This window comes from Lepisosteus platostomus, chromosome 11 (assembly GCF_059453375.1).
Source record: "Lepisosteus platostomus isolate fLepPlt1 chromosome 11, fLepPlt1.hap1, whole genome shotgun sequence".
NCBI lineage: Eukaryota > Metazoa > Chordata > Actinopteri > Semionotiformes > Lepisosteidae > Lepisosteus > Lepisosteus platostomus.
Window position 1 is genome coordinate 20,764,956 of NC_142621.1, and position 251,390 is coordinate 21,016,345.

Below are 251,390 nucleotides of genomic sequence, written 5' to 3' on the forward strand. Positions count from 1 at the left end.
CTGGACACTTGTTAGTGACCACATGGGCTCAGAAATGGCATAATTCCAATGCAGTGGAAAGCAAGGACCTGATATCTTGCAAGGGATAATGGGACTGAATATGTATGGATGAATTTCAGGTAAGGTTTAAGATTGTTTTCAATTTAATTATGATGAACTAAGCAGGTGGTTTGTTAAATTAAATAATTTAAATATCTTTTGGGTCCAAAATCTGATACCTTTCAGCACTCAGAAGACCAGAGGTATGGTAATTAGGTTATTTTTTCTATCAGGTGTCTCAAAATTTTAGAAGTAGGTTACCTAAGGCTAACTGAATCGGATCTCAGATTTCAGTTCCTGGGGCTCTATAACTGTAAAGTTGTGGAGTTTGTATGTTCTCCCAGTGTTTGTATGGGGTTTCGCCACACTCCAAAGATATGGCCAAAGGTTAATTTGCTTCTGTAAAAAACTTCCCTGGTGTGCCCTCCAATGTCCCCTCTAATGAACTGGCATCCCATCCTGGGTATATCTCACCTTGTGCCCATTGGTTAACAGGATAGGTTCTGCTTCTCCCTGCAACCTTGTAAAAAATAGTGGATTAGACATTTTATGGATGAAAGCCAATTCCAGTCACCAAACAAAGCTGAGAATCTTTAACAGATAAACTATGGAAATAGACTCTGGTTCCATCTTCCTACAGTACTAGTTTAGGTACTGCATGCAGATCCCTGAAAATTTGGAAAATGGAAAATGGAAAAGTTTATTTTGTCTGCTTGTAGTACAATCTCACCAGGACAAGCACATTGAAAACAAGTGGATAGAAGTTGTATATCTTTATTTTCACTGAAAGTCTTTGATATTTCCTTTTTCTTTCCATTTGAAAAGAGTGGAAAAAATCAGAAGTTTTGAAATACCTGATGGACAATGATAGTACTTTAAAATGCACCTAAAATATCCCATTCAGTTTACATATGGACACATCTGCTGTTATAAACTCTTGCAAAGACTTTTTTCTTTCTGTAATACCACCAGTGGTGCAAATAGTTTTATACTATAGAATGTGAGCAGCTTAGCTCTAAACAACTCACAACTAAAACCCTTTGATTCTGTAGAAAGGCTTTGCATGTTTGTCTTCAGTATTTATTTGAGATTACAGGAAATAGTATCGTGTATCATGAACAAGACATTCCCTTGTGTATAATCTACTGGTGGGTGGAAAATTACATAAACTTCTAAAGTGTTTTCTATTGCAGCCATATCACCCTGCAACTCACAACTGGCAACCCACTGAAACTAAGCAGGTGTGAGCCTGGTCAGTACCTGGATGAGAGACCTCCTGGGAAAAACTAAGGTTGCTGCTGGAAGAGGTGTTAGTGGGACCAGCAGGGGGCGCTCACCCTGCGGTCCATGTGGGTCCTAATGCCCCAGTATAGTGATGGGGACACTATACTGTAAACAGGCGCTGTCCTTCGGATGAGATGTAAAACTGAGGTCCTGACTCTCTGTGGTCATTAAAAAATCCCAGGGCGCTTCTCGAAAAGAGTAGGGGTGTAACCCCGGTGTCCTGGCCAAATTTCCAATTGGCCTTTACCAATCATGGCCTCCTAATAATCCCCCTCTATGAATTGGCTACATTACTCTGCTCTCCTCCCCACTGATAGCTGATGTGTGGTGAGCGTTCTGGCGCACTATGGCTGCTGTCGCATCATCCAGGTGGATGCTGCACATTGGTGGTGGTGGAGGGGAGTCCCCATTACCTGTAAAGCGCTTTGAGTGGAGTGTCCAGAAAAGCGCTATATAAGTGTAAGCAATTATTATTATTATTATAATTATTTCTTTATTGCTAGATTTATTTTGGATTTTACCACTAGGTGGCAGTAGGTTTCCTTAATTCAGTGGTACTGGTGGTGAGGACTGTAAGGCATTTTTTATTTGGTTTTCTTCAGTTTACAGAACTCTTCATTGAATTGTTTGGGTTTTTTTCTGTACTCAGGACTCGATCTCTCAAAAAATCTTTCTTTGTATGTGTGATTTGTACAGAATGTATTTCAGTTTACTAGCAAGCTAGCTGCTAATCTATAGTTTTGTCACCAATTCCTATCAATCCTGAATTCAGACATAGGAGGGAGTGAGGCTGTCAAACAGTTTCAGGACAAATTCGGAGTGGTGCCTGGGCCCGCAGGATTTATACTGATTTCTAACCTGGTTCTCCTGATTATGAACTAATGTGGTTTTAAAAAAACAAGGAAACAGTTGAGGTGAGGCCAAAATAATGAAGGAATAGAAACAACGAGATATGGGAATACCCAGAACCAGGACTGGGAAGCTGCCTTAAATGATGGGCACTCCACACAGCATACCAGTTTGTGTTTTTATTGGGAATTCTTGTATGTAATGGTGGAACTGAGAAACTTGATGTATTCATATTATTGGTAATTATAATTTGCCTGTTCAGGTAGTTCTCTATTCAGAGTAGTATGGAGCTGAGGTTTGCACTCATGCTCAATAACTGTGAAGTTGTGGGTTAAAATTACTGACAGCTACTTTGCAGCATTTTTCCCTGTGTTGCAGGCCATCAAAGATTTGTTATATTCTGCTTCATGGAGGCTGCTTCTGTGCAGAGAGGGAACGATTGTAAGGCCAGTGTTTGAGCTTTAAAGACAAACGATTTACATAATTGGGAACCACTACATGTGCTGGCATTTTCTAAACAAATGTGCTGAAATTAAATAGAAACCTAGTGGACAAGGTGAAGGAAACATAAAAACTGAACTATGTTTCTATGTTAATTGTCTCTCCCATGTCTCTGCAGCCTACTCCAGCCTAATTACAAACCATCCTCACCAGCTTGTTACTGGAGCTCCCAGACATGTATTAGGCCAATAGTATTGAGACTACATGAACAGGTACATTGTCCATTATTCTTATTTCATTCTTCTACATTAACATTAACTACATGATTAGAGAATTAGCTGGGATGGCAGAAAAGAGAACTTCAGGAGCGGCAGATAAATGTGAAGAGATATGAATAAAACAATACCAGTATTTGTTCGCACTACAGAAATTAAATATATATCCTACAGGAAAGTATTTTTAATTACAACATGCTCTCACTGATTAAGAGGTGTCCAGCCATGAAGTGCTATTGGTTATCATGCAGAAAATTGGACAAGGATTAATAACAAGGAATAAATATTACTGAACTCTGCTTACTTAACAGCTAGCACTGTGTGAAAATCCTTTGAATTTTTGTATATTGTAAATATATATATTAATAATAAGCATAATTTAAAATCACAGACACCTCTTCTGATGTTATTGAACACTTCTTCATCTTACAAAAGTGACAGTGAAGGGGCACTAGGAAATCAAATTGCTTACAATATAGGTTAAAAACAATGACTCCTGTAGCAGTAAAGCTAAAAGTGAACCAAAGGCCTTGTTGCGATTTAGCAATTAAGCAGCAGCTCAGCACTAAACCACAGCCAGTGCAGCTCAGATCAATCTTTTCCAAGACATTAAGCTAGGCGAGTAAAGGACTGTATCACAGTTGCGTTAAAACCCAGATACTGTAGTTTGCCTAAGATGCCCAAGACAGATTATAGGGATACGTCAAAAGTAAAACAACGTCAGCTCATGTTGTTGTTTTGAAGTTTTATTAACATCTAAATAACAAAACAATATTGTGTGCAAATAAGATGTCAGACACAGAACAGAACTACTCGTTTTGGCAAGTTAAGCTGCAACGATGTGGCACATGTCTGAGAAGATATGTTACAGGTAAGATGAAGGCTTAATAATGTACAAAACATGGGTTTCAAACCAATCAGCATGAACCGCAAGGGAAATTCTAGCACTTTCAGTCATTATTAAAGAGATGCTCTGACAGTAGTGCTTAAAGTGGAATAACGATAAATTAACATTGCAATTATTGCTACAACAATAAACATTTATCCCAAAGGAAGGATAAATAATAGCAGGTTTCAGTACAAAATACATTCTTGGTGATAAGAGTAGGACATTGTCATGGAGCTAGAACTGTATGAAAATGCTAAACAAATGGAATCCCTTGAATTCTTGTATAGTGTAAATATATTTATTAATATTAATAATGATACCCATAATAAAACTAAAATCACACTGCAAAAACACATTTTAGAAAATACTGAAATTGCTAAATGTTGCTGCCTTAAGAACTCTCGTACAACAAGTGCTGCTCCATGTGTTTTTGAACAAAGGAAAACATTCTTGGTTTTAAACTCTTTTAACTTAAGGAGAAATGATAAGGGTGAATTAATACTGATTAATCCAATACTTAAAGGAGACATAAGTGCTTCCCTGTCAAAACTAATGTCAGGAAACGTTTGGCCCTGGCAGCCCTTGGTCCTGTGAAACAGGTTCCTCAGTTCAAGTATGACGTACAGGATTGTAATTCCAGTTTCGCCCTCTGTGGCTGATTGCTCTCACGCCTCTAGTGTGAAGACTGATGTGCGGAGCGTACATTCCCCAGTTAGCCAAGAAGGACGGAGCTCCTAGGAGGAGGAGTTTACATTCCCGGAGGACACAGCAGTCTCGGGGCAGTACTCGGCCTCCTCCTTGTTGGGGTGGGAGGAGTTGTCCGACTTGCTGCGGCCACCCATGATGGACTGCCTGAGCTTGCTGCTGGCCGGCCCTCCACTGACCTCGCAAGGGAGCATCTTGAGGAAGGCGCGGCGCATCTCGTTGCTGGTGAGGGTGTAGATGAGGGGGTTCATGGCCGAATTGAGCACGGCCAGTGCCAGGAACCACTCCGCCTTATACAAGATAGCGCACTTCCGGATCTTACAGGCCACATCCAGCAGTAGGAGAATGAAGAGGGGGGCCCAGCAAGCGATGAAGCAGCTAAGCACGATGATGACCGTCTTGAGCAGCGCCAAGGACTTCTCCGAGCTCTTGCTCCCCCTACTGTTTGGGTACTTCCGGAACACGAGCTTGCGGCTGCGCGTCCGTACCAGGGAGTAAATCCGAGCGTAGAGGATGACAATGGCCATGAGGATGACGCTGAAGACCGTGGTGCAGAACAGGATGTAGGTCTTGTGGTAGAGGGGAAGCACTGTAGAGCAGCTGTTCATACTTTCAATGCAGTTCCAGCCCATGATGGGCAGCCCCCCCAGGATGGCCGAGATGACCCAGCAGGTGCTGATGAGCAGAAACACCCGGCAGGTGTTGCCCCCATTGTGCAGTTTCATTTTCAGCATGGTGAGATGCCTCTCAATGGCGATGGCCAGCAAACTGAACACTGAAGCAGCCAGGGCCACGAACATGCTGCCCTCGCGGAAGAACCACTGCGTGGAGCTCAGTTTGTAGGTGTTAGCTCCAGACAGCAGGATGTTGCAGGTGTACACCACTCCTGCCAGCAGGTCCGACAAGGCCAAATTGCCAATGAAATAATACATGGGCTTGTGGAATTTTTTCGTCCTCCATATTGTGAGCAGAACCAAAATGTTTTCCAGAATAATGAAGCAGCACACGATAATAAAGACCACAGAGTCGGCTTTAAGTCCCGAGTCTTGTTCTGCCTTCCGAAATTTCCCAGTGAAATTGTAGTGCCTCTCTATTAAATTAGAATACATGGACCCGTAGGCATTCCTGTTGTTGCCGGCAGTGGTCAGCTCCATTGTTGGAGGAGTGAGTCATTCACGCTGCAATGCACAACTAAGTCCATAGGAGGAGCCAAACCCGTTTTTTTTTGTTCGTGTGTCCGGGCGGTGCTGCTCTCAGCTGAGAAGAAACTCTTTCTGGTAGAAGAATGTGCACCACACAGACACGGCACCCATCGTTTAGAGGCTGCAAGAGACAAGCACCGACGTTACATGATGATAAGACAAAAACTTTCATAGACGTTCCCTCAGGGGTTTGTGTCACATACTTAATTTTTGTTTTCATTTTATTATGAAAAGGTCCACTAATAATTTAAATGTATTTGCCCTAGCAATAGACATGCAACATATGTAAAGCTTTTAGGTAAATCTTACAACAATTCTAATTAGAAAAATTAATGGCTCATATTCAAATCTAAACAGCAGCCTATAGGTTTCAGATACCTCCCTTGATAGATAACTTCTCGTTTAGTTCATGTTCATAATATTTAGCCGTTAACTGAAATCTACAAATTCATATTCTTCAACACTATACATTGAAAAATAAAAATGGATGTTTAAATGTTTACTTTCATTAGTTATTAGTTATTATTGTATTTAAAAGATATAGGGAAAAAACTTCCCATCGAAGAACTGGTGCTGGCAGGAGAGGGGATTAAAACATTCTAACCGCTGTTTGAGAACTTCACGATAATATCAAAGTTTAAAAATGTTCTTTCACAAATAAATATATACTTGCCATACAAACTGATAACTTTATACTGCGACATTTATTTTTTATGAACTTAATAGCAGCGCATTGGTTTACAGGCTCATGCGACGCGCTGAGCTCACCCCGGCTCTACACTGACACTTGTCAAGGGGGCAGCGAGATCTCCCAAAACAGATAGAGATGCTTAATATGAAGAAGTGATTCTGATAGAGTGAGTTATGTGCGACTATAAAAGACATCATGAATTTAATCATGAATTTACAAACGGAATAAAGCAACACCACTAGTTGCAGGAATTTCTCAGCAGTGATCCTGCACGAAGTTAGTTAAATAGTTTTTACACGCGCAAAAATTTTAACTTTAAAATTAAAATGTTACCGCATCTGGTAAAATGAAGAGAGAGCCTTCTCTGTCTAATAAATCCCACCAGTTCCCAGTGAAACGCAATTTATTGCACTTTAAAGAAATTTCAAAGTGTTGGTTCAAATTGGAACTGCGAAAGGAAATGCGTAAAAAAAACCCCAAAACATTCCTAAATCACCCTTTCGACAAATAAATTTAACAATTTCATAAGTTCCGAACTGCGTTTGAAGTACACCAGATACTCCAAAAAGCATCTGTTATTCGTGCTAAACTCGTTTTCTTCGAAAATTATGCGATTCAATGTCTCTAATGTACCAATTTTATTCGTGTACTTACCTTGCAGGTATGTGCCCTTGTGTCTTGGTCATATGTATCCCTCGAGTAACGGTATATTCCGATTCAGGACACTATTACATGGCCACACACCAAGAGACTGTTCCCTCGACTGGAGGCGTCACTGTGCAAACTCTAAGAAGTTAAGTCCAGTTGATTGAAGCTCCGCCTTCCTCCAGTTGAGAGTACAGGGGCCCGAGACTTCACCACACCGTGTAGAACTCCGGCTAATGTCCGAGATCGCAGTGTAGGTGACAATATTTATTTTCTATTTTTATTCGATGTTATGTTGTTTAGTTTTAAAAATGTACAAAAAGGGAATTCTGGCAAATATTGACAATGTCAGATGAAACAGTGGTCAGAATAATAAATCCAACTGGAAGCACTTAGCTGCATGCTCATAATTTGCCATTTGATCTACGAAACACTGCATTAAAAAAAGTACAAATTAAAACACAACCCAGAAATGCCTTTTAAGTAAAATTTAATGACAGCATAATACATGGAAAAGCACTTCAGCATGAATGGACCAAGCAGGAAACCAAGACTTGCATCTGAAACAAGTTTATCCAGAGATGTAAGTGCAAAACGTATTTTGTTAGACTATACAGATTGGCAAATGATAAACTAATATTCTTTTGAACTAATAAAATAAAGAGGGAGAACATGCTGTGGGGCCAAAGTTCAACTGGGAGGCAGGAGGGCTGCTGTTTCTGAAGTGCATTAAGCTTGTTCCTCGTTCTGCCTGTAATAGAGTGATGAGGGCTTGCTGGAAAGCTGCACATTTGGGTGCCATTTCAGTTTTAATTTACAAATTAGTGGCTGGCAAAGGAAATGGTAACGGAACAGTTTGAGGGCGTCTTCATGTCTGTGACAGTGCCCATTCAGGGGCACTGATGAAGATGTGAGAGACAGGAGCACGAGAGGTCTGCTGGGGCTGTGGACCCCAGACCGCAAACCCTGCAAAGCAGGACAAGGCTGCAGCCAAGCACTGCCATTCCAAGATGGCAGAGGCCTTCTTAACCAGCAGTTTCAGATGCTCCATCCAAACCTTTAACCCCTACCACCTGAGCTTGCTGTTTTAACCTCAGTTTAATTTCAACATTATGTGTAGAACTAGGTTCCCTTAATGCATGAAATCAGACACAAAAGCTGAGGTGAGCTGTCTGAACCCCGACAACAAAGAACACGTATACACACAATGGGGCTCCTCAAAACCGTCCACCCTCATCTGCTCATTAATCACAAGGGTGCTGCGGTATCTCAAGGTCTAGCGGTTATTTACCCAGTTGATGCCCCGGGGGGGGGAAGAGTTCAATATGTCGTGCTTTCCAGTGCGAGGGAAATGGGTGACTTCCATTATTCCAGTTCCTTGGGCACCTCATCACTCAAATGGCAAAACACGTCAGCCATGTCCATAAAAAAATCCATTAATATACAAATCTGGAATGGAATCCTCCACAAAATACTCCTTTCTTTTTTTTGGTCACCTCATGAGAACTGAGGATGTCCAGGTTCCCCTGTGTAGCAGCTTTATCCTTTCCAAAATGGGCAGCTGAGATGAACCATCTTCCTGTTAACATCCAGCCCTCTGATCAAATTCATATCTTCTTCTGGGAGTGAGAACCCAAATACCTGGCCAGAGGGGAAACAGGAGTTTGGAGAAATGATTAACTGCCAGTGATATCCAAAACACTAGAGTTTAATGTGAATATCAAAGGACTGCAGCTAAATAAATTTATACTGATTACCTTCAGAAAAAAGTTTCAGGTTTATTTTAAAAGTATTTTCTAGGGACACTGGCAGAATGTCACTGATATACTTTGCTCAAGAAATTGATAGAAAATAAAATGACTGTCAGTGTGTTAGATAATCAGCAGTACTAGAATCTGGAGAGCACAAGGCCAAGCCTATAGCCAAGACACGGACAAGTGTAATATTTCTTTATCTTATTTTTAGTGTCTTAACAAATGCTCCACTTCCCATTTAATTGTGTGGCAGCAAATAAAAGAAGGAGTTTTTGGGAAAATAACTTTTTGAGAGAGAGGAGGCCTTTTAAGTGGTTCATGATCATGGGATGATTTCTGTTACTGGGTTCTGCTGTATAAAGTATTGGAATGAAGTGAAGACAGCTGACAGGCTGACCACAGAAATTGGGGCTGTGCAGAGTGCTGTCAGACTGCAGAGAGCACACTGTTATTTACTGAGTCTCCAGAACTCCTGTGGTCTCTGTCAGGCATGGCTGTGGCTAGGGTCAGCTCTCCCTGTTACAGCAAGTTAGCCAGACCAGCTAAAACACATAAAAGACCTGGCCCTCCATTTCAAAAGAGCTTCAGAGCACATACCACCAGCTTTTACAACCCTTTAGATGTAGTATAAAATTACACAGATTACAGTGAGAAGAGCACTCTTAAATTTATCCATTCCTCCTCATATACTCAGTATACAAACCAGATTCTGTATCTGTGTTTCATTTAGCAGTATAAACATGTAAAACTCATTTATGAGCCACAGGGAACAGCTGACAAAATGTAGAAGAAATTATGTATTTTTGCTCATGTTGAGCAACTGGTGTAAGGGACATATCAGACTGATATGTCATCCTCAAGAAAAACAACAACAACTGAATAGTCGTACATGTCTGATATGAAAAACAGCTATATTTGTTAAACTGCAAATAATGTTTTTTTGCACTTTAAGATATTCTATGTTTTTGTTTAAAATTAAACATCACCAGTTATTTTGTTACATACCCCTGATTTGAAATAGCTAATTGTGTGATTTTTACACCTTGTCTTACAGCGAAAATCCCTTAACAGCACACAGGGGAAAATGAGGACGTGCAGATAGACTACACGCACCCGTCCACCTTCCTGCCAATTGTCTTTTACCATCTCAAAGGCAGCACTGCCTCATGGTGGAGACTTGGCACTGATTGAAAGAGAGGTGTTTCCTTAATTGCCAGGTCCACATGTCTATAAGCACCTCGGAGGCCATTTTGTCATCAAGTTGACCCGACCCTCAGTTGTCCTACCTGAGGAATCCTGGTCACCTAGCAACACAATCCAGGCTTGAACCTATGATCATTGAGCTCAGCTTCCACTCGAGCGACAGCCATTACTGGTTGAGCTGCTTGGGAGGCCCCTATTTTGCTTTTTTTGTATGAATTTTTCCTTGTAGTAAAAAAATAATGAATGAATGGGTGGACAAATGGTCTTGGATCAGCCTGCTATTGCTGAAGGTTTTATTTTCCATTCAAATGCAGACTAATATTGTTCAAGTCACACTGTAGACACTAAGCAACTCACACTGGGCCATATGCATTTGTAAAAATAGACATTTTGATTACAGATCCTATTGGTTGTAAAGGCAAGATCTCACAGGCACCCTGATGGCTAAGTGCTCCCCTGCTACAAGCTTGCTGAGGTGATTTACAGAAGGAATTTACAGTGATTTACAGTGAAGAACAAAAGGAGAAATTGTACATGGATTTTCCATACTTCATTCTCCCTGTGATCATACATCTCTTGAGTTTGTGCCTTAGACCAGAGCAGGGCTTTGCAGAAATGAAAATCTCTAAAGAAAAGGTGAGAATGGCAGACTGCCTCTGCATTTCCCCTCCACACACAATAGGGTGTGTCAGTGGTCTCTTTCACTTGGCTCCTAGTGTCTGCCTGCCTGGATCTACAAATCCAGCAATGCAGACAGCTGTTTCCGTTCTCTGTGTTTCCTCAGCCCCCAACAGCAAGAAACGAGACAGGAAAAAATTAGAAATTAGATGATATGATGTAGAGAGCTCCTTAGATCCTTAACAGCAGACTTTGTTTTCTGAAAATAAACATGCATATAGAGGGCAAAGAGTTTCTTCTTTGAAGGTAAGTAGGCTTATACCAGCGCCGACCTAAAAAAATCTACTCTCACTACCGCACTTGGAACCCACTCCGCTTCCCCCTGGATCCTCGAGACTGGCCAGATCAGCACTATTAAACAACCGCTCCATGAACAATAAGTCTCTTCTCATATGTGACTTTATTACAGAAAAAACTTGACTTTCCATGCTTAACCAAAAGCTGGCACAGACAAATGGTCCATAACATTTATATATTGGTAAGATTATCTAAAATGTAATGTATTTTTACTTTAACTGTGAACAGTAACTTCATAGTTCAGGTATCAATGTTTTATTTCTAGTTTTGCCATCAATATCTGTATGAGGACTGGGAATATAAATCCATTGAAACTGATGAATGGTCTTTATCAATATAATTTTCTCAAAAGACACTTGACCTTTTATAATTTTAAAATATATAAGATCTCTTATTTGTTAAATAAACAAATGCAATGTGTATTTCAAGTCAGGAAGCATTAAAAAAGAAGCAAAAAGTGCCTTTTTTCTTAACTGTTTCTGTAATTAGAACTCTGAACTCTGAAACGTTGTTCTTGTTTTAGACAGTTGCTCTCCTAAGGCTTCAGTGCAAGTCCACACACCCCCAGGACCTGCCCAGCTGTGAACCAGCTGTGATCGCTGAGATTCTCAGGCTTAGGTCCAGCTGCTTGCGCTCTGGTAACAGAGGATCTGTGATAGGGAACTCAGTCTCACTCACCACGTGCTCTCACTGGACCACAAACCACACAGGTTACACCTCTATGGTGAGATTATTTAACACAGTGCCTCATTCCCTCTCTGTTCATCCTTTTCCACATCACGAATGCAGTACAGCACACAGCACTTGCATATAAAATAAAATATTAAAAAAAATAAAATATAAAATTATAACATCTACAAGACTGTGGTTGTCTCCCATCCATTTTTTTCTCTGGATTTCTGCATTGCTATAACGTACAGAACTGGTGGAGTTATGGAATACATTGAAATTTTCATAAAGTAGAAGCTCGAAACAGGTGCTTTGAGACTGAAATTAGGAAAACAGGAAGCATTTATTTACACAAAGAGTTGCAGGTGCCTGCAACAAACATCACAAGTATGCTGCTGAAATCAGATCTCAGGAATCCTATGATACATCAACTGGAACAATCTAGAATCCATTATCCAATGGAGCCAAGCCTGAGGGCAACAAAGATGGTACCACAATGGGGAATTCAGGGCTGAATTCCTAAAAAGATTGTTAAGAGATTTTTCAGTAATTGTGAGTATAAACCTCAGGTTATTCCAGACAATCCAGGGCCCACAGGGTATTGAAACATGTTATTAAAATACAGTATATTTATATTAAGTGTTAGAATTCATTGTTCGAAGAAGGTGACCTGGATGCTAACATGCACAGAATGTGACAATTCAGGAAAATTCTGGAAAAGAGGGCAAAAGTGTGATTAATACACTGCTCAAATCGCTGTCTAGCATGGAGCATGTTTGAATGATAGCCACCCTGCAATATTATATTTGTCTCAGCCATCATGAGTGAACAAGCCAGTGCTGCTTTATCAATGAAATACAGAAATGCACCAATAAATAAGACTGGAATGGGGCATAATTCTCATATTGGCCATCAGCCTGCCAGTATAGTATACAATATACTCTCATCATTCTCGCCTTAAACCCCAGTAGGAGAAATCTGTCTTAGTCTCTAAATATTACACTACTAGATAATGAAGCAGTTGCAGTAAAGCAGTTTTAGGGTTTGGACAATAAAGCATTGTCGGATCTCCTGTCCCTGTGGGGCACAGGGTCCTTTTTCCATCTCACCTGTCTGTGCACTGTATTAGACTCTCAGGATATTTTGGCAGTGCTGTGCATTTTTAAGAGCTGTAGTTACTGTAAATACAGGGTATCTTTCAATTGCCAAACAAGTCAAAAGTGAGAGAACAAATTACTAAGGTCCAATTAAGGGGAAGCTGAGATAGAGTAACTGGAGGGTCAGATGGTGTGAATAAATGTTCACCGGGTACTATATGAAAATCCTGACCACAGGCCAGAAACACAGACAGGTGGCACTCAGGATAAATTAAAATCACAAAAAAATGCTTCAGAAAAAGGAGGCATTTTCATGTGAAGATAAAACACTTTCCCACACAAAGAGACCTATAGGCCTTTACAGTCAGTGCTGCTGTGGGGATGTGGTGAGTACCTCTGTCTGTAACAGCCTCTGCTCATGGACAAGAAGGAAACCCACATCCTGAACACTGCTTGTTCAGACCCATGTGCAGAATTAGGATCACAACCTGAATACCGCTGAGTTTCATCATCCTGATGGAAACGTAAATTCTTGGAGTGGGACTTGGCAGAATCACTTGGAGAATTCATCAGTCGGCTACAGAGCAGCTGCTGGAGAAGCTTGGTACTAGTAGAACAAGGTATGCTCCATGGGAGCTGTGTCCTTCCTCCCTTCAAAATGCAAGCTCTGCTGAACCTTCTTTCGATTCACAGATTAGAACACGGCCATCTATACAGTATATGTGCTCCTGTAATTTTTCTGGGATCATTGTGCTCATTCAGCTGGGATGTAGACTGGGATATACATTAGGAAAACAAAAATGATTTTAATTAAATATAGAATCATGTAAATGTAAATGTTCCAATTGTGCAAGTCCTACAACAAGAAGAGCATGAGACAGAACAGGCAGAGAACAGGTGGAGGGCACTCATGTTTGGAGTTGAGAAACTATTGAGAAGTTCAAAGCCCAGGCCCAGAAATGGCTAAAGACACAGTACAATTCGAAACAGATGTGATCAGAAGTCAAGACAAACTGAGAGCCAGTCTGGGAACAAATGTTTCAAGGACAAATGAGGACTGGTATGATTGAAACAGTGTGAAAGAGATTAATACTAAAACAGAAGAAATCCAGCACAGCCTGGAATTATAAACAGTAGATGTGCCATGGAAAGCAATAAAGAAATGCATTATTAAGTCCATGCTGATGAAGTTCATGCAATGAAAGAAAAAATTACAAATGAACAAAACAACTTTGCAGTAAAAATTCAGAAGATTGGACATTTTTTATTTTATTTAATAAAGTGGACCTTTTTAATTCCTTCTTTTTTCTAATAAAAGGTTTCATCAATCATTAGGTCACAAGACAACAGTCAAAAGAGGAGTTGAAATACAAAAATTGTAATTACATTTTCTGAGAAAATGACAATAACCCTGTTGAATAACCCTGACTTTTCTGGTTTACAGAGTCCAACTAGGAAATAACCCCTCACCCCCTCCAAAAGAAATTCCAGATCTTTGGATACAGGAATTCCTGAGAGATAGCAGAGTGAAGTGAAGACATCCTGTTGGGAATCTCCACGTCTCTCCAGACAGTGTTCAGACAGTTCCGAAGAACAACAACAGCACTTTAACCTTTTTTTCCCCAGTAGACAGAATGCAACCATATCTCAAGACTCAGCTTGATGAAAAGTGGATGTTCAGTACCGTGTGGTGAAGCTGTTACATAACCAGCTCACCAGCTACCAGAGTTCTGGTTCTAGAACGTAAATATATTTTCTTGATTATGAGTACTGCATGGGTGACACAGTGGTGCAGTGCTTAGCATTGCTGCCTTGCAGTACAGGGGCCCTGGGTTCAATTCCTGGGGTGGAGTTTGTATTTTCCTGTATTTACATGCATTTCCTCTGGGTACTTCATTTGCCGCCCACAGTACAAATATGTACCTAGTAGGTTAATTAACTGGCTGCTGGAAACTGGCCTGGTCTGAGTGCACCCTGCAATGGACTGGTGTCCTGTCCAGGGTGTATCCCACCTTCTTCCTGCACAGTGTAGTGTAGTATATGGGAGCCACACAGGTTGGCAGCATTATTACAATTATCATTATTTATAATAATTTATAAAGACCATCAGTTGGTCTAATGGTGATTGAATCTGCAGTGGTCATTTTCTACTGGTAAACCCATTACATGTGACATAGATGCTCACAATTTTGGGTCATATAAAAGTCTCTCTTGCTTATACTCCAGTGTAACGCCACAGAAAGTGTAGAGGCCTGTAATAACACTTAAACACTTAAACACTTAAACTTAAAAGGAAATAACTATAATGCCAGTAAAGGCGGCTCTACAACTCTGTGTCCAAAAAGCACTGTATTGCTGCTTGATTTCACACAGGGCTGCTGGGTCCAGATAAGGTGGAGTGCAGACCAAGATGGGTTCCTCTGTGATCTGCTATTCTAATTTCATACCGTACCGCAAACGACCTGCGTGAGCTAATCTCAAACTAAATAGAGGAGGGACCTGCATCATCCATCACAGACGTGCAGCATCTGTCTGGGTGACTCATGACTGCTATTAAGTACAGCTGAACGGGGAGAACGTACTTCACTTCAGCTGAATTAAGGGGGAGCTTTCAGGAGGCCAGAATGCACAAGTTCAGAGTGGAATTTAGCCAGGACACCAGTGTTAACACCTCTACTTGTACAAACAGTCCCATGGGATCTATATCCTGGGGCATTGGTTTGGAAATTCTAGGTCAGAGTGAAGAGAGTGCTAACTACTGTTCCACCATGAGCTCTTATAACTGGAACCTGGTTTTGCTTGGTGGTCTCAATCTTGCTTATCTTCTGCAAACGGACTAGATAAGACAGAAGGGTGGGAACTGTGCTGCTACAGCATGTCTTTCTATAATGTCCAAAAACATGTTTCATAGATATAATCTGATTATCCTTGTGTGCCCAGAGGATGTCCCTCTAGATCTCCAATGCATTGTTGGGGCAGGTTTCCCAGTTTAATTTAAATTAAACTTTTTAAATTGCTAACTGATTGAGTTAACTATTGTTGCTAATTCACATTTCAGGAAAGCAAATCACTAATTAAAGCACTTTTCTTAGTAATTATTAGCAAATGTGTTTTTTTTTATTCAATGCATTGAATAAAGTCTTCAACGGAAACATGGGCGTTCTGTTCTTTTCAGGAAAATGTGAGTTTTTACATTGCACTATGTGAGAAATTTCTCTATTTTCATGTTTTAACTAATTCTCAAATACACATCAAATAAGGTTTACGTTTGCAGATGTTTGTACTTCTGCTCACATGTCTGCCGTGTCAGGCCAGGCATATGTTCAGCCATTTCTCAAACTATGTTTAGTCTATGCTACAGTACATCCCCAACCTTCATACAATTGCTCAGAATAGAGGTATCTCAGGCAATGTTTCTCTTGGCCTTCTATTATTGGTTCAGCACTTGACACAACATGTACTCACCATTTATGGTGGCTTTAACATGATGAAAGGAAAGAAAACTACTAACTGGAAAACTATTTCATACTGAAAATGATAGAAATTTCAGCAAGTAAAGATAGCTGATTATTTGTGTACCAGAAAACATTTGTGCTAAAACAAATCACTTCAAACAGTAAATCCCCAAATACATTTATTCAAGACTTAAGACTTGAGAAGGGTCTCTAAATCAGCACAAATGACAAAAAAAAGAGCATTTGTTTATTTTTTGTTGGATAGAAAACCATTGTAAAAACACTGGATAAGCAAAGTGTAAATGCAAAAACTAAATTAATCATATAAAACGTGATGGAAACTACTTGCATGTTGCTTTTTTGCATGTCTGCACAGATAACAGGAATTCATGGTATATTCTGCATTATAATAGCAAACAGGTCACATATACTGTATACGGGCTAGTAATGGGCTAGTAACTCCCAGCTGTCTGTAAGGTGTTTCTGTATGTGTGTCCTACAATGGACTCTCTGCTTCTAGATGGCCACAGTCCCAACCAGGAATAAGTGGCTTTCTGATATCGCATGGATGGAGTATGCTGAATATTTAAACAAACATATTCTGAACAATGTTTTTAAGATTAGGCAAACTCATTAGATGAAACTGTGGTTCTTATTATCTTATTATGTGGAATTATTACAAGCTTCAGCAGATGATGTCCCCAGCTTCTCCTCATGGACTTCATGTTCCCACTGACATATCCTCATCTATCCGGACTTGTAAAACATGCATATTGAGTAAAAAAACAATTGTCTAGATTTCAAAATAGGTGGATAGGTGATGATGAACACTACAATGATTTCAGGCTTTTTGCTTTTGAAATACCAAATAAAGATAAACAAAAAGTAATGAAGATATAGACCTACATTACACAACGTATGTCGGATCCCAGCTCATATGCCTCCCATCATGCAATGCGTTTAGAATTCTCAGGTCACTGTCCTGAAGGCTGAAATCCAGCACCTGTGAGGCGGCACAAGCACATTCTGAGTCTCCCATGGAGCACAGCTAGCGTCAGCTCAGGACAAAGGGAACTCTAGTAGCTCCCTTAGGGAAAGTTTGCACTGGTAGATTTGACTTTGATTTTGCTTTTACTGAGCTTTACTACACTTGATAACAATAATACTATGATTTACAATTCTTATTATGGTGGTACATTGGAATTGTAAGACAATTCAGTGGATTTTATTCAATTAATTCTGTTCACGGATGACTCTGATGTAAAACTACTATTTCATGCTAAGGGCACAAAATTGCCAAGAATAAAAGTTTGCCTTGGTTTGTGTTGAAACCAGCAATGCCCTGGTGCCTCAGATATGGGATATTTCTTCCAGAGGGAAGAGGCAGCATAGAGCACCTCAGGAGCATCTTCCGCCCACTGGTTTAATACAGAAGCATGCTGAAGACACAGTGCAACTTCAAATCACCACTCAAAACTAAGCAAGCACATTTGTGCAATTGGGGAGAACATAGAATCACTCCAGGATTTTAATAGCATTTAAAATATATTTTTTAAGGAAATGAAGGAGAGTTATGACTGAGGTAAGCACAAGACCACTGTCAAGTCTGCAGTGAGAGGCCAGTCCAGAAGAACACTACAATATTTACCCCCTATACTGTAAACCGATATTATATGGAAACTGAGCATGAGGACCTGAGGGTTCCTAGGGCTTTGTCGTTCCGACTGTAGCTAGATTGTACCATGTACACTGTTATCCATCTATTATTGCAAGCTGCTTGTTTCTGGCAAGTCTCATGGCGGCCGAGAACCCTACTGGTAGGGTGGGACAAAAGGCCGGACCACATGTAGTCCATTACATGGGGTGTACACACACATACGCACAGGAACACCGATTAACCCAGCTGGTGTGTCTTCAGAAGGTAGGAAGAAGCTGGATCACCTGGAGAAAATCCATAGGTACTTGAGGCGACCATGCAAACTCCACACACAAAGTACCTGTTAGAGAATCAAACTTTGTTGTGTGTGCTGTAAGGCAGCAAGGCTTACCAACATGTCACTGTGCCACCCAGTACTGACAGCATTATTCTGGTTATATATCTTACCACAAACTGACATAGCTTACTTGACAGTTCTCCAAGATCCTTTTCTCTTTGGTTGACTTGGGAATTGTGACCACTCCATTCTGAAAAAAGAACGTGAGGAAAGAATGACAAACCAAATAGGGAAAACTCAGAAACGCTTTGAGAACTCACAGACACTGCCCCACAGTAATCAGCATACAGTCCATGAGCAGAAAAGGGGTTTAGGTTTATTATAGCCTCACAGAAAGGACAAGAGAGCTTTACTGATGCCAGTGGGGAATTTGCAATAGGTCTTGCTCAGAAAGTTGTTTATTAGTAGTTTCAAAGAAGGAGGAACTCCTCACAGTAGAGTGTGTATTTGCTATTGGTTCGTTCTAAAGAAAATATTTTCCTAATTTGAGTTAATGGAAACTATCCACTTTGTGATATTAAAAATTAATATGGTTTCGTCCCTGAAAACATTAATCAGGGTCTTACAACTGGTACCACTGGATATGTTAAATTTACATTGTTGTCTTTCGATAAACAGCTACATGAGATCTTCAGTTCTAACTGCCAAATGGACTTAATGGTCTCCTTTTAGAATACATTTTACATCTTGTCAGACATTGTAAAACACTTCCTATAACCTAACACACTTTGTAGAAGCTCCTTTTAATGTGGGAAGTGGCTGCTGCAGTTATTGAATGAAGTTATTCACACATAGTGTTATGGATGACTTAATAATTTTAGTCCTAAAAGTCTTAGCACTTACAGTACTAAGTACTGTAACACTTGAAAAACTTGTTACAGTACTAAGTCAACTTTTTCAAGACAGTATGACAAGACAGTAAGACAGCCCAGAGAAAAATGGGCTTCTGATTTGTTTAATTGTGAAAGCCAAAGATGTAAAACTAGCAAGAGACAATATAGTCAGGATTAGAACTGAAATAATTCTTTTTCATTTTTACAAGTACTTAGAGTACCAGAGTACGATGGGAACAGATTTTATCATGCTAAGTAACTGGAAGGCAGTGGCTTAGTATTGTTTCTTGCTAAATACTGTTTTCTTTAACTTTTACAATGACTCTCAGAATGTAGAGAGCTCTACAGAAAAAAAAACTTGGGGGGGGGGGGGTGGAGATGCAAACGGAAGAAAGGAGAAAATATTAATACAGGAATTCATAGGCTGTTAAGCTGGAAAAGAACAAGCTGCTTTGCCCATTGCATTCTCGGTCAGTGTCACAAGTTGAAATGCTTCAGATCACCACACACTCTATATGGCCCTCAGCGTTTTCATTCCTCAAGGAGCAGTATCGATATTTCTGACTAAAAGGTTGAGAGGTTCACACAGGGAACTGGCATGCGTTCAAAAAATAAGTTGCACAAAAGTTCCCTCACAGATGCTCTCTTATCATCACAGAGAGAGTTCCAGGAATGGCTCCCTACTCTCTCTCTTGTTCCCCCATTCCCTCTCGTTGTTGTGTTTTAAGTACAACACAACAAACAGAAATACAAAACAGGAAGGTTGCAAGAAAGTAAAGCAACCTAATGAGACCTGAAGATGACCAAAAGCCTTGCAAATGTGTGGGTACTGCCTTTACTGAACGCTGCAGTAATCAAAACTTCCAAAGTGCTATGAAGATGGACTCTAGCCATTAGGAAGTACTCTAAATGGGAAGAAAAATCAGCAATACGTTATTTTTATATTCATGGTACACAAACTGTTTTTTTTGCTGACAAGTTCTTTTGGTCAAGCCCCGAGGCTTTTCGGGTACAAACCACTTCAGGGGGCATTCAAACTGTTTACTTGTTTACTTGTACATTGTCTACTGTTTGTTTGTATATTGTCTTGATGCACTGTCTGCACTTTGTGTTTTTACACTTGTTTTAACAACTGAGAGACTTTCTGTAAGTAAGAATTCCATTGTATGAGTACATGTACCGGTTACATATGGCAATAAAGTTCAAGTTCAAGAAAGCAGGTTTGAGTCCCAGCAGGCTGTAGCGTGCTTTGACCTCAGCCTCCTCTTGTTACGATCCCTGCCTCTCGGCAACGGAGGAGGCAGAAGTAGGTGTAGCCCCTATCCATCAGTTCACCTATCAGTTTTCCCATTCACACCCCTGTCTCATCCTACTTAAACACCTGTCCTTCCCTACCTCGTTGCTCAGTATTGGTTTTCCCTTTCGAGCTTCCTGGTTGCGCTTCATCTACTCTGTGTTTGTCTTGGATTTCGGTTTGCGGTTTTTCCCTTTTGACTTCGGCTTTTCGGATCTCGGCTTGGATTGGTACTTTCGCTCTATTTTGGATCACTGGCTACCTCTGGATTCTCGGATTGCTCTACGGACTACGACTTCGGATCACGCTTCGGCTTCGGTACTCGTTCCCTTTCGGATATCTTGCTTCCCCTGGACTCTCGGCTCGTTCCTACGACTACGGTTTGCTTTCGGACTACGACTTGGCTTTGTTCGCTCCTGCAAGTGGGTTCACTCACTGGTTCGGTCCCTATTACCGAACCCATAACACCTCTGACCTGTATGCTCCAGCGGATGCAGATCTGGGAGGGGGTGCGGCCATGCTTGTTTGCCAGCTGGATGATGGTGGGATGTGTGAGAGCATCTCCTTTGGCCAGAGGACAGTAGCCCTCGAACACAATGCCCTGCTGCCGACAGTAGTCCACAAGCTCCTGCGGCCGCTGGAAGGGGTGGTACTCCGCCTGCCAAGGAATGAGGAACTATTCACTGCACCTGGATGATACAGGCGGGAGGCAAAAAGAGTCGCCAGAAGACAGGACTATGGAGCAGAAGGCCCCGAGTCTAAATCTAATAACAAGGAAGTAGGAGCTCATTTAGGACATTGTCAACAGGTTACAGAAAAGGGACACCGCTGCCCTGGAACAGGTTCATAGAATAGTGAGCAGATGTCCTGGACTCAAATGGATACCACACACAGAGGAACTGATTTTCTTTAGAACTGACCCACAGCAACTGAAATCCTGGAAAGTTAGTGAACTTTCAAATTATTGATTGTGTGAGTTATCTTACCTTAATAATCTATGCATGTGATCAATGAGAAAAAGAAATGCCTTGAAATGCATGACTCAACATTTAGGAGTTGAGTCCAGTTTACTTTCACACAGAAATGTTCTAATTTTTTCTTACAGTCTGACCCAGCCTGGCTCCTCCTCGGAGGGACAGTCCTGTTAGTGTATCAGTCATGCTGACAGCTCCCAGAACACTGCAGCCCTGAAACAACACTCTCTCTTCTCTTGGCGGAAGAGAAGGGAAAAAGAGCCCCAGCAGAGAAGCCTATCCTCTTGAAAGCCACTGGATGTGAAAAGCCTGGCTTCTCTCTGGTCACCAAGGCACAGGCTGAAATATGTGAAGTCCTGAATAGGGGGTTCAATAATGGGGGAAAAAGTTCTTTGTTAGAGCACACACCCCTCCCACATTTGAATCCGTTTCTTCTTTTCTTGGCCTTCAGATCCTTTCTGCTCCACAGGAAACTTACATGGAATGTCACTTTTCTTTTTGCATCTTACAGGGATGGAGCAAGACACCAAGATGGGTAATTGAGGCACCATGAGAGTTTGCTCCAGTCTTTCTATAGATGGAACAGGACAGAGCACAGCCCATTTACAGACATGCCCCAGTCACACACTCAGGAGTTAAACAGAAGAGAAAGGCAGGCAATTGACCCAGGACAATGGCAGGGGCAGGACTCTGTAGCACTGAGGCCTACTGTAGTTCACTGAAACCACTTCAATTACTATGCTGATTCAAGCACTTATTGGAAAATCTTAGGTGAATCGTTGCAGAGGCAACTTTTCTACTTCCCCCAAAATGTATGGGGGAAAAAAAGAGAAAATACTTTTTAGTGTTTCTTTAAATTAATATAATAAATCAAATGGGAAATCTGGGCACATCAGCAGCAAATTCCTTACATCATAAACCAGGCGTGTCATAAATGTCAACTTTCTGTCTGAGCCAAAGGAGAGCAGAACAAAGTGAAAATCATGTCCTGCATCCTAACCATGTCCCAAACATTGGCCTTCCTCTTGCTCTTCAATCTGTCAAACTGTGGCTAGTAATGCTTTCACTCATTTAAGAAGCCCAATAAAAATTGTCTGGTGAACTATTTTTTACAACCCTCATTCTGAGTTGGAAATCTGGTAAGCAAGTAAAGTATTCAGAGAAAAATCTAGTTAATTAAATTGTGACGTAGGCTATGGAGTCACAGTCTACCACACTTTGAAAATAAATATTCATAGATGATATGTATTGAAATTCCAATATTTTAAATTCCAGGAGGTTAAACATTTCTAGTTAAAGGGAGGAATTAGATATGCAGCCATCTGCTGTAGCTGATAAGCACTGATGCCGACCCATCATAAGACCAGTTTCAGCCCACGACACATGAGCAGAAACTCGTTCTCATTCGCAAGCAGCACTGGCTACTGATACAAACCTTTACCTGGTCTTAATGATAAGGGATGAGGAAAATATTGACATCATCAGAAATAAAGCTATGACAAAAAGAAGTCAAGGAATTCAAACTTAATAATAAACAGCATTACTTTCACATCATAAACCACAGCAGTTATGTACTGCTTTTAATTTTCCCACTTTAAAATGATAAATAATTTTAAAGGGCATAATAATAATTTTCAGACAAGCTGCACTTTCCTGCCTACAGGAAGTTAACTGGTCATTTTTGTGACACCTCTCCTCGCATTCAAAAGGCAACAGCCTGACTTTGTGCTTTCAAAGTTAATTTGGAAAATGATTATCTGTTTTCCACTGTGACATAACCTGTCATATCCTGTTTGCTGATTTCCTGCAATAGTGGTCCCAAATAGTGGTGCAGCGAGGTCTTAGCGGTGATGCAGGGGTGGAGCACCCACTACAGGTAGGGTGTGATTATGTGTGCAATGTGACAGGAAGTGGGTTCACACAGCAGCTGCATCCAGAGCTGTAACCTCAGGATTTCTGAAATTCTAACAGCTATAACAGTCGGGACCAAGGTTGGCATCAAAACCCAAATGTGTTTCAAGCATGTCCTTTGCACTTCCCACATTAAATTTAGATTACTGGAACTTCAGCAGAAAATACAAGCTGGCGACGAGTCTATGTGATGTGGCCTGATCTCTGCCCTCACCTTCCCCAATTCCAATGGAATACAATAGAAATCTAATTGTGCAGCCATTCCCTATGGCTCTCTCTTCTGTTGTGTGTTGATGTGGTTTCAATGATGAATCATGGGAAAAACAAAATGTCACTCTGAAGAGCTCCATCCCCAGAGACATAAAAGCCTTGGTTTCATGCTAAGCTTTTGTTTTGGCATTGAAATTCATACTAGACCTAGTAAAAAGGCATCTGTTTCCCCTGTTTCTTATTTAATTAATTGTAGTTTTTTCTTTTTTGCGGTTATTTAATTTAAGCTGTCCCATTACAGACTTGTATATTTCATTTTTGGCTGGGTAGGTGTGGATGGGGGAGCAATGATTATATCTCAAGAAACACTTTGTGTCCAGGATACAGGGTGACAGCTGCTAGTATCTAGCAGCAATTATGGATTGTGCCAGGTACATCTATGCAATCTGCAGTGCCTGCCAGCAGACATCTGTCAAAACAGAACAATTACTTTACTTTAATGGAACAACCACCTCATTTCTGACCACCTGCACACAGGCGAAGATGGAAAGATGTCCTCATTCAACTCAACAAGGGCAAAGCAACAGAAAAAGCAAAACAATACAACCTAATTTACAGAAAGAGCTATTTAACCTTACTCAACAAAAGGCAACGTGAAGGCTTCATAACATGAGCCTGTTTAGAAAGCTGTGTCCTGTTTTGGTTACCTCCTTATGAAAAGGACTGGAGAGAGACCAAAGGAATTACCCCTGAATAGCCCCTGAACTGAATGCAGATGAAATACAAGGAGTTTACCAGACATGAGCCTCCTCAGACTGTGACAGGGAAGCTCAGGGAAGACTGGGCTGATGTGTTCAATACATTGGAAGTGACTGATGCTGTCAGGTTCAAACCACGCAGCTCATTCAGCACAAAGGCCAGGGAACCCAGATTGAGGTGAAGGACTGACCCATTCAGGACAATCAATTTGAAAAAATAAATGTTCTAATGTTAATCGTTTTTAATTCTTTTCTTAAAATAATTCTATGCGCATCAGCCAAGGGAGAGATTATCATGTTCTGGGCCTGTGAACATTCTGGGCTGTCATTTGCCAGGAATATTCCACTACTACCTGAATATGAAGACATAATTATTTTAATAACATAGAATAACAGACCTTGCTTGAATTTTAAAAATTCTTACATTGTTCCCATGAGCAGAATTGAAATTTATTTTTAACTTTTTACCTAAATGATTGGAGAAACAAAAGATTTTTTTAAAAAATGTTTTACAAATAATAAAACCAATTGCTGCTGCTGTATCATGTTATTCAGAGATCCAGTATGTGGGGTCAGGCTGTTTAACACTACTGTATTTTTGTACAGTAGTACACACGGCACTTGTGAAGTCAGTAAAATGGAAAATTGTTTTTTCTCTTTCACCTTCAGCTTAATGCAATAAACCTCTGTGAGTCTACAAACAAATATTATATAAAGATCAAATAGATGCTAAAAAACAGTAAAGGCAACAGTTGGAACTACCCTGGAGAGGAACCAGGAGAAAATGTCTGAGCAAAATAATGCTAAAATGATTTCTACACACATACCAGATCCCCCCTCCCGCTATTCAATTAGTGTTATCAAAGATAAACAGCTTTCATGTCTCACTTTAATTTGTTTTTTATTTAAATGAAATCAGCATATCATCAGTGATGTGCAAATTGAATGAACTGCTCTCCATTTAAGCTTGGCCCTTTGCTAGGAAACACGCTTTCGTTTCCCAGATGTACACCTCTAGAGTTTCCTCCTCTCACTGGCCTTTGTTCGCAGGATTTCTGGGACACCTTGGCAAATTCACACTATAGTCTTACAGTCCTCAAAAGCCAGTCCTTGTGTGACTGCACAGAGATGAACTTGGGCTCATTATTCACTAAACCTGTATTCTTATTAATTTATTTGCTTGGTTCTAAAAGAAACCAAATGAAATGCCTTGCTTAAAAACTAAAAAAATAGCTGTATCCCACCTAAGAACCTTTGAACTCAGCATTCCTGTTATGAATCCAGAGCCCCTAATCACTAATCATCAATTTGGAAACAGAACAATCGGTTAAAAGAAGATCACATTGCTACAGACAATATTCATCTATCACTTCCCACTGCATTGAGCTCACACTGGATTTTTCCAAAGGCAAGAAAACAATGACGTTCTAGACTGTCACTGGACTCAGGAGGCTAATTTACCAGCCCCTTTAGACAATTCAAATGTTTTTTTTTTGTATTATTTTGTAATTTGTTTCTCTTGTACAAAAAATAACATGGCATAAAACCATGTGAGTGTGTGCAGCATATATGAACATTGTGTTCTAATATTTGCTTAAAACTAACACTTTAGGTTATAAACATGGGCTTGTTACATGATGTAGGGACTTTGTTGAAAAACACTTATTTCAGTGTAAATGAGACTAATTATTCACCCGGTTTAGATGGAAATAAGGAATCCAGTGGGAGTGAGATTCCTTTTGAGGAAAAGAGTAAATAGGATGGGCTCTATGTGTAATAGGACACTCCAGAGGATTAGTAAGCTTGTGTATATTAGCAGCCAGGAGACCAGGAGAAAAAGAGCAAAAAAAGTCCTCTGGGTTCCTGTGCTTTAATCACCATTGAGCCCCTGAACGTGTGTGGGTACAGCTTGGATGATGTGTGGCATGTAGGGCTTAGAGACCGGTGACCAGGCATATGCTTTTCTAGGCTTTATGAGAGAAATATGACAGACTCCTATCAAGACAGCATCTGCAACCTAGTGCAAAGCATATGACACACTTGTATAGCTTGTATCACATCCAACAATGGCCTTAAAACCTAATAGCTGCACAGTGGCCTGTTACTTTCTAAAATATCAGAGTGCCTGCTAACAAACAGATTTGGTCTTTTTCCTGATGATTTCTGTGAATTATCAGCAGATTTAGGGCAGCATGGTGATGCTGTGATTAGAATTTCTGCCTCACAGGCCCTGTGATCAATTCCTGGGGTGCTATCTGTGTGGAGTTTGTATGTTAATTAATTAATTGCTTACACTTATATTATGTTCTCCCTGTGTTTCTTCCACAGTCCAAAGACATGCTGGTAGGTTCATTGGCTATTACTAAAATTGGCCCTAGGTGTGATAGTGCGCATGTCACTGTTTTTTCCTGTGCTTCTGCCCTGTGATTGGCTGGCATCCTATCCAGGGTGTATTCAGCCTTGTGTCCATTGCTTGCCTGGATAGACTCCCCCGCAACCCTGTACTGAATAAAGCAGTTAGAAAGTAGATGGATGGACGCTGCAGTGCCTTGTAGAAGTATTATCACACTTCCATTGATGTTCCGGTCTGTCAAATTACAAATAAACATTTTTTAAAATACATATTTTTAATCGAAACCATACTGTTCAAACTGAATTTTTTTATGGATTAGAGATGTTAAATGTCAGAAATAACTGGATAAAAGGCAAAAACAAAAATATGTTCAGTACATAAGCATTTACCCCCTTTGCTATGGCAGACCTAAATTGGTCCAGATGCACACAATTACTTTGACAAGTAATGACAAGATGCTTGGTCTGTAAGATCCCTTATTCACGTGGTGAATCTCAACCATGAAGACTAAGGAGTTTTCAAAACAACATGGGAATAATGTTGTAGAAAGGCACATAATGAGAAGAAGGGTATAAAAATATCTCTTTGATATTAAGGACTCAGGGAAGTCCTTAAGAAATTACATACAGTCAATTCTGGTGGTGGCAGAATTGTTTTATAGGGCCTGCTTCTCATCAGCAGGGATTGGGAAGCTTGTCAAAATTGAGGAGAAAAAATGAAGCAAAGGACAGGCAAATACTAGCGGAAAACCAAGCCCTAAAACTGGGATGAAAATTCACCTTTCAGCAGGACAATGACCCAAAGCACAAGGTCAAAGCTACACTGGAGCAGATTTTGAATAAGAAAGTGAATGTCCTCGAATGGCCTAGTCAAAGTCCTGACTTGAATCCTATTGAGAATCTGTGGAAAGACTTGAAAATGGCTGTCCTTAAGTGATCCCCAATCAATTTGAGAGAGCTTGAGCAAATATGCCAAGGGAAATGGATAGATCAGCAGCAGACTGTTGTGAAAAGTTGGTAGAGACTAAATCAAAAACACTCACTGCTGTAACTGCTTCCAAGCTTTGACCTCACCTGTCTGAATGCTTATACAGTACAATCAACATATTTCAGTTTTCCCTCTTTAGTTTTTCCTGACATTTACTGTAACTTATCATACCTTAAGCAATCTTCAGCTAGAGCATTCAGGTTTTCAATAAAAATACTAAGTGTGAGTAATTTTACAAAATGGGACACCATAGTGAAGAACCTGAGCACTTTTTCAAATGACTGCATACAATCAAGAAGTTTTTCTTTACATTTGTTCTGAAAGCCACATAAATGGTCATCCTTTTCCGATATGCTTGGTCTGCAGAGGCTAGTGGAAGAGAGGACAACAGAGAGAGTGGGAGAGAGTGAGACTGAGACCAACCAGGAGGGAATTCTCCCTTATCCTTACATTATCCTCTCTCCTCAATGATAAGCAGATCTTCCACAGTACGCGCACTCATGTGATACTAAGCCTTCAGATGGATGTGTTTGTCTTTAGAGTTTTAAGAGGCTGAACTTTCTCTTCAGTTAGAACAAATTCCAGGGAAGATATGCCCCCAGGTTCACCTTTCTAAAAAAAAAATTGATTTCAACCATCTTATCAAAGGCAGCCAGTGCACCGGGAAGAGATAATTAACCCCTTCTGTTGCAGTCTTCCTTCTGTTCAGAGAAAAATCCCGATACGCGTCTTTCAGTTCTGTCCCTTTAAAATTGAGCTCTGAACTAAGAATGCAGATTTCTTGTTTCCAAAATGAAGTGGAATGCCCCTTAAAACTATATAGAAAAATACAGTGTGATTATGACATTAAGATGCTAAGATTATTAACCAATTTTTCTTAAATGCTTTAGTCCATTAAGTTGAAAATTAGCAGTTGAAAATGGATGGAAGAGAGGAGAACAATATTGAAATGAAAAGGATTAAATATGTGACAACAAACTAAGCAAAAAAAAAATCTACACTGATTTTAAACGGTGACAATTATTAATGTTTTGTTTTTCAAGAGCTGATCAGAAAGTCAAAAGATCAAAGCAAGGAGAACCTGGAAAACAAATTGGGATCATTGGCACACAAGCTGTCTGAAGATCCATTGGTTTTGGTTTTGTTTTTCCCAAACAACAAATTCAGGAATTACCATCAAAACACACAGATCTGAATCAAAAATAAAACTAAGCAGTTCTAGGGGGATTTCATTTGTTTGAGGAGATAACGGGAACAGAAGGAAATGCCAGCTCTCTGGTTGTCTTGGGGGATTTGGAGGAAGAAGGAGGGGAGAGTCAGTTAGTGGCTGGCAGCGGACTCAGCTTTACCGGCGTTGTGACCTGTGAACCTGTGCTGAGTCTGTGGGCTCTGGGGAGTGCAGGACACACAGCAGCGGAGCTTGTGGGGCTCAGAGAGCGGGGAGGGGCGCTGGAGTGAAAGTGCTCAGCCAAGTGTGCTGCAGTTAACGGGCAGCGCCACAGCCCTCTCCACAGCCCATTAATGATTTCAGATGGGACTCCTGGCAGCCTCACAGGGCTCTTTGTGTTCAGAGTGCTATTATCTGCTCCCACTGCACATGAAAATGTTTGATTTCAAACACAAAAGCAAAGAACTAGTCCTTCCTATTAATATGCAGCAGGGGTGGTCTTTGTCTGGACGAGTAAAAAAATAATAAAGGACATCTTGGGGTGGGGGTGGGGTGTGTGTGTGGAGATTAAAACACTTGGCTATAGTTTTCCTTCTGGTTTGTTTTTTAATTAACACAGCTATCTATTCACTAATCTGATTTTAAACATTAAAGTGATAAAGTTTCAGGCATCTGATTATCTTTTGATTCTTCTTTTTAATGACAATAATAAAAGAGGGGAAAAAACATAATAATGTTCTGATAGGCAGCAGGGTTCAGGGGTTTGAACTAATAACTGGAAGGTTGTGGGTTGAAATCCACGATAAGACACTGCAGTTGTAACCTTGAGCAAGATACTTCTCCTGAATACTGTAGCTCCAGCAAACACCTAGCTTTATAAATGGATGAGAACGTAAGTCGCTATGGATAAAAGTGTCAGCAAAATAAATAAGTAATTATATTAGACCTACAGAACAAGCAGCTCTCTTGTTTTGTGCAGAACCCCATTTTGCTGCACTGTAATTATATTGCCACTAGACTAATACCTGCAACAGTAGGTTTGGAGTTAACTGGCCACCATTTTTTGTACAGAATCAGATTGTGTTACAGATATATTTTACCAAGAACATGAGGTGCAGGTACAGGAAGTATCGTTGCGAGTATGAAGCAGTCTTGAGCATTCATGAAATCTGACAAGCTTCAATTCACTTGGTGCACAAGGCAAAGACAATTTAGGTGAGAAGAAAATGGTCGCCATTTGGTCATTTTAGTGAAAATAGGAAGAACTATACTCAGTATTGTGTAATACCCTGTGATGATTATATATTTTTATATGCAGATACATTCACCCAATTTGTCTCTTCTGCTAACTGTTTGATTATTTCAATGCTCTAACAGGATATAAAATTAATAAGCCAAAGTTTGCATTACCATTAAACCAATGTGAAGAAAGTAAACGCACTAATACAGAGCAGGCATACCTCTGTCTATATGACTGGTCACCTATTTCAGATAACTTGGTACTGAGATTCACTCTTCTTCCCATTGTGGTAAACAATTTTAATAACATTTTAAAACAGGAAGTCACTGACTTGAACAGATAAACACATTTCCCTTATTCTCTTCAAGCTTGCGTCTCCACTATGAAAATCAATGTGCTTCCTTGCTTGAATAGTTTCATTTCTAAAATTCCTCCTTCCTTCCCCTCAGGCTAACAGTCTAGATTGCATCCTAGAATCTCACAATTCATATGGAAAGGAAAGTGAAAGTGTGTTAAACTATCCAACCTACAGCATAGAACAGCGGTAGAATGCGGGAGGCCTGACTTTGACAACTTTTCAATTTTAATTCTACTGCTCAGTTTAGAATCCATTATTTGACACTCCTGTATCTTGACATCCATTTGTCAAAAGTCTGGTTTCTCCAGAAAGACTTCAATTTGATTTATACTGTACCAGGGTGTCCAGTCTTAAATATTACACAGATAGGTTCTTGCATCATTATTACAAAGTTTGTTTAGATATGGAATCAATTCACAAAAAAACAAAAGATATGGCATTATGGCATTTAAACGTTTTCCATAATCAGAAAGTCCTTGCAGAAAATTACCCTTTCTCTTTTCCAAACAGGAGTGACAAAGGAACTTGCATTCTAACAAATATTTTAAATGAAAATAGTCATTGCTCATTCCTGGACTTGCTCTTCTTTCTTAACTTACTTCTCCGTTCTCTATTCTGCTATACGAGTCTTCCCCATGGGCGAGGTTGTCTACACGTTTAACGTCTATTTGACCTCAGACGTAAAACAAAGGGATTGGCTTTTTCGATTTATGCCTTTTTTTCATGTAAGCAATTAGCAGTGGTTTCTTTCCAGACTAGCAACCTGTTTGTTGCAGATGAGACCAATTCCTGGGTTAATTTTTGGGACAGCATACATTCTGTTTCCAAAAATCCTAACTGTTGAATAATCAACTTAAATGTTCTTCACCTTATCTGATCCTTCATAGACGGTATCATATAAAGCTTGTTCCTAGCCCCTGGACTCACTGCATTGATGTAATTTGGTAGCCTCTGCATTCCCTTTTCTGGCATCTCTGGATTCTTGTGTGTTATTATTATTTACAGGGATCTTTCTGCAGACAGAATCCATGGTGCTATTGGTGAGACAGTGGAGACCTGGGGTGGTACTGCTGCAGTCAGAGCCCTGTTGCACAGGGGGTCTATTATAGCTGTCAGACTGTATTTCAGGGGTACCCAGAAAGAAATTTGGTGGGAATCAGAACTAAAGGGGATGAGAGTGGGGTGTATTTTATTTTAGGTTTAGAAAAACTAGAACTTTGTTTAGAAAAAGGTTTCTACAGCCTGTAGTAATCGTACAATTTTCTGACACGGCACTTCCTCTGCTGTCCCTGGGAAGCCAAGAAGGAAAGAGAGATATGAAGCTAAAGACTGTGAGTCAGCCGGACATTGCACACTCTGACTGCAGGGCCCCATAGGTCACACAGGAAAGCATTAGCCAGGAATGCTGCTCTCTTCCTCTTTAGTCATTCAGCTTTCACAGGGCCTGTTGAACCTGGGAATCCAGTAACTGACAAGTCACATCCATCCATTACCTCACAGGCTATTTCAGGACTCAGTTATCAATTTAGGGCAGGGAAGGCCTTTTGATTGGCCACAGGGGTGAGTGTTGGACATTATCAGCTGAAAAGCTCTGAGGTGAGAGTGGCATGCCATTATTTGGCCTACAAGACAGTGACAAAACATGACTACTAATCGGAATGGAAGAGATAACAGAGGTATTTCTGTAATCTGGAGTGGGAAACGCACCCCCAGCAGTGCTGATAAAATATTCCTGCAACATGTGTGATAGTACACATCAAATGCAGTTCCATTAATGAAGACAAATCCGAGTGCCTACTTTGCCAAGGAATAACAAAATCTACAAGTCTGGAAATCGTTAGTATGTAATTCAGCTGTCTGAAGGGTCAAAGATCTGCAAACATGGTCCCTGTTTGTAAAGAGCAAGCTCATTTAGAACAGACAAAACAGCTCAATAACTGTCCACCACATTTCCTCTGCACTGTCAGGGGTGTTGAGGTTTCATGCTAGGTCCAGTATTTAGGAGCTCTGTGAAGCAAGTTAAAAAATTTACCAGACACTATTGCTATGTATACCTGGACTAATAAATATACTACATATAACTGCTGGATGTAAGACATAACCCTTACTATTGGTGCATTTAAATCACTGCTGGAAAACTTCATGTTGAAGTGTTGCAACACTTCCTGTGTTGCAAATCCCCCAACAGATTCAGTGTTTTTCGAAAAGTAATCAAACCAAGTTGCGGTTAGGACTACAGTACTTTATTTTATTTCAAAAATATGTTTTGGAATATAATGACTAAACAAGAAATAAGATTAAGAAAAAACAACAAAATTGTGAACTTGAAATCACAACAATAACAATTTATTATTATTATTATTATTATTATTATTATTATTATTATTATTATTATTATTTATTTGACTATTTTTAAACTGTTACTGAATTCAAGATTCAAGAGCCCTTCATACAGGCTTCTCTGTCTGGGATGTCTGCTACATATAGCTACAGTGCCTGCGCTTTTTTCAGTGGTGATTTCCTTCTTGCCATTCTGTCCTACATTCTTTGCAGTTCTTGCTGATATTTAAGATCTTTCACATGTGTAAGATTTCCATTTGAACTTACAAATAGTCAAAAATAAAATATAACACATGCATTCAAATGTGTATGTTTCAATGGAAAGGACTTTTTTAGAAAGGCAATGAAAGAATGGAAGTGTAGAGACACTAGGAAACAGACTGCAGGATATTTTTTATTTAAATTGCAACACAAACAATACCTTCTCTGGGAAGTAAAGGAAAAAAAGCACAAATGATCACAACTTATGTTTCTCGGATGCAACACATTTCATAAAATTGTTCTCTAATTGCACAACTATGGCTTGCCGGGATAGGTTCTGGCTCCCCTGTGACCCTGTATTGGATAAACCGGTTAGAAAGTGGATGAATCGATGTACAACTATGGTTCAATAACATGACCAGCATAGCACCACCTACCATTTACAGTGTTGTGTAAAAGCAACTGTGTGATGATGGCTGGGTCAAAATCACAAGGAGTGCAACACTTTTCAAAGACTCCCATCTTACACAAGTACACTGATAGGCTGAAGAAACTGTAGCTTTTAAGTCTTGTATGGAACATTCTGAGGGGACCTGATACAACTATTCAAAATCCTCAAAGGCACTGAAAGGCACTCAGATTTCTTCAGAATAAACAATGGTACATTTATCCACATGGAAACTACATTGAAGTGCAGGTTAAAACCCATAACATGAGGCACTTCTTTACTTAAAGGGTTGCGGGAGTGTGGAACAATCTGGCTTCCTTCAACAAAAAAAGGTTGGATGAGATCCCTGGATCAATAAGCTACTAAGTTCCAAATGAGCAAGATGGGTCCAATGGCCTCCTCTTATTGGTAACTTTTCTTCTTAAGCACTGTTGGGGTCTGGCCCCCCTGGAAGGAGCGGTCCAACATCTCTTGGATGCCATTCAGGCATCTGACCCACAACAGGAAATGCATCGCAAGGTTAACCATGTTTGGTTCGGCAGGTTCCATCTCAGTGGTAACTGCTTGGGCTGGCAGTCCAACAGAGCCAGTTTTTCTACCCATAGTGGTGGCTGAGAATCCCTCATGGAGTACCACAGGGAGTAATGGGTGGACGTCTGGCCCACACCCTGTTATCACAACCTCTTAAACAAAAGTACAGCCCGGCAGGGATCTCGGGTCCAGCCAGCAAGCGAGTGTGTGCCAACAGGAGATATACACAGTCAGAGGCTGTATCCTGTGTGGAACATGGACCTGGCATAAGACGCCAGTCTACAGCGGTCAGGCATGGAAGATCCCCTGTGGTAGCATCTGGACAGCTACCACCATGAGGTCCAGTAGTTTAGAGAAGGGTTGAACAAGCATGTGCTTGGAAACTGTAAAGCACAACCTCTAGGGATTCATGTCAGGGGGCAGAGATGCCAAAATGATAAAAGAAAATCACAGAAAAGATCAATCTTGGATCAGTTTACAATGAGGCCTAAGGTGCCCAGGAGCTGCAATACCTACTGCACATTCTCCTCTATCCAACAGCCAGCATATTCCATCAACCAAGCTTCAAGATTGCTTGGTATGTTACAGATAAAGAAAGGACTGGAGATACACTATGTGTTATTCTTTGGGACAAGAAGTACCAGTAATAAAAATATTCTTGTCAGTCCTTGGCTGCACGGGGTGGCTTGCCCTAATTACAATCCAGAATCAGAGAAATTAAGTCTTATAGGATGAAGGTAACCCAGCAGACTGTTGCAGCAATGCTCCACGCGGTTGAGGAGGAGTGGTGTGGGCTTTGCATCTGTGTGACGCAGTTAAGGAGCATGACCTCTGCAGCCAGAGGCACAAGTGGATCTGCGAAAATGCCAGGGGGTCTACTGGCACTGTAATGTTTAGAAGGCATTTGTATGACAGTGGAGTGCGTGGGACCAGTGGTGGGTCTTGCCTCTCTTCCATGTGGTTTTGTCATTGAAGACTCTCAAGTTTAGGTCCGTGGGGAGTTTCTGGGTGTCCAGAGGCCAGGGAAGCCAAAGAGAAAGTAAAGTAAAGCTGCAGCAGATGAAGAGAGTAAGAAAGTAAAGCGAAGAAAACGAAACTTCCAGGACAACATTTTTCAAACAGCTCTGACAGTGCTCTCTGCAGCTGAAACAGTTCCTGGCAGGTGTGCTTTCCATCTTCACACTTGCCAGGTCCACAGGTCTCACACACTGAAGCTCACCTGGCTCAGACTGCAGGGGTTCGGAAGAGGTGCCTGGGCTGCACCCCAGGCTGTATCATCCCCGAGGGATTTTTTTTTCTATCAAATTATACTTTATTTCCAAAAGCAACAGCTCACAATAGAAACATGCTCACAATCAGTAAACATTCTAGCCAGGTACTGTATGAACTTCACATGCAATAAAAACGTTCCGAACGGGGGTGATTGTCCATTATCAATCCAGCAAGTGGATGATGGGGCCGGATTTGCACAATTAAAGAGTCTCTCCAAGCCCTACTACTTGCTTTTGTTCACTAGTCCCTGAACAGGGCCCAGTCCTTTCCAGAGCTGTCTTGCTGTGGAGAAAACCCAATTGGCAACATCGCGTCCCCTGAGGGAATAATGATTCCAACTGATTCTAGCAAAGAAAATGAGGGTCTGGCAGGACATTTTCATTTCATTTCATTAATACTGGGCTCCACCCTGCAAACTGCGCAGAACCCAACTGGAGCATGAATTGGGTTAAATAATCCTTGAAACCCAGCATAATTTTAGGAGGCTGAACACAGAAGGTTTTTCTTTTATTCATGGCAACTGACATTTTAAAAGTTTAGCATCACCATTTTTCTTGTCTCATCTAGGAGCTCCGAACTGCTTGACGGTGGGAATGAGAAAGTGTGGGTTGACCCCCTACCAAAAATGCCTCCTTCAAACATGTCATCTTTGGAGACATCACAGACACCACAATCTCATACTGGAGGTTCAGCAGTGATTAGAGGAGAGGCATGCCTCTCACCAACAGAACTGCATGCCTATAAGCTCTTGGGAGGCAGCAGTGGGAACTGTGCTGCTGAGAATCCTAACCTAACCTCAGCACTGCCACTAGGGAAATTCCAGTCACCAATGACACAGACCCAAGTGCAACTTGACTTTTTAAATGATTAATTCAAGGCATTTATATAGTGGTTTTAATCCCAAAGAATCCCAAAGCACTTTAGATCTTAACAATAGGGTGCTAACCCTGGTTTCCAGGCTAAATTACACTCCGGCTATGTATAGTCTAATACAGAATAAATGCAGGTGGGGCCTGTACTTAAGTGGGAGATATGATGGGTTCGTTTCCTTATAATTTAGGATCTTTTGAGATAAAAAGCACTATATAAATGCAAGCAAATATAATGACTTAAGAGATGTGGTTGAGGAAGAAAACCAAACTATTGAAAAATGATCAGTGACAATCAAACGGAGACCTGTTCATTAAAATTAATTCATTAAAACAGAGATCAACATTAAAATTCACATTAGTAGAAAATGGTCTCAATGACATGTACAGTAGCTAGTTGGAAATCATTTATGTGAAAAGTAAACAACACAAACAGGATGAAGTAAATGTTTCTGAACAGCTCCAAAAATGTCCAGAGAACCCTCTGACACTCTTGGACTCCCCATGATATACTGTAGATCATTCAATAGTTGTCCCTCTGACTGTAACACTTTCCAAAAAGTCCATAAGGCACTTTCCATAAGGCCAAAGAAATAGACTTGAAAAGTAATGGTATTTCTTTGCTATTGTTAGGAGAAGTTATTTCAGTTCTCTTGGAAGAGGAAGGTCAGGAATTACCATAACCATGGCTAGCAGCATTATTACTATTATTATTGATTTATTAGGCTGACACTTTCAAGCCAAAGTCTTAAGCGTTAGTGTAATTTAGAGACGAAACACACCTGATTAACATGAGGGACGATGCTGCAATCTTCCTTTAGCTCTTCCAGGTGCTGGATAAGGAAATTGCTCACCCCAATGGCACGGCACACTCCTGTCACAGAGAGGCAAACAGAAGCAGAGCGAAATAATAAGAAAAAAAGTGTCTGCTCGTGCAGGACAAGACAAAGTCAGAAATCCTAGTAGAAGCGAAAGGTACTGTAGCTTTCCCTTCTACAAGGGCAGGGCTCAGACAGCTTTATCTCTATGGGGTCCTTTTTTGGGGGAATGTCCTGGAATATAGTACACAAGGAATACCCAGGAGTTTGCAGCTTCAGCCAAATTCTGGGAACAGGTCCTTCCAGTATAAAGTAAACAACACCAAAGACTGCGTCACTTATAGTGATGACTGCCAAGATTTCACCAGGCTGGATCACGGTCCAGGGTGTGTGAGCAATGAGCTGCAAGGACACTCTGTTCCCAGTCGGGCCATGACAATCCAGAACCCAGGCTGCTATCAGCAGAGGAAATCTGAAGGACAATTGAACTAAACAGGGGCGTTACAGTGAACACTATAATTAGCTGCCTTGTTAATGGTAAGCACAGTTGCTAAGAAATCCATTAGAGTATATATAAAACACATCATGAGTTCTGTTGACGAACTCACACAAACATGCAATATAACTGAGGCTTACTGTTTTTTTCCAATTTTTTATTCCTTTTTTGGCCTTTACAAACTCACAATACAAGAGGATGGGGCTAGCGACAGAGATGGGTGAGGCAGGAAAAAGTCAGTTTAGAGGGGTCAGTCTGCAGCCCAGAGGTCAACACGGAGGAATGGAAAATGTTCTTCAGAAGTGCACTTGATGTCATCCAGTCTTTCCTGTTATTTCCCATCTTACGTCTTATGTAACCTCTTAGACGTGGTCCCTCTTATCCCTTGAAGAATGAGCCAGCATTATTTGTTGATTTTGGCTTAGACAATGACGTGAAATGCTGACTAACAGTCCATCGAAAGCAGAGTTCTAAAACACTTCTGAGAGTGAATTAGGAGGTTGTAATCATGCAGTTGAGAGCCTCAACGAATCATGCTGTTATTCAGTGAGGCCCTGTTTCATACACTCTAATATACTGTAAGGCGCTAAACAAGCACCCTTCATCGGCAATCGCAAAACGGCAATCGCAAAACGATTGCTGTTTCTGTGTTACCATTATTAAAACATAGATTCCAGTTGTGTGCGGTGCACTTTGAGTGCTCTCCTTCTGCCGCAGGCTCAAACCCCCTCCCAACGACCAGCCAACGTGTCGTTCACACACAGCACGTATGCACACGTGTCCACACACACACTATCATCAGGCTATTTACTTACTTCGCAAAACGATCTGTTGGTGGTTTGTCTTGCTAAAATACAAATGATTTCCCTATCTAATAGTCATTGGTCAACCCTGCTGAACAAGACTTAATTTATCACTGAATGATAACCTTGAAAAAAACTTTGCAATCAAACTTGCCACAATATTGTCCATATCTATACCACCAAAAGTCATTTTTACTATTGAAAGAGAGGGAATATTGGCAGGATGGACTCGTCGGACTAACCCATAGAATGAGCTTGAGCCTGATTTTGATGTAAACACGTACACGACCTTCTCCACATCATGGAGCAGATGCCTTATGCTTACTTCAAAATCTGACTGGACAATTTTATTGTCATCTGGTTAATACAGTTACATTGAGAGACCCTTCTGGAAAACTGAAGAAGGTGCACAGAGCCACAGATAGCTAGCTTCTCTGTGACAGTGTTTAGAGACAACACATTGAGGCAACGCACACTTGCTAACAGACTGTAAATCCTTTTGACAGGAACACAAATGATATCAGTTTAATGTTTGTTTCAATGGCTGTATAGCATGTTAGTATCTATCAGGCCAAGACTTCACAAATCTATGTCATTAACAAGAGATAATTCACATATTGAGATTGTCAAAAAAGATTGAGATTGTCAAAAAGATTTTAAAAATTGACTGCCACTTGACAGATCAATAGAAAACACAATGTTGGCATTTCTCATTGGTTCTAAATAGGACAGCTTTAAGTACAGAGTAATAAGAAATAAGTGACCTTGCCTTTGTGGCAGTTAACCTACTTTGCCACTGCATCTTATACAGACAGACTATTGATTCAGAAATGAAGAGCTTCCTTAAAGTGTCAATTAGAAAGAAGAAGGGTGAGTCCTTCCATTATAAAGCACTGTATTCATCATCATACTTTTTCTGCCAGCATACTTAAATGCATACTGTTACAAATAGGGGGTTATGAAAATGGTGAAAATAAGGATTTTATTTGATAAGGTTTTTATGGAGGATTCATAACCCCCAACTTGTAAGTGCTTTTCTGCAATATACCCGAGCGGTTTGTATAATTAGAGGCACGTGAATCCTTTGTTCTCTGGCACAGCTTTGGTGAGAGGAGTAATAATCCAGGCACACGTGGTTAAACAAATATTTATTACAATGACAAGACACAAACTACACCACAAAACATACAACACACAAGCTATTCTATGTTCAGTATTTACAAACAAGGCATTTCAAAGGTCTAACATTCTGGTCACCCTGACTGCTACTAAGCATTACATTTTTCACTAAATAAGCCAAATAAGAGATAAGCTGCCTTCTAACTAAATACAATGCAACCTGCACTTTAATCTCTCTCTCTGCACCCCAGATGACACAAAATAAATGGGAGGCTATAACCCTATAACTATAAAAATGCACCCTATATGGGAAGGAAGTTTCTTACTGTGGTATTTTTTTACCCTAGGAAACCCAAGTTCCCTAAAAAAACAGAATAGCAGGCTCTCAAGGAAGCAAGGTTCAAATACTTAGCTCCAGTGAGGTTTGGCTTGGATGATCATGAAGTAGAAGCTCTCGCCTGGTGCAAAACGTCAAATGCTAACTCCTCCGGACTCCTCTTTCTTCTCCTTTTTCCCCGTTTCCTCTCTTCCTCTGTGCTCATAATGAGATCTTATATTGTGTGTTCTGTATTCCTCTTTGACAATCATAAACCCCCTACGTACTGTACCTAGGTATAATAAGATAAACCTTACAATTGTTTCTGCTCAAGAGACCTCCCAGACATCAGCAAAAATCCTCTGCTTTGAAGCTAGAAGTGTTTGCTCTGCCAAGTGTCAAGATCTAAAATCTAAGAGACACTTCTCAGTCACCTAAAGCTGTAACAATATCATTACATAACATTGAACAAAATCTTTGACTTGATAACACAAGACAAGAATAAGGGTTTCTAATAAAGGTGAAGAAAAGCAAAAATAGGAATTTCCCAATATTAGGAGTTTTCCCCTCGAATTGATTATTATCTATTCATTAATCTATTTATTAATTATTATCTAATATCAAACACTGCGTAAATTACGATTTTTGTCATTGCTGACTGATTGAACTACATAAAAAGATTTCAAGTGTGTGGACTTTCAATTTCCAACAATTTCCAAACCACCATCCACAGCTCATTGTTACACTCCGTCACATACAGAAATCTATAGGAATAAGAAAGGAATAATCTGCACTCGGTAAACTTTTGTAATTATGACCTAAAACATTTGTATTATTATACTTCAAATTATGTGAGCAGTGCAGTGTGATTGTGTGTATATTAGGTAACAGCTAGTGCTGTTTTGCTGACTTCGAAGACAGGATGTCAGTTTGGAGCGATGACAGTTGTAGTATTACAGAGATTTCTTTTTCTTGGGCCCTCTACGGAAGCATTGGGAACTACTTCTAGAGACAAGTAAGTCCAACTTCTATGACATAATATTTTGAAATAATTATAAATAAACCACAGGAAATCTAAATTTAATCTATATTGACATAAGATCCTAGGGGATAGTTAACATGGTTTTAGTAAGATAAGATCAATTTATTGGCCATATATAATTTCTTGTATTAGGAATTTGTCTTTTCGCATACCCCAACTTGCTCTCCATGAGACACACAGACTGTAATGAATGCTGTGTCCATGAGGTAGAGGAAGGACCCTATGCATTGTTCCGAGAGTTTCAGGAGATCAGGAAAAAGGATGAAAGGGAGAGATCGATAGCTTCTTATCGAAATCGCTGGGCTGAAGTTGGAGTCAAGGGTCGAAGGTAGAATATCCAAGACTAGAGTTTCAATCAGAAAGAGAATATCTCAATAGAAAATGGGGAGGTAGGAGCTCCAAGGGTAGAGGCTAATATTGAATGCAGACCTGAGGGTAATGAAAGTTTAAATATTCCAGGAAGTGGAGGCTTTGGTTATTAGTGTGGTTGGATAATTGATCAGTGTGCTGGCACTTGCTGGAATTACCCATAGCTGTGGTCTGTTTAGTGAGAGGTCGTTTACAGGATAGAATACAGTTGCTGGTGGACGTGACACAGACAGGCTTGGGGTCAGAGCACAGGGTCAGCCATACTCTGCTTTCCTCCCCACTGATAACTGATGTGTGGTGAGCGTTCTGGCGCACTATGGCTGCCGCCGCATCACCCAGGTGGGTGCTGCACATTGGTGGTGGTGGAGGGGAGTTCACATTACCTGTAAAGCGCTTTGAGTGGAGTGTCCAGAAAAGCGCTATATAAGTGTAAGCAATTATTATTATTATTATTATTATTATTATTATTATTATTATTATTATTATTTATACGGTGCCCCTGGAGCAGTTGGGGTTAAGGGCCTTGCCCAGGGGCCCAACGGAGTAGGATTCCTCTGCCGGCCACAGGATACAAACCGGCAACCTTCCAGGCACAGGCGCAGATCCTTAGCCACAGAGCCACCACACCTCCCCTAAAGTAAAAGGCAGGCCTTGCTGAACAAACATGTTAGAGTTCATTGAACTGTGTGTAATGGACATACACAGAAAAAGCAATATGGTACAGTATATTGAGATTTTTAAAAGGCTTTTGAAATTGTAAGCTTAACCCTCATTAAAGCTTAATTCTTATATTGCAGTCAATAGTTGTTCAAAATAATGTGTGTACTTGATCTGAGAACAGGATAATGGATAGGAAACCAAGAGTACATATGCTCAAAATGAGGTGATGGAATTAGAGGAGTACCACAGGGATCTATACTAGGACCACTGCTCTTCCTGATTTATATCAGTGATCTAGATTCCAACAGAATTAGTAAACTAGTTACATTTGCAAATAATGCCAAACATGATTAACGAACATTGTAGAACCAGCAAATGACAAAATACTTGATCAATAAAATATGAGAAATACTGAACTAGAAGAAGCTGCTTGAAAACATGTTTATGTTGAAAAGGTGGGAAAACAATAAAAGGCAGACAGAATGTTAGGGTAACGTATATACTTAAAAGTGTAGATTATAAATTGAGGGCTGTTACGTTAAAATTTTAATTGCGATAATAAGACCTAATTTAGAATACTGTGTACAGGTTTTTTTTTACTTTTTACTACATCCCTACATTGTCTAGTTTATGTAAATCAGGGTTACAGAATTCAAAACCTAGAGGGTCCAGAGTCTTTTGGGTTTTGCTTGATCCAAGCTCTCTGTTACACAGTTAGACTAGTTTTACAATTAACTGCATAACTGTAATATTTCTAACCTGACTCCAGTGCTGCAAGGCAATAATGTTAACAACTAAGCCACTGGGAGTCCTTGAATTTGAAAATAATTATGTTAATAGTTAAATAAACTAAATAGAATAATGTAATAAATCAACATAAAAATATGCCATATTACTCTGCAATTCACAACTGGCAATCCAGTGATGCTAAGCATGTGTGAGCCTCATCAGGACCTGAACTGAAGACCAATCTGGAAGACGTATTAGTGAATCCAGTAGGGGGCGGTCACCCAGCAGCCTGTATGGGTCTAAATGCCCAGATACAGTGATGGGGACACTATACTGTAAAAAGGCGCCGTGTTTTAGATGAGACATAGAACCTGATCCAGAGGTCCTGACTCTCTGTGGTCATTAAACACTCCAGGGTGTTTCTTGAAAAGAGTAGGGGTGTTACCCTGGCATCCTGGCCTAATTTCCCATTGACCTTTACCAATCATGGCCTCCTAATAATCCCCATCTATGAATTGGCTTCATCACTCTGTTCTCCTTCCCACTGAGAGCTGGTGTGTGGTGAGTGTACTGTGTGCACTATGGCTGTCGTTGCATACTCCAGGTGGATGCTGCACATTGGTGGTGGTGAAGGGAGGCCCCATTACCTGTAAAGGCTTTGAGTGGAGTGTCCAGAAAAGTACTATATAGGTGTAAGGAATGATTATTGTAAAAAATGCTTAAGTATTTTTTATAAATTGCTTCTTCAAACTCAGTGTTTCCCATCTTACACCAATAATTAATGTTTCTGCTACTGTAATGTAATACTTTCCTCATGTCCACATTAAATATAATCTGCCAGGAGGTTGCTCAGTCTTGAATTACATATTCTGGAAATTCATTTGGAGCTTGAATTATTTTAGTGTATTTGTTAATCCTCTTTTTTTGGTATCATCTGTGAACTTGACTAGTTGACCAGAATCTGGATTACTTATATAAAAAAGAAGAGCTGTGGTCCTAGTACATGAGGTCATATCTAGTGAGGTCATACTGGTGTGTTGTAAAGCTTGAGCATAACTTCCGTGGTTTTAAATGCTACACTTTTTGCTTTGGACCTGAGTATTCTGTTTGGTTGTTTATTGCTTCCTGTCATTGTCTTGATGGAGACACATAAAAATCTACAAAAACACCCAGATCTCCATCGTGCAGCTGCAGCTTAGAATGCCCCCATGCTTGTAGTGTATGTTATAATTATTGTTGCAGTTCACTGTGGACTTCAATGTTAAATTTAATTTGCAACCTTTCTACCCAAGTCATGATTTAAAGATTTTTTGTAAAGAAACAAAGACTTTGCTGTTTGTTGCTTTGTTTGACACTTCCCCTATTTTTGTTTAACCCAAACAATTACCCAGTTTGCTAACTATATACATTAATTGATACCCCACCTAAAATAGAACACACCAGCACTTACTGTATAGCTTCCCAATTAAAAGATGTGCATATATTACTTCAGATTCCTATGGTTTTTAACTTCAAAGTTTAATGAGGGAGCTCAAGAGCTTTCTGGAAATCTAAATATAGTGTTGTCTTCTGTCCTTATGGCTTGTTTGAAAATTCTAGCAAATCAGTTAAACACATTGGTTATTAAAACACAATTGTTTCACAAGTTTACCTCTAGTTATGATTTCAATACATTGATTTACCAGTACCAGAAGTAAAAAAAATGGTCTATAGTTTCCTGGTCCAAATTTGTCACTCCTTTTGTTTGTTAATACTGCTGGAGTTAGTTTTATAACATGAAAAAAAACAGAGTGAAATATTCTCTGTTGACATAAATACAATATTCATTTCTGTCTTGGCAATTCTGATGTGTTCCATCAGGTAAGCCTGTTGCTATGTATAGTCACATTCCATTTCTATTTCTGTATCACCTTGGGCTATTTCACTTTGTTAGAGTGCTCTCTTGCATTTATGTTTTTCTTGATATCTCAATTTAATCATTCATGCCATATTTTCCTAAACATTGAGTTAACTGATTTAGAGATTAATTCATTTTGAGCATTTTTCATAATGCTTTTAAAGAATGACCATCCTTCTTCTATTGACACTTTAACCATCTGTTCCCATTTCACTTTAAGTTCTGCCTCATTCCTTAATAGTCTTCTTTTGATTATAAATTCTAATATTTAATATTTTGGGTAAGTAAATGTTAAGTAGTTCTATAACATGTATTTCCTTAATTATATCCTGGCCTGTTTTTAAAAGATTAGACCAATAAGAGCATCTTCCATACCTGTTACACTTACAAACTGGATTAAGAAGCAATTGTTAATTATTTACACAGATACAACATCTCCTTTATTACTTACGTTCCCAATTTCAAAAGTAACCTGAAACCATGTCTGCATTAAGTTGTGATGTAGTAAGAGGTGCCTCTGTTTGTAAGACAATATCTTGGCTCAAATCTTAGGTCTAAAGGAGGGATCTTGAGCTAAAATGGTTATGTGGTAGTAGGAAAGTGCAGAATTAGTCAGAACTCTGATGAGTCTAGAGTACTAAGAGGTAATGCAATTCCACAAGAGAAAAGAGCATTAAGGACAGGCTCTCCATGAAATTAGCCACACCTCTACACAATGAGGAGGCTTATAAAATGAGGTGGGAAGAAAGAGATTCAGTCTGTATACAGGCTATGTTACAAAGAGCCATAAAGTTACATCTTTTAGCTCCTGCATCAAACTAGTCCAGTTCATGAGCAGTTTCACTCCTCTCCTCTGGATTCTTCCAGAATATTTAATGCTTTCTCCACTCACTGACCCTTCTGTGAGTGGATATAAAACTTTCCCTGACAGGTGGGAGCCATCTGATCACACCACCCCAAATGGAAGTTCACTGAGACTGCCAGATTCACTAATAAAATACCTTCAACGAGAGGTCAGCACAACTTCCTCTATTGCACGCAAGTACGTCATGAAATCAGCAATCCACATCATACTGTTAACATTCAAATCTCTGGAATGTAGAAGAGTAAAAGCCAACCGTTTATGGGTCCGGAAGAGATGGCATAAGACAGCTAAAAACAGCAACACTCTGGAAACAATAAGTGTTCCCATTTATTACCAATTTGAGAGAAATAATTCAATAGAAAAATACAGCTTCTAAACCTCTTCTGTCTCGTGAAGAAGAGAAAGAATGAAACTGATTTTGAGTTGAGTCCCGTAACAGAGATGTCTCAACAAGTGGGAAGTCTGGTTTTTTTTATCAGAAACAGATGGCAGCAACTGGCTCTCAAACAGAGCCAAAAAAAACAAAACAAAACAAGATAATGCTCTTCCACCTTCAAAGATGACTTAGATAATAAAAAGATGCATGTTATTTTCCCTTCGTTTTTTTTGGGGTGGGGTGGGGGTTTACCTACTAAAAATGTAGCGGAAATGTGAGCTATGAGTTATGAGATCAGTGTACTGATTTAGAACAAAACAAGCACCAGATATTTTTGTGAATAAGAATGTGAATAAGGATTTAGCAGCTCATGATGCCTCGTTTCCAGGAGGCTTGTACAAGAGTTCCACAAAGCCCAGTCCTGCAGGTTCCCATCTCGCCAGCTCTTCTCACAGCTGTCTCATTATACACCGTCATAATACACAAAAACCAGCACAGATATCTTATTCTTCTGCTACAACATTCTGGAAATATTTTGAAAAAAAACCCAATAAGGAGAATGTTGAACATTTTTGAAGATTAAAGAGGGATGTTACACTTTGCAGTTCATGTCCATGCGTGAAAGGCAGTGGACTCTACTCTCACTGTGCCAGTTTATTGAAACACCTCACAGATATGAATTTACAGAATAGTTTTCTAATTCAAACTGAAACCACAGCTCGACATTTCTTGGAAGAGTGTGTGAGGTCATGGTCCTCTTGGGAATGGAATTCCTCCCCACTCAGTTATTTACCACAGAGAACATTGAGATGCAGGCAGTAAACTTTGCCTTACACTGAAGCTAAATATCAGCGCCCCCTAATCGTGTAACGATGACATGCATCGCAAGTGTTTAGGACTTTCATCAGATTTAAGTATGCGGCTACTAAAGTACTAATTACCATAAAATTAACATAAGAGGAGAATTACTTATTTGCTTGCTTTGACAGTTTTGCCTGACTCGTGGTGACAGCAGCTCAACAGGGTCTGCCCTGTACATCACACCTATGGGTGCGATGACAACTGGGTGCCCTCTCCTCACTCTGCTCTCCTTTTGAAAAGCTTGTCCATAGTGGAGGGGGGACTGGACTGTCAAATCCTTTACCCAGAATTCTTCATATCTCTGAACTGGTTTCAATGCCTGCCTACTTAAGATGTTTACAGAAAGGACATGCAAAAATTGCTTTCTCCTCATTTTTCCTCATTATGTATGATTAAGGTCTTCCTTTCTCTGTCTTATTGACACAGTAAAAGCTTTTTGTATCTTTCTTAAACACAAGTTAAAGGTTGAAACTAAGCCATCGCCTGACATTCTAATGGACTGCTAGAGGCTGCTCTGCCTTCCCCATATCTTCCCATCTTTGTCTGCTGAAATTTCAGTCCTCAGTTTAGAGTTCTGCTACGTAAACGTGTCACCAGTACTGACTTGACCTGACCCATGTCTTCTGGAAGTTGTTTCTGATTTTGGCAGTGTGGCATTAAAGAGACATTTCACAGCATCCAGCTATTACACAATTATCTCGTGATCTCATTCACTGCACTGAACTGCAGTGTGGTATAGTTGATATTGGATTTTTGTTATGCATTAAATTTCCCCTTGAAATCTTTGCTACATCTGAAGTGTTTGCCGCTCCCTTTTTATGTCTAATATCTATAAGTTTATAGACTGGGCCACAGCATATAATTTAGTTGTCATTAAAGCAAATCAGAAAGAGCAATAAACCTAAAACAGATCCATGTGGTACCCCACTGCCTCAATCAATCACACTTCTCCTTTATTCTATATAATCACTTTGATGTACATTCATATTTCTTTCAATTTGATTGATCTTTTATGCGGAACATTAACAAAGACTTTCCAGAATTCTCAATATACCAGTACTTTACATAATTACTACCATTGCTATCCTTGCTACTGATGTCCAACAAAATCTAGCAGGTTTGTTAATAAGAACTACCCTTTTATATACATTTTAGAGGCATTAGGAATAAAAATCTGTATTAAGAGCCAGTTTAAATATCCTGATTAAGACTTCATTCAAAACAACTTTCACTTCTTCAATGTAGTATTGGAAAATGCCTTCTTGTCCAACCAGTTTGATTTTCGAGGACGCCTACTGTATTTCCTGTGATATTTCTGCCTCTGTTAAGATTATCCCACCCTGACCAGTTCCCTTCCTCAGTCTGGGACAAGGTGTGCTCTCAGTAAAATTCTGGAAAGGTGTTCTCCTCCTTGTTTCAGAGCTCCCCCTATGGGCCAGGTTGTTACCCACCACTACTAGTGTCACTCTGCTACTCTGGCTTCCTTGTCATCAAGCAAAACCACAACAAATGTGGTTTTGTATCCACAAAAAATGTGTGTGTCCAGAATGTGTAAAGAAATCCTGTGAAGGTTGCGGGTTTTTGCCTTGCTCTCTAATCAAGATTTGTAATTACAATTCTCAAGATTTACTTCTTTATTTCCAGACAATTTATCCAAGCAAACCTCTTGACCCTTTTAGGTTATATTTACAAAAAGTATGAAAAATTAAAAACGTTGGCCACCTGCATAAGGTAATGGATAATAGATATACTGTATGGCTATGTTGTGTCTTTTGTGACTTGTTAAAGACATCTTTGTAATCAGGAAAACAGTAAGTAGCCTATTTTGTGAAATTCTGAAATGAAACCAAGAGTGTATCACTATGAACAAAAGAATGGTTGTAAACCAATAGAAACCATGCACATCAGCTTGCCTGTTTGTTTGAAAGCAACTTAATACCAAAACCTGGTACCCACTGATAAAGACAAGTCAACTTTTTTAGCTAACCAACACATTTGGTGTTGGTTAGGAATTTCTTGTGGTGCTCTCAAAATAACTGAGATACAAAAAGACAGAAATGGAAAAGAGAACGAAGCACACACACAACATTAACAAATTGCAATACAATGCCACATAAACATGGATAGAAATCCACCCTACATAGAATACTACCCTAGTTGTCCGGAATAATATAAAGTCCTAGTGCAGAAGTACCAACACATTTTTATAAAACTGTTGAGTTAAAACAATGAACAGTCTCAGGATAGGTACTCTGCTGGAACCACTCTGTTCTAGAGTCTATCCCATCTAAGCTGAATGGGAGTGGTCATTGACAATCTTCAGTTTTCCAATTTAAAAGTGTTGTGTACATGAAACCAACAGATGGTTATTTTAGAAACTGTGTGGACCACTCTATTCTGCCGTTTTCTCTCTTGAAGTGCTAAGTTTCTAGACCATAATAAAAAAAGAGTTAACACAATCTTAGTTGTTGCCCTGTAAATATGGACTTTGCCTTCCTGAGTTGCAGAAGTTTATGAGCTTTCTGAGGAAATAGTCTTTTTCACTATCTGGTGTACATCGGCCTCTCATTTCACAGAAGAGGAGACTGTGAAATCCAAGAAACTTCCAGGTATCTTACAGGTATCTTCCCTCTCCATTATGTGACTGTGATGCATTCCAACCTCAGAGCCACACATTGTAGTCCTGAGCCTGCATATCATTCACTTTGGAAGTGCGTGTTTTGGTGATCTGTTACTGCTGGCTTGCTGAACCCCTACGGGTTCCTTAGATGTACAGGTGGATCCCTTTCAAGGAAGCATACTCAGTACCAAAAACCAGTCCTTCACAGAGGTATTAGTTCCCAATTAGGCAAATCATCTAATAAATTCACCAATTAAGCACACGTAAAGGTTTGATTCACGACTTAATCAGCACTCTGATATTTGTTGAGCTCTGTGTCCATCCCTTCCACTCAGATCCCTGCCGAAGCACTGATTAAGCCATCAGTCCTCTTGTCTCCTCGAAACCCCAAGCAGCCTTTCTGTCTGAAGACCCGGGCAGCCCTGCAGCTGTCAGCCCACTTGCTTGATCCTCCGGGCAGCCCTGTATCTGACAACCAGCCTACCTGAACATCTTAAACAGCCTTTTTGTTCCTGCACCTGTTTTCCTGGGTTAACCTCAACAAAACCCAAAGCTCTACGCTGAGATTTTGACAAGCAATTCTGCCTGCAGCTCGGCACTTTTGGCATAATTAAAATCTACTATAGAGCTCATTCAATTTGTCTAGGAGCTCTGGGTCATCATGAAGAGCTACTTCCTTACCCTTATAGTCTGTTATCTGCCATAGGCCCTGTAAACGACCTTGATCATGAAAAGCCATTTTAAAGTCAATATGACAAGCTGCAGGTAACCAGTGTTAGGAATGTAGAAATGGTATAATATGTTGAGGATGTGTGGTATAAGACAGTAGTGTCTTTCTACCTTTTAGGGGGGATTCTAATTTAGAGGCATTCAGTCATAATCCCACTGATGGCAGATTCACATCATTGACTCCTTAGCCAAGCACAGACACCAAATGTCTGTACCAGTGGCTCTCTTGCAGTTTTGAACAAGAAGAAGCTTCTGAAGCTTCTTTTAGCTGCAGGAAGCCAAACAAAAAGGGAAATACAAAAATTGAGCTGTGACATTATACAATATGTATCAACATATCTATAGCACTGAAGTCAAGCACAGGATGGCAGAAAAAATCAAATGGCTCAAGATAGCTGTGTTTGACAGAGGAAAAAAATAAGTCATTATACAGAATGTGTTTGGATTTAGTTATTTGTAGCAGTTTTAGTGATTGTTTCTCCAGAAAATATGCATTTAAAGTGCAGTGTTCTCAGCAGCTTAAAGATGGTTTGGTTTTCCAAAAACAAAAATGTTTTAAATATTTAGATGGCAGTTTCTAAAAACTTGCAAGGTAACAACGTTTCCAAGTCAATTAAGAATTTTCCAATATTCAAGCCAGTCACTGAGTAGGACTCAGTGACTGTTTTTTGTTAAAAAAACAGTATATTTTCAGAAATTCCAGATACACAAACAGCAGCAAAAGTGCCTTTAAACAAGGAAATGTTTACATGGAAGTCTTTCCAAAACAAAAGAATATTTGGCAGCTTAGGTGGTAGTTGTTGAGGTAGCAACATCAGTGTAACGGTCAGAGGTGTGCAGAGGCCTTTTGGTGGTCAGTGGCTCAAAAGGGGAGAAGGGGCACTTTTCGGGACAGGATTTGTTAGAGTATCCTGGACACAAATTAGTGTTCGCTTGTATTTCTGTGTTTTTTTTTTAATTTACAGGAAGTTTGGATGTGACTTCAGAGGCATTATAATATTCACTACTTTGGCAAAAAAATGGTTGTCCATAATTGCTCATTATGTTTGATTAACAGACAAGATATATTTCTGTCCCTATCTCTTCCTTTTTCTGTCTGTCTCTACTTATTCCTTTAGTAATTCCTTTTCTCATCTTTCTGTTTCCATCTCTTTAATTTTGCCCACTTATAAAGCAATATATCTCTATTATTATTATGTACTGGATATCTCTTGAAACTGCTTAATTTACACTACTAAATGTTGAAACTATTACTAGCAGCAGATGATCATTTACCTGTTCGTCTGCAGCTAGTTGTGACCCAGTTATGAAGCGATAAACTTCATTTACCTGCCTCTCTAAATTCTCTCTCTCTTTTTTTCTTCTTTTTTCTGAAGGTGTGCTCTAACATATGCATGTTAACTATTTATATCAAATACAAAAAGACTGGCTTGACTACTCAGTTAAATACATTTTCTTAAGGAAATCTCAAATCTAGCTAGCTAAGTAGCCATGCAGACAATAACGTGGTGAGTTTGACGGTTTGCAGACTTAGAATAGATGAATGAAAATAGTCTTTCTTAAATACAAAGTTCTCAATACGACACCCTTGGTGTGTTACTTTTGTACAGTCCTTTTGAAAAATCTGTGTATCTTCTCACTGTTCAAAAATGTTTAACACGACCTCCACAGGTGTAGTAGCCTACATTGCTTATCGCTGCTTTTTACAATGAACAGGAGTCAGGAACTTGTGCTTGGATTAGATCAATTAGGTCCAAGATTTTTTTTTTCCTAACGGGAGATACTAAATACAGTTTACAAATACTAAATACTAAATTCTGTACTAAATACAGAACCGGAATCATCAAGTGGCGAAAAAAAAATGAAATTGGTTGGACTTTTGGCCAATGAGGGCAAAGGGGCAGGGGCTTGAGACACTGTAGCCACCCCGCTCTGCACATCCCTGGTAAGGATTATAGGTCACTGACAACAAAAGAATATTACAAAAACCTGACCTAGCAGGAAAATAACTACTGAAAACAAAAAGCATTCTAAGCTGTTTCAAAATCCAATAAAGGGACAACAATGGAGTGACTGCAAACTTACATAAAATCAGGACGAAACATCAAGAAACGCACATGAAAGAGCCAGATTGTGAGTCTGTTTTCTGGGACATTCTGCTTCAATAACTCTTCCCAGACAAAATAGAAGGATGGATTAGATAGCGCTGTTATTTTGATGGTACATCATTTGATCAGTTAAGTTAAACAACAGCAGACTTCTAAAAATTGTACTTTGTGCCTCGAAGATTCTCTTTTCTCACAGCGGTTTAAAATAATAAAATACCATCATTTTCTTTTCTAAATTCTACAGAAGCAGTGGCATGTGCATAGAAACTAAACACAGTTGGTTGGCTAATACAACAGAGTTCTCCAGCACACTATCCAGCCAGAGACTTGGTAGCAATACATTGTGATCACGACAAGTGAGAGTAAAATTTGCTATACATTAAAATCTTATGGGAATAACATATATTTATTTTTAAAGAAAGTGCCTTTTGTAGCTATCCATTTTCATATGTGGAGAAGATAGTTGATGGAAGGCAGCTTCATGTTGCGATCTCTACTGTTCGCATGGAATGCTAATTGAAATCCCTGAAACGGAGGCCATCTGATCCTGTGGTAATAATAAACAAAACAGCGACGCATAATCACCTGGATTTCTAGAGGCTGTTTACTCATGAGTAGAACTGGCAAGCAGTGTTTTCTAAAAAGTATTCACCTAACCTGCACGACCGCAAATACCATTGTATTAAGAACAGAGGTTATAATGCATTGATATGATTTTTCCCCTTTGATCCACACAACATATGCAACATTTAAATGGACAAAATATTTAAGTGTAAACATTTTTTAAGAAAAATGAAAAATTGAAACATCTTGTTTATTCGAGAATTCACCCTCCTGAGTCAGTACCTTGTCGAAGCATTTTTTACAGCAATTACAGATTCTTATCTGTCTTATATGTCTGTATTTAGAACTTGTTTGGTTTGACATTGTAGAGTAATTTGTGTACACTAGTGACAAAAAATTCCATACAAAGAATATACTGTATGTATTTCTATTTGAGTTTGTAACATAAGGAATTGTGAAAAAAAACTCAGCCTTCTTGGACCCGAAGAAGGGTCCACAGCCGAAACGTTGTGTTTCTTTTCTTCTCTTTTCAGCATGGAATAAACCTTTACTTGTTCCTTTGCAGCCCATATGCAGGCAGACACAGCTACATACATGAACTAAATAAGGAAGAGGTGCAGCTATTGCTTGATTTTGAATTGAGCTAGCACACTTGACGAGTTTCTCAGTGGAGCTCAGGCTGCTCAGGCTGCCCTGCTATCAGAGTCGGACTTGTGTACCTTTGTCGTGCAACTCCTCCAGTGCCCTCCACGTCTCTGCCCGCACCTCCCTGTTGGATCTCCCAGGAGACATGCAGTCAGGCCAGTGCATCAAGTATAGGTCTGGAAGAGAATTTACACATTATTACACATCTATACCTTCTCTCCCTGATTTTTTGCATCCCATTTGGAATTTACACTAACCGGTATGATGGCATTATGCTCTGCTGTTCTTTTCAGACTTGAGCAGACCCTTTTTATAGACTAGTATTTTTCAGCTGGATGCCCCAATAGTTTTCTTCCTCTTGTAAGAAGGAAGTAAATTCAGTCAAAATAGAGATAACTGTTGGAACCCCCATAAAGCTGTGGGGAGTGAGCTGCGGCCCTCAGTTACTTGACCAGTACCTGCAAGACAACTGGTCCAGTAACAGTTTAAAAAGCAGGAAGCAGAGGCTTCCTGGACTGGTTTTGAATTTGCTGTTTTGAGACAGAAGACAGATCTTCTGTGTGCAAACTACCCAGAGGGAATAGAAAGCTACTGTCCAAGCAACTGTGTTCCTGAGGAACTGTGAAATGAGAAATCTCTGAAATCAGAGTTCTGAAGTCTGACTCAGTGAGAGTTGTTTGAGGAGGTGATAAGAACCATAGCTGCTTGGCAATATTGATAGAGGGCCTTGCTGAAGTCTAGTTAGCAGCTCATAAGGAGTTTATCTTTTATTTTCGTTATGGTGGGGTTATATTTCTACGCACTTTTAACAAACCACACTGGTTTATAACTTACCGCCGTGTTGGCGCATCTGTCTTCCTAGTTTATAGATCCTGTTACGACTTACTGAACCCTGGTTTGTCACACTCTGTACTGTACATTTCCTGGGAGCCAGTCTATCAATCAACGGACCTCTTTTTCAAAGAGTTTCACAAGGCCCCATGTTATAGTAGGGTCTATGGTAAAAAGGTGAATAACACAAAGAACCTCTGCATTCCCTCTTCTGCCATCCCTGGATCTTATTCTACCTTATTCTTATCTATAGGGATCTTTCCGCTGCTGGGAGTCACAGTGCTGGTGGGAAGACAGTGGAGACTTGGCGTGTTGCTGCTGACAATGTCAGCTTGCACAGGGGTTCTCTTGTAGCTGTCTGACTGTATTCTAGGGGTCCTTAGGGAGAAAGGTAAAGGGGATTAAAGGGGGTGGGAGAAGGGGTTTTGCATTGGAGGGTGTTGCATTATATTTTCTTGCGTTTGAGGAAAAGTCCCTAATGAATCAAAAGCAACACATGAAGGTACAATATCACACACATGCACAGGTAGTTCATGATTTACACGGCACGTGTTCCCAAACTATGTGAAATGTGAGTTGTGAATCCCAAGACTCATCTGGACTGAACAACTATCTACAGTCATTTCACTACCTTCAGCCTATTAATTGCCATTTATTTTAAAGCATCATGAGTAACATTACATTTTTAATACTTACTTAGGTTTTTAGCTGATTATTAATTTTAGACTGCTTTTTAAAATTATTTTATTGAAGGTTTAAAGTTTTGTTTTTATACATGACTTTAAATTAACAATACTGTAGTTCCTTGCTTTCTTCATCGACTGTGTTTTTTATTCCGAGATTTGCCCAGACTCATCCAGCTGAGCCTGTTAGTTACTGTGTTGGCTGTGCCTCGGTGCCTGCTCCCACCATGCAAAGCCTGCGCAAGCCGTTTTTATTGACTTACTTTATTACTTTATTCTAATGTGCAGAACAGCAGTGGAGGTTAGGACTGACCTGGAAGGAGGTGCTGTTGGATCCTGGATAACATGCTGCAGTTGTGCTCGTGAGTCCTTCAAGTACTTCGCTCACATTACTCCAGTAAATAGTGAATATTGTCAGTATAAATGAGAATGTGTTGTCAGTTAACTCATCTGGTTAAATAAAGGACAAAAATATTTTGTCATCTGTTACTTAGCATTTCCTTTTTTGGCATTTGGTATTATTATTACATCAGTACATAGTGTCCTATTATAAATTAGGACTAAAACTCCTCAACTCTGTTTTTTTTTGGTCTACACATCCTTGGGCACAAAATGTATAGGTTTATTACAGCTGTTTCAGATTATTTCAATTACTTTAAGCAGTTCTGATAGAGGTCCCAGGAGGGAGGGATCTGGCTTGTAGCACATTAGAGGTTAATTTGCCTTCACAGCTATTTATTGAAGAAAGACGTTTTTAAAATAAAAAACACTTCCTTCTGGGGCAGAACTCTGCACAGTAAAATTCCTGGGATTGGGCTGAGCCAAGCACAACATGCAAGAGGAGAGCAGTGTGCTCCCCAGACCTGTCCTTCTGCACCAGATAGCAGGTCTCACCTGCAAGTGACTGACTACATTTCTTGACTAACATCACAGGTGTTCATGGCGGCACATCAAGTACATGTTCTTGACAATGTTGAGAAGCAATAAAAAAGTAAACATGATGTTAGGATGTATAATATTGTTAAAAGCACGGAATGTTATGTTTACATTGAACAATGTACTACTATGGCCTTATATGGAATGCTGTGCTCAATTTCTGTCCCTGTGATTTATAAAAACATCCCCGTGCATATTCCAAGAGCTATCACAGATCCCCGAGGGCAGGACCTGACTGTCTATAGTACCCTGGGAAAAATGCTTCAAGCAGCAACAGCAAGGGAGCTGCACTACACACAGGCAACAGGACACACATGAGAAAAACAGGAACACACATGTGACACAATGCTCTGCTGTAAAAAGGCACTTCTGGTAGCCACAGCTGGAGTCATGCCAAAGCAGACTCCCATCACTGCTCTATGCAGGCTGTACATGCACCAGTCATCTCCACGGCAGGAGAGCAGCCTGCCAGGTTATCTGCACCCAACAGCTGGCCCCTCTCTTTCCTGTAAAGACTAGCCGCAGTCCTGGCGACCTTTAGTGCTCTGATTTATGCCTTAAAAAGAAGACATTGTTTACGTAGCGCAGGAATTGATTGACACAAGAGCAATAATGGGACCTTTTTTTGTTTTTAAGCTCCATTGTGAGCTGGAATTTTATTTTTTCAACATGTTCCTTATCTCATGAAAAAATCACATCTCAGAACAATGACAAAGGCCCGCACAGCTGAAAGTGACTCCCATAAAGACCGGAAGCTTTACTACACATGCTCCTTCAGCACACACGGTTGTGGTTTCACAAAAAAACTCTCCAGTTTTGCACTGACAGAGTCCTGGAAAAAAGATTGTTTTCACAATGACACCCAGCCTTTTGTGAGAATGTCTGCTGCCGAATTTATCCTTGTTCCTAACCTCTCATCCTGGCCTTTGAGACATTGTTACATCTAATTTACAGTGACTTCATGTTTTTTTTTAAGTTAATATTGCACTTGCTTGTAACGTGAATATTATCAGACCAGCATTTTCTGAATCTTCTAAAAGGCTCCTGTAATTATAGCTACAGATGCTGTGAGACAAACATAACAGAGTTAATACAACTTAATTCTGTAGCAAAGGCTACATTATAGACAGGATTTCACTTGTTGTTAATCTGATTACTCCATCTTTTAGATTCTCAGATTTCAAATCTGCAATTTTTACTTTTTCCTCATTTATTCCATTTATTTAAGGCTTAAAATGAGCCACATACACTTGGTGGATTCTGTTTTTTTGCCTCAATTTTTAATTTTGCCATGAAGCAAATCGCAGAACTGAAACCTCATAGTGGTGAGGCAGGAGGCCTACAAGTAGACACATTAGCAGTCCACATTACATCTTCTGGACTACAAGCACCTCATTGCTGGAATTGTAGTAATAATAGTAATGATCTTGCATCGTACATAAGAAAGAGAAACAACGGTGTCATGCAGTAGCAAATGAAAAGGAAGCAGCAATCAGCATAAATGTGCTGAACACATGTATTGATGGAAGAGAAAACTAGAAAATTTGAGGAATGAAGAGCAGGCAGTGATGGACATTTTCCAGTATCAAAGTGCGTTCTTTCAGAGCAGTTCACAGTGAGACTCAGCACACTTCTTTTCCTTAAAGAACAACTACAGGATATAACTTAATAGTGAGGTTTTGTTCCCCTTCCTCCCAAGAAATGTGTTCAGGGCACAAGACATTTCAAGCAAAACTAATCAGAGCCCTGCTGCAAGAAAAGTGACAGGTGTTTGCCACTTCCTTGCTTTGTTGTGAGGGGCAGGAGGTGGCCAGCTTGACGGAGTCTGACGCCAGACAGACTATCTCCCTCTGTATAACAATATGTTAGAATTAATGCCAAACAAGGGCTCAATCACCAAGCCCTTTAAGACATTTTTCAGCTTCAGGTATGCAACACCCTGAAGCCCGGTCAGCTTTATGAAGTTCATCAAGGTTGCATCTGAAAGGGAGACATCCAAGAGGAATCAGGATGCTGCTAGAAGTAATAATTACACAACAGGAGGGGTCGCTCTCCCTTCTAGAGCGACACATGACGCAATCATGCACTCAAAAGACAAGCCTTGTTTCACATGAGGAGAAGCATGACAGTCCTGCACTCTGTGGGTGTGTCTTCCAGGGCATTTTTCAACTGCAATGGCAGCGCTGTTAATGGCACATTTGAAACTGGACATTAAACTGGCCTGTTGGAGTTGCCTCTTCCTTATTAAACTTCCTTATAAAACCCTCAGTGAAAGGTGCTGGGATCCTGGACTGCAATCACAGGAGCTGCATGTAGTGGACATCAATGGCTAAAGACACAATCTGAGCAGGAGATGACAGAGATGAGAGAGAATGTGTACTTACCTAGGTACTCCACCCCCAGCCTCCTGCAGGAGTCCAGGCAGGCTTGCTTGGCAGTCTGGTAGCCGTAGTCACCGGGCCACAGTTTGGTGGTGAGCCAGAGGTCCTCTCGCTGCACCCCACTCTCCTGGATCGCCTCTGCCAGCTGGGACTCACAGCCGTACCGCTTTGCCGTGTCGATGTGGCGAATCCCACATTCCTGCAGTGCGTACACCACAGCTCTGTGTGAATAGCCGCCGTGATGCGATGTTCCTAAAGGACACAAAGCGTACCCCCCAAGCAAACAAAAAATAGGATCAGATCTTCAAGAATGCTGTAACACTGTAATTGGGAGATTATAAGCGTCTGCAACATAACCTGTTCATTCTTTAGCTTTTTTACTGGTAATAAGTTAAAAACTGGTGAAATTCTCTAAGTCAGCTTAGATAAAAGCATCTGTCAAACACAACGGCAATATTCTATGGACATTATCACTGGAAAGTAAAACAAGTGGATTTAATGAGCAGCATAACAATGCCTCAGAGACAGAGAACTGCCTGCTGTTCACCAAGGACACTGCTTGAACATTTACGCACCCAGCAGAAATTTGTAGAGAAAAAGCAGTGGGTCTGGTTGACCTGCTGTTTTAATTAATGCAGCAGATAACATCGCAAATGTTGTGTTCTGCTCCCATTACTGCAGTGCAAAGTAGAAATGATTTGAGGTTTCTATCCCAAAGTACAGATGACCAATAGAGTAGGTAGAAGGCTGGGTGGCACTCATGGGACCAGTGATTCATGGTAATAGTAAAGCAACATGGACACTGACTAGCATTCTTAGACAGGAATGCTCTTCAGTGCAAATTCAGGCCAGATCTGGGCAGGCCTTGGTGGACAAAGCCAATAGTGGGGTCAGTGCTGACTTCCTTCTCAAAGCTTAAGAATGTGAAGACTTAGAAGCAAATGGAAATCCACTGGGTTGTGTTTCAAATTTTACACCAAACCCTGGACACTGCACAACTAATGGATGATTCCTGTGGCCTGTCCTCTCCTTTCTCATTCCTTCAATGATGACAAACTACTGCTGTAGGTTCTCTAGACTGTAACTGTTTCATGCATTTTTTCTGCTTGTGAAAGTCACCATGGTGTGATTAAAGTCATGTTTCCAGCCCAGGACTCATTCCTGGCCTAGACTTAGCCTTAACCTTAACTGACCGCAAAAAGAGTGCTTCAGTTGGCAGTTTAAGTACATATCTGTTCTTCTGCCTTCAGGATCTACCGGCTTTTGAATATTGTGTAAGAAACGTTATTTTCTTTTTTCTCCATTTAGAATCATCAGTTATTTTTTGTTGATCAACTTGTTTATAAGCTACTCATATTTTAACATGTCACAGGCAGCCCTCCAAACCTGAAAGCATGCAAGAGGCCACAAGGGGGGCTGTGTTGCCGAGAGATCCCCACCTCGAGATCGCAGAGCTCGGACAAGTGTCTTTAATGGGTTTGTTAAAAACAACTCAAAAACAAGTCTGTTATCAGCAATACTCCTCCAACTTGCTGATTGTCATTCTTTACTGCAGGAAATATCACATCAAAGAGCACACAGCTCTGCTGTTTAATACAAAAACAAGAAGAAGCACACCTATTTTTATTATGTAGGCAGAACCTTGCCTCTATTTACACGAAGCCGTGTTTACTGATTCACACAGTGCTGCTCGTAGCAACCATTCCTCAACAGTTCTTGAGAATTAATCTCTTTCTTTCATTCCTACTAAGGAGAGAATGGGAGACAACTATAGCTTTTCCTGTCTCTGCCTATGGAGAATCCAGGTTCGATATTTCAAAACAATTATGAAAGAAACAAAGTGGGAGAAGAGGTCAGTGAGAGGAGATCTTTCCAGTGTAGCGCTCACCAGACCTCACAAGCTTAACTGGACCAATTCAAGTTCTCTTCAAAGCTCTTCATGGATGCTCAAATTAAAAACAAATCACAGCTGCAGAAATAGCATATAATCCCACATTTTCAGAAATGCCTGTTTACAAACTTTACAGAGATATGTTCAAGTACTAAAATATAATATGTATAATCCTGGGACTCTGTTCTATATTATTTCAGTTGATAATTTTCATGTAAATAAGTGTCCCCTGGAGATGAGCAGCCACTAAATGCAGAAACAGAAAATGAGAAAAAAACACATTACCAAAAACGTTCTACCCAATATAGAATTTATTTTGCAGCCAGCCTCAACTTCCCAATGCTTGGTTGTTTATGCAACACATTATATAACAGCAAAGGGATTCTCAGAGTAAGCCTCTAACTTCTAATGAGCACTCAGAGGCACCAAAGAAAGGGAGGCCCTCAGTTCTTCTCCTGCTTCTGTGGTTACATAGACATCTCCAATTACAGCATGAAAGGAATTCATTCAGCACTCATGGACGTGAATACATGGGCTTTGCATACCTAATGAATTTTACTATGAATACAGAGAAGAAAAGAAAGGGAAAGTCACACTGTTCTGCATGTCTGCTGAGGAGTAGCCTCTGTAGCGTGTTGCTAAAAGAGGAAAACCATTTGCATGGTGTATGCTTTTCTTCTGATCTTTAGTAAACAGGTTACATAAATCACAAAGCTTTCAGAACAGAGGAGGGTGCTCGGCTATTTTTGATTTTTGAATATGAGAAATTTAACCACATCAGGATTCCCCCTGAAACAGGGCAACTGTTCCTCTATAGTTAGTTCCTCATGTTCACAGCCCCTTCTGCTCTCTGTCCTCAAGTTCCATTGGGGCCTTTGGTTATGGTCTCCATTTTGAAGCCTCCCTCAGATTTTATATTTGCTGCTAATTGATCTGAGGAGCCCTTCTAGCTATTTCTGAAAAGATACCGGAGTATCAGCTTCAACAAAGTGGATAGGTAGTTTCTTTTTATGCAGTACAAAAAAGGTTTCAGTCATTTTAATCTATCCTCACATGACAGACATGTAACTGGTATCATTATATACCATCAGTGTAACTATATATAATACAAATCTAATGCAATTTATAATCCAAATCATGCTAAGAAAGATTTTACATTATTTTATTTGTACGCTAACATTGACAGGTACTATACAGATTGCATCCCTCACAGCTAGGACATAAACTCTTTCATGGCATTGTTGCAGTCCCTCTGAACACCAAAATCCCTTGATGTCTCTTTCAAAACCAGCACCTGATTGTTTAAAGTCCCAAAAAGGACAGGGAAAAGCAAGAGGTATGACCCTCCCCAAGAAAGTATATAAGAAATATAACGTTTTTTAAAAACAGTGAAATTTTGGATTATGTAACACTGTATGTTTTAAAAATCTAAATCTTCTTCATCACCCAGGGTCTTCACATAGGACAGTCACTTCATGCCCAGGCTGGGAATGAAAGCCATTATGAACTGCTGGTGTTAATTCTAATGAACTCTCTACTCTGCTGGTCATTCTGGCACTACATTCATCAGAATCTGACAAAAGTGTTACTGAAAACTGTCAAGTATGGAGAGCGACAATGAATGGAAGGGATAATACCACTGTATATATGGAAACAGCCTTAAGAAAAAGCTAACTGAAACATCAGCATCTTCATGCACTAAACAGTATACAGTATATGGTACAGTATGTATGGGACAAGGACTACACTAATATCATATCAATAGCTAAGTTTTATCTGGATCTGCTTATTTGCAAAAAGCAAATGTTTAATATGAAAAATGTATACTTAACTTAACAGGAACAAGCTCACAATTTTAGCTCTTATGCAAATTTTGAAAATGCGTATGACCACTCATTTTTTGGGAAAATTCAGTTTTATGCATAAATATGAAGAAATTCAGCATCTGTGCACAAAAATCAAATACATGATCCAAAATCACTTTTAGACTTTTTGTTATATTTATATCTCTGGATACGATTAAAAATTCCAAAGGAGCAAGACTTCACTGACATGTACCAGTACAGAAACCTCTATTTTCTTCAAATGAGCTGAACGTCGATGCAGCCCTTGCTGGGAAATGACAGTAAAACACTGCTGAATTTTGAAACAGGAGATGGAGGCACAGATGGTGAAAAGGGGCTTTAAAGAGACTGGGTGAAAATGAAAGCAATGAGCTTATGCCAGAGAGAAGAGAACTCTCCTGAAGTGGTCAAAGGGGTAGCAATACGTTCAGTTTTGGCATATTTTTCTTTTATGTTAGTAGGCAAATCATCTGTCTATTTTGGACCCAGTTAGACATTATTTCAACAATGGAAACATTCAACATCAATTAGAAACACTATCAGTGATCATAGTGTTGTGCTCTCTCCTTTTTCCTCTTGCTATCATTTATTATACTCAAATGATACCTCATAGGTGATGTTTGAGACCTTGATCAGATTTAACAATTAAAAAGTTATGAATTGTTTCCATGCTGTATATACTTTATACTTTATATATATACAGTATGTTTCATCCAGAAGGAATAGGTGCAGGAAACTATTCACTTACAAACAACACTTCTCTTTTTTTCACTAAAGGGCAACCCTTGCTGAATGACACACAACTGTCAATCTGATCCCATAGGTCGTGAGAAATTAATTCACCTCAACCGAGGGGGTTCTAGGGAGGCCCAGAGTAGAATTTGGCCAAGACACCATGGCTAGCACCCCTGGTCTTGTGAGCATGGCCATGGTATCTGTTATGACCTCAAGAAAATCAATCAAAGCACCTCTTACAACACATCATTTCCTGTCACCATATTTGGGTAGTCCCAAGTGAAATGCAGTAGCTACAGTTCAACACTCCTTCAGCAGCAACATGATTTTGCCTCTGATGTCCTTTATCAAAACACTGACAGCCCCAGTCATGCTGAACACCTGAGATGTGGCGAGATCCTACTTCAAGAGGGTGTAGCTGCTGACTGCACTGGGGCTCTCCATGGAAAAACATTAATGAGTTTCTCATTTCCTAATACCCATTAATGTTATCGTGTTCTCCACTATTTTAAGATCAGGAATTTCTTTGACTCTGGAGAACTATTAAATAGTGAGAAAAAAACATTTCCAGAGCAGTCTGCTTCGCAACAGTAACCAATAAGGAGTAACCGTGGGAGAAAACTGTCTGGAGAAGGAAAATATCAATTTAATTCATCAGATGGATAAAGATAACAGGATCCTTCCCAGTAGCTTTCATTTTAGTTACTCTTCCCAAATGAGCCGATTGGAATGATACTGTTTATATACCTGACTCTAATTGGAAGTCTCAAATGCACTTCATCAAGGGCCCCTCTCCAAGGTGCTCAACAGGACAAGTCAGTAACTCTCCCCAAGAGTCTGCTGAAGTATAATTACTGGGGGGCTGATCCACTCAGGCCTCTGCTGAGGATGTGAGTGGTTTCATGTTCTGAGGCAGTTGAGACCTACAGAGCCTAAGCCACCAATCTCCAGGAGTTCCAGGAGGTTCCAAAATCATAAATGGAGATGAAGTCAAGGAAGGAATAAGCACAGAACTCAGTAGACCAGCTCACGCCCTCCTCTGCAAAAACACCATGTTCTTCAGCCAAAAGCAAAAACGAGAGATTGCCGTCTGTAAAGTTCAGATGCAGAAGTTTGCATGAGGCAGCATTTATAGTGAAATCATTTATAAGGAAGCATGTGAAGGAAGCAAGAAAGCACCACATCATGACAGGAAGCCCAAAGGCAGTTAACATGTGAAAGCAAATGCATTGCCTTCTACACTCATTGGAACCATTTTCCTCTTCTCATGGTGAAGACAAAAGCATACACAACCCAAACTCAAATTATCTTTTTCACTCAAACTGGCCAGGAAAGCACCAGTGGCTCCCCCAGCACAGCTGTAATTATTATGGCTTAGGGTGATGTCCAGACACGAGGGGTACATGCAGCAATGACTCCTACAGAGCATCAGGAATGCTGATTAGGCAGGCTAAAAAGATTTTAAGAATGGTAACAATTTCAACTTAACTAATTTAATGAAAATTAAATTTCATTAATAAATAATGTTTGGATTAGTAACTGCATAGGCAGTAAACTGGGCATCTTCCAAGACTGTATATGAGCTACTCACGAGGGCAGAGGTTTAGCTGTGAAATTAAAACAAATATTAAGCCTTTCTATCTCATGATGAAATCTTTGCTAACATAACTAGTGTTCAGAGAGAGAAGACAATTTGCTGAACTATTTTTAAACTGTCTACATTCTGCAAGGAGTTTCAGAAATGTTTTGTGAGCATCTTGTGAGGCAAAAAATTAGCTTCTACAGTGGTGTGAAAAAGTGTTTGCCCCCTTCCTGATTTCTTATTTTTTTGCATGTTTGTCACACTGAAATGTTTCAGATCATCAAACAAATTGAAATATTAGACAAAGATAACACAAGTAAACACAAAATGCAGTTTTTACATCATGGTTTTTATTATTAAGGGAAAAAAAATCCAAACCTACATGGTCCTGTGTGAAAAAGTGATTGTATATCGTATACTGTTTATCGATAGGTGAAATAAGATTATCCAAACCTCCTCTATTTATTTTCATGAACAGAACACAATGGGGGCGAGCAAGCAAATTCTAGACTATTGTATTCTAGACTAAGCTTTCAGTCCTGTTTTGATAGCTGTTCAGTTTACCTCTGTAAAATTACATGCACTTTTCATGTTAGGCTCTCTCTCCCCCAGCAGCACATCCAATCCACTCCAGAGCTGTAATTTAATACACACAGCACATTTAAAGTTCTACTGATGCTGTAAACCATCCATTTCTGCAGCACAGTTGATTGGAAAACCTGTAGGATTAGTAATCCTGGTATACAGTATGTTGCTTCTCTCTTCTGCTCATTAAAGACCCCTGTACCCAGGCCCCTCCAGTGATAAAAAAAAACAATCAACAATTATCTTTGATATACAATGGAAAGCAATGGGAACAAGGCAGGGTACACCTGGATGGGATGCCAGACCATTACAGTGCAGGCAGACACAAACTTACACACTCACACCAGAGGCTGTGTTCTTAGAAGCCAATTAGCCTACCAGTATGTCTTTGGACTGTGGGAGGAAACCAGAGCACCTGGAGGAAACCTATACAGACACAGGGAGAACATACAAACACAGACAACACCCCAGGTCTGGAATTGCACCCAAGGCCCCAGCACTGCAAGGCAGCAATTTTAACCTCTGCACCACTGTGCTGCCCTCACAGAGGTAAGTGTATGGTGGAAGCAGAAATATTTTTATTAAACCACCTCAAACAGGCACATTTGCAGTGTCATTAGGGATGAAATCAAAGGATGAAAGCCTAGCAACGTCAACTCTTCTAAACTCGAACAGAAAATTTAAGAGTTGTGTAAAACTGTTTAAACAGTTGTTTATGTGTAAAAGACATGCGTTTTATTATTTTATTCTTATAAGTGACACCATTTGCAATTTCATAATTCGAAATTAAAGTGGGGTGTTGAACAAAAAAACCCCAAAAATGTACACTTTTGTACAACTGCACAAACAGAAACGTTATAGGAAAAATACTCCTGTTCTGGAATCCTTCCTGAGATGAGCAAACAGATTCATTCCAGGGCTTAAGGAAATGTACTGCCTTGATAGTGTTCTCACTTCAAGATGAAAAAGGTTCAGTCCTTCCAGCCTAAGTGCAGACCTGACCAAGTATTTAAAATCCTCATCGGGAACAACAAAGACGACCCAGCAGACTTCTTCAGTGAGCAGTGAAACATGAACCAGAAGCCACAAGTGGAAACTATGTGGAAATGCATTTTAAATCCAGAACAGGAGGCACTTCTTTACAAAACAAGGTTGTGGGAGTATGGAACAAGCTATCCAGGCATGTTGTTCAAGTTGATACCCTAGCTCAAGAAACAGCTGGAAGAGAGTGTTAGATCTATTAGCTCCTAACTCCCAAATGGGCTAGACGGGCCAAATGGCTTCTTCTCCTTCCTTATGTTTTTAGTACACTCCAGTACAGTGGACTGAACATCACTAGCAAAAAGAATACAGACGCCAGGTGGAGTATACGCTCCAAAGCAGCAGTAGCACACAGGATCTTCTTGCACTTTCTGTATAACTTCTGCAATTATTGAACGCTGAACCCTGGTGCAGTAAAGCATCGAATTGAAATGTCATTAAACAGGAAGGCAGAGCCATGCCGCTTTGCAAAGAGACTATTACATGAAGTTTCACCTTGACCACAAATAAGTTATAATTAGATGGTGCATAAGAAATGCTATAAACCAAAACAAAGTTTCAGAATTAGAGATAAAATCAACCAATTAAAACACAAGGCATGCTAGACTCCCCGCTAGTGTGTGGACCAGAAAGTCGATTTAGAATCACATATTACACAAAAGAAAACTGAGAGAACGAAAGCCAAAGTTACATTCCATGCAGACAAAATATATCTTACAAAGTTTTAAATCAATAGTGAACATACTGAACCGCACATTTTGATAGAGCTGTCTTCTCAGGAATCACAGCGGGAAAGAATTGTGAACGACAGTGTGGGTGTACTGGTTAGAAAGCTTCCTACCAGACTGATTTGTTTTCTAGGAGTTTGTGAGACAGGGCAGAACTTGATGCGCAAAAATAAACCAGTACAATTACCAGATGGGCCAAATGACCTCATTTCTAACCTCTCCAACGCCCCTACCCTCAGCTACACGCCTCTGACGGACTGGGAAAGACACACCAGAAGTGCTATTATTATTTTTGGCTAACCAGCTAATATTTTAATTCTCCTAAGCAAGCATCCAAAAAGTTCTGTCATGTCACTAGTATGTAGTACATTTCTCTGATTCATTTCACAATTTTTCTCCAGCTTGCCATTGGTATAGTTTATACTGTATATGGTATAAAACAGGTTCACAAACCTGTAACAGAAAAAATGGAATTAGTATGCAATAAGCTTCTGGATTCTGTGCAGTATAAAGAGCGGCAGTGAGTGGTATTTGGAACGTGTAACTGTAAGGCTGTGGGTTCAAATCCCAGGTGAGACACTGCAGAAATAACTGAATGAATAAATGAATGAAAGAATGCTTGAGCTCTGGGTGTAACTCTGGACCTGAGCTGCTATGTGCGCAGATTTTGTATGTTCTCCAAGTGTTTGCGTGGGTTTGTTCCAGATGCTCCAGTTTTCTCCCACAGTCCAAAAATATACTGGTAGGTTAATTGGCTTCTAGGAACACAGGCCCTGGTGTGAGTTTGTGGGTTTGTGTCTGCCTGCACTGTGATGGACTGGCACCCCATCCAGGGTGTACCCTGCCTTGTTGCTTTCCCGGATAGGCTCCAGCTCCCCCCCAGCCCTGTACTGGGAAAAACGGTTAGAAAATGGGTGGCTGGATAAATAAATGTAAATATTTCTAGAATCTTTTTTTCTTATTCTGATTCCATAATGTCATAAAACATCTCACATAACTTTGGAAAATTTTAAAGAATATAATTCTTCCTTTTTACAGTTCTGCTGAGCTTGTTAATTACTGTAAGAAATGCATGTTTGGAAGAGCAATGGTTTAGATTAAATTCTGATTCTTACTCAACGTTGAGTTCAGTAATAAAAGCCAGTATTCAAGTGCTAATGATACTCCAGGACCACTTTCCTCAGCTTACGGCTTGACTAGGCTCAAAATGAGTGAAAGGGTGGCCCTTTTTACAAGATCTATATTTATAGACATATGATTTCCCTTCTGTATACCTCAGCAAAAACATCATTCCTTTCAATAAAAAAAAGTGTGCAACAATATGCTTCAGCAGGCTCAATTTTCAGTCCTGAGGACAGGGCCCCCCGTTGTCCAGATGTGACTTCATAGGGGACAACTCTCCCCTCCAGACTGCAATTCATTAGACCTAAGGACTGCCCCACTGATTTGTTTTAAAACTCCAGCACTGCTACTCACTTAGATAACAGCTAACAGCACTTAGCCTCGGTAACTGAGGTCCTATTTGTCGTCACTTGAGAAAATGTGTGCTGTTAAACCTTACTCCTGGAACAAGAGTAATACCTAAAATTTTATACTTAACTGAGCAGTCTGAATAAAGAACCTTGTAGATTCACTTTGTTGTGTTTCAGGAACTATTTGACAACCTACAACATCTTTCTCAGCTCTTGCAGACTGACTGAGGAATTTGTAGTCTTTAATGTCCGCTAATTTCACTTTTTCACAACTGAATTTTGACTTGGTTCTTCTTTGGTTTGTATTGCTTTGAAAAAGGGAATAAATATAAATTACTGGTCCAGTGGTTTCATTTTTGTATTTAAAATGTTCCAGGTTTTCAGGAAATTATTTTTCTAGTTATTTGTATATCTCCCCGAGTTACCAATTTGTGCTTTTTTGTAAGGAGCACGTTTGTTGAATCACAATGTCTCACAACTTTTCCACTCACCCTCCCTCCAGCTTTCTTGATGGAGCAGGACACAGAGATAAACAGTTAATGTCCATTGGATAGTCTGGCGGGAACATACTCTGGAATATCTGTGATGGCTGACTGGTCACAGACAAAGCCCCTTGCAAGAGACAGAGCCCGGCCATTGCTGGCCACCTCACTGCACAGCAAGCAGAAGACTACAGAGCGCTTACATAATCATTTTCAACAACAATCAATTAAATAATATGGAATCAATTAGGAGTGCACGAAACAAAACATTTAAACTTCATATGCAAATGACTGTTTACCACTCAAACCACAGCTAATGTTTTCATTAATAAGTTTTATTAAGCCCTAAAAAGAAATGTCCCAACTCTTCACTGACATTAACTGTGCAGATTCTTATGAAAACTCTATAACCACCCTTACCTCACACCTTATAAGCCTGCACTACAGTGCCTTGTCTCGTTTCAAAGGAAGTACAGAAGACACACCTGCTTCAAGGGTTAAGACACTTGGCATAAACTTAGGCTCATCTGCTTTCTCTTGGGAATTATTTTTAATTTTACAGTAAATGTAATTTCTTCACTGAGCTTGAAGATGCTACCTATGAAAAGTCCTTGAACAGAGACCCTACTGAAGTATTCAAAATTGTCAAACAGATTGATGAAGTCAACCCAATGCACATCTTTAGAATGACCACTGTAATGCTAACAAGAAGACAAAAGTGAAAACATGCATGTGGAAGTAGATTCAAAACTAAGAACAGCAGGCACCAGTTTACACAACTTTACACAAAGGTTTGTGGAGGTCTGAAACCAGCTGCCCACTCAAGTTGTTGAACCTGGATTCTTTAACAAAATGGCTGGTGAAAGCATTGGCTCAGGTAGCTACTTGCAATCAAATTAGCTAGATGAGGTGGATGATCTCCTCTGACATGTAGTTCTTCTACATTCTTGTACTCTTTCTACTTTTGTAATTGATGGAAAGGCATGCCTATACCATTTTGCATCAAAGGGAAACGTGGGGGATGGGGATGAGAATTTGGAATAGCTATACAAAAAAAAACATTAATTAATAAAGAAATGTGATCCAGGCAGAGCCATCAACTAGGCAATTTGGGTAACAAATACCCCCCCCCCCCCCCCATCCACCCTCACACACACCCTGTCTCTTATAAGTGCGCATGCATGCACACACACTGACACTGGTGGACAACAGGCCAAATCACAGACAATCTCTTTCTCATTCGCATTTTCCCACCATCCTGCGAAACATTCTCATTAACAACCAAATAGTTCTCAGACGCTATGCCGGATGGTGTCTCCTAGAAACCGTGTGGTGAAGGACTGCTGCTTTCCTTTATTGAAACTTGCAGCAGTGAAAAGGCAGATATTCTGGCATATATCAAATCCAATTTCCAGGGTTCACTAAACCCATTCAATTCTGGACAATGTCTTGTGACTGGAACTTTCCTTTTTTATGGACTGCAGAGGAGCACCAGTGGAAGGCAGTTTTACAAGCAGTTTTTAATTACCACCCACCCTTCCCCCGCCTCCTCACCCTTCTCCGCGCTGAGAAACAAAAACAGTCCATACGTCTCCGCGGCTCCGTAAACAGTGTTAACCAGGAAGAACCTGGTTAGGAAATGACCCTAGCTCTGGTTAGATTCCAGTTGTTGTGAAATTTGCACTCATTGTCTTCAGTGCATTCCTTGGACATGGCAACAAGAACAGTGACAGTTCCTGATAAATTGCCAAGCCTTATTAAGAAGGCTCTCCTGCCCTGGCCTGTCAGTGAAGAACAGTTCAATGTATACATCCCTGCCAGGCCTCTCAAGGTCAGCCTCTCTGACTTGTCATGTCTGCTGCTCACCCTCTCCTAGTCTCTTGCTCCCCCATGCAGACGAGGAGAAAGAAACACCAGAGGCTGTCTGTGGCTGTCTGCGCCGCTTGAAGACAACATTCAGCCAGCTCAACTGTCCAGGATCGCCTCCTTATTAACAATTCAATAAATCATGCTGTGGTGCAATTTTTTAAACACTGTCGCTACAAAAGTCCTTGGGCACAATGTTATCTAAAAAAACAAGTGGCAACTAGTTTTATTTTCACCCTCTGTTATGACACACTGAGACAAGATGGGGCAAGAATGGGGAGCAAAATAGTCTCAAATCTAGTGGCTAGGCTGGATGAATTTGCACAACAGGGACTATGCAGCTACAATGATGTCTAGTACTTCATCCTTAGGTTCAGATCTCATCTTGCCTCACCTGAGTGCAGACCAGGCATTTTAAGAACAAAGGCCAAGCTAGTCTTTTGAGAAAAAAAGATTTGATCTTCCAGATAAAATCCTTTCAGACCAAATAAAATCCACAAGACCTTACCAAGCACGATGTTGTAAAGTAATCTTAAAGCTGCTGACATCTTGTTTTTGATTGCACTGGTGGGAATATTTTTTCCTCTCTCTCTCTCTCAACCTACAGTAATCAAGCACAGCCTGTTTTAACCACAGTGGCTGCAGTTCAGATAATTACCTTTACAATAGGAAACTACCGAGAGCCATTTATTTGAAAATCAAATCTGAAACAAGAAATGCCTAGTATTAGAAAGGGATTAAAAAGCTCTGACAGTGAAAACCTATTTGGCCAATTAGCACCACAGGAAATCTGCCCTCTGAAGCACAAACAACAAAAAAACAAAAACACAAGACCAATATGCTCTACATTCCACACATAGCTCTGCTAGCCCTAACTACAGAGAGATTGCTGGTGTTGAATTTCTGTTTTACAAGTGAAAGGCTCTTTTAACATCTGCAAGTACTTTAAGTGGCACATTGTTTTAAAAAAATTGTTTATTAGTTCACCACTAGTCCATCCAGAATAATTTAATTTCAGTATCCTCCCACAGAACATAATACACTTAATGGAAACTGTTACAGCAAGTTGTGGTCTATAGGTTACAATCTAAAGGAGACTTAAGACTGAGAGAATGACAGTGCTGTTTTCACATGCTACAATGCATTGCTGTGAATTCCAAAAAGGAAGCAAAAACATCTGCTTTCTAACCTTCTGAACAAATACATTTCACTAAAAAAATCTGAATTGCCAATTATTTTCTCTTATATACCCTCCTAATTTAAAAATATCAGTTGGCTCTCTGGCAATGATTCCAGGTCCCATTCCATAGAACACAAGATGTGGACACATTACCGCCTGACAGGTGAGGTAGTGCCAATTGGTAGAGTGGAACATCTCTCACTGACATCACTTCCTGCCCGCAGGTGCCCGGCCAGCTACAGGAGTCACTGCCATGTCAAGAGCTGAGAGGCCCTGGCTCCGCTTTCCCCTGTTGGACCCTGCTAATAGTCGACTCGAGAGGATCTGTATAGTCCTGCACATCATTGATGGAGTATTTACCCTGAATTGACACTTAAACCGCGGTAACAGTGTAGCTTTAAAGGATTTATACTGTACATCCATTTGATAGCTCTGTGAGGAACACACAATCCCAAATTCAAAACAATTGAGTTACCTACTTTTGATATTTAAATTAAATGATTAAAATGAAGGTGTGCATTTAAAACCATAAAGTGCACTACTTTACCTAAAGTATTGTGGGAGTAAGGAACAAGCCACCCAGCAATGGTGTTGAGGCCGAGTTCTTGGCTTCTTTCAGGACACAAAGTAAATGAGATCATCGGAAATTTACTACTAACTACGAAAAGGGCTAAACTGAAGGAAAACTTTACAGACTGCTACACTACCCCATTCCTATAAGTATTCTTCCTCTGTAGATTTTTGATGAGAATAGTCCCACTCCCATTGTGTGTTTGCCCCCAGAGAATTATCTGCTCTTTTATTTTCCCCAAGTCCCACAGGGAAACAAACTAAAAATGAGAGCCTCATCCCAGGGGGTAGTGCTGAGGTGTTAGCGAGAGCAATGATTTATTATCTTTCCACTGGGGGTTCATGTCTTTGCTCTCCCTACCCCCCACAAAGCCAGAGCACAATGGCCTGTGTTGGTGATGCCTGGACCATTTAGGGCACTGCTGTCACAGAGCCTGTGAGGAGTCGCAATCACAAAAGACTTTCGCCTGCTGGCCTCATTCCCAAGATCTTGTGCTGTTTTTGTCTGCTGCTCAAAGGGAAGAAAAAATCCTTTTACAGCAGCTAAATGTGAGTTCCTACAAAGTACAGGAAGCAATGGATCCACATGAGGCTTAAAGAAAGCGGTTTCATGGTGCCATGATGGGATCCTTTATTCCTTTATTTTCAATATTTTTTTTATCCCAAGTGGAAGAGTGAGTCTGCAAAAATACGAAAAACGAAAAGCCCTCTGTCAAGCTCCAACACTACAAGTGTAGCAATAGCCTAACAGAGGGCAGGCCTTGTCTGAACCCTGTCGCTCACCTGGAGATCTCTCTGAGCACAAATTCCAGCTTCACAGAGTCTGACGAGATACCCAGTGAGCACAGTTATACAGTACCTCTCAACAGGAGGGGAACAGCCTTTTCTATTGCGATCAGATTACACATGCTCACCGCAAAGCACTGTCTGCCATGTTTAACTGGGGAAAGCACGCACATGCACCCGAACCTGACATTTCATCATAAGAGTTCATAGCCTGAGACCACTGGACCCCATTGTATGTCACTACAATTCCAACAGCTAGCCAGGAGAGGAGACAAAAACTGACTGCACAAATACAAAGAGTGAGACAACCATTCTTGTCTGTAAAAAAAGACTCAATAAAGCAATTCATGTCACTTTTCTGGTCACTTGTTCTTAGAACATTGAAATGCCTTGTGAAGTTACCTTTGCCCACATCTTTCTATAATTTATTAAAGTAATCTAACTAATCTCTTTGTTTAATCTATTTCAAATGAGTTTTTAGTGCATTATTCCTGTATTTCAAGATATAAGTGCTGGAACATAAGGACAAATCTCCTATTTTATAGATGAATTGGGTATGAACTGGTCTGGCAGGTACACTCTCATACAGGACCTTATTCATCAGTTGTTCTCTACAGCAATATATTTAATTTACACCTGTTTTTTTTCCCCGTAAGAAGCAAACAACACAATGAGCGTGCAAAAGGCAAAGTGAATCTTTCAGGGTGTTAGTTTGAGAGTCCATGTAGGCCACTGCAATGCTTAGCTACATGAGGAGTTTGTTTTTACTCCTGAAAAACAGGCACGAAACATGATGGAAAATGTTCATCAACATTTCTCAGAAAATAAGATTGCAGTAAACATAACAGAAAAGGGCAAAACAAAGACAGATCAGATGGCAAAGCGAGAAACAAAATTCATATTAAATGGGGAGGTAATTCCCACCCAGGAGAGCCCCTGAGGTCCAGTCAGAGATGTGGAACAGATCCCGGACTGACTGTTTTTCAACCAGCTCTGCCCTGAATGGAAAACATGAATCTAGGATTCGGTAACTGCCAATGTCTGACAATTCTGGACACAGTGTTGTTTCTTCTGAACTTTGATTTTCTGTATTGGGATGGTAGTGTAGTGATATCTAAAACAGACAGAACATAATTACAAACACAGCAATTGTATACAATATATAGAACAACGTACATAAATAGCAATGTATTTGCATTTTTCAATACTTAATTTTATTTGTTCACAGGAACATTAGCAGTCTACAGGTCAAGCAGTGCCCTATTTTGCCACTCCTGTCACTCTACCAATTGATAAACCATTCCAGTACTGCTGTGAGGTTCTTTTCCAAAGTATTTTCTTCTCTCACTCACTTTAAAGAATTCACTTCTATGCTACCACACACCTGCTCTACTCTTGAACATAAGAATGGTTAGAAACAAGAGGAGAACATTTGAAGGAAGCCAGGGTTTTGGGTTCAATAACATGGCTAGGTAGACTGTTCCTTTCTCAATTTTAAATGCACTTCCACTTAGTTACCACTTATATTCTCCGGTTGATGTTTCAGTATTTTTTCTAAAGAAGTCTATTTGGTTGACTTTGTCAGTTCCTTTAAGGATTTTGAATACCTGTATCAATTTTGCTTGTAATCTTCTTTGATCAAGACTAAAGAGGTTCTGTACCTTCATTATGTCAGTGTAGGACATTCCTTTAAACCCCAGAATGGATCTTGTTGTGCTTGTCTGAACAGACTCCAAAGCAGCAATATATCTTCTATAACACGTTGACCAAAAATGTACACAATATTCTAAATGAGATCTTACTACTGTATTATGCATATCTGTTTTAACATAACACCCCTTGATTTAAATTCTATGCCTTTAATTATAAATCTACTTGCTTCTCCACTTTGTCAAGAGAACGTAAATAATGTGTCAAGATAAACATCCAAGTTTTTCTCTTAATAAGCCTCTTTAGCTCAGCTTAGGACATCAATTCAATTCAATTTATTTTTATATAGTGCCTTTCACAACAAGTCTGCCCCAAGGCGCTTAACAATACAATTGACGATACATTTTGTCAATACAGAACAGAAGACCAGAAGACAACGGAGGATAGGAACCAAAATCTCCTTAGTAAGGAGCGAAAACACCTCTAGGGGTCCAAGGTCAACTGGTTGCCCAACCCCTTTGGGCATGCCAACATTACATAATCTTAAAAAGGAAAATGATGAGGGTATTAATCCATCCATCATGTCTTCTGTGTGTTTGTACTCCATGCAGATCTCTGTAGACCAGTAAATTCCTCCTAAACGACAGCTATATCCACAATGACCCTTTTGGATCCTTGGCAGTGATGCAGCATCCAACTCAGATGGTACCCAGCCCAGGCACCATCCGGACATGTAGGGAGGAGAATAGGATAGTTTGGTCAGAACAGATGTATCTACCTGGTGGGCCAACATAGAGATACACAATGGCATGTACAGCAGCACCAGCAGCCATGGTTACAGCAGGCTATAATGTAAGTTGTGAGTGGGCTAGGCTGAAGTAATAGGTCTTCAGTCTGGATCTGAATACTGAAATTTACTGACCTCTGAGAGCCTTATACTGTAAGTAGAAGGATTTTGAAGTCCGTCTTGTACCTGACAGGAAGCCAATGAAGAGAGCTAAGTATGGGGGTTATATGGTTGTGCTTTCTGCTCCTAGTAACAATTCTAGCTGCTGCATTCTGAATTCGCTGTAAGGTCTTAAAAGAGTGGTGGGTCCTCCCTGATAATAGGGCATTGCAGCAGTCTAACCTGCTATATACACGAGCATGTATTAATTTCTCTGTGCCTTGAGTGGAGAGAAACTGCCGTAGTTTTGCAATATTTCTTAACTGTAGGACGCATGTTTTAGATACTGTTTTAACATGAGAGTTAAATGAGAGCCTTGTGTCTAATATGACGCCTATGACGCGTTACGTGCTGAGTCTTTGAGGCAAATTTTTAAATCCTCTGTGTTAAGTGCTGAAGTTATAGTAGTTCTATCAGCATTGTTTCCTCCAAACAACAGAACCTCAGTTTTATCAGAGTTAAGTAACAAAAAGTTTTCACACATTTATGTCTTTACTTCATTAATGCAATTAACTGAAGTGATAATAGAAGAGTTGTCGTTAGGTGTAAACAAAATGTATATTTGGCGTGTCATATTTGCATGTCATCAGCATATGAATGAAAGTTAATATTACATGCATGCAGCTCCTCATGCTTGCCAACTCCTGTCCTCTGGAAATCCAAAATTCATTTTTTTCCATCTAAACATCAATGGTCACAGAAAAAACAACACCTGCACAACTGCTCTCTATACATAGTACCAGCTTTGAGCTTTGAAGAAAAACTACAATTAATGTCATCATTGGAATATGTTTACTGAATCATGGCTTCTTTCTCTTCAAATATTTTTTTTTAGATCGTATTTTCACTCCTGTTGAAGCTTGTTTTTATTAGTGGTCCTACAGGCCTTTTGAGAGCTGTATTCTTCACGAGGTTGAATTAACTGTGCAGTTTGTTCTTACCTTCAAAATCTGCTCATTAATCTTTCAACATAGCTGAGGGTTTCTATGGGCTGACTGACTCAGGAAGCTGTTATTGATATTTGGTTGTTGGGGCAAGAAAAAGTACTCCAACGTACTAAAGGAGACTGGGTATTATTTTTTAAAATCTTTCCCCTTCCCCCAGTGAGGAGTACTAGTACAGAAAGGGGTATAGTACATCGGTACCTACTGTGTATATCAAAAGTCTACACACCATTATTGAAATTTCAGCTTTGGTTGATGTTAATGCTGAAATCAAGACAAATCATTTCAGACCTTTTTTCACCTTTAATAAGATCTTGTAACCAACAATATTTAAGTGAAAAACAAATGGATCAATTAAGGAAAAATAATTTAAAATAAAATAAAACTTCCACAAAGTTAACTAATACTTTGTGGAAGCACCTTTTGCTTTGATTACAACAGTAAGTCTGCTTGTATAGGTCTCTATCAGCTCAGCACACCTGAATTCTGCAATTGTATCCCGCTGTTCTTTGCAGAAGAGTTCGAGCTCAGTCAAATTGTTAGTGGATCTCCTGTGCACAGCCCTCTTTAGGTCAGTCCATATATTTTCTATAGGAGTGAGGTCCGGGTCATTCCAGGACATTGATCTTCCTTTTTTAAGCTTTTCCTTGGTTTAGCTGGCTGTGTGCTTAGGATCGTTATTGTGTTGAAAGGTGAAATTCTTCTTTAGCTTCAATACTTCATTCTTCATTCCAACACGGCTCATCAACCAAAGAACACAGTACCTACTGTCCCTGCTGAAGATAAGCAGCCCCATATCATGATGCCGCCATCACCAAGCTTGACAGTAGGTACTGTGTTCTTTGGTTCATGAGCTGTGTTGGCTTTGCATCAGATACATGTTTTGGAATTTGTGTTTTTCTACCTTGGTTTTATCAGACCATAAGACATTTTTCCACATGGTTTTGGAGACTGAATGTGTCTTCTTGCAAAGTTTTTATGGGCTTCAATGTTCTTTTTTGTGAGAAATGGCTTCCGTCTTGCCACCCTACCCCACACCTAAGACTTGTGGAGAATACGTGAAATTATTGTAATATGCAGGGAGTGGTCAGTTACTGCCATACATTCCTGCAGCTCCTTTAAGGTTTACGTTAAGATTATGGCCTCTTGGTAGCCCCTCTGATGAGCTTTCTCCTTGCCCGGTCCTTGTGGTGCCAGATTTCCTCCACTTCTTGATGGTCTTCACATGATGGTCTCCACAGTGATCCATTATATATTTAATGCCTTCAAAATTCTTTTATATCCCTCTCCTGGTCTGTACCTTTCAACAATAAGATCCTGTAGATTTTCTGTTAGCTCCTTGTGGAACATGGTTATCTCTGCACTATCCAAGACAACCAAGAAACCTTCAGGGAAATCCTACAGGAACAGCTGATTTTTTTAGGGCTAATCAGAATCACTTCAACGAATGTCATGCGAAGGCAAATTACCTTTGTACATGATTCTGAATGTGATTGGTTAAATTCGAACACAGTTACAACCCCCTTTATAAAGGGGTTTTATAAAGGATGTGCACACTTATGCAACCAAGGCATTGAAAGATTCGTATTTATTTTAAATATTTTTTCCTAAAATTATCCATTTGTTTTTCAGTTAAATATGGTTGGTTACAAGATCTTATAAAAGGTGAAAAAAGGTCTGACATGATTTGTCTTGATTTCAGCCTCTATATCAACAAAAGCTAGAAACTTCAATAAGGGTGTATAGACGTTTGATATCCACTGTAAATAACCAGAGCTTGAAGTGGAATCAAAATGTTAAGGTAATAAGTGCCTTAGGGCAACCTTGTGGTGAAAGGCGTTATATAAAAATAAATTGAATTTAATTGAATTGTAATCACCGGTGCTAAGAATTTTACTGAAATAATGTACTGTATACTTTTTCTTGTATCTTTAATGTATCTGTCTTTCTCAATATATTTAATAAACACGGTGTTTGATCGATTATTCACTTCTGGGCTTTGTTTTGCTTTGTATCCTTTCTTATTTTGCATTTTTATTTCATTTTAAATGAATTAACTAATCATGCAGAAACGTGCGGTTCCTCTCACTCTTAGACAAACTGCCATCCCATTGAGTTTTGTTTGTCGCACATGTGAGGGATCAGTTACAACCAAGCCAACACATTCCAGCAAGATAAAACTTCCTGTGCTAATGGAAGCCGTGTGACCATTTCTCCAGCAGGAGCACTCCAAACAATAATTACTTGCTAATGCATTTGGCTGAAGCTTTTAATCAAATCTAACAAAAAGAAAACAGACTGCATAATGCATTATATTAAAGTGAGGTGCTCTGACAGCAGCCTTAGATTTTATACAAAGCAGAAAAGGAAGTGAATTCAAATTCCTGGCTACCTTACATGTTTTCTACACACATGCTACGGAACAACTGTGTGCTATGAAGTCAGGTAGTAGAGGGTTTGATGGTCATGGCTCAGATAGGCTGAATTAATAACACTTGGAAAAACCTTAAACCCCAGAAAAGTGTGTGACTGCTCTAATTAGGCAAACAATTACTTAATTTAAGCAATTAACACCCCACAAGCAGCAGAACAAATACTAGACGAAACTTCAGGCTCTCTGCAACGGAAGACTTACTGCTGCATTGAACCCCCCTGATAGACTCGTTCTTCTCACCTGCTCTATTCTCCTTAATGTGTTTGTACCTGTGTTAATAACTTCACAGAATTCCTGTGACTGGAACTTAATCAACTAAATTCTACACATTATCAGGTTAGAAGCTGAGATGTTCTATATATTTTCAAGAAACAGAAATTATTAAATGATCAAAGACTTAGAACTTTAGCTCTGCTTTTTCTCTCTCTGCTATCAAAACTACTTAACTGACTTAACAAGGCATTGTTCCTAACTTATCTGAGCACTGCATTGTGCTTGTAGCCTAAATTTGCTCTATGTATGAAATACAAATGAAATAAAAGTCCACAATAAACAATGCATACTGTCAAATTGTTTATGTAACTTTATTATTGACTTTTCTGTAGCACAAGATTACCACAACACTAGTAGACACTATGTTCCCAAAGTCTCTGTTATACTGCAGGCCAGGAGTTCTCCAACCCTGTCCCTGAGGTATTTATTTTCAGCCCAACTTTTAACGATATAATTGAGCTAATTACACCCTGTACTGGAATAACATATCATTTAAAATGGATGAATGAACTAATTGGCTTAACTGGAGCAATATAACAGCATTCCTTTAGCAATGCAGCCCTTCAGAAATGGAGTGGGACACCTCTGCTTTGCAGCAGAGGTTCCCAGTCCTGGTTCTGGGGACCCCCCACACATGCTGGCTTTTGTTCAACCTGAGCACTCAATTAAAACATTAAACCATTAAAGACTGCATAATAGGTTTATTTTGAACTTTTTTAATTTTTCAAGCCCTGAAAATATAGGAGGTGGCCTTTTAACTACTGAGTTTCTAAAGTACCTTAAAATCTTAAAATTATGATAAGGATACACCAGCACACTATCACAGATCCTCCTACCTTCAGCCCTACAATAGAGGCTTGGAATGAACCAGACAATGGACTGTTTGAATTGCGGTTAAGGTGGATCACTGAGGAAGGAGTCCCATGCTGCTGGCTAAAGCAATGAAAATTTATCACAGCCAATCAACCTATCATATGAGCAGGGGTGAGCATGCAAACTCCACACAAAAGATGCCGCAGGGTGGAATCAAAACCAGGCCAGGGGAGCCGTAAAGTTGCAGCACTAATGTCCACACTACAGCTCCATCCAACTAACAAATTCTTTGATGGTTGAGTTTTACTAGAGAGGGTGGTCTTGTTTCTGCTCACTGGAAGCCCAGCCCAAAGTACAGGGCCTGCACATTCCAAGTTGACAGGTGGATTCATGCTTTGTTCTGCTTTTGCCCTACTTCACTGTATCTACCTAATCGATAAAAAATTAACTTCAGATTAAAGACCAAACTGCTGTGGATTGCAGTCCCTATAATAATGCAGAAGGATAAAAAGGTCACAGACAAAGAGTGAAATCCTGCAAAAATACATCCCTAATTTTTCTCACATGGGAACTCTAAAAATAAGCAAGACACCCAGTGGACTTTCTGAGAGGACCAAAGCCTAACAAAATGCCTTTGGTGATCCCAACAGCCAGTTATATTTGTACTATCTGTACTAAGTTTTATTTAAACTTTGTTCAGCTTTATTTTAAAATATCCTGATTGAATCCCTCAGGAGACAGAGACCTCTGCGTGTCCATAAATCATTCTGCTGCCCAGGGAGTTTATGAAGCTAAACATTTGGCCTATATTTGAGAACAGGCCAAGACAAGTTTGTTTCAGGCAATGTGTATTCCCATTGTGAGCTATTAGTTTTAGATCAAGTAAGTAATAAAGATAAGGTCACATCTCAAAACAAAATAATCCTCAGAGCAGACAAATTATTCAGGGAGGCCCAGTTCAATGTCATTTTAATGTGTTTAAAGGCTTGCTAATACGTCTTTAACAGGAAAAGCAAAGAGAGAGCTTTCCTTATTCAGGCTGAATCAGTCAGAGAGATCAAGCAGTGGATTTCAGCAGACCATGAAAGACTCCAAATTCCAGGGCTGCCAGGAGATTCCGAAGTAACTTCATTGTTTTCAGAAGCAACAGAACAATTTCCCCTTCAAGCCGCTATTCATGTGTAGAGCAGGAATCGCTGGCAAAGGGTTCTGTGGCTAAGGACAAGGAATAACACAGCCAGACTGGAAAACTATTCACATTTCCAGAACCTCAGTCTGTGAGCTGTAGAAAAGCACCCAGCTAGACCATTGCACACTCTGAAAAATAGGAACTACTTATGCTGTCTGAAACAAAGCCTGAGTCAGAAGCAATCATTAACCATTGCAACCAAATCAGTTACGTGTAGAAAACTGAAATCTCCCAGTAATATGATGTCAATTTGCATTCCTTCCTAATCTCATCATACAGTGAGGTATTTGTGCACATGTCCACATTAGATGGTCTATAATAATAATAATAATAATAATAATAATAATAATAAACTTTATTTTATATAGCGCCTTTAAAGGTGGCTTCTCAAAGCGCTTTACAGGATGACAATAACAATAAATAAGAAGACTACAACAATAAATAAGAAGATTTCACAAGATAGGACAGAATTATAATTACAACAATACAACAATAACAATAGAGGAGACCGTGGAAGGTGGTATTAAGAAGAGCAGATGGGCGAAGAATGGAACCAGTTAAGTAAAGGCTTTTCTGAAGAAGAAGGTTTTGAGTCTGGATTTGAAGGAGTTTAGAGAAGGTGACTCTCTGATATCCTTGGGCAAAGAGTTCCAGAGCTTGGGGGCATAGCAGGAGAAGGCCCTGTCGCCCATACAATGTAGACGGGCTTGGGGGACAGTAAGGAGGGCAGAATTTGAAGAGCGGAGGTTGCGAGGTGGGGAGTAGGGCGATAAAAGTTCAGACAGGTATTGAGGTGCCAAGCCATGTAAAGCCTTATAGGTGAGCATGAGGATTTTAAAGTCTACGCGGAATTTGACCGGAAGCCAGTGCAAGGACTCCAGGATAGGAGTAATGTGAACACTTGCACTAGACCTGGTCAGGATTCTGGCTGCTGAATTTTGGACATACTGCAGCTTGTGTAGAGTAGATTTAGATACCCCAGGGAGTAGAGCATTGCAGTAGTCAATTCGAGAGAATACAAATATGTTGATCAGCTTTTCAGCCACAGTTAATGATAGCATAGGGCGTAGTCTTGCGATATTTCTAAGGTGAAAAAAAAGATGTTTTGACAGTATGCTGTACATGTGGGTCGAATGTTAAGCCAGAATCGAATATAACCCCAAGGTTTTTCAATTTTGATTGAAGCTCAAGTACAGAGCCATCTACAGATAGGGTTACAGGACTGGCTTTACGAAGTTGATGGGGGGTACCAATAAGGATGACTTCAGTCTTGTCACAGTTAAGATGAAGGAAGTTTTGAGTCATCCAAATTTTTATGTCAGAGATGCAATTAGATAGAATAGAGACAGCCACATCAGTGTCGGGTTTGGTATGGATGTATATTTGAGTATCGCCAGCGTAAAAATGAAAGCTGAGGCCACGTGATCTTAAAAGCTGACCAAGTGGGAACATGTAAATGCTGAAGAGCAAGGGGCCCAGTATTGAGCCCTGGGGGACACCAGACTTGACAAGACCAATTTCAGACCTGTACCTATTGAGAGAGACAAAGTGACAGTGATCAGTGAGGTAAGACTTAAACCATTTGAGGGCAGTGTCAGAGACTCCAAACAGTCTCGAGACGAGAAAGTAAGATGTTATGGTCAACAGTGTCAAAGGCAGCACTGAGATCAAGAAGGATGAGTATGGAAAGAGAACCAGAATCAGAAGCTATTAGGAGATCATTGTTGACTTTGACTAGGGCGGTTTCTGTGCTGTGAAGTTGACGGAAGCCAGATTGGAGGGGTTCGAAAAGGTTGTTTGTCATGAGGTGGTTATGTAACTGAAGTGTGACAGCACGTTCTAGAATTTTAGAGAGTAAGGGTAAGTTGGAGATGGGGCGGAAGTTGTTAAGATTGTCGAGAGCCATGTTAGGCTTCTTTGGCACGGGGGTAATAGCAGCAGTTTTGAGGACCGTTGGTACAATGCCGGTGCTCAAGGATCATGTATTATATTGAGGACAATGGGACAGAGAGAAGAGAAACAGGACTGGAATAAAGTGGTTATTCCTTTAGAGTTAAGCCCTTAGAGTTTATATTTCCCAGTTTAGCCCATATAGATTCCAAAATGTCCACAACCTCATGCTTCTGGTCTCTTTACTGAAGGTTATATTTGATATATACTGTAGACCTATCCCACCAACCCATTCATCCTGCCTGTCTTTCTGAACCATGTGCACTCCATAATTTTATACTCAGCCCTGCCATCCTCCCCCAGCCCTGTCTGTGTTCCACGCACAATGACTCACAATGTTTTCTATTAATGTAGTACACTTCTGTTCTGGCTTTTACTACCTTATATAGTTCTCCTAGAATTGAGTTCTGATCATTTAAGAATAGACGTGTTCTTTGCATTAAACTTGTTCTTTTGATGTCCAGGTCTTTCCTGATCTCATCTGAGTTGGCCAGTTGGGAGCATCCTGCCCTTCGGTTGTGTACTTTAAATACTAGTCTACCACTCAACACATACACCAGTGCCCCCTGGTTCAAGTGCAACCTGTTACACTTGTACAGTTTTAATCCACACCCAGGCAAGCAGCACACTACACACTGTATCCCTATTTCTTGTGCACACTACGCTATCTATACCTCTAATAGTGAGGCCCTGTATTTTGGGTCTTTGAAAAGACATCCGTTCTTCTATGACGGATTATATTTTGATGAATTTTCTCTCTTATAATAGGGAAACAAACACTGAAGTCGGGTTTTTTGATTACACAGTTATTCACAGAGAAAATGTTCAAGATGTTTTTTTATTTCAGTGCAACATATTTTGTGGGCCTGGCACAACCATTTTACCTCCCCTCTGTGTGCATTCCCTGTTTCTTTTGTATAGATGTGACAGGTCAGGGTGTCTTGGATTTTACGATTTCCTAAAGCTGTACTCATCAGCACTGATTTTAGATGATGATGTTGATGTTGGCTGGTGTAATTAAAAAAATAAGACATTCTTAAAATGTTTCAATAAGTACCAACTGACAATGCTAATTTTCCTGGTTTTACTTTCCTATGCCGCTGTTGAGCGGCTACATTCCTCCCAGCTGAGCATAAACTACATTAATTAAGTGTGTCAAAACTGCTGAGGTCTGCTAAGCCTACATTTTCCTAATAAAACAGTAACATAAAGACAATATGTGCCATTCAGATTTCTAAGGTTATAATTTTAGAGTTCCTAACCATGCTTTTTATGTCATAACAGCAGGGTTTTTCCCATGTCAGATGAAGAGACAAACTTTGCTGTGCTGGGGAGTACTTTAATATATGAAAATAGTCCTTAAGCTTTGACTACCAATAAATGCTATTATGATATCAGAGATGTTTTCCTAATATCATGTCTACATTTAACCAACAGTTGTCTTATTTCATATCAGAAAACGATTTCCCATTTAAAAAATAACAGCATTCTCTAACTGTCCTTTTACTGATATAACATTAAATTTAATATTAAAGTTGGACATAATGTAGTTATAACAAAAGATCACACGTGCTAAATTAACAGAAACAGAACGCCAAACTACAAACTTTGTGTAATGTATAAAATACGGACTTTGTACTTTGTTTTGTACTTGCAGCGGTGTGTGACTGACAGCAGTCTGTACTGTACTCACCCAAACCCAGTATTGGAATCTCAAGACCATTGGAGAGAGGGACTGTGGGACACACAAGCTTCCAGGGAACCTTGGCGGTCATGCTTTACCATGCGTGCATAACCAGTTAAACTCCTAAAAATTACAAATCACTGCTCTTTAACGATGTGGAAATATAGAATTGTCGCAAACCGTCGTAAAACGAGTGAGTTTGCGGCGGTCGTATTACAGTGCGGCAAAAGCATGTTGTGTGTTGCACTGCGTGTAGGATGTTAAGAAACGGAGACTCGTTTATATCGTGGTTGAACCTTTTTGTAGTTTAATTGCTTTTTTAAGCGATGTAGTGGATGTCGGAAAAGATTGAATGAATGGCTGAATCTCTACGTGTTCAGTTGTGGATTGCGTTCCTGTAAATGAATTACAGCAGTTTTTCTTCTGAACATCCGTCGTCAAAGTATTAATACAGGTCATTCTATTCATGTAAAAAGGCAGAAACGCCGCGTGGCTTTAAAATAATTGTTAGCGTTTTACTAGTTGTTACTATTTTTTATCTCACCAACATCTTATAAATATCTGTTATTAACTGAACGATATCCGACGTCAAAATGCTGTATTTCATAGGATTGGGTTTAGGAGATGCTAAAGATATCACAGTCAAAGGCTTAGAGACTATTAAGAAGTGCAGTCGAGTTTATCTGGAAGCTTACACGTCTATACTTACTGTGGGGAAGGAAGCGTTGGTATGTTGTTTTTATGTGTTTTCAATATAATGTGCTGATTGTGATTATGTGCTTAAAAAATAAGTACCTGTTATTTATACATTCTTCTGAATTTGTTGAAGGGAATCGAAGTTTAATTAAACAGTTACAAAGTGAATAAATTATAGATACATATATCACTTAAATTCAATATTAGCTAAGCTGATCCAATTAAGGTTCGCCTGGTAAATTTAAAGTTTCCTTTTGCTCTGAAGTTTGGTTTAAAGTTAAAGTCAAATAATGATGTTATGAAATTTTTTAGGTTTAGGGTATATGCTTAGAAACGTGAAATAAAATGTATAGATTGCAACATTCTCCCAATTGTATTAATTTCTCAAAATGCAAGACCATGGCTAATGCCTTTTGCGGACATGTTTATTATACTTCTTTAGTTTAGTTATTTAGTTTATTGTTGACACATCAGCAAGATCAAGCTCATAAACCCTGACATCCTTCAAGAGCTGAGTCTGGTAGAGCATTGTCAGAAAATCTAGATGAACGATGCTCAGGTGAATTATGCTCAGTCCAGTCTCAGTTATGGATGTGTGCCTAAGGAGGTTCAGTCTTGCAGACCTCTGGTCTTATTCAGAATAGCTCGCTGTGTTGTGGTGTTTGGTTTTCAATAAACAGGCATAATACTGATATTAGAGTTAGTTCAGCCTGACTTAAATGTTGGATCTAGGGGAAGGAGAGACACGTAGAGTAATATATTTGTCTACATCCCTTTATGCAGTTTTACTAAAGTACTTATATCTTATTCTGTTAGAATCAAGGAACATTTGTAAATTAAAGGGCTCAATTGGCCAATCTTGTCCATTTTGTTTCTTCTAGCTTTGGAGAACAGACCTAGACCAAGTGGTTTCAGCTGTGTGTATTTTATAGTTAATTTGTATTGAGAAAATATGCAGACACAGAAACATAGTAGAAATTTTTAATGTACAGTTTTGTAAAGACCATGTGTTCTTCCATTAGTAACTGATTAAGATTAAGTGTTTTTCCTGGTTTTTAAGTAATTCAAAGCAAAAGAAGGGCTGAAAATAATAGAGCCATCCAGGCCCCCAGAGTGGCAGATGCCCATCCTTGGTTTGATTACTGTCCTTCCAAATGTGTGGGATTATTTTATACCAGTGGTGTCTTGACAGGTTTATAGGCTTTCTGGTTTGCACTACTAGTCAGGTACCTCTGTGTGCTCACTCTCCAGGAGGAATACTACGGCAGAGAGCTGATCCTGGCGGACAGGGACATGGTGGAACAGGAGGCAGATGGCATTCTGAAGGGGGCGGATGTCAGTGACGTGGCATTCCTGGTGGTTGGAGACCCGTTTGGGTAAAGTTGGCAAGGGGCTTTTTTGGTTTTTCTTAAATTGCATTGGCTGCAGTCTTAACTCTCCCCAGATGTTCATGCCTGGCTACTTTTTCCACAGCATTGATGATCAAATTGGGAATGAGAGGTTAGTTTGCAGAAAGAACATTTTTGAAAAAGGTCAGGATCTGTGGTATACTGTAGGAACAAGAAGAAGAGAAGTTTTTATTCATGTGTGGGGTCAGAAAACAAGAACTGCAAATGAGAAGAGACCATTCAGTCCATTTTCCTTTTCTGATATGCTAGTAGCTAATTAATCTGAGAATCTTATCCAGTTCTTTGTAGTAATATCCCCCGAAGACAGGAGCTTTATAGAATAGAGTAGCAATAACACCCAATTCTATTGTATGAAAATTGAGTGTTAAAGAATTTGCATTACCAAGACAAAATTTATAATGAAGTGGTACATTTTAAAGTCCTCTTATAAGAGTGCTATTTATTATACTTTCTTAAGATCCATTGGCCTGCAAACAAATTTGTCCATACACAGAAAATGTCAGTTGTATGTGAAAACATTTTCCAAAGTTCCTTCTGTAATTAAGATGTAAATACAACATTTATTTATTATATAATAATTTTATATGATAACTGCAGTCAGTCATCCTATACATAACAATCAAAAGGTGCTTGAATAAGTGACAAGGTGCTTGAATAAGTAAGCTGCAGTTCTTAGGATGTACTTGCAAAGCATCAACATTAGAAATCTAACTTTCAGGTTTAAGAGGATAAGAAAGGAAACAAAATGGAAAAATAACATGCAGATGTGCTAAAGATTGTTAAAGGATTAGTTAGGGTTGTGTAGAACAAAATGGTGCTGAACATGTAAGTGGTTTCACAGCAGTTTCTTTCTTGTCCAATAGCACTTGGTCGTGGCCAGAGGAAAGAAAAATGCCATTGCGCTTAAGTACAATCCTGTATAAACAATCAGAAGCCTTCTATTGGGCCCATCTATGAAAGCAGGCTTAATGACAGGCTGAGGACCTTGTGCTCAAGTTTGTCAGAAGTGTTTGGTTCAGCTCTTTTTCATCCAAACCACGAAATCCAGAAGAACAGCTGGCTTCTCGTGTTCTGTCAGGGCTGAAGTATGCTGAGGAGCCCTTTTTAAATACAGTTAATAACAGGCTGAAACAGTGGTAGGAATGGTCAGCCAGGACCTGTTGCTTCTTTAATCTCCAATAAGAATTCCCTTCCTTTAAAACACATCAGAACAAGTACCCAAATACCCAAACTATCCTTGATAAAAGGCCTGCGAATTTGTTTGTTACTGTAGGTTTAACTCTGCCTAAAGTGAGACAGGCTTTGCTAAGTTTAGACATTTTTAGAAGAATGGGAGTTAAAATATGTACAAGCAAAATCCTGGTTCTGCAGTAGTAAAACTTAGGCTCAAATCTGTGGCTGAGTTATTGATTTCCACACAGTGAATACTTTTATTAAAAATAATTCACCATGAGGATGTACAGGACTAGTAGCTCGCCTTCTCTTCCTCTTTCACTGATGAAATTGCAAAGGGTCTGCCAAGTGAGGAGCTTGGTGGCTTTTCTTCTCTTTCAGGGAGGCAGGGTTACAGGCAAAAAACAAATGAAGTTCCCTTTCATTTCGAAGAACAAACAGATGGCCACCGGAATGGGTTAACATGGAGGGGCAGATGACCTGTAGGACATACAGTGGATAGGCCTATCATCAGATTAGGGTGCCGCAACATTCCCTCACCAGAATAACACAGATAATTGTGTACATGGAAATCTTTCAGATTTTTTGTGAAGAAGATAACCAGCAAAAAAGCAGTTTTTAGATACAGAAACCAAAGGTCTTCTCCTGATGAAGACTGAAAAGAGCCAGAATGAGGGCATTAAGCACAGTGAGGCTCTGTGGACAAAGATTAGGCAGCCCCAGAGGACAGAGGAGTCATTGCTGTGGTTTGGAGATGGACAGGGTCCTGACCCTCATACAGACACCAGGTCTGCAAGGAGAGGAATCTCCTTACCCCAGCTATTCTGGATCTGCTGTAGTTCCACAAACCAGACAGGGGTGGCTGGGGGTTGGTTTAGGACTTTCTAGAATAGTTCACTTGGGACAAAGCACGTCTGTCTCCAGAGCACTGAAGGAAGGAGGAATAAGCTTGAATTTCAATACAGAGCTGGACTGAATGGTCTCCAGCACCATCTGCAGCATTGTCAATAGAAGGTGGTGGTTGGTGGGTGTGCTGTGGCAAAGAAGAGGCGATCAGGGCTTCTGAAGCTGCGTCAGAGGGACCTTGGAGAGTTTTGTTATAACAAGGCCCTGCATTGAAGGTCTGAGTACCTGTAGGTCAAACACGACAAGCTAGTGCATGAGTAGGATGGTCAGAACCAAGACATATATCGAGGGATCTTCTCAGAGGTCACAGTTGAGCAAGACAGCCATGAAGAAGACTTTTTCCCTTGTTTTGGGGAGGGTACTCATGATATAAAGAAAAATAGCAACCTTGAGTACAGCAGCATATTAACCCCAAAACATGGAGATAAAGGGGTATGTGTGACCACAGGCGCAGGGTTACCCAGAGAGCACGATGGTACTTGGCACACAGGGTACCGAGGTACTTTTTTTATTTTTACAGCATGAAGGAGAGTTGAATGTAAAGGCAAAATTCCAGGGTGTAGAGGTAGAAAGTTTCACAAGGACACAAAATGGGAGGTCATTTTCCTTATTGGCCTTTTGCCTGCATTGAACTACAGCCCAGTCCTCCAATATCCCGTGGGTTATCACACAAAATGTTTATTGGGCCAGTACTGGGTATAGAATAGTGTTGAGAACATCCAAGACTGTTGTTTTTGCAGCTGTGTATAGTCCCCATTGAACAGTACCCAACGTATGCTTTTTTCCCTATTTGTGTTATTAATGGATGTTGAAAATCAAGAAGTTGAATTGGTTTCTGGTGTTGAGGTTTTGTATGCTACAGGCACTGTATTTCAAGGCAGATTTCCTCTGGTTCTGTGTTTTTTTGGTACTAAATGATGACAGCATGAAAGGCAATGCCAGTATAAAGACCAAAATATTTTTTTCCTGGGCTGTTTAAGAGAACTCAGTACAGAGCTGCAATAGAAAAGGGCTCTGGTGTTTCCTTCCGTATCCAGCTTTCAGAGCACACAGAAAACACAGTACATTGCTCATGCCTCCACAGCATCTCTGTTGCACTTCTTCCCAAAAAACGTGCTTTGTACAAAAACGTGGCAAGACAGTTCAATGGGAAAGGATTATTTTTTGGTGGGAAATCTGTGTGTTAGAACATGTGTTGCTTCATCCACTTTTTTCAGTAAAACACAAACTTCATAGCAAAAAATGGTCAGTGCTTTGTTGAAATTCTTTAGTTGCTAGCTGTAAAGACAAAAGCAGTTGAAAGGATCTATATTGTATTGTTAAATTATTTTTGACAAAACACACCTTGTGCCTTGCAGAAGTATTCACTTGCTTCCAATGATGTCCATTTGTATTGAACTGCCAATGAAATATACAGCTGCAACTGCAAGTGAAGTGATTTTTCAAATTAAATAATATTTAACAAAACTTAAATGCTCAAAATGAATGCTTTGTGGTTGGAATTATCTGTCTGAAAGGGGGTGAATACTTTTGCCAGGCACAGATCCATGTTCACAATTTTATCAAGCATTGCTCCTCTGGTTACCACAGGGCCTTCCACATTAACACATTGGTATGATAAGGGGCAGAGTATGCAGGCAGCAATTAGGGTTCTTGATTCCTAACTGGAAGGTTGTGGGTTCAAAACCCAGGTGAGACACTGCTAATGTATCCTTGAGCAAGCTGTATTGGTGAAACAGCAGCATAACTAAAATAATTTCAGTTTCACCGGGTAGCTATACACTATAACAAGCTTTAAACATGTAGCTCCTAGTTTTGTCTTTTATTAAAGCCATTAGCTTATAAAGCTGGAACCTGATCAATTGCTGTGTATTGGGATCCTTTGGAACAGGGTTTCAGTTTTAAGATTCACATTTGTTGTGTTCTTCTCTGCAGGGCAACTACCCACAGTGACCTGGTTTTGCGAGCGGTGAAGGCCGGTGTGCAGCACAGAGTCATCCACAATGCCTCGATCATGAATGCAGTTGGGTGCTGTGGACTGCAGGTGGGACATTTCTCACTAACTGAAAGGCTCTGTTGGAGTTCTCCATCATTGCTCTAGTTGTAGGTGTCTTCCAAAACACTGTCATGCAACAAATAACAGGATGTGGAAAAATATACAAATAACTATCACATGTTGCTTCAGCTTTTAGATAGATAAGACTTTATTGATCCTGAAGGGAAATTGATGTGTTACAGCAGTCCAGCCCAAGACGAGCAAAAAAAAACAGACATCAGAATAGACGAAAAATTAAAATATGTACAGCAATACAAAATAAATAAAAATAAATACATAGGTGTGTGCAAAATATGCTCATAGTCACTGTAAAAACAATTAAATATGTGCAAAATGTGAATAGGTATATACAGGTTGAGTGTCCAAAAAGTACAATGGAGCAACATGCTGTCCATAGACGAGCAAATAAAGGGCTAACAGTCCTAGCCTAGGGCAGCGTTATACACCCTGACAGCCGCCTGGAGGAAAGACCTGCGGAAACGTTCCCTTGAACACCGTAGCTGGAGCAGTCTGTTGCTAAAAGTGCTCCGCTGCCCAATAACAGTCCTATGAAGCGTATGAGAGGCGTTGTTCATGATGGCTGTGAGCTTGGTCAGCATTCTCCTCTCAGCCACCACCTCCATGGGGTCAAGGCTCAGCCCCAACACAGAGCCAGCCTTCTTGATAAGTTTATTGAGCCTATTTGCATCTCTTGTCATGATGCTGCTGCCCCAACACACAGCAGCGTAGAAGATGGCCGCTGCCACCACTGATTCATAAAAAATGTGTAGCAGTGTTCCACACACATCAAAGGACCTGAGCCTCTAAGAAAATAGAGTCGGCCCTGACCTTTCTTGTACAGGGCATCAGTGTTACCAGACCACTCCAGCTTAACATCCAGGTGTACCCCTAAGTATTTGTAGGACTGCACCCCCTCTATGTTCTCACCCTGGATGGAAACAGGGTTCAGCGGAGACTTATTCCTTCGAAAGTCCATAACCATTTCTTTAGTCTTGCTGGTTTTTAGCTGGAGATGGTTAAGATGACACCACTCCACAAAGCTGGTAATCAGGCTCCTATATTCCTCCTCCCTCCCCTCTCTAATACACCCCACCCTGAAAACTTCTGCAGATGACATGCCTCAGAGGTGTAAAAAGTGAACAGGAATTGAGCAAGGACAGTCCCCCATGGAGCCCCAGTACTGCTAACAACCTGTTCAGACACACAGCTCTGTAGCCGTACATACTGTGGCCTGCAGGTCAGATAGTCTATAATCCAGGACACCAGAGGAGTGTCCACCTGCGCTGCCCTTAACATCTCTCAGTAATGGTGGATGGATGGTGTTAAAGGCACTGGAGAAGTAAAAAAACATAACTCTAACAATGCTCATCGTCTTCTCCAGGTGAGAGTTAGCTCTGTGTAGCAGATAGATGACTGCATCCTCCACTCCCAAGTGTGACCGGTAGGCGAACTGCAGGGGGTCCAGTGCTGTACTCACCAGGGGTCTGAGGTGGTCCAGTTCAAGCCTTTCCAGAGTTTTCATTAGGCGTGATGTCAGTGCCACTGGTCTGTAGTCATTCAAGACTATAGGGTGCCCCTTTTTGGGTACTGGCACCAGGCAAGATGTCTTCCAGAGCACCAGAACCCTTTCTTATCTCAGGCTCAGGTTGAAGGTGTACTGCAGCACTGAACCCAGTTGGTCCGCGAAAATATGTTTTTATACAACACATTTCTTGATTGTTGATTGTTGATTGTTGTTTGTTGTTCGTACCCTGAAAAATCAATGTGTGTTATGATAAAATTTAGAATAGCTTGAAAAACTTGTAGCCGGGAGTAAAGTGTTTCTGCAGTGACTATTAAAAGTATTCTCATCCCTTGGACTTTTTCACATTTTACAGTATTACAATATAGATTCACATTGTATATGGAATTTTTTGCCATTGATCATTCAAAACACTCTATAATGTCAAAGTGAAAACAAAATTGTATAGATCCTCCTAAATTTAATAATAAATGTAAAACAGAAAATAAGTGATTGCATAGTATTCACTCCCTTTATTATGACACACCTAAATAGACTCTGGTGAAACCAAATATATTTAGAAGTCATGACAGTGTAACAAGAAACCTGCATCAAATCTCAACTACATTTTGCCAGAAGGCATGTGGGAGACTCTGAGACCAAGTGGAAGAAGATTCAATAGTATGACAAGACCATAATGGACCTTTTTGGTCTCAGTGGTAAGCACTATGTTTTGCGCAAGTGTAACAGAGAACATCATCCCTACTGTGAACATGGTGATGGTAGTATCATGCTGCAGAAGCTTCACTGCATTAGGGCCTGGAAGACTTGTGAAGATAGAAGGAAAAATGAATGTAGCAAAGTACAGAGAGGGGAGATTCATCTTCCAGCTGGATAATAACCCAAAAGATACAACCAAGTTGTACTGGCTTAAAAATCAAAACTAGGTTAATACTACTGATAGCTGCTGTATGTTAATGAGCGTCATCAAACAACAGCATTGAGTCTCTTTGCAAAGTATTGCTTGCAGGTCTTAAAAGACCTGTACCTGATGTCAGCTGTTACTTAAACAGCTGTAGCAATCTATAATCTTTGTTTTATTCAGTCTCGCTACTTGTTCTTGACTGCAGGAAAGTAATCTTCTTGTCTTTTCTTAAAGGCTGGATTTGTGTTATATTGTTACTGCCTAGTTTCTGAGGCACAGGGTCATAAAAAATCATTAAAACATTCTTACAAAATGCTAAATATCATCCCTAGTGTGAAGCACTGCACATCCTATCGGGTTTATGTGGATTGGACCTCAAGTGTAGTCATGCAGAAAGAAGGTATATCATGAGTCTTATTTTAAAAAATGAAAGAAATCTTCCAAGAAATAAATGTGCAGTCATATCAATGTGTTTTGAAACATATATTGATGTGAATGACCAAATCGTAGAGTATTTTTATAACTAAAATAAACCCAATGGCTTTGCCTCATGTAATCCCATTGATTAGTGCCTGTGTCTTTGTCCACCATAGAAGAAAAGGGTTTGGGTAGCTCATGGGTACAATGCAGAAGGGAGTGGACTTAAAGTCTTCTGTAGCTACATCTTGTTACAAATGGTATTAAAAACATAATGTTCACACAATTTTGAAGAATAGAAGGTCAACAGTTTCCATTCCTTTCATATTTGAGGAGTTAGAATAAAGTTGGCAGAGCTGAGAATGATATGCTTTGGTCTGCAGAGCTGCTTTCTTCCCTCAACATTTGGCTGCAGACATGGAATTTGTAATGCAAAGTCAGGGCCTTGTTTGTCAAGATAATGCTAGTCTTTGAGATGCCAAATCCCTGCCATGAAGGAACAGATCATTATGCAATTTGATCTCCTCTTTCTGTGGCTGGTTTACAGAGCTCCATGTGCTGCACTTCAGGATTTTGCCAGGGGGAACATGCCTGGACTAACGTCTTCCAGTTTCTTCATATGCCCACCAGTTTCTGACCCCTTTGCTGTTGTGTCTTTATTTGAGAAAAGAAAATGCAGTATTAAAATGTAAAATGAGAATTGGAGTTTCCTGCTGAAGAAAGTCAGCAGTCTTTTCTTGTCATTAAAGGGTTGTGTAGCTTGACCTGGTGTGGGACTATAAGTTATCACAGTTCCAGCCTGTATGGCTCTGTGGTGAGTGTCTGTCTGATGTTAGAATGCCAGCTAAGGGAGGCTGGTGTTGTGTTACATGGATATTGGTTTAGCATACCTAAAGGGACATGATTGCCTTTCATGTGGGACAGCTGAAACAAGTGAAGAGGGTGACTGGGCAGACGGTGGTCGTAAAAAGTCCCAAAACAGAGCAGTGTGACAGGCAGTGGTGTTGAGAGATGCACCCAGGTCACAGTGCGAGTCAGATGTCCACTTGAGTGCCAGGGGGAGTAGACACTGCTCTTAAACTGATGTTCTGATATAAATAGTTGTATAATATAGCTTTAAAAACATCTCTGTAAAAGTATAAATCTACACATTATATTTCTTATTAAACTTCAGAATAAACTGAATATTCCGTGCATTTAATCTAATAGCTAGTGCCTTTCCTAGATATGCACTAAAATCATTAACATCTCTTAGACTTACAGTTTGTTAGTGTTTATTATGTGTATGTATTTTTTGTGTGTAACCTTTTTAATGTTTAAGGTTAGGTTTTAAGTTACTGTACTCTTTTGTCTTTCTTTATTTCCTTTTTCCACGCCCTTAAGGAGTTTCTTTCTCCTGACTATTTTGCTGATAGGTCAGAGGTGCTGCTCTCCCTGCTGAGTGTAGCTTTAAGTTTCCTGTCTGTTGGGGTAAACCTGTACTCACAGCAGGCATTGTGTCCTTGAAACCTGACCGTCCATTTTCTACTTGTCATAAATACACTTTTATTCCTTTTCCTAAAGCGAAAGTAAAGATGTAAGCTGTAGAGATGTGAATTCCGATTGCAATTATGACATGCTGTGATTTCTGCTCCCCATAGGGTCCCTCACCTGGTCTTGCTTGTTACAAAGTCTCTTCAGGATTCCTGGACAGATTGATTTAGAGGTCATTTGTCATTGGCTTCATTTAAATTCCAGATGCGCAGTTCCCTGTAGGGCTTATCTAGTTTATGCTTGGGGAATTGAAATCCCCTCATTTTATTTGCTACCTTTTATTTTTGCATCTTGCATTCTGGAATAAAAGAAAATATTATTTTTGTCATCTAAATGTGATGGTCAGCAGCGCTTTCCTATTGCCAGTCCCAAGGGGGATATGCCTCAGACACAGTCTGTAACATCTGGGCTTAGTTCAGTGCATTGTTGAATCTACACTGAACCACCCCACACTCTAGTCTAGAAGAGAACATAGACGTTGGACAGTATTCATCTATCGAGGTTAACCTTGGCTGTTGCAGTAGTTTAGTTACATTGTCATGTTTTGTTTATTCTTGTCATATATATATAGATATATAGAAGTGTCGAAGAAGCACTGCAGGATTTTGCTGACGTGTTTCTCCAAGATGGTGAAAAACAGGAAGCATCTTGTTTGGGCCTTGATGTGATTATGCCTGCCCCCCCCGGCCTTCAGCAGTGCACCTCTTAGAGTCCTGGCAGGGCTGTGCCAGCCGTATGCTGCACGTTGGGGTGTCCTGACTCCTGCACTCAAACAACACTGTCCAGCGTACCACCAGGGAATAGGATGTGTGACCTAATCTTGAATGCTTCAATCTCTTTTTCAGCTGTACAGTTTTGGGGAGACGGTGTCCATAGTGTTCTGGACAGACACGTGGAAGCCTGAGAGCTTTTATGATAAAATTAAGAAGAACCGCGCCAGTGGAATGCACACCCTCTGTCTGCTCGGTGAGTGCCAGGAGTTAACTGTGCGTAGTTTCTGGTTGCAACAAGTGTAAAACACTGCTCTGTCATTTGAAGACTTACTAATACAACTGCCATTTCTCAGGAATGTGAACTTCGACCTCATGTAATACATGGAGGATAGTTTTGGTAAATTATTGTATTGTACTAAGAACAATAAGGGATTGTATAACAGATTAACGTGCAGAATTTATGACGTTTAAGAAGTGTTATGTTGTATTTACACTGAAATTATAATTTTCAGAAATTTTCACATGTAATTTCACACCCATGAGCTCAGTTGTGTGATAGATATTAGAATTTAGAAGAATGTAAAGCACACAGCAAACCACCTAGTTGTGCAAGGAGAGACGTTTAGTGTCAGGTGCAGCTCCATAGACTTCAGAGTGTAAGTTCACCCTTCAAAATCCTCAAAATACTGATTTTCACAATTTTTATAATATTTCTTCTTTTTCTTCCTTCAGAAAAAATGTAATAGTGACTTCCCATGTCCCTGGACATTTATAGCTCCAGAGAAAGTGTCTGATTTTCTTAAAGATTAATAAAGCTTGGAATATGTACCATGGAAAGCTTAGAATTAAAGTAGATTAGACTAAGTAATAAACTAACTAGGGCAAATTAGAATTAAATGTTTTAAAAGGAAAACTGGTGTTCTGAAACAACTATTCATTTGGTATTTATTTCCCAGTCATTTAGTTTAAGATAGTTCCCCATTGTATGATTTTACTGTAAATGACCAAAGTACACAGGATAATGTGTAAACCATTAAAAAGGTAAATCTGTTGCAGAGAACAAGGAGGCAGCATAACCAAAAATTATGTGAAACATAATTGTGTTACCCTATCCTGAATTTTATTTAGTCAATTTTTGTTTTTAGAACCAAGTTAAATTCCTGCTTTTATTTCCTTTGGACTTTAGAGACTAATGGTACATTTCAGTGATCTGTCCTTGGAGCATTTCTATAACATGCTTTGCCACTTTGTAAATGAAAGCTGTTTGTAGTTGTTCTTGTCTATTTTAAAATTCAGTATGTAACGCTATAGGTTGCTCTGCCTTGCTCCTTGGCACTTGAAAACTGTGCTCCTGTGACTGATGGAGGGACTCCAGGGGGATGCTCACCCATGTGTGAAGGGAAACATGAGCAGAGCCCCCCAGACTCACAAATAGATTGCCTGAGTTATGAGTGAGGCCACTAATTCCTATACTATTAATCACCACTCTATGCACTCTGGGGAGCAATAAGCACTTTTTTTCTATGAAACTACAAACCATCAAGTTTGGAGATCAGTCCACAGGCGGCTTTGTTGTGTCGGCTCTGGTCACTTGACCGTTAAGAGTTTGTTCATTGCAGGTCCCAGAGCCGGCTGAGAGGTGGCAAATGCTCTGTGGCTGTTGGCTAACAACAGACGTTGGTTTGAAACTGAGTGAGATTCATGCGCCGTTAATGTGAGATCAGTGCCCGTGACTGATGGCTCTTTGCCTTCAGTGTCTGTCCTTGCTGCCTCTTGTCCGACATCGCAGTGGATATTGTAGTTCTACACAGCAACCTAAGAGTACAGGCCCTGCCACAGTGAGGACATCATTTGAGCAGCTATCGAACCACTCAGGACACCTGCATTGCCAGGTTTAAAAGTCATGTTAAATATGCAGTGCCGTGTAATAAACTGGTGTCCTGTCCAGTGTGTAGACTTGCCTAGTGCCCTGTGCTTCAAGGTTACAGATTGCTGCAAGCACTTCTTTGCAGGAATAAAAGGTTTTCTGGGTACACAAACTGTAATGGAGATTAATAGGAGATAAGAGAGGAGGAGGCAGATGCTGTCATGCCTTTACATGGTCCAGGGATCTTATGTGATATTAAATACATTTGGTCCTTGGTGATCTTTCACAAAGGGATGTAGAGATAGAAATACATTACATATTTTTAATACTTGAAGTAAGAAGAATACTTTGACATAAATGAAAGTGCCTTAAGAGTTTTTATATTCTTGGAAGTTCTGGCTAGGGTTCTTCCCAGATGGAGCACCACGATGGGCGAATACTATAACACCTCTGCTGATCTCTGATTCACCCTATTGCACAATGAGCAGCAGCCTTCTAGAACCCTAATGAGTATGATCATTTTATGTGCTCTTGTTCTGTCATTCTTTTAAATTTAATTGCAGAATATTTAAAATATTAATATAATAAGGCAAACAGTAATGTGCCTATTCTGATGCAGTTTTCCAGGACATTTTAGTTCCTGTGGTTGCATTTGATATTCATAACAACTTTCAGAAGGAATTTAATATAGAAGGCATTTAACCAACATATTTATTTTTAGAGTTCATAGCTCATAAGCCTGACATGGTCAATATATAGTATGGTAATGGGAATTTATTCTCATTTGACTTAATCTGCTTAAATAAAAACTGTATATGTTATTTGTATTCCTTAGTTTTGCCCAGGACACTGTTGCACAAGGGTGAGATCACAGTTTAACACCTTTTATCTTTTGTTAGTGGAATAAAAACAGAAGAAGAGGAGTGGGAAAAGGTGCAGGTGCAGCTTTTCCACTGATAGTTTTGTCATTGGGTAATAAAATGTTTTTGAATGTTCTTGTGCAGTTTTGTTTAAGACCAATAATGGAATACAATTAGACTAGACTTCCCAGAATCAGAAACTCAACCGTTCTCTTCTGGGAAGGAGTTTTTTTGTGGTGTATTAATTATCTGCTTAGCAGGTGCCCTTATCAGGAGCTCTCTACAGTTGCATACAGTCAAAACAATAAATGGCTAATAGGTTCTTTAAGATCGATAAAGGTACTGAAGTAAAGCAGCTAAAGATCCAGATCCAGCAGCAATAAAGACTATTTTAATATTTAAATGTGTTTAGCTGCTGTGAAAGAATAGGTGCAGTAGCTGCACCACTTAGAAAGTAAATAAGCTCAGGAAATGATGGCATTATAGATCGACACATTTTGCTATAATGTTTCTTTTGGAATTGTTCTGTACATTATTCTTTAAAGAGTGTGTAAATCTGTAAGTCCAGCCCCCTGACTGGCACTTGGTATTGCAGGTATGTCATTCTGTCTGAGTTCAATTGTTTCTTGTGCATCTATTACACCTGGGTTTAGAGAAAACTTGTGAGATAAGATAAGATCACTTTATTAGCCCTATACAATTTCTTGTATTAGGAATTTGTCTTTTTGCATACCCCAGCTTGCTCTCCATGAGACACAGACACACAGACACACAGACACACAGACACACAGACACACAGACACACAGACACACAGGCACACAGGCACACAGGCACACAGGCACACAGGCACACAGGCACACAGGCACACAGGCACACAGGCAGGGAGAGAAGCTTGGGGTCAGAGCGCAGGGTCAGCCATTGTACAGCACCCCTGGAGCAGTTGGGGTTAAGGGCCTTGCTCAGGGACCCAATGGAGTAGGATTCCTCTGCCGGCTGCGGGAATTGAATTGGCAACCTTCCAGCCACAGGCCACAGGCTGTAGAAAGGATAGGAGACTGGGGGCTGAGAGGCAGAGATGGAGAAGGTCTCCAATGTATAGATACGCAAGACCTGAGAATAGGCTTCTACAAAGCATGACTGAAAGGTCTGTGAAAGACACTAACAGAGTTTATCCAAGAGATGTCAATATGAAAATTCCGATTGCAGTGCTTCATCAGCCACCGTGGGAGAGGGAGGCCTTTCGTATTCAGACAACATAGCTGCTGGGTGTCCCATAATTTGGAATTATTTTTTGCAGTACGACACCCAGCAGCTTTGTTGTCTGAATGGATGATTATCTTTATTATGTTTCTTATAGGAAGGTTTTAGAAAATCAGTGAGCGACGTAGAGCCGCTTGATCAAAAACTGCAGTTCAGAGCTTCTGATCTTCCTTCTTCAAGACTCACTGTCATTATAGCACAATTAGAGATGCTCCAATTAGATTAAAAAAACTCAGCTGAAGGTGTGAATTCTTAGTAGAACTGTAAAGTAAAGAAAAAGAGCAGAAACTGCAGCAGCTAGGAAATATGCAAAAGGAGGTCTCCTGGGGAGCAAAAAAGGAACATGAAAGCTTGTGGTCTAAAGCAGTGATAGAATAGGTAAGGTGAGGTAGGATTCCCAAGCAGAGAAGGTAGCACTTTCCTATCATTCCTGGATCAATTTGGACAATATCAACTGAAAAGACGCACTGTGTCACTGGCCCTGTTTTCATTGCAGCTCTGTTTGCCGGCCCATTATTGTGAGTCTCTCTGTAACTGACCTCATTTAGTAATAGGAGTTCATATTCTGCTTCACTTTTAAATACAACTTTTTTTTTAATACAACTCTACATTTTCAGTCCACAGAAAGTTGATGCCTGTAGTAAATGAAATTATCCCAATGATGGCTAGCAATGGACACGATTTGATGACAACAGTTTCAGACATCTTTGAAAATAGGGAGTTCCTTACCTGAAAAAGACGTGCTATGACTTTAAAAAGATTACTGATTTCTAGTTAAGTGGGTGCCAACTGGTCTCCAAAGCATCAGATTTCCTCTATATGGTTTAACAAAAATGCGTGGAAGTCTCTTTTTTTTTGTAATGGGGCTACTTTGTTCTGGGAGACAGATGGTCAGAGTGCTTGTATTCAGATTGCTGTTGTAGTGCTGTAGAAATTTATTTTGTGCCTCAAGATGTGGACCTAGTTTGCCCCTCTCCAGTGCTCGAAGTCCCAGTGACAACAGTAGTTAATTTCAGGCAGTTAATTTAGTCTGAAGAGAAACGCTGTGTGGGCACCAGAGCTACTCTCATTCATTATGCATCTCAGCACACAAGGGAGCATCAGCCCCGTCGCTGGCCTTGCTGGATTTTTAACAGCCCTCACCTGGCTGTGAGCGCTGTCACAGCTGTGGTATCGTGGGTAATTGCGGCTTGCCTAGAGCGGGGGATGGCATTATTAAAGTGATTCAAAGGCAGTAAATCTCTGAGATTAAGAATAGTGTTGCCATCCCCAGCAGGACTCATGAAATAAATGATAGCTAATGTGGATACAGAGGCGGGAGCACGCATCTTGCAGTGGCAAGTGTGAGTGATGTGTGTTAAAGGTCACACATTTCCCTGTCTGTGCACATCAGACAGCTATTACTGCAGGCAGAAACATCATTGAAATACAAAGCACTGAAATGGGTTTTGGTATGGGTCCAGGTAATTCACAAATTCTAGATTTATGTTTAGCTCAGAGGGTAAAAATAATTACTTGTGTCGGTTCTGCTGTAAAAATTCAGTGATTGAAATGTGACTCTTTTTCAGTCTTTTATGTAAATGTGTCTCAGAAGGACACTTTTAGTATTCGTGCAAGCATCTGACTCAGTCCATTTCTGTGGTTTAAAGATGGTAATTTGTGCAGAAAAGAAGAGACAGTGAACCTGAATTCCACAATGAAAGCTGGTGAGAAAGACAGTTCCTACGTGGTGGACTGACTGTGCTCGCAACTTCTAGCATCTGAGAATGTCTCCTCTCTGACTTGGCTCACGGCAGTAAAATAAACTTGGGTGATATTTGTAATGGGGGGCATGGTGGTCCTGTTGTTAGCATTGCTGCCTTGCAGCACTGGGGCCCTGAGTTAAATTCTGGGCCTGGGATGCTGCCTGTGTGGAGTTTTTATGTTCTCCCTGTGTTTGCGGGGTTTCCTCCCACCGTCCTAAGACATAATGGTTGGTTAATTGGCTTCTGTGAAATTTACCCAGATGTGAGTGTGTGTGTGTCTGTGCCTGTGCGTGCCCTATGATGGACTGGGGTCCCATCCAGGGTGTATCCCGCCTTGCGCCTTTTGCTTGCTAGGACTAGGCTCTGTCTCCTCTGTGACCCTGTGTTGGTTGAAGAGGTTAGAAAATGGATGGATATTTGTTATTTTATTTCATTGGGAAGACTGAAGGCTGTAAGTTCCAGTTTTATTTTGCTTAAGTCCATTGTTGTGTTCATATAATTTATTTCCATCATCATGTGTTATTTGCTAATAGCACTAGCTGGTGTTCCCACTTAAGATGATTTAGAAAAAACAATTGTACCCTTTTTTCTTCAGTTTTCTACAATGACCCAAAATGACTCTTATTTTCAGATATTAAAGTCAAGGAGCAGTCCCTGGAGAATTTAATGAGGTATGTCTTGAAAATACCTTCATACAGAATCCAGCTTCTCTATAGGTATTGTAATACAAATAGGCCTCAGAGTGAAACTACTGTGATAAAGTGAATTAAAATAATTTTAGGTATATACAAATACTGTATAAGTTCCTGGAGCTGATCTGTTACATTGTGTACAGTGATGTAATGCAGAATTTATTACATAGATGGCAGATTATCATTGTTAGTTTTGAACTGGATACAAGAAATATTTAATTTTAGCATATTTTCTTCACAAGAGTGCTAATTAAAATCCAAACATGCTTAGGAAAAGAATTGCTCTTACAAGTCCCTGTGTTTAATGCACTGATGTAAGAATGACAGTGCTGTTTATTGCTCAGTGCATTGGGTATCTTGTCATGTGCTAATTTTTAAATGTTTCCCAATGGGAGGGAGTATTATGCCATTTAATAATATGATCCATGTTCAGCAAATTGAGTTTTTCCAGTCTTGTCATTTAAAAATTGAATCTGCTTCTCATATACAGTAAAGGGTTTTAATTTATCCCAGATTTATGTGCATAGTTGTATTATTACAAGGAAATTTAATATAAATGGCTTCCACTAAAGCATGTGTTTTGGAATGATATTGTTGGTATACATCATAAAAACACAGAAACCATTTTCTGTGGTAGTCAAAACCTCGAGTTTCTTATTATATTATGCAGCTTCACAGATGTTCTCTAATAAAAGTTTTAATAATTCTAAAATTAAATAAGCTTGTTGGTGGTTTAAAGAATTCTGTTATTCAATGTGTTTTAAAACACTAAATGAAAAATGTGGACCTCTCTTTCTTCAGCATATGCCAAAGAAGACAAAATCATGTGCTTTCAGCTAGTTTCTCTTGCATCCCACTAGATAAGAGGTAGAGAGTTTTGTGTTGAAGTAAATATGGGCATGTCTGGGGGTCTGCATGAGTGGCCTCTTGTCAGAGTGTGCCCTCTGTACGCAGGTGCCATTGTACCAGTGGAGGAAAAGACATTTGCTCTGCTGTTGACTGGCTAAAATAGAGGCCCTCTACAGCAATACGGTGTGAAAAGTTACAGCTACAGAGAATCAGTCATGCAGCACAAAATTAATCTGACATAATTCATCTAGGACACTGGATTTAGCATTATTATAATCATTGTATATCTGTTCAAAAAATAAGAGCCTTCAGTGTAGCTAGAGACCAGTATCAATGGAAATTATGCCATTGGCCTATCTTGCTTATTTGGTTGCTAATGCCATTGTTTGACTGATCTGACTAATATAGTGATGTGCCACATGATGAAGGATCCGAGGAATTCTAACTCAACAATGTGGCTGGGTAACTTGTCTCAGACACCTACCTCAAACAACACCTCAAACACTTGTGTCCTTTGCACAAAAATGTGTCCCTTTTTTTTAGTTCAAACAATCTCCACTTCCACTTTAGTTGCCCCTCTCATATAATTGACACAGATTTGTATTGTTTTCCCAGGGGTCGGAAGATTTATGAGCCACCACGCTACATGAGTGTGAAGCAGGCTGCCCAGCAACTCTTGGAGATTGTCCACAATAGGAGGGAGCAGCACGAGGAGCTGGGTGAGATTAAAAGAACTGTGTACCAGGGTGTCATGGGGTGTACCCTACTGTACACTGCCCCCAACTGGCCAAAACTTACAAAAACTGCATACATTTAATAGATTCAGAAACTTTTTGCCAGGCTTGATTCATTAATATTCAAATCCGACACAACTGAGATAATTTTGTATCACTTTTAAATTCACTAAACCTGAGGTCGTATAATGACTGCTAACATTCAGCTGAATTTTAAAGTGAAGTAAAACAGGCTGGGTTTTACTTTTCTTAAGAATTGAGAAAAGCTCAATTTTTATTAAAAAATATTTGTTTCCATGAGTGGTGAATTCTGAATTTAAGTTTCAGAAGTAGAGCTTAAAGAAAAACAATGGCATTTTCATGGGGGATTTACTTTTCTTTTCACAGAAGCTTAAATATAAATGTGATAGTGTCATAGAATTTTCTGCAATCCAGATCTGAATTCCACACTGCAGTCAATCTATTAATGGAGCTGTTTCTGTGTGGCAGCCATCACTGAAGACACCATCTGCGTGGGTCTGGCCAGGGTGGGGGCGGAAAACCAGAAGATCTGCACCGGCACCCTTACAGAGATGGCATTGGCTGACCTGGGGCCACCCCTGCATTCTCTGATCATCACAGGGGACATGCACCCCCTGGAGATCGACATGTTGAGACTATTTGCTCTGGACCAGGCCACTTTCCACTATCTTAAACTGACAGACAGCTCTACTTACACATCCTAGAGCTGCATGAGACCCAGAGTGCTCTGAGACTTGCAAAGACCTGTGTGAAGATTCATAGAACCTCACCGTACTCTTAAAGTGTGAAATAAAAATTGCCTTAACAAACATTGAACCCTGGTGTGTGGGAAGGATATTCTTGCATGCAATTAAGTCTGACATATCTGCCTGTAATAATGCAGCAAGATTGAATTGATTAAAAACCTTCCACTCCTTTTAAGCTAGTTTACACAATCACTGTCTTCCTGGTCCTTCACTTGCTTTATATGAGGTGGTTTATGCTGACAGTGATTAGTGATTAGTTAATTGTACCTGCCTTCATCGCTGGGGCTGTAAATGAGCAAAAACTCCCCGATTGTTAGGAAGTGAGGCTGGAGAGCAGGTTAGTGTTACACAGGTCCCATTATCGAGCTGTTGTCAGCAGAGCTGCAGTGTTGTGCATATACTTTCTCGAAACAGCTTTCAAAATGTCTTTGAGACAACTTTGCAGACCGTGTTGTTTTTGCACTTTTGCAACATCAGCAAACAGCTTATGATGGAGTCTTTATAAAAAGATTGAGTAGGAAAAGATGAGAATGAAAACATTAAGAACATCCATAAAAGAACATTATGTTTTCAGTTCTTAAAAATTATTCATAATTTCAGACTGTGCATTTCTAAATATGTTCTTTAACTCATATCTGTGGGCTATTTTTACAACGCAGTAGACCATTTCTCTTCTTTATAGAACATTTATATGTACAATGTGAGCCCAGTTACTCTTATGTTATGAGGTGGGTACTTAACTATTCCTTACAGTACCCAATCTGCTGATGAGGGGAGGAATCTGTCACCCACTGTACCAAGATTAACCCCACTGGCAATAGGGAAGACACATGTGGAAGCATTATCCTTTAAGGTATTTGAGCCATAAGGTCACCATGTGCTACACATGAGTAAACAAGCAGGGCAGTCATGCATGTAAGTGGCCAATTGCAGATGATAGGAGTGATGTCACTGTAAGAAGACAGTCCTGCAGGATCAGAGAAAAGGCAAGGTGGCGATCCCTTTGCACCCCCCCCCATGCTGACCCTGACCCCTGTCAGCAAGGTCAGGTCAGACATCGCACTTAAAGAATACAGCCTACTTTGTACTCTGTGATTAGTCAAGACTGAAAGGGAAAGAACAACACAAACATGAGTATGAAACTGATCCCTCTTAAATTGTCTGGAAACTTTATTTAAATAATCGTGAGACGATGAAGCAGGGCAAAAGAAAGCCTGTTTGAAGGCCCCCTGAGCAGAGCTCCTGCACTTACATTGACCTAGCACCCTAGCACTAAACCCTACTGGGGTTAAAGTTGTGCAGACATGCACTCCACTATTATTCTTTTTAGATTACCTTTGCAATTATCTTTCAAAGATAAGTCTTGTTTTTCATTACAAATATATTTTAGGCTGGATTAAAGTCTGGTTTAAAAAAATGCTCCCTTGGCTTAAAAGAAAAAACCTTCTGGCACTGTGCTGGAATGGCTGAGAGCCATATACTGGCGAGCAAGCTGTGGTGCTGGACGGCAGGAACTCGTGTCAGAGCTGGCTTCACCTTGCTTTTTACACCCCCTTTGTCTGGAAAGAGGCTATTAATCTTCAGGAAGCAACCTTGTCCTTTTCCTTTACAGAAATATGGATTTCTTTCGACGGCTGCCAAGCAAAAATGGATAAATATATCTTTTCGTTCTTCTCACAGCAACATCTGAGGTGTTTGTTCTCTCATCAGTCCTTCCTGATGAGCATGGCTACAATAACTTGGCTGACTGCAGGGGAATTACAGGCAGCCATTAGGAAAGATCTTAAACAAGCCTCTGTGCCAGCACAAGCTGAGAAATTTCAACGTAGCTAGATGGACTGTATTCCTGTGGGGGTTTACGGTAAAGCCTGCCAGATAAAGATTTATTGTTTGGTGCAGTGATGCACAAAAAGAAAACATGCACCACTCTAGTCTACTGGATGTAATTATTTTCAATACAGACACCAAACAAAATTAGAGAAGACATGAATGAAAATACAAGTTAAAGAATTATGGAACAGGTCAATTCTATGCTGAAAGGTGAAGAAAAGAAACATTTAGGCTGTGGATCATTCTTCTGGTATGGGAGAGAGAAAGTTGCAAAGACATAAGGCAGAAGATAAAAGACAGAACTGGTAAGAAGGGGAAGGGAGCAGGGGGGAAGAGCCCTCAAAACGAAAACATTGGAAAGTTAGTATTGAGTATGATCTCACTGAACTTCTCTGAACACATTAGTCCTAGCGGCACTTACAGTCCTGATCAGCCTGCTGTGGGATATGCCTTCCCTATTACTGCATAGGTGTTGAATGCTGTTCTGCAAGTGAAATTGCAGAGTGAAGCAATTTGACATTTTTCAACCTGAAGTGTAGTGGGGCTGCTGGTGTAGAAAGACTACTGCACTCCTACCTGTATTCCTTACACTTTGGAATCCTTTTAGTATTAAATGGCATATAAATGCAAGGAATTTTTAAGCATGTTTATTGGATTCTCACTAACACAAATATCATCTCTTGTTTTTTTGAGTAACCCTCATATCAGTTTTCCACGTGGCCCCTGTGTTTGGTGTGTAACTACTGCAGCAACAGCGAGTTTCAGTCAGCCTGCTAGTGAGGTGGTGTAATTGTGATTTCACTTGGTCCAGTACTAAGAGATGCTCCGACAGATCAAGACTGGACTCCTTGCCCATGAGATAGTATTTTCAGTCCAGCAGTGGCATGGAGCAGCATCGTAACCCCAGGAAGTTTCAATAGTTTGTAAAAAAAAATGCAATTAGCTAGCATCAGCCAGTTATTAATTTAATGAGGTCATGTAAAAGTCAGGAGCATGCATTTGGCCATAGGCTATTCAGCACCATTGCATTTTTCAAAACTAGGGCATAAACTAAGGAGCGGGATTTCAGAATTAAAAATAAAATGAATAACTTTAAAGTGTTGACTTTAAAAAAGGGATATAAGAATATACTGTGGTTGATATATCCTGTATCAAAATATATGTTCCCAAACTTGCTCTGAATAAGAAATAAGGTAAAAAAAGCTGATACAGCACTTGAGGAATGTTGATTTTACTGAGTAAGATGTACAGAGAATTCCTGGCACACTGCTCTTATTTTCACAACAAGAATGTACACCAACAGTTTATATTGTATATCAAAACCTTACCCAGCTATATAATTACAGCAGGATAAGAGGAAATTAAAAGGCTCAGTGAACAATAAAGCCCAGAGCATATGGATTGAGTTTGCTTTTCTGAAAAGTGAGATGTACATATACACAGTGTACTGCTTTCTCTCACACTTATACATACAGTATATTGATTAAACAGATCTTCTACATTTTCACAGGAGATGCTTTATAATTCATGAAATTTTATTGCTGTACTTTCCTACCACCTTATCAAATGTGTTAATGGCTGCATCTTGTTTCAACAAAGCTGTTGTATAACCATGACAGTCTCACCTTTATATGATGCTTCACCTGGAAACAATGTGCATGTAAACAGATCCCCTTTGTACTAACCCTCATGATGCTCTGTATCTGCTGTAAGCATCATAATACACTTAAAAAGAAACCCCTTTTTATTTATTTTTTATAAAGGAGCATGCAAATGTGAAGGCATACTCATGGCCTCAGGAAAAATGAACTTCCCAGTTACTGCGTTTGCTAACACTTAATCTGTTTACAATATAAACATTTCACTTTCATATAGGTGGCTGTATATGTACAAAAACCTTTAACCCAAGCATTTTTATAAAAAGATTGCATATATGATTAATTTTCAATTTGTGAAACGGATGTCAGGTGATGTTTCTATACAAAACTGGATGAGACACTTGGCAGAGAGTGAGCCTGTCAAAAAGCAAATGAAGTGTGGGTGGGTAGAATTTAAATCAGGGTATTGGACCAAACAGCTGGACTGAGAAAGGAAATCTAGTATGACTTTTTCTATTACACATAACTTTGCCCTGTGTGAATTTCTCTTTAAAGTTAATCAAGCATATAAATATTTTTAATTAACACTTCCCAGCAAACATTAAAAAATGAGTTTAAAACAAATTCAGAGTATATTTGGAATTGGTTTTATTTGTATGATCGATAATTTCCACAAAGAGCCAGACTAGCCGTGAAATGTTCAGGTTCACTGCTGGCCTGGTGACAAGCAGATTTACCTGTCCACTTACTGTTAATCACGGACTGTATGCTTGGGTGAAATGTGCACAGATGTCACATTTCACACACGCAGAATAATACAGTTACAGATCAAAGCTAATCCACACAAAAAGTCTGTGAATAGACACTGCTCAGTATACTGTGCAAAATGCAGACCAAAAAGTGAGCGCCACTGTTTCTTGAGATCAGAATCAGTCAAGAACTTCTTCCACCTCCAGGAACGGTACATCATTAAAAAAGTCCATATTTACTGCTTACTCAGGACTGTGACCATTATAACCAGCAGCTTACAAGTAATAGTCTACAACACTCTAGAAGGGAAAATTTGAAGAACATGCAATGTTTAGTCCATTATGAAGGAGCCCTTCCAATCTACAGATGAAGATAACCTCCTTATATGATCTTAACTCAAAAATCTTGGGGTAATATGGCGCTGACTCTCACCTTAGAAATGAATCTCTAAAAGATGTGACACTGTCCATGAAGACATGAGAATAGCAATGCTTGAGGTGTATCTGGCTGTGCTACAGAAAACAAAAATGACCTGGTGGAGAAAAACACCTGACAAGATGTGTGCTGGGATCGTTTGAAGATTCTCAACAGTGTTCTTCTCAATCATAAACACATGCTTGTTATTACAGTACTTTTGAGTGCATATCCTATCTGTATATTCTATTGAAAAAAACAGACCTAAAACAGATTTGGATTTAACAAATGTTATCTGGATAATCAACATTGTTTAAGTTGTGGGGTAACAGTGAAGGTCTGGAGTTATGATGTCAGGGGGAACTTTTTACCCCACACAGTATGTACACACGGTGCCCTCATTCTGTTCAGTGTTCTTCAGCGAGTATCTAAATTGTCCAGCACAGGGCATTCACACAGTAGCCATGCTATTTGACCTGAAAGTCTATAAATCTCTATTTATTTCACTGCACTTTAATGCATTTCAATTATGGTACTTGTCATTGCACACTTATACTGGAGAAGATGTTTATTCATTCCTTCTGTGAGATTTCTCATGAGCTTTAGGGGCAGATAATAGCCTACTTTAACACTTCAACTTTGCAATCAGTGATTGCTAAATAGAGAACTATTAAGTGCCCTGATTCATCCTGTTTGACTTTCTAAAGGACGAGCATCTTGGTTTGTCTGCTCCTTCAGAATGGACAGTGAAATTCAGAAGATATTCAATGTTTTTTAATACTTTTACTGGCACTTTCAACACAAAACAAAAGGGCTTGTTTTGAATGATCAGAGGACATAAACAAGATTGAATTAACCTGACAAAAACTTATGAAAAATTAAAAGGCCTGAAATGAAATTAAAGACCTTAAATCAACAAAAATGGCCACTGATTTCATTTAATGACTATACCTGCAATGGGTCACACATGGGTATGCTTCCTAATCTCCAACCCCTGCTTTCATTTACACCTCTTCAAAAGATAATAAAATTAATAAATTCATTAGAAAGCACAGTACTCAGCTGTGGAAACTGTTTGTTACATTGCAGAAAGATACCTGGCCTGCAACAAACAGATACAGTAAAACTGAGGAGAATCTGCAGGACCACAATCGTGTGAGCACTTCTTTTGTGGTACATCTTCTCTTCACATTTACCCTTTAAGTGGGTTGAAATAAATTTCAACTAAGCTGGCCTGTCTAGGGGTATGTATGTGTTTCAATGATCAAGTGGAATTCTCCTGAACTGACAGATTGCTTAGAAAGCTGCTGATGAGGACAAGTGTTCAGACTGCAAGACAGCTGTGAGTGGGCAGCACTCGGATCAGAATGGCTGTTCACACACCGCACCAGCGGTAGTGCTGAGCTCCATTTATTCCAGATGTCCACATGGTTTTTCCACACAAGGCCCTGGATTGTCCTTATTATCCATGATGATTAAAAAAAGGCACTTTGGAAACCAAAAATATGGTCTGGCTCTGCAAAGTCTGCAAAGTGCAAATCAGCCAATTAGATTCTTTTCCTTCTACATGATGTTATCAGCTGCTGAGATGACATTTACATAAAGAAAAAAAAGAGACATTAGCGTATTTGAACTACCCTGGATTTTACAGAATCCATGGCAAGCACGCTTACAAAGTAAGATTTGAAAGTTTTCATTACTTAAAAAATCCTTCCTTAAAAAATAAAAAAATACTGGGTTCAGAGACTGAACAGACTACAAGGTTCATCTTGTCTTGAAGAAATCACACTGGCAAGTTTTTATGAAGACTGGCGAGAGCCTGGTGGTTCCGCCTCTGTTTTGGTCCCTTTAGCTTGACCCAGAGAGATGAGGACAAGTCGACAGATCCCTACAGTACCAGGGAGCCTCTGGTCCCAGGGCCCTCCCACACAGGGGTGTCACATGGCGGCCACGTCGATCTGCACATAAAGCTGCCTCACACCTGCCTGAAAAATCAAAATAGGCATATGAGGAAGTCAAATGTGTGTCCCTTCCTGTCAATGGAAAGTTGTTGAGTCAAGGTACAGTCAATGGCCAGAATATTACAACCAAATAATACCAGGCCTCTCCAAACAGTTAGAACAGTATGTGACCCATATTCCTCAAGGTTCTGAAATACCAACAGCCCAAAGTCATTCCTATAGCTGGTCTCCTTCAGGGGGGAATGGTGTGTGGGGCTAAATGGCATGTTCTCCCCTTCTCAGCGGTTCTGAGATGTGGGGATTGCTCAGACTAGGGAATGTGAATCAGTCTGTCTCTTGTTCCACAGCCCATCCATGCACTTCTTTACACTAATGAACAACCTGTAAGTAATACACCTGTAATATTACTTTTGATTTTCCTTTTTTTTGAAGATATGGTACATGATAATCAGTACTGCAGCGTGTCCAATCAGGACAGAATGTGCCCAGGTAGGAAGAAAGTCATGCTGAAGACAGAAAGTAAATGGGGACAGCTGTATGGACCAGATATATCTGAATACTTAATAGAAAAGCAGACATATGGGGCTCCATGGAAGGAAGATGAAATGAACTGAAATGCTGCAGGGTTTTCTAATTTTATTTCTAGCTCACAGTTACTTAACTGAACTGATTAAAGTCAGGATGCATGTGATCTTTAACCTCTGGCTGAATACGGCTGTAACACCTGAAGGACCAAGGTTGGTGACCAATGGCAAAGTCTATGGGGAGCAGTATTAGTGTTAAAAGGACATTATTTTATTTTCCACCAACATAACTGAGGCCCTCATACAAACGGACATCACCCTTAACCTACAATCCAGCCCATATCAGAAAACTTTAAATGTATGCAAGAAATTTGGAGAGGACAACTCTGGTTCCTACAGTGGAGATTTACACAGATGGAAACTCTTCAGGAATGAAGGCATTCTACCTACCTGGGTGAAGATGTTATGCGTCTGGCTGAGAATCCAGCGGGCATCAGCGTCAGGGGCTACCAGCAGCTTCAAAGTACCAATGTAAACATCTGTGCAGAGTGTCCAGAAATGGGGCTCCTGTAAATTGTAAACCCCCTGGAGATGCTGAACCTGCAACACAAAATTACAATATCTGTCACTGGAGAGACATGAGACAGATCTGATCACTTGAAATTGATCATGTAAGGGGGAAAAAAATGAACCCCCTTTATTGAAAGACTGTTTGCAATATTGAACTCCTGCATTCTTAACAGACATGAAAGAAAACTGGCCTTATAGCAACTCCAGTTACTCACATTAATAAAGGAATATGTAATCAGTGCAGCACAATCAGGTTAATCTGGCACAGCATTACCCTCACTGAGATCTCACGGGGTGAGAAGGGTAAATTTGGAAGTAGATGAACCCTGATCCTGTTCTGATCCCGCTGTTCCCCTAGCCTGGTACTCCTATTCAAGAGGCCTGCCTCTTGGTACTCACCCGTTGGTAGCACTCCGGGAGCGTGTGATCGAGAGATGGAGGAGTGCGCTGCATCAGTATGCCAATAGATTCCTTCAGCAGTGGCACCACACTGGAGCGAAAGGAGAAGGCAGAGGGGAAAAGGTCAGACATGGTCCTGCACAGCAACACACTCCTCCTCTGCTGGGACACCAGCCCTATTCACACCCGAGTCATCCTTCTCAGTGCCAACGTTTCTGGGATGGAGCAAATCCTTAAGGAAAACCTGCTTCAGTCTGAAACTTGGGATGAAAATTCACCTTTCATTAAGACATTGACCCAGCACAAGCACAAGGCCAGAGTTACATTGCAGTGGCTAAACAAGAAGAAAACACTCAACCGGAATACTCAACAACTGGAAGTTGAAGCCATTAATGATGCACAGCCAGCCTGACAGAGTTTGAGCAAGATTACGAAGAGGAATAAATGAAAATTGAACCATTCTGGGCTGAAAATTTTGTACTCCTATAAAAAAAAGACTTACGGCATAAATCGCTGCCAAGGATGCAAGTATTGACCCTTCTTTGACCCATAAAAGTGTTCACTCTGACCATGTTTTGATCACAAACATTCACGTAAATGATTTCAATAGTTCAGACTTGTGAAAATAATTATATAAATTATTTTAACTCAACAAAATGGGATATTAATGGAATGAGCCAAGTACTCACATATTAAAAAAATAACACTTAAAACGGAGGAAAGTGAAATGTTAATTTACATTTCTAGCCGTTTTGGAAAGGTTGTGTGTTCTAACAGAAGAAACGGACGGATCATCTCCAAGTCTTAACAGTCCAGTAAGACGTCCTTGAAACACATTCCATCTTTTAAAAAATGGCTCATTTTTGCAACTGGAAACTCTCAGAGCAAGGCTCAGAGAAACCAATATTGCTGACACAAGTGTGCAAGACCCTGTGAGTAAGGCTCCACCCTGTGCGTCTGCCCTGCTCAAGGAAACAGCACAGGGAGAGGGCTTCAAACAGCCCAGCAACCACTGCTGAGCTGCGCTGGGGTTAGAGCCTTCCCCTTGAGGCGCAGAACATACCTCACAGATGAACTAAGGCCTTGATGCACATTGCTGAGCCATGCCATGCTCAGCCCCCTTTCTCATAATGAAATCAGTTTTTTGAAAAGGCAGCCCTGCTATTTTGTGAGACACTAATGATGTCCTGCGTCATCCTCCAAACCCGCGATCTGGCCACCAACCCATCTGGAAACCATTAGGGGTTCTGTGCTGGCATCCAACTTTGGAATTTCTGTTTTCCTAATTTAATGTTTACAAGCACCTAGCCCTGACATCCACTGCTATTTTGTTAATTCAAAACTCATTTTACTTTGAGAGAAACCATCAAGAGAACCTATACTAACTGGTGCAGTTCTCAGAATGAACATCCTTCCATGTTAGGGTGGGATTTAAGATAAGAAAATTAATTGGAACTTTATCCAATCACAAAGTTCTTGGAGAGAGAACTATTATGACTTAATTATTTGTGTATAATTAGCAGCCATGAACAGCAGTTCACCATTTAATATATAAAGCTCCACAGCCCATGTCCTACCTCTGTATACTGTCATTGGACAAAGACCTATTTAATATTCATATCCATAATTTATTCAAAATCTTACTCTTGCTGCATGTGGGCTACCTTAATTTTGTATTTTAACCATACCAGTTTTGAAAATACAAGGACAGTGACTCCAACATGCTAAGAGTAACCCCTAAGGAACACACAGATTTAGATCTATCTGTCCATCTACTTTCTTACCCACTTTATCCATAATAGGGTCATAGGTGAGTCAGAGCCTATCCCAGCAAGCAAACCCAAGAAGCTAGCCCTTTGCAGACACAAACAAGCACATCAAGGCCAATTTCCCAGAAGGCAAGTAACCTACCAGAATATCTTTGGATTGTAGGAGGAAATACACGCAAACACGGGCAGAACATAAAACTCCACACAGACAGCACCCTAGGTTTGGCATTGAACTCATGTACCCAGTGCTGTGAGACCGCACACAGATTTTACATAAGTAAAAATCTGAGGTTTACTAATGGGGGTGGGTGGCATCACTAATTACAGCACCTTCAAATAAAACCGAACCGTTAACATGAGAAGACTCATGAATTGAAATGATATCTGAAATGGTTTTAAATAACGTAGATCAAAATAGCACCTAAATCACTTAAGTTACCTAAATCACTTACACCCAACTAACGAGGGCAGTATTAAGCGTCGCAAAGCCCTTTTCTGCATTATCATTTACAGTAGATGCAGTGTTAATCATTGCAGTGGAGCAACATGCCCATTAATAATTTGACAATAAAACTAAAGTGAAAGTCTTGCTGAGAAGACAGAAAAGAAAACAGATTTAAAATTTAAAATGAAAGTTTTTCAGTTTTATGTATTATATTTTGCAACAAATCCTTATTGAGGCAACTATTTTATTCTAAAATCAATGCATAATAGCAATAACAAGTTGTATTGTGCTTTTAACCTCGAACTATCAAAATTTGTATTACAATTATATTTACACAAAGCAGGGGACCCTGTTATCCACTAATGACACACAGCCCCACCTGTGTGGGTCAGGCACTATCTGTAGATACATTCCAACTTCCACCTGTCAATGATTATAAGATGACTGTGGGTTAGCATAAAGTTAACTGTAAAGTTCTGGATCCTCATAAACAGCATAGGGCTGAGCTGCAAAAAATATTCCTACCAATGCTTTGCTTCAGGCCTAGTATGGAGAAGAAAATGAAAACAAGTCCCTAAAATATTGATATACCATTTCCAAGTATGCAAAGTTCCAAGTATGCTTTTAAATGTTCAAATAAAACAATCCACTAATAGTTTGTCATACAGCTGTGATAGCAGAAAGATGTGACAGTCATTAGGACAGTGTTTCAGCATTCTGTCTATGAACTAGAGTGGCTCAGCACAGTCACATGCACAGAATATTACTCAGCACAAAACAGTGGCTTACTTAGACCTAAATAGAAACTTAAAGATTTTTCTAAATGGGTCTCATGGACATCCCAAACTCTGTATTCTCAGTGTAATGTCGCGGCTGTGTGGGTGATTTGTCAGAATCCAAGCACAAGAGACAGTAAAAAGTGGAAGGCGAGAATGAGATAATTGATTTCTGGCTGGAAGGGCTAATCAGCCCAGGCCAGTCAATAATTGTTAGGAACAACGATCCCAGGAAAAGCTGGGTTAACTGCATCCCTCGTGAAAAAAGGCTGCTACACACAGCACGTCGGGAAAGGGAGTCACAAGTACGGAAAAACCCGAATATCGAGAATCCTGAAAAGGGAACCAAACGGCTTTAGAAGGGCAGCCAGGATTGCCAGGGGTGCAAACAGGCAAACTCACGGGTCAACGCGGTGACCAGTGAAAAGCGTGAAATAAATTGCTGGCTAGAAGCTTATACTTCTGCATCAGATGATACGGGGCACATGCTAGGAGCTGAAGCTGCTGTGCAGGGCGTTGCCGAGAACTGAGACTGCTGCACACAGCAAAGTCTGGAAGTTGGGATTGCTGCCAAACACAATACGCCAATTGGAAACGGAGAATCTCCTGTACAGGAGAAACCAAGTTGCAAGCCTCCTGGGAAAGGAGCCGGACAGCTTAAAAGGGCAGATTTAAGGCCGTTGAGACTGATGTGCAGAACGAAGGCTGGCTGAAGGTTGCTGCGCAGAGTGAAGCGCTGGTAAGACTGTAGAAACTGCTGTGCAGAGCAAGGGCTAGCTTGGTGAAAGCTGAAACTTCTGTGCAGAGTGAATTGCGGCCTTGAGGAAAAATCGGCTGCACAGCCCGTGGTTTAGAATAAATAAAGGGAGGCTCGGGTACAGAGAAACCAAATAGTAAGTCTCCTGAAAAAAAAAACCAGAACCAATTGGGTTTCAGGGCAGTCTTGAGGCTGCAACGTAGGTACAGACTAAGCTGACTGTGGTAAGTCAACGTAGGTAAGACTGTGTAGTTCAGCAAAGGAAAAAAAAGAGGATAGTGAGACAGAAGCAATAGTGAAAATTGGGATGAAGCGAAAAAATGTCTAGTCAAAGTGACACCTTGGCTTTATATAGAAAAGCAGGGATTGAATAATAAGCTATTTAACTCGATCACAAAAAGGTGATCCGGTCAGAGCAGCAAACCCTGGAATACCACGAGTCCTCATGAGAATGTGACGATTTCCCAGGGAAACCGCTAGCCAGAGGACACCATCATGACACTCAGGAAACGAGATCAGATACTGTAAATCAAGTGACACAGGGGCTCATCTCCCGAATTCTGTGTAAGCCATGCCTTTGTGTATAGTAGGTTATACAGAAGACTAGCTGAACCTCACAGAGCCATTTCAGCAGTAATCTGTTCTGAAATGTCTCCTTTTGACCCTGAAGCAGACGAGACTGCTTCAGCCTTGCAGCAGAACATCCTCTGAAAAAAGTGCAGAGTCATGGAGGATATTGCTGAGTTCTAGCCTATGTTCCTGGGGTATGTAAAATAAAATAGGGAAGTATCAAAACAGAAAAACAACAGCAAGCTTTTTTTTCATTGAACCCTCAGACACAAAACAACTGTTTTTAGATGATTATAGCAGGGGTTCTTAACCTTTTTGAGATTAAAAATATTTCGCGAACCCCCCCCACCCCACTTCCACACACATACAGATTTAAAAATCATCATATTGTATATAAATTGTAAGCCTGCTCACTTAATAATAATAATAATTTTTATCTATATGGCACCTTTCATACAATTGTTAGCAACTCAACGTGCTTGTTACAAAAAAGTATAAAAAGAACCTTAAGCAACAATAACAAATTAAAAGAACTATGCACAAACAATACAAATAGCACTGAAATTATATAAGAAAAATCAAGTAAAAGCAAGACTAAAAAATGTTTTTGAGTTGCCATTTAAAAATATCCACAGAGCCAGCCTCTGTGTTTGCCAGTCATAGCTCGTTTGAGCAGATTCGGACACACTTGTTCCAGTCAATTTCATACTCATGTACTTATGTGTCCAGCAAAACGAAAAGTTGATCGCCAGTGGCACGCTCGGGAAGAAGCCAACTGAACAAAAAATCCTCATTAATTTCTCCCTCTTCAACAAATCTGGTGTAAACGAGCATTGGTGCATCTCTGGAGACATCAGTGGTCTCATCAAGTTGTAAAGAAAAATACACACAGATTTTATCTCCGCGATCACCTGCTCTTCCACATCTGTTGCCATACGCCCAATGCAGTTAGACACAGTATCATTTGACACTGGTATCAATGCTGGCTGCTCTGCAGCGCTTTTCCCACACGATTGAAACCGTTTCCTTAGTACACGGTAAGAAAAAAGTCTCACCTAATGTGTGTGGCATCCCTGTTTTGGCAATCCAGTTAGCTATGACGAAAGATGCCTGAAGTTCACAGTAGTGGCATTTTGGAGGGTAGATTGTTTAGTCTGCAAGTGGCATAGCAGTTTGGAGAGCTTGAGGCTTTCCTTAGTCAACACTTCGCCACAAACAATACTTGTCTGTGTAAATCCGTACTTTTCATCGTATTTTCTCATTTTCTTTTTCTGCTCTGCGGTTCTCCACATTATCTTTAGCTCTCACTCTTCCAGTGCCACCTATTAAAAAACGCTCCAGTGCTAGGCTAATCACGATAACCTAGCGCAAAAGAAAAAAGTGCTACAAATATAAATGCAATCGTTGCCCACCCAGTAGAAATTAATGTAGCACCCTCGCCGGGCGTACTGCAGAGCAGGCTGGGAGTTGTAGCGGGGGGATGGTCTGTGGGCTCACAGAGTGACCACTAAGTCACCCTCCTAATGTAAATAGTCTTAACTGTGCAGCTGTATTTGATAGTTAATTGTTTACCTCTGTTATTATCCTTTGATGTGTAACAACCCTCCCCAAAAGTCAAAAATGTTAAATTTATGTCGATGGCCAAAATGGCCTCCTCTCATTTGTAACCTTTCTTTAACATGACTATGAAGCAGTAATACTAATAAAGATCTAGAATAAAGGTACATACTTCAAAATCCAGTGATAAAATATCCGAAGAGTGACCATAAAGATTTCTCCATCTCTAAGATATACTGCTATTGGTTATTTTGCAAATGCACATCAGAAAGAGGCCAGAATGAAGCTCCTTTAAGCACCATCTCCCCAAAGAAATGCACTAGCCTTCTAGCTCTGTGGTCTTCACAGCTCAGCACGTGGAAGGAAGTTAGGGGCATCGGGCATGACCTGCAGTCACAGCCAGCAGTATAGGTATTTTTCATTTTAGTCTCTGCATCTTCAGCAGACAGCTTTAGCTTAAATTTCACTGAATATAACAAAGATCCAGATGTTTCAAAACAGAGGCTGTTAAAATGTAGAAACCTGGAAATACTGATATTTCCTGAACGTTACCCACATGAAGGAGGCTTAGGTCATATCTTATACAAACTGCTCTAGAAGATTCGCAACTACACATTTACTACAAACACCAATCAACTCCACATGTAAGCTAACAATGCTATACAATAATGAAAATTCACAATCACAAATGCTTTTTCAGGAATCATCACAATTGATTTGAAAAAAAAACAAATAATGTTTACCCCCCCCCCAGGCGAGTCAGATGAGCTTGGTCTGCAAATTGTGACTGCGCAATAAAAAACACAAATAAAAAAAAAGGAAACAAAGAGCTTGTGCATCGTCTTGCAAGACAGGCCCTTCAAACCACACACACTTCCTTGGTCTATAAATAACACTGCTTTGTAACGACAGAAGACACAGCCCAAATATTACCTAAACCACAGACTTCTGGAACACCATTTAATAACCTCCAATAACAAAAGTTAACTCACAAATATGGAGCATATGGAATACATTCTAATCAACAAAATAATTACTGTAAATGTTCAGTACAACCAAAAATGAGGAATACCACTGTGTGGTTGACTAAGTCCACCCCCCAAACAATGGCACCAAGTTTCTCGTGATTAGCAGAGCATATTATTCTTTTTCTGAGTTTTTATTTCTTGATTTTCAATAGGTTAAATCACCTCATCACCTGCATCCAATCAACTTTCTCTCTGGCCTTGTTCAACAGTTAAACATCACTTATGTGACTAAAATTCATGATCAATCATGAATGGCCAATTAAACAAACTGATGCCAAAACATGTATATCAAAAGATCATTATCCAAAATCCATATATTTTTTTCTAAAAACAAACAGGCCTAAGTTGATGAACTGCCTTTGATACTCGGAACATATCCATACATGATGTGCATTAGAGGAGAGGCTGCTTTCTTTCGATGTTAACTTCACGCTTCAGCCATGCTGTGTTCACACTCACTCCACAGCGGGCTGTTCTGTGCGTGGTCAAGAGGGCGGGGGCGGCTGAAGCCAGACACGCCGCTGCAGGTGCGCGACCTTGTGTATAAGAATATGTTGAAACTTATGTGGTTAGACAGGCCATGCGCCTTTTGTTCAGAGATTAGCTGGGGAAAAGCTGGTCACAGGAAAAAAAAGTCTTCACGAGAGGAAAAGGTCATTAACCACAGTGAAAAGACCAAAGTAAATACATTACAAATAGATAATACAATTCCCAAACATGAAGAAAGAAACATGTAAAGATAATCAATTTACAAAAACATTTTAAAATTGCACATCACTGAACCATGTTTATTGGCTCTCTTGCTGCATCTCCTAATCACTCTTCTTGATGACCAGCGCCACATCCAATCACAACCCAATCTTAAAGTTTGGCTTTGAACATAATGTAGGGCTTCATGCAGATGCTCATGCAGAAAAGTCTGAGAAGTTCCAATGCATCTACCTAAGTAATGGGGTAATGTGGCATCACGAACCTTGTGCACCATTAATTGGTTTCCAGGAGCTGACCCACCTGTTGCTGTTCTGATTCAGACATTCAGAAAAAGCATTCTGTTATTATTTGCTCATTTAAAGTCTAATTGGGGATGGTGAACCAGACCATATCTGCTGCTGATGAAGTCTAGAAAGAGAGCTATACTGAAGTTATACAAACATGTTACATATTATTAGCATTTAAGGCCAATTACTTCTATGTATTCATGTTCTTCCATAAGGGTTCAGTGGTTTGGCTATATAAGTGATGTATTTAAGTTAGTTTAACATGTTTACCAAGTATGAAAGAAAACAGATAGCAGGGCTAGAGTTCTGCCCTTAGCCATCAACTGAAAGCATATCTCATTTTGAAACATTACAAAAAACTGCATGCCTGTAATGTCCTTTGCACATAAGTCTTTAAAGTCATGCTTGTTGTTGAATTCTGTAGTGTTTACAAAGGCATTATTACAGTATATTTTAGCCTAATTCACATAAAGTGTTACCAGACAAACTATATTCAGTATGGCATCTATAAATCAGAGCACAATTAAGGTAAATTCTATTATTTGAATATATTATATTTTACTATGATGAATGTAGTTCAAAAGCTTCAGAGGTGCATGCCAGACTGCTCTTTTTAAAACAGAGATTGCTATGAGAATGTAGTCAATTTCTGTTTAGTTGTTTTGTCCTTTCTGGTTGTGCTTAATTAATTTTTATACATAAGGATATTATTTGCACATTATGGTGTAGAATATGTGGTTGTATCAAATAACAATGGTGAGGTTGTGTTTTTGTTGTCGCAATGAGTTACGCGGTCGAAAAACATTCTCTCCAGTGACATCGATTCTTGAGCCCCAGCAGCTATTTCATCACAAATTAAGAGTTGGTGGTAAGCACCAACCTTGCTCTATTTTAATAAGCAGCAAGACAAAGACTGCCCTGCTTACAAACCCTCTCTCACGCTAAACAATTACATAACATCCAGTTCTCAATCACTGAACTACCTTGTCTTTGTGGCTGGCTCTTTGGTGGCTGCATTGCTAATGAACCCCGATACTCCCAAGTCGCAAATATGAAGACTGTCACAGCTCAAAGTAACACCTTCCCGAAGGAAACACAAGAAATACCTTCCCTCCTCAGCATCCTTAAGCCAGGGAGGCGCAACAGCCTGCTTGGATGTGGTAACAACACGGACCACGATGGTAAAGCTGTATAACATTATGATCAGCCCATGAAGGAGGACTGCGTGCTCATAGAAACCGAGAAAATCCTTATCAATTGACAATTTATTAATCTGTTTTTCTTTTCGGAAGCTGGTCTGGCATCAGAATTCTTGCCTTTAATATTTAGTGTAATCTGCACTTTCAAAAAGTGATAGAAACCACACACCACTGCCCCTCATTCAAAAATAACACCACAACAAGCTACAGTGGTTACCAGCTGCAGATCAGCTGCATTGAAAAAAGAGAAACGGCTGAGGAGCAGGAACATTCAGTCTCATGTGCTGTTTCGCGCCTGATGCTCCTCGCTTTCCACACAATAAAAACAGGAAAGCCCAGCATGCTTCCCCATCGGGAGTGTGACATCAACCATTGTTTTCAACATTTCCTCCAGCAAATGGAAAGGCTAAAGGATGCCCCGGGACAGATGTGTTGCAGATCTATCCCAAAGTCATCTAACAAGCATCCACGTAATTCTATTGTCTCTCACTCCCTCACCTAATTGAGGAGAATCAGTGGACTGGTAAGCATGTAAATACATGAGAGGCTGTCTGCCCATCTTCTATTTATGAAGAGACACCTCTGACGGGGACTCCACATTACACCCTCCCTCCTCCCCCTTCATTGTAAGGCCAGTCGTGTGCCTTCAGGCCTAGACAACTGTCAGCAGCTTCTTTAAGTTCACTTGCCTCGTGCCACACTCTGCCCACAGCCCAGAAAACATGCCAGGGAGCTGTGAAAAGGCTGAACATTGCAATCATCAAGTAAAGAGCTGTGGAAAAGGCTGATTTTACCCTTCTGAAATAAGATGTTTGTAATAAATAAGTGTGCAAATTTACCCGTTGCTCTTCATCTAACCTGGGACTTGATTCAAACAAGTCACATACAAGGAAAACAAATATTTTACTTTACAGCATTAAATCTATCCCGTTTTTCGAAAGCATATAAACAACACAAATCAACAGACCACTGAAGAAATACTGTGCATTCTATTCATAATCCCCTACATCGAATAGCTCTCTCACTCAATTCTACACACTATTATATCACCTAGAGCAGTTAGGAGAATTACCTGTTTAACTGTTTTATTAACTACATTCAAATATATTTTCCTTTACAATTATTTGGAAATATGTTAAGAAGCACCACATTTTCACTCAATTAACACCCTGATAGGAAATACTAGTCTCAATCTGTCAATCACCTGAGGTCTTTACTGATCACTTTGTCTTTAAGGAGGAGCACATCGCACATTTCAAAAGTCACCAGGAATACAACATTTCTTGATGTGTTAAGATAAGTCTCCTGATGAAGACGAAAACACCACACACCAAGCCGGTGGATCAGTGTATCATTCTTTTTTGTTCCACTACTATACTAGAAAAAGCAGTAGTATGGATACACACAGTGCTCCACATTGAGGGTGTTATTGTTGTCATAAGACATCCTTTTAAATTTGCCACTAAACCATTTGTTCAATAAAGATATGACAATGTAAAATGTTGTGTTGTTTGTTAACTGAGTTTATATAATAAATAAATGTGTTTATTATTATGACTTAGATGAAGATCAGATCACATTTTAGGAGCATTCATACAGAAATCCAGATAATTCCAAAGGCTTCACAAACCTTTTCTCATAACTGTAGTTGTGCTCAACTGAAATCTACCAAACATACAATGAGTGTTCATTGCATTTTATTATAAAGAAACCCCCAAATAAATAAACCCCAAAATGTAAAACACTAAATATGTGGTATTATTTAAGTACATTTAAAGTCAGTTTGTTCTACCATAGAAAATATGACACCCCTGCATTACAAGATGTTGTGATGAGGCTAAAATTCAGAAATTCTGGCATTGGTAATATCAGGTTTGCAGTATTCATTCGTAGCTGGAAAATAGGGAACAGTGGAGCATACTTGTCCTCCGCACAAAATTCAAACAGATGTGCACTCTACTAGACAGGCAATCTCGCTTTAATTCCGCTTGAAACTGCATCTAACCAAACCACAGCAATCAGAGACAAACTTCACAGCCTGTTATTAACAAAAAGTGAAAAAAAGCATCATCGAGCATGCTTAATTATTCCTCCCATAAACTGAAAGCACTAGGTTTCCAGTAGAAACCTATAAAACACCTATAAAATGTTCCAAAGGATGAAAAAAATTAAGGTTCTGTATTATACAGTTTGCAGAAAAACAAATCAGACGAATCTGGAATTCACATATGGAGGAAACGCATTGCCATAAGAATTTACTGTTTAATGCCTTAAAAAGCCTGGTGTTTCTGCCACTGGTAACATGTGAAACCAGTTTAACGGAATGCGGTTTGTGGATATTGGACACTCTTGAAAATAAGACTTATCTTAATTGGACTTTTTCTGCTGGATGATTTTAGAAAGAAAAATAAATCGCTGCTCTGCTCAACAAACATTTACCCAATGGAAAATTCTTCCAGTTTCCAAGTATTTTTTATCCTGTGTCATTTTTACAAACTACTGCATTGTGGTCTGAAACCCAGAAGGTATTATAAACATGCCAACACATCAGATGTTTAGTCAAATGAGTATACTTTGGTCTGCAGACTATAAAATCAATCACATTACCGTTAAAAACTGGCCAAACCCCTTGCTGCTGTTGAATTATTTCTGCTCCTGTAACATTGCGTTAATACCAGTTTTGCAAGTCTTTAAAATTTTTGTGCAAGTCATTTGCTAGTCTCAATCTGATCATTCTCTCCTCCGCAGCCACTGACACCAAGACCTGCTTGACATTTATTGTTGAGCTCACTGATCACTAATAAAGTGATTAATAATGGAACAGCACCAGCTTTGTGGTCATGGACAAATTCTGAACAGCCCTACAGCTAATGCACAAATTAAAATCACAGATGTGCATGTAACTAGTCACACAAATAGATTTGGTTTAAGAAATACTTCTGTGGTAACTTCTCTTAAAGAAAGTGATATAAAGGTCAACATTTTTTACTTGAGCAAACACTACCCAATTAACAGCACAGTTTTTGACACCCGTAGAAGGCTCCACAGCTGAATTGTTGCGTTTCATTTCTTCTCTTTTCAGCATGGAATAAAACTTTACTTGTGCTTTTGAAGGTAGTTGCTTGTCTCCAATTAAAACAGCAGACCAGTTTGAGTGAAAATTATTCCACAAGAGTAAACCACTAATCCAAGATTTCCAGCTTTAAACTCTACAAAAAGGAGTGAGTTTTGCACATTTGCAGAAGTGCATTAACAATCTTACAATAAACAGTACAAAGAAAACAGCATGTGTTTAAAAACTGGCCATTTGCACATTGGTAATTAAAATAAACAGAAATAGGGTATCTTATTAATATCCTCTGGGCTCTGACCTTAAATAGGTCATAGCTCAGAGTGCACATTGAGATAAAAGAAGTTCCATCACTCAGTAATTTACCACAGCCTAGGCAAGGGACCTCCCTGTGTAAACAAGCCCTTGCCAAGTAAACATAACGGCAAAGGATTTACATCTATTTTTTTCTTGTCAAAACCTAAAGAACAAAGTACAATCCCAGAAGTGGTGTGTTGAGATGATCGAAAAGTTTTGCAAAAGACGTTTTTGTATGAAAACCAGTTCCCTGATTTAGCATTGATCACGGGATTTTAGCCGATTAACTAGTTTTAACTGACTAGCTTCAGCAAGTATTCTATGAAGGAAGTGCATTGCCATTAGAATCAGATGCAATCTTTTTTCGAATCTCTTGCTATACACTCCCAGCTCAAATATGCCATTCTTCTTACCCTCACCTCACTACTAGAAACCTGCTCGCTTTAACTCTGGCAGTGATACAGACAGCTGTCTTGAGTTGCTTCACCATCTTTCTCAGTCTACAGTTCACAAACAGGTTCATCATACCTGCTTGCAAGAGACTGGTAAATTAACCTCAGCTTGTGCGTGAAACCAAGTGGCAACATGAAACAAAAATGGTCTCAAATGACAAGGAAGGAAAAAGGGGGAATTGTCTCTCATCAGAAGACAAAAAAGTAAAAAACAAACGGTTTTCCTCTAATTTTCAAGATAAATATTAAGTCAAACTGTTGTAACTTTATTTGTAATTTTATTGTTACAATTATTGTTGTTGCAGCTTGCAAATATTAAAGTCAAAGCAGCTTTTTTTACCTATAACTTCTTGTGACCCAAACACAAGAAGGGCCATACCAACAACAGAAAAGATTAAAACAAAGCAGTAACAAATGTTGCTCTTTTACTACAATAACACACCCAACTCCTGATGGAAAGCCCACTATAAAAAATGGCTAGATATTTCAGGCTGCAACACACTCCTTGCACAGAATGCAAAATGTAGAAAAAAAAGCCAACACTTTTTATACATACATAAATGATTCAGAAAACAAAGAACACAAGACAAATCCATGAAGATGTGAATCTGGTGTTTGTACACCCCTGGGAGTTGTATCCCAACATGCGCTTTGTAAGAAAATTCCAGCTGCCACCTTCCATCAGGTGTCACACCTTCGCAAACTGGACATCAAATACTGTAGAGTCTTACTGTAGATACACATTCTTAAACCAGAGGAAAATGTTTCTTATTCCCCGAGTTATCTCACTGCTTCTGCGCCAAAACATTCCTGACAACTGAAGATGCCTGCCACCGAACCCAAATTTTCAGTCAAAAACAAAACCAAATTACCTATCTAGCTTCCTGGATGCATGGATCTTTTTTGGAATATATGAAAAATTCATCCTTTCTTGAACTAGTTAAATCAATTGAGAATGAATTTTCATTTACAATGATTAACTAAACAGTACTAAACAGTTTGAATTAATTATCCTGCTCAAGGGTACAACAGCTGCAATGCAGAGCCCTGACCACTACTCCATGCTACTGCCCCAGATTAGATTGAGGAACTTCGGCTTCTTCGGTTGCTAGTAGCTAATTGAATTGAGGACCTCTCGGATGTTTTCTGAAGGAAGCCAAGGTATCAGCTATCATAACACAACCGAGCAGTTTTCTCCAAATTCTAACAACCCTTTGTAGGTTCCAGAGGCATCAACCCTTACAAAAAATATACTGTAAGACAATGTAATTGTGTAAAATGCATACATGATTAACTTGAGCTAAAACATAAAAGTTTATTTTCCCATTTCAGCTTTTTAACACCATAATAATATAGAGAATGGCTGGCACATGTTGGAGAACTCTAATGCATTTGCACAACTCCCAACAATCATAAGCAGTTTCTCAGATTTATTACTGAAACAAGTCTCTCTCGTGTCTTTTTATCCTGACAATGATGCCACAGAGGCTCTGGAATGGTGATACTTTGAATTTAAACAAAGAATAAAAGAATTGAGAACAAAAGCTTAGTCTTCTTGGTCAGATAAAAAAAAACAGTTTTTGTTCATTCATAAGCAAAAGAACTGTTCCGAAACTTGAGATGCATTGCAAGGCGAAAAAGAGTGGCTTTCAATGTTTAACACATATTAAAGACCTTGCAGTGACTTATGGCTTTTGATAAATCTGGTGACTGGGTACACTGTGCTGTAGGTGTCCTATAGTGAATGTGCTCACTACAGATCCCATGAGAGTTTGTCAAAGTAGGGGTGTTATCCCTGGTATCCTGGCTACATTCCACTCTGGACTTGTGCAATCCGGCCTCTGGAAAGCTCCTCTTAAATTAAGTGGTGAAGTAATTTCTCTTTTCCCCACCTGAACGTCTGTGTAGTGTGGCTGCTGATGCAGAATAGCAGCTGTGTGTAACCCAGGTGGGAATATACTTCAGTGGTAGGTGAAGTAGGATTCGTCCAAAAAGAGCCTCGGAATTCCTTCAGTTTGAATGGCACTATATAAATAATTATAATTACTTGTAATCTTGTCACAGGAATGAGCTTGCTGCTCAGGGAACTGCTGCCAGGATGGCATTATGGCCCAGATCACACAGCACAGTAACAGGGTCGTTGCTTTTTTCAGTTTACATAGGATCAGTCAAACTACAGGGCAAGGGCAAAAATGCATAATTTTGTTGGATACCTTGTTCCTAAACTAAGCTTGGCTTATATACACTTAACAGGACACCCCATTAATTCAACAGCTTTGATTTGTCATGCATCTGAAATCAAACTACTATCATGAAACTTTGTGAAACAGTTATAGCTATGAATCACCTCACTAAGCCAAACATGTCTGTCAATTTCCATGTCCCTTGCGTTGCAGTTCTAGGGCAGTCTTTGGATTGATCTTTCTCCATCTCCCATGTCCTGTTCTCAACACTCAAGAGCGTATGCTGTTTTTTGTGAAATGGTTAACGATGTGTCCCTGTTATATGTCACACCTCCAAATTATGTCAATGGTTTTCTCTCATTCTCAGCAGAAAAGACTTGTGTGGTCAATAATGGCATCAGTCATAGCATGCATCTCATCATTCACCATTTAATACAACCCATGCTACTGAATCCTGAAAAAGACAGGCTGTACCTGCAGACTGTTACATGAGGTAGCAAGGGGCTTCAACCTCCACCATCCTGCATGTACAGTACAGTTGTTCTGCTTGCAGAATCAACAACTTTAACTATTGGAAAAAAGGCTGACTGGGTGACTTGACAGCTGTATATTTTTAGAACAGCTCCCTGTCAGGGAAGGGTAAAGGCTAAATCACATCTTTCCTGTTCCAAAGGCATTTTTTATACAGAGCTGGTATGGTGGGTGGGGAACTGTTTCGAAACAATGCAGCTTTTGAAGACTATTTTTATTTATAACATCACTGACTGGTTTAAATTTTATATTGCATCCATCCATAACCAGAACACTGTTTATACTGCAGATGGTCACAGAACACAAGAGTCCATCCTGGAGGCACATGACATGAGGCAGGTCAGAACATGACACTTGTGCATCACAGATCCCCCCAGATATGCTATCACACGAAACATTTATCTGTAGAAATCATAAACACTGTGCAAGAAACGAGGCACTGCCAGGGTGTTTAAAGATGTGAAAGTAAGGCTTTTTGCTTCAAGGAACAAGTCTTTGTTGCTGAAACACTCTGTTAAAACGGCTCCCAGTCTAATAACTTGAACACACGATTTGCAAAGACACTCAAGCTTAGCCAGGAATCCAACATAGACAAAACAGATCCATAATATGTTTCATCTTCTGTCTGTGTGCATATGGTAGCTCTTCGGTACCTGCCACATCTGGTATTACCTGCAACTTTGCTTAAAATTCAACAAATTCTGCTAAGCCCCCACTATCTTGTAAACTACTCTTCCTCTTACAGTTGAAGTATGGGGAAAAAACATGATTTTACCTCCATTGAAAGATTCTATTCCTCCTCTCAAATAACTTTCCTCAGTTGTGCCTGTAGATCAATATATACTCTATCCTGAGCCCTTTAACATGTCTGTAAAGCACCCTTTTCCTGATTTTTTCAGTATTTCTCCATGAAGCCATATTTTTTCAAAAGCTGGGCCCATAGACTTAAGGAGATGAACCAACTGCTCACAGATGAACTCTCTCCATCCAGAAAGCCAGTCATCCTGGCCCATACTCTGTATTTTATAATCTGCTATTCAAAGTAATTACAACAATCATAAGATCAGGAAAACACATCAACTTGATGTTAAAGATTCCCAAAAACTTCATGTCTTCTATTTAAACATTAAGCAATCTTTGGTCTGAATTCACAGCAGTAGGACACTGTTCTGGCCAGGCAGGGAGAGGACGTCTGCAATGAAGGAGCCTGGGAGATGTTAACCTAGAGCTGCTTGGCTGAACATGAGCAGCATCAATTACAACCCAAACTAAAAAATTCTTAGAAGTGAAAAATAGTGCTATCGAATGCTGCAAACTCTTTTAACGCAGTTATAACGGATAATTCTGAAGGGAAGATCAATTTGCAGCAAGAACTGACTTTAGTGTTACACTTCAGAGTTGTGTGCAACACCAATGTTGTTCCCTGCTACTCTTCCTTCAAACAGAAGAATCACCTTTCGTTAATTTCCATGTGTGCATTCTTTGAGAGTCTACAATGTTCCTTCTGCCATGACTATCTTTCAAGATAGTTTTTGCAGAGACAGCTGCTTAATAATCACCTATAATTTCAAGTAAATTAATGAAATTGTAACAGCAGATTACACAATCTTATTTAATCTAATTTTCATGGACTTAATTTAATTGTTCCATTAGTAATAATCACCCACTTGTGTTCTGGAAAGTACAAGTTACAGTTTTTCTACAATGTTTTTGGCTAGACACTTCAGCACAACAGTGCTCATGGAATTTACCCGTTTCCTTTCTTTGTTATATCAGATCCCAGGATGTTGAAAAACTCACCTCACTCCTATGAGAATGGCGATCAACATGGAACAGATAGGGTCAGCTATCATGAGGTCATATTTCTGCATTAATATAGCTGAAATGATGACTCCAATACTTCCTAGGGTGTCTGCTACGATGTGCAGAAAGACTCCTGAAAGGATAAAGTAAATACAAAAATTAAACATTTATAAAAATGGCAGAAGAATAACAAACTCAAATCTGTATTTTTTTTTCTGTACACCCTCTAAGACACAACCAACTTCGCACTAAAGGGTGTTTCTCCCTCTTCACAGCCAGTGCCAGGTTTCCACAAAGGCCTCAATTACCTAACTGGACAAAAGCCTTAAGCACTGCCAAGCCTGGGAGCACAGCAGGGTGTTGATGGTTAGTGCCATTTTGAGCAGGCAGGTCAGAGAGCTGCAGTGCTGTCCCCACAGCCTTCTCTCCACACCAGGGAGCAGGCAGGATGCATGAATCCAGGAGCATTTAAGAGCACTGGCTCAACAAGAAGCACCCTTTTCAGCCTACAGCATCACACACCATTTCAAAGATTGTGAACTAGAGGGCATCTAGAGTAGGTGAAAATTAATCTACACATTAGGCAGTTTGTGCTAAGTGATGGAGATGACTGATGGTTTTACATCTTGAATTTTAACAGATGGCGGAGTCTCTCTTAGGGCCTTGCCTGTATCATTCCTCATGTGATAGACCTCCATGTTCCAGAAGGGCGATGTGCTGAGTCAGCCACAGCCATTTACACAATGGGCCCAACTCGAGCGTCCCCAGCCTGAACCCACTGCATCGCCCCCACGGGCTAAGATCCTCCAAGTCTCCTGATGGACATGGGAAGCCACTTAGCACCCATAGCCACAAAACACGCACCTCTTTCTTGGAGAGTCTAATACCCTTTTTTAGACCAGCCTGAAGCTCAGTACAGTCTTATCCTGAGCCTTTTCACACCACACATTTTTCTACATTTTTTCTTAATTTCTCCATCAAGTCACATTTTCTTAAACTTGAATCTTTATTTTATGGATAAATTTTGAGTCTTCAACTCTGTTCTGATACTTTGATAGTATGTTTTGTCCATATTGCAATATTCTTTCCAGTCTCCCTCTTTTTTCAGCTGTATCTGTAGCTCTGTATACTTTTATTTTTAGCACTTTTAAGGCGTTTTTAATTTTGCTTAATTGTTTTAGACCTAAAATAATTTTGATGTCTTAACATTTTGTTTAATGTATGACTATCATTCTCCTCTTGTTTCTGTTTCCATCTGTTCCCAGTGCACTGCTTGTAAATTGCCTTCTTTATTTGTAGTCTTTTTTAATAAAATTATAAACCCCAAATTTAGACACATTAGACAACAATTATCTTCCTTAAATGTTGCATTCATCAACAGTTATTCTATGCAGTAAGAAACCAAACTAGACAACTCACTTTCTACTGAACTGCACCCTGATTCTTTGGGTTTCAGCTCTCTCATCTTATCTCTAATCTTTCCCTTTATCAATTTAGACTCTAACTTCAAGTTCACTAGTAGCTGTTCATCATTAAATAATTAAAAGATCTTATGTAAGGTTTTTTGGATAAAGTTAATAAATTTCAATTAAATTCTTCTCAGAATTTGGTTACAAAACATACTGAATTCCATCCAATGTCATCTTTTCATCGCACCAGACCTTGCTTGCACTTTGGCTCGGCAAGTTGTTGAATCGAACAAACGAGTTTCTGTACGGATGGGATTTTGAAAGAAGTGCTGGAATGTAGAAGAGGCTTGGAGGCCCTTTTCAATAGCCTGCTGCTCTTGTAAAAAGGAGAAAATAAACCTACCAGCCAGGAGGGAAATCAAAGAGGCTCAGGAGCTGTAACGGCCCCCGCGCTGATTTAATGGCAGGTTGTTAGGGTAAAGTGCCCTGAAGCACTAACGGGAACGGGCACTGCTGAAACCAGCATAAGGGCTGTAAACCGCCCTCCCCCATGGCAGCAAAGACCAGTTTCCCTTCAGGGGGCCTCCTGGAGAGACCCCTCTCTGCCAGGGTGAAGGGCAATCTGCATTCCTTCCTCACTCACTTTCTCACAAGCATCAACCACAAGACCAGGGCACAGCACATTTAAAGTTGCAGCGTCCTGCAAAGCACAACACTGTCCTGCCTCACAGTGAGCTGCCGCATCAAGTCACATAGTAGCAGTGAGTGGTGTCCCATACTCTGCTCACAATTCAGTCTGTTTGCAAGAGAAATTCCATGTGACTGAGGTGCATCTTGGCCATCATGTTAGCGTGTGATCCATAGACTCATTTAAGGCCATGCATGCATGTCAGGTATCAAAGCCAATAAGTACAGGCTTACCACTGCTTTTCCACTATATTTCAGTTACAGCCATTTCAGGATTTGTGAACAGCAGTCTCATCTTAGCTATATAAGTCAATATCTATAGATGCCATTTGAATATCAATAAAGCAGTTGTTTTAGGAATAAAATAGTATAGAGAAAATTTAGTTTTGGTGAAAGCCTGGTACCTATACAGATGTTAAAACCCAACCACATGCTTTAACTTTTAGTTCAGAATGGAAGACAACATTTCTGAAGTTGTGGAGATTTATGTTTGGTATTCTGGAACAAGTAAAGTAATAGCTGGTACCTCGTAAGAAGCGTGCATCTGTAATTATTGCAAGTCTCAGTTTACATACCCCTTGTTGCTGTTATTCTGCTTCCCACTGTAGTCAATAACAGTCCTATTTTGATATTTAAGTAACTTAATGCAGATGTTTATGAGATTTGATCTCACATTTCTAAAAATACTAGATTTCTAAGGACATGTTAAACTGCATGTGTAAATTGCAGTATCTGTAGCTCTCGATACAAAAAAAAACTAAAATCTTGACCCTGGCCAAGAAAACTGTCTTCAAAACCTGAGAACCCAAGGGCTCAAGAGAGGGATGAGAATTTAAAGTGCTCCTAAAAGACCAGCAACAGTGAAACAGTAAAATGAATAACCATAAAACTCATCATAAAGTTCTTCCCTAAGATCATCCCTGCTGATTGTCAATTAGTCAATGGCACACTCTGTTGGGCACAAACAGGTACTGCAGCCTGTGTGTACATCCAACACACTATACACCTGTGCAAGAAAACTACATCAAACTGATTCTAACTAGCAGAGGCAGAAGACTCCTAGCACACCTCTTCAGGGACAGTTACAGTCACACTTTTGAAACATAAAACGTCTTTCTCTAGCAGCAGTGTAATTTTATTTCAGATTTCTGTTGCTGTTGCTTGAAACAGACAGCACTTGAACTGCATCACCCCATGAACAAAAAACAGGTACCAATTTGATCTCCCAATCTTTTTCATCATGCCACACACGTCGGCACTTTTGTGGCCATTACTGCTGGACCTTTCCTGAAAGTTCCCTGTTGGTGAACTGATGGGCCTCTTCTTTTCTGGTTAAGTATAAATCTGTCTTTAAGTGCATTTCACAAAATCACCATAGTGGGAAATTGAGTCCTTTTTTCAAGGCTTATTTTTTAAAAAAGGTTAAACTTTTAACATTTGGCAGTTAATGTAAAGAGACTCTTTTCATTCTTTGTCTGATGAGTGAAAACATAAAAATGACATCAAAATGAATTTCCTCTAACTCTGACCCATCAAAATATAGGTGCATGAAAAGAGAAAGGAATACCAAACATATCAACAACATAACTGTTCAAAATGACCGTATACAAAAAATTCAGATTCATTCATAAAATACATGCTGTTCATTTACTCCACTATCTTTAGAATGATTCAGAAACTGGAGTGAAACTTCAGTGAGTCACCTTGATCGTTCAGTAAAGGTATTAAGGAGGTTAAGCACTGCAGTAAAATCCTCAGTAACAGGTTTTCATGGGCAGAATCACAGAATTTTCCCAACACCAGTGACCTCAAGAACTTTAGCTACAGCTTTAAGATAATCTATATGTCATCCCAGTTTCCACTCTAGCAAATTGAATGCTTGGATATACAGATATAAGAATAGAATTTGAATAAAGTGATGTCTTAAAACTAGTCAATGCAGAAGACAGACCTCATTTATAATATTTTGCTAACTAGGTTACAAAAAAGATATTGCTGCTCTGGAATCAGGCCAGAGAAAAGCAATAACATTTTAGGCCTACACTGAAATTAAGAAAAAAAAACCAAACTAAATATTTTACATCCTGAACAGAAAAAGACTACTGGTCTGATTCAAGTATCCAAAATCCTAAAGGGCACTGAAATGTCAACCCAGTGGACGTCAGAATTAACAGTGAAGCACAAGCCAGAAGAGACAAGGAAGCAGTGCCTTGGTGTTCGCTCTTGTCCACAGAGATTGTTACTTTAACCTGTCTGTATATGACAAATAAATGATACAGGACAAAACGGGAATCATTCTTTTTACTGTTCTTTAAAACCAAAAACTAAAACCAACCCTTTTGTGGTCTGGTGATCAAAACTGAGCACAATGTTCTAAATAAGGTCTGTAGAGTATATTGTAAAGCTTGAGCATAACATTCCTGATTTAAATCCCCCAGGTTTTGGTCTTTTCCAAAACATTTAATTTGCTTGTTTTATTGCTTCCTCACATTGTCTTGCAGGAGACAAGGAAGAATCTACATAAACACAGAGATTTCTTTGTGTTTTTTGTTGTTCGTTTTGTAGCTTCCTGCAGCTGGAAATCACCCATGCAACATGTAGAATTTCTTGCAAAAAGTATTCATCCCCCTTCTAATATTATTCCCTTTGGTTGAATTAGAAATTAAGTGCAGAGTTTAAATTGAATATTTTTAATGATGGTGTGAATGGAAACTTTAATGTGTCCTCACTCCTTCCTTAACTGTAGACTAAAGTCTAATAGACACCATAATGTAGTCAAAATTTCCCAGTGACTCTGTCATGTCTACCCCTTAATGCCTTTTTTATGGATGGCTGCTTCATTAGCAATTTTGCAATCAGCATATCACTGCTGTTTTGACTGACTGTTAATAACATCTTATTTATGTTTTAAGATTTAAGTGTTTCTATTTTCTGATTCTATGATGCCAATAGTATTTAATATAGAACTGTGGTCAGTATGAAGAATGTTGTCAGTTAATAATAATTCCTTACATTTATACAGCGCTTTTACACTCAACTGTGTAAAAGTGCTTTACAGGTAATTACCTTTACAGGTAATGGGAATTCCCCACCACCACCACCAATGTGCAGCATCCACCTGGATGATGCGACGGCAGCTGTAGTGCGCACAGTACGCTCACCACACATCAGCTATCAGTGGGGAGAAGAACAGATTGATGAAGCCACTTTATAGATGAGGATTGCTAAGAGGTTATGACGGGTGTCAGATGTGAGTTGCGGGGTGATATGGCTGCTGGCATTTCTTCCTTAATTGTCTTCCTTAACGCCTCAGTTAAATATTTATTAGCCCTTCCCCTTTCATTCTAAGTCTTCATTTTTTTTTTCAAATACTCCATACTTCATTCTTTACTTTTAATTTAGACTTTTTATGTTATACCTGCTTGATTTGAAATCATAAACTGTTTTTTTCACATCTCAGCTCTCAGCCACACACTGGAGAATGAGCAAGTGTAGACAAGCTCTCCAGACCTGCCCACCTTTGAACTACTTGTCTTATAACGAATCCCACCATCCCCTCAGCAGTACTCAGCTCATTACACTCAGCCACTTCACGAATCCCCGTCACAGTTAGCTAATGATATGAAACGGGCTCAAACCCGTGATCACAGTGACCACTGAATTCCCAGTGTCTTTTTGCTGTTGCACTACTGAAAAACCTTATTTTGACTAAAATAAAATTTTCTCTCTTGGCATAAGATTGCTTTTACCTGTTATTGCAATTTATTGCACTCTTTCTTTAACTGGATACTGTTCTTAATTATTTAATGTAGTGCTTTAGTACTCCTTAATTTACTGGTCTGTAAAAACACTTAGCCTACTGCTTTCTAGACATTCATCTATTTACTCTTGGAATAAACAGATGTACTTCAAGCAGACTATCCTTCATGCTTTATGTTTATGTCTTCTCTCATTCTACTTCTTTGAAGATCTATCTCATTGCTTCAAAGTCTGCTTTCCTGAAATTGTACACTGGGGTCAGCAACCTTTCCGAAGGAGCATACAAAGACATTACTACTTTAAATTTAATATTAAACATATCTAAAATGAATAAATTACTATGCATGTCTTACTATTTAGTGTGATCATTGCCCTTACGGAGTTCTACAATCTCAGGCTTGTCACTTTAAGCTGCACAATAACCTGATTTTCCAGTTGTTAACTGGCTACAGAAGAGACAAAGAACTGCCTTCGTGTGTGGAAATACCTCAGCACCCATCCCCGAAATGCCGAAAAATCCATGTCACTGGTATCAAAGCTGTCTGGTTTAATCAGGAAACGAAACATTAGGCCAAAAAAAATCTGATGGCAGTTCTCAAATTTTGTTCAGGCGGGAATCTGCGGCAGCATGCGCAGGCTGCAAAGGAATAAGTAATAGGTTTATTCCTTTCTTCTCTTTTCAGCATGGAATAAATCTATTATTTGTTCCCAAACTTATACTCCAAATTCAGCAACATGGACTAGCGATGTTCTGAAAGTTCTTTGAATTTGGAAAATAGCAGAATGTTGAAGTATCAATGACCTGGGAAAAAATGCTAAGTTTTGCAAGAACTGTCCTCCATGTGTTGAGAAGACCCATGACATTTGATCTGTACCCTGCAGATGGAGGCTGAGTTCAATTATATGCATGGTGATGTTGGCCAGTTTTGGAACCCATTTTTTTTATTGTGCAGTTCAGGGTAGTTTTGACCTTTTTCTGACCACAAAAACTTGATTGTATCAAGATAGTTCACAAAGCGTGACAAAGCCGGAGCGGAGCGGTGGCACTGTGGCTAAGGATCTGCAGCTGTGGCTGGAAGGTTGCCGGTTCAAATCCCATGGCCGGCAGAGGAATCCTACTCCACTGGGCCCCTGACCAAGGCCCTTAACCCCAACTGCTCCAGGGGTGCCATATAAATGGCTGACCCTGCGCTGTGACGTAAAGCTTTTCTCCCTGTCTCTGTGTCTCATGGAGAGCAAATTGGGGTATGAGAAAAAGACCAATTCCTAATGCAAGAAATTGTATATGGCTAATTAAGTCATCTTAAAGCCTTCCCACAGGTTAGCCAACAAAAACTGCTGTGAAGCAGAATGTCTTGTACGCACTGTCCATCACCTGAAACAGAGCTTGAAACTGCTTGTGTGTCGAAGTAGATCAAGCCAAGAAAATTCACAAATTTTCATCACTGTAGTTATCACATTGTTAAGCTGATAGTTCAAAATTTTGACAGAAAGACTGGAATAATACATTAATAATTTACAGTGGGGTAGCTAATGTGATCTGTAATGATTTTTACGAATCCCTTGTTTTTGAACCGTAGCATTGGCACGGTCAGTTGTCACAGGACATATTTTCTTGCTGTCGATTCTTCTTTCTTCAAAATGATCAATAAATGACTTGGCTATATCTTTCCCTTTAATGGTTCCATGTATGGGTTTTAGGCAGCACAGCTTTCCTCAGATTTAATCAGAGTCACAATATCTCATACAAGAATTGCTAATTGTGGTATGTTGTTTATATCCATGCACTCATCAAGCGCAATGCTAAATACTTTTAATGCCAGTGTCTGTTGTTTGTTTTTCAGCTATTTCACTTACACAATTCTCCACCAATCTAGCATACGCAGGTAAGTCCTTAATTCTAGAGATGACTGTTTTGGTTTGGCAAACTATTAAAACAAACATCAGAACAAATAAGAAAAGCCTCTTATACAGTGGTGTGAAAAAGTGTTTGCCCCCTTCCTGATTTCTTATTTTTTTGCATGTTTGTCACACTGAAATGTTTCAGATCATCAAACAAATTGAAATATTAGACAAAGATAACACAAGTAAACACAAAATTCAGTTTTTAAATGAAGGTTGTTATTATTAAGGGAAAAAAAAATCCAAACCTTCATGGCCCTGTGTGAAAAAGTAATTGCTCCCCCCTGTTAAAACATAAATCAACTGTGGTTTATCACATCTTTGGAAAGCTGAGTTCAATTTCTCTAGCCACACACAGGCCTGATTACTGCCACACCTGTTCTCAATCAAGAAATCACTTAAATAGGACCTGCCTGACAAAGTGAAGTAGACCAAAAGATCCTCAAAAGCTAGACATCATGCTGCGATCCAGACAAATTCAGGAACAAATGAGAAACAGGAAGCACTAGGAAGCATGTTGGAGAGAATTACAGAACAGTGAAGCATAATTTGTTTTTTTAACTTTGTGGCTTGTTACTTTTATTGTACACGCCATTAAATATTCCTTTGCATCCCAATAATGTTGCTGTAGTTTGCCAACCCCACTTTTAAATCTTATAGACTTTTAAAGTTTTAAAACACACTTCAAAGCCTCACCATATCAAGATCACAGCTCCCTAATGGTTCTCTAACCTTTGTTTGCCTCACTCGATCGTGATTGCTTGAAATGTCCAGATCTATATAGGCTTTTCATCTTGTACAGTAGGTGCTCTGACTGAAGTGAGTAAGCAGCTGTCTATCACTTCTGTTTTAGCACCTTACACCCCTGACATCCCAATCTATGCTTCAACAGATACAATCTCATAATAGCCAAATCTTCCTTTGCTCATGCATTTCTGTTATCTGTTCTTGATTTCAGGAGATATTTAATAAAATTAACAGAAGTGTACAAATAAATACTAATATCTCTATACAATTAATAAGAACAATATGCATGATAGAAGCACTGAGAGTAGGCTTTAAAGGTTTTCATGTGTTCAGTAAGACTAGGATGCAAACAGTTTTTTCTGGTGTTGTTAAATATTTAAATAATACTCTGCAGTTATTTAAATAAATTATCTGTTCTTGTCTCAGTAATGGGATGCAGTTACTGTATGATAGGGAACCAATTTTCAATCTGAACAATTGGATCAGTTCCCACCAACATGCTGGGAGAAAGCACAAGTCCACAGTGCAGCAGACATTGTGAACAGAGGCCAGCTCACCTTGTAAAATCTGTTTACTGGAGCCCTTTCCTGGCGTGTTTGAGTGATCCTCTGAAAATGAAAAAAATAAATACATTATAAAACAGTCATTTACTACACTCTCCCCTGCAATGGTAAACACACATTCCAAGACTTAAACAGAATGAACACAATATAAGATTAGTTTATCCATGTGTATAGTAATGGGGACCTTATGACTCTGATAGCTGGAAGAGCTTTATTCAGACCTGTAGTTAAAAGAACTAAAACACTTTTTTTTAAATTCAGTATTGTCTTTACCGAGATGAAAACCAGTGCTCAATTTCTTTGCACAGAAAACATGTAATCAGCAGTTCACTATTAAACTGAACCCAAAATTTAAACTTTGTACCAATTAGTAACAATATTCAGCTTTTCACATAATGTGATTGTTGGCAGGAATAGTAAATAGTTAATCAGTGCTACACAAGGGCATTAATCAATTTTCATATCAGCAAAAATGCAATGCAATTCAACTTAAAGGCAGTTTAAGAAACTCAAGCTGTCTGAGCACATCCAGGTGAACACTGTCACTGGTTCCCTTATATTTAATTAATGGAGTATTTTAGTGAAAGCAGGATATTCATCCTTGGCTTAGAAACTAATCCTCCATTTCTAACCTTGTTCCTCTGGGAAAATCAGATCCCGTGTTATAACATTTCAACATACGGCATAGATTACAGGAATCAACTGTGTCCGAGTACTGCCTGTTTATACATGAACCAAGTTCTGAAAACAGACCGCTCAAAAGCGAACTGAACCAAGCAGAAAACACTGAATACTGACTGTACCATGATGTGAGGATAACTGTATTGATACCACCTGCTTTTCAGGACTAGAGAATTTATTTTCAGAGAGCACTGGTCTGAGGGATACCTTTTTCCATGTTTAACAATCAACAGCACCTCAGTATCAGTGGAAGACCCTCAATTCTTGAGAAAACTGCACTGTGCCACTTTCTACTGAACATGTACAACTGGGTTACAAACCCAAAGCTAGCAATCTGGATGTATGAAGTGGATAGCATGCTGACAAAGCTTTACCTTACCATGGCAATGCGTCTCCTGGTGATCGTGCCCATGCCCATGGTGGCCGTGCCCATGCCCATGGTCGTCCTGCCCATGTCCGTGCCCATGGTCGTCGTGCCCATGCCCGTGCCCATGGTCGTCGTGCCCGTGCTTCAACTCGTGCCCATGGCTAAAGCCTCCATGACCGTGTCCATGACTCAGACTGCCATTGAACAGTGAATGGCTGTGACCATGGCCTGCAAACAAACATTTTTTTAAAAAAATGTGTTTGTTTTTACTTGAAACAGTTTTTACATTAGAGGAATAAGCAGATTGGGCAACTATCACTAGCTGTTTTCATACTGCTATAGAATATGGAAAGCAAAAAAGAAGATTTCTTTCTTTTCACAGGACAGCAGTGTGAGTGGGTCTTGGGGCAGCATAGCTCTCAGGCTCTGTCACACTGTCTTGATGTGCTTCTAGGCTAGAAACTACAAAGGCCAAACGTGAATGTAGCCAGAAGGACATTTTCATCAAAAGATGGTTTGCTTCACATCAAATTAAGTAATTCTGGTAAACAAATATATTACTAAGCATTTAAATAACCATTCATAACTAATTCACAAAATTCAGAAAAATGACAATTCCCACAGGTACATTCCTGCAAGTGACTTTTTATAAAATAGAAGGGACATGGATAAATCCTTTACGCTGACTGACACTTGTCAGTGACAGGGTGTACCTACTGTAAAAGCCTCAGGTAAGTAATGTACATGGCCACCAATGGAAGCAACACAAGCTGAACACCTGCGATGCACTCATCAGGTTTACATCAGGTTTAAGATGCGGTCTTGTGGGGTCTCTACCCCCTTTCTCTCACAGAACCTGGACAAGCGGCCTGTTCACCGGTATCTGAGCTCTAGATACCACTTATCAATCCAGCTTACTCCCCAGATATTCAATGGAGCTCACGTCTGCTGAGTACACTACCGTGAATCATTGATGAATGAATCATTACCATGATAATCTCATCAAGTTGAATGGCCTCGAACAGTCTGTAATCTCATGATTATTTTGCCCTCCCAGACAATCATGCTATGTTCAGAGAATCTCTCCTGGGTGATATATACAATATGTATATACTTAGGATTTGAGAAACCCCTGATTATCACCTCTCAGACCTGCTATGAAGGAGTTTTAATCTCCTGCTAGTAAGGCAGACTCTGCACTTTCTCCATAAACAGCATTCCCCCTTAGGACCTTTGTGCAAAGCCAAAGATTAGGGAACAGCCATGGTGTGGCCTCCCTTGCCGCTCTTACGTCTGTTTTCACCTCATGAACAATGTACTGCTCTTACCTTCATCTCCATGGGAGTGCCCATGGCCGCCATGCTGGAACACAAAGATGCCGACCAGATTAACCAGGAGTCCGGCCACTGACACGGGTAGCAGCCTCTCGTGATGGACGTCTGGGGGCTCAAGCGCTCTCTGAAACACACGATGCGTGCACTCAGCAACCAAACCCCAGGAGAACAAAACCCCACAATTCCCATACAATTGTCATGTTTAGTACTTGGTTGCAAGTCCTTTGCAGTCGATGACTGCCTGAAGTCAGCAACCCATAGACATCAACAGACACTGGGTTTCTTCCTGATGATGCTTTGGCAGGCCTGTAATGCTGCCATTTTCAGTTCCTGCTTGTTTTGGAGGCTTTTTGCCTTCAGTCATGTCTTCAGTAAGTGAAAAGCATGCTCAATGGGATTCAGGTTGGGTGATTGACGTGGCCAGTCAAGAACTGCACTGTATGTTTTACAACACGAACATTTAATCCCTAGGCTCCCTGATATGGACAACATATCCAGAAGCTGTATACCATAAATTATGCAGCATCAAGGACATCTCTTATTCACTTTTCCTCTTAGGGAGGTATTACTCCTTTCTCTTTTTCTGCATGTCACAGCATCATTTGTAATATAAGTTACTGATGCTGGATAGATCTCATCTGTATTTTCAAAGGCAAAGCTATGATGCAGACATCAATGGCAACAACCCTCAAAAAGCCAAATCAATTTTGTTGTTGTATTTTTGTAGGCTTGCTTTGTCAAATTCAAAATAAGTGTTTTATTGCCATGACCAATGAATTACAGTGTTGCAAAAGCAGATACACATATAATTAGTCAGAATGAAGCCCTGAAGAGTTTGCAGCTTGCTCCCTGGCTTTGGTCTAACCCAGTGGTTCTCAAACTGTGGTACGCGTACCGGCAGTGGTACGTGGAGTGCCGCCAGGTGGGACCTCAAATGACCCTGGAAATGTGTTGTGTGCGCTGAAAAATCGGGACGGGTTTTCATATTTTGTATTTTAATACGTGATGAATACGCAGCCTACGTACTACGATACAGTGCGCGCTAATACTTCAGTGGACACAAGAGATACTCTGTAATTCTATACCACTGTATAGGAATGTGTGCTTTGGACGCAAGTGACCAATTGTATTTAAAAAAGCTACTGTATCTCCAGCAAATGGGGAGGAAGGAGAATGTCTGTGATTTTGGAACAATGCTAAGGTTGTAAACACAGGAATGCATAGAAATACGTGCTACGAATGCTGGTAATCTTGTGAGCACAGGAAAGCGTGATAGATAACAGAAAAAAATTTAAGAACTGTTCTAAGTTAATTTGTGAAAAATACACCGAGCGTCTCTGTGTTTTGCTCCCATGCGCATGAAATAAAAACTTTAAATAAATACGGAATTAAAACGGAAACGCAGAAAAATGCAAGCTTGCGGATTGCTAAACCAGGTAAGCCACACTATTTTTGAAGAACCTTATTTACCGTTGGCAAAACAGCTGACACGTATTATGTGTGGAGAAAAGGCTGCTAAACAGCTTGACCTGCTGCCCCCCGAAAGACACAGCCACTCATAGAATTACTGAAATGAAGGATTACATCAAAAGTACACTGATAGAGCGCGTTAAGATGAGCAGATGTTTTTCACTGCAATTAGATGAATCTGTAGTCGATTTGGCAAATTTGCTCGTTTACGTTAGATACGAGTTTGAGGGTACGTCCCATAAGGACTTTCTGTTCTGTAAACCGCTACCAACAGGAACTACAGGAGAGCACATATTTCAGCTTCTGAATGAATTTATCGAAGAGAATGGCATCGACTGGATAAAATGTGTTGGAGTTTGTACAGACAGTGCTAGAGCAATGACAAGCCGACATAACGGTGTAGTTGCACGAATTAGAGAGGTTGCTCCAGAAATTAATGGACGCATTGCAACATCCACCGCGAGACCTTTGCCGTCAAGAAAATGCCTGACGATTTAAAATCTGTTAGACTCTGTTTTGAATTGTATCAAGGCTCGAAAAATTAATTCACATCTGCTTTGCTCGACTCAACAGGCTCACACCTCTCACTGAAACGGTGCTTTTTTATTAGTTGTTGTTACTGTTTTTTTTCTGTAAAACACTTTGAGAAGCCACCTTTAAAGGCGCTATATGAAATAAAGTTTATTATTATAATATTTATTATATGTGTGAGTGTGTCTGCACACCCGCTCATGTTGGTCATTGAGAATTTCTGGGGTTCCTATGAGATGATGACTTGTAGGTGGTACTTGGATGCTTTGGTTGGATTAGGGGTGGTACTTGGTCCAAAAAGTTTGAGAACCACTGGTCTAACCAAACTCATCAATGTTTGCCACACTGCCATCTGGTGGCAAAGCACAGGAAAACATTTATATTTGTTAACTTGTACCAAGCTCTGCCCTATTGTACACTATAAAGCACAAGTCAATTATGGACAAATTATTTCAGCTGCTTGCAGAACAGCAGTACAATGCCTACCTCCACTCCTTCAGAGAAGATGAAAAAAGCTGTGAAGATTAAAAAGAGACCGTTCACAAACCCAGCCAGGACCTCAGCCCTCACATACCTAAGAGAGAACACAGACAAGGTGAAGTGGGAGGGGACACCACTTCACATTACGACAAACAACACTTCCTAAATTCACAGACTGACGGTCTGACTCTCTGGTGTCAGACTCAGCCTGATGACAGCTTGCTCCAACACAAAGCCAGCTCAGTTCAGTTCAGACGCAAACACATGTACATTGATGTTGTGTCACTCAGTAACTAAAAATGGCATTGGAATAGTTTGGAAATAGATTCACATAGTTCTTAAAATGTGGTGTTTCTTTGACTACAACATTGGCAGAAAATTAAATCTGGTTAAATCGTATGTTAAATGTGACTGGGATTTACAATATAAAAATATTAGCGCACTTTAATTATGTCTATAATTATGGTGCCCATATGACTCTGTGTTTATCTTGAGAAAACACAGGTTTTTCAACTGCTTTTGAAATGAATGGCTTTGATTGATAAATTTAGTATTGTGCCTTTTCTGAAATTAAAACTTAATTAATGCCTGCACATAGTAAAAACATGACTGATTAGCTATTCACTATAAAACTTAACCCTAACTCTTACAAACAAATTGGTTTTATTCAGCTGTTCACTGGGTCTGGGCAGGAACAGTGGACAGCTGATCAGCGGTACATATTCAACATGCATAGGAAAGAAATAGTGCTAAATAAATGCCAAATAAATTTCTTTCAATTCAGTTTTACTGTCCTGTGGAATACATAAATTCTGGATTATTTTAGTGTTAATAGGGTATGTAGCCTTGCTTCAGTTATCCACTCCCCATTAATAACACGTATAATAGAAAATAATTTTGTTTTAACTAGAAACACAAACTCGAGGAACTGACTGTGCTGACAAACTGAGGACTGACTGAAATATATAATCATCATCATCATCCCCATCATCATCCCCCTTATACTTATATAGAGCTATTCTGGACACTCCATTATTTTACAGGTAATGGGGACTCCCCTCTACCACCACCAATGTCCAGCATCCACCAGCAGCCAGTCCCCTCACCCAGCATCAGGTATCAGTGGGGAGGAGAACAGAGTGATGAAGCCAATTCATAGGTGGGGACTAGTAGGAGGCCACGATTGGTAAAGGCCAATGGTAAATTTGGCCAGGACACCAGGGCAACAACCCTACTCTTTTCGAGAAACTCCCTGGGATTTTTATTGACCACAGAGAGTCAGGATTATACTGGGGCATGAGAAGCCACAGAGACCACAGGATGAGCGCTCCCCTGGTCCTGGTCCCTCTAACACCTCTTCCATAGCAGTAACCTTAGCTTTCCCAGGAGGCCTTCAATCCAGGTACTGGCCAAGCTCATAACTGCTTAGCTTCATTGGACTGCCAGATGTGAGTTTTGAGAGTGATATAGCAGCCAGCAAGCTCCTTATTTTTAATGACTTAAACTTTTAATAAACTTATTAAAGCCAAAACTTGTATGAGTTCTAGTGAGGATGTGAGTTTAGTCTTGGATGTATATTACCAAACTCTTCCCAGTCCCCACAGCACCAAGCCAGCAGTTTTACCGCTGTCCAGGCCTGAACAGGACTATCTGGCACACACAGACTGAGGTACACATGCTTCATTCCCTTACCCGTAGGAGAAGGCATCGTTGGACCTCCACCTCGAGATCACGGATGCCGCCAGGCCAGCCAGTAGGGCCGTGCAGTCAAAGAACATGTGAAAAGAATCTGATATGAGCCCCAGGCTGAAGAGGAAGGAAAAGAATCCTGCATAAGCATACAGTCTGGAATAGCAGGCTGGTCGCCCATTGTGGCGCCAGCACCGAGCATAAGACTGTGCTCGTATTCAGGTCTGGTAACAAGCTGGTAGTTCATGACAAACATACAATTAAAAGAATGAGGAAGTAGGACAAGAATAAAAACCTTCACCTCAATTTTACACCTCATAAATGGCAAAGGGTGGAAGAAATTGCACAGGATTCTATTTTATAAATCTTGACAGGAAGCCTAATGATTCTTTTCACTTGTTGCAACAGCAGTTTCACCCGCTTGCATTACAGAGCCCTTCCAGAAACACCAGGGGCTTGGTTTCCAATGGCACTGAGCAAAACTCCAACACTAAGAAATTACACCCATCAGGGATGAGGGCCAAGCATGGATTCTGTCGGTGACATGGGCACAACTACTCTTGATTTCCACAGATACAGTGGTGTGAAAAAGTGTCCTGATTTCTTATTTTTTTGCATGTTTGTCACACTGAAATGTTTCAGATCATCAAACAAATTGAAATATTAGACAAAAATAACACAAGTAAACACAAAATGCAGTTTTTAAATGAAAGTTTTTATTATTAAAGGAAAAAAAAATCCAAACCTACATGGCCCTGTGTGAAAAAGTGATTGCCCCCTAAACCTAATAACTGGTTGGGCCACCCTTAGCAGCAACAACTGCAATCAAGTGTTTGCGATAACTGGCAATGAGTCTTTTACAGCGCTGTGGAGGAATTTTGGCCCCCTCATCTTTGCAGAATTGTTGTAATTAAGCCACATTAGAGGGTTTTCGAGCCTTAACCGCTTTTTTAAGGTCATGCCACAACATCTCAATCGGATTCAGGTCAGGACTTTGACTAACTCACTCCAAAGTCTTCATTTTGTTTTTCTTAAGCCATTCAGAGGTGGACTTGCTGGTGTGTTTTGGATCATTGTCCTGCTGCAGAACCCAAGTGCGCTTCAGCTTGAGGTCACGAACAGGTGGCCGGACATTCTCCTTCAGGATTTTTTGGAAGACAGCAGAATTCATGGTTCCATCTACCACAGCAAGTCTTCCTGGTCCCGAAGCAGCAAAACAGCCCCAGACCATCACACTACCACCACCATATTTTACTGTTGGTATGATGTTCCTTTTCTGAAATGCTGTGTTACTTTTACGCCAGATGTAATGGGACACACACCTTCCAAAAAGTTCAACTTTTGTCTCGTCAGTCCACAGAGTATCTTCCCAAAAGTCTTGGGGATCATCAAGATGTTTTCTGGCAAAACTGAGATGAGCCTTTATGTTCTTTTTGCTCAGCAGTGGTTTTCGTCTTGGAACTCTGCCATGCAGGCCATTTTTGCCCAGTCTCTTTCTTATGGTAGAGTCATGAACACTGACCTTAACTGAGGCAAGTGAAGCCTGCAGTTCTTTGGATGTTGTTGTGGGTTTTTTTGTGACCTCTTGGATGAGTCGTCGCTGCGCTCTTGGGGTAATTTTGGTCAGCCGGCCACTCCTGGGAAGGTTCACCACTGTTCCATGTTTTCGCCATTTGTGGATAATGGCTCTCACTGTGGTTCGCTGGAGTCCCAAAGCTTTAGAAATGGCTTTATAACCTTTTCCAGACTGATAAATCTCAATTACTCTGTTTCTCATTTGTTCCTGAATTTCTTTGGATCGCAGCATGATGTCTAGCTTTTGAGGATCTTTTGGTCTACTTCACTTTGTCAGGCAGGTCCTATTTAAGTGATTTCTTGATTGAGAACAGGTGTGGCAGTAATCAGGCCTGGGTGTGGCTAGAGAAATTGAACTCAGCTTTCCAAAGATGTGATAAACCACAGTTGATTTATGTTTTAACAGGGGGGGGCAATCACTTTTTCACACAGGGCCATGTAGGTTTGGATTTTTTTTTTCACTTAATAATAAAAACCTTGATTTAAAAACTGCATTTTGTGTTTACTTGTGTTATCTTTGTCTAATATTTCAATTTGTTTGATGATCTGAAACATTTCAGTGTGACAAACATGCAAAAAAATAAGAAATCAGGAAGGGGGCAAACACTTTTTCACACCACTGTATATTGATGTATCCTTCAAGTTATAAAAGAAAAGGCAACAAAATTAAAAGAACAAATGATCAGAAAACTAGAAATAACTGGTAATTATTAAATTAGAGGTGACTGTTGCTGCCCGTTTTACCAGCAGATCTGAACCCTGGTAATTCAGGCCCACACACCCACAGCCTTTCACACCAGCCAAGCTGTATTTGAGTCCTTAGGTGAACTAACAAGTTAATTAACAAGATCTTAAGTTAATTATGAAACAGTAGATAAAAGGAAAACTCCAACACATTAAGGAACAGACAAAAAGAAAGTTAATTGCATTCTACCAATTAATCCTGTTAGTGGGTCAATTAAGGATTCCATTAAGTACCCAAGAGTTAAGCTGGAACAAAAATCTGCAGGTGTGGGGATCCCCAGGACCAGGTCTGGGAGTCCCTCATTTAAGGACATTTAATCCCCAGGCTGCATTATACACGCACTTGGGCACTGTGCAGCAGTGTACTGGTCAGTCAGTAGGTAGGCGCACACACACACACACACACACACACACACACACACACACACACACACACACACACACACACACACACCTGAAACGCTGCTTTCTCTTAGAGAGGGCTGCAGCCCAGCAGGAGCCTGTCCCAGCCACTCAGGGAGCATGCAGCCCCCCCCTTAGTGGGACCAACACAGGGGTTCAGCATGGGTGCTGTTAAATACTGTATGCTGTGGTTGGAGCATGATAAGAATATAAGTATAACAAACAATAGGAGGTCAACCAGCCCATTAGTAACTAATTGATCTGCCGAGCTGAAACCAAGATTTATTCTTTAATGGCATAAAGAATGTTATTTTGGGCTCAGCAGCTCGCGTCATACTCCCACAAACCTTTGAGTTTTAAATGCAATTTCACATGGTTTCCAGTTGTGCTCTCTGGTTCATTTTTTGTATTGTTATAACTAGATGAACGTAGAAAAAAAAGACATTAAATGTTGATTTTCTGTTCTTGTTAACTATACCACCAAGTTCAATAATTCATTATAAACTCATACTGCAATTGGAAAATTCTGCACAAGGCACACTTTTATTTTCTATACAAATCCTCCATACTGTGATTCAAACCAGCAGGAATTGCTTCCAAATGAACAAAACCTGTTAAAAATTTTTTTTCCCCAAGAATGCAATTTCCATTGCATATCCACTCTGCATCGGTCAACAGCAGCTGAGAAACATACCGTAAAAGTGCTCCTGATAATCTGACATCGTTCCTCTATGTAGCTGACATAGACAAGCAGAGCTCATCTGCCTGCAGTGGAGGATGACCCTTACAGCCCTGCTGCTACCTGCCCCAATCCAAACTGCAGCTGTGGCCAGCTGTTTGGGAATTCCCAGGAACAGAGCACAGCTGGCTGAGCACTGTTAGGACTGGATGGAGTGGAGTAAAGCAGGGGAATTCTCAGCCTAGGGCCCTGAACGTCTGGCATGACATCAGCTGACTGTCCTCCATGTGGAAGTGATACAGACAGTTGTGTTCAGGCTTTGCACTGCTAACAGAAGGACCCTGCAGGACCATGTGACTAGAGCAAAAAGCTTTCACCTCACCCAGTCGGATGCAGTGGATCTGGGCACGCAATTAATTACAGTTGATTTCAAATGCACAGCTAAGCTATTTGGAGGCAGGAACAGAAAAGAATTGTTAAAAAAAGATGATACAGACCACATGCTGTTTACTGAACCTACTTGGTAGTTGTCAAAACAAATTAAAATGCTTAATCAGCACTGCACACAGTCCATTAATACATTGCCTCACAAGAAAGCAGTTGACCTCCTGTTGACTGTATACTGTTTGGAAAAATGCTTTGGTTCCAATTATCTGCTTGCTGCATTTGGCACATTATACACAGCACCACGTAATGGAGAAATCTGCTATTTTGCCCCTACCTATGTGCGCAGTCTAAGATACAGGAACTGGCCACTGCCAAGTAGCCCCTCCTGGATCAGTCTCCCTAAATCACAGCACTCTGATGGTTCAGCTTCTCCATCAAAACCCTGCGTTTTGAGCAAGTATCACAAACCGTACCTCAGAAAGAAAAAAATCCCATCTCCCTCTGCCAGCTATTGCTCCATGTCTGTGGAATAAGCACTACGGAGGAGCACTGCTCTCCAGACCTACGTGGCACATCCTGGTATCGTCAGCCAGGCGCGTCCGAGAACTTCTGCGAGTGTTTTCCGTCTTCTTACCTGTTACTCCATATCCCATACAGCAGCTCCACAAAAGCGAAGGACAGATTCAGACAAAGGAAGAAGAACAGGTTTCGAGAGGTTTTATCCGAAAGTATAGATCTGCAAACAGAAGAAGGGGGGGGGGAGAATTACCAGACAGTGCTACCCCCAGCACTGCAACAAGGAAGCGCTGCTAAAGAAACTGACCGACACGGGGGACCCATTAAAACTCACCCCCGACTCTCTGTCAACTGAACGTCCTGGTGCTGCCCTTTAGATTTACATCACCATTCAATGTGTAAAAACAAAGTACATTTATAAGTCTATGTCAAAAAACATTACAGCAGCCATATTACCTTCTGTCGGTATACAGGCAACAAATTAACATATGGCATCTCCCGGCAACATTAGACCATAACCACAGGCACATAATTTGCGTGTTAAGGGTGTTGACTGTCTGTGAAACTGTGAAGCGGTCTTTTCATTTTAAGCGTAACACCTGGTAAACTAAGATGTCCCTTATGAATTCTGTAGTTCTTTACGCGATTTCAGATGACCGTATGTACTTTCACTGCCATCTGTGGTTCATACAGATACACTCCTCGGCACTGCAACAATCTGCACACTGCAATTGGAAAATCACAGGCAGCAGCATTTACACTTCCAAAAGCCCACTTAAAATGTTTTCCTGAACAACGCGTGTTACCGTAAGGCCTCGCAGTGTCTGCGCCATTGCCCGCCCAGGGAGAAGTTCCTAACCCGGACAAATCCTCACTACCACAACGCCGGCGGAGGAGAAATCACCAAAACACCCGTGTCTTGACTTAAAAGTTATAGAAATATCATCCGTTTACCTAAACCATCCCGAGATCTTGCCCACGAGGTTGAATTTGGGAGGTTTGTATTCATCATCTTTAATAGACAAAGGTAACATTTTTATCAGCCCAACACCGAACCCCGGCACTGAAGCTGCACTGACTGGCCGGATACCCGGAGTCACAGGCTTGTTGCGGTGGAGAACAACGGCACTTCCGGCCAGAGGGGGTCGCTGATTGCCACTCAGGTTACTGCGCAATTAAATGCAGAGCTGCCTGACGCTGACATATTTTACGTTCACCTAAATTGTATTTACCTTATGAAAATGTACGGCTCCCTATGTGCACACACTAAAACGCTTGTGTTGACAGTAGACGAGAGAAGTGTTTTCAAACAGGAATACACCATAGCCATCATACTTCAAATTATTTCACTGTTAAATGGTTTGCTGACCTTATAAAGACTTATAAACCATGACTAGCCACGTTCCCAATAGGAATACACTTATGCGACCTAAACATTAAAAAGCGTATAATAAAATATGTGACAATGGGCAGCACACTGGCACAGTGGTTAGCATGGCTGCCTAGCAACGCTGGAGCACTGGGTTCAATTCTGGAATCAATTCCAATCTTTGTGGAGATGATGTGTTCACCCTGTGTGCTCCAGTTTCCTCTCACAGTCCATATACATTAATTGGCTTCTGGGAAAATTGGCCCTTGTGTGAGTGTGTGCTCTGTGCTGGATTAACTTCCTGCCCAGAGTGTACACTGCCTTGCTACTGTTGCTTGCCAGGATAGGCTCTGGCTCCCCCATCGCCCTGAACTGTTAAACAGAGCCCTCTACTCAGGAGGGAGACATACTGTATAGGAATAACTAGATTAGGGGCTCTTTGGGTCTATGCAGAACAGCAGCTTTAGATGTTAGTGAAATGGGCTCATGAGGGATAGGAACAGAATGAGAAATCCAACCTGTTTGATCTAGAATTCATTAGGAAGGAATTCACGGGGTGTTACAAAAACAATGTCGTTGGTAAAACCAATTAAAATAGAATAGTGTTTCTCTAAAAACAAGACCATATTGCTGTTTCATTCATAATTCCCAGAATGTTCCTGTCCAAGTCAGATCACAACACTGGTATTTTCGTAATATTTGCGTGCCTCTCAGCAGGAGTAGAAGTGGATGGACGAATGGCAGAATTTCACTTCAGTCTATATAACGCCCTTTAAGACTGCGTCAATATCTGTACCTTTCAAAATGTGAAAAGAAGACTGAGAAAAAAAGGGCAAGTGTTAAAGACGCACTGAGAACAGTGAGTGTGGAGGTTGTAATTTTTGAAGTTAATCAGAGACTTGGGTATCTTAAAAAAACTCGGCTTTATACATTTTTCAAACCTTTGTATGAAATGCTAGAAAATAGCGATCTTATTGAAGCCGACACCTTGCTATAACATTATTTTAACCTGGATGCTGAAGTTTACGTCTTATATATCTTTCATTATTTAAACAAGTATACATTAGAATGCCTGTATGTGTTAACGAAAATTTACCAACATTCAGCCACTAGATACAGCGTACGTATGATTGTGCTTGTGCATGTAAAGATCCTGAATTTTAAAGACTGTCAGTTTTTCACGAAATTCGAGCAAAGATATTATACCCTGTTTTACACGCCTAATGATTGCCCCAAGCGCGGAGCTACAGTAACTAGGGGTTTCACATTTCAATCCTCGCGGAGCTCTAGGCTTCGGTAGACGTTCCCGCACGGCTGCGCAGGAACCTAAGACCCGGCACCGCAGGAAGAGCTTGAAGTGTTGGGAAGTCCTCGGGATGAAATGAGGTAATCGTGTTACAGCAGTTTCGCCTTTTTTTTTTTAGGGCTAGATGGAATCTAGTTTGTATTGTATAGAAATGAAAATAATAAATATGAATACTATTAATTAGTGATAATGTGGTGTGTGAGCAGGTTTGTTTGTATACGTTTAGACTGACACTTTTTTCTCCCCAAACCTTACAAACAACTGCAAATCAGGATGCTTAAACTGAAAATGATTTATGCCACATGGTAGGTTTATAAAGGAGACGACTGTATTTGATTTTTTTTCATTCTGAACTGTTACTGGTATCAACTGCATCAATTAAGGACCCGACAAATGGGAAGTTGTTTTGGAGGAATATGCAAATTCGACCGGAGAGCTTTTCGTCATAAACAAAAAACAAAGTTTTTGTTGTTTTCTTCATGTATGCTCTTACGAAAGTTTTTGAAAAAGTTATATTGCAGTCATCTACGTTTCTTTTTTAGAACTGCTGACTCGGGATGACTAAAACTGGGAAATGTGTAAACGTGATTTAATATAGATTTTGCAACCTTAAGGTTCTCCAAGTATAGACGCTGTTTATTCACACACAACCACTCATTCATTGCAAACAAACTCGAGTGTGTTCTTTAAAATATTATAGAAACATTGAAGAGTAAATTTTAACACCAACTGACTGCAAGTTAGTCTGTAGATGCATATGTGTTGTTCTGTTAGTAGACACCATTATCCAGTGCGAATTACAATAAAGAAAGTGTACATTGTGTAAGAACGGAAGAGTAGCGCAATAAAAACAATACAACAACAATGAGGCTGCTACAAATTAGAACAGCTATGTCAAAAGTCTACTAGTATATAGAACACATAGATTGGGAAATTCATATTTTGCTTGTTTTTTAAATAATCATTATGTTGAATCTTCTTTGGGTGTGTGTGAGAGAGACCTAATGTGGCAGGTATATATACTAAGTAAATAAAAATACAAATTATTGAAGTGCCTTAAAGGAATATTTGGGCTAAATAAAATATTAAAACGAATAAGAGTATATTTCAAAAACATTCTGTTTTTAAATACAAAATTAGTTTGCTTTTAACTACACAAATTAAAATTTGTGATCTTATTTCAGGAGGTAAGTTATTCCAGTCTATCTGTACCTTATAGCTCAAAGCCTCATGAAACCTTGAAATATCTTTGTTAGAATATTTCTACAAATCTTAACAAAGGAATTACAAAGTCCCCAGTCATTGAAGAAAGAACTCATTATAAGGGCTTGTTTATGGAAGACGTGTTATCACTGCATAACTGACGAAGTTTAAGGAATCGTGAGAAGGGGAGAGATAGAGTTTTTATGTTTGGGGTGGAAGGAGCTATAAAGGGGATACAGTCCTGGGTAGAGAATGGAGAGGCTTGTGTCTGGAAAAAAACAGTTGTGGAGTATACACATTGATGTTGAAATTTAGAGAAGGGTGAAAGTTGGTGAAATGATGCAGGAATTGCTGTAGCAGGCGGCAGCACCACTTGTAGAGGTTGGGGACAAAAGCTGTATAGAAAGTGAAGAAAAGTTCTTCTACCCATCCGACCAAGATGGTGGCATAACGTGGTCCCATCTTGGTAACCGTGGCAGATCCACTGAGCTGGTAGAAAAGGTTATAGTAAGAAAACGCATTCAGTGTGGGAACCAGTTTAGCTAATTGTAAGTGGGTATGAATATGGGGATCAAGTGCTGTATATTTAAGTGTGTGCTTGAGGGCTTATTTGACCGTCATCATGGGGACTACAAGTGTAAAGGACTGTAATGTCCATAGATCAAATGAAACATTATGAATCACTGGATCCCAACATTGTAAACTGCCAAAAAGCTGTAGAACCACAGACTTTCATGTAGGTACTCACCTACAGTATGTGCCCATTATTCCAATCTCCAACTCTGCCTGTTTTCTCCTGTGCTTTATATCCCTCCCTGAAACATTTTGTTTTCTTCTGTTTTTCAGCATGGAGTTAACCTTAACTTGTTCCGTTGCAGCCAATCCACACTGATGCAGATCCTCACTCCAACATATTTAATGCCTTTGTGGTATTTCCTCTAATATCATAGCTTAATCTGCCCCTAGGAACAAAACCAGAAATAGCAAAACCTTTTCAGTCATAATCTGTGAAGCTGGAAATTGTGACAACGTCAGTGAAATGTCAACAGATCTTACTTCTTCTTCAGAATGTATTTTCGGATTTGTTTTGGTATTACAATTAAGAAACAAAAATGACAGAAAATAACAGGTATTAAAAACTCTACAGAAAATGGGGGCTCACAGGCTGAGAGAAAAATGGAAAGTGGTCTAATTAATCAGGTTTTGACGTTGAGAACTGTGCCGTAGTTTTAGCAGAATGTAAGCCTAATGAAATCTAACCATACACAAATAGTTATCTATTATAATTAACGTACCCCAAACTATTGTCTGGAGGAGTGGAGCAACCACTGGGCCTGAGACTCCCATAGATCTGTAAAGCTGTCTGTGGCAAGGAGTAGCACAGTGTGCTGTATCAAATAAAATGATTGGTATAATGAAAGAAGAAATAAGTTTCTCCATAGGTTACAATTAAATGGCTGTGTACAACAAAGGGCAATAGGTGAATTTCCTATACAGGTTTACGTTTCCCACAGCCATGAGATGAAGATAAACCAGTTACTAATTACTGGCACTTCACCAAGCACAAATGGAGCAGACTCACACATAACAATGTCTGGACGCTTGGCCCCATTCTGCAGGCATATCTTTGTAGTTCTAGTTCTACAGAAGGAACCTCAGTCATGAATGTGCTGTGGGAACATTGCAAACTTCTTATTTCTGGTTCTTGTTTAGGGTGTTACTTATCTGTTGTGACCTCAAAGTGCTCTGCAGTTTTGTCATTTCAAGATTGTACTCTTTCCTGCCAGGATCTTTTACCGTATTTGCAAGATGCACAGCACCAACCGCAGGTACCTTATTGTGCCCATCCTCCTGCTCTTCGTGGTTGGGGTGGGTTTGACCTTGCTGCTGCCTGGAGTGGACGATGGGGGCCTGGGTGTCCTCAGGAGAGCCAGCCTGTCCCAGCCTCGGGGATCTCTCTCAGACTCCTTCACCATCATCATGCAGACCTACAATCGCACTGACCTGCTGCTCAAACTGCTCAACCACTATCAGGCCGTGCCCCACCTGCACCGAATCATCATCGTGTGGAACAGTGTGGGAGAGAAGGTGCCCCAGGAGCTGTGGGACTCTCTGGGGCCGCACCCTGTGCCTGTGGTTTTTAAGGAGCAGGCCGTGAACCTCATGCGCAACAGGCTGCAACGCTTCCCAGAGCAGGAGACTGAAGGTGATGGCAGTCGGCCTTACACAGGGGTGAGGGGAGATCACACTGACAGCTATTCACAACAGGTGCCCTTCTAGAAATGAGCATCTGCTGCAAACCCTTCCATAGCAGTGAAGCATCCCTGTGGCACACCGTACCTGTTGCAGGTACTGTAGTGTCATGACTTTAGGATTTTATGTTGTACATAACAATATGTCTGGTCTGAGTGTGTAGGAGTGAGGACTAGCACTGGCACATATTCGTGGACAAAAAAGTCTACTCATCTGTTTTTGTTTTGCAGTTACATTGATGAAGAGTTTTTAAATTTATTTTGAGCTCTGCTGATTCCATGATGAACCTCCAGTCCTCACAAGTGTTAATATACCAGTATTGTTCTTCATTCAGGAAATATTTTAAAGAAAAGGAAATTGACTTTATTCTCTGACGTGTCAGGCCCTCATGTAATAAAATCTTATTTTATTTTAAATTTGAAATTGATAATACAGAAAGTAATGTGTTTTGAATGCTTTTTCCAAAGGTATAGTGCTTAGAATCCTTTATCTTCCTTTACATTGGATAGATCACTATTGTAACAACACTTTTGTTTTTTTATCTACTACATTAGTCAAAAAGCACTGGCTCTTATGTCCTCTGTGAGGCCTAGGAGCATCAATCTAGGAACATTCAAAATATTGCCGCTGAAGCTAAGCAGGTGTGAGCCTAGTCAGTACCTGAATGTAAGAGGTGTTAGTGGGGCCAGTAGAGGGCACTCACTCCCCGATCTGGGTGGGTCCTAATGCCCCAGTATAGTGACGGGCACACTGTACTGTGAAAAGGTGCCATCCTTCGGATGAGGCGTAAAAACTAGATCCTGACTCTCTATGGTCATTAAAAATCCCAGGGTGTTTCTTGAAAAGAGTAGGGGTGTTACACTGGCTGTCCTGGCCAAATTTCCCATTGGCCTTTACTAAACAGAGCCTCCTAATAATCTCCATCTATGAATTGGCTTCGTCACTCTGTTCTCCTCCCCACTGATAGCTTATTGTGTGGTGAGCGTACTGTGTGCACTATGGCTGCTGTCATATCATCCAGGTGAGTACTGCACATTGGTGGTGGTGGAGGGGAGTTCCCATTACCTATAAAGTGCTAAGTGTAAGTAATTGGTATGATTTGCCTATTGATGACATTTTAAATCTCTGAATGTAACTGTTTAATTCTTTGGCCACTACTATTGCTCCAAAACAATGAGTTTCACTTAAATGTCAGGCTAATCGATTTTATTATAGAATTAAGTCAATAGGCCGTAGAAGGATCAAGAATAGCTGACAGAACTGTCCTGAAAACAGTCCTGAAAGCTGTTCTGACAACATCATAAAACATTAATAAAGCTGCAGAAATCCAAGTATTTATTGGGCATTATAGAAAAACCAATGAATAAACCAAACGCCTTATTATTGTTTTTTGAATCAAAGTTAAATGATTAACAGTCTTAACTGTTGTGAAGGGTTCTAGAACTATATTAAACCTACACCGGATGTGTTTAACAATAACACAATGCCTTTTATCTAAGGAGAAATCCAAATTCACAACAGGTTGTTAAACTGGACACTAGTGACCACTCCTTTACTGGAACACCTCCTAATGTGATATTTGCTCTTATCCTGCTTCCATAATAAAAGGAGTTAAATCTGTTTAGTTTCCAGTCCTTATTAAACTAAGTCCAACAGTGAAGGAGCATTTCAAAATGCTCTCAAAATACGCCAGTTTCACCTATCCTGCTAAACAACAGATCGCTCACTGAAAGATTCACAAGGATGTTATTGGCTCTGGTAACAACCCTTTTATTCTCATGGAACTTGTCTTCAGAGCTGGAAAAACAAGGCTTCCTCAGCTCTGATGCTGGGTGAAGCGTGGTATCCATTGAGAAAAGTGGTCAACTGATCCAATTAAACCCCAGCCGATTCACCTCAACCCTATCCTTTGGGTATTAAGCCATTCATGGCTTGGGAAGGCCTGCTGTAGTGTGGCTCCAGGGGACTTCAAACCATGCTACTCACGTCTCACTCACCTGTGTGTTCACAGCTGTGCTAATGCTGGATGACGACACCCTGATCAGCGCTCCAGACATCAGCTTTGCCTTTTCTGTCTGGAAGGTACAGTGATTATTATATCAACACCAATTTTCTCTTGGACTGAAATTGGAGCAGCTTGTCCTCCTGAGTGAATTAGAAAGGTTGACAGAGATTAGTGTGTTTGGACAGTAATGTATGTAAGATCTTGGAAAATATTTGATCTTGCCTTTGTTTTAGATTTTCACACTGCCAAACCTAATATTGAAAGTATAAACAGTTCTTATTGAATCTTGTAAAGGAATTTTGCACACTGTAATGAGTTAACTACCAGCTAAGTTTACTGATTGCAGTGTTTTCTTATTAGTTACCGTGTTGTTGATTTGCTGTTTATGTTTCTGATTGATGTTGGATGATGGGCTAAAGCCAAAAAACACTGCTGTGTGACTTTGGAAACCAAGCAGGCTTTGGCTGTAAAAACAGGAAATGTCTTTCTTGTCAGCATGATAGAAAGAAAGACAATGCAATGTTGTTTGTAATGCTAGTATCTTGCATGTTTGTGACTGAAAGCTTTAGAGGATGTGCAGATAATGTGTGTTGCCCCATAATACCTTGTGTTGCCCCCAGTTTTCTTCAGCAAGTGGTTTCAGAATGTAAGGCTTCGTGTGGTGTTCGGGAATCTTTGTTTTCAGATTTTAATGGCCCGCATTGTTAGGAAGAGTCCTAGACTACTAATAAATAATAATGTGATTTGTATGGTGGGATTCCAGTAATATTTCCTGATTATTCTGACAGCCCATTCCATCTGAACAACAAAATCTCAGTTATAAATCATGAAGATGTTCTTAAACAGTACAATTACGACTTGAAAAACAGCATTTCTTGTCATTTACTCAGGATTGGTTACTTTAATAACTTGTTTAGTGTTTTCTAAGATTGTTTCCTTATAATACTGTCAGCTGGTGTGTGAGCACCTCACTTTTTGACTGAAAAATCCTAAAAAGTGAAAAGATTTTTCAGTTTTGTCTAAATGTCTGAGAAAACAAAACATTCTTTTCCAGCTCTTTGGTACACCTATGAGATTATGGCTTTTAAAGGCACTGTACAAAACTGGTGATGTTTTGACATGTGAAGGTTATAAAAGTTAACCATGAAATTCTGTTTTGTCTTCCACTTGTGTTGCAGCAATTCCCCAACCAAATTGTGGGTTTCGTGCCCCGCAAGCACTTGCTGACGCCCTCGGGGGTGTACAGTTATGGCAGCTTCGAGCTGCAGGACCCTGAGGCCGGCAGTGGGGACAGATATTCTATGGTGTTAGTCGGAGCAGCATTCTTCCACCAGAGCTACCTGGACGCCTTCCAGAGGCAGCCGGCTGAGGTGCTCCGTCTGATCGACGAGACGCAGAACTGTGACGATATTGCCATGAACTTCATGGTGTCCCAGATCACCCACAAGCCAGCAGGGGTGTTTGTGAAGGCCGTGGACATTCGCAACTTGGAGCGGGACGCTAGCAGCGGGTACCTGGGCATGTGGCACCGGGCAGAGCACCTCCTGCAGCGCTCCTTCTGCCTCAACCGCCTGGTGCAGATCTACGGCGGCATGCCATTGCGCTACTCCAACCTCATGATCTCACAGTTCGGCTTCCCCAGCTATGCCAACCACAAGGACAGGCATTGAGCCTTTCAGAGTGGCCTGGAATCTGCTCTCTGTGTGACAGGCTTCTTAGATGGCCTTTTCTACATGGATTTCTTTTGGTATTACTGAGATCAGCCCTGGTGGTCCTGCTCAGTTGACAGGAACCTTACCTACACAATGTGAAGCAGTTGTAGTCTGAGGCAGTCCTCATTTTTTTAAGCTGCATGCACCTAGAATTACTCTGATCTGTATTTACATTGAACAAACCCAGTTGGTCTAATAGTGGATGATCAGTCTGAGTGTTTTCTAGATGCCTTATCTAGATGTTGATCAGAATAGGAGCTTCCCATATTGTGTTTCTTCAGGGGTTGAAGCCTTTGACATTTCCACAGACCAATAACAAATGCTTTGGTTATCATGAGTAATAGATTTTTAATGAGGCACATTTCTCCCATAATTATCCCCCTGAATTAGAAATAAAACTGTGTGAATGACTTTTACTTCCTAGATATGAATTAAGAATTTACAATAGCAACAAGCAATTTTCCACTCATTGTTTTCTCAGTCTTGAACTTATTTTTCTCATTTCACTCATCAGTTAAGTTTTTTAAAATGTTTTATGGTCCTTTATGTTTTGTAGTTCATTGTGATCCTGGAAGAAGCATTTAGAAAATGGATGAATGATCCTTTATGTGGACTTAGAAAAAAACAAGAGTTAAATCCTTAACCTAGATGCACCTTTGTTTCTTAACAGCAGAGGGCACTCCAACCACACTCCTCTGTCCCCAGATCTGCACAGGTGGCTCATCCTAGTCTTGTTTCATAGCCTTGAAAATCTGCACCCAGATCTATAGAGTCAAATCAGTGAGGGAAAGGTGCTGTGTGATTCATGAGTGAAAACAAGTCAATTTTTTTAAAGCAGGACTAGATGATCCAGTGAGTGTGAAATGTTCTTGTTCCAGGGGTTTCTGGTTTGAGTCTACGCTCTGCCACAGGCTTGCTGTGTCTCTAGATGACTAAATCACTGTGCTAACCTTCAGATAAAATAGAAGTGTGATGTCCTACTGTCGGTCACTCTGAAGCTGACATCACACTTCACTCTTTCGTTGCTAGATGCCTCTTCGAGTATAAAAAAATATTATTCTTTATTTTATGCAATCTCTTTCACTGTTTTACATGGAAATGAAGTAGCACTCTCTTATATTTTAATCAATAATTACTGTGCTTTGCACTCTAAGGAGGAACTGTAATTCTGGAATGTCTACTGTATGACATTTCAGTGTGTCATTTCACTTTGCTGAAATCCCCAAAGATGCATTGGAATTCATACTGGCTCAAGAAAACCTCATCAGTGTGTGTAGTTGTATGTATGACTGAGGTAGGGCAGCCCTTTTATTCCTGATCATACACTAGAAATCAACATGAACACCAGAAGCCGTGTCTTATAGGTCCACAGGAGGGAAAGATTGTGGTCTGCAGAAAGAGAGGTTGTAGGTAAGATAGGCAGCCCAGATCAGCACAGTGAGATCACACAGTTATTGTTTATCTCTAGGGACCATTATTACCACTCATCTTGGTGACTCATTTTTCAAAATAAACTGTATTACAGGTTGTGGGAAAACATTACTGTTATTTACAGCACTGAATCATTTTCAGAAGGCGCTGGCTTTTAGGTAATTTTATAGGTAAACATTTTATGTTATCAGCTACCCTGCAGGCATTCCAGGGGTTAATTAGAGTTGGCCAAAATGTTGAGGTCAGAATAAAAGTTGTGAAATATATCTGAGTTTTAACTTTTCAATTCAAGCTGTACAAATTTTGTATCGGCCCTCTTCCATGTTGTTTCAAAACAGCTTCCTGTATTAATAATTATCTTCCTGTGTAGCCAAGATAGTGTTCTTACATGTAGTGTTAAAAAAGTTAATTCTGACTAAAGTCTGAAATGTGCATTATTCCAGAAATACTGATCTAATGTAATTCTTGCTAGGAAAAAAGGCAACACAGGTTCTTAAGTTAGGCTTTTCACATTACAAGTTTTAAACTGGAAGCAAAATTACACTTGGACACATATCACACATTTTTTGCAAGTCAGTTAAATTTGGTTTGTTTATCTCTTTTATATGGAATTAACCCTATGACATGGAAAGTCCACTACCTGTGAAATTTCCTATAAAAACCACCATGACTTATCAGTGGAACAGCCTCTCTAGGTGCTGTGATCAACACACATGAGTTACAGTCATTTTTAAAAAATCTGGAGGTCTAACTCTGATTACATAGCAAATTCCTCTGTGGTATCCAAGAGATTACTCCCTAAGACTCTAAAGGTCTTTCTCAGGTTTTAATACAGGACAAGTACATTACAAACCCACTGAAATCATCCGCAAAGTGATGATTATACCGTCGTTCAACAGACTCGGCTCGACTCCTGGACAAAATCTCTACAGCTTTCAAAATAGCTGTTATAATAGTGTTATTCCCTAATGTCTTGATATCCATTCAAAATAATAAAGGACAGATATGTTTTGATATAAGCAGTGGAGCTCTGAAGAGCAATAAAAAATAAAATAATTGAAGAAGAGACTACAATTCTAGTCACTATGGTCACTAGGTGTCACTGACGGGCCAAAGATTGCAACCGGACCTGTAGAGGGACAGAAGAATTTCTAACATTGTTTTACTCCAGAGCAGAATATGCTCTTTATTTGCTTGACCATAAAAATGACATATCATGTTATCTTCAGACATCCGTCTGGGAACAACATGGGAAACAAAGACTGTATGGAAAACAACAATAACCTGTAGTTATTAGTCACCGGTTTTATGATTTAAAAAATAATCTATCCCTCTACTTTCAATCACTGCTTAATTCAATTCAGAGTTCCACTGAGTTGGACCAAAGCAGGCAGGCAATACATCCTGGCATGACACCAGTCCTAAAATTTTGGAGCCAGTTGTGGGCTAGAGCAGAAGTTTTTGTAATTTGACCTGTGACCCTTTTTCTCAGTTTTTTGTTTTGTCTGGAGGATTGTGTTTCTAATATCTTTGCTGTGACTTTTAACCAGCTGTCTCCAATTTTATATGTGTGTAAAAGGAGAAATCCTTGAGTGAAAAAATAAGGTACCCTCTTGAAAAACTGCTTCAAGGTGTTTTCTTTCTATTCAGAATAGAGACAAAGTGTTTGGCTGTCAGGACAGGAATGTTGTTACTGTCTAAATCATTAGATTCCCAGGATAAAACAGGAATTAAGATGCCGAATTGATACAGAAGAGCTTTAATGTCATTGTGTCCAATATTACTGTAGCTGTTTGTACTTTCCTAGTGAGATATCTTTCTTAATTAAAAATACATTAAATTTAAAGGAAATGGTAAAATCAATGGCAGACTGCTGTGCCTTTTAATAATACTTCCACCAAAATAAATAATTTTGGAGATTAGGAAATAATGCAGATGAAAGAGGTAACAAGTAGGATTTTGAAAGAATGAGGAAAAATGACAGCAAAATAAGATGGAATACCATGTGATGAATCTTGCTTTCTAAATGTTTAGCACAAGATATAATAGTAATATTTGTGTTGTTGAATTGTGTAACAGATGCATTCTGTATTCTGTGTTTCTCCTAGTAAAAGGTGTTGCTAAAGAGCAAGGAGATTCATATATAACTTAAAGTGAAAGTAGAACAGTAGGTTTCTGAGTCTGTCTTCACATGCCTGAGTTCAGGCACAAATCTTTGCTAAAGGAACTGCTCAATTAAGTGAATCATGAGTTCCATTCATTACCTAATGTTGACACTGATATAGTGGCTATCAAAAGTATTCACACTTTCACAAGTATTCACATGTATAGTTAGAGTTTTTCACATTTTACTGTTACAATATAGAATCACAATGTATTTATATGGGATTTTTTGCCATTGATAGTACAAAACAAAGTGAAAACAAAATTCTACAGATCCCCCTAAATTTATTTTAAATTAAAAACAGAAAATAAGTGATTGCATATGTATTCATTCCCTTTACTTCAACACACCTATGGTTATAGCTATGGTGCAACCTGTCTTTAGAAGTCAGTCAAATATTTTTTGAATGGAGTCCACCTGTGTGCAATTAGAGTGTTCATATGAGTTCAGGATAAAATATATCTCTGGGAGGTCCCACCATTGACTAGTAAAGCTCCCAACAAAAGCTAAATCACTAAATTGTGAAGACAAAGAAACTTTCAAAGAAAAAAGGGTTATTGAGAAGCACTAATCAGGGTTAGAGGCATGAGACATTTTCCAAGGCATTATATATCCCCCAAAGCACAGTAAATTATAAAGAAACACAGTACACAGTACGTTATAAAGAAATGTAGAAAATATGGCATAACTGTGAAACGTAATAATGGGGTGTCATCAAAACTGAGTTTCCAGGGGAGAAGTGTCTAGTCAGGAAGGCCACCAAATGGCCTGTGACAGCTCAAAAGGAATTAGAGTCCCCCATGGCTGGGAGAAACTGTGCATATGACAGTTCTTTGGGTGCTTTACAAAGTTGGGCTTCGTGGCAAAGTGACATAAAAATTCACATCAGAACTTGACTACAATTTGCCAGAAGGCATATGGGAGAGTCTGAGACCAAGTAAGCGCTATGTTTGGCGTAAGCATAACAGTGAACATCATTCTGAGAACACCATCCCTACTGTGAAGCTTGGTGGTGGCAGCATCATGCTATTCAGAAGCTTTGCTGTATTAGGGCCTGGAAGACTTGTGAAGATAGAAGGAAAAATGGATGTAACAAAGTACAGAGAAATCCTGGAAGCACATCTGCAGTCTGCAAGAGACATGGGACTTGGGAGAAGATTCATCTTCCAGAAGGCCAATGACCCAAAACATACAGCCAATCAAATCCAAACTGGAGCGGTAAAAAAAGAAAAAAGTCAACATTATGAAGTGACCCAGTCAAATCCTGGATCTTAATCCAATGAAGCATCTGTGGCAGGAGATGAAAATTGCTGTTCATCAACTGTTCCTATCAAACCTGGGAGAATTTGAGCAATTTTGTAAACAAGAATGGGCAGTAATAGCAGTGTCCAAATGAAGATTTATGGCTGTAATTTCTACCAAATGTGCCTCTAGCAAATATTCTCTAAAGGGCGGTGAATACTTATGCAATCAGTTATTTCCTGTTTATTTTTATAATTAATTAAGGAAGAACTGTAAAATGTTGTTTTCACTTTGACATTAAAGGGTGTTTTCTGTCAATAGCAAAAAAAAACAGTTAAATACATTATGATTCCATATTGTAACACATTTACATTATATTGTAAATACAATCTAAAAAGACCAAGGGGGTGAATACTTTTGATAGCCGCTCCATCTCTCCCTCAAAAGCTCAGTTGTGTTAGTATGTTTTGCATCTTTCTTGGTTGTGTGGTTTTGCCCACGCTCGAAGAGGTGAGATTTGTACTGTAATCTTTTTCTTGATATCTATCTGTTTTTCAATGCTGCAAGTCCTTTCAGCAGACTGATTTGTCTCATTGGCTTTCTTCCTGCTTGCTTCCTGCACAGACATAAACCAGTAGTAAAGGTTTATTTTAATAAGCTAGTTTTATCCTTGATTAAAACCAGTGGGGCTCCACCCAGCCGCCTCTTTCTAAAACGCACTTTAAAATGACATTTTGACATTGGATGTACTACTTTATTATTAATTATTGCATTTATGTATCACTTTTCATCCCAAAAGATAGGACAGATCCATATCATCTAATGCTAAAGTGTAGCCCTACCTGGATGACACAGCAGTCTTTCTGCATGAGCAGATCAGGGGGAGGAGTTAGAAACTGCTGCACCAGTTGAATTAAAGGGCAATTTAAGGGAGCCTGGGTTTTAGCCAAGACACAGGATTACATTGCTGAACTGTGCCATTAGAATTTTAAATACCAAGTAGTTTAACATCACAATCAAAAGACAGCATCTCCTACAGCGGTGTCCCTGGTCACCACAGTAGACCATTGATTTGGAAATTTTGATCCAGTGAGTAGATCACCACCTACTGGTCCACCAACCCCACTTATAGCAGCCTTGATTACTGTAGCTTTTCAGATCTGGCTAGAAGGTGGTAGTGCTGCTATCATTTGAAATGCACAGTTAATTTTTTTCCCAGTTTTTAAAATATAATAATAAAGTTGATGCCTATTCAGTGATTGGTGATCTGGAAATAAATATGGCGAATTGCAAAACAGCTTAGTGCACTGGCATGAATAACTTTATTAATGAAAGTAGTTTATGAGAGTTAGATTGAATACACGTGTCTTGCCAAAGTATTCACCCCCCTCAACCAATGATGTATCATTTTGTTGAATTACAAATGATGTTTACAAGCTATGCAACTTGCTTAAAATTTCAGGAGTTACATGCAACCAGACTGTGATCTCAGTGTGTGAAAATGAGAGCAACAGGTAAAATTTCCAGCTGAATTATGGAAACATAATTTCACTGCTATTGTTCTAGATACACCTCCGGCCAGTCTTAAAACCATAGCTTCTGCTTTTTACACGTGACATTGCTAGAGAAGGGAAGGTTTTCATGGTACATAATAAAACATTATTTCACCCTTTCCAGTTCAGTCTCATCTTTGCTGAGGCATCTTTTCTGTGAGGCAGTGATGATATTGGTGGTTCACGAGATCACTGTGCTAAAAATGTTGTGAACAGACATCTTTGAGTTGAACTAGAGGGAGCACAGGGGCAAAGTATATAATGGCTGTGCAGCGTGCTTGACAGACCATTGTATTCTGACTCACTTCCTTTGCACCAAGTAATTGTGGTATCCAGACATCCATCCAACTATCCAACCAACCCTTTATACTGGCTTGCAGGGGAGTCGGAGCCAAGCCAATCCCTGCAAGTAGGGATCATGTTTTTTAAAAACATATTATCATCTTGGAAATGTGGCTAGAGGTAAGCATCCCTGGTAGCCGTTGTATAATCACTGGTGATGAACTTCCATCCATTTTCTTAACCCGTTTCATCTAATTCTGGGTTGCAAGGAAGCCGGAGTATGTCCCAACAAGTAATGGGCACAAGGCAGAACACACCCTAGACAGGATGCCAGTCTTAATGATCAGCAGTTCAGAACAAATACAAGTCACGTGCAGAGCTGCCTGATTGCATATATTATATTTCTCTTCAGATGGACTGGCACTGGGTAAGAAGTGTTAAATAAGACAGTTGCTCCTAGAAAAGTACAGACCAGCTGCAATAGAACCAAATTTTTCATTTATATTTTGATAATTTCTGATATCTTTTAAAATTGTGTTTGTATGTCTTTAATACTGACAATAGATTATTGATTTTCCAGCTCTTGAGTTTTTACTTTTAAGTTATTAAAAGTTTTAAAATTGTGTAGATTATTGTGGGGGGTTTTTCACCTGTGTATATGTTGTGGCAAATAATTAATTTCCCTGGAAAATTCTAAGGGGTGGGAAGATTTGTTAGGCCACTGTTCTTAAAATATATACAAACATGTTAGCAGTCTTTTGTTGTAGTGGCTAGTTTCAGTCTGCTGCAAAGCAGGTGACTACCTTTGTGACTCTACTTCTTCTTTTGTAAAAAGAGGCCCATTATCTGCAGAAAAGACTGCCCTTGAATGACCAGACAACCACAGCTTTCATGATAAAGAGCAAAATGGATGTGAAAAAGAGCACAAATATTGCTGTATCACACAAAACCTCCAGCCTGGCGGAACTATTTAAACATATCTTTGGTATTGATGAGTTGTGTGTGCTCGAGTGCAGCGAGGCTGTAATCTTCACCCTCCCTACTGAATATTTAACATGTTGCTATGGTAACTCCCCAGACTGCGGAGACTGACCTTGCATTTTATGTGTTTTTAATCAAAGAATATTTTATCCTAATCCATTGCCTTCACAGGCATTTGGCTGGCCACTTTGGCATTAGGAGCCATGGATTATCTTGTTGAGTTCAAATGGTGGTGTTGGGCCAGTTCTGCACCAGCTCCTGCGGAATCCTGATGACAAAAGTCTGATCTCCTTGCTAATTCAATCATCAGTGATCCCTGGACTTAAGGTACCCCTGCACTCTGAACCACTCAGCTGCCCCCATCATTTTGTCACATGGTGTAAAGGTGTCCAGCCCCCCCAGGAATCACTGTAAAAAATCAGAATCGCTTAGTCTCCCTTGAATCGTCACCAAATGGAGACTTTATTCTTGTTTGTGTTCACCTGTAAAGTGAGAATCACATTTGATGGATGTGACATCTGTGCTGGGATGCCTGTAGATGCAGGTTTTTTTACCCATTCTGCACTGAATAATATATTTTAATAGCTATGCTAGTTACAGCAAGATGTACATGGTTGTTCAGATAGGGATAGGTGCAAAAGTTAATAAAAAGTTATTAAAAGTTGATCAAGTTAATAAATTAACCTCTTTGTACCATTCCAATCTGGTTCTCTTTCTGTCCTCATTCTTCTTGATATTAGTGCTGCTTTTGACACTGTTAACCATGATATCTTACTTTCTCATCTTGAGAGTGTGTTTGGATTTTCTAACACTGGTCTTAAATGGTTCAAGTCTTACCTCACTGATTGCTGTCACTTTGTCTCTCTTGGTGAATTTAACTCTGAAATTGGACTCTTGAGTCTCCTGTTCCTCAGAGCTTGATACTGGGCCCCCTTCTTTTCAGCATTTACCTGTTTCCACTTGGTTAGCTTTTAAGATCACATGGCCTAACTTATAATTTCTATGGTGATACATTGATACATTCAAAACTACATCCATAGCACACCTGACATTGATGTGTCTGTCTCTGTTCTCTCTAATTGCACCTCTGACATAAAAACATGGATGACTCAAAATTTCCTTAATCTAAACTGTGACAAGACTGAAGTTATGCTTATTGGCAACCCCCATCAACTTTTTAAAACCAATGCTGTAACCCTGTCTGTGAATGGTACAGTACTTCAGTCAAATTTGAAAACCTTGGGAGTGATAGTTGATTCAGGCTTGACATTTGACCCACATGTGCAACATATTGTCAAAAGATTATTCTTTCATCTCAGAAATATCACCAGACTATGTCATATGTTATCGCTAACTGTTACTGAAATGCTGATCAACACATTCGTCTGCTCCCGAATTGACTACTGCAAATCTCTGCTCGCTGGGATTTCCAAATCCACATTTGATAAACTCCAGTACATCCAAAATTCAGGAGCCTGGCTTCCCATCATGTTTCGTGTTGACTTCAAAATCCTCATGCTCACCTATAAGGCTCTGCATGGCTTGGCACCACAATACCTGTCTGAGCTACTATCGTCCTACTCCCCATCTCGCAACCTCTGATCTTCTAATTTTGATCTCCTAAGTGTCCCTCATGCCTGTCTACACTCTATAGGTGACAGGGCCATCTCTGTTATGCCCAAAGCTCTGGAACTGTGTCCCTAAGGATATCAAGGAAATCTGAGTCAAAATCTTCTTAACTCCCGCTTTACCACCACAGGCAGTACTATAACACAATGACATTTACAATTTAGTAGTTCTTATGCAAAGCTTATTCATTTACACAAAACTAAATGAATTATAGGCAACAACACAGCCAAGCAGCTAAGGAAGAAGGTTACAGTATGTCAAATTAGTAATGATAAGAAAGAAACTAAATGAGATTACTTGGCATTAGGTAAATGAAACTTTGTCACTATGCAGTGTTTAACAGGAGACAATGTTCAAGCAGGTTTTTTTGGAAACATGAACGACAGGTTACAAGAAATGTATGTCATGACAGAGTAAATGTTCTACTTTAAGAACAAAAAGTATCTGTTGAATCCTACATAATCACATTCTCTGTACTAAACAAGAACCAGGGAAGTTTACTCCTTAGAATGGCAGACATTCTTTATTTAGCTTACTAAAGAAGGGATCCGCACTACAGTGCCTCAATATATATATGGAGATAATAAAATAAGGAGTCTTTTATCTCCTCTAGTGAATATGTACACTGCAATACAACTTGCGCTAAAACGTACATCTGAATATTCCAGGCAAATAAGAGCAGAAGAGACAAAAACAACAACAAACAAGCAGGACAAAGCAGTTGTATAATTAAACATCCACTTCAGCTAATGCTCTTGGTTTATTAATGGAATACGGGTCAAGTCCCCACTTCCTGTGTCCACAATGACTTTGTACACAGACAAAGAGAGGATGTAAAATAGCAAAATAAAAAAAATGTTATGGATATTTTAATTATGTTTTATATTCAGTATCAAAGACATAAGCATTAATCTTCAAAAGATATTATTATTATTGCTGATTGGGGAACACATAAGAGTTGCTTTGATGTCTCTCTCCCTTATTTTTTTTTCTATACAGACCTTGTTTTTACTAGAGGCAAAATTAGAAATGCATGTCAATTCAATCCATTAGTTTCTTTTACATTAATGTAAAAGCAGGCATACCCTGATATAAGTTTGGTGAATTTAACCAGAATTTGAACCATTTTTTTGTGGTTTTATCACAGTTTGAAAGTGGTTTCAATCTGCCTCCAAAACGCTTTGTTTCTTCTGGACCTTGATACTGTAAATGTATCTAGAAGAGGTGTCAGTGGGGCCAGCAGTGGGCACTCACCGGTATTGTGACAGGGAAACTATACTGTAAAAAGGTGTCCTTCGGATGAAACGTAAAACTGAGGTCCTGACTCTCTGTGATCATTAAAAATCCCAGGTCGTTTTATTGAAAAGAGTAGGGGTGTAACCCTGGTGTCCTGACCAAGTTTCCCATTGGCCCTTACCAACCATGGCCTCCTAATAATCCCCATCTATGAATTGACTTCATTACTCTGTTCTCCTCCCCACTAATAGCGGATGTGTGGTGAGTGTTCTGGCGCACCATGGCTGCCATTGCATCATCCAGATGGATGCTGCACACTGGTGGTGATGGAGGGGAGTCCCCATTACCTGTAAAGCGCTTTGAGTGGAGTGTCCAGAAAAACACTATATAAGAGTAAGCAATTATTATTATTAATTATTATCTGAGGAATTTAACTAGAGTTGCTAAGCCTGGTCTGGGACAACTGAAGTCCATTATGGTGAAAGTGTCACTGTTCTCTTTCATTTGGATTTTCCAGGAGGTGGTGTCTAATTAGCTAAAAATACCAGAAAAGCAAAACTTTGAATTGTTTCACATTTCATCCTTTACAAGGATGGTGTATCTAACCTGTAGGACAGAGGACTGGGGTGTCCTGTCACAGAATTAATCATCTCTAATTTAAAAGAGATAAAAGGATAAATGAGGAAACATATTGGAATGAAATCACTGTCAATTCCCTGAAGTAGGCAAAAAATTATCAGAATCATATCAAGACTGAGATTAGTCTGTGTATGATTAGTCATGGACTGCTGGAAGGAGAACTGAAGTGTTGCACAGGAGCAGGAAGAGTTGAGACTCGCCACACTGAGAGAGAGACCCTTGTCCTCTGTAGTGTCTCTAACAGGAGCAGGGAGAGATGAGACTCAACCCACTGAGATACTGAGACCCCCGTCCTTTACAGAAAACAGTAAGTGCAATGACAAGGCCTTTGGCAAACAATAGTGTTCAGCATACAGGCAAACATAGGTATATCACTACAGTAGATTCCATTGTTCCATTTTCCCAAATCCATACTATCAAGCCCAAATTCAAATCTGTAATCTGCAAGATAGGTTTATTTGCCTATGTCCATCCTTTGGCAGTCCTTCGGAACCTGTCCAGATTGGGATAATGCTTTAAAATTACTGCTGAAATAAAGCAGTTTCAGTTTCATGTCAGGCTTGGAAATTAAATGTAACTATTTCAAAAGACAGGAAGGTCACTATTGATGCTTGAGGAAGCTCAAGAGAATTGTTGGATTAATAATTTTTTCCACTAGAATAAGTACATTGAACACTCTACTCACCTGAGTTCACCTGGTCTTTCACTGTTCTTACTAAAGATCGGCTGCAGTCTGGCTCCAGATTTTACCCAGGAATTTCCCATTTTGGAAATTCCTCCATAGATTTGATCTACAGTTGCATTTATGCACTGAAAGTCAAAGGGATTTTTTTTATTCATCTTGATCAAGATTAGAAAAGTGAAAGGGAAGGAGGGAAATGCTGGCTTTGCCAGCAGTGTAATAAAGCAGGAGCTTGAGTTCTGGAAGTTCCAGATAATTGTTTTTCATGATGTAATATTATATTAGGAAGCTCTGCCTGAACTCTCCAGAGGCTTTATTGATTTTTATTTATGTAGACGCCTTCCTGTTGGAAATTGCCCTGGCATGGAGCTCACATTAATATCAAATAAAAAGAGAAAGAAACAAAACAAACTCATTCTAAAAATAGAAATCTGCTGTTTAATTTGGCAGAATGTTTTGAGGAGAAAGGCTTCTCTCCGAAATCCCTCGGTTTCTAAAAAATGGCATTATTTGCAGTGAATTGCACAAAGATTTGGTTCACTTGTTGATCATGTCTCCCAAGGACTACAGACCACAATTCTGTTCAGTGATAGAGATGTAGGTAATGAACAGACAGGGAGCACAGCTCCCCACACTGCCCCAGCACTTGGGGAGCTGGTGAATTTAGAGCCAGACAGTCTCAGGACCCAGTTCTTTGATGTATGAACAGCTCGTAGACCTGTCCCTTCGGAGATAATTCTGTGTACTCCATCACACAAAGCTCTCTTGTGGCAGAATGAAGTGAGGAGTCCCTTGCAGCAGCCAGGTGTAACACAGTTTCAGTCAGTGCAGGGGGTCACAGAGTGTTAAACAACCAACTGATAGGCAATTGAAGAAGTCTCCCCGTCCTGCAGATGCTTCACTATTCTTGATGTAATGTATAGGATTAATTGGATGTTGCATATGTAGCTTAAGAAGAAGTAGACCTAGCATGTACACCACGGGATGTGTGGCTCTTGCCTGGCTAGAAAGCCTGAGTGGTTAGATCCCCTGCTGTTTGCATACCAGCGTAACAGGTCCATTGGTGACACTGTTTCCCTGGCTCTTCACACTGTCTCATTAGGATGATAAAGACACATACGTCAGTATGCTATCAATTAATTATAGCTTTGTCTTTAACAATGTAGTTCCATCCAGACTAGTCAGCAAGCTTAATGTTCTGGGTATCAACACCTCCGTCTGCAGCTGGATTCTGGATTTCCCAACTGGCAGACCACAGACTGTGATGATCAATGAAAAGCTTTCTTCCACACTGACTGTCAATATAGGTGCCCCTCATGCATTGTGCTTAGCCACCTGCTGTTTTTCTTGTTTACCCATGACTATGTTGCCAGACACAACTCTAACTCCATTACAAATATGCTGATGACACTACCATCTTTGGCCAAATCGCCAGAAATGATGAGACAGCCTACAGGGATGAGGTTAGGACCCTGGTGGAGTGGTGCCTTGACAATAATCTCTCCCTCAGTGTGAGAAAAACCAAAGAGCTGGTTGTAGATTTTAGAAAGCTGGGTAGGGACCAGACCCCTATCCACATTAATGGGGTGACTGTAGAGATGGTTAGCAGGTTCAAGTCTGGGTACCTTTATCACTTATAATTAAACATGGTCCCAGCATTTAACTGGAGCTGCAAAGAAGACAGAACAGTGCCTGTTCTTCCTCAGACAGTTGAAAAAATGTGGTCTATCTTCAACTATACTTACTACATTTTACAGGGGTAGTAATGAGTGTGCTCAGATTTGTCTGTTAATATCAGGGCTGCCACTAGATGGGTACATCCTCAAAAATCTAATTTCAGTTGAAGGACATGTAAATTGCATAGGATGTGGTGTGTGCACAGTATAGTTTGTTTGCATACAGTGCTGCCAGAAGCGATCTTCATTTAGTTTTATTCCATTGTATTCTTTGGATATAATTTTTTATTTTTTAATAATTTCAGATTAACACCAATGCCCAGAGCTGTTCATGTATGAAGTGCTTTTCTGAACACTCCACTCAGGTAAAGGGGACTCCTCTCCACCACCACCAATGTGCAGCATCCACCTGTATGATGTGACGGCAGCCATAGTGCGTCAGAACACTCACCACACTGTGGGGAGGAGAACAGAGAGATGAAGCCAATTCATAGATGGAGAGTATTAGGAGGCCCTGGTTAGTAAAGACCAATGGGAAATTTGGCCAGGACGCCAGGGTTACACCCCTACTCTTTTCAAGAAACGCCCTCGGATTTTTAGTGACTACAGAGAGTCAGGACCTCAGTTATACGTCTCATCCGAAGGACAGCGCCTGTTTACAGTATAGTATCCCCGTCACTATACTGGGGCATTAGGACCCACACAGACACAAGGTGAGCTCCCCCTGCTGGCCCCACTAACACCTCTTCCAGTAGCAACCTTAGTTTTTCCCAGGAGGTCTCCCATGCAGGTACTGACCAGGCTCACACCTACAGTACTTAGCTTCAGTGGGTTGCCAGGTGTAAGTTGCAGGGTGACATGGCTACTGAAAAATCAAAAGTCAATTTTTCTTCCTGGGGGATGACTTCTAGTACCTCAGGTCTCTCAAATTGACTCAGTCCTGTCCTACAAGTGGCAGAAAGGTGCAATCAGACACACAGGCTCTATCAATCCTGACTGGCCACTGGAGATCTCTAGGTGCCCATTCCAGTACCGAACAAGCAGAAAGTCCCACTGACAGTCTTCAATCACAGTGTTGTCTCTGAAATTCCTTTACTTTGCAATAGTAGTGCACAACCACTTTCTGAAAGGGATCTAAAAATGCCAATAGTAATTGGTGCCCCTAAATAAATTTCTGTTCAATCCTGGTACATTAGGTTGACCAACATTTGCTTTTGTATGTGTAAGTTTGCTTAATTTTGTGCTTTAGCCTGCTGATTATTTATTTTTTCACTACTGAATTGTTCATGGAAATTAAAAGAAGACATATGATCTCACTTGCTATTTCCTGACCGGGGTGGGTGTGTAATTATTAACTTTGTAAACAACCTGTATGCATACTGGGGTCAGGACAAAATCAATATCTGATGAAAGATTCAACCATAACCTAATACCTCTTTTGTCAATTACATCCCCAGTCTTCTATGGTACTCTATTAAAGCAATCAGTAGAACAAATATGTGGGATTTACACCAAGGAGAAGCAGAGGAATGGTGGCAAGTGCCCAGTAATTACAACTGTGTACAAAACTGTGTCCTGTGTGTCAAGATGTGCTGCCCTACTGACCCAAAGTAATACCGCATGTCCAATAGCAAGGTTGATATTGGCCTGAAAAGTATCAGTTACCTCTTGGTTCTACAGGATACCTGGTCAAACCGTTCCATCTCCCGTCAGTATCTGAGTTGCTTTTTTAAGTTGACCATTTTATACCTATTGTTTATGTTTTTGATAACTGAATTTAGTCCTCTGCCCTGGTCTCTGCACAGATTTGACACAAGGAAAGGGCTCACAATCGGAAAATAAAAAGTAGTTCATGTAGGACTGCTTCTTACGCAGAGTTGTGGGAGTCTGGAAGAGGTTTCCCAAGAAGTAGGCTGAGGCCCAGACAAGTGTACAGTATTAGGCTTTTATTTTAGTATTCTTTTAAACTAAACCGATATTATGCCCTAGACCATTCAATGTTATGCCTTCTATCTTCCACAAAATATAGCAGTTTAGTTTACATTACAGGGGGCAGAAAAATTATCATGGGATTTGTGCAATAAGGAAGATCACTTATCCAGTGGGTTAGGAAAAAAACACAAGATGGTTGGAAAAGGCTGGAACATGGGCAACCTCCTCCAGGTTAGCATAAACAGCCATGAGGGATAATGAGCTTTTATAGTGTCAAAGTGGTATTTCCTCTGAAGACCATTAAATAACTCTTTTTCTGTCCTTAGCCCACCCCGATGTAGCCCAGCATTGCATTGCTGACCCAGGGACTAATACAGAACTCTTCAGAGATCATTTCTGCTGCAAGCATGTTTACAGGAAGTTTTCTAATGTTGCGTCTGTCATGGTGTGCTCCACTTCAAACAAGCAGAGCTCAAAACCATCTCCCGCCAGTCTTTCTGTCTGACAGGATCTGATATGTAGTAAGCTGTGTATGGGGGGCAGAAATGGGACTTGAGCCACAGACACAAACACAGTAATCACTCCCAGTTTGAACACCATTAGCACAAATATGATCAGACCTTTTTTACATGTCACGAAGGCATATCTGCACTATTTGAAAATGTGTTTTTCTCCCTTTGCAGTTGCCTTTTAGGCTGGTTTCCAAACGTTTCTTTTTAAATGAAGACCTAATCCATCTGTGGACTTGAAAATAAAGTATTTTGGAGAATAGTACAAAAGGGCAGACTGTCCAAAAGTATTCTGTGCCCTCAGCAGAGTTGAGTGGAGAACTGATTTGTCCCCATACAATTATTGCAACTGGATCAAAAAAGCCAGCCTGGCATGATTGGTAATAAACAGGCTTGTGGATCAATTTCTGCAAGAGAACAGGGTCTGCCACATCTTCCACTCCAATGCAGTGCAATTTCATTCTGAATTGTATAATGTTAGCATGCCCCCAGGGCACAGCCAGTTGACTTTGGACCTCTAGAGGTTTTTTTTCTCCTTACTGAGGAGTCTTTGGTTCCTCTCCTCCATTGTCTTCTGGCGTCTCTCTTTTTGTATTGTAAAGTCATCTATTGTCCCACACAGCTTTGTTAAGAGCCTTGGGGCAATCTTGTTGTGAAAGGTGCTATATAAAAATAAATTGAATTGAACTGAATGCAGTAGATGTGGTTCTTTTTAAGCTCAGGCCCAGAAATGAATGCAAATTAATTAGATTTATGAGAATCTCACTGGCAGCAGATACAGTAGATTCCTAAAATGATCCTTAATTTCACCTTGAAGTGGCACCTTGAAATGCACAACAGGTGCTGTTAGGCTGAGTAAAGTAACGTTTTGCTGTCTAATGACGGTAGCCTGTGGCCTCTGATTTTGAGTGATCTTGCTTGTACTTTCCAAGTAGAGTCCCAGTGTCACGTATGTCAGAAAGGATGAACCGTGGAATGGCAGGAGAGTGAAAATAGACCCTATGCTAAGCGGTGAGACGGGGGCTAGCCCAGGGTTAGCTGTTCAGGAAATGCCATATAGAAACCTATGCCCCCAGGCCATGGACAGGAGTGACCTGGTGCTAGGCGGGTCTCAGGACATCTGAACCTCAATGCTGAGCGTGTAGCAGAGCAGAAGCAGGAAGTAAATAGGCTACACAACAAGAAAGACACACCAGTAAGACATGAATAATCACAGGGAACTAGGAACAGGAGAAAAGTAGAGCGCCCTCTAGGTGTACTGGGTGTGACACCCAGAGGTGTTTTCTTAGGTAAGCCACCTAGTCTGCATGTGTTTCTGTCGTGGTATCTTGGTATATGGTACAATCTCAGTGAAAACAGTTACAAAATTTCATTGGTCAGATCACCCTCATGATTTTCCACTGTCTGATTATTGCAGTATTCGGTATTTAACATTTATTCCATACAAATCCAGACTTGTGCTCTTATGTTCCGTAAGATCCAGGACAATGTCAGAGGAGATACTGAAGCAAATCATCTATATATTTGTAAAAACTCTAATGCATGCTCTCCATCATCTTTAGACCCACCTCACACAGACATCTTTCCATTCCTACTGGGATGAGCTCTGCAACAGAAATAAGCAATTTCCAATGACCTGGCTATGACTGATACTATGGTATGGCAGAAGATCCACACGACAAAACCTTGACATTTAACAAAGACCACTGGGAAGGTTCTGAAAATATCTACCCCTGTAACAGTTTTTTAAAGGCTGTAATATTTTTTGGCACTACTAATTCTTTAAAGCTCAAAGTCCTCAAAGACATTGACAAAACCAACCTAATCGACATGAACTTTTACTTCACGAAGAGTGAAACACGTAACAGAGAACACAAATGAGAACTATGCGGAAGTACGTTTAAATCTTAGAACAGGAGCTACTAACTTTTTTAACAAAGGATGGTGGGAGTGCAGGACAAGCTACCCTGCCATGTTGGAGAAGCTGCTACCCTGGAATCTTTCAGGAAGCGGCTGAATTAGAGAGATCCTTCAATCAATTAGCTTCTAACTACCAAACTGGATAGATAGGCAGAAACAGATATACTAGGTACTATTATACCTAGTAATATCTTAAAATTATGAGTCAGTGTACTGAAATTGAATGTTAGTTTGAAATAAATATGATGGTGATATTAGTGAAAGATGTTCATAAGATAATATTTTAATATTCAAAACAAAGTAAGATCTGACACCAGCTGGAGTACAAGCAAGTTTCTTATGTTTTATGCTCTTTGCTGTTATTTTTTTCTCGTTGGAGGAGTGATCAGAGGTGTCACAAGGAGGTAGAGACCGCAGGAAGAAAGAGTCATTGTAATTCTTACCATTGCTGACTTGAAATGATCATTGGGCAGTAAGACGTTGAACTAATAATTAATAGTGTTGATATTGTTGTGGGATGGCACTATGGTGCAGTGGTTTGCATTTCCGCCTTGCAGCTTTTGGGCCCTGGTTTCTATTCCTGGGATGATGTCTGTGTGGAGTTTGTATGTTCCACCCATGTTTGTGTGGGCTTCCACCATATACTTGTACTTCCTCTCACAGGCAAAGACATGCTGGTAGGTTAATTGGCTTCTGTTAAATTGGTCCATGTGTTAGGGAGTGCATGTTTGTTTCTGTCTGTGTGTGCCCTCTGATAGACATGATTTTGATTAGTGGGCTTACTATATCCTCCCATATTTATGTATTTGTAAAGGCCAATCTGGCAGTGTTGATCTTTTCCAGATGTTGCTACTCCTCATGGAGACTGAGAACACCCGGTGTCAGGATATTGGAGGAGGAGGATAGTTTGCTTGGTGTGACATAGCCCATTGTTATTCAGTGGGACAGTGTTTTCAGTGTGCAGGAACAGACTATCCCCAGTCACATCTACAGTGGGAAAAACCCATCTCCAAAACCAAAGGCAAATCAACCAACATTTTAACAAGGAAAGAAAACAAAACTACCATTTTTATTTGTGACACAAATGTTAGAAATAAAAAAGTCCATTAACGTCATGAGAGTCCTCAAAGTAGCTTAGGTCTGATGACATTGTGGTTGTATATTCTATTTATCACTTGTCAGATTTGCTTTGTTTAATCAGAATCTTTCTGGGCTTTTTTAGGAAAAAAAGAACAAGGAATTGAAAAAACGATTTAGGATTGCTGCTATTTAGAATACTGTGGGCAGCTTACAGAGGGTGTATTGTTTCTATAAAAAGAGATGCAGAGAAGAAACTTATGATAGTCTCAGAACAAGGAACTGAAAAAGGATTGTCTCGGCAACGACATAAAGAACAATGGGTTGATACAACTATTGTATATGAAGTATACTCACTGTGATCTTTCAAGGATCAAGTGGGTGATGTTCTTGTACAATTTTAAGTACCACTCTGTAAGAGCATGCAGTGCTGATACAGCATAATGGACCCTATGCAGATTTCCGGTCGGGGAAACTGGGAACGTTATCGGTACTATCAAAGCCAAATTGCTATATCCGAAATCAAGGCCACTAGTCATACAGTATAATAGAGAAATGCGAGGCAAGGTGTTCCTAAGGAGCTACCAATACCAAGCAATAAGACGAGCATGGGAGAGGGTTTAAATGTGTCTGGATGTGGAGGGTGCGGTAACAAGTGAGCTGACCTGATTGGTTAACAGGTCTGATCTGCAGTGTTTGTGGGGATTGCCTCCAGCTGGTGCTTGACTGGGGTGAGACTGTTTGTGTGGAGGATTCTGAATAGCAGCGGGTATGACACACAGCAGCCGGATGCAGTGAATGGTCTCCTCCTGTCTGCGACGTCTGTGTGACGCCAGGCTGCAGCCATTAGTGTGTAGCAACAAGAGGTCAGTAATTGAAGATGATGATCTGTCAATTTTTAGTCCTTTCCCATTAGAATTGTGGGTGCCTTCATAGTGGCATGTTGGCACCATCTTGTGAGCCTGGGATATTAATACTAGTGCTCCCTCTGTGTGGAGTCAACAAACTCCCTCGGTGTCCACATTTTGTCTGGGTCCTTTGTGTCTGGGTTTTCTCCTCCTGCCCAAAGGCATCCTGGCCAGGTCAGTTATTGTCTGTAAATTGTCTTTGTGCTTTTATTTGTGGTGTTTCCGCAAGTAATTGCATCTGTGCATGCATGTCTGTGTGCATGTATGAACTGTATAACTGCGTGTGTGCATGCTTGTGTGTGTGGTGTGTGTGCCTGTGTGTGTGCATGCAGCTGCTGTGATGGATTGGCATCCTGTCCAGTGGCTGATGTAGCCTTGTCCCCTGTGGTTCCAGGATGAGCTCTGGTTTGTCACTCTCCTTGCACCTTTGCTGGGAGTGAGTGGCTTTCTGATAATGAGTCTATGGATATTATAATCTTATTATTCTTATTTTACTTTATTTTGCTAGCTTGACAGCAGATTCAACTGTGTTTGTTCTTCATTTCTGTTAAATCATTACTTTATGATAACATATAGAATGTGGTTCTGATTCTGTTTGCTGTCTCTTGGATCTAGAGCTAGCAATATGTTAAAGTCTGAAGGTTAAACATTATCAAAGGCAATTTTTCATATAAATCATCCTGTTTGTATCAGACATTGGTCCACCTGGAAGATGTTCCAGCATGAGCAGGCTTCTTGGTCTTCCATGTGTGGCTAGATTGGGCTGCATGGTACATGGATTCTGGTTATTTGATGTCCTTAGCAATGGGAATGCTGGGTGGACTGTTGCCACTCAATTAGTGAATCTCTGGGTCTGCCAGTTGCACATGATAATGGAGTATCTAATACTTCCTGCATTTAAAGTGTCACTGGAGCAATAAACAGAGGCCCTTGTGCTCAATGAGCTATTCAGAGGTACAGAGGTAAAATAGATAATTGTTCAACTGTTAAGCTATCTTTCTAGGGACAATCGGCTGTTTTATGTTGAAACTCCTCTAACCTGTTTGCAGGCCTGCTGCCATTCCTTTTCAACACTTTGTTGAAATATGCTTTTTTGTGAATAAATTGACCCATCATGCTTTTCTTGACAATTACCTTCCTCCAAGGTCACATGCCTGAAGAGGACAGGTCGCCACATTGACAGGAAGCACGAGCTGACAGAGGCCCTGTTGAGTTTGGGCCAAGCAAGCATGTCCTACAGTGCACAAGATGATCCAATAACAACAACGGGGTTCCATTTAAAACTAGAGCTTCCTGTAGGCTCCAGAGAGAACACTCAGTTCTTTTTCTTTGGTGAACTATTGTCTTCTTGAAATCCATCCAAAACAAATCTATGGCAACAATAAATGATTCAGAATGACAGAAAACTCTGGATGTGAAGGAAGAGTGGTCATGTGAAGATTTTTAGAAAACTAAAGACCTTGATCCCCCTAAATTGTATCTCATTTACAGATCATTTCACCCCACACATACTGTACTGAAAATTCTCTCCCTTTTTCACAGTTCCTCAGGCTCTGATGACTTTGCAGTGGCGACGTGGATTTCCAAAAACAAGCCCTCAAAATGCATTATTTTTTCATTAACAGAGGATACCCCACCCATTTTATTGACAAGGCCCTTTCCCGAGCCAAAGACAGCCCTCGGATCATTAACTCAATTAGGAACTCCCGGTCTCACAACCGTATTACATTGGTGCTCCCCTACCACCCTAACACCCTTTCTATCCTCAGGACCATTAATGACTACTTCCCCATCTTACAGGATGATCCCTCCACGGGTACCCTATTTTCTGACAGCCCCATCATCTCATATCGCCAGCCACCCAATCTGCATAACCTTCTTGTTCACAGCTCCCTTGACCGCCCTCAGCAATCATCCACACCAGGCACTTTCCCCTTTCAACAAAACTCTCTGCATTACCTGTAAATTTATATCCAATGCCATGCTCATTCAAGGCCCCTCGTGGCAGTTCAGGATCACTCAGATGGCATCTTGTACCTCCAGAAATCTTATTTACTGGAACTCTTGTGAAAAAAGCCCAGCTCTGCATTGGTGAAACAGGAAGGAGACAATTTCAGGGAACATACTGTATTAGAGCTGTGAGGATCAAAGATCTCTCCAAGCCCATAGTTTCCCATTTCACCTCTAACAACCATGATCATACTGATCTCTCCGTCTGCATTCTCAAAGAGGGGTTTCACCCCTATTGCAGAAAGACATCAAAACCGAAATTTTCCTGGAACTAGGTGTAATGAACAGTTCTTTCCGGACCCTATGCGGACGACACAATCCGACAAAGTGGGGAAACACTGGGGAAACGTCATGCAGGAATACGGGGCTGAAGACAGGGGGGCGTGTCCAAGGTGCGCTGGTGCACGGGGGAGGTGTGGCCGAGGCGAACAATCCAAAAGAGTAGTCCTTAGAGAATATCCAAAACACAAGGGTAAGTCCAAAACCAGGAGATCCATCAGAACAAGGAATTAAAACACGAAGGCCGGGTCCGAACCGGCAGACAGGGAACAGGAACGGGAACGTGAACCGAGATTAAAACCTTAACGGGACCAGGCGCTTCCAGGTCCCGGACTCGCACGATACGGAAATCAGATGCAGAGCCCGGATGAGTGTCAGCGCCTGGCTTTTAAGGTGGGCTGGGAATAGGAAACAGGTGCACAGAATAAAGTCTTAAGTGAAAGGGCTGGAGCACCCTTAAGGAGGGGGGGGACTGTAATCGTGACACTAGGATCATACCTTTCCCTTCCTCTCTATTCTAATCTTCTCTATTCATTTGCAGTTCTTGACTTCACACCTCTCTTCACCTCTCTCAACTTCACACAATCTGAGTGACAACTTTGCTCCTCTCCTGCTCTAGTCTCCTCTTCACTCCCAGCTTGTTTTCTCATGCTTTATCAATTTCCGGTTTTCCTCTCTCTCACACCTGAAGAAGGATTCACAGCCAAAACATTGTGTTTGTTTTCTTCTCTTTTCAGCGTGGAATAAACCTCTACTTGTTCCTTTGCAGCCTACACATGCTGACGCAGCTACTGACTTGAACTGCTTCACCCTAACTTGTGTTCTGTTTCTTTCCATAACTAGTTGTATCCTGACGGCTGCCAAAGTTTTGAACAGCAAAATAAAGACACATCTAAAAAAAAACTATAAATTCAAAAATGGAATATTCAGCAAAAACTGTAATATTTAACATAACTAACTAAAATTTAACATAGTCTGAAAGTCAAATGGTAAGCTCTTTTTCCTGTTCTTCTTGAAATCAAACGATCAAAGAGGCTTTTTGGCAAGAATGAACAGCACTATTGACAAACAAGCAGAGGTTAAAATGTGCACATGGCCCTGTACAGCCTGTACTGTCGTGCATGGCACAAATGTCACAAGCTCCTAAAGTAGTTGACATCACATAGCTGTCTCAGTAAATCAGATGGGAGCTTCCTATGTGTTCTTTAAACGGTTCTGGAAGAGAGATAAAAATCTTAGAGAGAAATCACTTTTGAGATAAAATTACATTGTGCGCTCCTTGGTAATCAATTGAGAATTGACTCATGTAATTTGTTTGCTCTGGTGAGTAATCCTATGCTGAGCAGGCTAAATCTGAGTCTATTGGAGGGGGCCTCTCAGAAGTTCTAATGAAAACCTGCGAAAACACAAGAAAGATTAATAGTCCAATTGTTCCTCCTTGTTACATCCCAGTGTGTGTTCTCTGTGTGTTTTTTCTGTTATGGCCACACTGTTGACCCTTGATTGTTCTCCCTTCCCCATTGGCCAACCATCACACCACTGTTTCAATATGATGTCATCATCAATCAGCCCTCAGCCAATCAGAACACATCTTATTCACTATATAACATGGAGGCTTTCGTTTGACTTTGGTCCTGTTTGCTTTTGGTAATTGCTCTGCTCTGCTCTGCTCTGCTCTGCTCTGCTCTGCTCTGCTCTGCTCTGCTCTGCTCTGCTCTGCTCTGCTCTGCTCTGCTCTGCTCTTACATGTTCAACTTTTGTGTTCTTTTGTACCCTGCTCCTGTTGATTACTCTTGTTTTCCCTTATTTGTATTCCTGGTTCACTTGTGTTTTTGTGTGAACTTTTGTATATAAGGTTAGTTTAGGTTGTTGGGTACACTTTACACACTTAGTTGATTTTGTGTTAGTACGGGTGAGTGCCATTTGTCTTGTATGGTTTTGGGTAGTCAGTGCAGGTTAGCTAGGGTGTTGAAGACGCCGAAGACCGTGTGTTTCGGGTTTTCTTTTGTAGTCAGATTAGCTTTCCCTCACTGTCCTAGCCAGCTCCATTTTGTTTATTTTCTTTTCTTTGGCACCACTCCAGTTCCTTACCCTTATCACGCTTCCTAGTCCCTCACCAAAACCCCCCTGCTTCCAAAAGAATTATCCTAAATGTTACACCGCTTTTCCCCTAGACACTTGGGGTCGTATCACTCCTCTTCAAAATTAAATATCATTACACCTCAGCTTCTGAACTTTCAGAACTTCCAGATTTCAGCCTCTGAAACCTGAACCACCTCAGATTTTTTGGTTGTCCTGTATCACTCTTGTAAAACTAATTTTGTGAAGAAAAAAAGATTAATTGAGAGCTATATTGAAACAAAGAATGAACCTGAGACACAATGCAAGATATAAAACTCTGTTGAAGATGCTGATAAGATGCACTTAGTTTGATGGTCTTGTTGCAAAACATCAAAGAATTCTTTTAAACTCTACAAACAGATTTAGACATGCTTTTAGAAGGGCTAAGTTTTTCTTGCCTCCTGTGAAGAAGCAGACTCCTGCCAGTTAGTGGCCATAACCCCTCAGGCACCAGAGTTAACTCTTACTCAGTGCTTTTAAACAGTTACAGATTGGCAGCCTTCACTTTCAGTGTGTCGGATCTTGATGGGACTTTCAGAACTGCTGCTACTTTTTTCAGGTTGTTGATTTAAACTTCATGACAATTGTCATAACAAGCTGCTTTTGAGAGTCTTTTTTTGATAAGGCACAGCAGACAGTCCTTCCAGCAGCTGTGCAGGAACCATTTCCACTGTCCTCCTGGTCAAATATTTAAGTTCACTGTCAGGGCTCCAGCATCCATCAATGTGAGCAACTTTTGAATAGACTGGTTGGGGCCATTAGTAAGTGAAGTCATGCAAAGCCTGTGTTTTTATTACCAGTTTCTGATTTTGTTAATCCTGTAATGATTACTTTTTACTCCCCCCACCCCCTCATTTGGTGGATTTATTATTCAACACTCTCACCCTTACAACACTACTGTTCTGGCACTGTTCATTTCCTCACAATCACAAGATAGCGTGAAATGTGGTTTCAGAATGAAAAATCTCCATCTTCTGAACCACTCAGCTTCAAGCAAAAAATAGTTCCAATCCTTTCTCTAACACAATGGCAAGGCTTTTACAATATTGGAAGATTTTATGTTTTTAACTTTTAAGAAGCAATCCATAGAATGCAGTTGTTAAGTAAGACATGGTACATCTCCCCACCCACATACAGTACAGTGTGTCAGAAAATAAAAAAAAAACATTTACAATTCGGGCACTGGAGGTGGTTTCCTGGCAAATGTCCCTAAGTTGCCCTGAAACAGAAAATGATGTATAGTCATATTAGGAAGGCAGTGCATTCTCTGTGGTTGGGTCACAGGGTCAGACAAGATAATTCACTGCCAATTCGACCTAGACACCTGACTGAGCATTTGTATCTGGGCTTGTTGAAAAGGACTAAGAGTTCGGAACATCATCAGTCTGGAGCTAGTGATCCAGTCTCTGACAGTTGTCTGATGTGTGTAAACAGAACAGGCTGTTGTATGATCCACCTAGAGATCTGTTGGTTTTAAAAAATGTTTCCAATTACATATGTGCTTGTGTGTGTCTTTAAAAGCTAAAACTGAGAACATTTATTTTGGAAGAGAAGGATCTACAAGACAAAAATCCATTTTCTCTCAGTGTCATATGCAGGAGCAGTACAGTTAAACTGCAGTCTTATCAAAATCTTAGGTTCAGAGGCTCTCAGCTGAAATGTATTGTAATCTAGGACTAAACAAGAACATTGAGAACTACAAACAACAGCATGGTAATCTCTTTGGTGTAACTCATACTGTGTATTAATTAGGCCATCCTCCAGGTGAAAATTTTAGACTGTATCATATATTTTTTTTACAGTGAGAGGAAACTTTAATGCTACGTTGATATAATTAAATATGAATACAGTGTGTAATACTGTCATGGATAAAGTTCAGAAAAAACTATTGACTACTTCCTCTTTCAGCCATGATCTACAAAAATCCTGAGCTTGCTGCCCACCAGTTCTACCCTGTGGTTGGGCAGACTGGGGCAAAATGAAAATGGACTTTTTTGTCCTCATCTTGACATTAAAGCCCTGCTGTTCCTGTCTTCATGATCCACACAGTGTCATCTTCACTGCCAGAATAATATGGAGTCTATAGTAGCACACTCTAGGTTGAAAAAGTTTCTCAGATGGATCACAGACAGGAAGAAATTAAAAATACAGAAAATATCGCATGCATGTTTTGTTATTTGTTCTCTGCTTTTATTGTAATTACAAACCAAGACAGAATGTGTGGCACATTTTTACAATTTCATACTCCTCAACTTTCCCACTTTTTTCCAGGAATGAATGCCAGTAAGCCCCATAATGAACAGAAGTGAAAAAACAGATTCATGGTCTTCAACTTCTCTCTGGGCATTATTGGCACAGTGGCTCACAGCACATTAACAGTATATTTTAACATTTTTTTTAAAACAGTATTTTTCCATTTTTCAGTGGTTGTCTCATTCTTATACTGTGCCTTTAATTTAATTTCCTTTGCCACAGCAGCTCTGTCCTTTATTTTCATTTACTCTGCCGTTGGAACTGAACTCGAGCCATCTTTCATGAGGCCCCTTTCCTCCCACTCTGCTCAGCATCCGAGTTTTTCGGCTGCTTAGGCCAGTCTGGTGGTTTGAGGAAGTGTGTGTATAATTGGGGGAGGGGCAGATCACAGTGTGTGGAGACTAGTTCCTCAAGAATGATAGTGAAAGCACTGTTGTGTGTGTGAGAGTAATTTTAAGACGTGTGATTTACATGAAACACCCATGACCTCACAGGACTTCCCCCAAGATTTCCGTGTCCATCGAGACTTCCCCTTGTGGCTGCTAAGACAACAAGGGGATTCTGATCTTACCCACAATGAGAAGGAATTATTTTACAGTTTAAAAATAAATATTTATTTAGAAAAAAACATAGACACAGGCACAACACAACATATCAGAAATGTACACACAATTAGGAGAACTCTTGACAGTTGAAGCACTTGTATAAAATCACAGGGGATCTGGCTTCTACAGTGAAAAACTTGCTATGACATGCATCTCAAACAAACAAAAAACAATCAGGATTTTAAATGCACTTGTTGTTTACTGCTTCAGCTCAGTCTGTAGAGCTTCAGCTTGCTAGAAATGTCTGGCACCAGCTTGGTGAAAAGCGACTGTAAAATAACAGTCGCATCATCCAGGTGGGTGCTGTGAAGCACTTTGAGTGGTGTGTCCAGAAAAACACTATATACAGTAAGTGTGATTAATTATTATTATTATTATAACAGGTTTCAAAATCAATGACTGTGTGGATCAAATTGTTTTATTGAATTTGAAAACCTTTAGCATTAGCAAAACAAATAGACACCCTCCATATTTACAATAATAAATAGGCTTTTAGTGTATGATCCACTAAGACAATCCTGGCAAAGTGCTGGTAAAAAAAGTGATTTGGACTGCTCAGCAATCACAGGTGCTCTGCCCCAAAGAAAGTGTTTAAACGACTGAGCTACAGTTCTTATTTAGAGTCCCTGTGCACAACAGGTTCTTGAATTGCACAATCTGCCAACAGAAAAACTGATCTTCATAACAGCCCTATCAAAAGCTTAGCTTAACAAGTGCTTCTTAAAACCATCTTCTTAACTTGCTCCACAAAAAAGTAACAATAGCTATGATATTTGGAAAAAAGTCTTTTACCGTACCAAATATGCCTCATTTCATTACATGGAATGTATATTTCACTTATTCTTTATCATCCAGGATATCAAATCTCACAACAGGGAATAAAGTCAAAAAATAATGTAAATATTGTTTCATATGCCCTAGACATGTATTAGACTGGCAAAGAGATACCAAAATATTTAATTGCTAATCTCAATATAATTATCACTACATTGTGCAGGTATTTTCAAATACATTCTTTCAATTCCACTATTGTTTCTTATACCTACAGACATCATAGTTCATTTTTGCTTCTATTCTGTTTTTATCTATAGAATCTGCAATGTGCGATAGCAAGTTCTAAAAATCACATTTGTTGTAACTTTAACCAAGAATAAAGTGGTCTTGCCTGAAACTAGCCACGAGCTTTCAAAACTGCTAGCACTGTTATGCAAATCTTTAAATTGTATTTAGAGTGATAGATGTCTGCCTTACAAACAGGCACTTCTCTGTAGTGATCTATCAAAATGTATCCAGCTGGCCCCTCAGTTCAGTCACTCAGACAAAAAGAGTGGAAGAAAGAGACAGCTCGCTTTTTAGTCCAGCTTTGCCTACACAGATTACAGCTGCAGCTGTGACTCAGTCTAGCACTGTGGAGAGCAAAGTGCACAGTGCTTTGTAGGTCCTTCGTATCGTTACTGTTGTCCTTGAACTTTTAACATTCCAGCCCAGGGAAAAGGGTACCTTCCAAGTTTTTCTTCAGTTTTTTTGTGGTTTATCCGTCTTCATTTTTGCCCCTTCAAAGGACACTAGACGGTGGGCGGATTTGCGTTGGCCAGTTTGTATGATCCTCTCATTCTGGCTTGCCTTAAATGGTGGAGTGCAAGACCTATGGTAGTTAACATGATAATAGAGCCGCCTGCAGCGATTAGGGCATTGTAGAGTGGAGGAGTCTGTGGAGCGCTGTATTTCTCTGGAAAGAAAAAACAAATCCATATTAATACATAAGAGGTCGGAAGAATAATGGCATGACAATAAAGGAAACTGGATAAAACATGTTGTCTTTAAGCATAATTGGTTCAGAATATCATAGAATAAGCCAAATAGAATATAAACCACAAGGTAAAAAACAAACAAAAAAGGTCCTAACTTTTGCTGTAAAATACTTGGTATTTTCCTGTTTTGGTGTGTTGGGAGCTGGCAGGAGCTCCTCAGCTCTTCATCCTTGATGTAGATGCATACAGCGACCTGTCATCTGATGGCTAGTTGTGGTGTGAAGTCACTCACCCACACGGATGATGAAGATCTCGGTCTCGTAGCCCAGGTCATTGGAGACATTGACCTCGTAGAGGCCTGTGTCATTCATGGTGAGGTTGTAGAGTTCAAACATCCCGCTCGGAGAGTACAGTACAGTACCATTCTCAACTTTCCTCAGGACGATGGCGGGGGGCGGGTTGCTGATGGTCTTGCACAAAATCGTGATGTTTTGCCCCTCTAAGACCTGTGTGGATGGGTATACAGAGACCGTGGTGTTCCTTGGTGGAGCTGCAAGAAATAGGCCCAGTGAGTGTGCTGATCTTTCCAAGGAGGAACAACAAAACCAACCCTCAGCAGCACAGCAAAGTCCAGCTTTCACCTCCACTGCTTAAGGAAACACCAATGGATTACTTTGTGACATGCTGCCCATAAAATGGCAGAACATTATGTTTTGTAGTGCTTGTTTTTATTTGCTGCATGTACAGGCAGGTATTTTCCAAAAGTGCATGGAAAGATATATTTTCTGTTAATGGATTGCTTCTTGCTAACAAAGTGAAAAATATGGCCCTAAATGAATACATGCAGATACTTAATTCTGAATGTTTATTCCAGACAAGTGCCATGATACAATATCTGAATTAGGATAGGCATATGTGATCCATAAATACAGTAGGGTCTCAAACTTAATATTTAGAAATTTAAGTTTGCTTATTCGCATTTCAGTCTGCCAATACTGTCTTGGGTGGAAGAAGAGCAGAGTGGGATGAAACTGAGCTGAAGAAGTTAAGTGTAACCTTCTAATTAGCTGCACAACAGACTAAGATTGTGAGACGAACCTACAGTACCTAGTGAGTAGGCCTTTCCCCTTTTCAAGTACGCACTACCCAGCATCTGCATCTCAACATGGTCTTGTTTTTGTATTCAAACAGATGCAACCAGTTTTGCTTCAGCTGTAAGGTGTGCTAATAATGGGGGTAGAGAGAGAAAGTGTAGATATCTGCTGGACGCAGAGTAGGGATTCATGTTGTTTATTTTAGCTGATTAGTATAAGTTTGTGATAACTGTTCTTAAAGCTAATGTATTAGTACTTTAATTACCATAAAAGAGAGGGTTAATTATGCCTTTTAACCATACATAATGTAGTATATTATGCAACAGTATAGGGGTAGACTTGGTTATATATGAATTTGGCTCATGAATGTCGAGACCCTACTGTATATCTATTTAATTTTTGTATATAGGCATGTATGTCTAATGTATAATTTTAGTAACAGTATTATGTTCAGGATTTATCATTATTATTTCATGATTTAATTTATCATTGATCATTTAATAAACACCACCTTGTGTGATGTATGAAACTGCATATTGGGAATATGGGTTTTCATGACATAATGATTATTTTGTTACAGTGTTTCGGTTGGTAGATTAAAAGCAGAACTGTGATGACACATTTTTCCACTGCAAAACACGTCTTGAATGATCTCAGCAAAAAGAGAAGTGAAAGCTAGACAACATTTTCAGCAGTGGTACACTCCCATTCCAATTACAAAGTACTAAACTCACCATTAACAGAAATCTTAACGCTGGCTTTCTCGCTCCCGAACTCGTTCACAGCTTCACACTCATACAGGCCAGTGTCTTCCAGTCGTGCTGAGCTCAGGGTAAAAGAGCCATCGCTGGACTCCAGGACCTGCTGCTCATTCTGGGTCTCCTTGCGCAGAAAGAGCTGCGCTGCTGAGGTGCTGTGTGTAGAGCAGGTGATGGTCACTCTGTCCCCTTCCTTCAGCTCCCCAGATGGGTCCACCATGATAGATGTGTTCTTAGGGGGCACTGTAAAAAAGAACCCACAACAATTATTGCTGTGCAGCCTGGCCACAGCTGTGGGGTTACAGCTACTGTAACTACCACTATTATCATTAATAATAATAATCTACAAAGAATTTCAGACAAGACAAATAATATCAGCTAGTTTACAAAAATTACTCAGCTGATTCATAAAGCAAAGTTTAATAAAGTAATGTTTCAAACATCAAATGTTTAAAGCTACCTCCTGCCAGTTGCTGGAATTTCAGATTGACTTAGTAGCCAGGCAGGGGCCTGAGCAATTCTGATGCTCGGCTTGTCCTGCTGCATTGATATTTCCTGGAGTAAATCTAAACCTAGGTTATGGCAAAGCCCTCAGGGATGGGTCTCTTGGATTGGCAGAATGCTGTGTTTCTGGACATCAGCCCAATTTCAGTGAATACTGGTCACTCACCCTGCACAACTAGAGATATCAGAGCAGACTTTGTCTTCTGGTGGTTGGGGATGCCTTCCAAGTTCAAGTATGCCTTGCAGAATATTTGCTTTCCATTGTGTTCTGGACGAACAACAAATGTGTACTTGGAGGTAAAGATCTCAGTGTCAGTGCCATAGTACCGGTCCTCTGAAGAAAGCACCTCCTTGCCTTCCAGCCATTGAAGCTGCAGAATGTTTGCTGGGAAAGCATCATGCACAGTGCAGGTAAGAGTGACTTCTTCTCCTTCCTGAAAGGGCCTGTTGCCTTCAATGACGGGGTTGCTAGGAAGAGCTGCAAAGAGATAAACCCCATAAACCCTCAGAGATGAAGTCAGCAAGAGCATTCAAAGACAAGCTGTCATCAGACTAGACTCCAGAGCCTTCTGTGGCAAAGATATCCTGTCTCCATATAGTATGAAGCTGTCCGGCCAAATCACAGAATGTCTTGACATTTTCTTGATTAAAATGTGGTACTGGACATTACAGAACCAGCAACGCATATTTCTTTCATTATTTGTAAGTGTTGCATTTATTTCCAGATCCAGAACCTTTGAGCGTAAACCAAAGTTTGGTATGCAGTGCTGTGGGGGAGCTTTAGCCATTTGTGAAATGCTAATGTGTTCTGCATTAATGGCAAGAGCAATAACAATAATCGTCACTTTAATTTTAGATTAAATCCAATTAATTCATTTCAGATAGAGAGTTTATTATATATCAAAATCATCCTGTGTATGATACACAGAGCAATATCCTAAAAGTCTGCCTGGAGAAAAACAATCTCCCTTTGGAGAAAATAAGCTTACACTCAGCTGTATGGCTAACCACCTGATCACTAACAAAAGGAAAAACTCATTTCAGGTCAGTTCTGATGTTTAAGCACATCATTTGTGACAGAGTGTTCCTTTGGGCACCAGTTTGGTGTAGTGGGGAGGGCCCTGACTAGGAGGTCAAGGGTTTGTACAACTGTTGGCCAGATCCTTCACTTCAGTGATTTCTCTGCTCTGTTGGTGGTCATTTCAAATGAATATTTCGTCTTGAGTCTCCTATCAGGTTAAAAAAATGGATATTAAAAAACACTTACAGTAGATCTTTATGTGAATGGACCTGGTCTTCCAGGCTGACCCGCATTGCACCTTGCAGCTGTAGGTCACGTCATCCTCTATTGCCTTGGTGTCAAGGAAGAGATTGGACTGGTGGTCCTTAATCTCAATCTGTCCGTCCAGAGGCTTGTCTATCACGTGTTTCCATGTGAAGTCTGGAGAAGGGCAGCCCTGCGCCTGGCAGGTCAGGACCAGGGAGGATCCCCTCTCCACTATGAGGTCTCCCTCTGGGGGGCTCAGCTGCACCTCCAGGGGATGTGCTGGTGAGAGGACAGATGAAGATGTCACAGTTTGACAAGATGTAGTCAGTACCCCTTCAAATCTCTCAAGTCTCTAATTACAGTGCAGCGTTTCAGGAAAGAACATACACAAGTTAATAGCACAAAATAACTTTGCGCCTTGAATGTAATGCATGGTTAAAAGCTACAAAAAGCCACCTGAAAACAGAAAGAACTAACATTGTTCAGTTTTAAAGGTTAACAATCATATTTTCTCCTTGTGGCCATAGGCGTGGTTGCTATTCTTCTTTGACATTGTGGATATAGACTACTGGCATACATCTAAAAATGAGGAGTTTAGTGTAGCAGAGATAGTTCATCTTTAAGTCACTTAAGGCTAAAAATATTAATTTACTTTCACTAACCCAAGGCTGCGCTCAGCTGTGTGATTCTAGTATTATAGTCGCTGGCAGCTGAGCTAATAATAGTCATTAAACACATCTATCATATCAAAATTCTCAAAGGAATGCAGGACCCATTGTGAGCCCCCGCCTCTCTCTTACCTCCAGCCCAAACCATAAACCACAAGCTCAGAGCGAAGAAAAACTTTGATGCCATTGCAGTACTCAAGATGCCTTAGTTTTGTATGAAATCCAAAAGAAGTGTTTATTCGGTGTTGTTCAGCCTTAGTAAACCACTATGCCCTTAAGCCACCACTCTGCCTTTTTAACGTGAGCCAGGGGACGGAATTTCTGAGCAAAAATGTCACCATCTCCCTGGGGGGATGTTCTGTTCGTTACAGAGGGAAATTCCCCCTTTTTTACTGGTCCGTGTTGCCTCTGTCACCTCCCCCTTTAACTCTTAGTAGAATGACCTGAGGCTCCTACTTTACGTTTTGCATCAAAACAAGGTCGATGTGACCCGTAAAAAAAGTGAATGAATGACACTAGTCCACTTATCGGAAGACTGTCTGATGTTGACACTCAATACTGAAGCTATCCGATAGAAAAGCAGAGACCCTTCACTTAATATTTTAAGCTCCTCCTTCCTCAGATGGTGCTGTGTGTTTCAGATACCCAGTCTCAGACTGAGAGCCAGCAGATTTGAATAGTCCAACAAACAGGCTGAGGCCGACGCATTTAACCTGAAAACCCAATCTGCAGCTTATTTTGGAGAAGGTACATACTGTCTATTAAGTCAATGAGAGGAAAATATTATCTCTTTGCTGTCCATTCATTACCTCTCAGGTATAAAGAAGTATTGCATACCATTAATAGTACTGAAAACAGCTGTAATAGAAGCAGTAGTAGCTACAATAAAAAAAAATGCTGTGGTACTCACCTTCAACAGACACATTAACGCTGGCTTTCTCGCTTCCAAACTCGTTCACAGCTTCACACTCATACAGGCCAGTGTCTTCCAGTCGTGCTGAGCTCAGGGTAAAAGAGCCATCGCTGGACTCCAGGAGCTGCTGCTCATTCTGGGTCACTTTGCGCAGAAAGAGCCACGCTGCTGAGGTGCTGTGTGTAGAGCAGGTGATGGTCACTCTGTCCCCTTCCTTCAGCTCCCCAGATGGGTCCACCGTGATGGATGTGTTCTTAGGGGGCACTGCAAACCAAGCATTGGGCTTTTCATCAGCACTTTTAATCACCAAAGCAATGCGCTAATAAACCAAAGCCAAACCCTGACACTTCAGAAACCACACAGGTCAAAAATATGATGAACAAAGGTGGGTGTTTAAGCTTAACAAAAAGCACAGGGCATGGGAACTCTGGGCTCTGAAAAGGATAAGGTTGTAGTCACGAGGAGGGTGTGTGAAAGTGGCAGTGTGGCTCAAAGACAAACAACTGCCAGCTCTCAGGAACCACTTCAAAACTGTCATTCAGAGAAACACTCAAACCAAGGCTTCTGGCCATGTGTGTTGGCAAAAGCTCTTTCACTGAACCCCTCAGTGTTGCCAGGCTGTGTGTTTCTTCCCCAACCACATAAACAAATCTGACACAAAGCCCAGCCCGCTTTGTGAAAGATACAGCATTAAGAAATGACAACACAGAGACAGCCCCCAAAAAGGAAAGATCCCCACTTGATTAACATCACCAGTTAATAAGTATGAAACAGTAAAACTTTGTGTGCTGTGAATGTACTGTACGTCAATCCCAGTGCTCATCCAAAAACTAATAACAACTGAATTGCAATCCATGTGTTTTTTCCCTTCACTGAAAACAGAATTAGATTACAGATACATTATGAAGAGCTAACTACTTTAATTTATGGGATTGAAACTACATTTATGACTGCATAATAACCACATTGGTGAAAATGTTAAGCTTAATTTTAACTTTGTTAAAACTGAATGCTATAATTAAATAGAAACCAGAGATCTGACACTGACTGATTCATGCTTCGTTAAAGCATTTTAAGTAATTAAATACCAACAGTGATAATTTAGAGAGGGGAAAACTACTGAATCTGTTGCTCTGGAACTTAAAACTACAGCAGGAACTCTCCCCCAGTGAAGACATATCTAAAGAGAAATCATGGCTTTAAGTATCTAATACTTTTCTGGGCATTGAAGTCATTTCCAACATAAATGGTTTCTAACAGCAGCGAAAGAAACATTAAAAAGTGCTACTAGCTGCACCAGTGAAAACGTCCAGCTAATGTATCTTCATTTCCCTAATCACACTTTCATATGTCTCTTTTCTAAGCTTGGTCAGATCTTAAAAATACATAGGCTTAACTGTTTAACATATTCAGGATGAAAACACAACAGTTTTCAGGCTTTGTAAAGACACTAGACTGTTCTTCTCACCCTGGACTGTGATGGTAATTGTTCTGGTGTCTGTTCCCACAGCATTGCTCGCCTGGCATTCGTACTCTCCACTGTGGATACCCTGCGCCTGCTCAATAGAGAGAGTTCCGCTGTCCGATAGTGGTCCCTGGCCGCCCGGCCCCAGCTTCCTCCACCTCAGGTTGGCCGGGAGATCACTCTGGGCTTCACACAGAAGCGTCAGATTCTGCCCTTCTCTCACAGTGGAATCAGGAGTGCTTAAAACCCGAATAATCTTTGGCGCTCCTGTGAAAATAACAGCAAAAAATGCAGTCTTAATTTGATGCTTTATTGTGTGCGACATAGTGATGGAGAATACTGGAAAGTGTATTTGGTAGTGTTAGACCTTTACAAATGCACTATGCAAGATACAGATCCCCTCTGTCTTCTGATACACTCTTCATTTCTTTTATTCCTTTATTCATTTTTCCTTTTTTTTTAAATTGTATAATGTTAGCATGCCCACAGGGGTTGGGCAGCCAGTTGACCTTGAACCCATAGAGTTTTGTTTTCTCCTTACTCAGGAGTTTTTGGTTCTTCTCATCTGTTTTCTTCTGGTCTTTTCTGTTCTGTATTCACAACATATACAGTATGGTCACTTGTTTTATTAAGCGCCTTGGGGCAACCTTGTTGTGAAAGGCGCTTTATAAAAATAAATTGAATGCTGTAGCCCTTGATTCTTAATTCTTAATGTCTAATATGAAAGGCCTAATAGAAACTGCCTTTGAAGAGCTGGTTTCAAGTGGACAGCAGCCTCCTTTCTTTAGAGTTGTCTGTTTTGCTGTTGTATAGCCATAAATGGTGTTGCAGCATGGAGAACTACAGGTCGGTCTGTAGAATGTGACTTACTCTGCAACTGTAACGTGGCGACTGTTTCCTTGGTAGCCTGATCTTCTGGTAGTCCCTCTACTTCCAGACGGGCTCTGCATGTCACCTGTTTCCCATCGTCTCCAGCTGTTGGCTTGAAGGTGTGAATCAAGGTGACAGTATGGGTAGCTGGACTATGGATTCCATAATCTGTACTAATAACGTTTTCCCCAAATAGCCACTGAATTTCCATTTTCTCGGCTGGGTAGACATCAGGGACCTGACAGGTGAGCGTAGTTGATTGGTTTTCCAGTAAATGTCCATTCCCTGAAATACTTGGGCTGCTAGGAAAAGCTGGAAAAATATAATTCAGTATAAATATAAAATCAATTTGTATAGTAGACTCTTCTGTCCTAGGCTACCTATTTATCGCAATTTGTCACTTGTGGGTAATGGGAGGATGAAAATCGATTAGTGCCTGATCAGAGAGACATGGGAATATATCAGTGACAACCTACTGAAACACGAAAAATAATTTAAATATTTCACATAACTATAGCGTCTGATCTGAAATAACAGAAAAAAATGACACTCGGTCATAGATGTCAAGCGGTATAAAGGCTACCGTTAAATGTACTCTTACGTGTTTTGACCTGTGCAAAGGGATTGAAGCCGATTTTAAAGGAAATCTGCTTACATTTACACAAAAAGACAAGTTAACGGTTTAAAGCTAAATTATCACGTATCAATACTTGAATTGGAAACAGCGTACAACGAAAGAAGCATTAAGCACTTACAATATACATTGACTTTTGTCGACTGTTGTTTGCTCTTACTCCCGCACTTTACTTTGCACACGATTGTGTTTTCATGCTCTGTCTTCACCGGAGACAGTATCGCCAGGGACTGAGAGTCGCTATTCTGAATCTTCGCGTACAGAGGTTTGTCTTCCAGCGAACCCCAGGTGAACTGGGCTCCGAGACAGTTCGCACTGCAGTTCAGAACCAGGTCGGAGCCCACAATTGCCAATGGATTAGAAGGTTGCAGTTTAATATTAAACGAAAATCCTGTTCAGAAAACAAGCAAACGTATGAATACAATATTAACATTAAATCCTGCGTAGTATTCCCATTAAATTATTTTATTAAAATATAGTATAAAGCACACTAGGGCTAAATCACATTTAAGTGCATAGCATATGCATACTTGCTAAATATACACCCGCTTTTGTCAGGCGTAGCAGAATTATTAGCTTATAATAGTGTAGAAAATAAGCATTTTTCAGTCTTTTATTCTGTTTCTCCATTACTGCACGTAAATGTGCACAATGTACGTTCGCATATCGACGAATAATTCTACTTACCTCTCTGCGCGATCAAAAGGATCGAAATAAATTTAATTAATGCCATTACTAGAAGTTTTAATGTGCTAAGATTCCAAAACGAGGTGCAATCAAACGTGTTACGATGTGGATATCAATGCCGCTCTTTCCACTCCCTGTTCTTCTGGTGTGGGTTTGTAGAACTGTTGCTGGGCTTATTTATAGGGATTAAAGGGGATTCCATTGAAAATAAAAAAAGAATCATTAACACTCCCTCAAAATACCAGACGTGTCACGCATGAATTCCCCTAAAGAAATTTCGTCTGTCCATCGCTCCCCCTTCCGTACGCTGCCGGAATATACACAGTTCCAGGCTTTTGCAGGCTGAGACAATGGGCACAGACGAACACAGACGGCTGAAACAATTAGCCAAGCTATCACACATAGCCTGGCACAGAAAGCTGCAAACCCGTCCGAAAGAAGTGGTATCCCGCTTTGCAGCCTTCAATTAGGCTTTTTCGCAGTTCTTGTTTGTGAATACCACTGAAGACGACGCGACAGCAATCCAAGCTGGAGTTTCCTAAACAGATGCAAACGGGATATCATTCTTCTCACTTATTTCTCATCCTTATTAAAATGAAAATCCAGTTACTTTGTATTAATAAGACAAGCATCATCCTCACTACATAGGCAGATAGCTCAAGCTCCGCTTGCGCTGATCTTTCACTGTGGCGTGCTCGATACTGTATGTCATATTTTTAGTTGTAATAATTAAGTATGCTTTAACTTACTTTTAAAATTAAATTAAATTTGCTATTGTCACAAAATCACAATGATGTGGGGCCAGTATTTTAAACATTCAACTTGTGGAATAGTGCTTGTCAGAAATCTTTGATTTTTGCAGAGTTAAATGTTGCAAGCTACACCATTATTCTATAAAAGCACTAAAACACATTAAGTCCAGACTGGCAGCCTCACAAAGGAGGGAGGGAGGCTGTCTTCCCTTTCTTTGTGAGTGGGAGTGAATGTGCTTGGATCTGCTTTCTCTGTGACCTCAACCAGTTCCACTGAACCATTAATTAGCAAACACAACGAAGAGGCAGAGCTTCAGCTCTTACCTATTTATAAAATAGCAGGGATTTCTAATTTCTAAAATAAAAATGTAACACCTTCCTCTAAAATGGGAAAACCCAGCCTTTTGTTATAGCACATAGGACTTTGATAATTTCTGCCTTTGTCTAAAATGCTGGAAAAGAAGAGCTAATAATGCAAAACGAATGCTTTGAGTTCCCTGTCATATAAAACAGAAGGAAGACTCCCAAAGAGATGCTCACAGGGCTAACGTCAACACTGTCCATCAGACACATTGGAAAGAGGAAGGGATACAAATATTGGTTGTAGGAAGAGATACAAGTGAAATAACAGAGAGGTGCATTTAAAACCAAAAACAAGAGGTAGGTTTTAACATAGTTGTTGGTGTTTTGAAAAAAACACCCAGCCATGTTGTCAAAGTTGATACTCTGGCTTCTTTCAGGAAGTTTCTAGGTGAAATCCTTGGATCAGTTAGCTACTATATTAGTAGCTTAATAAGCTTGATGCCCCAAAGTGCCTCGTCTTGTTTAAAACCCTTCCCAGGAATCACAGTTACATGGTTCTTCTGATTTATGTTGGTCTATGATCCAGGACAGCAGAATTAAAACATCACAAGAGAAACACTGAATAATATAAATTAAGAACAGTAACATGTCTTCTGTAAGTCTGCCTCTTCTCTGCTTGTATGGGCATAGTGCTGTTCTGTAGTGAAGACTACTGGCCTGGACTTTTACTGGCATTTGAGGTCTTTGATGTCACTTATCAGCCTCCAACATTTGAGGTAAGGGATATTTACAGTATACTGAAGTAAGAGGCACTTGACAATGTCTGATAATCCTTCCTCCAAGAGCAATGACATACTCCTGTACATGTAAGTGTCAAATAAAGTATGTAAAAAATCCAAGACAAGCAAGAGTGGAATGGGATGAAATTAAACGTTTGAAGTTCTTTTTCATTCTCTCTGTCTTGTAATTTGCATGACAAGGAAACCAATCCATGGCTATTAAGAATTATTAAATTAAAGAGCATGTATCCCCTTCCCACTATTATTCATGTTTGAATTTATGGACCAATCATCTCCTAGCAGCATTTAACAGTGTATATTTATTTCACAATTAACTTGACAGACGTTTTAGAAACTGATGCCAAGACAATGCATTAAGACAATTGCTCTGTGCTTACATTATTTAACTGTAAATCTTATCACTTTGCTCAGTTTGATAGAGTGATATGAAGTTATTAGAACACTTGGGCTTAATATTTTTTCAGAAAGGCCTCTAGGGCTGGCAGGAAAACAGGGAGCGTGTTCATGATGCACTGGTGTTCGGGGGAGGTGTGGCCGAGGCAAACAGTCCAAGGGAGTCTGAGACAAATCCATAGGTGTAGCAAAAGCCGGAGCGGGATCCGGCGGAGGGTAGGGGAAATAAAAGGGGGGTCACGGGACCAGATGCTCCCTAATCCCGGACTCAGAAGGTCAGGACGCCATGATGAAGCCTGTGCCGTCGAGTCGCTCCTGGACTTGCGGATAGGCGGGCTTCCGGGGGTCCATCTTCCAAAGCTGAGCCCAGATTGGCAGGAACGTCTGGCTTTTATAGCACGGGGGGCTGGAATTTTTCTGATACAAAATTTGCAGCAAAATCATATCTCCATTTTTGCAGCGGAATTCTTTATTACTTATCCCCATTGTTCTGACTATTACAGTAAAGTACAGTACAGACTCAATTTCAAATCTCCTCCACCTCAATCTATTCAAAGCATCAAGTGACACTACTCCCTCTGTGTAAAAGCTGTGTGTTTCAAAGGATTTTAACACTATATTACCTAGGGCAAAAAATGTCATCTGGAAAGATCTGCTCTAAACACCTGGAGGAGTACATAGACAGAACCTGGAGTGTTATGCGCCAAGGCATGTTAATATAGTACAGGTATGTAAATTCTACAAAATTGTAATTTTCCTGAATTGATGTTAATTCAATCTTCAAGCAACTTTCTCCATTTTCCTTTGAATATGTCTAGAGTGTTTAACTAGATTATATGCAGAGGAGGAAAAATGGTTTCGTGCCACTGTTCCATTGGTCTGGAAGCCTTTCAGGGGATTTGATGACCCATCTGATGACATTTAATGGTGTTCTTGGCAAGGGAGACCAAGTGTAATATGTCATCTCTCCCCCCCCCCCCCCCATAATTATCATCCAGCAAGGCTGTCGTATTCAAAATTCAGTCAGTTCTTAAGACATCTCAACAATAATGATGGGAATAAAGGAGAAATGAGTGGTGCCCCAAATTAGTCTCTACAAGTGAATAGTGTACAGTATAGTGAGGTTGTCTCAAGCACATGCAGCTGGGTTACACATTTATACTGTACATGGAAGCAACTTTTGGTGATGTACATGCCCAATCATGAAAGGTTTGGAGAAGTGAGAAAGCTGGTTGTGTGTTGTCTGGCTGTGCTACAAAGAGCAGCACAGGCGTGTGAGCAGTGAAAAGTGAAACTGCAAATTTGAGAAAAAGACTGCTGTCTGGCATCAGTGGACATTGTAGTGTTTTGTCCAGCAGCCATTACACTGATGTTTTTTGCAGTGTCACTGTTTCCTCAGTTAGGCTTTAGGTCCATTTGACAAATAGATAAATATTAGACAAAATATTAGACATAGACAAAATAGAGAAATAGATAACTATATACCTGCTGCCCACCACCAAAGCAGAATTACAGAGATCCATTATGAAAGCATCACTGCCATTGTCACAAGCACCAGCCAGCGGAGAGCTAACCAGTACCAGCAGCTGGTTAATAATAACAAGCGCCGCCGCATGTGTTAATCCATCAGCACACGCTCTACCGTGCGGCAAGCAGCACTATTTAAACCATCCTAACCCGCTTCCCTCTGCTTGAGTCTACTCGTTGAGAGCTCTACGTGGCGTTTTCTGTACCTCGTATTATTTTCGATTCTGGACTTCCCTTTTGCCTTTCGACTTTGGACCTCGCCTCTCATCTCAGATTGTTTGCCACCAGTGTACTTCCCGGATTTCGACCTACATTATGCCTTTTGACCATGACCTCGCCTCTTGTTTCAGATTGTTTACTTCAATCGTACTTCATGGATTCTGAATCACCTTTTTCCTTTGGACCACAAACTCGCCTTACATATTGGATTGTTCACCTGCCTTGACATCTTCCTACTCCGGCATCTGCACAGGATCTATATACCTTTTCATTGAGGATTCCTGACAGCCATTAATCAAACAGCTGGGGAGAGTAAGAGAAGAAAGGCTCATGAGTGTGTCAGTGTTTCACCATGGGCTGTGTGATGAGCTACAGCTTTCAGCACTGCTCACTGCTAGTCCTCCTTTGCTGTTGGTTGGGTAGCTCGACATTCAAAATGACTCATTATGGAGGCTCTTTCCACACTCCTCAGTATTGCTGTAGCTTGTTATATCATGACTCTATGATTAATCTCCATTTCAGTACAGCACATTGCAGGAAGGAACTGCAGTAAAGAAGTACTACAACAGAATTTACCTGCTCCAAGCAGGGAAGTTTGACCTGGACCTGACACATCTAGCAAGGCCAGATAGTGCAGATAATGCCATCGCTCAGTGAGGGCACGTGAGTCTGGAAAGAAAGCACTCAAAAAGATTTGCTATTTTCGGAGTGGCTTTGGCTCAGCATCAAAGATGAGCCAGGCACTCTTTCTTGATATAAGTGAGGGCTGTTCTGCAAAGTCTGTACAGGGCAGCTGTCTGGAATGTGAATAAAACTGGACATGTTCTGTGTGAAGAGTGTCAGGGACATGTTGGATGGGAAGCAGCTTGCTTGCGGTACATTCTGTCAGCTGCTGGACAGACAGACGTCAATACATTTTTTACTAACTTTAATGTCTGTAAACAGTAAAACAACTCTTAGTCTGGATCGCGGTCACCGAGGACCACTCCTGTCTCCCCAGATGACACTTTTTATTTTTAAGATAAACGCATGATAAACAACGTTTGTTTGAAACCGCTCCACAAATTTTCTCACATGCACGTATTCTCAAATATCACCACAACAAAACCATAAAGTTTGTTTCCACAGACATGACACTATTATGCAATAAACCAATAAATTAATGAACTAGCAGAATCCCAATAAAAACACACGGCAACCCGGCAAGCACAGCATGTCAATATCATACATTTTTACCAACAAAACCGCAAAAGTAAAAACCAGCAAATATATATATATATCCCATGTTTTTACCTTATTCTGGAGCATGATATATATCCAAAACAACCCAGACTAGTTTATCTCAAGAGCTAGAGACTAGTAAACGTTATTGATTACGTAGTAAATGTCTGAAGAACGAGCGCCAGAAATAAGGCGATTTGATTGGTCAAAACCGCTGTCATTAATTTATTTTCAGCCATTCAGAGCCCTTAGGGGGTGAGACTTCCTCTAGAAGCTTCAGGCTGCATTTTTAGCTGTCAATCATTGACTCAGAAGGGGTAATCAATCAGTTTTTTATCAGTTTCTTATTAGTGCTCCTTTTTTTCACACCAGAAGGCAATTCTGAGGTTTTTTTTCATTGCGTAACAGCAGATAAAGGCTCTCTAGCAGTGTCTTAAGGTTTTTATAGCAATTGCAATGGTTTTTATTCTTATTATTTTCAATATTTTTATGATTTTTTATTATAGGCATGAAATTTCATTCCAGGTCCAGTCTTCACAAAACATGATGTAGAATTTTTTCTAATTGATCAATTTGTCCCAAATTTTTATCCAAGCTAGTAGCCACCTAGAACAAGGTTTTTTGTTTTTGTTTTTTCATATGTTTGTCTGCAGAGTGGACACATTAAGAAATATAAGAAATTTGACTATTCACACTCAAGGCCAAGGGGGTTAGCTTCAATTTAAGACCTGAACCAGGCTCCTGCTATATTCTGCTGCAGAGATATAACAAATGTTTAAGGTGGGGAAATTCCAGGCGTACATTGGCTATAAATATATTTTATCATCTCAGTGCCAAGTACTACATTTCAGATTGGCTGTTACATTCAAAGAAGTGGCTATTTATAATGACCATACTTTATTCAACCTTTAACTAATTTTATGAGTATGTGTTTGTTACTGTCCACCCTATAGCTACTTCTATTTGCATGCTTTCAAAATATTTTTTTCTTTTTCTTTTTATAGTGACTCATAGGTTATTAAAGTCTCATTAAAAAAGCCATTGGGAATTGTTCATTCCTCACAGTTATGCCCAGAGAAACTAATTTAAAAAATGTTTAGATGTACTGTACACAGACATTATTTCATTCCAAGTGTTTTTTTAATTAATGTGTTCTGTGATACCAGTGTTGGGTGTATTGCAAATTTCATCTCAAGATTTCATACACTGCTTCCTTTGAGCTTGTCCTTGGTTGTTGTAGCTAACCGCTTGATCAAAGGTTTTTTAATCACATTTTAGTTTCATTATGCGTATAAAAACCAACAACAATGTGGGAGAGAACAAAGTTTGTATTAAAGGCAGAGTTAAAATACATTTGGGAACTTTCAAACCCTTTTTTTTTGCTCAGCAAAATTTCCTCTGGACATCCTGAAAGTCTGAATAAAAACAACTTTCATTTTGTTAGCACATCCTAAGAATACAATTCCAATAGCCAAAGAGGAAACTTTAAGTTTCTTTTTCCAAGTATCTCATGTTGCAGACAAAATTATAATCAATGACCATTAGCCACTTACCCGGAATTGTATTTATGAAACTTGTTGATAACATTGATAACAACTGTTTTCCAAATGCAGAGGTTTTGATTTAAAACAATGCATTGTTTGGTGAGAGGACAAGCAGAGTGAGATTTGCAATACCACAAGAATGCTTTGATAATCATTGTGTTGAAAATTACCTGTGCTGTCAATAAAAACATATCCAAGCCATACCGCTTCTCGAATTCTTTTTTTTCAATAACAAAAAGGACCAAAACTTAACAAAAACTTTTATGCAACTTCAGAAGCAGTAGATGTATCCTTATCCATTAGGTTAAGCTATTCAGGAAAAACCCTTAAGCACAGGATTTTCCTGAAATCCATTATGTATTGTTTTGTTTACCATTTTTAGACACGGCACGCAGAAAGCATCCCAAAACAAATCATTCAAAATACAGCATTACATTCTGACATTTGTGGTCATGGAAATATGGGGTTTAAAGGACTGTGCAGATGGATTTGAAGTGATAAATGAAGAGTTTGAATGAAGAGTGCTCTGAAAATGATCTGGAAAGGTAACACAGAGGAAGAGATACTGGATTGTGGCCTCTGAAAATGTGTAGGAGATCCTACATTTCTAAAAATGGGAACATTGATTGAATAACAAAGTATGAGCAGTGCACATTAAGAATTGAAAGAGGCCCAGAGGTGACATCTGGGAAGGTTTATGATACATAGAAATTGAAAGTTGAGTTACTTAAATACAAACTGTACAGATACGACTGAGTGGATCAGGTTAGATTTTGGCTCCAAATGGAACCAAGTCTCCTAAAAAAAAATGATGGTGATGACTACTGGGTACAGATCACAGAATGGTACTGAGTGAATGATACTGAAAAGATTCATGGGGCCAGGAAGTCACACAATTTCTTTATCACCTCAAATAGCGTGCAGTTGGCAACCAGTTACTGTAAGTAGCACTGAGGTGCTGTGTAGGAAACAGGGCCTTGAGGATAGATAGTGACCCTGAGAGACATCATGCATAGTATAATTTAGTTAAAGAGCTCACATTAAATCAGAGTGGAAACAGGGATAGTGACAAAATGGAGATGGACTATGAAAATATTGAAAATATTCCTCTGATATACCCCAGAGATGCCTGAGGCTTAGGGCTGTTGCCACAAGTTAAGTCTTTCATCCCACTGTTTTGAACATGTATAGTAAGAGTGAAGATTGTGTTGCATAGAGGAAAGGTAGAAGTAGGAGAGACAGAGATCTATTCTAACAGTATATATGTGGGTGATTAAAATTGGAGGGTTAATCCTGAATTGATTAAAGCAGAATGTAAGTAGGGGGACTTTTGTGGAACAGGAAGAGGTGGCAGGTACAATTGAGACTTACTGTAAGTGATCAAGTTCTTTCTGAGGCATGGAGGTCAGACAGGCATAGATGCTAGTAAAAAGATGCATAGGCAGATTCACCTGCTGGAAGAGTTGCAAGCAAACAGGTGAGATTGGAAAAGGGAGACAGTTACAGTACGTGTGAGGATACCTACTGGGAGATGCATTGTCCTGTGGGCTTTGTTAATGAGCTCTGTGGCATAGACCGGTTGACAAAATTGTTATTTGACAGTTAAATAGTTAAAGTGGGCACAGCAGAGAGGAACACAAAAACTCCCAGAAGGAGAAAGTTAACCTTTGGGGTACATTCATTCTAATTAAGTCATTGACACTTGCTGATTTTCAACTCGGGCTAGAGTTCAGGATCTTGGAAGACACTGCACTGAATTGGAAGGAGTAGTCTGAGGCTACCTGTACTGATGTTAGCTTTAGAGACACAGAAGCGAGGTAGGAAGATGTAGTGAGTAATCAATTACTGATGCTCCTTTTTGTGCTGGATGACATCAGGAACACTGGTGCAAGGAGCCTCTTGTTTTCTGTGGAGAGTTAACCATCATCTGCCAGATGTTTGTCCAGTTTTGATTTTTATCTAAATCTGTTTGAATTTAATCTCCTGATTCTACTGTAAAGAGCCTAATCCTCCTATATAATTGGGAATCCAAAAATTTAACTAGTTTACAAACTATACCAACATATTGATTATTGACATGAATTAGGAACATCCTTTGTCCTAAAAGAGATCACTATGGTACTCCAATCACCCCTATTTGACTATTCAGCCCTTATCTATACCCTCTTTTTCTCTAATTACTTGCTTATAATTTGAGAATGTATATTTTATCAGAAGCCTTCTTTAATACAAAAAGTACTAAAATATCATTATATCTATATTTGTTCATTACTGTTCTTGTTTGTTGTTGAACTAAAACACCTTGATAAGACCTACTTATTTGAAATCCATGTTTTTTCGATATAGTGTAGATGATCTTCTACTTTAGCTTTAGATGTATTTATATTTTAAAATATTTTTTACAAGATTATTTTATAGGTTTACCATAGGTTCTGTGTGTCAGGCCACATAGACAGTGGTGTTATCTGTGATCTACAGTGGTGTCATTTCTTTGAACTGTAACAGTTGAGAAGAAGTGAAAGACAGGAGAAATATTTGACAAAGGGGCAGGGACAAAAATTCCATTTACATTTTCCACAGCTGCCCTGCAGTAATGAATATAACAGTTTTGAGAGCTTTACACCTCCATGGGCAGGAGATATATCAAATATAAATATAATTACTTAAAGAGGATATACCCTGTGCCAGCAACAAACAAATACTGTACATGGCCCCAGGGGTACTATGTTTATCCAGCACCTAACTTGTTATATCTCTTACAGAAAAGGTCATGCCATTTATAGAAGGAAGAATGAGGGACCATTTCAGGAAACATGTGAGATCAGTGAGGATCAAAGATCTCTCCAAGCCACTAGTTCCACATTTCACCTGTCTCACCCGTGATTGCTATGACTTCTCTGTCTGCGTGCTTTAACAGGGATTACAGAACTCTTTCTCCAGATAGGCATAAAGCAATAACCCTTGAATAAGGGTCATATATTTCACCAGCTCTCCATGAGAGACTACCCATCTATCCATTTTCTAACCAATGTCAGCCTCTAACACCTCTCCAGGATGCCATCTCTCAGACTTCCATTCCTCTGGACACATTCTCACCCGTTGTGCTCATTCTCAGAAACTCCTTCTTCTGAATGCCCTACCCAGCCCTCCTGATCCCTTCCTTCCTGTTTCTCCCTCACTCCTGAAGAGGGTCCACAGCTGAAACACTGTGTTTTTATTTCTGTGAAGTTTCCGGTCCAGAATGATGTGAACCCCTGGAGCTCAACAGCACACTTTTGCTCCCTCACTTTTAGCTACAGTAGAGCAAGTGGTGTGGGGGTGTAGACGTTTCTGAAAGAGTTAATAGATTATTATGTATCTGCTACTTCAGGCTTTCAGTACTTACCCACTGCTTTTGAACAGAGACCATGGCTGAACATATACCAGGGATGAAGATACTATAAGTCACCCTTTTTAAACCAGTTCAAAGAAACTTCTAAAGGAGTTAGGAGCCATTTTCTTTATTTTTCAGAAAAGTGTGAGAAAGTGAGGGGGGCCAGGTGCAAGCAGAATGCCTAGATATTATTAATGTAGCAGTACTGATTGTAGTATAGAAAAAGGTATGGAGATGTTCCTTTGTCTTTTGGGAGGTAAAGGTTTGGATAATGTACCAAGGGATCTCTTTGTGTGTCTGAGTGTAAGTTGTGAATCGGGCTGATAAGGGAATAAAGTTTCTTCTTGAACTTATTTTTGTTATGAACAACATTTTGTTACAGTATGTTATTTTGATTATTTTATCCCATTAATGCCTCCACCAAGGCCTGAGTATTGGTTTGTTGGAATTGTGTAACGGTAGGCAGAAAGGGGGTGCCACAGTAGTGCAGTGATGCACAATTCTGGACCAGGGTTGCATTTCGGTTTGCTCTAGGTGCCCTGATTTCCTCCCACAGTTCAAATACATACTGGTAGGTTAATTATCTCCTGAGAAAATTGTCCCTAGGTTGAGTTTGTCTGTCCTGTGATGGACTGGTGTCCTGTCCAGGGTGTATCCTGCCTTGTGCCCATTGCTTGCCTAAATACACCCTGTCTCCCCCGTGACCCTGAGTTGGATGATTCGGTTAGAAAATGGTTGGATGGATTGCTAGTTGGCCAAAAGGAGAGTTTATTTTTCCACCTTGGAGGCTGGAGGCTGGACATGATCTCTACAGTTCAGCATTAAGTTCCATCATACCCAGCCAACTGGTGACAAAGCTCAGGGGATTAGGTCTGTGCAACTCTCTCTGCAACTGGCTGCTGGACTTCTTAATAGAGAGACCACAGGTGGTGCAGATAGGTAATAAAACATCAACACCACTCACCCTGAGCACTGGAACCCCACAAGGCTGCTGTCTGAGTCCAAGGTTGTACTCCCTGTTCACTCATGACTGCACAGCAAGACACAGCAGCAACCACATCATTAAATTTTCGGATGACAACACTATAATAGGCCTGATCAGCGATAATGACGAGTCCACTTACAGGGATGAAGTCGAACAGCTGCTTAGGTGGTGCCATAGCAATAACCTGGACTTGAACGTAAATAAAACAAAAGAGCTAATGGTGGACTTTCAGAGACACAGGCCACACACTCACAGCCCACTCAGTATTGATGGAATGGGAGTGGAACAGTCAACAGCTTTAGGTTTTTTGGTAATTAACATTTCTAATGATCTAACTTGGACTGCCATCACAGAGGGCAGTCACCACCCCGGGCATGAGCTCTTCACCCCACTGCCCTCAGGCAAGAGATACAAAAGCATATGGACACTTACCACTAGCTTCTATCCACAAGCAGTGCGATTGGCGAACACATTTAGCCATGCCCCTTGGACCACACCTACACCATCTACCTCATTATCATTTCTTATTTATTGCACATCTCCAGTCATTGTTTCCATGTCTGCATTCTTTACATTCAGACTGTTTACTTGTACACTGTCTACTGTTTGTATATTGTCTTGATGCACTGTCTGCACTTTGTGTTTTTACACTTGTTTTAACAATTGAGAGACTTTCTGTAAGTAAAATTCCATTGTACCAGTACATGTTAAATTTGGGAATAAAGTTCAAGTTCATTAGAGTACATGCCATCTCCCATCTGATGTATTGGTTGCTCTCACCTACAGAACAAAGTGCCTGGATTTAGGAGCTGAATTGATGTCTGAGAAGCTCATGCTTTTTCACAATGCACTCATTGAGAAAGAAACATACGTAAAGCTGTAAATCATTAATAAACAAAATGTGAATGTGAAAGAATGCATAAGAGATTTAGGATCTTTAAGGTTAAAAGTACCTGGTTGCTCTAATCTGGAATGCATTCCTCCATTGTTTTATAAGTCATCGGATTCATGAAGTTTACTGGTGACTCTATCTACTCCCATGTTGTACTACTCCAGCCCACGCAGTCTTAAAACAGTAACACTCTCTACACCTAGAGGGTGCTGCTGTTCTGTCCTGTTCCTAGTTCCCTGTGATTATTCATGTCTTTCCGGTGTGTCTTGTTGTGTTGCCTATTTACTTCCTGTGTCTTCTCTGCTCCTGGCTCAGCATTGGGGGTACGGATGTCGTGAGACCCGCCTATTAACAGGTCGCCCCACGTCTGTGGCCTGAGGGCATTGGTTTCTATACCGACATCGTCCGACCCCCTGAGCTGGGGCTAACCTCCGTGTTGCCCCTTTTTCCGCTACGCATAGGGTCTCTACTGCCCTCCTTGTCATTCCATGGCATGCCCTTCCGACATCCGTGACAAAAACACCATCATCCATACAGTGAGGCTGAAGAAGAGAAGCCAAATTGTAGGTCACTGGATACTACTTCTCCCATAGGAAATTTTCTAAGGCTGCCTAACCAATTTTTTATCACCATTTGTCAGCTGTTCTGCAGAACCTTGCCATGTAAACTCAAGCAGCGTTCATACAGAGACAGCATGAATGCATGGGCTGATGCAGAGATGTATTGGACATAGGAATATGATGTAAATACATGCTATCTTTTTAGTTTTTTTTACAGATTATTATAAAATAGCAGGTAATCCTGACCAAAAGGAAAATAAATGTTAATGAAGCACAACATCAGAACAAAACTAAAATAGTGAAAAAACTTGAGCTGCAACGGAAGGACCGGGGGAATGATTTCAGAACTTTCTGATCGTTGAGGATGTTGGAGCAGAGAGTTAAGAAACTAAAGGTTGGGTACCTGGGGGTGGGAATGGAAGAAAAATGTGAAGGAACAGATGAGGGTAAGATGGTGAAGTGGGGAATGGAGATAGCAGAAGTCTCAGTGATGTGTTACTTGCAGTATCTCCCAATGTATTTACTGTTGCTCATTTCATTCTGATAGAGGGAATTTTCAGAGTGATTTGCAGGGTGTGGTTGAAGGTCTGTAAAAAGTCCAGATCTAGAGTTGTTTAATGAGGAAGTAGCCTATTGTTACTGTAGTTCCCAAGGGGAGTTTGCTTGCAGATATGATCAAGGTGTAAACATAGTGAGTAATTTCCTAGAGAAACAGTGGGCTTCTGGTCAGTTCTAAAAATTTCCATTTAGAGTTTATTTCTAAGTCTCACCGTTAAAGCCCTAAATACTAAATACTAGTAAATACTAGTTTGAATACAAACTAACAAGCAGAACAGGATCTGTCCAATCATTCGATTTACTTTTCCTCTTTGGGGGCTCATAGCAGTATGACCCGAAGACAATGTGAAATGTTTCTGACAAAAAGGAATCAACAGATACTTTTGCATTGAAAAGGGAGAGTTAAATTTTCTACCACAAAAAGTATAAGAAAGTTCCTTCTTGATTAGATTTTTTCACAAATAAATATCAACAGGGAGAAAATCAACAAAACTCAAACAGAAAAATGCAGTACAAAGGTTATAAAGCATACTGTACTAGTCACTGCAGCAGCTCGATATTGCCCTCACTCCTTCAGCTGCCTGATCCTTGTGTCTCTGACATACAGCCCAGCTGTCAGTGAGTGCATGGACCAATATCTCTTAAAACACTTCAGCACCACTGTTAGGCAGAACCTCAACTGCGGTATAACGTTCAACACATTTTTACCAACGTACCTCAATGACAGGGAAGTGTTTGATCTTTGAAAAGGAAGGGATCTGATGGAATAGTCTCATAGTTGTCTGAAATAAATTAAAAACCCAAATCATCACACTGCCCATCATGTATTCCCTGTACAGTACAGTAAACCCTCTGTTTACTAGACTAATAGGAGGTAAGGGGAGTCTGATAAATCATGAATAACTATTTTTTAGCCCAAAGACACTATTATATGAGAACAAATATATATGTGAAATATATTGTATGCTTTCTGGATCTTTTGACTTATTTACACAGCAATTGTAATTAACACAGTCAATGAAAAGTATTCCTGTGCCTTTTTTATCATAAATGTACAAGCTTTTTGTAAACATTCAACAGGAAAAATGTGTCATGGAAACACATTCTTTTCTTTTTTCAGTGTCAAAATTTTAGTTTTCTTCTTTGCATCTTAAGTAGCCACTCCTGCTCCAACTAGGGACTAAATGTAAGTAACCTGAATACAAGAGTCAACTTGGGAAATGTCAGTGTACATCATAATTAATGAAATAGTGTGTAAGTTAAAAAGTACACTACATACTTCAAGAGATAACTAGAAAAAGATTTTGAATCTATGATTTCAAAGTATTGAAATTTGGTTAATATTATTCAATTCAAGGTGAGTTTCATGTATGTATAAAGTGGAGGTACCTCTACTTGATGGACTCCTATTTACATTTAGGCAATATTTTTTCCCCAGTAACAAAGAAAGCGAGCATGATTAGTATAATTTACATTTCTTCCAGGGCAAAACAAAAAGATGAATCATAGGAATCAGAGACCAAGTCAAAGATGAATAAATAATATTTTTAATAAAAAATGCATACTTAGCAGCTAATAAGCAACAGAAATTATATCTTTAATAGATCACCACCAACCTCCCAGTCTTCCCACTTTTTTCCGAACAGCCACAAGAGCAAAAATAGGAAGCCTGCACCTAAAACTCCCTTCCAAGGTACAGTAACAGCTAGAAAACCCTCAAGCACACACACATCCCCTCCTCTTATGGAATTTGTAGACACCAAACCCATCTCTGACCATTACTCTGTCATGACTTCAACCACCAGTATCGATGACTCTTGAACAATTATTGCATCGATTCCCTTTATCTCTATGTGGCTCTGACACCATCATGACATGGAGCCCTCCCCTCATCTCATTTTAGTCAAAATGGAGTTTACAGCGAAAGCTCATGCATGTTGTGTGTGTTCTAGTTCAAACCTCTCCCTAACCCTGGCCCAAGTACCCACTACCCAGCTTCTGCATCTTAAAGAGGTGTTGTTTTTATATTGTAACAGACACTTATGTCTTTCAAGTATATACAATATACAGTACTATACACTTAAGTACATTATACATGGTATAGGAGTGAACTTGGTTATATCTGATTTTGGCTAGTCACAATGGTTCTCTGCACCGAAGTCTTGTGACCCTACCATATATGTAAGGCCTTTCCTTCTTCCACATTCTCCTTTTGTATGGAGTTCCAACTCTGCATTTCCATACCAGCTTCGCTGGCATTGTTTTTTCAGTTTTTCCATGGACATTCAGATTTCCCCTCATACAGTACATTGCACTGTATCAGTTACCTACATATATTGTCTCAATAAAAGCAAAACCATTCAGTTCAACTCCAGCACCTACAGTATACTGTATATACTATTTCAAAATACAACCTTACGTTGGTCTTTACTCCATTAACTGCAGCTCCTAATCTCTCAGGAGCATTTCTCTTTCATCCATGAAGTTCAAACAAAAAGTCTGGATTTGTAGCCGATCAATTTACTGGTCATTATTTCCGGATTGCAGCTGCCTCCTTAGGAGCTTATGAAGGTATTTCTGAATTTCATTTAGCAACTCGACCTCTGGTCATCAGAGGCCTATCTTGCCCACATTAAAACTAATATGCCTACCTGAAAAGAGCATTGCTCCAGGTTTCTATTTAACTGCTGAAACAGCTCAACAGTTCAAGCCATTGTCAAAGAACTCTTTTCTCACCTTTTCCATGCTTTTCCTTCAGTTCAGTTTTGATGGTTTGAGGTCCCGCTTGATTCCTTTGGAGGGTCATAGCCTCCTTGTCCAGCAGCCAGGAGGCTGGTCCTCAGTCAAGTGGGTTAAGCCAAATTTACTATGACTGAACACCCAATAAACATTTGTTGTTCTGCTTTTAGTGTCCACTTTTTAAATACAGGTGACACATGATCTGCCTCAAAAATAATTTCAGAACTGTTTTAAAACATTTGATCCCCTTGAATGCTGAATTGTTATATATGAAAGCAAATTAACAGTGATTCCAAGGGACATCAACACACCACACAAGCACCTCACACAATAAACACATAAACCGTAAGTATTATTAAAACTGATCTTCCTAAATATGCTCATATAACAAAATCTCATTTGTCATATCCCAAGTATATGGCTGAACTACCATAAGTAACTTCTGTTACTTAAGAGCAAAATGATTCAGCAGTGAAAGTATGTTTTGATAAGCCTTTCATCTTACACATGCCAGTAGCTGTGAAAAGCAACACCTCCTGTCTTTTGTTATTAACTGTTATACTTATCTCTTTGTTCCTTGTAAGTATTGTAAGAGATCAGGACTATTTCAGTGGTGGAAACCTACCATAAGCCATTAATGTACTTCTCCTTCCCAGTTGCTCTCATTGTGTGAAATACAAAAAATCTGTTGTCACACCTACAGAGCCTATGTGTTTTCTCAAAACGATCTACATGAGTGACATGCTGGCCCTTTCAGGAGGAACATAGAAAAGAGACAAAAGCCTTTGTTTAGTTTTTCACTTTTGATTTGCTTCAAAACATCTTTTAAAACATTACTTTAAGTAATTGATCCTCAGCCCATTTACTCATATCAGCATATTGATAAAAATAAAAAGGTGTTCTACATTTGCTGATGATTTTCTCCTGCAGTACCTGTTATTTAAATTTTTAAAGTTTTAACTATGAAAGTACAAAGCTATGACTATATTTAACTATAAAACTATAGAAGTATAAAAGTAACTTTAAAACCCTTCAAACACTTTCTCAGCAGTTCTGTCATCTGCCAAGGGATACTTCAAAGAGCAATTTAAACAAACAAACAAACAAACAAACAAACAAACAAACAAACAAACAAACAAATATATATACAAAATAACATGAACTCTGGAACTTAACACAAAAGCAGAACAATCTATCAATTTAGGAAGATTTTTACGAGTCCAAAAGTAAAATCCTGAACATCTTATCTTCTGGATATACAGTATATTTATATTATAAAAAATTGCAATATTAGCTGACTCAGAAGAAAATAAGACTCAGTGACAGATAGCCTTTGCTGATTTTTAAAACAAATTAAAAAGACCCCGTATTGTTACACCCACCCAATTTGAGATTGACAGTCCCATGTCTCAGATGGTAACTCTGAATGGCATGACCACACTAAGGGGAGAATGAAGAAGCACAGGCTGACTCCTGTAACACTCCCACCTTCATGGAGCCTGCAAGAGTCACTGTGTCCATGTGAGCTGAGAGAGTCCCTGGATCTCTAATCCCACCTATTAGTGAGAAACTGATTGGGCAATCCCAGACACAGCTGGCAGATGACCAAATATATTGGTTGTCTATTACCATCATGCAGGGACATGGCCAATGTCACGTCCTCTGCAGCCAGAGGGCGCTCCTTCTCTGTCTCTTATTTCCGGTTCTTTGCTGTCCTTGTCTCTCTGGGGCTATATATTTCTGGGTCTTTCATTCTGCCTTCGCTCAGCATTGACGTTCGGATGTCCTGAGACACGCCTAGCACCAGGTCGCCCCACGTCCGCTACCTGAGGGCATAGGTTTCTATACAGCATTCCCTGAACAGCTGAGCCCGGGCTAACTCTCGCCGCTACGCATAGGGTCTATTCGCTCTCCTGCCATTCTACGGTTCATCCTTTCCGACATCCGTGACAGCCAAGGCATGAGTCTGTGACACCTTGATCATAGAGCTGAGCCAGTGCTTGACAAGCAGTTGCTCGAGATTATTTAATAGGACACAATAACATTTGTTGATTTCTTACTTCCCAAACGTCTCTCCAAACCTGATGCATTTTCAAAATGTCTCTGTTGTTCTGCTGTCTCAGTGATTTGGATGGGACAATGCCAAGGAGTACAGTCTCGCAATAACCCAGGCAGACCTTGCTGTCCTCAGCCTCACCGGCCTTCTGTACATTCCAGATGTTATTTTAAGATTTTAGAAATTGTTCGGATACCAGGAAACGTGTGACCCAAATTAAGAGGTAATTCAAATGAAGATATTTAATTCTTTTTCAATATTTGACTGTTTTTTATTGCTTTAATCTGAAGCAATCTGAGTTATGTTAGGTGTAAACCCTGAGTTTATAAACATCATTAATCTGAAAGCTCCAGAGTGATGCACTAATGGCAGGAATCTGTCAAGGCATGCATTTCCTTCTCTTTATTAAAAACCTTTTTGTGTTTATCGTGTGAGATTCTTTCTTAATTGCAGCTTTTAAAATGTACGGACCACAGTCCTCATAAAGATATGCACCAGCATGAACTGCTGAACTGGTATGTACTGAAACCATTGTGAAGAAACAAATGGGTCCAGGAATCAGAATATCAAGCCAAAATCGAAACCTTGAGTGAGGGGATTTTGTCATCTCTGTTATGTGATGGAAGGACATTTAAATCTAAGAATAAGAGGCACTTTTTACCTAAAGCATTTTGGGAGTCAGGACCCATATCGTTGAACCCTGGTTTCTTTCAAGAAATGGCTAGATGAGATCCTGAAATCAATTAACTACTAACAACCAAGCATGTTAGAATTAAGTTTTGCTTCTGTTTTTGTCAGTTTGTATGTGTGTGGTAAAATCAAATCATGTTGTGTATTTAGGAGATGAAATGAAGACATTTTTTAAAGAAATTCATTTTCTATTTAATTTTAAATTCAGATCTCATTTTTTAATTTTGTTATATATTCATCAAAAACTAGAACACAAGTCAGTATAATCCAAGAAGATATTAGGGTTCTTTTATTTTGGGTTCTTGTTCTCATATTTCTCCCGTTCATAAGGTTTTACACAAACTAATCAGTAATCTACAGAGAATGTTGCACCAGACTTCCTTAAAAATAGAAAAATATGAATATGAATATCCTTTGAACTAAAATTTAACATGAATCTATGAGAAACTAATCTCTAACCTAAACTTGCATATTGACAAGATATTTTGATATAGAAAAAAATATACAAGTTGTACAAGCAAAGCTTTTTGTTATCTCACAACATTGTACTCTAGGATATGTACTGTAACACACATTTATGAAGAAGAAAATACAAGCTAATAATAATGTTTTAAGAATTAACAACCATTTAAGCTCCAATGGCCTAAATCCTTCATACTGTATATCATTGCTATGTTTAGTGAAACATCCATTCAGTGAACCTGATTCTTTCCTGATTAACTGTTAAAATGGTTAAAATCCCTCTTCCAGAAAGTGAAAAGCATGGCCAAATTGAAAAAAGGTGTTACTCTGGTTCAGCAAGTCTGGATCCATGGTAATATAAAGCCCTATGTGTAGCGTAGTTACATTTTGCATTGAGGCTTCCTTGAAAGTCTACAGAGATTAGAGAGAACAGCACCTAATAATGCTTCTGCATTACCGTTACTATTCTCCCAAGTACAGTAGGTACTGTAGCTGTGTCAGCATGCGTAGGCTGCCAAGGAACAAGTAAAGGTTTATTCCATGTTGAAAAGAGAAGAAGACAAAAACAACGTTCTGGCTATGGAGACTTCTTCGAGTGTCACATCTATTCTTGTTTATTTTGTCTGTTCAGTGGTATTTTTTGCAAATACTAGGAAGTCTAAATTACCCTGATTTGCGCCATATAAATCAACACATTTGGAGTCTTGACACTGGTGTCAATAGTGGGTTGCAGAAGGAATTTTGTAACCTCTTAAGGAAATGAACCAATTGTTGATAGATGTGGGTTCTGGGAAGTTTTGTACGAGCTGCAATCAACAAAACAGCTTATATCTTCAATCCTGTTGAAGACAGTGGAAGATTTCACCTTCATGAATAAGTATCTCCGGAATGAGGTGGCTAACACTGAATGTGTCTCAGCTAAAGCAGATGCTTGGTTCATGTAGCAGCAAACACTTTCTAGGAGTCACCATCCACTGGATTGATACCATATCTCTAGCAGTTCAGTAAGCAACTTTGACCTTTTAACAAGTTTCAGAACATCACACTTAAGCTGTTTTTGCTCCAGTCCTAGAAGCCATCCATGTGGAATCCTTACCTAGAAGAAGGTCAAAATGGCAACAGTCAATGTCCCCAACTTCATAAAGGAGTTCCGCTTGTTTTCAGGGAAAAGAATAAGGGCGATGAAAATGGAGAACATCATTTTGAAAAGCTGTTGTTTCAGAATATAAGAAATGTCTTTTATGACACTAATACAGAGGCACAAGATAAATGTGCAAAATCACCATCAATGTGCCTATTACTCTCAATCTTAATGCCACCACCGATGTAGAGGAAGCTTTAATTTAATCATATCTCAAGGGCAGCATTGGGAAAGTTTCCAGGCACTGTGGAACAAACAGCAGAACTGTATCAGTGCCAGGCTTGGGCATACTTTCTGACTACCATGTATTAAATGTAACACTATGTTTAACATATTATAGAACAATGGAGAGCAGCTACTGTACTTCATTTGCTTAACCCACTATGGATTGAATTTATGATACTTTACTGTAAGAATCTTGTTTAAAAAGTTTTATTTGTAAACCTTTCTTGTTTTAAACCTTGTTGTATACATACATTTCAGTTGTATTTTTCAAGGATGTGGAAGGTGGATGATGAACTGTGGCCTGTGTCCACCCTAGGTTAATAGTCTGATATCTTTTGACTACTAATTCATTGACTTTTTCTACTGGTGGGACCTTCAAGTCCCAACAAGCATTTTAAATTTAATTATATTTTGTTATGTTTGTAAATGTAGCTTAAAAAAGACCAAGCTATTTAGCAGCAGTATAACTACTTTTTCCAGGAGCGTCTTTAGCTAGCTACATTTTCAAAGTAGCTGGGGACAAAGACATACGTTAAATCTTTTGTGAATCATCCACCGCCAGGGATGGGATGGTACGTGGAGTTGCTACAAGGCTCTATAATCCCTGGATACTGTTCAGTACTGTGGGAAACTGGAATAAATGTAATGTACAGTAAATGGAAATTGAGTGTTTAAACTTTGCTAAATTCAAAATTCCTGTTTAATTGTGTATGGGGCCTGACAATACAATTCTTGATGATGAAGATTCTACAATTCTTTAAAATGATGTTTTAAAAATAAAAAGCTTTTACTTTTAGGATATATTTCTAGTTGCAGTTAAATCTACCTTTCATATGAAACTAAAAGATGCAGATTAAATAACTAATCAGTTGGACACTGTTCCTTTTACAGAGGAATACAATAGATTTGTAGTCAGTGGAAATACTGTGAAACTACAATATATTTTAAACAAGTCATCAAATCATCAAAGGACTGTTGTCCTGGAAATGCTATAAAGGTGAGAGGTGAGGTAGAAGATCACACACTGTCGACAAAGTAGAAGTGCAGAATACCCAAAAGACCTGGTGTGACCAACAGACAGGACAAATGGACTGAAGGGGTTGCTACTGCTCCAGCTTCAGAGAATGAATTGCAGAGAACAATGGCAAGGCCTATTTTGAATTAATCAAAACCTGGGTGCAGTCCCATTCAAAATCAGTACAGTAAAGTAGCATCTTCCAGTGAACCTTTTAAGAAAAGTGGATGGAAAAGGAAACTTTCCAAGACATTCAGGATAATGTTGACTTAGAGCAGTTCATTCCTCTAAATGACTAAATGATATCAATTCACTGTCTTCCTTTTAAACCAGTCACAACAAAAATGAAGACTAGATTTCCTGAGCAATCCCCCTGTTTTAAGGGGAAGGCAGGAAAAACGTCCGCATACCACATCTAGTTTCTAGAAAAAACACTCATATCCCAATACAGACTTTGAAACTGTCAGCACCTTGTAAAGCCTCAGTTTCCCATTCTTGTTTGTCCGTTTAACAGAAGTCTGGATTGGCCTGATTTGCACAATATAAAGACCTACGTTTTTGTGGAAATACTTTCATTCTTGCATATGTAATTTTCCCTGGCACCCTACCACAGTGCTTGGCACGGGATGCTCTAGTGTTTGTACAGTGTGAAGTTACCAGTAATAATTCTTCTGAAGTTGAAAGCAGAATCCCTTTTGGTAGCTGAGTTAAAACAAGCAGATCAAATTGGTGAATTGTGAATTCACTTGACTTGTCGATGAAGCAATTAAAAGCACAACTGGCATGAAAGAAAACAGATGCTGGGGTTACTAGGATCAAGACCTGCTTGTGTTTATCTGCCCATCAGTGCCAACAGGGCAAGTAGGGATCACCAGAAGGGATCTAAGGAGACAACCCCTTACACGAAGGGCTTTCATACTTCATCACCCTCATGAACATGTCATTATTTCTGCCATACGTAAAGCTCCGTAAGTCATGTACTCTGTTTTCTCACCCTACATTAAGTGCAGCAGACCATATGTCAGAGTTGAGCACACATGTTCTGATGAAAAAAAAAACCTCCAAATAGAATTTTTGCTTAGCAGAAAAAATAATATCTGAGACTGGTTTCTTCTTTGACTGAGCTGATCCCCAGATGAGTTGCCAGGTTGTTTTTGCTCGATGATATATCTGGATCTGGTTGGTTGAACTGACTGGAATCAGTTAAAAATAATTTTATTTCTACCATACTTTTTCAAAAACAGAACAAAACAGGACCACAGTGCCAAAACATAACAACCCCCCATCCCATCCAGTTCTCGCCATCTGTGGAAGCTCCTCCATCAGTTGCAGCACTCCAAGCCATCACCATCTGGAGTGGTAGGAAGCTCCAGGTAAATGATATCAAAAGCTTGGCAGGAGTCTGTGGTGCAAGGGGAGGAAATGAGGAGCTTCCCAATGCAGCACCAACATCTTTTTAGGTCCAGTCAGTTCAACCAATCAGATATATTACTGAGCAAAAACAACCTGGTGTGCATTGTAGCACACAAAAAAGCCAGAAAGGTACACATGTAACACCATTTGTACTGTTCAATAGCTTGATATATACCACTATCCAGAGGACTGTAAAATAATACTTGACCAAGTCTTTCTCCTTAGTGTATTGAGCCATACTGTAGGTACCAACACCAGACCTGGCTAATATGTCAATTTAAACATCCTTAAGAGTTTGGAGGATGTTGTATGCAGAATCAAACACTGACAAGATGCATAGTTTAGACTGCAAGTCTACAGCAGCACCACCCTTTCCCATGAAGGGATGTACCAGCAGCAGGTGACTGGGTGGTGTGTATCACCACGGATGTTAAAGGTTGCAGCATCCTTGTATTTCTATTACACCTCTAATCATTAATAACTTAATTGACCTAACTGTTGTGACAGGTTAACACAAGTCAGGTCCCATTACCTCTTGTTTGTATTTGAATCTGTTTTGAATACTATGTCAACTCTCATGTTGAACCTGGAACTGGAAACAATGCACTATGAATGGCATTTCCTTTTTTCTTTTTTTTAAAAAAAAAACAACATACAATCCTCTTTCACATAAACACATTAACAAACATAAGCATCTAAAAAATATATCAAATAGTCACACTACAGTATATCCCTCGAAACCTGGGTGGAGTCTGTTTCTAACTCCAGATCCTCCAAACCAACTGAAACCCATAGACAAGACTTCTTTTCCCATCAACCTCTCAGGGCCTCTTGTCCACCAACAACCCCCTCCCACAATGGAGCAGGATAGGTCACCTTTCCTGGGCAATTTATCTTGCCACAATCCCCAGCCAGCACTCAAGCTCTTGTCTCTAGAGTCTTGTGGCCATCGAAACAGCACTTTGCACAGTCCCTCTCCTTGGACAGGCACACCTCTGAGAGGAATATACAGTAGATCTCCTCGCCCACGTGCTGCTGGGAGGTGCAGTCCAGTAACTGGGAGGTCTGGTGTGGAAGCAGTGGTGGTGCCTGGGCAGAGACTGCTGAGCATGGATGTGCAGAGTGGAAGTGTGGCCTTAGTCCAGAAGATTAGGACAACACAAAAAGCACCACCCAGATAGCAGTCCTAGTGTCTGCAGTGCAATGTCTGACCAGGATTTCCACCTCAGCTAGAGCAGGTAGGTGAAGGTCTCTCCCACCAGAAAGACATGGGTCTCATTGCCAGTCATGGGTAACTTGAAGATGGCCCAATCTGAGAAACAGATAACAGGGATGCAAGATTTGTTCCCTGCAACTCAAATCTGGTTGGGCCCATAAAGGTAACAGAGAAGGTCCGCTTTATGGTGAAGACAAAGTACTTATCTACAGTGCACACCTGCAGGGAAATAATAGCAGGAGGACATATTAGGGTCCATACAACAGCCTTTGGCCAGACATTGGGCAGGAGAGAGGTTCTCTGGGCCACAGGGAGCCTGCCAGGTTTGAGAATCCTGTAGTCCTCTTTTGGATTAAGGTGATAAGAAAGACAAGGCACTATGATTTGCCATCTTTGTCTTTTGCCACCTTCACTGTGTAGTGCTTTCTCACAAGCCAAATGTAGGAGACAGTGTAGGCGATAATCAGCTGCCTACCTTCTATCACTGCCTAGCCACAGGACTGGACACTTTCCTCAACTGAATCTTGACTTTCAGAGGATCCCTGAACTTGGTCTCCTGCAGGCTGCTAGCAGTTAACATCACAGTTATGTACACATCACTGCAGGAGATAGATAGACCCTGGGGGTCAGGGGGTATTATTGCCACTGGTTCTTCACAGATGTTGCAGACCCAGTAGAAAAACACTGGGATCAGCCAAGTCTTGTACCTGCAACTCTTCAGGAGGTTAGGGATGGGCAGAGGCCCTCTCAGTAATAGATAGGGTTCTACCTCCTTACATGATACTGAATCATCAGGCTCTTCTTCCCACAAGTGAAAAGGAAGTGGATGCTGGAGCTCTGCTTCTGCTACTGTGGTTCTCTATCCTGTCTACTGATCCCCATGAAACCTCCCTTGGGACAATTCTGAGCATCATTGCCCTGAATCACAGATCCATCCTTATAGGACATTGCCAGTGCCCTGTGGATTAACAGAGCCACCATCTTCGTCCCTTCATCCTTGTGACCAGTCACAGAAGGAAAAAAGATTGGGGAGCCATGTTCTCCAGGTCCAACTCAGCACTAACGTCAGACCTCCTCTTTGAGTCTATTAGTTTCAATGCCCTAAACAGACTCTGCTTCCCAGTCAGGCTTCTCTTTTTCACCTCACATCCACTCTCAAAGTCCTCACCCCTGAAATGTTTTTAGAGAATTCTCCCATAGGAAAACTGTCCAGGTCAGAATCAAACCCCTCAGCAAAATGTATTTTCTATTTAAAAAAAAATAGACATTGAACCAATGTAGAAGTGGTTACGAAGCCAAATATCAACTTATTTTGATAATGCAAATTTGACAAGAATACAGACAAATAGGATAAAACACTGTAGAAAGACATGACAAGACAGGATGAGACAGGACAGAATATAAATGTGAGGCATAAAAGAGAACTTTCACAGTTACATTTAGTATAATTATTATAGAAGCAGGAGAGATAATAATAATCACAATAATATGGAATGATAGGAATGATAATATCCCCTTAAAAAACAAAAAAAAGGTAAATGTGGCATATGATGGTGATGCACACTTTGTAAGGCCAGAGCTAAGTTGTGTGGAAGTCTGGAGTGTACAGTGTACAGTGTGAGCGTGTATCTGAATTTTTTAAACCCATCTTATACATCTTATGCTGGATAAGATGTATTCTGTGATTTAACTTAAAATAAACAAGCTATATATTAGTATTGTTGGTCATTGAGAAGGTGGTCTGACAGATTTGTATGCAGGACTGAATGACAGGTCTTTACAATTCAGAGGGATATTGTTCAGTCAAGACAATGTAATAGCTTGTAAAATTTAGTGAGATGTTTCTTAAGTGTTGATATTTTGTTCATTTCCTCTATTAAAAAAGATTTCTGTAAATAGTTTTGTGTTATATTCATTTTGTATTTAATCATAGATTTGAGGTATTTCTTTCTGATATATTTATATTGTAATGGTCCTGCCCCCAGGCCTGGACACTTACATCACAGAGATACTGGAGATGGGCTGGTAATATGGATGCTAAAATGCATGAAGTGACACAAGTCGCTCACCAAGAGGTATCTCTCAAGTCATCTGACACCATCTCCCCTTGTAAGCTTTAAAATCCTGTGTGCAAGGACCTTTTGTGTCTTAGGTTCATTATTTTTTCTTGGATTTTCACATTCTATCCACAGCCACTGAGCCCCGATAGTCTCAGATTACTTAAAACTTCCTGAGAACAATCTGAAACTAATAATTTCAATACAATATGGAGTTTATTAACATATACTGGGAAGGATTCTAATCTTTCCATCTTCTGGTCTCCTACCTATATATATCACCTCCTGGTCTTACTATCTCTCTTCCACCCTCCCTCCATCTCCTCTTCATCCTTGCAGCAGCTACCTGGCTCATTCCTTACGAAAGTCTCAGCTAGGAGACTTACACTAATAATAATAATTGCTTACATTTATATAGCGCTTTTCTGGACACTCCACTCAAAGCACTTTACAGGTAATGGGGACTCCCTTCCACCACCTGGATGATGCAACGGCAGCCATAGTGAGCCAGAAAGCTCACCACACATCAGCTATCAGTGGGGAGGAGAGCAGAGTAATGAAGCCAATTCATAGATGGGGATTATTAGGAGGCCATGATTGGTAAGGGTTAATGGGAAATTTGGCCAGGACACCAGGGTTACACCCTTAATCTTTTCAAGGAACACACTGGGATTTTTAATGACCACAGAGAGTCGGGACCTTGGGTTTACATCTCATCCGAAGGACAGCATCTGTTTACAGTATAGTGTCCCCATCACTATACCGGGGCTTTAGGATCCACATAGACCACAGGGTGAGAATCCCTTGCTGGCCCCACTTACACCTCTTCCAGCAGCAACCTTAGTTTTTCCCAGGAGGTCTGCCATCCAGGTGCTGACCAGGCTCACACCTGCTTAGGTTCAGTGGGTTGCCAGTTGTGAGCTGCAGGGTGATATGGCTGCTGGCTAGGAGACAAAAAACCCCCAATACATGTTGCATCTGTGAGGGAAACTGCATTCCTGACAGGACTGTCTCTGCTGAAGCTGAAGTGTCCCTACCTACCACATATGCTGAATGGCCTGTTATTCTTCTCTTCTATTGTAATCACAATACTGTAAAAAAGTTTCATTATAAAATATTTAAGTGCTGTTCTGTCTATTGGGGAAAAGAGGTGGAAGACACCATCACAGATTAGGATGTGAGTTTCAAACACTTGGATTTTCCTTGCTAAAATGAAACTGGTTTAGAAAACTTTTGACTTCTTTGTTTTTATTCTCAGAAGCAGCAACCAATTTGTCAACAGCATCTTTTTGTCTGTGAGGAAAAGCAGCAACTGTTTCATTTTCCCAGAACGCTGACTCAGGGCATCAGTTCATCTCTCCAGCACTACAGCGTGTTTTCCCTATCTATAGCATCTCTTCCGCTTAAATGCATACAGTTACCTACATGCTGTAGCTTCACTATTTCACCTCTTAAAGAGCAAACATTTTTTTTTTACCATAACACGTCAGGTTTTACCATTTCTTCATATTGCCTATAAAACTTTGGTTTTAATGTAATTTCTTATTATTGCTACTACAAATAATCAAGCCATCTGTGTGTTGGTGGTATGGCAGCGTGGTGGTTACCCAAGAGCTTACAACAGTATCCCAAATAGTTCAAGAAATCGATTATGAAAAAACACCTAATGGGGAAAAGAACATTTTATAAAATGTATTAAAAACAGGATCCGTTTACATAATATAGAATAGGATACAGTATATCTGAAATCAGATTCTGTCTATTCAGTTTGGTATCTATTTTCAATACCAACAATTTAAACAGATTACATTTGAAACAGAGAACACATTTATCAGATAGTGAATAAATCAAAATCTAAAAACACTTCCCAAGCACTTCAACTAATATACATTAAGAAAAATATAAGGGGAAAGAAAGTGCTTTACAAAATTATTTCAAAAATAAGAATCTAGTGAAAAAGTAGTACAGTGAATTACAAGCACAGGTGAAAAAGATTTTAGAAAGCCAAAAGCTTACTGCAACAGAAAAAGATACATCAAAGTTTCAATGAAAGTGTTGCCAGAGTTGTATTATTATCTTAATTTGTATTACTATCTTATTTTGTATTAGATAGTATCAGAATAAAAGAGGGGGAAGATTTTGGTCCTAAAAGCTCTCAGGATTATACAGTCCAGAGGGCATGACGCATCTTCATTCATCCTATTCAGAATAGGAGTAATTTAGAAGACATGCAACTCTTCCAACAGTCTCTTAAGATAATGGTCGTACCCATGGACTGGAAAATTACTAAAGTTTTACCCATCCCAAAAAAGTTGAGAAGATTTGGGTCAATGTTGTAGACAAGATATTATTGCTCTGGAATCTGTCCAGAGAAGAGCAACCAGATACATTCTGGGCTTAAGGGAATGTCCTACACTGACAAGCTGAAGGAAAAAAACCCTTTAGTTTTGTACAGATTGGACCTAGTACTGGGGAACTAAAACAAGTTTACAAAATCTTCAAAGGCATTGATAAAGCCAACCCAGCAGATTTCTTCAGAATGAACAGCAAGAGACAAACCAGAGGACTCAAGAGGAAACTATGTGGAAGTGCATTTAAAACCAAGAACAAGAGACATGTCTTTACTTTGGATCAATTACAGTAACTACCAAACATATACAGTAGATGTCCTAAATGTCTCTCTCTCATTTGTAACTTTTTTATGTTCTAATATTCTAGGTCTAATGTCAAAGCAGCAGCACCTGAAGAGTTGGGAGAAGATGTAATGTAACAGGTGGTCTATATAAGAGGTGTAATATAACAATTGGTCCATTTTAGCCAGTTACCAGCTGGTTTAGGTCATTGAGCTGAGCTGGAATGAAAACAACAGTCCACCAGGGTCAGGATGGGACATGCTTGTTTTAAGCCTTGAGACAGTGCAAGGGCTTGGCAGCAGGGCCTAGAATTTCTGGAGGTTTCAAATGATACCTAGATATCACTTTCTAAAGAATCGTAACTTGATTACCATATGAAAAAACAGGCATTTTGTTTGAAAGTACTAAAAAAAGTAGTTTTCATTTCTGTTTTCCCTATGTGCTGTACATGCAAGGCACTGTTAGAAATAACAAGCTAGGGTCAATTATCATTATCTTTCTTCTCTAAGGATATTGATACCCTCAGTGAAGATCACTGTCAACACCCTGAGGTGTCAACACCCTCTTCAGTAGAAGAGGTGGCATGAAACCTACAGTATAACACACTGAACTCCCAATAGGCATTTCCTAAGACATTTAGGAGATGTCCAGGACATTGTACAGCTTTGTCTCAACACCTCACCTCTACTCAACCACATGTCTAGTGTGCTGTCTGTCTTTCTAGGGAAGTTTAAATATAGTTGGTATATGAAGAGGGAAATACTATAAAAATAGTTATTTCAAAAATTTGTTGCTTTGGGGTTCTTGAAAAGCTCAGATATTAAACTTTTTTATTTTTAAATTGGGAGATGAACATCAATTCATGTTTCCCTGAAAGATTAGTTTAGTCAAGACAACAAGATCAACACAAGAAATAATTCAGTTCTAATCTCAGAGCTAACAGAACAAAGGGAGGACATTGTGTCAGATGAGATAGGGTACTTTTGTAAAACCCCTAAAAGTAAGCATTGCCCTCATATTTAAGTTGTATGTGAAGAATGTATTTTGCACGTTACTTCAGATGGCTATATTGATTCAACTTTCGAAGAATTTCAAAGTCACGTGAGACTGTAATAATAAACACTGGGCATACATTTACTAGAAGAGGAGTCCATAGGTGTGTCAGTGTTTTAAAGTTTGGATAATTAATATGTTATGTCTTTAGCATGCCAGGGCTGAAATAAGAAAGACTTGGAGGGTCAGATCCCTTTGTTAGGTGAACTTGAATAGAGCATGAAGTCAGTTTTAACTACTCACAAACAAAAGATGTGTACTGTAGAAAATACAGCACAGGCGTACTGTACATAGTAGGTTCAGAACAGATGATACAGTTCTCCTTCCTTGCACTACCATGTCTAGGACAGGTGTTGGATTGATGATAAGGGGTGGAAAAAGATCAACTGATAGACAGCTGGAGAGGAAACTGAGAGGCTTAAGGAACTTTTAGTTTCCTATGTTTTCTTTCTATTCTCCCCACTCATCTTAGTCGCCCCCTGATTTTGGCAACATTGATCATCCTGATCTGCAGCTGTGAATGGTTTATTACTGTGTGTCTGTGTGCTTCTTGATTCTCTCACATATCAAGCCCGTGCGCCAGAAATTTCCCCTTTGCAGTCCTTTGTTAGTGGAAGAAAGAGAAACAATAGTCTCCAGGAAGAAACATTGATTTGTGAATTCACGTCAGAAGTATACTGAGGAATGAGCTCCATGATTGGAGAGTTTTCTTTGCTCCCCACAATATTGTGTATCTCTTAATGCTAAATGATGGCAAATGTTATTCCAAATTATAGCCATGCAACTCTGATACCACATAAAGAACCAAGAAGGGTGTTAGTACTCATTTTAATCCATTTTACATTGTATACACGTAATGAGAAGCTAGGCATTTTGGCTCACGTGGCTACAGAACAAAGAGTTAACTAAGGGCCTGTGCAGATGTGGAGATGGGGAGGGGGATGAATAAAAGGAAGGAAGAGGGGTTCACTGAGGATTTTCTGTCTTTTGGGGAAGGGATGTGACAAAGGACTGTAAGATAGGCTAGTAGGGGTGAAGGGGTACTTCATTCCTGTTATCCTTCTCAAAGTTTATTAAACACTTCATGCATGTAAAGATAATGTACCCATTTCATCCAGCATACTTACAGTACATGCACAGTAACCCTTTGCCAGAATGAGATCACTTTATAATGCATTTGTTGAAAATTTAAAGGATTGTAGATGCAGAATCTACAGACACAACCAATCGAAAAGTTTCTTTTTCTTCTGGATCAAGGATCAAGGATTTTTCTATCAAGTTGAAACAATAGGAACTTTCACAGAGAGTCTGGTGAGCATCACATTTCCAATAATTAAACCAGTATCTGAGTTACTGATAAAGGAGTAATGCTGGGAAGCTTGAGATTGTTATGCATTCCACACGTGTCTCTATCCCGTCTCACATTCCTATGCGCGCAGTGTTTAACAAACGCTCACACCGCAAGTAATACATCTATCACCGTTTACTCCCATCACTAGTTTCGTTTCCCCCTTTCCTCACTTTCCTGCTCACTCTTGCGGATTCTCCTAGAGCGCCCAAGTGCGCGTTATTTCATTACTAGTTTATTTTCAGGTTTTGATTTTCTAGCCTGCCCCTCGTTTTCGACTTGCGTTTTGGATGATTGCTCTCTGGTTGTCTTTCTCGTTTCCTGACTTTCTTGCTTGTTTCCTGGTATACGGTTTTGCTTAGTGATTTGGATTGGAGTTCTCTCTCTCTCTCTCCTGAGTCCTGCACAGGATCTATACCTCCTATCTGCCCATTGTTACACTGCTGATGTGAGTGTGTTCAGATGTTTCTGGGGTCCATGGAGGAGGAAAGTCGAGGTTCTATTAGGCAACAAATGGTTTCAGCTTTAGTATTTCAGATTTTTTTTCATTTCAGTGTGGGATGATTAAAGTGCCCTTAATGCAGTAAGAGAAAAGCACAACCTGGTAAATTATTCTCTTATCTTAGATGGTTTGGTGGGAGTGGAAAAGCAGGACAGTGGGCTTTGTGTTTTGCAATGAAGGCTTTGTGTTGAAATGAAGTGCTTTTTGTTTCTATAATATTGGAGCCTTCTCTGACTGCAATGCCTGGAACAGGAATCATGCTTTTAAAATAGAGGTCACAGTTCAGCAGCGTCAGCAAGTCTCTGACACAGTAGTCTATCAGATGATTGTATTAAAGATCTCTGTTTGACAATCTCCAAACCTGAGTGAAGACTGAGTTTTCTTCGAATATCACAGGGCACAAGACTGGAAGACACTCTGGACAGGACGCCAGCCCAGGGTGCACACACATACACAACACACTGAGACACCAACAAATCTGGCTAAGTGGGGGAAAATTGGAAAGTGGTGGTAAATCAGAGCGCCCAGAGAATATCCATATGAATGCGGGAAGAACATGTAAACTGCACACATAAAGAATCCGAGTCTGGAATGACTCAAGAGCCGTGAGGCAGCAGAGAAACACACAGTAACACTGTACAATTCTTGACCACATTTATTTCTCAAAACGGTTCAGTGAGTTTGTCACACTTAAAAAATAAAGCGTAATGTATATAACATTGCCAATATAGTATATGCTGTCAGACACTAGTGCAGAATAGTTGTTTGAAGAGCCAATACTGAGCAATGGAGATGAGAGAAAGTAGGGAAAAGCAGCACTCCTCCCTCCCATCTGACTCAGCTGCCCTTTTCAAGGTTTTTTTTAGTAAAGAAGATAAAGCTTAGTTTTTATTGACACTTCAGCATTGTCCTACTCACACAGTAAGCAGACTATTCAGAGAACCAAGCAGAGATTTGGGTCTGAACCAGTCTTGGAATTGCAGCGTAAAGGGTGTAGGCTGTATGGAAGAATGAAATTAGTTGACGGCATCTGGTATAAGCAGTCCAGTTACAAGAGTCTCTTCGCCAGCAGGAAGCCAGCAAGCCCTCCTCCAGTCATCCCAACGAGCAGACTCCCAGCTACAGCACCTGGAAGCGGAGACGACTGGCTCCTAGTCTGCTCTTCTGGTTCTGTGAGAAAAAGTGTATCTCAGCTCATTCTGTGCTCAGACAGAAATCTTTCTTTACAGAACCCAGGCACCTCCTACAACACATTAAAACTATAGTGTCCTTCATGGACTCCCTGTGCATTTCACTAATGAGAACTTTCAGCCTGAGAAAAGCCCAGTTTTTCCATGATGCTGAGCCATTGTCAGGGTTTAAACTGAGTTCTCCATGACCATACAAGGGTGCTAGAGTTTGTGCTTAATTGGTGTAAAGTGTGCCCATTTATAAAGGAACATTTACTAGTTGTACGCATTGTAGCTGAAAAAAACATTACGAACGCCCTGTCAAAGGATCAAACTGTCTCAGTGGCTGGGTGGAGGAGCAGGAGACATTTCTAGCACATTCCCTAGCCAGAGCCATTCCCAGGTCTCAATTCTATAGACTACGGCTGGAACAGCTGGAATGCACAGTTCAATCCCATGAGATATTACTCTTATGGGCCTGGAATGTTATATGTCAAAATCTCCCCTTTAAGCTGTTACTGTTGCTCACAGGGTCTCAACAAGAAAATTAGTCATTGTGGGTTAATATTTCACTGGTAAGTGTGTTTACTGACAGCACATTGCCAAACCTAAACAGTGAAGTCTTCATGAAGAAAAGATTTTCACTTAGACATGTGTTGGTATATTCTGTTATGTCATGGGCCTGAAGTATCTGTAGTCAAACAAAACTCCCAAGTACAGTGTATATCACATTAAAATGTATGTCCAGCTGGCCCTTCTGATCAAAAGTAAATCTGTTTTATTGACTATAATGACTTCTAAATCTGTTTCATGATTTTTTCAAAGTATTTCAATCTAAGTTTCTGAGCACTGCAGCATGAAAAATAAACTTTCAGAATATTTTCCTTTGCACAAAAATGAGGATATGGAATAAGATTTTAAACCAATAAACATTGAGTTAAGAAAGTGCTTCAGGCATTGACTAATGTCCCTTCTCTTAGCAAACAAAAGCTTTAGAAAATGAAATTCCCCAAAACAAAGGAACAGTGAGCAAGGAAACACATGGCTCTGTGCCTCCAAGAAGGTTTTAAAAGAACCACATTGCAATTATTCATAATCCTGACATATTAAAAAAGTAGAGTAATTGTTTAATTTTCCCATGTTATGACTAAGGTATAAATTGTAAACTCTGTGAAAAGTGGAATAAGGCATTTCTTCTTCTGATGAACTACAGTTCTGCACCACAAGTACCAAAGTCTTACCTTTAAGGATGGCATTAAAGTAAACCCTCTCGGTTCTACCACGCTGGTGCACGACTTCGCATTCATAAATCCCCTCATGATGTTTCTGGAAGCTATTTATAATTAAATAACTGTTATTCTGAGTCACATCCTTGGGCACAGCCTGTGCAGGGAGCTTCTTCCACTTGTACTGCTGGACTGCAGGATAACTGTCTGTTACACAGGTCAAATTCAATAACTCTCTGGTTCGAATGCTTGTTTCTGAGGCATGTATGGAAGTGTACCTGGGACCATCTGCAGAAGGAGAAAGAGAGATGAAACATGCAACTGGAGTACCACACATCCAAAGCGGGGCTTTAACACTATGACACTGAATACAAGTGTCTTTGTATTCAGAATCGCCTTTGAATGTAATTGAAATTATCACCTTTTTGTAAACTTTCTGGTTTTGACAGGATGTGGCTGTTTAAAGGGAAATAGCAACTCTATTTTTACATTTGGGGTTATAAAAAATCGGCACTGATTAATGCATTTCAAACCACAAAGAAAGTACAAAGTACACGGTAACCTGTAAAACCTTCAATTTACATCACAAAACAGACGAAATGTCCAGGTATGCTAAGCGCCATATTGCCATCATCGTCTGTGATTCAGAACGAGGAAACCAATCTCCTGGTGACATGAAGCAGTCCTATTACATTGTTAACAAGCACGCTTGTGAACACATCACTTTTAATCCAATTGAAATATTTTTTTTTATCAGGCACTGATATCATCCTTTCACTGTGTTCACTTATCATTGGTTGCTTTTTTATAAGCAAAATGGTTGGAATGGCATCTGGTTTGAGCACAAGTTTTGGTTCAGTATCTGAAATTAATATATATTTAAAATTATGAACTGTCAGGCTTCATTATTATGTAAACTCCATGCAGAGAAAAGTTCAATACACGTCCAATCTCAAATTGACAATATTTGAAAATCAATCTACTGTATATCTGTTGAAATAAAGCACATTCTTTAGACTAAGCTAATGTTGCTACTGTATTAATTTATATATAATGTTATAAAACCGACACATACAGGGTTACATGTTTTTAGATATTTTAGCTAGATTGCTGATTTGAATGAGAGCATTGAATTGAATTCATCATATGACTTCAATACGGTTTTGCCGACAAATGCTACTTAGTAACTCTACATGCAGATCACATTGAAACATTTCTGCTTTGAAACATCTGCTGCATAACCTGTAATTCGCTTGTACATTGTGCTGAATCTCGAGAAACTTGTTGATGGGACCCACATCCCACACCAATGTTTATTTTCCATCTCTTGGCTAGTTGAATATCTCTTGGAAAAGGAAACTGTTTGACATTCTAATGATTTGATCCTCTGTTTTGAGTTGGACCTATGTGTTGCGCTAAATGCTTGACACTGAGGCATTGTTTAAAATATATATTTTTGAGAAAGCCAAAAAAGGATTAACATTGTTTGGAGACCAATTTCACTCTTTGCTTACAGGTACTAGCGAACAGAAAGGGCCATTTTACATCACAATTTGTGTGAATGTGCGCTCTCTCCCCACTGAGTCCAGTGGTTTGCAACATGGCAAGGCAACAATACAGTACTTTTACAAATTTAATTTAATTTTAATTTGTAATTTATAAAATTTTGCTTTTCTGTCAATGGATTTATTTTGTTGTCTGAAAAACTGGGACTGCAGTTCCCCTTTAAAACTGAGTGAAATCATCTATAGATGATGCATCCCAGCTTTGAGACCCAACATTTTCAGAACAAAGGAGAAAAGTGAGAATGTCATCATGACTGGCTGTGCAGTGTAATACCTGATATCTCTGAGGCACAGCACCTGTTCCACCTGCCAGAGAGTGTTTGGATCTTTTAGAATCCTTATGAATCTCCATTGGGTTAATGAAAGACATTCATCCTTGACTATGAGGAACAGCCAATGAGTAAAAGCTTGGTCGATAACTCCAACCACAAACTGTGCTTCTTAGAAATTATTTAGGTGATTTTGTATCAATAAGTGGACATTTCATAAAATTGTAACTATTTTATGGAGTTTAAGATGCAAGTTTAAAAGTTTATTTTAAAATATTCCAGGACTATGAGAACTAACTACAGGTATGTGTCTTGCATTGTAATGCTATCTCATCTTATTCATTTAGCCTACTAAGCCATCTTGCTTCAAAGTTTCTGGGATAATTGGACTAGATGATCACCCTACTGTGAAGGTATACATGTCTTTCAGTCTCTATTGTACAGTGACAATTTTCCATTTTCCAAACAGCAAACCTATGGGTGGCACAATGGTGCAGTGGTTAGCATTGCTGTCTTGCAGCTCTGAGGCCCTGGGTTAAATTCACAGGGTGCTACTTTTGTGGAGTTTGTATTTTCATGCGGGTTTCCTCTGGGTGCTCCAGTTTCCTACCACAGTCCAGTGAAATGCTGTTAGGTTAATTGGTTTCTAGGAAAATCGACCCTGGTGTGAGTGTGTGTGTGTGTGTGAATATCTGAGTGTGCCCTGTGATGGAATGCTGTCCCATCCATAGTATATCCTTACAGCCCTATGCCCGTTGCTTGCTTGGATAGGCTCTGGTTCCCCCATAATTGGATATTGGATAAAGGTGTTTGAAAATGGATGGATGGAGTAAACTTACACTCCACTGCCAAAGAAATCGGTTTTCTGTTTTGTCCCATGGTGTTATTAGCAATGCATTCATACAAGCCACTGTTTTCTGGGGAAAGCAGGCCAGTCACTGTGCCATTGGAGTGCCTCTGCAGGTTGGAAGGCCAGGGCAGGTTGATCCTGTTCCAGCTGATGTCAGGAGACGGATGCCCTTCGCTGGAGCATTTCATAAACACTTCTTGATCCTCCAATAGAGGAGCAGACACATCAATCTGCACATTTGAAGGTGCCTCTGAAACTTCAGAACAAACATTACAGAAATTACTTCAGTTGCTATTTATGATGTGATGATGATAAGCAAAAAAACGATTGAACTAAGTTCAATTGCATTCTGATCTGCAGAAAGACGTTAACTGTGATGCTTAAGTAAATAATTTGTTCATCAATTATTTTAATTAAAATAAAACCCTTGAGGGCTGGCATTGTAGTGCCTGGCAGAACAAATTAGTGACTGGAAAGTTTAGGTAGCTACTTCAGGAAATGGAGTAGACCTAGAGAAGTTTCTCCCGTGAAATTGGGCATCACTTCCTGGAAGAGATTTCTTTGCATTTAAAATGGCAATAAAAAACAGCCTTTAGCAATTGGCATTATGAAATACTTGCACTCGTCAAACCTTTCCATTGTGATTAATGTACACAATAGCCTGTCTGAATCAAGTGTGAAGACTTTTGGAGTTATTTTTAAATTCCAGGCTGCCAGTTAAGTCTTTTTTCAACCAGATGGAAGAGTCTAGACCCCTTCACCTGTACAACATTATTCATCGTTTCTCTTGCCTACCTCCCTCCAAAAGTAGATCTGTTCTAAGGTAATATCTCGTCTCCTCCTGTTGGACACACTCGGAAAACTCTTTTCAAGCTGTAATGAGTTGGGGACACTGCAGAGGGCATGTCCACTCACTCAAGACACTAGATGTTAACCCACATCTTGGCTTCCAGCTTCCAGATTTTAACATTTTCTGTGTGGCACATAATGTCTTCACAATCTAGAGCCCTCTTATCTGTCAGAGTAGTTAGTCACTTATGCTCACGCTGCCTTAGTTCCAGGAGATGTCTGGACTTGTTTTCGTAAATCATTAAGCTCCTCTTGTAGTAAATGTGCACAACATTTATGGACCTCACTACCTTCTGACATCAGATGTGCTTCTTTATAACTTTTTTAAGATCTAAGTTAGAAATATACTTTTAAGCAGACCTTTATTAAATGTTTTGAATGCACTGTTGTATTGTTTTAGTACTGTCACTGCAATAACTGGTCTGTGTTGATCATTCCAAAATGTTTCCTTCCTCACTTTGTGAAATGTGTGGAGAATGTCTTTCCATCATGAATCTTGCTTTCTAAATAAAAATTAGACTAAAAAGGGGACTGTCATGTTCAGGAAAAGACGGGCCTGAGTGAGCATATAGGAGTAGGGTGGCAATAACAGGGTCCATGGAAACCCTCTTCTTAATTTCCCAAAATACCAGCTTTTCAATGCATTCTGTGCTGACTCTTTAAAAATACAGCTGGCCTGAGTAGAAGAGGACTTTCTTGTTTCACCTGCGATCTTTACAGACATATGAAAGATCTCTGGTTTGGGTCCCATGGCTCAGAGACATTTGCACATGAAAACTATTACTATGCAGATGTAAATCAAGGTTTATTAATATGTTACTAAATAAAGAAATTGTCAAAATACATGGTCTACAGGGCATTCAGCACAACATTCTACCAACATAAACCCAACCCAAACTCTCCCTGGTCTACTTACACCAGCCTTTATTTAACCAAAAAACCCACTAATTAAACCCATGTGAGTAGTGCATTTTTTATTATTCAATTATACAATTAGTGAGAGTACACCCAAATGAACTTTGAGGCCCTGTTTGGTGGCAGACCTATGAAAATGACAGCCCTTCCTTGGGACAACCTGGCACAACAACCACAAAAAAAAACATTTTCACACAAAAAACAATTCTTCCAATTGTTTCCATCTTTGATTTGAAAACAATTAGTGTTTCTGTGTTTGTTATTTGTAACAACAGACGTGTCTACATACTCATTGTATTTGCTTTATGTGCCATGGTGCAAATGGGTTAATAAATTCTCAGTCAAAACACATTTCCCTGAATGCCTGCTATTTGCAAACTGAGAATTCATCTTTTATGTAGAATTTATTAAAATCCTTCTGAAAATCTAAATATACCATCTCATATGCCCAGTGTGAATTCATTACTACTGTTACTTGTCCAGAAAACACAGAAGTATTATTTTTTTGTATTTTTTTTAGTATTAAGTACAGCCAGAATAACACACTTATTTAATAATAATTGCTTACACTTATATAGCACTTTTCTTGACACTCCACTCAAAGCGCTTTACAGGTAATGGGGACTCCCATCCACCACCACCAATGTGCAGGATCCACCTGGATGATGCGACGGCAGCCATAGTGCGCCAGAACGCTCACCACACATCAGCTATTAGTGGGGAGGAGAGCAGAGTAATGTAGCCAATTCATAGAGGGGGATTATTAGGAGGCCATGATTGGTAAGGGTTGATGGGAAATTTGGCCAGGACACCAGGGTTACACCCTTACTCTTTTCAAGGAACACAATGGGATTTTTAATGACCACAGAGAGTCGGGACCTTGGTTTTACATCTCAGCCGAAGGACAACATCTGTTTACACTATAGTACAGTATACTATGTTGACAACAGCTGGATAGTGAGGAAATTGGACAACGCTGTTAGTGTACATGCCTCAGGAGCGTCAATAGAGTGATACTCACAGTTTAGTTTCTGAGATTGTTCTGTACTGAAATTGCAATCAGTTCTTCTTGCAATGCAGATGAACTTTTTTCCTTGATCTTCCCTTCTCAGACTCAAAGTATGTATCACAGACATGTGGTCTAAAGTGTCTAGTGTTTCGTTTCTCAGAAGCTTGTCCCCAAGGTACAGTTCAACGTTGACAAATCCATCAGGATAAACGTTACTCACGTGACATGTAACATTAATTGTGTCATTTCCATTAAGATTAGACTGCGTTATTTCAGGGATACCAAGTGCTGTTCCCAAAGGAGAGAGAAAACACAAACTTTTCAACTAATAATTCACCCAAACTGTCACATCTTACAAAACTTGTTGGTTTACTTACATGCATATGAAAGCTTAGCAACATAAGAAGAAGAACATAAAAAAGGTTACAAATGAAATGTTAATTTAGAACTTTGGCATGAACAAAAAAACTGATAGTTTTCCTCCTCATTCTTCAGAATGAAGCATCACACTCAGACATCCTATTTACATTTCCTTTCAAACCTTGTCGCATTTTACGACACCCTGATAATTGTCACATAAGGGTCAAAGTTTACAAAAAAACTAATAAAATATAAAAAGTATATTTTAGGGTTCTGCAGTAGGGGGGTGAGAATGTGGAGGCATTGAAGAGCCAGCTGTCCTACGGTTTTCACTTTGTCAATAGACCACATCACTGTACTTAACATGCATCTAAATTCCAAAACTGCCTCCTCAGTTGAGGATTCCTACAATGATCCTGCTGTTCTAATCCTCTCAAAAACATGAGAAGTTCAGTACTCCTGAACCTCTGACCATAACATGATCCTCAGACTTTGGCCAGATGATATTGGTACAAAAACCACTCCACAGAAGAACAACAAAAAAGATCATAGAACTAAAAATGCTGTCCTAGTGTACACAACACAACTGACAATTAAAAAATAATAATTGAATCTAGAGCAGGGCAAAACTTGGCCTATCTGATGTTTTAGAGTGGTAGGTACATGGAGCATAGTGACCAATGTGAATGGAACCATTTACCAACAGCACAATGGATGGTAGAGAAATTACTGTATATCAAGCGGACCAGTCTCCTCTCTTTCAGGTTTCCTTTCAAGCTTTGTCACATTTACATTTAATTGCAAAAAATGTTGCTATTCCAAGATCTGAAATACTTACAGAAAACATGAAGTTTGACTTGGCTCTTCTCTGTTTTACCACCACATGTAACTTCACACCTGTATAAGCCTTCATCAGAAATTTTCAAATCTGGAAAAGTGAACATGCTGTTCCTTCTGGATCTGGAGTTATCATCAGTACTTTCAGCTTTGTACCAGGTGTACTGCACCCCAGGACATGGCTCATGAAAGTTACAGGTCAGGGTGAACGAAGTGCCGAGTTTTACCCAGAGTGGGTTGTCTGCTGGAATAATCTGGATGACAGCCCCATTCTCGTAACCGGCTAGTGAAAGCAAAGAACCTGTTACAAGAATACTAAAAGAACTTCTCCAAGGAACTGCATGACCTGCTTAGACACAATGTGAGATATTATCCAGTGCAAAACAAGAAAAGCTGCTACACAATGCAAAATGCTAGACATATTTTATTGTAGACAAAAAAAACAGATGATTTGGACCTCATCTGAACACTGCATTGAGAAAACAGCTGCATGGACTACTTATATAAACTAGCAAATGCACCTTATTAATTGCTAACCTGTATTCTCTAAGTACATTCATTGGTAATGACACTTCTAATCAGTCTATTCACATTAAAAATGTTAATAGTCCTTTCCTGACTATATAGAGATATACGCTTTATAAACACTGTTTATGGAAGAAACCTATTACTTGTTCCTACACTGTATAAGTTAACCAAAAAGAACAAATTCCTTCAAAACCAAGGGATAGTTCAAATCTCTAACAGACATTACATCAAAAGAAATATTCCTACTCAAATTCCTTACAATACTCTTACTCCAATACTACTGATCCAATTTAATAAAAACTCAGTGTGATCATATCATGATGTTGATTTGAAACAAAACTATAAATGTGCGGTCTCTCATGTTTTCTACAAACAAAAAAATGATATTCGCGAATCCTGTTTTAGCTTTTGAGTTTAAGTTGCTTTAAACTATGTTTTAATCGTATCAGATTATACTAAGTTACAGTTACCACATCTGTAATTGAAGTTAGTCTAAGGACTTGATCTTGATTGTTTAAAATAATTTGTTTATAATAAAACCGCGTGAACTATTTTATCTTTAAATTACAAATATGTTTAATCATCACGAAAAGAGAGTCCTGCAACCGAAGACATACTGTATAATTCTTAGCGTAAAACCGTCGGTGTAATTTCAATGATATGGTACAGAAAAAGCCTTCCGTAGATATGCATATGATCCCAATAGTTTTTGAGCTTTTAGTAAGACAAGTGGAATGTTTACCTGAGCTTTGGAGGATAAAACACAGTCCTAGAACAGCGAGATGCTCTAGATCCATATTTAAATTGCCGTTTGATGGAAAAACATCCCCTTTGCAATGCTTACGGAAGAAGACTACTCAATAATAATTCAAAACGACTAAAGTGCTTTCGGTGGACTGGAAACTCCCAGTGTACACCGTACCCTTCCTGTTATTACGGTCCAAGTTGCATAATGAGTAAAAGTATGATCATCGCGAATCCTAGATAAGTCCCAGAACAGAACAGAGGCCATGACTTCGGCGAAAATAAGTGACCTTGAAAGTAATACTACAGCATAAATACAAAAGTACTTTAAAAACACCAGCTTCAAATCAGTTCGAATTTTACTTGATTTGCAGGTATCCAATCACAATATAAAATATTTTCCACCTGCGTTCTCTGGTTCGTTTTTCACGGTTCCTACAGTTCCTTCTGAAGAAATCCCGCGGGTGTCTATGCCACTGACTTTGAGGATTCTGATTCTTGTATCAGGTCCCCTCTTTTTCCGAAAAGGTCGAAAAGGTTAAGCTCCTTCAGCCTGTTAGTGTAAAACACTCCTTGAAGCCCCAGAATGATTTTGGCTGCTGCTGTGTGGACTGATTCCACAATAGCAATATATTTTCTATAACCTGTACAATTGTATTGTAATATAGTATTCTAAATGAGGTCTTACTAGTGTGATATAAAGTTTTAACTTAATATACTTTGATATAAATTTAATACCTATAACTATACTGTATTTTATATATTTGTACTAATTGTATTGTTTCCCCACATTGTCTGGAAGGTGCACAGTAAATTATGTGCCAACAAAAATAATTAAGACTCTTTCATAAACAGCTTCTTCAGAGTCACTATTTCACATTTCATATCTATAGTTTTAGTTTTGCCTGTAATTCTTTTCATGAATCTACATTGAACTGTCATTACCTGCAAGGTGTTTTCCCAGTCTTGAATTAAATCTATTTTTTGTGAATTCTCTCAATTCACTTTCACCTTTAACTGGAACTGTAAACAACATGGAGATCTGGAGACCTTCTGCTACTGGGACATCTGATAGGGTTCCCAGCCCTCTGTGTGTATCCAAAATAAGAACATCTGGAAAACCTTGGCTAATAAATCAAATTCATTTTTTAAAGCTGCTAAAACTCTAGTAGAAGTTATTCAAAGTAATGGGACAACAGCAAATCTTATTTAAATGCTGGCAAGTGTTCTAAACTGTTACATACTGTAACAGTTTCACCGGCATCATAATTCAAGTGCAGCTGTAACCGTCACAGTTCCGCACGGGCTTGTGCCCTACACCACCCGTTTTGCCCTGCAACACCTGGGGCACGAACCTGGGTCTCTAGCATAACACAACAGGGAGCCAGCCGCATGAGCTAAAGGAGGTCCCTGCTGCATGCAGGGAGGGCGATGACGTCACCGTATCCGAACTAGCTCCGCTACATAACTGTGAAACAGCTGGAAGAACTGGATTGGAGATGCCGGGCTCTGTTTCACTGATGAGATGGTGTTCTTTACAACATCTGCTGCTTCTTTCATTCTCCACACATTAACCCTTTCATTATTTTGATAAATGTGTATCTTGGCCTTATTTGTCCATAAAGCTTTGTTCATTCCAGCATCCAGCAATACACTTAGGAGGGTCACTTACAGGATAGTAGTGGGATTGCATGATCAAGATCCCTAAATGAATAACACAGACCCAAAATAACATGTTAAATCCCCCCTTAAATTTAACCAGAAACTTTTTCAAACCAATAAAAGCACAGAATGATGGAGGAGGTGGGTTTGAATAAATAAAGGATACCATTGGTTTGCTCAACAGTGTGAGAATCCTCTTTAAAGGATCATTTATTCCTTCTGTTGAATATCTATGTGTGTATCAGGGACCTCAAATAGGCACTGTCACACAGTGACAGGTAATGCAAGATTTGTTTGAAGAGCATGGACTCGACTTCTGTCACCTTTGCTTTGCAGGAATGTCATGGTCTTCTTCCCTCTTCTAGAGGATGCTTCTACCTTCTTTGGTATTGATTTTAGTTTCATTATCCCCAGCTGCATCTTGTTTCTTTTGTGTTATTGAAACCTGGTGTCTCCTTAGTTCTGGGCTCAGCATTGGAAGATGGATGTCCGAAAGCCCGCCTATCACCAGGCCTGGAGTAGCCTGAGGGCATCGGCCTTCACCCCGGTGTCCTGAACTACTGAGTCCAGGGCTCAGAGCACCTGGTCCCATTAAGGTTATATTTCTCTGTGTTCTTGGTCTTGGTTCCCCTTCCAGGGGATTTTAACTGTCTTCATCCCAGATGGATCTCCTGGTTCATGGAATATGGACTGTACCCTGACAACCCTTTTGGACCTCCCTGAACTTGGTTGCTTTTGCTTTTCACCGTGCACCGGATCACTACAGTCACCGTCCCCTGTCTGTCAACTCGTCCTAACCCTGCTGTTTCTTCCACGATGTCCGTTTCCAGACTCTTCTGGATTATACCGTCATACATGGGGTCTTTACTACACACTTCACGTGAGTCTGACTCAGCTCCCATGACAAGGAAGTACTGCAACAATGTGCAGTTCAATCCCACAAATCACAACCTCAGTTGAAGTCTTCAGGATGAATGGGACTAAGCTGAAAATGTTTCAGAACCTTGTGGAATACTTGTAACATACTGTACACCCTGTGCAAACTTCTTGCTTTGAAAGCCAGAACACATTATGTGTGTCATGCATGGTGTTTGGTGGGGGCAGAGAGTGTGTCTGTTTTCAGTTGTCTGTTTTCAGCATGGGGGACAGCTCATTTTGTTCATTAAAAATAATAGTCTAATGTTCTTGGCACAGTCAGGCAGGTGTCAGTGTCTTGCTAGGGGAACGGATATGGTGTGCAGATGTTAGACTTCCCTCACAACCCAAGTCCAGTCAGATAATCACAATTCTGGCAAAGGCAAAGGGCATCAATACAAATTCACCCTCATTAATGTTATTCTAGTGCTTTCTTGTCCCAGAGTCAACAGGTGTTCTTAAGGCATGCTTGGGAATATGTTGGTCCATGCATAATCTCTTTAATTTGCCATCACATTTAAAAAATAGCATGATGAAAAGAGATCTGGCCAGACATGTTAACTGTACTACACAATTATGTATGATTAGAAGAACTACCAATGGTCACATTTTGACAAAAAAAATTGCACTATATTGAATTTATTCTATATTTTATTTTTATGAAATATCATCGATTTGAGAACAGCATTGTGGCAGAGTGATTAGCATTGCTTTCTCACAGTGCTGGGGCCCTGGGTTCAAATCCTGGGATCCTATCTACTTAGAGTGTTCGCATGGGATTTTGCTAGATGCAACTGTTTCTTCCCACAGTACAAAGACATGCTGCTACTGTAAGTTTATTGGCTTATGAGAACAATGATTGTGTCCGTCTTTGTGTCTGTATGTGCCCTACGATGGACTGACGTGCGGGCCAGGCCGTATCTCTGTTGCGCCTGTTGCTTGCTGGAATAGGCTCCGGCTCCTCCACGACTTGTATTGGATAAAGCTGTTAGAAAATAGATGGATCATTAATTTGTGCTGCAATTTGAATTCCACGTGATCCTTCTTTCGCCAGTTCAGTTCCACATTTGACAAGAATTAAGACCTAGCTGCTCGTATTGCAGTTTCCGACTTTGTTTCGAAGTTTCGGTAAAAACGCAATCTAACATTTATATTCGTTACACTATTTAAAAATGTCTATAATAACGAAACAAAAAGAAATTTCGAGACTTCGTTGTACCAGCAGAATACGCCGTCTTTGCTTTTCTAAATAAAACAAATTGCGAGTTCAAAATAACATGTAACACATTTTGAAAAAACATTGTTTACATTCATAGTTCTGCGTTATACAGTTACACAGGTAAATGTGTCATTTGATCCCCACAATGGTGCTTATAAAATAGTTTCAGTTAATTTCTCCCGAGAAAGCTGCTCTGTTGTTTTGTTTCGGAAAGGACTGAGAGACAGTGTGTATCGCCACAGGCTCAACACCCACAGTGGAACCTCTCCATACCTCCCGCCTCATCACAGACCTGATGGACTTGCGAAACTCTTCGTTTTTCCATGTGTACAGAAACGGGTTCACAACAAAGAGAGCAGCAAAGATCATCCAGGATACCGTCTGAGCCACCTTGGGGACTGCCCCAAAGAGTCCGAGAAATAGGACCCAGAACAGGGGCTGAGTGGCGAGGAGAAAGATACAGCATACAGCCAGCACGTAAAAACCCAGGCGCTTGTCTTTTCGTGAGAAAGAATAAGGGAGATTGTTCACAATCTGAAAATTTAAAATGCTGACTCTTTTCACACTGATTTGCACTTTTCGAAATATTTTAAAATAACAGTAAAGAATCGCAATTGTCTGTGCCAAGATAGTTAAGGCTAATGTCCCTCCAGCATATGGGTTTGAAAGCATAGATTTTCTCCTGGCGAAAGGAGCTAAAGAAACCTGTGGCGCTGCGCATCCTGGATCCGGGAACCGCGCCGCTGTGAGCCACGGCAGGAGGATGATCACCGCTGCCAGCCAGGACACCACTATCATCCATTCGGTGTTTCGTTTTTGATAGATGGACAGGTAGGTAGCTGGGACTTTTGTTATTAAGACGTACCTGTTCACAGCGATTAAAGAATGGGAAAGAAGTGAGACAGCAACCCCAAGGAAGAGAAGAGCTTCTTTGAACGTATGGTATCCCCGTGTGAGAGGGATATCTGTGGATATCAGGATCGCTTCATGTGACATCCAGAAAGCGCACACCAGGAGGTCCGCCAGGCATCCGTTCACAATGAAAGCGTTGCTGGCCGTCCTCAGTTTTTTAAACGACAAGACCAGGTAAATGACCAGGAGGTTGGAAGCAGTCCCGGACAAGCACATTAAGGAATAGACTATAGCGAGGGATATTTTCGAACTGTACTCCTCTTCACATTCAAACAGTTGGTTTGATGCGTTTTTCATTTTTTTTCGGATCAGTTTATTTAGAAGAGTAAAATGTAATCAACGCTCCTTCAGCGCCGGAGAGACACGCACTTTCATCTTAACAAAATGCTGACAAGCTTTCTGATGTTGCGGAAGGAATGAACAGACCGCAGCGCAGCTCCACCAAGGCGTCTGTTCAGTGATGACTCGAGCCAGCGAGAGAGCAATATCCATCTATTACACCTGCTGCCAGCTACTATACCCGAATTCATGAATAATTCAGAGGAAAACAAATAAAACCTACTTGGCAATCAGTGAGCTTGGGGCTAAAGAATATCGTACTGTTGTCATCCATCTATTGAAAATATCAACGTAGATAAAATGCATCCCATGGAACTGACGATGCGCTGACAGTTTATACTTTACTGAACCCCACTCTGAATTTGTTTCAGTACAAGAGATTTTTATTTTAAAACTTCACCAGAAGTAATAAAACATAGCTGCGTTTCTCATCTATTCTACCATTCTAGGAAAATGTGACCCATTCAAAAGGCTTTTTCATCCAAACTCTGCATAACTCACTTTGTCCCTACTGCTGGTTTTCTTGTTGCACTCAAAAAAACAGCTTTATCAAGCAAATGGTCGAAATCCAGCACCAACAACAAATCAGCACCTTTGTGCAAGAAGGGAACTTTAAAGGATAAAATAAATATACCTATTAAATATCAGATTTTATGATAGTGCACTCTTATGTCGCAGTGCACACACTGACACCCTGTCTGTCCAGCCCTGAGCTTGTACAGGCACAATCCAAGTCCAACCTTATTCACATTCAACACCATAACTTTCTTTTTCATATTATTATTCAACAACCCTTTCCTTTCTAGAGGCCATAGTATTGCACTTCTGGAGTTCATAATGAAACTTTGCGCTGGAGTCAAGTTCAATCGACCTCACTTATAATAATAATAATAATAATAATAATAATAATAATAATAATTACTTACACATATATAGCGCTTTTCTGGACACTCCACTCAAAGCGCTTTACAGGTAATGGGGACTCCCCTCCACCACCACCAATGTGCAGCATCCACCTGGATGATGCGACAGCAGCCATAGTGCGCCAGAACGCTCACCACACATCAGCTAACAGTTGGGAGGAGAGCAGAGTAATGAAGCCAATTCATAGATGGGGATTATTAGGAGGCCATGATTGGTAAGGGCCAATGGGAAATTTGGCCAGGACACTGGGGTAACACCCCTACTCTTTTCTAGAAATACCCTAGGATTTTTAATGACCACAAAAAGTCAGGACCTTGGTTTTATATCCCATCTAAAGGACGGCACCTGTTTACAGTATAGTGTCCCTATCACTATACTGGGGCATTAGGACCCACATGGACCACAGGGTGAGCACCCCCTGCTGGCCCCACTAACACCTCTTCCAGCAGCAACCTTAGTTTTTCCCAGGAGGTCTCCCATCCAAGTACTGACCAGGCTCACATCTGCTTAGCTTCAGTGGGATGCCAGTTGTGAGTTCCAGAGTTATACAGCTACGTGTCCTAAATTGTAATGTTCCAGATGTAATTTCCTCAAGTTAAAAAACACGATACATAAGCCCCTTCTAATCTTCGCTTAAGCCAAATTTAAGATAATGAAAACAATCAATACATATTTTCAATATACCTAAATCTTGGGTCTTGTTATTCCTAGTAACCTGGTCTTTGTTGAACGGAAGAGTAGAAGTTCGTACATTAAAGACCTGAGGGTATCATAAGATCTCCAAGAGATACAGAGCACCCTGAACCTGAGTGCTGAAAAGATGGAAATAATGTAACCATGGCCAGCACCCCACCAAGCTACTGGAGAGAAAGCAGAGCTTCCCAACGAAATGCCAATTATTATCTGTGTTGAATCATTATGTAACGAGCAGCAGGCAACAATAGGTAATGTTCTTATTTAGACCAGTGCACATTGAAAACATCTCTAAAACGTAACTGCTGCTGGGCTGTGCTGGAACACGTGTCAGAAAATACCTTCAGCTCTCTATGAACAGAGTGTATATAGGTGAGCAGGGACAGCTGTTCTAAAATAGTGTGTATCCCAATCAGTCTCAAAAAATGAAAGTGAATCAATATATGTTGTCCCAGATACTTTTCCTGGAAAACAAAATCAGCATTTTCTGCAGACTGGAGACGATTTCATTTCAATGATTTCATAAATCTGTACTGGCAGAGAGTTGACCAGAACAGCAGTTGCTTTTTCGGTTCAGAAACTCTTGAGATCATTAGTATGGACCAACATTTTTGTGAAAACTGACATTGACAAATTTATCATTTTGCTGGGGCCCAGGGACCCACAGACTGTGGGTCTCAAAGAGCATGGTTCAGCAACCCTGATACAGACAGTGCACCTCACTTTCCAGTGCACTCTGGCTCCATGGCATCTACAAATATATCAAGACCCTAACTGAACAGGAGCACCACCCAGTGGTGGGACAGGGCACCATGGGCAATGGGACATGAATAAATGGAGACTACAAACAGAAATAAAATAAAACACTTTGTGGATGTGAGAAATTGGAGACTGGAGTGGATCTTGGTTACAAGTAAGGTTTTTGGCATCTGTGCCATGTGTGGAGTTTGCATGTTTTCCATTGAATCTGGAGAGCTGTGCTGCCTGTCACATGTTAAAAGATGTGTGGCTTTAATGTGAACATGAGAAGTCTGCCTGCTCTTCATCATTCTCCCCTGTCCTGTCTGTGGCTGCGGAGTTCATAACTGCAAGTCAAGATGTTAAAAACATGGAAATTATAATTTCCCTGTAGAACTAAATGGTGGAAACCCACATGAATATGGGGAAAAATACAAACTCTATGTAGACTGAACCCCAGGTCTAGAAATTAACTTGGGGCCCCAGCACTGCAAGGCAGTAATGTTAACCTTTGTGCCTCCATGGTACACCTGTCTAGTTCCTTTATGGTTTATTTCATGATATTTTGTTTTTGTATTTCCTAAAAATTTGACTACAATTCCTGACCTGCATAATGGTTTGTGAAAGCTTGACTGGAGTATACTGTATGTGACATCTTTTATATTTACCCTAAATATGTCAAGTATTTATCCCTTAAACTACCACTGAAAAATAAGCGTGCTGAGTCCCAAAGCATTACTAGACCCTTTAGCTAATGAACACAATTCCTAAATGTGCATGTTAGCAATTGCTACTATGAAGAAGCAATTAGGACAAAAAACCATTAACATTTCAATGATTTACTGAATTCATTAGCTTAGTCTTACCACTGGCTGATAGTCCTTTCAGCCTCCCACAGATAAACATTGTCAAAGGCTAGGAGCAAAAAAGATTGCAGTTCTGTGCAGCATTAAAATGCAAGTGGCCTTTTGCACTAAACAAAACATTATTATTTAAAGATCTGCAAGAAAAAAGGTAGATTTACTATTAATACAAAGACAAAGGAAGACGAATAGGGTTTTTAAACACTGAACAGGACAGAAATACATGAAGACATTGTTATAAGAGTCACTTACTGTAAGCTGTGGTTCTACATGCAGGAGTAAGGGAAAGCTCTGCTTATCTCTGCACTACGATGTGGGAATTGTCTATTGAAGGGCTAGAAAGTCAGTGCTCACTGGTTGTGCAGAAGTGACCATCCGTGCTGGAAAAATGTGTATTTAATGGAAACAATATTATACTCTCAATTATTAGGAATCAAAGAAACCATAGATGTAATGTAATGACACCAGGAATGGTTTTGCTATCTTTAGATAAAGCTTAAAAGCCAGGAAGAAGAACAATGCGGTGCAATCAAAACCGAATCACTAACAGCAGATTTATAGCCTTAGTGCAAGCTGGCCAAGTAAGGGTGCACATAGCCAGACTGGCACCAAGGTGTGTCAGTGATACTCTATTGTTTCTTTCAAAGTTAAGACTTTCAAAAATGAAACTAATCCAGTGCACATGACATTTGAAGTTTAGTACATACAGCGTCTCTGGGTAGCCTGTATCGGTCATTTAAATTATTATAACTAAAGGCAAGATGAAAAACACGAGATGTAAGTAGCAGGTATGTTATTTGCAAACATCTGTACAGCACATTCCAATTGCTGCTGCAATAAACATTTAAGACCACAAGATGGGCTACAAATGTCAGGAGGGCATTCACTTCTTTTTGCTCATTTAGTTGCAAATTGTGTGTTGATCCCAGAACCTCTTCAAAATGATTCTTGAAGTATCCCTGTAAATCAGATTTCACAGTGCTCTGTACTCAGACCTGTAACTCTGTAACAAAGTGCCGGATATCTTCTAAATTCTCTTGCAATTAAATTCCTTTGTGTCCCTTGATCCTATTGTAAGTTCAGATTAAATGAAAACTTTGACTCACTCACTACCAAATTATAAAAAGTCCATTACTTGGGGATACATATTCATGGATGGGAGAAATGGTAGATGGGATAAATACTTTGGCAAAAAAAAAACATTAAAGCTCTAGGCTTGTTTTTAGCTATTAATGAGTTTTTTTTTAACTTTTACAAGTACAAGAATAAAGGTGAAAGTTTTATCATTGTTTTTTTTTTCTGTACTGTAAAGAACAGTTTCAAACTACTAAACCTGTTTTTTTCTAACCTTAAATGGGGTTCTTCTGACTTCTCAGTTCGTGTCAAAACTTGCAGTCTGAGACTTATTCTGGATGCTCTTAAAACAAAAAAATATTCACGGAATAAATTTAATACTTTTAAATAGATGAGACTGAGATGTTGTCTAAGCAATTTTACCTTTAGAGAAGTGAATATTTTGAGCAATTGATCTAATGAAAAAACCCACCTACAGTATGTCTAAGTAAGAAAATAATGAGGTGAATTTTGAATCAAGTGCTGAAACTGGAATAAAAAACCAAAACACACCAGGCCCTCGATGAATTGGGTCTGAGGCATCTGTACTAAAGCCCAGTGAATTCTGCCAGCTATTAGTGTGAGAACTGAGCTTGTATTTAGATATCTATCAAAATTAATATAATTTTGCATGTTCCACCGCTTTCACTAAATTACAGCTTGTCGATCTGTTTTGCATGTCCTTGAAATGTCCTTGCATTTGCTATTCCAATCTTTGGTCATTTCAATGATACAGACACAATGAAAACTATTATTCTAAAGGAGCTTTGCACATCATTATGACAAAATATAAAACCCCAAAATGAAATTATGCTAATTCACTTGGTAAAAAAAATCAATCACTTTCATTCTTTTTTCCCCCAGAGGATGCTGATTAATCAGTGTTCATTCCAGCTCTCCAGTTTAATGCCCTTTGGCAGGGTAACTTTCAATCCCATACTCAAAAACCTTATGTATAATAATACAGTATGTATCACCTCTCCAAATGATCTAAATATTCAATGACTCTCACACCCTGTCTCTTAGTGGCTTGTGGACACTAGACTGGCAAAGGTTTGTGCAACACAACTTTCCAGCTGCACCACACTGGTTCTCATTGAGCCAAATCCCAGACGTCTGCCCATCTTGAATGGAGTAATTAAGGAAAACAGATCAGGCGGTTACAGTATTAAAAATCAAATAAATGATTGTGTACCACTCATATGTGGCCTGCATTGCCTTCAAGAATGAGGGGAAGCCCAAAACTGAACTGACAAATACCTTTATGGGTTAGTGCTGAATGGATCAGTGAACATGATCAAAGAACAACACAATACAGTTGTGTTGCACTGAAAAAAAACATCTGGTCTTTGAGTGTTTCAATAAATAGTGCTCCTTCACAGAGTCAGCTGCTTTTAAAAGTTTTCTACAGTTCATAAGAAAATTTAAAAACAATAGGAGGCCCTTCAAATCATCTGGCTCATGTGGTAGTTAGCAGGTCATTGATCCAAGGAGCTCATTCAGCTGTTTCTTGAGGGAAGCTAGTGTCAGACTTGACAACACTGTCACCATTGAACAAGCTTGGTAGCTTCTTCTTTAACCCCACATCCTTTTGTGTAAAGAAGTGTAACCTGTTCTTGGTTCTAAAATCCACTTCCACATAGTTTCCACTGGGGTGCTCTGGATCATTTTTCATTGTTTACTCTGAAGAAATCAATTGGGATGACATTGTCAAGGTCTGTGAAGACTATGAAAACTTGTATCAAAGTCCTTTGTAGTTATCTCAGTACAAGTCTAAAAATACTTTCTTTCCAGATAAAGAATCCAGAGCAACAATATCTTGTCTACAATATGTTGACCAGAACTTTATCTAAATGTTTTACATTTCTTTTCTAGTTTCATTTCATACAGTGTATGCTAATCCTTTTAATTTGGCATCATCTGCAAACTTTACTATCTTTTTATTCCAGAATCTAAACCATTGCTATCAATTAAGAGAAGTGGTCCTTGTACAGATCTCTGCAGTACGCGCTAATTACAACACCACAGTTCACGATCTGTATCCTGTTTTCTGTTTAATAAATTCTTGATCCAAACACCTGGGAATGTATGTAGTTACTCTTGTCTGGATTAATTCAAGAATGGCATTATCTTTCTGTAATGTGGTGGCTACATTTGTGCGCAATATTCTAAATGAAGCCTTACTCGTGCCTTATACAATTTTAAATGTAGCAACCCTTGATTTTAAGGTTTTGAATTCCATTGCTTTCCCACATGAGCTAGCAGTCTTGGTCTCTGCTTTCCTTTAAAAGGGTCTGGAACAGTGCTGTTAAATAATTTCTTCAGAACTGAACACTTGTTTTTCAGCTCCTCCTCACCTTCAAGCCATTTGTCTATGATCCCATCACAGGCAGCACCTCAGTCACTGCTGATTGGAGAAGAGTGCCCCTCCCCGACAGCACTACAGGGGGCACTGTGGAGCTGAAGGCCAAGAGAGCCCTGTTCCACTAAGCACACCCTACATTTGGCCGTC

The 251,390-nt window shown here is 39.9% G+C and overlaps 7 protein-coding genes and 1 long non-coding RNA gene across 14 annotated transcripts; 2 read left to right on the forward strand and 6 right to left on the reverse strand.

Annotated features, from left to right (window-relative positions):
* Positions 1–3,618: 3,618 nt before the first annotated feature.
* On the reverse strand, positions 3,619–7,181 carry s1pr1 (sphingosine-1-phosphate receptor 1). The gene is made up of 2 exons (XM_088598849.1): positions 7,030–7,181; positions 3,619–5,805 (listed from the first exon to the last, which is right to left on the reverse strand). The coding sequence occupies exon 2, from the start codon at positions 5,634–5,636 to the stop codon at positions 4,512–4,514; it is 1,125 nt and encodes a 374-aa protein (XP_088454975.1). The 5' UTR covers positions 5,637–5,805; positions 7,030–7,181; the 3' UTR covers positions 3,619–4,511.
* Positions 7,182–7,493: 312 nt separating this feature from the next.
* On the reverse strand, positions 7,494–84,614 carry LOC148652171 (putative oxidoreductase ZK1290.5). Of its 6 annotated transcripts, none has more exons than XM_088598854.1 (8): positions 84,417–84,614; positions 57,766–58,014; positions 53,006–53,107; positions 36,697–36,788; positions 20,770–20,952; positions 18,298–18,357; positions 17,080–17,176; positions 7,494–8,661 (listed from the first exon to the last, which is right to left on the reverse strand). In XM_088598854.1, the coding sequence occupies exons 1-7, from the start codon at positions 84,496–84,498 to the stop codon at positions 17,081–17,083; spliced, it is 864 nt and encodes a 287-aa protein (XP_088454980.1). In that variant the 5' UTR covers positions 84,499–84,614; the 3' UTR covers positions 7,494–8,661; position 17,080. The 6 variants fall into 6 exon arrangements, 4 of the variants coding, with proteins under 4 accessions (XP_088454980.1, XP_088454979.1, XP_088454982.1 ...); XM_088598855.1 differs by lacking the exon at positions 7,494–8,661 and adding an exon at positions 13,637–16,920 and having other exon boundaries at positions 17,076–17,176; XR_015925245.1 differs by lacking the exon at positions 36,697–36,788.
* Positions 84,615–84,635: 21 nt separating this feature from the next.
* On the forward strand, positions 84,636–104,581 carry dph5 (diphthamide biosynthesis 5). 2 transcript variants are annotated; one of them, XM_088598851.1, is made up of 7 exons: positions 84,636–85,135; positions 86,355–86,479; positions 90,527–90,635; positions 95,869–95,989; positions 102,101–102,140; positions 103,626–103,729; positions 104,234–104,581. In XM_088598851.1, the coding sequence occupies exons 1-7, from the start codon at positions 85,001–85,003 to the stop codon at positions 104,467–104,469; spliced, it is 870 nt and encodes a 289-aa protein (XP_088454977.1). In that variant the 5' UTR covers positions 84,636–85,000; the 3' UTR covers positions 104,470–104,581. The 2 variants fall into 2 exon arrangements, with proteins under 2 accessions (XP_088454977.1, XP_088454978.1); XM_088598852.1 differs by lacking the exon at positions 84,636–85,135 and adding an exon at positions 85,534–85,662.
* A 3,989-nt stretch (positions 104,582–108,570) lies between these two features.
* Positions 108,571–151,032, reverse strand: slc30a7 (solute carrier family 30 member 7). The gene is made up of 11 exons (XM_088598850.1): positions 150,869–151,032; positions 150,033–150,134; positions 145,615–145,728; positions 143,929–144,016; positions 141,436–141,565; positions 140,120–140,335; positions 139,054–139,104; positions 129,990–130,125; positions 112,558–112,648; positions 112,039–112,188; positions 108,571–111,088 (listed from the first exon to the last, which is right to left on the reverse strand). The coding sequence occupies exons 1-11, from the start codon at positions 150,946–150,948 to the stop codon at positions 111,041–111,043; spliced, it is 1,206 nt and encodes a 401-aa protein (XP_088454976.1). The 5' UTR covers positions 150,949–151,032; the 3' UTR covers positions 108,571–111,040.
* Positions 151,033–152,512: 1,480 nt separating this feature from the next.
* extl2 (exostosin-like glycosyltransferase 2) lies at positions 152,513–160,220 on the forward strand. Its single transcript, XM_088598857.1, has 4 exons — positions 152,513–152,669; positions 155,580–155,998; positions 158,057–158,127; positions 159,229–160,220. Exons 1-4 carry the CDS (start codon positions 152,665–152,667, stop codon positions 159,718–159,720), a joined length of 987 nt encoding a protein of 328 aa, XP_088454983.1. The 5' UTR covers positions 152,513–152,664; the 3' UTR covers positions 159,721–160,220.
* A 26,653-nt stretch (positions 160,221–186,873) lies between these two features.
* Positions 186,874–197,803, reverse strand: LOC148652175 (vascular cell adhesion protein 1-like). Its single transcript, XM_088598858.1, has 10 exons — positions 197,503–197,803; positions 196,937–197,206; positions 196,182–196,493; positions 195,315–195,578; positions 193,844–194,110; positions 192,266–192,544; positions 191,165–191,476; positions 190,471–190,737; positions 188,935–189,192; positions 186,874–188,620 (listed from the first exon to the last, which is right to left on the reverse strand). Exons 1-10 carry the CDS (start codon positions 197,546–197,548, stop codon positions 188,457–188,459), a joined length of 2,439 nt encoding a protein of 812 aa, XP_088454984.1. The 5' UTR covers positions 197,549–197,803; the 3' UTR covers positions 186,874–188,456.
* Positions 197,804–229,819: 32,016 nt separating this feature from the next.
* Positions 229,820–239,693, reverse strand: LOC148652176 (uncharacterized). The gene is made up of 6 exons (XR_015925248.1): positions 239,499–239,693; positions 238,230–238,511; positions 237,044–237,319; positions 234,248–234,514; positions 231,590–231,862; positions 229,820–230,349 (listed from the first exon to the last, which is right to left on the reverse strand). It is a non-coding gene; the product is annotated as an uncharacterized LOC148652176 (long non-coding RNA).
* Positions 239,694–241,045: 1,352 nt separating this feature from the next.
* Positions 241,046–245,345, reverse strand: gpr88 (G protein-coupled receptor 88). Its single transcript, XM_088598869.1, has one exon. The coding sequence runs from the start codon at positions 244,503–244,505 to the stop codon at positions 243,462–243,464; it is 1,044 nt and encodes a 347-aa protein (XP_088454995.1). The 5' UTR covers positions 244,506–245,345; the 3' UTR covers positions 241,046–243,461.
* Between the last annotated feature and the right edge of the window lie 6,045 nt (positions 245,346–251,390).

What these genes read in the sequence shown, in the direction of transcription:
- s1pr1 (XM_088598849.1), bottom strand. Translation starts at nt 5,636, where the DNA reads ATGGAGCTGACCACTGCCGGCAACAACAGGAATGCCTACGGGTCCATG.
- LOC148652171 (XM_088598853.1), bottom strand. Translation starts at nt 84,498, where the DNA reads ATGACCGCCAAGGTTCCCTGGAAGCTTGTGTGTCCCACAGTCCCTCTC. An exon ending in GCTGGGGGTGGAGTACCTAG is followed by an intron (nt 53,108 to 57,765) that starts GTAAGTACACAT and finishes ATTCTCTTCCAG; the next exon opens with ACCTATACTTGATGCACTGG. An exon ending in GGAGGAGTTGCACGACAAAG is followed by an intron (nt 36,789 to 53,005) that starts GTACACAAGTCC and finishes TCTCTGTGACAG; the next exon opens with GAGTGTGCCGTGCCATTGGG.
- dph5 (XM_088598851.1), top strand. Translation starts at nt 85,001, where the DNA reads ATGCTGTATTTCATAGGATTGGGTTTAGGAGATGCTAAAGATATCACA. An exon ending in GTGGTTGGAGACCCGTTTGG is followed by an intron (nt 86,480 to 90,526) that starts GTAAAGTTGGCA and finishes TCTTCTCTGCAG; the next exon opens with GGCAACTACCCACAGTGACC. An exon ending in TTGGGTGCTGTGGACTGCAG is followed by an intron (nt 90,636 to 95,868) that starts GTGGGACATTTC and finishes TCTCTTTTTCAG; the next exon opens with CTGTACAGTTTTGGGGAGAC.
- slc30a7 (XM_088598850.1), bottom strand. Translation starts at nt 150,948, where the DNA reads ATGTTACCTTTGTCTATTAAAGATGATGAATACAAACCTCCCAAATTC. An exon ending in AACGATGCCTTCTCCTACGG is followed by an intron (nt 144,017 to 145,614) that starts GTAAGGGAATGA and finishes GTTCTCTCTTAG; the next exon opens with GTATGTGAGGGCTGAGGTCC. An exon ending in CCAGGAGACGCATTGCCATG is followed by an intron (nt 139,105 to 140,119) that starts GTAAGGTAAAGC and finishes TTTCATTTTCAG; the next exon opens with AGGATCACTCAAACACGCCA.
- extl2 (XM_088598857.1), top strand. An exon ending in CCCAGAGCAGGAGACTGAAG is followed by an intron (nt 155,999 to 158,056) that starts GTGATGGCAGTC and finishes GTGTGTTCACAG; the next exon opens with CTGTGCTAATGCTGGATGAC. An exon ending in TTGCCTTTTCTGTCTGGAAG is followed by an intron (nt 158,128 to 159,228) that starts GTACAGTGATTA and finishes CTTGTGTTGCAG; the next exon opens with CAATTCCCCAACCAAATTGT.
- LOC148652175 (XM_088598858.1), bottom strand. Translation starts at nt 197,548, where the DNA reads ATGGCATTAATTAAATTTATTTCGATCCTTTTGATCGCGCAGAGAG. An exon ending in CGCCACGTTACAGTTGCAGA is followed by an intron (nt 195,579 to 196,181) that starts GTAAGTCACATT and finishes TTATTTTCACAG; the next exon opens with GAGCGCCAAAGATTATTCGG. An exon ending in GATATCTCTAGTTGTGCAGG is followed by an intron (nt 190,738 to 191,164) that starts GTGAGTGACCAG and finishes TCTTTTTTACAG; the next exon opens with TGCCCCCTAAGAACACATCT.
- gpr88 (XM_088598869.1), bottom strand. Translation starts at nt 244,505, where the DNA reads ATGAAAAACGCATCAAACCAACTGTTTGAATGTGAAGAGGAGTACAGT.